Here is a 288,358-nt window from a genome sequence, read left to right on the forward strand (position 1 = left end):
AATCATCGACCATAAGAGATTGTCCCCGGTCCCCCCGCTCCCAGCATAAGCACACATCACGAACAGTCCCCAGCCACTCGACCATACAACCCTGCTGTGGTACAAACTCTATCCAGCACAAGCAACAATAACCAAGACCGAGCTGGAGATGATTACATAGATCGAATCGATTAACGCTCCCACAAAGCCATGCTGCAAATCCACATGAAGAACATATGCGTACAGTTCTATGAGCTAGAGGACAGTGACATGTACACACTGTCTGCTCGTTTGTTATTTTGCCACGTAGATTCGCTACAGCACTGCAGAAACGCAAGAAGCCAGAAGAGCTTGCGTATATGCTTGCAGATGCTACATGCCACTAACCCTATGGCTGGACAGGAGCACTTAATAGACCTGACCAAACATGACAAGCCATAACCTATGGACAAATATGTCAAATGAATAACCGAAGCTGAAGTAGGCCTCAGACAAATCCAGCACACGAGAATCATCTCGCAGAGATCCCGAAAATGCAAGCTGCTGAGCAAGCAAAATAGCCCTGGCGGGAACCGCCACCACCAAGACCATGATGTTGCAAGTGACATTCCTCGCTCACTGTGCCACGATGAGCCCAGCCTACAGAAGAGAGTACTACAAGGTAACATACAAATCAAATTGAAGTAATTCGGCCTCACCAGCGGTCTCCTCACACGTGATCTGGCCGACCTGTCATGATGCCAAGGCCTAGATGCTGGGAAGCTGTAGCCGTCTCACACCAGGGACTGTGTTTGCAACAAAATTGCAACAATCCACCTACAATATGCGCTGGGACTGGACTGTTCTCATGGCATTAGTAAAACCCCAATTGTTACACACTGTCACATAGGGCCTCATTACACGGAAGGCGGTGAGCCATGGCGCTATTAGCGCCACGGCTCATGCCGGTAAAATACCGGCACCGCCTTGGCGGAAAGGGGATTTACCGCCCCATTCCAAGGTTGGAGGGGCGGTAAATCCCCCTTCCGCCATTGCCCTTCCCCATTTCTGCCCCATAGGGCTCTATGGGAATGGGGAAGGCGCTAATTACGGCACTGCAATTTTGCGGTGCCGTAATTAGCTCCGAGGTCCCTTAGCGGGTTGGTTTTTAACGCCTGCAAAAAGCAGGCGTTAAAGCACCAACCCGCTAAGGGACCTCGTAGTAAGGCGGTAATGGTTAACGGTCACCTTTACCATTAACGGTGGCCGTTAACCATTACCGCCTTCCGTGTAATGAGGCCCATAGTCACAGCTTGTTGATACACATTGTATGGAAGCAGGTGTCTCGCAGGCTGGGAACAACGGTAGTCCCATGCTTGGGGGCCCGCAGCCTGACCAATGAGGACACTGGGGGATAGGGCCTGGTGGCCGGAAACTCCAGCTAATCGTTAGGGTTTCTAATGTAACATTTCTCAGGTAGCAATTTTTAAGGACGATCCAAGTACACCACCTGACACAGTGGCCACCAATAATCGTACGCTCTATATGTCCCCATACTGGACCTACCACTCTGGGAGCCAACCCGGAGTGGCGTTAGGTTTGTGGACGGAATTTTGGTAAGTGACGCAGAATGTGACGTCACAAGTGCACAAAAGGGGCCTACAAGCCCAAAATCGATGAGATGTGCCTGGACTGGATTTTGCTCCATGCATGTTATCCCTGCTTGCGTGTTATAATAAATCAGCAGTAACCCTTTGCTCCTTGTGTGGATCTCGACTTCTTTGGGACATTGGAAGAAGTTAGGGCCTTCGAAGAGCTGGAGGTCTGCGGACCCTAGGTACGGCTCGGTCGACCCCAGAAATGACCCTAACAGACTGTGCTAAGTACTGTCCAAAAATTAGCACTGTCCACCACCAGCTGTCTGAGTCAAGAGACCATGTAAATGACAGACATTGCACTTCATAAATGGCACATTACAAATCTACCCTTGCAAAAAGGGGATGATAAGGAATATAAACATTAATTCCACGTCTGAATCCTGTTGCAAGCCAAAAGAAGGACATGGTACCAAGAAACTTTATTTAACTAAAAAGAAAAAACCCTCACTACTGCTAAAGGGGAGTCCCTTTCCTATCAAAACTAAACTACAGTACTTGTCAATAGTCAAAAGAAATATAGCCCTCAGTCAGGGGTGGACTAGGAACCAAAAGAGGCCCTGGAAATTATGTTCAGAGTGGCCCCAAAAGAGGCCCAGAGTGCCAAGGCCTACTGGGAAATATCCAGAGTTCCCAATAGGCCAGTACAGCCCTGTGCTCAGTCCAAACCTATCCACTGAACTTGCTGTACCACTTAGAAAAAAATGTAAAAGAAATTAGGTAGAGTGCCCTGCACTCATTGTTGTTCACTACAATCTCTCTTGGGCGTCCCAGGGATTCCTCCTGGTTCTGGATCCACTAGTTATCTATAATTAACAATTCTCCTTTTTTAACAGCTCTTGGCAGTCTATCAAAGTTACCAAAGTTTCCCAAGTTCAACAATAAAGGCCTTAAGCTCCTGCAAAAACAAAATGTGCAAATGTCCTTAGGTGGAGGGATATTTCCTTGATACCTCTTGGCCACTTGGGTTGCTCTCGCCTCACTTAGTTCAAGTATTGGGTGCCTCTGTGCTCCCCTCATATCTGCTCTTCACTTTACTTATTGGACCCCTCTGACTCCGTTGAGTATCTACAGTCCCAATGTCTCACTTAGCTCTCTGGGGTATTGGTAAGCCCTCTTTTCTTGTGGCTCCCTCAGCCCTTGTGCATTCCTGTGACCCTTCTGGAGGTGTATACCACTCTGGTTTCTCATGCTCCCACAATCCTTCTCTTTCTCTCGTTCTGTCTCTCTCTGTGGGCATCTATGACCCTGGTATGGGATTATGGCAATCCTTTCTTCCTCCCCACTCACTCTTTCCTCTATCGACCTCAATGTGATTTGGGCAATCTGCATACCTTCAGTGTTGCATTGTTTGCTCCAGTAAGGGTGCATCTCTTTGGCAGCGGTGGCGTTCTCCAGGGCTGAGTGTTTTTCTGTGCTGGATAGGAGCATTTTTTCGGGTCCTGCTCGTCTCACCGTTCTCTCGCTATTTGGCTCTTGCTTTGAGAACGTTGAGAGCAGAGGATTGACTACTTCCTCAGTTCCTGGTTTTTTGCGTCTGCTTGCGGGCACTGGATCCACCAGGTCCTCTGCATGGTCGTGTCCCCAGGTAAGCTTTGATGTGGGCGGCCTTTGCTTCTCAGGCCCTGCCCCTCTCTCTGTTGGGATGGCAGTGTCTCCCTTTGGCGTTTGCTTTGCCTCACGCCACAGCAGGCTCTACTGTTCAGTGCGGTTCCACCCCTCGTTGATGTTCTCACATCTGATACTCGCCTCTCCATTTGGTTTCTCACTATCCAATCAAGGCTTTATGGCCCTTTATTCTCAGTCTGTGGCTTCAAAGGGGCATATGGTTCACAGTCAGCTTTCGAGTCTATGGAGAGTTCAGCATTACCTTGAACCAAACACATAGAGGTAACATCAGTGTTGTTTTGAGTCCAACATGTAGATATAATATCAGCCTCTCTTATTCCCACAGAGGCAGATGCTACTTCAGGTATAGGGAGTTCCCCATGGGAATGGGAGCCGTTGTCCCCTGAAGTAGAGTGATTTCCAGTGAGGTCCTGCTTTCCAAACCCCTAGGGATGGTTTTGCTGAGCGGCTCACCTCCCTAGCCTGAAAGGGGGTGATTCTCCCTAGAGAAGAAGGGGCAAGGGCGCCAGATTCATCACAATGGCAGTCGCTGGATATCACTGCAAAACGTGCCAGTGGTGGCATTGCCGTTTCCCACAAAAGGGGAAGAAGGGACTAAAGGGCCAAAGGGATAGTTGTTGGGGGGACAGAGGGGTACAGAGGGTCAGGGGCAGAAAGAAACGTCGGAATGCCACCACTGGCATTTTAAGCTGCATCCTTTACTGAATTCCTTAACTGCTATGTGTGTGTGTATTCGTTATGAATTACATGCTATGTTATAACACATGTATACTGTGCCATAGACCACCATAGTTGTTTTACAGAACCAGTACCTTCTCTGAGAAAATTGTGTATTGTGTCCCTGCCCGGGGGAACCAGACAGTAGTCTTTGGAGGAAGAGCAAAGTAAAACAGGGCACAACGTTGGGGTAGAGAGAAGCAGCAAAGGAAAAGGAACACACAGAAGTAACACATTGGGAGGACACAATGAGACTGTGAAAGAGGGAATATGATGTTTGTATTTATTTATTTATTGTGCATTTGTAAAGTTCTTATACATCAAGAATGTGTGTTTCAAAGCACCAGGCATATCTATTGTATGAATAGGTGTGTGTGATGTGTGTAATAGCAGTAGATGAGGGTTAATTCAGATTTAGAAAGAGGGGAAATAAGTAAAACCATGGTAACAAGCATTTTCCAGTGATGGTGGTTTCTGGTATTGTGGAAAAAGTACTATAATTAGTGGAAGCATGGTTGTGCAGCTGAAGAATTGGCATCATTTCATTGCAATGCCTCTGCCAAACAACTGCCTTAACCCAAATGCCTGAGGTAAGCGAGTATGCCTCATACACATGGTGCTATACTCACAGACTCTCCAGTGCAAGGAAGTGCAATACAGCTCACAGAAATAAAACAAGAAACACATGAAAACTACGAGAGGTTTTGCACTGAAAAGATGACACATGTGGCCATTATTAAATCAACAGTTCTCAACATTAGGGCTGATAAGACTGTGGGCCTCATTACGACCTAGGCGTTAAGGGGTTAACGGCGCCGTAAAAGGTTGCGGCGCCGTTAACCCCTTAATGCCTTACTACGAGGTCCCTGTGGGGCTCCCGACCTTAATGGCTGGTCTGTACCAGCCGTTAAGGTAGGGACCTGCAAAGGCACCTTGAAGGTAATTACGGTACCGCAATTTACGGTACCATATTTACCGCCTTCCCCATTCCCATTGAGCCCTATGGGGCAAAAATGCGAATGGGGAAGGACCAATGGTAAATGGGGAATTACCGCCCGCCAACCTTGGCATGGGGTGGTAATTCCCCATTTCACCATGGCGGATTCGGTAAGTTACCGGTGTTAACCATGGCGCTAATAGCGCCATTGGTTAACGCCAGGGTCGTAATGAGGCCCTGTGCAATCAAAAATGCTAAAGGTCCATTTAAGAGGGTGCATTTAAGAACTTTGTGTCAGGTAAATATATGTGATTGCATGTCTTTGTGTGATTTAAAGCTCCCCCTGACATTTAATGTGAATATGGTTTCCATTTTCAGACTCTTCATCACATTTCCTGAAAGACTATTTTGTTTGACCGATTTAGAGGAAGTTGAAAAATCATTTAAATAACTTTGTTCCTTCTTTAATTATGCACATTTTACACTTCACCAAATCCCACATTTTGGGTTTCCTTCCTTATCTGTGCACACCACTCATAGAAAGGGTGTGTGTCATGTAATAGAGTTATAGGCACTGTTTATGTTATGTTGTGTTATGTTACTCAGCTTTTAATGCACATTTTGAACTGCACCGAATCTCACTTAGATGGCCTCCCTCTTCACTGGTGCACTCCACTAATAGCAAGGGCTACATATGGACCTTTAAAATGTAATTTTATAGAGTATTGGGTGGTATTAATGTTCTGTTATGTTACGTTACTCAGCTTTTAATGCGAATTTTGAATTTCCCTGAATCCCATTTTTAAGCTGTCATTCCACAAAGGTATGCTTTGCTGATGATGAGGGCCTACTTTTCTGGATCACTCAAATATCATCTTAAAGCATTGTATGTACTATTCGTGTTTTATGCCCCGTTCCTGATGCTGGAAAACATTGCAAGCCCTGCACACACATATATGGTGGCAAAGAAGAGCATAGGTACTGTCTGAAACCGCATTTACCGAAGGCATTAAGGGATAATGCGTGAATTCTCTCACGGTGGTTGTGCTGCCCCACAAGAACCAAGCGTCTAAAGATGAGGAGAACCAAAAGGAAAGTTGTGGCCCATATCCGCCCACCCCTCCCACTGCTCGAATGTACAGTGCACAGGATGAGAGAAAATAAAGTCCATTCCGGAGTTTTAGAAGTTGCTGAAACCACAGTGCCCACCAAGTACTAGGAGGGCCTCCGTCACGAGCGTGTATACTGCTTTAGAGCCCGGCGGGATGACACACAGCCGCAGAGGACGCCAGGCTGGTTACAGAGGGCATGTCCAAGTCAGCAATTCCCAAAATAAACAGAAGCACAAAAATACTCAGTTTTCAAAGATTCTATTTTAAAATCTGAGCTACAACCTCGAAAACATAGAGGAGTGTGGGCTGGGGGAGTGGTGTAAAGTGGGAGGGGGGAGAGGGGAGAGAGGTTTTATCTGCACACAGGACTTGCATTTGACTTAAACTCTTGATCAATGAGAAAACTGATATGGGTCGAATGTGTATGTGATGAGTATTTTTAGAGGCTGTGTTTTTAAATTCAATGCACATTAGCCAGGGGGATAGGATGGGGGGAGAGAGGGTGGGGAATTACCCCCTCATTGAGCGTGCGGTTTGCAGGAGGATTTATGCCCCTCCCCTTCCATGCACATGCACAATCTCCTTAACTGGTCTGGATATAAGGTGGGGGGACCCTTGGGGTTTTCACATCTTCTGAGAGCCTCCAAAGTCACTGGTAAACTGTCAAGAGTTGAAATCGGCTCCAGTCCTGTGTTTGAAATGTAATACCCATGCTTCCCGCCAATTATAATCCACTTATTTGTGAGGGTCAGTAGCAACGTCCACGTGCTTTCCTCCTTCCTAAATGTTAGTGTCTCTAGCACTCCCGAAGCAATACGACATCTTTGGCTTACAAGAAACAGAGGCTTCGAGAAAAGTAAAGAAAAACAGAGAATGAGAAGGTGTGTGTCTGTGTGTGTGTGTGTATACGTATGTAAAAGCACACACACATACATATTCATACACGCATACACAAATATCTAAACATAGGTTGAGTGTACAAACACGCACAAAATGCGGTAGCACAAGAACAATGCACATCTATTTACATTGGAGCTAATTGGATTGCACATGTTCCACACTTGCAAACATATCGTAAGTCTACTGTTCCATCCCCTCCTGGGATGGATTTCCATCTGCGAGGATGTGAAAGCCCTAGCTTGTTTGTTTTTTTTAATTAAAATGAAGTGAGTAAGTCTCTAAAAAGCCAGCAGAGAGGCCTTAGAAATGGCATAACTTGCGCAAACACCATGCACTGCTAAAACAAACACCCAGGACATGAAAGATGATGTCACAAATGCCATTGATGACATCACATATGACATCACATATCTGTGCCACTTGTTTTTGCTTACTGACATGATTAGGCTAGTTTTTTTTGTTTTTACTGACAATGAGAATTTCTAAAATGTAAAAGGTGCTATATAACTACACATTAACCTTTTTATATGTACTTTCCTTAGAGTTTAATCTGAGCTCACCGTGCACATGCATGGGGCAATAAGCACGCCTCAAACACACAATTAATTTGTGTACATGATGATTAACTCTAATGTTATTATCATTTTTGGGTGCTGTTGTGTCTTGAAATGTCCCTGTATGTGCCTCTAATTTGTATGCATTGTGCTTATTTAATGTATTTTTTCTACTAACACAAGTGTGTGGTCATTTTTCAATTGTTACCTATTTATTGCAAATGTAACACTACTCAAAACTCTCATAAAGTAGCATTTATTATTTTATCATCAGAAATTACTGGATTAAATATATTGTCAACAATATGGAAAATGAATAAAAAAGAAATAAAAAAATATATATGTATATTGTACTTCTATGTTGCATGCTGCAACCATTGCCTATGTGTATGTATGATTATGTTCCTCTAGCAACAACACTAGAATATAATGTTTTGTTTACATTAGTACGTGTACATTCTTTAATATATTAAGTAGTTCATAATAGTTCTCCCAATCCACCCTAACTTCTTGTTACCAACATTATAAACTCAACCCCTTTTAGAAACTGTTTATTAACATTAATTTCATATGTGATGTGTTCAGTGATGTTATCAATGACATTTGTGATGTCATCTTTCATGTCCTGGGTGTTAGTTTTAACAGTGCACGGTGTTGGCGCGAGTTATGGTTGCTTAGATTACCATAACTAGTGAATTTCTGGGGGTTTTCAGTTTTATTTGTAGCCATGACGTCCCTTTAACAAAGTTTTTTCATTGAATTTCATAGGTTTTTATTAGTGTAATTTAACCATAACGCCCCTTTAACAAAGTTTTTTCAGAGAATTTCATGGGTTTTTACCAGTGCATGCTAATTTCCTACAACTTACTAAAATCATACTTAGCCCAATATAGCAACATTTTTGTCCAATTTACAAAGTTTCCCCTTAAAGCTCTGCCATTCCCCACCTTCTAGCATCATTTTTAACACTTCTATACACTTTTTGTGAGTTTTTCCACTGTTTTTGTTTTCGTCGATGTCCACGAATGCCTGACATCATCGCATACTTTTCAGACAGTGTCATGTGAGCAAGCACTCGTGCAGCGTGATGAGGTGTCTGCGAATGCGTCCACCCTTCACAAATGGGTCCGTGCTTCGCGAACAGTTTGGATCGGCATTTTCTGCTCATCTTGGAACTTTCAAGCACAAAGTTGACCCTTGTGCAGCTCCTAAACCTATTCTTACTCATTATTCATTAACAATCTAGCACAGACTTGGAAAAATATTACTAAAACTGCTATTTATCTTAGGAATGGCATCAGCTATTGCCATTCGTCCTCCCCAAGAGCCACCACCACCAGCTGGGGGACATAACCAACAAAAAAAGTGCAGTACTTCAAAAGACAATTAAGAGGCCAAGAAGATGACGTAGAGGAAGTGCCTACCTCTAGCACCCAGAGAGAATCATGGTTGTGGCAGTTTTTTACCACCGTTGGGAATGTACCAAAGGCTAGAGCTACCAAAGTGAAATGCACTCATTCGCGGACAACCTGGACAGTACTCCTACGGTCCCACCTCCATGCGCCGCCACACCAAATCAACCACTGCAATGCTCTCAATCAAAAAGGTTGTTCCCTTCTTAGCAAGTAGTAGGCTGTCTTTCTCCACCTCATTATCCTCAACCGATACTGTAACCATGAAGCCTACTTCTGTGGGACACGAAATCCCACAAGCTACCTTGCAAGCAATAAAAGAGGCTGTTGATCCATTTCTTCTTTCGAAGGCAACAGTACTCTGTTGATACTGCAATACACCACACTGTAGTGGGGAGAAATTTCGAAGTGCTTTTCAAGCTTTAATCAAGGAGCATGAGAAACACTGCCCCCTAACATAGATATTATTGAGTCTAACTACTTTACTGAGAAATGTAAAGTAGATGGAGTCTATGAGATTCTTTTTCTTAGTTCTATTTTTTTACTGTGAAAGATGGTTCTTAAAGGAACCTTTTTTGTGGTGTTTTTATTTTTTTGCAGGAGAGGTCAGAAGGTAAGGTGAGGAAGGAAAGAGGAAAGAGGCACCAACCACAAATATGGAGTGGCGGGTGGACACAGCAACTCTTCCCCTGTCAACATCTTGCAGCTATTACATTTCTCAGTAAAGTAGTTACACTCAATAAGATTCGCCAACATTTCCATTAGCATTTTGTGTTATGCTAATGGGAGTTATGGACAATTGCATACTAGAGAAAAATATAAAAGGACAGAAACAATTTTCATCCATAATCGATGAACCTTTATAACTATCCGTAGTCTCCACAGTCCCCTTTCCAGGCCATAGATCATTAAAATAGTTGGATGGCACGTGCACACTATCGCACAGGGCAGCCCTTCTACCCTTTTTCTTTTTAATTTGATATTTGTAACACTCCCTCAAGGCCTGCTTTCAAACAGTCACACGTCCATCCACCAATCACTTTCAAAAACTGTACACATAACCCTATGACCATATTAAGCTTCCACACACCAACTGCCACTTAATCTTTGACAAATATTTTGCATCTGCGTTTCCCTTACATATACAATTTTCTTTTACACATGATCCTATAAATGTTCATATGCATTGTGCAGTGAGAGAAGTGCAAAAATAGAAGGGGCAGTACGAATGGGCAAGTGCTCATGAGAACCCAGGGTGGAAATGCCAAGAGTTGCAAAGGTGGGACGCCACTAGCTAACTACTGGAACAGAGGAGTCCCAAGGGCAGGAAGCCTCTTAACCGTAACATCCCTTTAACAAAGATTGTTCTGTCAATTTAATAGGTTTTTATAAGTGAAAATGTTTTGTGGTGTTATATCACTGTATATAAGTTATTAATAATTCCTCTTTTCATATACATGAAAGAACTATAAACCTCCTCTAGGAAATATATTTTTTGCAACATATATTTAGGTCTGTAGTTAGCAGCAGTGCATGCTGGGGATGCAAATCATTGTTCAATTGTCTACTGCATAAGGCTCAACCATGACTCCAGCCCAAACAAACCACCCCTATTATTCACTGCACCTATCCTGCATCCTAGCTCAGGGTCCACTGTACCCTAATAATGTAATCAATGGCCAGTGCTTATGGCTCGCAGCCATGGCCAGTCTCCAAATCCATGGCGCCTGGGCTTCGGCCATGCCACATTCCCCAATAAGCAAATCAGAATACACATTTGTGTTTGCCAATGGCCAGGCCAACTATCCAGACACCAAATGTATAGCACTAGTTTTTCTACTTACATGCTTACACTTTGGAAAAATAAAAAACAAGACATAGGTACTTGCTAATCCTCGTCGTGCAAGTTTGCTGCAATCAAATCCGCCAATTCAGGCTGTATTCGCGCGCAGAATATATTTTCCCATTCAAACCTACCGCTTTGGCCATGTTGCACGCCCCAATCGGTAAATGACAGTACACATTTCTCCTTGCTGACGGCCAGGCCAATTGCCCAGACACCAATGTTACATCACTGTGTTGTGTACTGACATGTTCACACTTTCAAAAAAATAAAACACAGGACATATTTGCTAAACCATGCTTTGAAGTTCTTGCTGACCCTCCGTGTGCATATTTGCTGAAATCCCATCCAGCACTTTAACCTATACCCACGAACAGCTTTTTTCCCCATTCAAACATATCCCAATTTCAAAAAACTTTACTACATAGCTGGTCCCTGGTGGCCATGCCCACCTTAACCCCATTCCTGGTTCCTCATGGTCATGACCTGGCCACTGCCCATGGCCACAAGCTATACCTCAGTCACCAAAGGTATATCACTATTTTTTGAACCTACATAATGACATTTTTTAAAAAATAAAACACAGATATATTTGCAAAACCATGCTTTCATGTACTTGCCAATGCTCTTTGCATGAGTTTGCTGCATATCCACCCATGATTTAAAGTGTCAAAATATAGGTACATAAAATAGTCATATAACATAGCCCCCAACCAACAAAATACATTCAGACTTTGCACAAACATTCAAGGTTGGGTCTATAATCTTTCTGAAAACTTTTATCCACATTCGTCAAAGGGCGCCACATTTATAAACCTCTGAAATATTATCTAATTTAGCTCCCTCCTAACAAAATCCCACCAAACTTTGCAAACACATTCATATCTAGGTCTAAAATCTGTTTACATGCTTTTGTGCAGATTCGTCAAACTGGCACCACATTTATAAGCCTTTAAAATATAATGCAGAAATCGGCTTGGATGTCCCCTAACATCTCAGTTGTTCACGAACATCACAGCACTGCCCCCGAAACGGGACTTTTCGCGGACATTAGAGTTGAGAAAAAACCTGTTTTGGGGGCTTTTTAAGGCCATATCCCATCCCATCCTCATCACCCCTCACCCTCCAGAGATTGTTTCATTAGTTTGACAAGTGCAATGTTGTATTTTTTAACATGTTTTTACTGCAGTGCTCGCGGACCACAGACGCTGTCCGTGAATCCAACATGGCAGGTGTTTCCAAAAATCTGACACACCTCACGCTTTTCATCATTATATCAGCTGGTGCATCTGATGCCCGCGGACATCACGCCGCCCTCTGGGCCAATCAGAGGCCCGTCTGCCAACCGATCAGGAAAGTGAGTCCGCAGACTGAACTCAGATATCACACATTTTTTGGGATCTACCTTTTGGGTGTTTAAAAAAAAAAATACTGGACGGAGTTACACCAAATATACAAAAGCACGCTTTTGGGGCTGGGCTGCCGCTTATGCCGCAAATTTGGTGAAAATACGTCCAGCGGTTTTTGCTAAAAAGAGCAAGCACATTATTTTTCCATTCTGTCTATGGAAAAAAAAAACGTTTTTTAACCCTCTCGAATTTTGGCCCTCCTCCTTACACAAAACCTCACCAAACTTTGTAAAAATCAATCTGACTGGGCCATATACATTTTCTGCAAAGTTTTCTGAGGATTCATCCAGGGAGGTCGAAGTTATAAGCCGCCCAAAAAGTGCTCTTCCTATGGGATGAGCAACTTAACCAGAACATCACGGTCGCTACTGCAGGCCGTGTAGTATATCTCCCTCTCTCTCACGCCCTATAGTTAAGGTGAGTCGGACTCCCATAGGAACCCCTTAAAATTCTATTGTTAATAACATTTGATTGCAGTAACCAATTTGGCTGAAATTTCAAAAGTGATTAGGGACTTGCGGACCCCCCTGGACTGCAAAGTTTCATAAAGATTTGTTAAAAAATAAAAATGTTTTTAAGAAGACAAAAACATGTTTTTCCAAGTTGTGGCCTATTTCCCATTTATTTTCCCATAGGCAAACATGGTTGATTTTTGCCAAAGTGCACAGCCCAAACCGCTGGACGGATTTGGACCAGGTCCAAAACAACTTGGGCACGAAGCGTTCAAACACGTGGTGTTTGTGGTTTGGGGTTATTCCATGCAGTAGTTATTTGAATATTGGACGGAGAAGGGGGTGCTCCCTTCTCAAAAATAGATAGCTATATATCAGGGATTTACCCCAAACTGTGTGTTTTCAGAAATTAAACAGCCGCCATCTTGTTTTTCTCTCGATGTGATAGATATTCGATGCTATAGCTGAGGTTATAGGAAAATGAAAAGCAGGAAAAAAACCATTTGCAGGTCAAAAATGTTCTGAGGTTGGGGGGGGGTGGCTAGTGAGCACCAAGTGAAATTTGGGAGTTTAAGGGGGTCTACGGACTGAGTTTGCAACACAAAGCTTTCTGTGGCCTCAAATAGCCGACATCTCAAAGCACACTGCTGTGGAGAGAAAGGAAGGGGGCAGTGGAGGTGTGGAGGCCATCTGTGGAGTGGGGGGAACTGGCACAGATGAGGGGGGCACTTAATGAGGGCAGGAAAGCATTTGTTTTTGCAGCTATTTGCTATGTATAGTTCTGGTTACAGTTACAGTTTTTGAAAAATCACTGGCCTGGCTGATGGCCATCCAGGTCTCTCATCAATGCAGTAATCAGGACAGGCCTTACCTTCAAAGTGAGGAAGTGGCCAGCCCCCTCAGGCCATGTTGCCTGTTAAATGAGCCAATGTTACAAGATCACTTAGAGAAATGGGCCGGCCCTTTCCTTGCTTTGAAACTAAGCAAGGTCAGTCCCGGTATCTGCATGGATGATATGATATGATATGATATGATAGTTTATTTATATAGCGCCTATACACAATGGGCCTGATCACGACTTTGGCAGTAACGGCAGCGGTATTACTGCCGGCGGTATTAGCCCTACAGCCGAACTCCCCGGCGCTAATAGCGCCAGATCACGAGTTCGGCGGTAAGGTAATTCCCCATTCCCCATTGAGCCCATTTGGGAATGCCCCATTCAAAGGGGAAATCCACCGGCGGTAATACTGCAAATTTTCGGCGGATTTCCCCCCGGCCAAGAGCTGGGGCGAAATCCGCCGAAGTCCTGATTTGGCAGACCCTTAAATCCGGCGGTAATAGCGCGACTGCCGGATTTAAGGGTTACTGCCAAAGTCGTGATGAGGCCCAATGTGTTTCAAAGCGCTTCAAGGCAAGGGAGGGAACAAGGAAAAATACGACGACATTCTTACAGACCATGAACAGTAAGGATGTTAAATTAACTATCGTACTCGGCCTGACAACATTTCAGATAGTGCAAGTGCTAAGAAATAGAAAAGGAAGGGAGGGGGAGCGTAGGAAGGAAATGGAAACAGACAGGCGACTACCGTACTAGGCCTGACGACATTTATGGTAGAGCCGGAGGAAAACAAAAGGTGAGGGAGAGGGGTACAGAAAGGGAGGGGAGGAACAAAACAAGCGACTATCGTACTAGGCCTGACAACGTTTCAGATAGTGCTGGAGGGGGGGGGCAGTAGGAGGATGGGGGGAGCGACAGATGAGGTTCCTATCATACTAGGTCCTGGGACAATTCTGATAGAGTAAGTGCATAGAAGAAAGTAAGGGGAGGAGATAGGAAAAGGGAGAAGAGGGGAGGAGAGAACAGACAGTAAGCAGTCAAAAAGAGTGGAGAAGCAAGAAGGGAGAGCAAATACAATTAAAGAAGTCAGTAGTAACACATAATGTTGCAAGCCAGGATACAAGATGAAGATGGGAACAGCATGATTCAGGGCCACCATGAGTACAAGATGCAAGGAAGTCCAGCATGAGAGTTGAGAAAGGGTGACACACTGTGAATTAATGAAGTCCATAAAAGTAAAAGCCAGCATTGGCGACAAGACGGTGATGGTGAAACCAGAATGTATCAGGACAAACTCCTGTGTGCAGGAAGGGGGGGCACAAGGGAACAACATGGGGGGACCAGAGAGGGTGGGGATGGCCTGTGGGGACCAAATGGGCATCCACATTATTATTTTTTAAATGGTGCTACTGTCAGTCCGTGAATTGTTGCACTCAGAGACAGTTTTTTGCCTTTTGCTGAATTGCATTCTGGTATTTGTAGTCTCCCAGTCAATAATAAAAACAAACAGAGATGTGTACAGTTACAGTGGATTTCCCATCCAGGCAGTAACCCAGACAAACTCTGCTTAGCTTCAAGACAAAGAAGCGGCCAGCCAGTAAGGCCATGTTGCCTAATAAATGAACCCACGCTACAAGACCACTTACAGCAACATGCTCACTTTGAAAATAAGCAGGGTCAGTCCCGGTTACTGCGTGGATGGGAGAAATTCCACAGTCCCAAATGCCATGTGTTTTCTTAGTTTTAAATATCTCATTAAAAAAGGCATCCGCATTATTTCTTTTTAAACCGTGCAACTGTCAGTCCTTGAAAGTGTTCCACTCAAAGACCATTTTGTTTGCCTTTTGCAGAATTGCATTCTGGTATTTGTAGTCTTCCAGTGAAGATGGCAGGAATAATGCCACAATTGTACACTTTTTGCATAACAAAGTTCTATAAGGATTTATATATTTGAGTGACACTATGGTATGTGTACTTTTCAAGTAATGTTTATAAAGCAGAGTATTGTTGAAAGCCAGGCATGGGGGTGAGGAGAGGAAATGATGAGAGGGCAAGAGAGTTTGCAATCCTGGACACTGGTGCAGTTATTTTCTCTTGATTGTGGCTGATTTCAGAGCACAAGTAAATGACACATGTTGTTGAACAGTGTAACTTTTTTTTCCAACCCCTTATGCTTTTTTGAGGTTGGTAAGCTTGCTCAAGTATTTGGCTACCAGGATGTTCCGAGTGCAGATGCTTACTCACAAGACCACAAACACTTGTTTCATATTGGGATTTTGTGTTGTAGGGAATTTTTCACGACACATTGTTGGGTTTAAAAGGTGAGCAGCTTTTATACTTTGCCAGCATATTTATTGGAAGGTTTTCTCTCTCAGTTATTTTTCCGGTGTTCATTACTTTGGTTTAAAAGTCCAATGCTATTTTGTCTTGCGCACTTTCTTCTAAGGAGACGATCTGTTGAACTACATTTGTATATTTCACTTTAAGATAGGGCCCCATTTACTTCATGGATGGGAGACGGTCCACAGTCCTGAATGCTGAGTGTTTTCTTAGTTTTAAATATTGCATAAAACCTGGCATCCGCATCTTTTTTTAAAAACTGTGCTACTGTCAGTCCTTGAACGTTTTGCACTCAGAGACTATTGTTGTGCCTTTTGCAGAATTGCATTCTGGTATTTGTAGTCTCCCAGTCAAAATGGGGGGAATAATGCCACAATTGTACACTTTTTGCCTAACATTGTTCTATAAGGATTTACATATTTGAGTGACATTACGGTATGTGCACATTTCAAATTATCTTAATAAAGCAGAATATTGTTAAAAGCGAGGCATGGGGGTGAGAAGGGGAAATGATGAGAAGGCTAGCAAGTCATTCATTTATGCGCATGATGTATCAAGAGAGTTTGCATTCCTGGACACTTGTGCAGTTATTTTCCCCTAATTGTAACTGCTTTTCAGGGCACAAGTAAAGGACATGTTCCCAGCGCAGACACTTATTAACAAGACCACAAGCGCTTGTTTTTAAAATGGACAGTGGGCATGGCAGAATGCCATGGCTAGTCGTCTGGTAGTGTTTGCTCATGACCAAAGACCATGGCAAGTGGTTTGGTAGTGTTCTAAAATATACATTGGGCACGGCCATAGACTGTGGCCACTGACCATATGTGTAAAAAATCTAAGGAATAACAAAACCCTTGAAATTCATGGAAAAAACTTTAATGGAAGGGATATTAAGGTGAGAACTTAACACAACAAATCTACTGAAATTCAGCTAAACCTACGTTAACTTTGCGCCCCCTGTTGAGCAGCCTATGCCCACAATAATGACATTGGCTACATATCCTTCATGTTGAGGTAATCCACGGATAGATATGCCACTGGTGGAGAGTCTTTTAAAGCCACAGCCTCTCTTGTGTGGTCCTCGAGATGAAAGAAAATCCCACTGGCATCCTACAAAATGCATTAATTATTGATTCACCAGCCCTGATGAAGGCTGAGACAGATATTACAGGCATCAACAGCTGGCTACTGCCTATTAAACCATTCAAAATCATATACTTCTTTGCATAATGTGACAATGGGCCTCATTACGACCCAGGCGGTAAGTTACCGCCTGGGTCGTACCCTTACCACCATGGTGTAAACTATGTTTACACCATTGTGGATGGCGGATTTACCGCCCCATTCCAAGGTGAGTGGGGCGGTAAATCCCCATTTCCCATTTTACCCTTCCCCATTCCCATTTTTGCCCCATAGGGCATAATGGGAGTGGGGAAGGCGCTAATTACGCCACCGTAAATTACGGTGGCGTAATTAGCACCATGGTCCCTTAGCGCCATGGATTTTAACGCCTGCAAAAAGCAGGCGTTAAAATCACCATGGCGCTAAGGGACCTTGTAATCAGGCGTTAAGGGTCGGCGCCGTTTACGGCGCCGTTAACCCTTTAACGCCTGACTCGTAATGAGGCCCAATGTGTAGAAAGGTCACCCTTGTCTTCTTATACTGTTACTGTATAAAATGACAACAGTTGAGTTATGTTGTCTACACAATTAGACCAGTGTGGACTACAGATGGATTTAACGTTTATTGGGATTATGAATTGATGTTGTTCATGTATGGATTTTGGTGACGGGTTCACAAGAGGTGTTTTGAGTTCCAGTTTGTCTTTCAGTTTGGGGAAAAACAGTATTTGTGATTTTAATATTTTTAAGTGACTAAATTATGTGAGAGAGTTTAATGAATTGATCTTAAATATATACATAATAAAACGTGTCTATTTTTTCAAAACAGTGTTTATTTTGAAATGTTGATGTACTATTATGGAATCTTTTAATTAATTTAGTGTTTGTTAGACAAGGGCGGGTTCCCCTCTTTTTTAAATTCATTATTTGCCGACCTGTTGGACCCCAAAACAGATTGAACAATTGGGTTGCCCTCTATATATGTGTGGCACCCTAGCTTTGTTGACAGAAAGTTTTGATGAATATGTAATTTATTTGATGAATATTAAAGCAGGAATTAGGTAAACGAGTGGGTGGAAACATTAGTTAGGAATGGGCTAGTATGGATTACGGTCCCTACTCGAAACTTTAGAATAGGTACGTTGATGTGACACCACTCAGGTTGATATTCTTGGATTTGGAACTGCTGGACAACTGCCTTATCAGATAGATTCTCAGGTCTGGCTGGCATGTGTTTTCAGGTGCCAAGAGAGATTGCCTTTGCCCGTGTAAAGTGCTCAGCACGGCATAAGGGACACCACCTGTCTCCAATTGCATAGAATTTAAATGCTTTTAGATTCGTTGCAAACGCAAACACTACCTTTGCATTATTATGGAGCCAGTTAAAATCACTCACTCCATAATGCAAATACCTTGTTTTTGCTGTGTTACCTTTGTGCCTTAGAGGGTGCTGAAAATTAAGAGGGTGCGCCACCCAGACACCCCATATGGGCGATGTGTACCATATGGTCATGTCTCTCTGTTTCTGTTCTTCTAGAGAAGCTAAATTCCTCTGTTTCTGTAAACCCAAATAGACCACTGTGGCTGCTGGTCTCATAGTCAGTGTGGGCATTGTAGCAGATGAAGTCTCCCTAGACATGGGAGTGGCTGAATGTTCCCTAGGAATTCTGAGAGGGGATGGTACAGAGTCTTCCGTGGAGGTCCCAGGTGCTGCTAATACTTAGATTATTTGGAGCATGGCTTCATAAATGGGGAAAGGTTTCTCGCATTGCTTGGTACAGCTGCTAGTGACACAGCTGTCAGGCAACATTGGGTGTAGGCAGAGAAGTAGTTTGCTGGTCCAGACCAGCCAGGCAGGGAGTTTGATGGTCTTAGCTGCTCTCGCTTGGCAATGTTAACAGTTACTTATTTGGAAGGTGAAACCTCAAAACACTGTGTTGCAATCAAAGACTCCATTCCAGTGGGCTGTCTGTTAGATAATGGACTCCCTGGTCTGTAGCCACATCATTCACTAGAGCAAGAGCTCTAGAGGCAGCAAGGAAGTAGAGTTTGAGGCGCTAGAAACTGAGGTTCTTCCATCTAGAGACTTAGAGAGTCCAGTCTCACTGGTAACTCCCAGTCCAGTCCTCAAGTCCCTGAAGTCCCCAAGGTGCCTAGTGGTGTAGAAAAGGAACTTGGGAAGGAAGAAAGGGTAGTTTTAGACTCTATAGCTTGCCAGAACTGAGCAAGTTGTCCACTTCTGGATGGCCAGGTAAGGAGGGACTGCCTCCAGAATGAGATGGGTAATGTTGGCATGTATGGCAAATACCCTGCTCCACCCCAAACCTAAGAACACTTATCTTGTTGGCTTTGCCCTTAACACCAACAGTATAGAATGCCATGCCACAATAGAAGAACATGCCTTTGCTTGCTGCATAAATGCTTCCCCATATAAGAACACTCATCAGGTTGGCTTTCCCAGTAAGGCCTTTCTAAAACAAAAATGCCATGCCGTAGGAATAAAATGAAAACAAGACCTTGCTGCTTGCTGGCTACCTGCACTAATCTGCGCCCTCTACATACACACACATTCATACACATTTACACAATCAGTCGCACACCCATTCAGTTTTTCTCAATCAATTATTCACATGCGCAGAATATTCACTCTGAATTCTCATTCACACTAGCACCTGGAATGTTCACACTGCGTTCTCATGCACATGACTCACACACACGTTTACACACACAATTCTCTCATGCAGATACACTCTTTCAATCACACGCCAGCATCCTTTTCAAATAAGCTACTCTATCTTACACATACACTCACACAAACACATGCACACACAACAGTTCCATTTTTGTTTTAAGCAGAAGTGATCTTTTCAGGATCGGTTCCTCCAGGTATCATCACATTTGGGGAAGAGTGTCAGGAGACACCTTCCACCCCTCCTCCTTACTGTTCTTGCATCAGCCATAGGGCAGGGCCAGCATTCCGACCCCACCCATGGCCTGAGGAGGTCAGGCAGAGGGCTGAGTGAAGAGGCATTAAGTATCGTTCATGCGCCAGATTTCCTAGCACCCATGAAGGATTCTGAAGGATGTGACATCACTGATGGTCCCCCTAATGCTTTCAAAGTATTCTGCAAGAGATAAGCCATGGGTTTTATATTCGCATCCCTGTGCTGGGCATGAGGGGCACCACCAGCTGTATAGAATTTAAATGCTTTTAGATTCTTTGCAAATGCAGACACTAGGTTTGAATTATTATGGAGCGAGTTAAAATCACTTGCTCCATAATGGAAATACTTTTACTCTCGCTGTGTTAAACTTTGTGACCTAGAGGGTCATGAAAATTAAGGGGGTGCACCGCCTTGGTGCCCCCTATGGGCCAGTGACCCCTGATGATCCTGTCTCTCTGTTCCTGTTCTATTAGAGAAGCTAAAGCCCCCTTTCAGTGTTTCATCCCTCTGCTTCTGTTCAGCTAGGGCCACCCTCCTCTCCTCTAGAAGAAGCTTCCAAACCTTAAGTGGCCCCAGTGAGACTTTACTCGGACCCTACTGAGACTTTGAACAGAGCTGGAACACTGGACGTAACCAAGACTCGGGATTCTGGAACACCACAACAACCTCCCACTGGGAAAGAAACAGTGGGATTAACGGTTGCTTACATAACTACACCCACCAGTGTAATGGGTACCTCAGTTGAGGCCTGTAGATCACTACTGGCCCCCCAACTCTTCTCCATCACCTTAGCTTCCTCAAAAGCTAGGAGGCTCTTAAGTATTTCAGGCTTACTAACCTTACTTCAAAAAGGGGTGTCCCCATGCTTGAATAAACTCACAAAGGGTCCCCTCTCTGAGCTCATGTTCAGCTCCATTGCACAAGATCAAAAACATGTCAGGCAACGTTTCTAACAGGAGCTCCATGCACAGTCTTTTATTTTGGATTCCTAAACTGTAGGTGCAGGTTGTATGAAATCCCCCTGCAGTCTTCCAGTGTGATGAAATAACTACTGCCCTGCAGGGAGGAGTAATGGCTAACCCTTACTTAGCCCCAAACTACTACTAAAACAGCAGAGATCCCAATGATAAAGGCACAGCCAGACAGGTATACTGCCTTCGCTATTTGTGGTTACGTGGAACAAGAGAAGGCTCTACTCTTCAGAAGGGTGTAGTGCAATGGTTCCAAAATAGAAGTATGCCCAATCAAGATTCCATAAGAATATAGGAACTTTAATAAATCAATCACTGCAACAAAATAACTAAAAGCACGAAAGGTCCACCCCTGTAAAAGAAACACAGAGAATGCAGAACTTGGTGTGAAAGGGCAGTCTGGGTTGATCAGCAGAGGTATTCAGACAAGAGACCTGGCATCAATGTCACTATTTCAAGAATATGTCTCTGTTGAAAAAGGTAGCGAAGGAGGCTTAAAAGTTATTATGGTCCTGAAATGTGGACCAGGGGGACTGGACCTCTCCAAAGTACCTTTGGTGTATTAGCTTTGGGGGATCAACAGCATTGAGACAGACTTCTAGGAGCTTCTTGAGGTGGTGGGTCAGCATCGGTTTGGCAAGTTGGTCCACTCGGTCAACACGCGATACATTCCAAGCAGCAAAGGAACATGGCAGGAAGAAGCTTGGGACAGACTGGGAATTTGCATGTTGGTGTAGCTCACAAGCGGGTCAGTGCAGACACCATGGCCCAGAGTTGTTCTGTGACGTCTGGGTTGCTGGGGGCACCAATCCTGGGATTCCTGAGCCAAGGTGAGTCCTTAGTTCTGCACTTCCTCTCCAGGAAGTTGTCCTGCACCTACACATGGGTACTTCACCCCCAAGGAGCAGGATCCTGGCTCCAATACACAGCCAACAGAGAGGCCAACACCAGTGTCACCCCCCACTGCTCTCATTGGATGGTTAAGGGGCAAAGCTCACCTCTGCCTTGAAGGTTTCTGTCTTAACCTCTGTGGCAGAGGACTTTGAAAACGACTGTATTCCCAGAACATTTCCAGATGATTCCTTCTTCGTTCAGAGTCCAAACCTGAATAAATAAATCGGGGGTTCCTCTTCTTTATAAAGGCAAGTTGTCAAAGGGGATTGGTTCAAAGCAAACCTGCCGTAAAGAGGCCCATTCAGGTTGTTGCCTTCTTACATCACACCCAGAGTGCCTTTTCAATAGGACATCTTGAAAGGAGAACAGGAAGTGATAGAGAGACCTAACAGAAAACAAGACACCCATCTCTCCCTTCTGGCTACTCTAACTCCTCCCCTTTAGCATGTTTGCTGAATTCAAAGGGACTGCAGCACCCTGTTGTGAGTTATGACTTTGTTATATCAGCGCTTCCTTTAATGCACGGTTTGCCAGGATACCTCCTGGGGTAAGGTTCCTGTGCCCTGAAGGAAGATGTTACCCTTCCTGCATGTTGATCAAAGAGACAGCATCCCAGCCATTGTTTCACATAGCAGCTGGTTGGAGACAGTCAAACAGCATACTAATACACATCTGTCCAGTCATAGCTGGGCTGTGCCTACAGAGCTGACACTAGTGAGATATCAAATTGCTGTAGCTGTATAATTGTGAACTCTTAGTAGTCACCCTGCGAAAACCATAAGATTTACATGTTACCAGACTGACTAAGGAATTAATTTATCAAGTATGGAAACAGGGGTGCAGAAGATTGAAAGGCCACCTCTGCATCCTCTGCCTGCTGTTCCTTTGTTTCCAGCAGCTGTCATTAATGCATATGTGACCTTTGTCCCTGCCCTGTTCTTCTGAAGGGCTGGTGCTGAGCATGCAAGGAAGTTGTCTAAGCAAAGGCACATGTCTGCACTATAATTTTGACATGTAGCAGACTTTCCTTTCAGAAACAGAATTACCTGCATAATTTTATAACTTAGAAAAATCCAACTTTCACACCCTCGCAGATGGCAATCTGTTACAATTTACTCAATGAGATCTCCTGCACTGAGACCAATGTTTGTATTGGGGTTTGATGCAGTAAGACAAGACTTAGACATGTTGGCCTTTGTCCTATACTCCCATGGATGCAAATTGCTACATTTGTTTGGTTTGTATTGGCGCTCATTTTTCAGTAATCATTATTCAGCTGAATTAGTTACAAATAAATCAGTATGTGAAACACTTGTGTATGAGCGCGATAGACATAAAATATCAATTCAATTCAATGGGGTGAAGCCCAAGAAAGAAAACCGCCTTATCAGGGAATGGGCTGCATGCTAAGGCCAAACTCCATTTTCAACAGGCAAATAGGACTGCATGTATGTCTTCATGGAAGTTTCTCCTCTCATTGCTGATATTTTCCAGGTTTTAGGCTACAATCTGCTGCCGTTATCTAGAATGGATGCATATGGGCCACCACACTATATATCATGTGTTGCTTTTCTCCCTTTGAATGTTTATGACTGTCAATGTGCTTCAAATTCTTATTAATTTGCAATTGTGATTGGGGTTGTAATCAGCTTTGCATCCACCTCGCCCCTAAATATACCAGGACTCCGAGCTAGGACTTTGGACTTTACTGGGGATCCACTTGGGCTTTGGAAGATTGATCTTTCAGATTGCAGCTTTGCCACAGTGTCCACTCTCTTCTCATTGGGAAACACCTGGGATCAGCCCATTTGACCAAGGAAGCCTGTTCCAGCACCTTGCCCTTGGAAGGAGAACTCACATACTGAAAAATGAGAATCTGCTGTGAAGTGTCATAACTGATGACCTGCAACTCAGGCAATCAGCTCACTGGAGATGAGAAGTCAAAGGATACAGCCCACTGGATACATGCCAGGGACCTATGCTGAGTGGTCAGCTACAATGGCCTACGGCAAGTATTTTCTGATCCTTAGCTTTGAATGACCACCAACATACCCACTGCACCCAAGAAAGCTTTAATACCATGAAGTGGTGAAGGGCTTGTTATTGAACCCCTTGTTGTACCTCAAGGCCGAGCTGAAACCCTAAAGCCAATGCCAGCTGCACAAGCTTCCAACACCACTACTCCCACTCCACAGGAGACCAAAGCACTGCTTACCCATCAGCACAACCATGAAGTCCACGGAGGAACTTTCTCCTAGTGTGCGCCACCCTTCACCTGAAGGGACCTCCATACCATTGGTCAAATGAGTGTGCCTCAACGCGGCCCTGTCTCCATCTTTCTTCTTTGAGACTAGCCTCGCACCTGTGCATAGACATTCAAACCATTTAGCTGTGGTCCAACGCTGCTGCTGCTGGATGAGGTTTTGCCAGCCTCAAAGATGGAATCAACAGGTTGTGAGCCCATTTCGACCTCCACTTTCTACAGAACAGAAGAGGAAAACCAGAAACTGCATTAAACATTCTTCATGCCTAAGGAACCAATGAGACACAATCTAAACCCTCAATTGTGAGTACCCAGATTCTTCATGGACTTAAGGTGGATGCCATCCTTTAAACATGTGGTCTAGGAGCAGTTCTAAACTGAGTTACAACCATGCCCAGATCCTTATTGACATGTTAGTCAAACTGTGAGAATCACATTACAGGAATGAAGCAGATGACCAAGAAATAATTACCTGCGGGGGCCATTTTCTCAAGACATAAAGGCAACTGAAAGGCACAAGCCGCAAATGCAGTGAAGTCCCCCTCCACGGGAAATCCTCCTGACCTCGACTATCATTGATGCTATTCTCTCCTAAGGCTGTGTTAACTCCACCTATGTTTAGGGTCAGCAATCTTCAACTTGGATTTAGGTTTCATGATAATCTTTCACTAAACACCCAAATCAATCGTGTATCCTCTTCCTTCTATTGCTACCTATGTCTTTTGCATTTGATTCCCGCGTTTCTCAGTCTTCCTCATCGTATCTTGACTACATCAGCCCTTATGCAATCTCACCTTGATTATGCATATTCTGTCAATAGCAGTCTTCCTGTTACTAATGGAAAAAGCCAGCATATTATCCAGAATATGGTCTCTCGTTTGGTGTTTGACCTACACCACACTGCCCATATGACTCCTTTTTTTGGCCAAGCTCCACTGAGTCCTTGTTAAACAAAGGGCCTCATTAGGACCCTGGTGGTCCCGTAATGAATGGTGCCGGTACGGGACCGGCACCGTTCATCACAGGCTGCCCTATTCCGAGGTCTGCAGCGGGACCCGCTCACAGTAGAGGGTGCTAACAACGGGCCCGTTATCAACGGGACAGTTGTTAGCGCCCTCCCCATTCGCATTGAGCCCTATGGGGGCTGAAATGGGAATGGGGAAGTATCTGGTCCGGGTCCTGCGAAAGGGATTTACTGGGCTCTCCAATGTTGGAATGGCCCGGTAAGTCCCCTTTCGCGAGACCTGGACCTGGAACCCGGTATGGAGGCAGCCATGCCCTTATTAAGGGGATGGCTACCTCCATACTCGTAATAAGGCCCAAAGTGTCTAGTTTAAGAGGCTTTTTTCACACTGTGCACTGTCTTTTTCATAGCGGTCCTCCCTATCTCGGGAGGATAGCTCAGGGGCAACGTGCTCATCTTGGAAACAAGACGACACGGAGCAACACAGGTTTCATCCCCGGGTCCGCGCTTAGAAACCTCTGGGTATTAAGCGCGTTATAAATAACCCATCATATGTGGCTTCCAGATGTAGTTTTTATCACCCAGCTGCAAGTGTTTGAGCTTCTAGCTTCACTCGCTCTTCTTTACCTGGCTTTTCTTGCGTTCCCAAAGGAGGATGTGCCTTTTCAATGCTGGCTCCCACTCTGTGGCATCCCCTTCTCTGAATCCTTTGCTCTAGCCCTACCCTTTAGTATTCCATCAGAATCTTGAACGTGTCCTGCCCTCAGCTGAAATCCATCCTTATTGGCCATTCAGTCTCTGACCCATCAGCATCAGCTCCAAGAAACCACATCTTGGTGTATGAGTGCTTTACAAAATAAAACAGAAACAGGCATTCAACAGTAAGGGTTGGAGACTTTCGGTTTTGTTTCTCGTTAATTACCTTTCTATTGTATCATTAAACAACTAATATATTAACCAGCTCTGAATAGACTTTTAACTTTGTAGATCAGGTAAGATTATCATTTACATTATCAGGCGCCAGCCCACATAGCCCTCCAGCAGAGCTTGGATGTTTATTGCTGTAGAACAACTGCAATTGGTAAGCGAAGAAATTGCTGCGTTCTCAGTAACCTCTGCAGAAAACATGCACAGCCCCTTCACCAGAGAACACTCTGGCAGTACTAGTTTAAGGAAATGCTGATCACACTTTCCTAGTACCAGGATCGGGATAAAATGCAGGCAGTTGCAAAGTCCTTATCGTTTGCAAGGGCTCCAGAAAGTATGTTTCTCTCCTATCTAAGTTTATTAGACAGTGCAGTAAGATTTTGTTCTCTGACTGCAGGAACACATTGACCGCAGAGTAAAATCCTCAATGAGATTCCACTTCTGGCCCTCCCAACCAGTTTCAATCTCCAGTATATGGTCACTAGGTGTATGCATCTGGTCATTGTTATAGGTGTTTGACAGGAGTGGAATTGTCTGTGGTGCCTGTGTATCCATCTGTAATATGTAAGGTTTTGTGGCGTGCTCTTGTTTCTTATGCCTGGCCTCTGGTAAGAAAGATTTTTTTAGACCTAAAGTTTAGAATTAAGGGAGACCAATACAGACCTTTGTTGCAGAGCTTCTCTGCACATTGCCTGACTAGGTCGAAGGCTATCCTCTCAGGAGGGGAGCGGGTGGAAAAGAAGGTTAAGTGTATCAAATAATTATAATTTTTTTTTATAATGCGCTTAATACCGACGTCTTGCTTCCAAGACGATGGCGTTGCCACTGAGCTATACTACCCGTGCACACATAGCACACAATAAGGGATTTTCCACAGATAAAGTTGTGAAAATATACCCTTCTAGATAGGCTTCAGCAAAAATGGTACTCTTTACATAACAGGTAAATTACATTATAGGTTCGCGTCTTCAGAAGAAGTGACTTCTCCAAAGGTCACCAGGTGTTCACAAGACTTTATAGTTCGGTTTGCAGTGCTTCAGGTTTTGTTTTTAGAACTCAGTGAATATGATTGTGCAGGTAGAGGACCAGCGTTTCAAGAGCAAGTATCATACTGTTGGGGCAGTGTTAGGTCTTCTATTGCTGGTGTGTTTCAGGAGAGCTGGAGTCCCAGACAGTGGGTCATCCTGTTAAGTGGCTACTAGGGCTCTTCCAACGAACGTCTAGTGGTCAGTAACATGCCTCTGCCCACAGAGGCAAGGGAAGTGACCATTGGTGTGGTCTCTTCTGGTCATGACGTGAACTCTGGAGTGTGCATGTCCCAGCAGAACTTAATTTCCAGAGTGTACAGTACAAAAGCAAATCCTTCGTCTTCCTTCGGAGAGTCCTGCTTCCAGATGCTTTGTGATGAGTCCCAGAATTCGACAAAGGTATAGTGCTGACACCCCTATTCTTATTTTTTTAACTTATTTTTATTAATTTTCATAAACATAAGGTACGTTTATTCAATTCAATTTCCCCAAAGCCCCGTTGTGCGGAATCGTGTCCCTCCTTAAGTCCTTACCAGTCTACAATGTCCAACTTTCGAATATTGTGGGGGCACCACTGTTGAATATAGTAATTCTGTAAATACCGGATCACCTGACCTCATTCATTGTTACATTTTTTACTGGGGCCCCTGTAGGTGGTAGGTTACCCATTCAAGGGAGACAAAGTTCCAAACTTTTTGTAGCCAGTCATAAATTGTGGGTGCCGAGTTGTTCTTCCATTGCTGGGAAATCAACAACCATGCTGCAATTACCAGGATCATGAAGCCCCTTTTTTGAACCTTTGTGAGATTTCCCGGGCCCGGATCCCATATGCCCATTTTAACTATGTTTTATAGCATTTTTTCTAAACAAGAAAATACTGCACAAACAACCAATGGGATAAGAATAACTTCCCCCTTGCCAAAAAGAGAAACTTGTGATAAGAGTTTTCCCAGTCACACCTTTTAAAAATGGTCAGGCTGAGTCTCTCATGGGTGCCACATCATGCTTAGTAGACTTGAATTAACTTTTCTTCACAAACTCAAATCACCTAACTTTTGGTGGTTTGTCCAGGACCGACTTTGAACAGGCATTTTTAAAAGGTTTTTCTGAAGATCGACCACATGGCTTAAAGGGGGACACATGTCTGGCACTTCTTTTCATTCTCAGGAAGCTTTCAGTGGAGTGGTGATTGGAAAGTTGTAGGATGAACAGCAGGGGGAGATAGAGCATGACCGGAACCAGTCAGAGAGTGAGATTTAGGGTTGGTTTTGTTTATGCAGCACCGTGCAGCACATTAATTGATTTGAAGTGGGTGAACAGCACAAGTGCCAGCACCAGAGATTTGGGAGATGGGTAATAAAACAGTCAGTGTCTGCAAATGATTGATACACATGTCATTACGTGACACCTTGGAGGAGGAGGAGGAGGAGCAGGGAATCCCTAAGGGCTGGTTGCGGGAGAGGCACGCTTGCTTGATTCTGAGGGAGGAAGTGGCAGAGATTTGGTGACACATTAATGAATGTCTGTCTCTTGAGGGGAATGGAGTAGACATGTGCCATCTGGTGACACCTGACAGGAGGAGTGGAAAGAACCAGGGAACCTTGAGTGCAGCTTGTCGGATAGGCCCACTCATTTGATTTTGTTGAGAGGGAGCAGCAGAGATTTTGGGAGTCGAGTGACACACCACTCAGTGTCTGTCTCTTGATTGGGTGACAAGACCTGTGACATAGGGGGGAAAACATGCCAGCACCTAAATGAGCCAGAGGCATGGGGATACGTGCTGCTTCTGGTCCTTTCACTACTGCAGCAGAACCTGCCATTTACACTGAAAAGGCCAGAATTTCAAGGGGTCATTTGAAGGTATCATGTAACACCATTCCACACCCCCATAATAAGTGACTCTGGAATGCAGGCACCAGTAAAAGAAAATCCATTCGCATTGTACCATGAAAATAAACATCCACTAAGTCTGACAGAGGAGGTTGCACTTTCAGTTCCATCCACTATCTCAGGGGCAGTAGAGGGAGGAGTGCAGATCATATCTACTGAAAATCAGGGAAAAACAGCACTTAGAATACTTGAACAGTGGTAGTTATTAAAAATCACACGTCTCTAGCTCTGCCACCCCATCCACTAAAAGATCACCCGGTAGTGATGACGAGATGGGTGATGAACAAAACAAACATGATGCTCCCCAGAGTCCAGATTGCAACAAGCAATCATGTGGCGAAGCAGTGATGGTGAGGAGGAAAAACATAATGCCACCAGAGATGCAGAGCCATTTGCATACAGTCTCTTTGAGACACAGCCTTCGCGTCGTAGATTAGAAAGCAAATGACATAATGACGTGGCATCAGCACCACCTCCAGCACCATCCTGCCTACATGAACCCAGCCTCTGTTCTATTCCAAAATAAAATTCAAAAGTGTGGCAGTACTTCACAGAGGATAAATAGCAACTGAATTAGGCTTCCTGCACACTCTGCTGGAAAAACATGTGCCTAGGGATGCCAAAGTCCCATAGGACGCCACGGGAATGGGAACACTGAAGCACCGCTTCAGTGATTTAACTGCCGGTAGGGACTTGAACTAGTTCACGGCCCCTATCGGCATGCTCAGAGACTGTCGGTCCGGAAAAGGTGCTGGAAACCATTGCTACTGGCACTATTTTCCAGACTGGCATGCTCATAATGAGGGCCAGTGTCTTCTGAATGCTAAACTGGCTATAGTTTTGGCAATATAGCTCTTACCCTGCTCTTTAGTGAAAACCCCTGGATTCTGGCACCCTCTGAGATATGTTGATCAGCACTGTCGAATTCATTGTAAACATGTCTTCTCTCACAAAGTGATAACAACATTTTACAACAAAGTTATGGTTAAAAAAGGGGCAGGTATTACCGCTCTACATGGGGCAAAATATCCACTAAATTATGGACAGGTTGACAAGTTGTAAGAGCATTGACTGCATGGCCACAACAGAAGACTGGGTGGCCTTTCCTTCCTGTAACATCCAAGAGGGTTCCCAGAGTAATTTAAGGGGCAGCATGTATATGCATACCAGCAGCAGGCAATATGGTGCATGCACGGGTTTAAAGCCACACAGGATTTGACATATAGGAGTAGGTGCAGCAACATTGACTCAAAAGGAACAGGCAGCGAAACATCAACTGCACAGATGCTTGGTGGCTATCTTCTAGACACTTCACCTATGGGGAGGGATAGTGACCCACTACAGTATTGGCAGAGCAAGTGGTTCATCTGGCCAGTGGCAAGTGTGTGAGACTCTGGTGAATCGCTAATCTGCCCCCACCCAAGCCATTGTGAAGTTTGAGTTTTTAGTACAGCAGAGGCTGTTCCTAACAGCAGGAGCAGGCTTGCAGTGCTGCATGTTGAATATTTGGCATTTATAAAAATGAACAGCTAATAAGCAATTAAAATTCATTCTGACACACTATGGAACAACATCTCCCCATAGCCAACACACTAGGTCAGATGATGAAAATGTTTTGTTACCCAGTCTATGTCACACACTGAAAAGTGCAAATGGTTCTTTTATGGTGCGTGTGGCGACTGAGAGGCCCTTCCAGCTGCAGTCTTAAACATGTCTTAAACATGTCATTTATGATGGGGGAAATCATGTTTTTGAATTGTTTCATTGTTTCATCATCACACCATTTGTCAAAGGTTCACATGTTCTCCCATAGGGTGATGCCACCCATTAAGGTTCTCTGGTTCTTCCACAGAGTGCAACTACTCAAAATGTTCTCAAGCTATTTCACATCACACAGCCATCCCATTAAGGTTTTTGGTCTTTTTTTAAAGAGCAGAGCTACCAGTAAGGGTTCCAGGCTTGTTAACAGTGTGCATTCACTGCCCACTAAAGTTATCAGCCTCCCCCCACCCACCACATCTCTGTCTCTCTCCCTGTGAAACTAGTCCCTTCCTCCATGAAGGAAGGCGATGGAGCACCACATCAGGAACCTGCAATGAGAAAAGAACATAACATGGTCAGAGGATAGGTACGAATACATCACACTTCTTTTTTCTGAAACTTAGCTGGCAGAAAATGTCGCACTCTAGTTCAAGACCAAGGACAACCTACATCTTACTATCAACCTATTATTAGTGGCATAACATGTCACTCTGAGAATTTTGGATGCTGAAAACCCCAAAGGGAAAATAGTTTGCTAAAGGAACTTTGGGTCATAGGAACCCTTTATGAATGCCAAGACCTGTAGTGCTGTAACCACGGAGCTGGGACCGAGTTAATGTGTTCTCCTGAAGGAAAGAAATGCTGGAATACAGCTTCATCAGCACCAAAGCATTAAAGCAATGACTACAATATCCAGTGAGATGAAGTGTCCCACTATTCCTCCCCGAAAATTCAATTAACTCCAGCCAAACAGGTATGAAAGATTACCAGAATACAGGAGAGACCTGGGAATGAAATCAGATTTACAAGCCATTCACCCACTCATTACATATCCTCATACTACCCTGAGGAACACCAGGTTGATTTTGGAACAAAACCCGGCTGAATTAATTTGTCATTCCCTTTCCCAATGGAGGAACTCTAGCAGAACTGTCTCACTCACACTTAGTTTGGAAGCTTAGAAGAGAACTGAGGAATTCAAGATATCGCTGAAACAAGAGCATCTAAGGTGTGACAGGAGCCTAATGAGGGCTTTAGCCACTGCTCTGACAGTGACTGTCCTCATTACCACTGCCTCTGGGTCTCTGGTGCATAGTCAACTACCACCAAAATTAACTGCTTCCAGAGGAGGATTGAGGGTCAAGAAGTCCAACAATGTTGATTCCAACCCCCTCAAAAGGAGTCCCACCAATGGAAGTGGACCCAAGCGTCCTTTCAACCTGCCACTAACCGGGCCAGACACATGAAAGTGGTGCAAGATCTACATTAGGCCACCACATAGTTCCCTATCTTGGGTCAGTAATAGTGAAGAAGAGAAGCCTTTCCAGTGCCTTATTATCTCCCATGTGTTCCTGTCAAGGACACGTGCATCATGAAGGGCCTTTGAGCCTGGAGTATCAGTAGCGGCTTCCGAGCCACAATTTCAGGCTTCATGTGATCACTGTAAGGAATCCGAGATGTTTCCCAGAAGTTTGCCCTGTAGACTGGGAGACGACTCGCTGACATAAGGCACTCAAGGTTGGGGCATTCTCTCAGTCGCTTTTGGAACCCTTGACTGTCAGAAATGCCTTGTGCAAGTAACCCTGGCAGCTCAATAGTGTCTCTTAGGTTAGCAGGCACTTCCCCCATCAGGCTCTTCAGTGTCCTGTTCTTCCGAATCATGCAAGACGAGGCGGCACTGGGGGCAGAGAGGCAGGCAAGCTTCTTGTTTTTGGTCACTGTTCAAATACAGTTTTTTATTTATTTTATTTGTATAGCGCCCGGACCCGGAGGTATCACGGCGCAAGAGACGGTACAGCATGGGTTACACAAAGTTATAGGGACCATAATAATGACATTCTTTAGGCAGGTTAATATAGGATATACAGGCAACTACAGATCTGGTAAGGGTTACACTACACATATTTGTTAAACAGGGACGTCTTTACTTTTTTTGCGGAAGAGAGAGTAAGCAGGTTCATCTTGGATATGCTGTGGGAGGCATATGAGAAAGCTGCCCTTCTGGAACTGTGACCAGGTGATCACGGCAGCAGCTGAGTTGTCTGGATCACCTTTCACTAGTCCTAGTTTCCTAGCACTTGGACAGAAGGATTTATCAGGGAGGCAGCACTGCAGAGGCCAGGAAAGCGTTCCACAAAGGAACAGCCAACCTGGCCATCTAGGAGGATGGCAGGGAGCTAAGGAATGGACCATGATGGGATTCCATTAGGAAGTGAAGGATAAGGGCTGCAAGGATTCAACCAGTATACCCATGCAAGCGCCCTCAGCTACCGCAACCCATCTTCTGCAGCACTATTACAGGAAATCAGATATGGAACTGAAAAATGTACTGGTTCTCTCACTGATAATAGATTCACTTAGGGGCTGGCCGAAGCAGGCCCACCAATGATATTGCAGGAAAGCACATAAAGGTTTTGGTGGCCACTTTATCAGGCACAACCCAAAAACTGTGACACATACTACCCCACCCACACAGGATATAGATTGGGAAGAATATGGACTTAAACCAGTCAAGATGGGTTTAAAAAGCAAATTGAAGGTGCAGGGTTGGGCTCAGGATTAGCCCACTGTTACACCGCTCCCCGCACGAGCTGCGACTCTTCCTACAAAGACACGCCCCCCCACGTCTCTAGCCTCTTCCCATCCAGCACCCAAACACACACGTCCCGACAGGGGTACCTCATTACCTTATCTGGTGTCACGCTATGGGGCACGACGTGGCATGCTTGGCAGGACTGGGGTTTATCGCCCTTCATGTGCGTGGCAAACGAACTGGAGACTCCATCACAGATACGCACGAAGAACTGCGCGACCCAGCGCAGCCCGGAACACGTGACTCGTTGCCTAGCAACTCTCAACGCTTGGGTATACGTGTCACGTGATAATGGTCACGTGTTTCCTTTCCATGGTTAAAAGGAGCCCGGTTACGGAAAACGTTGCTTCACAGCTGTTCTCTCTGGATCACGTGTTGCTTGCGCTTCGTTTTCAAGTCTCCTTACTTCGCCAGGCCCCTGCTCTGTCTAACGGACTGCTCAGTGCCTAACCCTTGTCTGCTTTGTCTACCTTGGAACTGTGGATTATTGGTTGATGAACTATTTTGCCCAACGGATTGCTCGTGTCTCACCCCTTTCTGCCTTGGAATTTGGATCCATCAACGCCGACCTACGCTTTGCCTACGGACTGCCTTGTGTCTATCCCCTTGGACACTTCTGCTACTCGCTACCTTTCTTGTTACGAAGACCCCGTCCTGGGTGGTCACCTGCCTGTCTCTGCCGCCACGTCTGTCCCTCCCTGGTAACGCTTGACTCTCTGGGACTACGTTCCTACATACACAACGCTCCAGCATACACAACGCTCCAGCATACACAGGTATATCGTGTCTTGGTTGTATTCACGAGATTTTGCATATTGAACAGTTACATAACCTTATACCTTCCTTCACAGCGCTCCAGGGGTTTTTTCCGGTTGTTCCTGAGTCCTGGCTCCACGGACTACCTTCTTTGGTCCTAAGCATCACTCTGGCGGTATTCTTGTGGTTGTCAGTCTGATACTTGGGAACAGAGGGATAGCCCATACTCTGCACGACCAACAGCTGTGTAACAGACTGTGAAGCCATTTGGTCATCCAGAGTATGAATCCCTCCACCGGGGACCCAGTGACCGCTTTGATGCAAGCAGTAGCGGCCCTCAGAACCGACATGGCAGCCGCTACAACAGCCATACATGACCGTCTTGATGCCTTACAGAGCACGCGTTACCCATTACCCCCAGACACCGAATTCGGGGACTCCGGCCCCTCGGAACAGCCAGCACCTATCCCGGCCTCTGCACCCACTCCTTTGTTGTTTCCGACACCCGTTCCTCTTGCTGCCCCAGAACGCTACCAGGGAGACCCTCGGAAATACCGAACCTTCATTAATCAATGTAAACTCCACTTCTTGTGCAGACCCTTGGCTTTCCCTGATTCAGTCACAAAGGCCGCATTCCTTCTTTCACATCTATCTGGGGTGGCGGCCACCTGGGCAAATCCAATGCTGGAAAACGACCATCCCGCTCTGTATGATTTCGACCTCCTCACAACGGAAATGGCCAAGGTCTTTAATACACAAATCATAAAGCCCAATCACGGGACCTTGAACTCCTAGACCTAACACAGGGTAAGCTATCGTTAATAGAATACATAGCTCGGTATAACCAGCTCGCCGCCGAGACTTCCTGGCCGGAGGAGAAAAAGGCGATTGTGTTCTACCGTGGCTTATGTAACACCATGAAAGATGCGCTTTCAGTGGTTCCTGCCCTTCCCTCGGTATTTCCAGATCTGGTGGATCTCGCTTTACAGATAGATGCAAGGAGGTCCGAGAGAAGGACAGAAACAACATTCGCTAGCCAGTCCGGTCTCTTCTACCACCCCTTCCGAACCCATGCAAATAGGAGGCATCCGAAGCCCGATAACACCGTTAGAACGCGAACGCCGGAGGGCGGATAACGCCTGCTTTTATTGCGGGTTAAACGGGCACTATGTAAGGGAATGCCCCCGACGCCCTAAGAACAAAAACCCGGGTTTTCAGAAGGCTCGCCCATGATACAGGGGGCACCGGCGAGCCTGTCTTCAAGCACTTCTGAACCCGCCTTCGGCCCTGTCAGACCAGTGATAGTCCAGGCCCTCATGAAGCCCACTAGGGATGTCACACATATAGTCCATATAGTGATTGACTCTGGGGCCACTGGTTGTTTTATCGATATCGCCTTGGCCCATCGTCTCAACCTACCCCTGGTCAGAAAAGAACACCCAGAACCCATACATGCTGTTGACGGCAAGTCCTTGTCGTCCGGCCCCATTCAGTTTCAGACCGCACCCTTGGAAGTATTGATCCAGAGCACCCACAGGGAAACCTTGTCGTTTGATCTTATTACCACGCCACAATTCGGTGTCATTTTGGGAATCCCCTGGTTGCGACAACACAACCCGTTGATTAACTGGGGGACAGGACAGGTCACGTTCGAGTCAGAGGTGTGTCAGCAGTTTTGTCTTGTGGATGGCGATACGCCCTCCTCTCCTGCCAATATCCTGGGCGTCATGACCGCTACTCGCATTACTGACGCAACCTCCGAGACTGGGCCTTCACATACTGTGGGGGCCGTCCTGGCTGACATCCCCATCGAATACCACGAATACCACATGGTGTTTGATAAAGCCACGGCGGAGGGTCTCCCTCCACATAGACCATACGACTGCCCGATTGATTTGGTTCCGGATGCGCCTATACCCAGGGGGAGGATCTACTCATTGTCCCAATCAGAGGAGCAGGCCCTCAATGAATACATCCAGCAGGCATTGCAATTGGGTCACATTCGTCCATCAAGTTCCCCTGCTGCCAGCCCGATATTTTTTGTGCCAAAAAAGGAAGGCGATTTGCGTCCATGTGTGGACTACAGGAAGCTGAATGCCGTTACCATAAAAAACAGGTACCCTCTCCCCCTCATCTCCACACTGCTGGACAGGTTAACCAGGGTTACCATTTTTACCAAATTGGACCTAAGAGGGGCCTACAACCTGATCCGTATGCGACGTGGGGATGAGTGGAAGACGGCCTTCTGCTCGCGGCAAGGGTTATTTGAGTACACCGTAATGCCCTTTGGGCTTTGCAACGCTCCCGCAACTTTCCAGCGGTTTATCAATGACGTGTTCTCCGACGTCTTGGATACCTACGTAGTGGTATACCTGGACGATATATTGTTTTTTTCTCCCTCCTTAGAGGAACACATCGTTCATGTCAGAGAGGTCCTCTCTCGCCTTAAAGCGAACGCTCTGTTCGCCAAACCGGAGAAATGCATTTTTCATTCAAAGGAAGTGGAGTTCCTAGGCTTCCACATCTCCCCCGGAGGCTTGTCCATGAACCAGTCCAAGGTTCGTGCTGTCATGGAATGGCCGACTCCGACTAATGTTAAACAACTTCAATCCTTTCTTGGTTTCGCTAATTTCTACCGGCGGTTCATCGCCGGCTTCTCTTCCATCGTTTCTCCGCTGACCGCTCTGACCAGTCCTCTTGCCCCGTACTCTTGGACCCCCACGCAGCAAAGGGCGTTCGAGGCACTCAAATCCAGGTTTACTTCTGCCCCGGTCCTACAACACCCCGATCCCGACCTCCCCTACGTTCTGGAAGCGGATGCCTCTTCGTTTGCACTAGGTGCGGTGTTGTCCCAGCCATGTCCAGCCACGGGCCGGTTACATCCGGTGGCCTACCATTCTCGGAAGTTCTCAACAGCCGAAACTCACTACACGGTAACCGAGAAAGAGCTGGTGGCCATCAAGGACGCCCTCCAGACATGGAGACACCACCTCATGGGGGCAAAACACCAAACGGTGGTTTATACAGACCACAAAAACCTGCAAGACCTGGCCTCCCTGAAGTGCGTAAATAGTCGGCAGGTACGCTGGCACTTGTTTTTTGCTGCCTTCGATTTTGTTGTGAAACATAGACCAGGCCTCACCAATGGCAAGGCAGACGCTTTGTCCCAATCTCCCGGTGGTGAGTCCTTAGTTTCGTTCCCAGACACTTTATTAGGGAAAGGCCATGTTGTCTGCTTATGTACGCCCTCGCCACTCATGCTCACTGCCATTAGAGAATGGGTTTCTCAACATCCCCATACGCTCACGGAATGGGACATCACTCTCCAGGATGGGCTCCCTTTCATTCAGGGCAAGCTATTCCTTCCTACATGCGATGCACGCAACCAGGCGCTGGCATGGTCGCATGATGCGGCCATTAACGGCCATCCCGGGCAACAACGCGCCCTTGAATTGTTACAACGCTGGTGCTGGTGGCCATCCATGAGGAAGGACATCGAAAGTTATGTAAACACGTGTTCCATATGCGCACAATGTAAAACACGTAGAGGACGACCATTGGGGTTGCTCCTGCCATTACCCATACCTCCCAGGACGTGGCACACCATTTCGATGGACCTCATTACTGATCTACCTCGCAGACAGGGTTACGATACCATATGGGTTGTCGTTGACTCATACACCAAAATGGCCCGTTTTGTTCCCTGCACAGGCATTCCATCGGCCCCAACACTAGCTCGCCTGTTTTTCAAAACGGTTTTCTGTCTTTTCAGTTTACCACATGTCATCATATCAGACCGGGGATCCCAGTTCACGTCCTGCTTCTGGCGCGCTCTTACCAGGCTTCTGAAGATCGATGCACACTTCTCTTCGGCGTACCACCCTGAAAGCGATGGGCAGACGGAGAGGGTTAACCAAGCCCTAGAACAGTACCTGCGCTGTCTGTCCCTCCAGTACCAGGACTCTTGGTTCAAGCTGCTCTATCTGGCTGAGTTCGCATACAATAATTCCCGTCATTCGGCCACTGGGTTCTCCCCTTTCTACTCTCTGTACGGGCAGCATCCTCGCACCCTACCGCTCCCTGACTTCTCCTCGGCCACTCCTGCTGCTAACGCCTGCGTGCGTGATTTAGCGGGGGTCCATGCACATACTCTGGTCCACCTCCGCGAGGCTCAGGCGGTGATGAAGGCCAAAGCGGACCGTAGGCGGGCTGAGGCGCCGGTGTATCATGTGGGCAATCGGGTATGGTTGTCGACCAGACACCTGCGAATCCCTGGTTGTCGCAAGTTGTTGCCCCGCTTTGTGGGCCCCTATCGGATCGCCGGTATACTTAATCCCGTGGCCCTACGCCTGACTGTTCCGCGTGCTTGGCGGATCCACCCGGTTTTCCATATCTCCCTCCTCAAACCGTTCCTTGCTTCCACTCGCATTCTTGTTCCTCCCGCCCCAGTTTCTGTGTCTTCCCAGGACGTTTTTGAGGTCAGTGCCATCCTCGGATCCCGCTTCCATAGAGGCCGTCTACAGTACCTGGTGGACTGGCTGGGTTATGGTCCCGAAGACTGGTCCTGGGTTCCCTCCCATGACGTCCAGGCCCCTCTTCTGGTGGCACAGTTCCATAAGGATAACCCGGCTTGCCCACGGGGTCGTGGGTCGTTGCGGGGGGAGTCAGTTACACCGCTCCCCGCACGAGCTGCGACTCTTCCTACAAAGACACGCCCCACTCACGTCTCTAGCCTCTTCCCATCCAGCACCCAAACACACACGTCCCGACAGGGGTACCTCATTACCTTATCTGGTGTCACGCTATGGGGCACGACGTGGCATGCTTGGCAGGACTGGGGTTTATCGCCCTTCATGTGTGTGGCAAACGAACTGGAGACTCCATCACAGATACGCACGAAGAACTGCGCGACCCAGCGCAGCCCGGAACACGTGACTCGTTGCCTAGCAACTCTCAACGCTTGGGTATACGTGTCACGTGATAATGGTCACGTGTTTCCTTTCCATGGTTAAAAGGAGCCCGGTTACGGAAAACGTTGCTTCACAGCTGTTCTCTCTGGATCACGTGTTGCTTGCGCTTCGTTTTCAAGTCTCCTTACTTCGCCAGGCCCCTGCTCTGTCTAACGGACTGCTCAGTGCCTAACCCTTGTCTGCTTTGTCTACCTTGGAACTGTGGATTATTGGTTGATGAACTATTTTGCCCAACGGATTGCTCGTGTCTCACCCCTTTCTGCCTTGGAATTTGGATCCATCAACGCCGACCTACGCTTTGCCTACGGACTGCCTTGTGTCTATCCCCTTGGACACTTCTGCTACTCGCTACCTTTCTTGTTACGAAGACCCCGCCCTGGGTGGTCACCTGCCTGTCTCTGCCGCCACGTCTGTCCCTCCCTGGTAACGCTTGACTCTCTGGGACTACGTTCCTACATACACAACGCTCCAGCATACACAACGCTCCAGCATACACAGGTATATCGTGTCTTGGTTGTATTCACGAGATTTTGCATATTGAACAGTTACATAACCTTATACCTTCCTTCACAGCGCTCCAGGGGTTTTTTCCGGTTGTTCCTGAGTCCTGGCTCCACGGACTACCTTCTTTGGTCCTAAGCATCACTCTGGCGGTATTCTTGTGGTTGTCAGTCTGATACTTGGGAACAGAGGGATAGCCCATACTCTGCACGACCAACAGCTGCGTAACACCCACATCAGCACTAAGGTGATGTAAAGCCTACCTCATGGTCCACACAGATGTGGTAATGGCCAAAAGTAAAATGGCCAGGAACAGGACTTAGGAAATGCATTAGTACCCACGGGAATACCATATTAGTGCATGAGAATACTAACGCAGTAAAGTAAAATAGCTACATGCATGGTGTGGCCAACACTTAAACACAGATGCCACCAGCCAACTCCACAGCACAATTTCAGAGAAAATGGAATACCGTAGGGCCAAGATTGGGTACTTAAAAACACCCCTGACCTGTTAAGCATAAAAAAGGAGTGGCACAGTAACTTCAGTAGATGTCCCTCTGGCCACAAAAGAAAAAGTCTTTTCATAAATGGGCCATTACAAAAGTACAGTGAACACATGTGCCTTTGCTGAGACAGCCTCCCAGCCCACTCAGCAACAGCCTTGCAGTGGCACAGGGCAGGTGCAAAGGCCAGGTGTGCATTTCTGACACTTCTGGAACACAAGGTTCCTGCAGGCAGTGGTGGCGTTTTGAGTACCTGCACCCCTGATCTAAATTATAATGATTGTTTAACGGTACTAAGTGAAAACATAGTTTTCACTAGAACAAAAACAAAAAAGATTGATTTAGAAAGACTTCTCTGTGACCATGTGGTTCTGGAAATGCATTGGAGGGACAGGGCATCCCTGTTCTTGTCCTGTACTCATTTTCCATGTGGGTTCTGTGTTATTTTCTGCACAGGAGTCCATGTGGGATAGTGCAGCTCTTCCTCTTTTTGGTTGTGGTGGCCAGACCCATGGGATACCCTTATGGAACCCATGAGTGGGGGCACAACCCTGTACCCCTAGTGTATGTTTTTTGGCACCTGTGTGTGGCCCATATAGCAGGGTATGGGCTGGTGGAAGCTACATGCTGAATTTGACAGGTGCTCTGAGCATCCTCCATTTTGGGATAACCAGGCCCTGCCATAGGAATCAGTGGATTCCTGGTAGGAAACATGATGGCCCCTGTGGCCTCTTGCTTTCTATTACCTGTTACCTTGTTTTCCCAAAGTTCTGGAAAGCCCTGACTCTGTCCCTTCCCCTCACTGGCTGTTGGGTGGAAGTTCCATATATGGTATTGTGGGGAAGTCCAGGGCAGACTGGCTGGAGCCTTCCCAGTGACTGTATGTAGTGGGTACACCCTTGGTGTGGGACCTGGGTGAATGGAGTGTGTGACCAATATGCACTTCACGTTATGGGTCTCTGGTTTCTGGTGTGTGACACAATGACTGAGGCAGCCCTGCCTGAACCTGGTGTGAATGCAATTTGGTGTGCTGAAAGGCTGGGTGTTTGCCCCAATACACATTCTCTTGTTGTGAGTGTCTGGATGGAAGAGAATGGCCTGAACGCACTGTGAGCCTAATTGGCTGCCTGCCTTCCGAATGCCCTTCTCAATGATTGGCTGCCTGAGCCTGGCTCAGCAGTGTGAATGAGAGACAGAACAGTATATCTGGGGACCTCTCACTGACTAGAATCGTTCAGAAGCTGAAGTCGAAACTTGATGCTTAACCTTAAAGCCCAGCTGGAAGAAGAAGGCTTTGCTGCTGCTTTCCTTCAACGCAATCCAAAAGCTGTTGTATGTCCAAGAACTGATCCAAGAGAGAACCTGGTTAGGAGACCTCTTCCCGAGCTATTAGGGACCAATGTGCACCAGCTTAGCTTCACCCAAGCTCCCTGGAAGTCAGCCCCGAAAGACTATTGACCGGCGACTGGAACCGCCGAGAAACCATTGAAGTAAGCACAAGGACGTTGAGGACGTCGATGACCATCACCGTCGACTGAGGTTCAGAGGACCGCTGTAACCGCATCGACCAGAGCCACAATGCTCCATTGCCTAAGACACTTTGATATCAAGCACTCCCTTACCAACCTCGTCGACCACTTTGTCCTGCCAGAAAAAGTCAAGGTCACTGACGAACTGAGGAGAATCCACTGGTGGGTTTCCTGCCACCCAAAGTCCACAAAGACGCTGACAAATATCTGAAAGCCAGCCGTGGTCGAGTCCCGATCGTCGATGCCAACGCCGACGGCCCGACGCCCTTGCTAGGCCTACGTTCTTCATCTCATCTCCTTTGCAGCAACAAACTCTCGTCATCGAGGTGCACCGCATGCCTCATCTATGCAGGGGGTCCGCGACCGATCATCGACCAGCACTGCAAAGACTGAAGCTGCTGTCCCAATGATGGTGTTCACCTTTTCTTCACAGCATCTCGCCGACAGTGGTTCCTGCTTTAGATGGAGTTCATTCACAAGGAATCCGCCGGCGAGCTGCCGATGAAACTCTGCTAAACAGGGTATGGGGTAGTGGAACATTTTTAGAAGGAAACAAGACTATTTTAAACATATATGGACTGGGCTTGTTGATACACTTTATTTACAGGTTGCCATGGTGGGGGGATCCTTCCTATGTCTACTGTTGTGTTGTTTCACTTTACTATTTGATTTGTATGCCATTGAGACTGTCAGCAGTTGGTGCATTTTAAAGGAGTCAAGAGTTAACTGTGGTACCACATAGACATTGTACATATTTATCATATTAGTATTGCCAAATCACAAAGGCCCTCATTACGACCCTGGCGGAAAGTGACTGACCTGACCGCCATAGCGTAAATAGCGTTTCCGCCATTGCACGACGTAGCAAAGTGCGGCTAATTCCGACCCATCGGGCACGAGCACTACGCCATGGCGGAAGTGCAAAGTCCGCGATGGCGGAAATGTCCCCAAAACGCCCCTCACCGCCGTCGTACGGCGCCCTAGGTGCAATTCCGCCACCCATCTGAGCGGTCACCGTAATGAGCGGCAATCGGAAAGTACGGTGACCGTAAATATACGGAAACGGAAGTCAAAAAATGGCCCCGGAACGGGAAACAGCACGGCGTACACCTATAAAATCAGAATTCCCACACAACCATAAAAAATACTACCCTGAGACACATCCCAACCCGTCATCCACCCCAGTGAAAGCAATAAAAATGGGAAAAGTTGCGAAAAAAGCGTGCGACCGCAAGCGGCAGGTCCACTTCTCCCGTGAGGAACTCACGGTGCTCACGGAGACCCTCCAGGAGAATGCTGCCGTCGTCTTCTCCACGCAAATGACCAGGACGGCACTTGCGAACAAGAAGGCCATATGGGCCCTGGTGGCACAGCGGGTAAGTGCGGTGGGGACCGCACCCCGCAACCCACAGCAATGCAGAAAGCGATGGGACGACCTGCGGATACGCGTCCGGAGCATACTTTCTGCCAACCGAAACATTGCCACAGCTACCGGGGGAGGATCGGAATCACCCATCAAGTTGACCCCCTGGGAAGAAATCTGTGCCTCCACCATTGGAATGGAGAGTATAGAGGGAGTCGGAGGGATGGAGAAAGGAGTGCAGACATCCGAAGAATCAGGTAGGTGGCCCAAATAAAACTATGCTAAATCCACAATGTCCAATCATGTGAAGTACCATGTGTCCACATAGTGCAACAGTAACACATGTCCAGGAGAACTTCCACATACATTGGCCTGATAGCGCACTTTAAAACTCACATTAAATACATAAATAATTAAAAATCCTAAAAACACCCTCTACACGTGCAGCAGGCACACCCTAACTGCAGGCTGCAAAACAACTGCATCCTCAATCCACACTAAAATGAAACAACCTCCAAGTCCCCGACCCAAATCACCCTCAGGTACCACCCCAATGCATGTGATACATTGCCATTCCAATTTCAACAGACCCATTAATAACGCTCGCCCTCCTTTACTCCACCACAGGGTCCGATTCAAACTACGAGCTCCAGGACACCCCTACCAGCACACCTGCAAAGACGGCCAAGACCAACGGCCAAAGACCCTCCACCTCAGCTGCACGCATCAAGACACGGCAGCAGCACAAATCAAGTGGCAGCACACAGGAGGGAACTTCAACAGGCACCCCAGCAGCCAGCATGCCCACAACACCACCACCACAGGTCCCCCCAAGGGATGCCACAGAAGGCACTGCTTCTGGTGGCAGCAGCACTATAGGTGACACTGCATTAATGGCAGCATGCTCCGACACAGAAAACGGGAATGTCGAAGTAAGATCCATCCATGACCTGTCTCAATCCCCCTGTTTGTTCCATCCCGTACACCATGAGGATACCACGCAGGGGCACCCACAAGACGACGACTGGCCATCCCCCGCAAGCCCTGTGGCAAGGCAACATGAGGTGACCAGCCCCTCTGTGACACCACCGCAAATGGCCATGGCACAGCAGAGGCAACAGTCCCTCGACCAGGTGATCGAGCAACAGCAGCAACTGGCCACGCTCCTCAAGGACCATGCTGATGAATGTGGGGGTACTAAGGCAGCCATAGAAACATCAACTGAGACACTTAGGGCAGAAATGGAGAGAAGCACCGAGAGCCTGAGAGTACAAATGGAGAGAAGCACCGAGAGCCTGAGAGTACAAATGGAGAGAAGCACCGAGAGCCTGAGGGGGCAACTGCATGCGACGTCCAAAGACGTATGTGCTGAACTTGCCGCTGTCCGCCGTGTGCTCACTGAGCTCTCACAAACCCTTAGGGACATGCATGGACGTGAGCAGGCAGAGACATCATCCGTTGCAAGTTCCGTCCAGGGCAGCCCCCAACGTAGATCTGGGAGGAACCTGCGCTCCACAGGCAGGGGTGCCCCTGATACCCGGAGAGGGGGCTTGCAATAGCGTCTGCCCACTGACAATGAGCATCTTCGGACACTGGTGTTCGGGGGGAGGTAGGAGGGTGGAGGGGGTGTGTTGGGCTCACTTGGGTGGCGGGTCGATAGGGTGTTTAACATGATATCACATATGCCATAAACAATGCACGATCATGCAATGAGATGTGTGGACATTGATCTTTGTGTACGAGGCCATTATAGGCGTACAGTCCATATTGTGCATGTTCCAGACACACACAGTGCCACGAGTCCCGTGTCCATGTATCAGCCACCAGGCGTGAGTGCTAGAAGCATGCATCTATGAGATGCTGACGAATCTCACGGCCCTCCTGTGCCTCACGGACTCCTTGAGGTGCTGCCACATCCCCACCCTCATCATGACCATCATCAGGTGCTTGCAGTTCTGCGTCAGGGGGCATGGGCACATTTCTACGTACACACATGTTGTGTAGCATGACACATGCCATGACCATCTTTGCAACCTTCTCATGGCGGTACAGGAGTGCCCCGCCAGACCTGCTGAGGCAGCAGAAACGAGCCTTCAGTAGGCCGAATGCCTGTTCAATGACTACACGGGTACGTGAGTGGGCATGGTTGTAGTCCTCCTCAGGCTGGTTCTGTGGGTTCCGGAGTGGTGTAAGGAGCCATCTCTTCAGTGGATACCCGGCATCACCTGTATGTGGACAATAAAGGATGTTTGTGGAATGACATTGCTACGTACGCCCCCCCCCCCTGCCAGGTCATTGCCGCATCACATACCCCACATTATCATGCATGAAATGAGACTCACCGAGTAGCCAGGATCTGTTCCCTGCGTGTCGCTCCATGTAGCGTGGTATTCTAGAGTTCCTCAAGACCATAGAATCATGGGTTGATCCAGGAAAGCGTGCACAACAATGTGTAATGATCCTGTTGGAGTCACACACCATTTGTACATTAAGTGAATGAAATTGTTTTCGGTTGCGGTACTGAGCCTCCATGGCATGTGGGACGACCAATTCAACATGGGTGCAGTCGATGGCACCAATGCAACCCGGTATGCCGCCAAGTGCATGGAATCCCACTTTTGTGTTCGTAATTTCCTGCTCCGAGCGTGGTAGAGAGATGTAGTCGTCTGCGTGCTTCAGGAGGGCATCGAGCACTTGCAATAGTGTCCGTGAGAACAGTGGCTGTGAAATGCCATGCAACTGTCCGACTGTGTGCTGGTAGGTGCCTGTGGCCAGGAAGTGGAGTACAGACACCACCTTCAGTAGGGGTGGGATGGCGGTTGGGCTATCTATCATGCTGACAAGGTCAGCCTGTGTCATGTCCACAATGGCGGTTATGGTGTCCCGGTCCAAACGGTAGAGGGTGTGGATCTGCTCATCCGTGAGGTTGAACGGATGTGCTCGGAGGCGTGGGATTGCGGGCTGCCTGCGTGGTGGTAGTGGCTGTGCTGGCGGGCCTTGCTGGGCCTGCCTTGCCCTCCTCCTCCTCCTGCGTCTCCTCTGTGCGGCCGGTTGTTGTAGTAGTTGCTGTTCGTCTTCTTCTTGAAGTTGGAGTACTTGCAGTGCTATCAGGTCCCCCAGGGCCAACATCGCTAGTCCTGCCGGTAGCATTTTGGAGTGGGTGTGGTTGTGTGAGGGGGTTGGGTGTGCAATTTATGTGTTTTCAAGATGTATTGCCTCCACCTGTGGTGATTCATTCCACCTGTGCAAGCTGCAATCCCCTTTGGGCGAGCACGTCCCGCACACAACGCTGCAATTCGACGCATGGCATCTTGCTATTTCAATCATGTATTTGATCCCGATGGCAGTGAAATATTGGCTCATATGTTCATTCTGCTATGGTCCCATTGTTTCCCATACTATCTTTGCAGTCGCGAACAAACTTGTGAAGGGTCAGTGGAATGTAGTACTCGATTAACGGTGGACCCTCATGCAGCACTGTACCGCGGCTCAACGACGGGCGGGGCGTCCCATTTGTGAGTGAAGCCACTTTGCATTTCCACACATTGCCGCACTACATGGATGGATTTGTGATTTCAAGCGGTCACAGATGCCTTTTCGACGTGATGTTGCAAATGAGGAATTCGAAGGACGGCGCTTTCGGTCTTCAGCTAGCGGCGAGGAGCCGCCCACAGGTCTGACTGCAAATATAACGTTCTATTGTTTAATGTCCTTGGGACAGGGGCCATGGCGAGAATGCAATGATTGATATGAATAGTATGGGATGCGCAATAGCGTGGTGGACGATAAGGCAGGACGTTCCCAAATACATGTTGCTTCACAACACTGGAATTCCGGCCTGGAGCACAGTGGATTTTGCAGACTGCATTACGCACAGACTCAATGGAAATTGCACATGTTATGTGAGTACATAATCAGGCGTTTTCATACCGGGATGAGGGAATGATGTATGGATGCATGGACAGATGATTTGATGGAGAGTTTGCCATGTACAGGGCTTTTTGGAATCTATCCACCTCCCCTGCGCTATGTGATGCAGAGCTGCCATAGTGGGACCATCGTCTATCTGGCCTTGTTGAACCCTCCCTGTCTCGACGCGCCTTCAAACACTTGTGTCTATGCACGTTACTAATCCCATCGAATGGATTCTGTTTTGACAGACGCATGCACACAAACACTCGTTTGTAATAGTGTTTTCACCTCGATATTTATAGTTATGATTCGCAAGTGATATTTGGGTGGGAATTATCCTTTGGAGTGGGCTAGCATGCATATGGCTGTAGATTTAGTGTGATCATTGAAGTGAGTAATACGAATCAAGTTCAGATGGCCATTATATTCTTTTTCATTTCATTTGGGTGACAGGTATCTCCTCCCCTTTTGCCGCTGCCATCTGTATGCCACTCCTGCAGATGGCTTCTACTCCCGACACCTGCTGCTTCGAGTTAATCAGTGGAGCACCATTACGATCTTATGGGACGATCGCCAATGGGCCACATGCCCTTACGCGGTACTAGTGGCTAGGAGCGACATTTCGACCTTTCAGCTGGACTAGTGCCTACCTAATGGAACGGCCCTGCGGTTCTAGGCGCTTCCATGTTGCCTTTTTGAACGTGAATGTAGCCCCTGTGTACCATGAAGGAACAGGGCGTCACACAAGAAGAAGCTGGTCATTTATTGTGGATGCAGCCCACAATGATGAAATATGTTTTGGGGTTCATGACCTAATGGCTGTATGGGCTTGGTGATTTTGTGGTGCATTAAATGTCTATTCTGATATTAACCGTGTAGCGTTATTCTTTGCAAGTAATGTAGCATATTCCTATTTGTGGAGCGATGTATTGTGAGTATATCTGCATTGGGTTCCGGCTTCTGAGTATAGTTGCGTGTTACTGTACTGGGCGCGTTTGCCTACGAAGCCCAGTGTGGTCAGGGATAGGGGCTACCATTATGACTGTTTTGATGATGTCATGCTCAGGGGCGGGGGATTAGCTTTTGTGTAACAGATGCCGGTCAGCCAGGTGGATTGGTGGATGGATGTGATTATCAGTATATGGCTGGTCACAGGTGCCTGTGTTTGCGTGCGTTTCTTGGAGGGAGACTGAGGTCATGTCCATTGGAATAGCTTCTGTATTCGTGCCATCTGTGCCCTGCAGCTCCCATTGGCCCCTCTTGAGATGTGCCTGGCTGCTCAGTCACTCTGCCAACTTGTGTGGTACATGCTTCTGCTGATGGTTGGTTTGTTTACTGGCAGGAGTACAGGGCTGGTGCAGTCTGACTCAGGATACTGCTTTGAATGTTGCCTTACACTGGTGTCAGTCGATGGGGGGGGGCCTGTTTTTGTTTGTCTCATTTTTCTGCTCATGTTGCTGTACTTGAACCTTCGCATGCCTGTGCTGCATCAGTGCGGCAATGGTGCCATGGCAAATATGGATGGCCACTCACAAAGCACTTGGAGCCCCTAGATTGATTTGTTCGTTGGCATGCATGGGTGACTTGTACATTTGACTGGTTGCATTGTGTGGCTTCATTGCACCTACGAGGAGTTGTGCAATGTGGCCAGGGAGTGGTGTACAGGCACTCAGTAGGGCCGTTTATGGTTGATTCGCGATGCCGTACTTCTCGCCATGGCGGAATGGTACTTTCCGCCATGCTTGATGGCGTTAGGTACATGTCCGCTAGGGTCAGAATTCGCGTACCATTGCGCCATGGTGGTAATTGCGGTTTGGCATGGTGCGCGTGCGCGTACTTGGTGCAGTTAGCGTTGGCGTTCACTACGGTGTCGCTAATGGCATCGTACTTTACGGTGACGGGTCATAATCGCACCGAGCGCTATTCGATGGCGGTATTCCATTTCCGCCATCGTTTTTCGATTTCCGCCAGGGTCGTAATGAGGGCCAAAGTGTGTTATTGATTGTGTATATATATTGAACCTTATTTATATAAAGAACTGTGTTCTCACTAACATAGTGTGTTGAGATTCCTTTGCTGAGGGCTTGGGGACTAGACTGTACTTAAGAACCAGCCTGCATCACCTCCTGAGAGCTTAAGCCTTGATTGCTCGTCCAACGTTACCATGTAGAGAATCTTAGCTGGGGTGCGCTGTGCTTCTACTCTACCATATAGAGGGCAGGAGAACAGAAACCCCCCTTCTGTCTTTACAAACCGCACAGAGTGGTCTTTCTAAATCGAACTGTCAGCCCCTGCCGCACACGAGTGTGCGCAGGGGCTAACAGGCACAGCGAGACAGAGAGGAGTCATTGCGGGCGTGTCAGGTGAGTGTCTGTGTGTGTGTCTGTGTTTGCGTGTTCATGTACGTATGTCTTTGACTTGGTCTGTATTGTGCTGCTAAGGCGGTGTTGGGTGGGGAAAGGGGTGTTCATGGTGGTGAAACCCTCATTTTACATAACAACCGGCGGGGGAGGGTGGGGTGGGAGTGGGGAAGGGATCACCTTGGGGTGAGTGGGGGGGGTGGGGACATGTCATATTTTGGCATTTTAAAGCTGACACAAAAAACGGCTGAAAGAAATCAGTCTTTTTTTTGTTCAGTCTTTAAAATTCAGAAATATGACATAGAACCCATGTACCATAATCATCCTGGTGGCACATACATCTGTAAATATAAGCCATGACATTGCGGCATAGTGGCTGCCAGCATCACACACTTATACAGCCAGAGCAATTTGATATCAATCTAGTGTCAGCTCTGTGAGCAAGGACTAGACATGACAGGACTGATGTGTATTAGTGTCTGGTCTGACTGTCTCCAGAGCTGTAATGCGGGACACTAGCCAGGCTGCTGCCTTTTGATACTTCTGCTGAAGGGACAGCATCTTCCTCTCATTACCAGGAGATCGAATTGGGAATCTGTACTTCAAGGACAGCACTGACATAATAAAAACACACTCACGCCAGGGTGCTGAGCGCTGGGGTCCCATTGAAGCCAGCAGACATTGAAGGGGCCAGAGTTAGATTAGCATGAATGGAGGGATTGGATGAAAGAAGGGTTCCACCATCTTGGTTTCTGTTAGGGCTCTTGATTCCAATTCCTGCCCCTCCGCCCACTTCCTTAAAGATAAGGCACTTGTTCTTTCATTTGGCCTCTCAAGACTAGATGAAGGATTCAATGGACCTCTGTATGAATACAGCCTATCCGAAATGTCCTCTGCCAGGAAGGTGAAGATAGGAGACAGGAGGCGCCCAAGGCATATACAAGCTCAGTCTCCTAACCATGCTGAGGGAACAGTGGAGGTGAACTGCTGTGGAGCAAGTCCTTTCTGCTGCTTTTGGCACTGGAACGAGGATCCTGCACTTGATGTGAAGGAACCGCTGTCGGTTCCAGACAACTTTCTGGTGTGGTAGTGCTCAATTGAAGGACTTGTCTTGTCCTAGAGACCCTAGATTGCATCTCCCAGCAACCCAGAAGCATAGAAGCAGTTGGAATCCTGTTATTTTCCTCAACCCATCACTGAACCCACTGTGCTGCTTTTAGCACTCTAGGCAAGTTGGAACTCCTTGCTGCACATCAAGCCATACAGGCACTTGTTCGGCACATCTCCACTCAATCGCAGACTTGACATCGCTGGAGCAACTGATGTTAGCAGTACAGACTCGAGTGCGGAAGCCCTTAAACAATCCATCTTGCATGCCAACTCGACCAAGCCGAACCATTGGGCCTCATTACAAGTCTGCCGGTCTAGAAATAATGGTGGCGGTAGCCACGTATCGGCACCCTTTCCGTACTGACATACGATGGGCCTCATTAAAAGTCAGTCAGTCCTGAAATAAGGGTGCGGGTAGCAACGTACCGGCACGTTTTCCAGACCGGCAGACTACAATTCTGCTTTCCTGGGCCTGTGTGCCTGGCAGGTCTGACCTGCCTGGCGCTGCAGCCCCAGAAAGCTTACGTTGCTAACGGTGCCAATGCTTCCAAGTCTCCATTCCCGTGGAGTCCTATGACTTGTAATGTCGCGCTGGCACCAGGATATCGGGCCCATGAAACAGTGTTATGGGGTTATGCGGCAACCTGCTGGTGGCACTGGTGGGTTATCGCCAACATCGTAATGAGGTCCATTGTCTCGCTGATGACTCGACCATTGCCCCAAACTCTTATAGGGCATCATCTTGCATTCTTGAATGCTAGCTCAACAAATTGGGATCCTACACCTTTGAACCAAATGGATGCTGACTGCCTGAGAGATTGCATTGACTCAAACCTCACAACACTGACTTGACCAGAGCTAAAGCGGCTAGAAACCAGGCTGAATGCTGTTGAGCACCCTACACAAGTCTTAGATATTCTGTGAAGAGGCCCTGCCCGTGTTCAGGTTTTTGACCCCATAGTGACATTTAAACCCCCTTCACTATATTTTGCTACACAAGCAAATCCTTAAAAATTGGCAAATTCAGAAATCCTTGCCTGAATGGCCTTGATTATTAACCCAGAGTGCCATATCACACACATTTCTGCATTCTCTGAATTTCCTTTTCAGGAGTGGCTTTTTAGTGTTTTAGCTAGTTTATTTTCATAGATTTGTTGATTGAAGTGCCCACATTTTTATAAAACTTTGAGTTGACATTATTTTATTTTGGAACACTTGTACTAACACTGTTTGAGCTGCTGCTGTTATCAACACACATCCCTCCTGTAGAGTATAGGCGTGGACGGTTTAGCCACTACTCATTCCTGTACTCCTGCAAAGCAGTAGTCATTTTGCCACAGTCAGTTTAGGATGTTCATCCTAATAACTCCTCATGAGCTCAGGTACTGACTTCATAAACACAGCTGATTGTCTTCTTACAGCCTAAAGGCATTGCTATATAGGACTCCAGATTGTTTCTGCAAAGTTTCTGTTTGTATTCATTGAGTGTTTTGTTGGTCACTGAATCTGTTTGTTTCTCTTCCCCACCCCCTTTCGCACTCATACTCACCTAATTTCTTAGATACATATTGCCTCTCTCTAAAAATGTTGTTAGACATATTGGGCCTCATAACAAGTCTGCTGGTCTGGAAATAAGGATGCCGGTAGCAACATACCAGCACCCTTTCCGGACCGGCATACTACAACTCTGCTTTCCGGGCCTCTGGGCCCAGCAGGTTGAACCTCCGGGCGCAACAGCCCCAGAAAGCAGAGATGTCATGGAAGCACGGTGCTGGGGCTTCTAAGTCCCCATTCCCGTGGAGTCCTTTAGGACTCCACGGGAATGGGGACTAAAATTTTCCAGCACTTGACTTCCCGATCAGACCGGGACATGTAATGTCTCGGTGGCACCAGTAAATCAGGCGCCGGAAACAGTGTTACGGGGTTCGCGGCAACCCGCCGGTGGCACCGGTGGGTTACCGCACACCTCATAATGAGGCCCATTCTCTCCTTTACAAGAGCTAATAGGAACATATGCTCTTTTATTTTGTACCTTTCTTTTTCCCTCTCTTTTGGTTTCTCTCTCAAAGAATAATTGTCTCTCTTTCTAGTCTGATCCGACAGTTCAGGCTAACCATGTGACTTCATATGCATAACTGAATGGAAAATGAATGTCCTGCTCTCCTGCCCCCTACAATGAACCTACTCTTACCCTGGTCTCTGCCTTGAAATCTGCTAAATCCTCCTATCACACCAACCTAACTTCAACCCTTCACTTCCCGTATTCAGCAGACCATGCTGGTCACCCTCTCCACATGACACTTTTCCTCCTCCCTCTATGGGGATAACTTTGCTTTGTAGGGCTCCTGAAAAAAAAACCTATTGCATAAATAGAGATACCTTAACCATTGTTAAAATCAGTGGTCTGCAACATTTGGCTCATCTGATGTTTTGGATTACAGCACTCATGATCTTGCACCATTGGCCTTTCCGTCCAGGGATGATGGGAGTTGTAGTCCAAAACATCTGGAGAGTGTTGGGGTAGTTGATAGAGGTCCCACTTTTAGAGAGAAGTTTGAATTTTGAGAGCCATATTGGGGACTGGGGTGACAGGCATGTTGAAGCAATGTTGCAAATTGGCAAAAATACAGTGTAGTTAATGTGAACGGGATAAATGTTACTTTTAGTGTTACTTATGTAAGATGATACATTTTTAGATTTACACGCGTGTAGCAGTATAATTACAATTTTGTTATAGATAAAATGTAAATGCATGGAGTGCCTCTCAGCCCTAATGAGAAGCAAGGAATTAAACATGCGCATGATAGGTAGAAGTTTGTGAATGGAGATTGTGATGAGGGGACACAGTAGTCTATAACACACACTTGCCTGATCAGGACACAGTAAGCTTTTTGGGATAGTTGGGAAATATGGGGTATATTGTGAATAGATGATTCTGTGTGCAGTGTGTCCCCTCATTGTGGGGAGTTTGTGTGAGTCACTGAAGCTTGGATCTTCGAAGTAAAACTTTGAATGGCCAGGAAACTGGTTTTGCAAGATTTAAGTCTGAGAGAGCAGCATCTGTGATAAGTTTCGGGCAGGCCTGCTTTATGGCCTGGTGCAATTGTGGAGGAGAGATGTAATGTCTGTAAGTACATGGGAGCCCGCTATTCAATGAGTGGGGGATTCTGGCCACCTGGCAGGGCTGGGTTTAAGGGCTGCACAATTAACCTGATGAAAGGGTTGCTTGTGGGGAAGGTGTACCAACAGATCTTGGGTTTTCAATGAAGTTGTCAGGGTGTGGGTTGAGACCATCTGTGCTGGAATAGTAAGTCACATAGTTTAGAATGAAATGTGAACACCAACAAATTTGAGCGGGTTAAAACCAGCAACAATATATCAAAAGGAAGTCTATTTGTTTCCCTCCTCTACATGTCAATGGAATTTCCGTAGAATGGCCGTCTGCATCACAAGTAGGGCGAAAGGTTTCCAACCAGGTGGAACCTGTAATAATTGGAAACTGTTTGTAGTTGTGTGACTGTGTACCTAAGCAATGGGGCTGTGACCAAATATGGAAGGGCCCCTATAGGGACGTATTGTGAATGTGAAATATATAATTATATGTTTAAAGAGGATGATGCTTAAATGAATGTATACAATAAGAAGTGTGGGAACTGAAGGGGCTATGATTACATTGTATACGTTTGACCAATCAGGTGTGGGGGAATGACTTTGTAACAAAACGTGTGGGAGTGTTTTAACTGTTGCAAAGTGTATAAAATGTGCTCTTTGTGGGGTTTGAGAACACTCTGGTTAGTTTGACTCTTTGATGTCATCTAGCCCCTCCCGGCCATTTGTCCAATAAACTTGCTTTACGGACAAACGCACACTTTTTCTTTGAGTGGTGGGCCTATGTTGGGTTAAGGTGATCAGAGGCCCATTCCTACTTTTGGCATCCACAGGTGGGTCTCAGTCTCTCCAGGTGTTGGGGGTCTCCGGTACGCCAAGTTCAGCTGCGGTACTTCTCTGCGGGGACCAGTCTTTTGTGCACAACAAAGAAGAGGCCTACAGGTGCAATATTGGTTAAAGGCCTATCTGGCCGCCAGAGGTGTGGTGCTATGGTCAAGCTGCACAGGACAGATTAAAGGAGCACCACTTTGGAGAACCTCAGCGTTCACTTTCATGTGAGTGTATCTTTGCCAGGCAAAGCAAGAGGGCAACAGTAGAAACAGTTTTTTTGTTGTTCTTGGATAGGGTAACATAGGTGTGTGTGGAGTTAGATGAGGTTAAGTGGGTTGGAAGAGTGAGTCGATGGATTGTTATATGTTTCTTACCTAGTTTGTTATTTCAGACGTGTGGTCTCCCGCACCTGCACGCCCATTGTTAGGATAGCCTTGATACCCTTCAGTTTGCTGGTCTGGTTGGCTGGAGCCCTCAATTTAGGGTGTGGCATTTTATGGTAAGTCAACCCGTAGATACCTTTCTGGAGTATAACCGTGGTAACTCTCTACTTTGTGTTGGTTGTACGGACAGAGCCTGCAACTCACTTTTTCTTGGTTAGTCGAGGTATCTTCCTGTAGTCATGAAAAGAGAGTCTGGTAGTCAAGAGTGGTGTAATAGTAAAGAAGAGAGAGCGATACCGCAGTGTTGTAGTGGAAAACATTGCACTCCTTTTATGCTCCAGTGGCAGAGAAATCTGAAGGAAGCAAAGAGGATGTTTTGGCTGTTGTGTGTTTTGATAATATGCTGTCTTTTATGTATGCCTGAGGAGTGTATAATTACAGAGATGGTTGTGGTGAAAGTGAGTAAGGCGAGTGAGTGTGGGAAGAAATTATTTTTTGTAGAAAAGGGAAAGGAAAAGGGATTTCTTGGGTAGTGGTTTTTTGTGCTGCGGGTTTGGTTCTTGGGGTTTATCATGATTTTTGAAAATGTGTTTGAGTTGTATTGGTTTTGAGTATGGAGACTCCATTGACTCGTTTATGTCAGGCCTCCCCCGCAGCCGGATATAAGGTAAAGATTTTTAAATATCGTCAAGAATGGTTGAGAGAAACGAAAGGCAAAATGCTTAATTGTTGGCCTAACAAAGGGTCTTACGATAGGGGTATGTTGGAAGACGTACATATTTTCCTAGTAACTAGGCATTAAGGTTCAAAACTTGAGAATAGATTGAACATCTTGGAGTTATTGAGGTTGTACGAGAAGGGCGGGAAGGCACATAAAATTATGACCATTGAGGAGGGGATGAGAAAGGAGGGTGAAGAAATTTCTTCTGCAATTCCCCCATATGTGTGCTATCCTTTGTCACCCACAGACGGATATACCAAACATGAGTATCAGCCTCCATATTCTCCAGTAACCACTCCGGTTGATACAAGATGGACAGGAGTGACACCTCAGTAGGCTCCAATAATTTTTTAAAGATGCGATGATAAAGAGAGTAGAGGAATAATACCTTCATTAGTAAAAGTTATTGGCAGGTCTCGATGGGAAGGTGGAATGAGAAAAGTTTATTTGACGGTTAAACCAGCACCGAAATTGGACCTGGAGGAACAAGAGCAGGGAGAACTGTAAGTGGAAGGAGTGATGAAGAGCTCAGAAGGGAGGAGGGGCCCCCATCACCAGAATAGAAAATAGACTGCAGATGGCAGCAGAGAGGCAAGAGCAACGGAAATGGGAAGAAGCAATAAGGTTAAAGTTAGCAGAGTGAAGTAGCAAAGTTACAACAGAGTAGGAGTGAAGAACAGGAAGAAGCGAACAGGCAAATGAAGGAGATTGAGCGAGGGAGATGGAGGCATGGTCAGACCCTCATTAGGTTAGGCAAATCTGTTATAAAGGGAGTAAATGTGGATCTGGAGGAAGGACTTGCCATCACAGGTATGGAATCAGAAAGAGGAGAAAGAGAGGCGGCATGCTCCAGTAGTGCCGAATATTCTTCTATCCCCATAGAAAGATTAGGGGATGTGGTAACAGGGACAGAGGAGGAAGAGGGTAAAGATGACAAACAAGGAGGACAAGAGGTAATGGTGTCGCTTCCCGCTCCAGTAGTAACAAGTGAAAGCACACCATGGGGCCTTCGGACATGCTATGGAGCTCACATGACTATAGGGATAGGGCAAGGACAGATGGGAAAAGCCCCAGTAAAGGTAGGGGCAACTCAATTCCCACTACCCCAGAAGGGTCAGGGGAAGGCGTATTATGTCCCGTGGTCACAATGGACCGAAATAATCAAATTAAGATGCTTCCTTCACTCACTGCAAGGGTGGGGAAGTGGATTTATGCTTTGGAAAAACAAACTGCCAGTATCATGTTAGCGATTGGGGACATCAAAAGCCTTTTCATTGGCTTGATGGGGGAATGGGCAGATGAGCTCTGGAGAAAAGGGGGATATCCAGGGGTTCAATTGAACATGAGTACCAATGATGGAGCAGCCTTTAATAATTATAGGGCACAGTTTTGGGGGGAGTTGAGGATGATGTATCCCGGTACGCCCAACATAAACTCCAATTAATTCAAGAAATGTGTAGGGCAGAGAAGGGAGAAGCTTGGGACAAGCATGTGTCTATCTTCTACCACACGGGAAGGAAAGGACTCCCCAAAGAGGTCCAGCACAATCTGGATAAAATGGTAGGAAGAGTGGCCAAGATTTGGTCAGACCTTCAAACAAAAAAAAAAGGTGCATTTCCCCTGTCAGGTAAAACAATAGAGGCACAAGGATTTTCTGGGGCTGTCCTGTCAGTTCCTTACACAGAGGATCTGTGTATGAAGGTAGGCAAGCAAATTGTTCCTGCTCCCTTGTTATACTGTGAGAATACTCCATCAAATCTTTTGGGAAGGGACCTCCTGAGCAAGCTTAATATGTTGATTACTTTTTTGAAAGACGGCATAGTATGCTTGACTCCAGGATTGTACTCGGTGAGAGAAGCAGTGCTTTCCCCCATGTATTACAGTGACAGCATGACCAGGGGGTGCCAGTGCATTCAGCATTGTTTTTATATGGGGTGATGATAGTGTTGAGTTGGGTCATGGGAATTAAAGATCGAACATTGCATATAACTCTTGAATTTTGTTTTCGGTCGGATCAGTCACAGGAAATAGCACCAGGGACTATAGCTACCATTCAGTTAGAAGCAGTGTTTGTCAAGAAGGACAGGGTGGGTCTTTCAGGAACCGATGAGAAAGTTGGCGAATGGTGCACAGTGTTTTGTATCGATCCAACCTCATTGTTAGGAGACGTGTTCGATGGTCAATTGTTCGATGATTCAGAAGCTGCAGGAGAAATGGTCTTTGAAATTGGGGTGCCTTGCCAGGTAATGATAGAGCAAAGGGAGGTACCACAGACCATGCTTGTCGCTAGGAAAACATCGCCATATTGGAAGGAGGATTCAGAGAATGTGCCATACCAGCAATCCTCATGATGTGGGGTTATTGAAATTGTAGCAGCAGTACAGATTCAATTAAAACTGGTAGCAATATTGCCATGAGTTAGGCAATACGCCATGTCTAGGGAGGTAGACAAAGGGCTTTTTGAGACCATTGTGGCATTATTAAAGCAAGGCATTATGCAATCATCTGTATTCCCATGCAATACGGCCCTCTACCCTGTGACGAAAGCAAAGGGGTCCAGTTGGAGGATGGTCCAGGATTTTCAGCCTCTGAGCAACATTGTTGAAGCAGAGTTTCCAGTGGTACTGAATCCTGCCACCATTCTATGTAACATCCCTACTGGGTCGGCCCATTTTACAGTAATTGATCTGAAAAATTCCTTTTTCTCATTTCCCTTAAACCCTGATTCCCAGTACCACACCAGCATTCACGTATCCTGGGCAGAGGTTTGAGGACATTAGGTTACCGCAGGGTTACTGGGAACCTCCAAGTATTTTTAACAGGATCATTGACATGGATTTGGGAAATTTACAATTGCCCAGTACTGTAATCCAGTACATGGATGACTTATTAGTCTGTAGTGCTTCATAGGAGCAATGTCGATGAGACTCAATCAAACGTTTCACCCTACTTGCGGAAAAAGGGGACAAAGTGGGTAAAGATAAATTACAGTACTGCCAGACAGAGGTAGTATATTTGGGACAGGTAATATCGTCTGCAGGTAGAAAGGTGATCTCTGAGAGAGCCACTGCAGTGCAGAATACTCCTCAGCCAGTTACCGTAAAACAGATGCAGCAGTTTCTGGGGCTCTGTAACTATTATAGGTCATGGATTTTCAACTACTCTAGTTACACGAGGCCCCTACTTCAAGCACTTGAGGAAGCATAGAAGGAGAAAGGTTTGATAAAATGGTCAGAAGAAATGAAAACATGTTTCCGGGAAGTCAAGACTGTAAACAGTAATGCCCCAGTTTTGGCGAACCCGAATTACCAGAAACCATTTTTTCTATTTTCACATACAGATTGAAAGGTAATGACAGTGGTCCTGGTTCAAAAAACATTGCTAAGTCAAAACAGTTGGCTTACTACATTGGGCTTTTAGATTCAGTTATGCAAGGCTAGTTCTTGTGTGAACAGCTCTCGCGACAGCAGTCTTTGCGATAAAATAAGTCTTCAACCATTGCTATGTGCATCCCAGTGACATTGTATGTGGAGCATGCCATTTTGGCAATTTTGGAAAAGTCTAAGTCAACTTTGACAACCCAAAGAATATGTCAAATGCTTCCATACATCCAGTAAGGTGTCATCTAGTCAATCATCAACATTTTTAGCCGAACCAGTAAAACCCGATGACATGGTCCATGACTGTGCTACTTGTGAGCGAGAAGAGGAAGAGGGGACAAATGTTAAGGTGGAGGCCTTGGAAGGTGACGATGTACTCTTTGTTGATGGGTCATCAACAATTAATCAGGGAACTAGTGAGAGGCACACAAGAGCGGCTGTTGTAGGTCTTGTAGATGGGGGTACTGGGTCGGAGGGGAGAAACGGTTACCTTCACATTACTCTTCATAAGCGCTGGAACTAGTGGCACTAATTGAGGTTCTACAGATGAGTAAGGGAGTCACTATCTACTATGACTCTGCGTATGTCACCTCAATGGTACATTCTGTGTTATCTAGTTGGCAGAGAAAAGGGTTTAAAAGATCTGACAGGACCTCTGTCCAGCATGCAGTGCTGCTATCCCGAGTAATTGGAGCACTAACATTGCCCGCAGAGGAAGGAATAGTGAAGTGCGCAGTGCACACTAACAGAACTGATTTAATATCACTTGGTAATGATGCCGCGGACAGAGCAGCAAAAGAAGCAGCATATTTGCACTTTTCAGAACCTTCAAAAATGGAAGTGGTTTCCCAACAGGTACAGTTGCCAGTCCCATATACTGCAGTCCCCTTTTTTTCAAGTAGTATAAATGCAAGGAAAAGCACCTCCAGAGGAGAAGGAGCTCTGGGCAAGGAGAGGATATATGCTCTCACTCACAGATTTGTTTTGCAGATAGGAGCTGACGGGGGAAGGTAGTAATGCCCGTAGATCTGCTTCTTGTGGCTCTAGAGCAACCACATTACTGTCAACAATAAATAGCAACAGATCTCCAGCAGGAGTGGTTTATACCAAACATTCATGAACCGGTAAGCAGGTTCCTAGGGAATTGTATAGTTTGTAAGGCATTCAATCCTGGTAACACAATTAAGGCAGTGAGAGGGGAAATTCCCTGGCCTTCAGGTGCTTTCAGGGAGCTTCATATCAACTGTGTCGATAGGGTATAGAAGTGCAATATTTAAGTTACTCTGTTGTAATTGCATGTCCATTTTCCCAATGTCTTGAGGTTGGTCCCTGCATGCACCCTGATGCAAAATCAGCTGATAGATTTTTGGTGAGGGAGGTATTTCCACGGTGGGGAATATGTGAGGTCCTGAGATCAGATAATGGGACCCATATTTTCTCTATGCATTATTTGCTGAGATTACATCACTTCTGGGGATTAATCACAGGCTGTGCTTGTTGTATCACCTCCAATCCAACTGAATAGTGGAAAGATGTAATGGTTTTCTTAAAATACAGTTGTCTAAATGGTGATTTGTGAAAAAGTAGATTGCATTGTCTTCCATTGACCCTGTTTTAGCTACCAAATGTGCCAAGGAAAGATCACCACCTCAGCCCTCATGAGGTGTGACGGGCTGTAGATTGTATTTACCACTCTCACCCACACACACACGTTCAGATGCACATAAGTCAGCAGAAATTCTTAGAGAAGAGTTTGTGGAATATCTGCCCAAGCTGCCCCTATCAAATCAATCTGTCTTAACTAAGAGTGTCAGAATTGTGTTTTCACAGGTTACTGTATCACATCAGTAAGCAACAGGAAAATACGGCAAGGAACAAGAAGATCGGCAGCAACCATTGCTACTCCCCGGGGAATCCATCTATGTACATTCCATTCTATGCCGATGGATTGAACAGCATTTCCATGGGTCTCACAAGGTGATTTCTTTCTACACCGACTGCAATCAAAGTGGAGGACAACAAGAATTGGATCCAAGTCCATGAGGTGCAAAGAATAACCAGAGTCCCTCCACTGCCACCTGGGGAAAAGCAGTCCTCAAACAGATAAGTGTGCACAAGGGAATCGCAGTTCATGTCAGTGGAAAGGGGGGAGCGCACAAAGATTGAGAATTGTTATTCAGACTGTAAAACACAAGAATTGATTTTAAAATGTGTATGAGAATGTGTAGATTTATTTCTCTGTTGATTTCTTTGTTATATGATTTTAATAGTAGGAATGTAAATGGATGTGAGTTATTAAGCACTATCGATACGGCAGAAGCATTGTTAAGAGCACAGAAAGACCTTGAAATAGATTGTTTAAATAATGATGATGATCAACATTTAGAAATAGTAAATGATGCACACGGCTTGGCAGCAGACAACCTCTGGTACCATCATATGAAGAGGGTGGGGAGAGAGAGTGTGACAGAATCGTGTTACAATTGCTCTCTTATCTCCCATTCTTCTGGTGTCCCTAAATTATGTATTCCCGACAAGGTAGAGGTTGCAGAGGAACAGTGTCTAGTGCACCTAGCCATGTGCCTGGTCCAAGGGCATTTTCAGCGGCAATCTGTAGCTGCTTTTATCTGTCCAATCAAGGAAGAATGTTCAATTTCAGATTGGGAAGAACAGAAGGGTGTCTGTTGCATGCAAAGAGTACAGCTCAATATTGAAGGACTTGTCAGCATGAACAATAAACGGGAGCAAGGGGCAAAGAGTTGCCGAGCAGGAGGGTTGGTGGGACTATCCGAAGATGGGGTGGCACAAATCGACCTAGTATGTGGAAGTGTATGGAAAACATTCTTAAACTTTTTGGCATGGCTCAAAGAGCGAGAGAAACCTGTTAAGATCCAGTTCTTACATGTTTTTCTCTGTGTTTTAAGGCTGATGGCCCGGTGCCTGTAGGCACAAACCCAAACTGCAGCTGCATGCTTCGCATCGCTGATATGGCTGGAGGCACTGCAACACTTCTCAAATTGTTCTGGTCCTGCTGACCTTTTTCCTATAAGCAGTTACCTCTGTACTGGCGAGGCGTTTGCAGTCTCACCACCCTGCACATGTCCATCCTCGTGGTTCCCCAGAGCCACTTGACACTTGCCAATTCAAAATCTGAGTCTACATTTGTGCCCTCTTTGTGCCCCATGCACCCTGCATCCCTTGTGTCATCAGATAGGACAATCCATTGACTTTACAGACATTGGGAGAAACTGACTCCTTGAAACCGTTGAGAATGTCAAATTATAGCTCATCTGCATCCACTGAGGCTCTTATGAACATTCCAGAACAATTTTGACTATTTAGCTGGACTGAGAAGTTTTTCACTTCCCTTTTGGCCCCTGGCGTACACACTTTGGTGAACTCTAATCTGTTGCAAATTGTCCCATATGAGTTATCATTATTTGTGAATTCTTCTGAGTCAGCATTTAGTCCAATTAAAGAGGAACTAAGGGCCTTGAGGATTGTAGCATTGCAGAATCAATGTCTCCTCGACCTCCTAACGGCTAAGGAGGGATGGTTTGTCAGAAGATCGAGAGTATGTGTTGTACACACAAACCGCCCAATGATGTGGACAATGAAAATCTGGTCCCGACAATTGCCAAACTGCACAACCTGAGGGGGTCCATGGAGAGGGAGGCGGCAACTACTAATGACTCTTGTTTGGACTCTCTTTTTTCTTGGGTGCCTTCAGGGATGAGCATAACTATGAAGATTCCTGTGCCTATTTTTGTTTTTTCCATAATTATCTTTTGTTCCTGTCAACAATGTCTATGGTGCTACTCTGTCCAAATGCCTAGAACCACTGCCTGGATGATTGCGACCCTGTCTAAGGCTAGGGACACTGCCACTTCACTTCATCTCACATGTGTACATAAACTGATTCTGAAATAAGTGCAGGGGTGGTCTTGTGTCATCCACCAGGTTGGGGTGAATGTGTAGAACAACAGGTAGATTGCAGAACTGGTGTGCGGGTGGATTGGGATTGCACAGCGGTGGAGCATGGTTGCGGTGGGAGCAGTATGAGAGATGGTTGTGAGGTTTTATTCCCCTGAGAAGGTGAGATAGGTGAAGTGGAAATTGGTTTGTTAGTTAATATATTAACTAAAGGGAGAGATAAGTTTGAATTGCACGCGCCATATTGGGGACGGGGGTGACAGCGATGTTGACGCAATGTTGCAAATTGTCACAAATATTAGTGTGAATGGGATAAATGTTACTTTTAGTATTTGTGTAAGACGATACATTTTTTGATTTGGATGCGCATGGCCATACAATAACACCTTTGTTATAGATACAATGTAAATGCGTGGAGTGCCACTCAGCCTTAATGAGATGCGAGGAGTTAAACATGCGCATGCGAGATAGAAGGTTGTGAATGGAGATTGTATGAGGGGACACAGTAGTCTATAACATACACATGCATGAATATACATACAAAGGAAGCTTTTTGGGATAGTTTGGAAATATTGGGTATAATGTGAATAGATGATTCTGTGTGCTGCATGCCCCCTCATTGCGAAGAGTTTGTGTGAATCACTTGGGTCTGCGAGGTAAAACTCTGAATGGCAGGAAACTGGTTTTGCAAGATTGAAGGCTGAGAGAGCAGCAGCTGTGGTCAGTTTTGGTCAGGGTTGCTTCATGGCCTGCTGCTATTGTGGAGGGGAGCTGTAATTGCTGTAAGTACATGGGAACCTGTTATTCAATGACTGGGAGATTCTGGCGACATGGCAGGGCTGGGTTTAAGGGCTGAACAATTAACCTGATGCAAGGGTTGCTTGCAGGGAAGGTGTACCAATAGATCATGGGTTTTCAATTAAGTTGTCAGGATGTGGGCTGAGACCATGTGTGCTGGAATGGTAAATCACATAGTTTTGAATGAAACGTGGACACCACCAAGTTTGGGCAGATAAAACCAGCAACAATAGATCAAAAGAAAGTTTGTTCGTTTCCCTCCTCTTCACATCGATGGAATTTCCATAAAATGGCTGTGTGCGTCACCAGTAGGGGTAAAGGTTTCCAACCAGATAGCACCTGTAATAATTGAAAACTGTAGTTTTTTAACTATGTCACTAAGCGATGGGGCTGTGGCCAAATATGGAAGGATCCCAAAGTGGGGTGCACTGTGAATGTGAAACATGCAATTATAAGTTTAAAGAGAATGGTGCTTAAATAATGTATCCAATGAGAAGTGTGGTACTTCAAGGGGATATGATTATATTGTATAAGTTTGAACAATAATGTGTAGGGGTTGACTGTGTAACAAAACATGTGGGAGTGTTTTAACTGTTGCAAAATGTATGAAAAGTGTGCTTTTGTGTGGTTTGAGGAGACTCTGGTTAGTTTGACTCTTTGATGTCATCTAGCCCCTCCTTTCCATTTGTACAATAAACTTGCTTTACGGACAAATGCGCACTTGCTCTTTAAGTGGTGGGTGTACTTTGTGTTAAGGTGATCAGAGGCTCACTCCTACAAGAGCCAAAGGTTGTAGACCCCAGGTCTAAATAATCCTACCTCAAGCTTCCTTCTCCCCGCCACTGCTCGCGCCTTCTGTGTGCTCTTTTCAATCTATCTTTTTCGTGCATCACTTGAGCTAAACAAGCACCCAAGCCCCAGGCTGAAACACCATCATGTGTCCCTTCTTATCTCTTCGCAACAAACAAGTTCAAAGAACTGACACAAACTACCCACACATTCCTTTTCTCCTCTATTCATCTTTTCACTTGATGCTCGTACCTTCCAAGCTTTCTACAAGGTAGTCATCATCCTTACTGTCTTGAAAAAAAACATTCATCTTATCCCAGCCATCTATCCAAATATTGGCCTGTTTGCCATCTGCTTCACTACTCCAATATTAATGAGTATGTGGTGTTTAACCATGCCAATGCCTATACGGAGATCAAGGGTCTCTGCAATCCGCCTCAGTCCCAGTCTGTAGTAGGCACACCATGAAAACACTGCTTCCCCATGTCTCATTCACCTTTCATCATGACTCAACACTCCAAGGCATTCTCCATCTTCATACCCTTTCCCTCTCAGTTGCTTTGACAAAGGGACCACCCTTCTCTGCTCTCTTACTAAATGTGGCTTCCAGTACCCGATCTTTGGCTGGAGAAACCTCTCCTTCTCTGACTCACGAAGCACTGCCACCTCCTCTCGCACCTGTGATCCCATAGTCCCTCAAGGGTCTGCTCTTGATCGCCCTCTTTTACACTCTATACACCTCCTTACCAGGCAGAGTGAGCCTCAAGCGTTTGGGGGGACTGGATTGCAGTTCTGAAAACTGGTAGTTAGTGGTATCATTAAACTCATCCTGCTATCAATCACCACCGCCCTCTCTTCCTTTGAGTCCAGGAGACATATTATGCATTCCTTTGTCTCATTAGAATCATCTTTCATCCCAATTCAGAGGCTATTTAGTTTTTACAAAGATGTTAATCATTGGAGGTGTGGCGGCATATACAAGCTGATCCCAGTTGTTAAGCCTTTAGCTTCATCATATGGGGGTCTATTGATATTGCCTGGGCAGGCGTTTGTTTGTTTGCTGCTGCCGCCGTCAAGCTACTGATTGCTTAAACAGTAAATGCACTGCTCCCTGAGATTAGTAATTAGACAGGTTTGCACCCTTTCCTATCAGAACCACGGGTTGGTCGTCACAGCAGATTTATGCCTTCTGTTTTAAAGTGGGAGGGTTGAAGCCCTCCCAAGTTAGGGGCTTAGGCCACCCACTCTGCTCACTATGCCAGCCTACCCCATCATTCAGCTTCTTCTAACACCTATTGATACCAACATGTTCTCTTTCTGCCCATTCATCCTGACCTTTCCTTTCACTTCTCTGTCTTGATGCCACCCATCACTGGATGGCACATTACTGCTTTATTCTTCACTGTTCCAAAACGAAAGTCTTCCAAACCCCTTTCCTGCATCATTCTCTCAATCTCCTCACACCTTCCAACATGGCTTAGAACCTTAAGATCCACTTTGAAAACAAACTTACATTCCAAATGTTCATCGCTAGCACTGCCATGGCGGCCAAGACTAAGCTCCATAACTTCTGACTTTTGTCAATAGCTTATTCGAATAATGCTCGGCTCTCCTGCTTGTTCTTCCCCTGTAGTGTTTTGCCCCACTCCAAAAAGATCTTCAATGTACTGCCCGTACTCTCTTTAACCTCCCTCGATACCCCATTAACCCCCAATTCTAATCACCTCCTTTTCACGACTTTTATCTGTAGGGGGAGGTTGTTGCAGGTACCCCCACATCTGTTCAGCTCTTTCAGTCAGCATGAATTCCCACTTACTTAAATGGCAGAAGTTATACTACTGTTTCTATATGTCACCTAATGTAATAGGAATACAAAGCTGCCGGATCTGTGCGTTACTGCAGTAGTTACACACGCACGCGCGCGCGCGCACGCACGCACACACCTAAATATAGTTGGGTAGACAGTCTGGCATTGCATGTCGTGTTTGACTTAGTGACAGCCTGAAACATATCTGGCAGCTGTTTCTGTCATGTCTCTGTGCTCTCTGCTCAGGGTGAGGCACAGTGTTTATTTTTGGGGGTTGCAAGGTGCTAGACGCCTCTTGACAGTCAAGTCGTTTTTTTTTTCTTCTAAAGTCTTTCTTTCTTTTTTAGGCATCATCTTAAATCAGACTTCTCTTATGTGTCACCTGGTTCCTGATCCGCCCCTCTCTTGTGGCTTATTTGCTTCTGTTGTGCAAAGCTGCCCCGGCTAATGTCCTTAAGTGCTAAGGGTGAACATGGTCGTCCTGAATTCCCATAGGAAATAATTGTAGGCTCCACTGACTTCCGAAGTCGTGTTTGACTAGCGGTATAATTATATATTGTCCATATTTCTGTGAGTGGGTGAGGAATGTGCTGTATGTTGTAATTGACTGCAGGAGAGGCGACCCAGGGTTCCAGGCACCCTCCACAATGTGTGTGCTTAACTGTTTTGATCTCCAGTGGGTGGTCACTGGTCTCTAAGCCTGCGGCTGCTGTGAGCGCCACTCGTGTGTGCTTTGCCGTCAGAGAGGTGAGCCAGTCTGCTGGACTGCACTTCCTGCGGGTGGATTTATAACTGCCCCACTTGGCCTTGATCTCTAGCGGTCCTGCCAGGGCGCTGGTGCCGCGCTGTCCTCTCTGTTCCCGAGGGGCAGTGTTTTCTCACTCTTACAGTGGGATGTTCCACCTTTTCTCTCCTTGTTTCTGACGGTGTTCCATATCGTTTCCTGTGTCTGAGGTTGCTACACTCCTCCTCTACCAACCTCAACTTGTCAGATAATGTATTGCTTTTCTTTGAAACACTTTCTCTCTCCGAAGAAGTCTCATACTCTGCTGTAGACTTTTTCTAAGCCTCCGATGACGTTGCACAGAATTGCTTTTTTGGTGTGGACTCTCTAAGTAGTTGCGAATGTTCTGTCATGCTGTGGCTGTCTTTTTAAACTCCCCCTTTCCCCGCACCCCAACTCTGCCCATACCCCGCCCACCTACCCGTGGAGTTGTTGTTACACATGTTTCCTGTCTCGCTGGAGTTGCTCCACACTTCCTCTCTCTCTCTCCGTTCCCACACGGTGATGATCCCCTCTGCTGTCTGCTAGGCTGCGCGGATCCCACTTCGGGCGGCAGAGGCTCAGCAGGAGCAACCCTCTGTTGGAAAAGCGCCTGTTGCGGTGCTTCGCGGCGGTGTTCCCTGTTACTCCTCCAGCATTTCTTGCTCTTTCTCGATGACGCTCGCAGCTGCGGTCGCCGCGCACTTTGACACTGTCCCGCGGCACTGACCCCCCTTTCCTTTCCGCCTCTGACAGAACTACCCGCTCTCCCCCCGTCGCTCCGCCACCAGCCCCTCCGCCCCTCACCCCGAAGCGCCGCCGCCGTACATGGATCCGGACAATGCCCAGATTCCTGGTGACTTTGGCTCTCCTGACTGAGGCTCTGGCTGTGGCAGGTAAGGCGGGCGGCCGGGGTTGCCTAGTGTCCATGTATATGTGGCGTTGGGGGTAGGGGGAGGGGGTTGTGGTGGGTGATGGACCAAGAAGGGAGTGACAGGGTGGGGGCCTGTAATAGAGTTATGGGGGTTCGAGTACGGAGAATGGGTTGGGGGGAGGTGTTGGAATAGTGGACTGTGCGAGGGTGAATGATGTTTGTTCAATTAGGGTTGGTGTGAACGAATGTGGTGAGGTCTCGGTTAGTAGGCCGGGGCCCCTGTTGGGATGTTAGCAGTGGTGTGCTTTGCGGGCCAGGTGGGCACGTGATCTTGGGGGCCGCAATCTCAGGGCTTGTGGGAAGGCACAGTGGAGTTTGGGAGGGTTCAGCATACGTGTGGTTGCTGCCTGTGGAGGGCCAACAGTGTGGCCGGGCTGTGGGGGCTACTATCGCGGTATAGGGGAATATTAGATAGTGGAGGGATGACGTGGGGTGTCTCTGATGGTGATGGCTACATGAATGCACTTGGTGGGTGACGTGAGTCGGAAGGCTGGAGAACAAGGGGGGGGGGTCCTCAAATGGCGTGGATGGCTCCAGTGGCATGCGCGGGAGCGTGCAGTGTACCTTGGCTTCATTTGGCGGAGTAAGAAGGAGGGGGTGCTTGGGGCTGGTTTAGCTGCCTACATTTGAACCCGGTGACATTACACGGTGCAGGGGTGCTGCACACAGTCCATGATGGGGGCGTGATGTCTGGGCTTTATTTGTTAGAGGGGCGAATCGTGTGGTCTAACCGGAGAGAGCAGGGCGTTCTTTTTGGAGAGCTGGTGGTGCAAGTGGCTGGTGGACCCTAGGCAGGGTCAGCGGGTGACGGGGTGGGATTAGTTCGTGGAAGTCTCTAACCTCGAGTCGCCTCCTCTCCAGTCTGTGAGCAATGGGCTCAAGGGAAGAGGGTAGGAGCGTCGAGAGCAGGCGGATTCTTGACGGTTTTTAGAACAATGCAACAAGTGTCCTCTAGCCCCTTTGCTCTTCTCTTTAGCCCGCTCCCCCCGCCCCCTCTTTGCTCTCTCCACTCAGCTCGGTTCGCAGACTCTCCCCCGCTTTCATCACTGGTACTGGTACACACACCAGTCCTCAGTGACCACACTTTCCAGCCTTTTTTCTTGACTTGTTTAATGCTCATTTATATAATTCCCCTGAAGAATACGAATCCCGCGCGCCTGCTGCCGCCGTTAACCCCGCGTCCTCTAATCCAGGTTCTCACCATTTCCTAACAAAGCGTTCCCGGGCCCAGCAAAGACTCCCATCTCCTAGCAACAACACCCCCCCCCCCTAGCCCCCTCTGCGGACCCTACACGAAGGTCTACCCTCTTAGCAAAAGTCCTGTGCTCTCCCACAAACACGCCCGTTTCTCTTTTAACGCCCCCTATCAACTCCACCGAACAAGACACCAAGCCAACCACACAAACTGTTCTCACATCCACACACCAAGCACATTACAACCACCAACCAACACAAACCAGCACACAGTGACCGTTTCTTCCAAACTGAAGCTACCAACAGGACATCAAAGCTCTCTAGCGTCCCCCCTTCATCCTACTAACAAAGCTCCGTCAGCCCTCCTCCTTCCTATTCAGACCCGCCAGAGCGCGTGCAAGTGGCAGCAGCGCAGTACAAGACCAAATAACATAACATAACATTAACAAAGTAGTTTCCAGAAGAATACTCCACAGGAATGTCTCTGGTGTTTTGCTGCACCAATCCAAAGTCCTCCCCCCTCGTGCACCCGTATTAAAGGGTCTCCATTACCCCCACACTGCAATGCCCAGGGAAGCCCCCTCGCCTCTCTGTTTTCAATCACACGAGAAATTATTTTTTTTCTCCCTCTTTTTTTTCTGATCACTCCACTCTTTTGTCTGGGACTTCTTGCAGCTCTCCCAGTGAACTTTCTCGAACATTCAATCGATGGCCTGCGTGATTTACAAGATTTAATGCTTACGCTCTATTATTGTGGTTGACTGTCTTCTTCCCCATAGCTCGATGTGAAAAATTAATTAGGTTTAGTGCAGGCACGTAAAAAAGTAACCGAAAACGTTACCATGGCACGTTTCCAAGCCAGCGAAAAGGCAACAGATAGACAGCAATGCAGACTGCAATGGCAAATGGGGCTGTGTTGGCCCTGCGCAAGTGTCTGTCACGGATGAAGTGTGGGGGCCTGATTCATGGAACTTTTAGCGTGGTGCAAAGTGACTTTGTAGCGGTGGAAAGTGGCTTTGCACTTTCAACCAACACCCTGATCTACAGAGCGGTGCAAAGTGTATTTTTTCAGTGCAAAGTGACTTTGCACAGACTTTGCATCACTTTGAAGTGCAAAAATACACTTTGCACTCTGTGAATCAGGGTTTTTGTTGGCAGTACAAAGTCACTTTGCACCACTGCAAAGAACAGGTTGAATCGCCCGATAAGGAAGACGTCCATGCCAGTGAGATTCAACCAGTTTTATGGTATTAGCGTTGACAAAGGAGATGATGTACCATCGGGGCCCTTAAATTAGGGTGTTCCCCCCTTTGCAACACTTTACGGTGCACGTGCGAGGCCTCAGGTGGTTCTGGACACATGATGCGGAGTGCGGGGATTTAGCGAGAATGAGGAGTGGATGGAGGCACGAAACATGCAGAGAGCTCCATTTTAAAACAAATAAGTAAGGGCAAAATCAAAGCTTAAAGATCACTGGTTGCCGTTGATACCAATGTACAAGAAACAAAGGTACAGTGAGTACAAGTGCATGTGCGTGTCATTATCTGCCACTAGAACCTAGACCTCCACAAGATACATACACTCACACAGCCAGAGCCTGGAACACGTATAGTCTACAACAGATCCCCTCACATAGCCCAGACCAGCTATGCACATACCCTCAGCAGAAGCTTGGCATCTGCCCCGCGCTGAACCCTGAAGACACATTGTTGACCCGTTTATAGGTTCCAATCCCAACATAACATAATTAAACAATAAGAACACTGCCAATATAGACTGTAAATGCTTTAAAGTGGACTTTTGGGGTCATAGATAATATGCAGCTTCTCTGTAAGACTCATTCTGTAAGGAGACTTGATGTAAAGTCAGCTGTCACAAATTTGAAATGTCATGCGCGGGATCCAGTCATGTTACCGAAAGAAAATCAGAGTGGTAAGTTTTACCGAAGTAAAAAATACTGAACATTTTAAATAAATAACTAAATCTATATATATATATATATCATGGCCACGGTAGTGGCCATGTTGTAATGGTTAAGTTGGTGTTTCCATAGAAAGAGCACTTTTTGGGCGGCTTATAACTTCGCACTCCCTGGACAAATCCTCACCAAACTTTGAAAAAAAGTATTTGGGTCACTCTGAATTTTTTTGCAAAGTTTGGTGAGGATTCGTCCAGGGGGGGCAAAGTTATAGGGGGGGTCCCAAAACTTTTTTTTTTCCCCATAGACATAATGGGAACCTCCAGGCCAAACCACTGGACGGATTTACACCAAATTTGCGGCAGGGGCGGCGGCTTAGTCCCGAAAGCGTGCTTTGCTTTATTTGGTGTAAATCCGTCCAGTAGTTTTTAAAAAAATGACAAAAATGTAAGTGGAAAAAATTAGTGATATCTGTGTTCGCTTCGCGGACACACTTCCCTGTTCGCTCCGCGGACAGGACGGTGATTGGGCAAGCAGCTTGCGTGATGTCCGCGGACATCTGACATGCTCTCTCATTGGATGCGGTGAAAGCGTGTAGTGCGTCTGGCTTAAGAGACGCCCGCCATCTTTGTTCCTCGCCGCCTGCACAGTAAGTCTTGTGTCTGTCTCCTGTTCTTCCCACCCCCGCTCATGCCCCGTGTGTCCTTCTTGTCCCCCCCACCCCCACTCATGCTCCGTTTCTCCACTGTTCCTCCAGCCCCCCGCTCACGCCATCGGCACACGGTGGCCAGCGGAGGGCCGAGGAGTGGGATCTGCCGCCTGCACACGAACGCCGTGTGTCTCTCTCCCACCCCCCACCCCCCGCTCATGCCCCGTGTGTCTCTCTCCCTCCCCCAGCCCCCGCTCTTGCCCCGTGTGTCTCTCTCCCCTTCCCCCACCCCCCGATCATGCCCCATGTGTCTCTCTCCCTCCCCCCACCCCGCTCATGCCCGTGTGTCTCTCTCCCTCCCCCCGCCCCCCGCTCATGCCCCGTGTGTCTCTCTCCCCTTCCCCCCAACCCCCGCTCATGCCCCGTGTGTCTCTCTCCCTCCCCCCATCCCCGCTCATGCCCCGTGTGTCTCTCTCCCCCACCCCCTCCCATGCCCTGTGTGTCTCTCCCCCACTCGCCCTGCCCCAACTCATGCCCCATGTCTCTCTCCCTCCCCTCCAGCCCCGCTCATGCCCCGTCTGTCTCTCTCCCTCCCCTCCACCCCCACTCATGCCCCGTGTGTCTCTCTCCTCCCCGACCCCCACTCACGCCCCGTGTGTCTCTTTCCCTCCCCCCCACCCCTGCTCATGCCCCGTGTGTCTCTTCCCCTCCCGCCCACCCCCGCTCATGCCCCGTGTGTCTCTCTCCCCTTCCCCCACCCCTGCTCATGCCCCGTGTGTCTCTCTCCCTCCCCCGACCCCTGCTCATGCCCCGTGTGTCTCTCCCTCTCCCCCTCCCGCTCACCCCCGCTCATGCCCCGTATGTCTCTCTCCCTCCCTGCCACCCCCGCTCATGCCCCGTGTCTCTCTCCCCTTCCCTCCACCCCCGCTCATGCCTCGTGTGTCTCTCTCTCTCCCCCCACACCCGCTCATGCCTCGTGTGTTTCCCCCCTCCCGCCCACCCCCGCTCATGCCCCGTGTGTCTCTCCCTCTCCCCCTCCCGCTCACCCCCGCTCATGCCCCGTGTGTCTCTCTCCCTCCCTGCCACCCCGCTTATGCCCCATGTCTCTCTCCCCTTCCCTCCACCCCCGCTCATGCCCCGTGTCTCTCTCCCCTTCCCCCCACCCCCGCTCATGCCTCGTGTGTCTCTCTCTCTCCCCCCACCCCCGCTCATGCCTCGTGTGTCTCCCCCCCTCCCGCCCACCCCCGCTCATGCCCCGTGTGTCTCTCTCCCCTTCCCCCACCCCTGCTCATGCCCCGTGTGTCTCTCTCCCTCCCCCCACCCCTGCTCATGCCCCGTGTGTCTCTCCCTCTCCCCCTCCCGCTCACCCCCGCTCATGCCCCGTATGTCTCTCTCCCTCCCTGCCACCCCCGCTCATGCCCCGTGTCTCTCTCCCCTTCCCTCCACCCCCGCTCATGCCTCGTGTGTCTCTCTCTCTCCCCCCACACCCGCTCATGCCTCGTGTGTTTCCCCCCTCCCGCCCACCCCCGCTCATGCCCCGTGTGTCTCTCCCTCTCCCCCTCCCGCTCACCCCCGCTCATGCCCCGTGTGTCTCTCTCCCTCCCTGCCACCCCGCTCATGCCCCGTGTCTCTCTCCCCTTCCCTCCACCCCCGCTCATGCCCCGTGTCTCTCTCCCCTTCCCCCCACCCCCGCTCATGCCTCGTGTGTCTCTCTCTCTCCCCCCACCCCCCGCTCATGCCCCGTGTGTCTCTCTCCCTCCCTGCCACCCCCGCTCATGCCCCGTGTCTCTCTCCCCTTCCCTCCACCCCCGCTCATGCCCCGTGTCTCTCTCCCCTTCCCCCCACCCCCGCTCATGCCTCGTGTGTCTCTCTCTCTCCCCCCACCCCCGCTCATGCCTCGTGTGTCTCCCCCCCTCCCGCCCACCCCGCTCATGCCCCGTGTGTCTCTCCCCCTCCTGCCCACCCCCCGGTCATGCCCCGTGTGTCTCTCCCCCTCCCGCCCACCCCCCGCTCATGCCCCGTGTGTCTCTCCCCTTCCCCCCAACCCCGCTCATGCCCCGTGTGTCTCTCTCCTTCCCCGCACCCCCGCTCATGCCCCGTGTATCTCTCTCCCTCCCCCCACCCCAGCTCATGCCCCGTGTCTCTCCCCTTCGCCCCACCCCCCCGCTCATGCCTCGTGTGTCTCTCCCCCTCCTGCCCACCCCCCACTCATGCCCTGGGTGTCTCTCCCGTTCCCCCCACCCCCGCTCATGCCCCGTGTGTCTCTCTCCTTCCCCCCACCCCCGCTCATGCCCCGTGTGTCTCTCTCCCTCCCCCCCACCCCCGCTCATGCCCCGTGTCTCTCCCCTTCCCCCAGCCCCCCCTCATGCCTCGTGTGTCTCTCTCCCGCCCCCCCAGCCCCGCTCCTGCCACGTGTGTCTCTCTCCCCTCCCCCCCACCCCCGCTCCTGCCCCGTGTGTCTCTCCCCCTCCCGCCCACCCCCCGCTCATGCCACGTGTGTCTCTCTCCCTCCCCCCACCCCCGCTCATGCCCCGTGTGTCTCTTCCCCTCCCGCCCACCCCCCGTGTGTCTCTCTCCCTCCTCCCCACCTCCCGCTCATGCCCTGTGTGTCTCTCTTCCCTTCCCCCCACCCCCGCTCATGCCCCCTGTCTGTCTTCTTTTCCCCCGCTCATGCCCCGTGTCTGTCTCCTGTTCTCCCCACCCCCCGCTCATGCACCGTATCTGTCTCCTGTTCCCCTCATGTGCCGTGTCTGTCTCCTGTTGCCCCCCACACCCCCGCTCATGCCCCGTGTCTCTCTCCTGTTCTCCCCACCCCCGCTCATGCCCTGTGTTTGTGTCCTGTTCCCCCCACCCCCCGCTCATGCCCCGTGTCGCTCTCCTGTTGCCCCCCACACCCCCGCTCATGCCCCGTGTCTGTCTCCTGTTCCCCCACCCGCTCATGCCCCGTGTCTCTCTCTTGTTGCCCCCCAACCCCCGCTCATGCCCCGTGTCTGTCTCCTGTTCTCCCCACCATCCCGCTCATGCCCGTGGCTGTCTCCTGTTCCTCCCACCCACCGCTTATGCCCCGGGCTGTCTCCTGGTGCCCCCCACCCCCCCCGCTCATGCCCCGTGTCTGTTCTCCCCACCCCCCGCTCATGCCCCGTGTCTGTCTCCTGTTCCCCCCACCCCTCGCTCATGCCCTGTGTCTGTCTCCCGTTCCCCCCACCCCCCGCTCATGCCCCGTGTCTGTCTTCTTTTCCCCCGCTCATGCCCCGTGTCTGTCTCCTGTTCTCCCCACCCCCCGCTCATGCACCGTATCTGTCTCCTGTTCCCCTCATGTGCCGTGTCTGTCTCCTGTTGCCCCCCACACCTCCCGCTCATGCCCCGTGTCTGTCTCCTGTTGTTCTCCCCACCCCCCGCTCATGCCCTGTGTCTGTGTCCTGTTCCCCCCACCCCCCGCTCATGCCCCGTGTCGGTCTCCTGTTGCCCCCCACCCCCCCGCTCATGCCCCGTGTCTGTCTCCTGTTGTTCTCCCCACCACCCGCTCATGCCCTGTGTCTGTGTCCTGTTCCCCCCACCCCCCGCTCATGCCCCGTGTCGGTCTCCTGTTGCCCCCCACCCCCCCGCTCATGCCCTGTGTCTGTCTCCTGTTCCCCCACCCGCTCATGCCCCGTGTCTCTCTCTTGTTGCCCCCCAACCCCCGCTCATGCCCCGTGTCTGTCTCCTGTTCTCCCCACCATCCCGCTCATGCCCGTGGCTGTCTCCTGTTCCTCCCACCCACCGCTCATGCCCCGGGCTGTCTCCTGGTGCCCCCCACCCCACCACTCATGCCCCGTGTCTGTTCTCCCCACCCCCCGCTCATGCCCCATGTCTGTTGTTCCCCCCACCCCCCGCTCATGCCCCGTGTCTGTCTACTGTTCCCCCCACCCCTCGCTCATGCCCCGTGTCTGTCTCCTGTTCCCCCCACCCCCCGCTCATGCCCCGTGTCTGTCTCCTGTTGCCCCCCAACCCCCGCTCATGCCCCGTGTCTGTCTCCTCTTGCCCCCAACCCCCCGCTCATGCCCGTGTCTGTCTCTGTTGTTGCCCCCACCCCCCGCTCATGCCCCGTGTCTGTCTCCTGTACCCCCCACCCCACCGCTTATGCCCCGTGTCTCTCTCCTGTTGTCCCCCACCCCCTGCTCATGCCCTGTTTCTGTCTCCTGTACCTCCCCACCCCCGCTCATGCCCCGTGTCTCTCTCCTGTTGCCCCCCCACCCCCTCTCATGCCCCGTGTCTGTCTTCTGTTCCCTCCACCCCCCGCTCATGCCCCGTGTCTGTCTCCTGTTCCCCCCACCCCCCGCTCATGCCCCGTGTCTGTCTCCTGTTGCCCCCCAACCCCCTGCTCATGCCCCGTGTCTGTCTCCTCTTGCCCCCCACCCCCCGCTCATGCCCGTGTCTGTCTCTGTTGTTCCCCCCACCCCCCGCTCATGCCCCGTGTCTGTCTTCTGTTGCCCCCATCCCCCGCTCATGCCCCGTGTCTGTCTCCTGTACCCCCCACCCCCCGCTCATGCCCCGTGTCTGTCTCATGTTCCCCCCAACCGCTCATGCCCCGTGTCTCTCTCCTGTTGCCCCCTGCTCATGCCCCGTGTCTGTCTCCTGTTCCCCCACCCGCTCATGCCCCGTGTCTCTCTCCTGTTGCCCCCACCCCCCGCTCATGCCCCGTGTCTGTCTCCTGTACCCCCCACCCCCCCGCTCATGCCCCGTGTCTCTCTCCTGTTGCCCCCCACCCCCTCTCATGCCCGGTGTCTGTCTTCTGTTCCCCCCACCCCCCGCTCATGCCCCGTGTTTGTCTCCTGTTCCCCCCACCTCCCGCTCATGCCCCGTGTCTGTCTCCTGTTGCCTCCACCCATGCCCCGTGTCTGTCTCCTGTACCCCCCACTCCGCGCTCATGCCCCGTGTCTCTCTCCTGTTGCCCCCAACCCCCCGCTCATGCCCCGTGTCTGTCTCCTGTTGCCCCCCAAACCCCCGCTCATGCCCCGTGTCTGTCTCCTGTTCCCCCCATCCCCCGCTCATGCCCTGTGTCTGTCTCCTGTTCTCCCCACCCCCCCGCTCATGCCCCGTGTCTGTCTCCTGTTCTCCCCACCCCGTTCATGCCCCGTGTCTCTCTCCTGTTGGCCCCCCACCCCCCGCTCATGCCCCGTGTCTGTCTCCTGTTGCCCCCCACCCCCGCTCATGCCCCGTGTCTCCCTCGTGTTCCCCCACCCCCCGCTCATGCCCCGTGTTACCCCCCACCCCACCCGCTCATGCCCCGCGTCTCCCTCGTGTTCCCCCACCCCCCGCTCACGCCCCTTGTCTCTCTCCTTTCCCCCCCACCCCCGCTCAGGTCCAGTGTGTGCCCTGTACCCCCCCGCTCATGCCCCGTGTCTCCCTCGTGTTCCTCCCCACCCCCCGCTCATACCCCGTGTCTCCCTCGTGTTCCTCCCCACCCGCTGCTCATGCCCCATGTCTCTCTCGTGTTCCCCCCACCACCGCTCATGCCCCGTGTTTCCTTCCTTTTCCCCCCCACCCCCTGCTCATGCCCGTTTGTACCCTGTTCCCTCTCACCCCCCGCTCATGCTCATGTGTCTCCCCTGTTCCCCCCCACCCCCCGCTCATGCCCTGTTGTGTTCTTTATACACCCCGCCTTCCCTTTCCATGGTGGCCATCTTGGTAAAAGATTTTCCTTCCTACACCGGGACGCTGCAGGTGTCCCGGTGTAGGAAGGAAAATCTTTTTGGTTTTTTTTACCACCCGGCGTTCCCACTTTGAGGACATAAGATGTTAGTGGTCTTCATCTATTGAAAAGGATGTTATGGTGATGTTGCACTAATAAAAACCTTTAAAATTTAGTTTAAAAAAAATGTTACAGGGACGTTATGGTTAAGTTGCACTAATAAAAACCTATGAAATTCAATGAAAAAACTTTGTTAAAGGGACGTTATGGTTAAGTTGTGCTACTAAAAACCTATGAAATTCAGTGAAAAAACTTTGTTAAAGGGACGTTATGGTTAAGTTGCGCTACTAAAAACCTATGAAATTCAGTGAAAAAACGTTGTCAAAGGGACGTTATGGTTCCAAGTAAAACCGAAAAACCCTTGAAATTTGCCAGTTATGGTAAGCTAAGCAACCATAACTCGCGCCACCACCGTGCACTGCTAAAACTAACACCCAGGACATCAAAGATGACATCACAAATGTCATTGATGACATCACTGATGACATCATATGTCTGGCTCACTCTTTTTTCTTTTGCTGACATATCTAGGCCACATGGTTTTCTTCAGTAACAGTCAGAAACTAAAAATTGTATTTTATTTGTAGACATATCCTTCAAGTAGGTTCTTACAGTAATTCCCTTAGAGTCCAGTCACATCACATGAAACATATACATACGGGAAGACACAAGCTTGAAAGACAGCAATCCTTTTTGTGCATAAAGATAATCAATAGACTTATGAGCACTTTCTGATAGCTCTGTTTTTTTTTTTTTTTATGGCTGTACTTTCCCTGTATATGGTCATATTTGTATACATTGTACTCACACTACTTTCCTTAGGGTCCAATCACATAAAGTGATACATATACCTAGGGTAAATAGCAGCTTTGAAACAGAGCAATCATTTATTTGCATGAAAATAATCAGTTACATTATGAATTGTTTCTGCTACTACTTGTGCTTTTTTGCTAACTTCACTTTCCCTGTATATACCCATATCGGTATGTGTTCTTGTGTCTTTGTGTTTTGTCTTTAGTAATGCAATTATGTAATACATGTGTTTTATTAGCTACTGATTACATATTTCACAGTACACAAAAATCTATTAAGAAAAAAATTATCATTTCATTATTCAACATATTAACATTACAAATATTATACCATCATCTTGTACACTGCACACAATGTTATGTTTCTGTATGAGTAGCTTAGTATACGAGATAGAACCCCATAATAGAATGCTATTTATATCAATGCATCGTTCAATGCACTAATTAGGGTATGATATTTATTGCAATGATCCTTGACACTTGTTTTGCAACATTATAATAAGAATCCCTTGTACACATATTTAATGAAAAGTACATACACATGTGATGTCATCAGTGACATTTGTGATGTCATCTTTGATGTCCTGGGTGTTAGTCTTAGCAGTGCACGGTGGTGGCGCCAGTTATGGTTGCTTAGCTTACCATAACTGGCGAATTTCAAGGGTTTTTCGGTTTTACTTGGAACCATAACGTCCCTTTGACAAAGTTTTTTCACTGAATTTAATAGGTTTTTAGTAGCGCAACTTAACCATAACGTCCCTTTAACAAAGTTTTTTCACTGAATATATATATATATATATATATAGTGGGGCAGGGGTTAAATGGGTGGGGATGGGGTTAAAAGGATAGGAAAACAGGGCGATTGGGGGATCCCCCAAATTTAAAAAAAAGGGTATTTCTTCAGTATTTTTTACCTCAGTAAAACTTACAGCTCTGATTTTTACTTTGGTAAAATCAAATATAACCATCATACACATCTCAGACCCCACAGGCACCCAGTGAATATCTCTCACTAAATAAGTCATAGGCTTATGTTTCCTAAAATAGAATATTAAGAATCTGGGAGCATTCTGGAGTACCTGCAAGTGCTTGAAATGATCAGTGGCACTAATGTCTAAACCTGAATTAATCAAACTCCTCATGGCATAGCTGGGTTTCCACTGGAGATGACGGGTAAAACAAGTCAGGGACCTATTACCTGATACAATATTCACAGCCAAACTGCTCCTGCAGAAGTATTCATTGTGACATCTAGATGTCAGCAGACAGTGCACCCTTGGCTCTAGGTGAGACTAAGGGAAACACGTGTTTGTGGTAAAGGAGCACATTTGTGTGGTTTGCACGTAGGCGATTGACTCTTAGGCCCAGAACCTTGGTGTTGTGATCCTTTAGTGTCAGACTGGTTTTCATCCTCGCCTCCAGAAGCTGCCTGGATTTTTGTCACAGCCCTAAAGTTGTTTCCTGGTCCAAGAAACAAAGACCATCTGCATAACGCAGGCTTTACAAAATGGCAGAAAAAATAAACTTCTGCCTGTCATTTAAATTTGTTTTATTATTATGTGAATTTGTTATACGAAAACATTACACATTTAATACAGAAGACATGAATTCACTAGTAAAATACATAAAATAATGAGGTAATACATTCCTGATAAACAAGTTAATTAATAAAATGAATACATTCTGAAAAGATCATATCGTAATTATATGATTTCAATCAATTTCAAATACCATGTAATCCTTAAAATAGCCATTGTCAAAATAGTTTAATTTCCGTTTGAGAGCCCAAAACAGAAGTCCTGGATTGAAAGCCAAGACTCATTGTGTGTAAATCTTGCCCAGACTGGCACTCGTAGATTATGTAATGCCATACATTCAATTAAAATATATCTTACTGTTTGAATACAACTTTCTTCATTACAAAATGTACATAATTTTCTTCTTGGCCAACAGAACCATGAGGGTCTTTTCTTCCGTGGCAGCAGCAGACCCTATCCCCATCCCCTGCGGTGTCCCACAAGGTTCCTGCGTTTCCCCCACCCTATATAACATCTTTACAAAGCCTCTCTTTGACAAACTGGACCATCTGGGTGTCACCTACACCAACAACGCGGATGACACCCAGATACTCCTTACCATCTCGGGCAACTACAGCGCTGATGTCACTAGGATAAACAAAATCTTTTCTATCATTCAGGCATGGATGGCCACACATGGCCTTTGCCTGAATGATGAGAAAACTGAACTTCTCATTGTCGGATCACCTAATAACTTACAAAAACTGAGCCCTGACTACTCCAACATCATCATCGACGGCAACACCATCCCAGTCGCTAAAAATGTGAAAACCCTTGGCTTTTATCTCAAAGCCAATACCAACCTCACCAACCAAGTTAACACGACTGCCTCAGCTACCGCCTTCACAGGGAAACTAATTAGAGCCCGTAGACCTTTTTTATCCACCAATAGCTGCCTCACGTAGGCTAGGGCTCTCATACAATCTAAGCTAGAGTATTGCAATAGCCTCTACCTAGGTGCCAACCAATCTATAATCAACAAACTACAGGTTCTCCAAAATAATGCGTTACGAGCAGCATTAAACATTCCTAGGCGTGAGCATATATCCGCCATCAGAATATCATGCTTTCAGGCTTTCCATTCAACAAAAAATTGACTTAAAAACGCTTTGCCTTACCTACAAAGTCCTTAACCAACTAGCCCCTCCCTACCTCACCAACAAACTCACCATGAAACCTGCCACCAGAATCACTAGATCCTCCAACACTCTATGCCTCTCTGTGCCCAGATTCACTGCTAAAAGAGCCGGCGGCTCAAGCTTCACGGTCCTTGCCTTTCAACTCTGGAACACCCTACCTTTAAACATTAAATCGACTAAATCCTTCCTATTATTCAGGAAACTTGTCATTGGCTGGTTATTGACCAAAATCCAATCTTAAGTTTGACCCAGCCTATCACAAAATTGTATATATTGTACATGCCTCATCACAAAATTGTATATATTGTACATGCCTCACCTATGCTTCAACTGCAAGTCTTAACCTCCTCTGTCTGTATATACTGTACATTATTTTACTACTGTATTACTGCAAATTCTATATATATTGTGCCTTGTAACTTGTCCTAAGCGCCCTTTCACTCCAGGGTCTGGAGCGCTATATAAATAAAATAAACAAACAAACAAACAAACAATAAACTATTAGCCAGTACACAAACATATTGGATTTGGCCAGTTAGAATGAATGTAATCTAAAACCGAGAACTTGCCCCCTACAATATGAATTGGGGAATTTCTGAAGGTATCGTGGTCTGTCGCCCAGCGGTTTATCTTAAATTACATACTATTGGGGATTTTTAACTTGTGCCTTGAGGCAATTGTATATACCCAAACTTTTTGGAATAATGCCTTTTTGTTCCCATGTGATTCTCACACAATGTATCCTTTGACTGCTCAATATTCTCCAGAATTTTCTCTGCCCGAGTCATAAAGTTTATGAAAGGACCAGCGATCACGTTTTTCAGAGACTTTTTTTTTTATATCTGCATACAGAGTATTGGCACTTGAGGATATGATATTCCTACAAAAGGTTACCACCTTCCAGTCAAGCCACCCTTTAATAGAAGTCAAGCCTAACTCATATCTCAGAGCAGAAATGGGGAGTGAATTTGGCAAATTTAACACTTTCTTCCATAATATCGATTTGATTATATCCCAATGAATATTGTTGGAAGTATAAAAGACATCCTGCCCATATGACAAAGAGGGTATCACTTTGATCTTGTAGTAATCAATAAAAGGGGTTAGTGAACATCTACAGTACTTGGAATTTATTCTCTTCATTTGGGAAGCTAGCTGATAGGCCTCTTCATTTAGTCTACTAATACAGCAGGAGATAGACACCAATGTGTCCAGACTAAACCCCAAGTAGAATATCTGCTTAGATGGTACAATCTGGACACACTCCACTCTGCAGCTAAACTCAATTGTTTTTCTCAAGATTTCAGCAGACATTCCACCATTAGCTCTAAGTGAGACTAAAGAAATACATGTTTCTGGTAAAGGATTGTGTGGTTTGCATGTCAGCGATTGACTTTTAGGCCCAGAATCTTGGTGTTGTGATGCTTTTGTTTCAGACTGGTTTTCATCCTCGCCTCCAGAGCTGCATTGATTTTCCCCACAGCCCTAAAGTGGTTTCCGGGTACAAGAAACAAACACCGTCAGCATTACACCGGCTTTAAAAAATGGCAGAAAAAATAAACTTCTGCCTGTAATGTGAGAGTAGACTAGCCCATTTCAGTTAACAAGCCACACATGCCACAGCAGAACATAGCAGCCACAGAGTCACCATCGGAAGTTCATCTCCAGTTCTGAGCCACCCGGAGATGGATAACGGGCATGCAAATTAACTGCAGCGTTTGCATTTTAGGCCCATATGACCAAGGATGACATTTCTCTAAAATGCTGGGCTAGTAGGAGTGTCTTCATGTATGCAATGACATCACAGAAAGTGAATACCCTTGGCATCACAGACCTGGCTCTGGACTGGTTGACCTCCTCTCTGACTGATCTTCCCAGGTGCAACTGGGCCGTTTTCTCTCCTCCAATTCAATCTACACCTGTGGTGTCCCTCAGGGATCTATCCTCTCATCTTGCCTTTTCAACATCTACCTGGCCCCTCTAGCCCATTCAATATCCACTTTCTCTCCTAACTTCCAGTGTTATGTAGATGACATACAGCTTTCCTTCAAGCTTCCCTCCTCTGCCTCCTCCTCTTTGTCTTTCATTCCTGACTACCTGACTGCTATTCAGGCATGGTGCACTGCTAACGATCTCTGCCTGAATGCTAGTAAGACAGAGATCCTTCTCATTGGAACCCATGCTCCCCGCTGTCTCTCCTTCCCTCCCACACTATGGCTGCTCTCCATGGGCACCCTCCCCCACCCTCCTGTGAGGCAAAAAACCTTGATGTCATCTTCGATTCCTCTCTCTCCTTCTCTTCTCACATCGAAGACCTTGCCAAGAAGGCCCCCTTTCAGCTGCACCTCCTCAGAGGCATTCTCCCTTTCCTCACCTTCCCCCAGAAACTCAATGTCTACAGAGATCTGGCCCTTTCCAGGCTAGACTACTGCAACAGCCTCTTCCTCAATCTGCCTAACTCCTCCCTTCACCCCCTTCAACTAATCCAGACTAGGACTGCAATACTTATCCTTGGCCTCAAGTCCAGAGACCGCAACTATCCAACACTAAAATCTCTCCACTCGCTCTCGGTTGCTGCAAGGATCAAATTCAAGACCCTGTGCATCATCCACAAGGCTTTCTGGGGCCTGTGACCCTGCTACATCCATCTCTCTCCCTAAATACCTTCCTGCCAGAACCCTTTGGTCTTCTAGCTCCAACTCTCTGCAGATCAGATGCTTTTCAAAGCAGAGAGTGGGGGCAGATCTCTCTCCTCCACAGGTGCCTCCCTCTGGAATGGCCTCCCTCACCCTCTCATACTTTAGGCAGATCTTCTTAAGTTCCAGAAGCTTCTCAAGATCTTAATTTTCTTTTCCTCCTTCCCTCTCGCCCTCCCCTTCTAATGTCCCTACTGCCGCTTCACTGACTGCCTGGTCCCTTCAGATTCTTACAGAGCACCAGGCCCTCCTTGTCCAGTCTACCCCTGCACTTGGTCTCCCTGGGCACCCCCCTCAACTTGCACTTGCCCTTTGGGCCCCCGCACTAGCCTAGCTGGGCCTGCACCCCTTGAGCCCTTCCAGCCCCTTACCTTGCACTTATCATGTAGACCTTCCTTCCCCAATGCTCTCTGCATCCCCAAGGCTCTGTCCACTTGGCCTTCCCTGGCACTCGCTATTCCCATGGGCACTGACACCCTGACCTTGCACCTCCCACCCCTCTCCCCCACACTTCTTGTAACAGCACTTGCACAATCTGAATGCCTAATAGGACTGTTTTTTATTTCTGTCATCCCTGTACCCCTCCCTCCCTTGTCTTGTGTCTTGAAACACATTGTGAATAGGTGCATTATAAATACCCAATAAATAAAAATAGGCTATTTGTGGCGGCCTGCAGTTGAAAAATCTGTTCCCATGATGTGGGTGATCTAGAGGCTGCCTCCTTTTGCTGTGAGTTCAAGAACCAGTGTCGTACCTGTGCATATCTATATGTGTCCCCTTCAGTAAGTTTGTAGTCATGTTTAATTCTTTACAATAATTTAATTTCCCTCTTGTGGAAGAGGTCTTCCACTTTGTTACATACCTGATTGGTCCATTTTGCAAAATTTGGGTCCTGTATTCCCGGGGTAAACCCCTATTTGCATGTGCTTGAGGTATAAGGGGATGGGTAGGATGTGCAGCTTCGTATTTTGCTAACACAGTCCCAAGCCTCTTAAATCGCTCTTGTAATTGGGCTTAGATATAGGCTTTGGGCTCGTAGGTTCCTGTGCAGCCAGGGTTTTGTCCAAATGTTCCTTCTGACTATCGTTTGTTCCATGGAAACCCATTTTATTTGGTATATGTCTGTACCCACTCTATCATGGGTTGAATCTGAGCTAACCCGACTACGTCTTGCTGAATATCATGTGTTCCTCTTCACTCTGGGGTCTCCTCCATCCTATTTGAAATTAAGTAGTTTTCTCTCCAAGACTTTCGTAGATGAGTTCCCAAATACAGCCCGCACTCCAACCGTCCATTTTGAAGTACCAGGAACGGTTACACCGAAATATGTGACGTATGATGAGCAAATAAGCCAGCAGAGAGCCGCAGTGGGGCTCTGTCCAGTACCTATCAGAAGAACAGCACCTATTGAAGTACCAGTACCAAGGAAACCATGGATAGTGAGGTACCCATTGAGAAAGCCATATCAACAAATGAAACAAAATAAAGATCGTCTAAGTACAGTCCCTGAAGAAACCAAAAAAGATCTTAATGGAAGACGAATGGTGAAGACACGAGAATCCGTTTATATCAGAACTTTTCCAGACAGAAGATGCAGTCTTGAGGCCGACCACATTGAAATAATTGACACATGGCCACTAAAGTGATGATTGATTGTAACAATAATTGGAGGAAGGCCAGGGAGCTAAGGGGCACTCTGCACCTGGCCGACCATTCTGCGTGCTGCTAGGCAAAGTGGAAAAGTATGTGTGGGGTTTGGTGTCAACCCAATCACAGTGGACCAAGTAATCTAGGGTCCTATAGTTAGTAGAACCAATGGGACGTCATACTTTTAGTGATGTCTATAGTAGCCATTTTAAAGGTAGGTTTTAGATGTCCCACCTGACAGTGTTTATCCAATCCCTTTACTCCGTTACCATATACAGATATAGTACCTATATTAAAGTTACCTTTCCTAAACCAATAGAATTGCATGCCAACTTGTAAGCGTTAAACGTCAGTGATGATGAGATTTTAGTATAAATTATATTGTTTTTATGAAGCTCGTTGGAGTTGTGAAGCGAGAAGGAAGATCACGCATCCGCTGATATTCATGAGACTCTGCGTTTTTTGTACTTGTCATTAAACGGACTCCCTTTGCCAAACCGTCGAGGTGTCATTATTGATTTGGTGTTGGAGTATTAATCTGCACCCCCATCCATCTCACGGGTGCTGCTATCTTGTCTTACAGTGCTTCTATGCAAACCCTGACTCTATGGGCCGGTCTCAGAGCACACTTTGATTCTCTTCTTGGGTTGTGGGATCGGTACTGACTGAAAGAAATACAGTAGACTTAGCAATATGTTCATGTGTTCATGTGAACTACGCAAATTCTTCTGAGACGTGAGAGATGCAGTTTCCTCCACCATTTCAGTTCTTCTTCAATCTTAGCCCACAGACCTGGGTAGTTAACATCATTGAGCTAACCCAGATTTGCAGGAACCCTTGTGCCCATATGTTGTTCCCCTTTTAGCCCAACTAAATGGGAAGGTGGATTTCAGTTGCTCTCTGTGTACAGATGGGATATTAATGTTCAATATTTCTGACTTAGATTCACTAAACTAAAAATCAGATGCTTTGATAAATAGTCGTAATTCTCCTGTTAAGTTTTCCAAAGATGTGTGCGGGTTAGTGAGGCTTGCTATGATGTCATCTGCGAAGAGATTTATTTTGTGTTCTGTCCTCCCAAAATTTATACCTATTATGCTAGGGTTGGCTTGCACTTGAGCCTCTAGTAGTTCCACAACATGGGCAAATAGGATGGCTTTACTAGGATAGTCAAACTCGGAGCATACACTTGTACAATGGTAATTGTTGTATGCTGGAATTGAGCAAATTGCATATATACCTGTTTTGTTAACAATGAGAGTACACAGCAATTGTGTATACTGTAAACATGTACAGCAAAAACAGACAATAAAGAAATTGCCAAACTGGAAATACACTATTTAAGTATCAGGATTATGAATTTAGGAATATAGGGGCATAGCATTCCATCATCGAGTGGTAGGCCTGGAGTATTATACATTGTTTACTTCCAAAATAATAAAATACTCAAGCATTATCTAATTTGTTGTGCCAAAGATTCATTAATCCTATTGAGACCATGCGAAAGATATAGTAACATATTTGCTATTTTTATTGGGTTCAGAACTAGTGTTTACTTGCTTTAAGTTCACTTAGCAGCTTTAGCAGCATACACAGCATCTCAACATCAAATATGTTTGAAGGTTCCACTGGTGAAAGTCTTAGTGGAAGGCACATTCACCCATCAGTAGCTTGCACTGCCACTGGCTGGGACCTAAACAGCGTCCTGCATAGATTAATGCTTCCTTGATTTGAACCCATTCACAAATGTTCTCTTAAACACATATCCTACAAGGTAGTCTTTTTGGAACGCAATTAAATCAATGGGTAGCGTGAGTTAACTGCAAAGCTTATCAATAGATGACCCTTTTATCACTATTCACTAAGACAAAGTGATGTTCTGGACACAACCACAATTCTCCCTGAAATCCATATGCAAGTTTCATATGAGCCAATTAAATGAACTCCCAGCATTCTTCAAAACACCAGCCGCAAGAGCGGAAAGCTCACTGCTGTTAGGAAAGATTTCTTAATTGTGGGTAATTTTCCTTCCATGTGGCAGCCCCTAAACCTTTTGCTGTTGTTTTCACCATGATCTAGACTTTGCCAGAGAAGTGCAGCCTTCTGCCGCACTCCTCTGGGCTTTCGCTCCATTCTTACGGGGAAACTGACATGCCCTTAAGACAGTCAGTACCGGGAAACGTTGTTTTCCGTAGTTTCTTTATCATGTTGCAGCTTTCGCGCAACATGACACAAGAGGGCACTGTAAGCTAAGTTACTGCTCTCTTGGGTCTCTAGTCTTCTACAGGCCATAGATACTCTCTTTGGATTGATAACGAACGGTGCAAGTGAATCACGGACGGGACTGGTGGCAGCAATCGTTTCTTTGTGTTTTTGAGCTCCTTTTGGCGTTTAAGCGCGTTTCTCGCGCTTAGCCCAAAATGGTGGCCTGGCTCCCAAAACGGCCAGACCACGAGGCTTGTTGTCCTGTCCGCTGACCGTCTTGCCCCCTTCACCTTCCCCAGGTCGAGCCGACCCGGGGCCTTCCTTATTTGGGCATGTACTTTCTCGCGAAACACAGATGCTTTCGCGGGCTTCTACAGGCCTTGTGTGTGCCTCCAGGATGTGGGCTGGGATGTCTGGTCCCAATACACAACCTGGGTGCCAGAGAGTCTAGGGTGATGTGAATGCCTGGGACCTCCGTGGCCCGTGATAGGTCCACGTATGGTGTGAGTGTTTTGTGAGCAGATCCCCCATTGGGTCCCCTCCGTTTTGGTGCGAAGGGAACCGTGGATAAGAGGGGGCTGGAAACACCACTACCATGGCAATCTCCTGAGTTCTCACGAACAAAGGAATACAGGAGCCAAGTATCCTGCAACCAAGAGGCTGAACCGAGGAATCGCTGGTGACCCGCTGAAGGACTGCTCCTCTGCACTGCTGTCGCTTTGTGAAACCCCTTCTACCTCTGATCGAACGAGAAGGCCTGTACTGGTACTTCGACCCTTGGAATAGTGGGAACAACTATTCTCGGCATCTTCACCATCTCCTGCACGTAAGCCTTCGGAAGTGTCTCTGGACCATCCAGCAGACTGACCAGCCTACCCAGGAGTCTTGCTCTGTAACCGCCGTCAGGTTGTGTTGTATTACGAGTCCTTGTCACTCTCACATGATTCGTACACTTGGCATTCCCAGGTCTGAAGTGAGTAGTGTACATTTGGCTGAAATACACACGGCCGCTCCGTTGCCCTGCTGTGGTAACAAACTGTGCGGGTTCACTGCGTTTGGGACGCCCTCAACTCAACTTCTGCTGCTGCGGAATCTACACGACGACGAGACGTCCCCTACTCCTATCTGAACCTACCAGCACTGAAACTGACGCGGAGAAGCCTGGGTTTGCTTGCATCGGGGACCGGTGAGTTGCATCGCTAGGAACTGGTCGCCCTCCTGCAGGAGCCCATAGCTTTTCCCCGCTGTGTCTAACAGCACGCCTTTCCATACTCGCGCTCTGCTTCTGCCCACAGTGGAGGCTGCGCTTGAGTCGCGGAGCTCTGTTCATCTTCATTTGTTCACCGAACTAAACTGCCTGATTCCCTCGAAGAGACTCCCCTTTTTGCCCGTTGGCACCAGCGTGTGCAGGTACTTTTGAGCACAAGGCTCCACTCTTCGTAGGGCTTGGACTTCCTTTTAGTTAGGTGCCTCTGAAGGCGGACTTGGTCTAATTTTTTTTCGCACTGCCTGTTTTCCTCCCCATCTAGGTGGTCTACACATTTCGTGCGTCTAACTCGTTAGACTCGTTTGTATTTTTATATATATTGTATTGGTTTGGTATGTGTTGGTTTACTGGAGTTTTATTGTGATTAATTGCTACGGTCAATGTTACAAAGGCCTTGTAATAAATGTGTATATATTTTTAATATAACACCTGTTTGGAGTAATTTGTAAGTGTCCTTGCTTTGTGTGCTCATTGCGGGCTTTCAGTCACCCTCACCCCTCTTGAGACCTAGTCTTGACCGCCGCGATCGCTACCTTGATTGGTCTGGCTTGTCCAGAGCTTACCCTGTTCCAAGAAACTAGGCTGGCCTTCTGAACCTATGCGCCTCCAGGACAGAGTTCAGAAATCCGTCTTAACAACTGCATGCGCTAAACATGTAAGAGCAGGCATGTTCTATATTCACAGAACCAAAAGAATATAAAAAACAGACACTTTTTCATTTCTTTTGCAACAGGTCTGGAAGGCTTTCTCTCACCAAGGCCAAGACTGCCAGATCAAATGTGTGGTGCATTCAAGACTGCTAGTAACTCACACAAAAGAAAAACTGTACACCATGTGCAAGGTTGAAACCTGGGCATCAGTACAAATGTTCTCATAACAATACTGTAGAGTTACACAAACAAGAGCAAACTATTAAGAGGGTCAGGCATTTCTACAGAACCTGTTTCTTGTGGTACCACCTACACACACACTACCAGAAACAAGTACTGAATAGCATTCTTATCTAAACAGATTGACAAGTCACAGGAGACAATTGTTACTAACCATGCAATACTCTTGCCGGTGCTCCATTTATAATCACATGGACCCACCTAACTGCCCCAATTTTAAATACACCCCAGACACAAAACAAAAATCTGAGCGTCTATGGTCACATTATTATGCTTTCACTTCCTACAGGAACAAACCCAATTTAAGGGTGTAGAAAAGGATACTTGGGCATGTAGAGTAGGGATAGTATAACAGAAAGGCCCCTGTCAATGCCTACTTTTACTTTTGAAATAAACATTTGTAATACTCTACAACTACCACTATATGGCAGAATGTTCACAGCATGTGACTCTAAACATATACAGGCACCAGAAAGACTACTATTAGTTAAATAACGTTTGCCATTCTGAGATTGTGAAACTGGGAATATTCTGAAGCTCTATAACCTGCAATTATAATGAGATTGTCAACCTTGGAAAATACTGAAATGGTCAAATGAGAAAAATAATTGTTCAAACTAGAAATGCATTGGTGTTGGCAGGACAATGGGTCAGTGGCTCAATGGATGAATGCATTGGTGTTAGACCCAGTGTTCAAAGAGTACGGAAAATCATTATAACTATGTTCCCCGCTGACTGAGATGCTCCACACTAGCCCCAAATCCCCCTGCCTGCACGCTTCCTCCCCAGTGTGAAACAATTCAAACCCCCTAAAACTGTTCCAACCCCATACCTAGCATCCTGCCGATCCTTTCCTCCACCCTTGATTTCCCCACAATAAACCCCCTATCTGGCATTCTGCCTCTCCTCTACTCCAACTCCCAACACAAACCACTGTTTGTACTCTCTGTTTTACAACTGTACTACCAAGACTTGAACAAACACAGTGAAAGAAAATGCATCATACAACCACATGTCATTGTTCCCCAGACCATGCAACTTAATGCACCCACCCTTTCTAACACCCACCATTCATAACTCTTAAAGGGACATATCAAAATCAAAGGATTCCATTATAGTCTTTTCATTTGCCTCATCTCCAAAAAGCGGTGACGTATTGCAGTTTTCCAAGTAAATAACATAACATTATGTATACTGTACCATTATGCTGCACCCACTGATGCTCAATTTCTAAAATATCGAATGTGTATTATATGAATAAAACAAAAATTCTGCAAAGAAAATGAACATAAAAAGGGAAAATACAAATATAGATTTGGCTACAATGAAATTGTGCTTATTATCATTAAATTATGCTGTATACGCTAAATTACATAACATCTTACTTAAACCAGGAGGAGCTGGCCAGGCCCGGAATAAGTTATCCCTTAGGTGAGCTCCAAGCGGAGCTTTAGTGTATGGATTGTGACTTTGGCCAAGCAGCAGAGAGGTCCCAAGGGTGGTCCTAACTGAAGGTGGAACTACTGAAGTTATGAAGCATTGTTGAATATCTATATGATGGGTCGGCTTTGAGGGGTAGATCTTAGTAGAACTCCCGCCCCACCAACTCTAATCTCAGCAGGAAGCACCATGATACAGGGTCTGTTAAGAGATACAGAGGCCCGCCCTGAGCTGTAATGGTTAGTGGGCCTTTGAACACCTTGGCAACACCATACGGGCATATTGAAGAAGAATCTGGGCAGTAAAACGCTAACGAGGGAAAGCAGCGGTTAAGCTGAGACAAAATGTTGGTAATGCTGGTGATGGCAAGGCTGGTGACAAATGGATAGAAGGCAGGAAAGGAATATACGGAATAACCACAATCTTCTCTGGCAGGACATAGATCTCCTCGATGATTGTGTGTGTGGCGCTCAAGGAAGGATGGTTGATAACAGCAAGCAATTCAATACTGAAGAAGCCAAAGGGAACAGGAACCCCTACTACAGATTTTGGAGGTCACCTTCAAGTCAATTAATCATTTGTGACAAGAAAACAGATGAAGGCCGACAATGAAGAGAAGACTGTGCCTAGCATTTTTAAGAATGAGAGTACCTTGGGTCCAGATCGGAGTATGGGAGCCCTCTTCTGGAAGCAGGTTATGGTAAACTCAGGTGTACTGAGCACAAACAATATCCATGGGTGGGGTGTATTTTTCCTGAATAAGCTGAAATCACCAGGAAGATTTGAAAACAAAGAAATCAGTACCTCAACAGAAACGTTGGCTGTTGGTCTGCAGCCACCATGATGGAACATAGATCCGATGGAGGAACAAGGTTGCCTGCATTTCCTGGACACAGAATGTGGCAAAATGTCTACTGCTCTGCAGGAGCAGTGATGTCTCACATTGGTAGTACACCAGCAGTGATCTCAATAATAAAGTTTCAAATGGCACAACCCAAAGGTACACCTCCTTCACTTCACCATGTAGGTTAGCGCAGGCCGAGGGCAGGCTATACTCTTCAGGACTGGGATAAGCCTGTGCAGAAGCAATCCAAATAACAAAAAAAACGGGTACCAAAATAAAAAGAATGGCCAACCAAAGTTCTATGAAAAATAGAAACTTTCATTAAACTAACAAAGCTACACACAACTAATAAAAAACATTACTGACACGCCCCTGTAAGGGAAAATACAGAGAAAACAGACTTTAAATTAAAGGGGTACTCTGGGTTTGTAGACAGGGGTGCACAGTCAAAGATTTCAGCAGAAGACTGTAAGATTCAAATAGTTTAGTTCTTGTCTTTCATGGCACAACAGTATCAAGCCAGGCTTTTCAGCTTAGAATTGGAAATTTGGGCTCCTTCAGCAATGAGCCGGGGTCGAGTCAGGGAGTGGTGCAACGGGGTTGAACAGTGTTGTGCTGTTTGGCAGGGTCAATAACTGGTGGGTCGAAGATGCTGGGAATGGCAGGCAGTGTTGGGTCAGCAGCGCTGGAAAACTTGGCAGCCTGAAGTGCATATAAGTTGAGACTTGCCTTTAGTGATGATGGGGCTTGTCTGGCTCAACACATTGTCATGGTACTGCAGCAGCAGCGCTAACTTTCAGCTAAAAGAAGCTGCTAACCAGGCAGGCAGTGTCAGCCTGGACATACTGGAAGACCCTGTGGGTCTCTGAGGTGGAGATGGCAGCACTTCAGCATCATTGTTGGGCGAGACTCAGAGATGCAGTGGAAGCAGAGGTTGAAGATGACTCTGGCAGTTCTCTTGCAGCAAAATGTATGGCTTTTTAGGGTGTCATAACTGGTGTAGCGGCAGATTGCAGATGCAGGGACACACAGACATGTCTTCCTCTGTTCTTTGACTGCTGTGAGACACAGCCCAGTGTCTCAGTGGCAAAGTGAGTCCCTTCTTCTGTCATTCCAACCAAGGAAGGTTTGTGGAGAGCACTTGCAGGGTTCTGTCACCTTTAGTGAACAAAGTCCTCAGTATCAGTGTCTCATATGAAGTAGGCCTTGTCCAGTCAGCACGTCCCCCCGAGTAGGCCATTGCGAAGGTTATTTATTTAACTTTATTTAATTGTTGTTTTATAACGGGCCTAATACTATACCTGATTTCAGTTTGTAAGTGTGGATCTTGGATTCGACGCTCTGTTGCTCTGCGTGGTCTTGCTTCCAAGACCAGCACGTTGCCCCTGTGCTATCCTCCGTCGGTAAAGTGTTTTCCCTTTTCCTCATAGCTCCTGGCCTTCGCCTCTCTGGCAGAGGACTTTTAGTAGACTGTACTCCCAATCAGGTTCCACTGAATCCTTCAATCGCTGTCCAAAGATGAATCTCTTAAGAGAACGCCCATTACCGCATACATACGTAAAGTGTTGCATTGGATTGGTCCAAAGCAAGCCTGTTGTTAAGGGTCCAACCCGGGCTGCTCTGACAAATGTCCATTGCCTTTTGATCTCATTCCCAAGTGCTTTATCTGCAGGAAGTGTGGAGTGGGATATGAAGTTTCAGAACCATTGCACAATCCAAGATGGTGAAACCCCTCTGGGGACTGGATCACGCTACTGGGCTACTCTAAATCCACCCACTTCCTATGTCTGCCTACATCAAAAGTATTCCAAGAATTGGCATCCTGGTGTGAGTGACCATTATAAAGACAGGACTGTCTTTGAAACACCAGTTCCCAGAGAACCTCTCTGGAGGGTTCCTGTTCCGTGCAAGAGGTGATAATCCTCCCAGAGAGATCAAGAGTGGGCTCCCTGGATGATACTCAACATGGTTGTTGTGGGTTACACCCATCGCATACAGCATAATACACATCAGGCCCTGTTGTGAATGAGTCACTGTCCACCAAGCTGACAAAATTAAATTGTATTAAATGCTTCTGGCTGTACATTGTTATCTCCGTAGTGACCACATTAAAGCCAGAATTGGTGTGTTTTTAGTTTTTACAACTGCCGCCAGACTTTTGAGATGCATAATGATAAGCTTTTGAAGAAGAGGTGCATACTGTTAAAAATCTGTATGTTTCTGTTGGCATTTTGGGTTCCAGCAGCTTTGTTCAGGAATGCACATGTGACCTTTGAACTGGCCCTGTTGCCACTGCAGGGCAGCTGTTGGGGATGTCAATAGACTGTCACAGTAAGGTACGCATTGCACTTTTTGTCATGGAACATTATGAAGGTTGGATTTGATTTGCAGATCTCACTTTCAGAAACATAATTAACTATCATTTCATTCATAAAAATAAAAAAATAAAAAAGGTCCGGTGATTTCCCCCTCACAGATGGCATTCCACAACAGGAGGAATAATGGAAAGATTAGAGGCATGTTAAAGCGAGCAGGACACTTTGGTGGCTACAAGGAGTTGGTTAATGTTGGTGTGGCCTGTTGGGGTGGAGGCTCTAGGATGCTGAGAATACAAGAGCATGATGCATAGCCATGTGCAGGCCGTTCCCTTTCCCCCTTGCCATGTCCCTGTTTTGGGAAAGGGTGGTGATTTTGGGAGCTGGGAAATTATAGAGCACGATAAATCTAAGCTTTTATATATTCCAAAAGGCCATGATAACTATAAGGGATTAGACACACAAGCAGGAATACAACGGGGTGTATGGTTATGTATTGGATGTGTGTGTTCACAAGTTCACGTAGAAAGCCGGAGCACCCAAATACTGCTGCTGCTACGATTGCATATACAGACAAGGGGTATTCATGGGTATTACAGAGGGCAGGGAGAGAATGTGGAGGGCAGACAGCCGAGGAAGACAGGACGAAAGGCGTCACAATGAGGAGAGTAAATGGGGAAACGTAGGAAAGCAGAAAGGATGAAGCGTGGAACTGCAAGGAGGAAACGGGGTAGTATGGACAAAAATACGAGGATGAAGAAAAGGAGAGGGCAGGAAATTGTTGCCCTGACCAAACATGATGAAGGGGAAGTGCTGGGACTCAATTCTGCACATGTCATGCATCCTTTCATTGAACGTTCGTGTTTCATAGGGGAGAAGTGAGCATGCAGCGTGTTTCCAAGCTCTGTGGTTGGCACGTCCCTTCTGGCTGCCTCTTGAGCCTAACATGGCAGAACTCGCAATGTGTGGAAAGCAAACAGCACCTCTCTTGCATCATTCAGTCGGCGATCTTGTGTAGAGCATTAAAGACAGACCGGGCTTTGCCGGTTCTTTTCTGAACTTTGTGACTCAGTGGATTACCTCAAGTATCCCTGCCATGGCCATATCATGTCGTGGATGATCACTCTGAGCGGCCCCTCTTCCTTGGTTCTTCGGTGTTTGCTTTTGAGGCCCTCAATCCTGCTCTGGAACCTTCCACAGCTCCTACAATACTGTGACTGAGGAGTAACACAACGACGGGCTCCCGCGCCCTACGAAGGAGGGCCCCTCGGCGGGGGCCCCCCTTAGTGCCAACTGCCTCATCGAGGCACGGTGGGAAGAGGAGTCGGGAGGGGAGGGGGAGGCGTGAGCCAAGCATTACTCCACCCAGGAGGGGGGCTGGAGGGGGTGGGTGACATCATCACCCGCGCGCCCATTCGCGCTACAAATATACCTGGACAAGAGTCGCGGGGTCTCTCTTTGTCGGCTCCTCGCCAACGTTGCTTGCAGCTGTGTTCGTGCCTAGACGAGGAAGGAAGCGGTCCTGGTCGTGTCATTCCGGTGGTTCCACTGAAGGAGTGTCCAGTTCCAGGAGGAAGTGAGGAGGTAAATAATTTGGCGGGTGGGGTTTTTTGCAGTTGGGGGATGGCTGGATGCGGAGGGCTTCATGAGGGCGGGAGTTCAGGGGGATTAGGACAAGAGGCGCCATTGCAGCGGGTGGGGTCAATTCATGGTGAACACTTTACTTGGTTGCTTTGAGTGACGAAGAGGTTGCATGTTTTTACGGGCCCAGGGCGGGAACTTGGTGCGATGGGCGCCGCGCTGGGAGAGGCAGCTAGACGGGGGCGTCACCACTCCGACACTGCAGCATGGGCGATTGTTGTGCCCGAGTCGTGGTGGCCGTTTGGTGGGGGAGTTTCGGGCTAGGAAGGCCATGTGGGTGCAAGGTGGGGAGGCGGGCTGCTGGATCGTGTATACAGGAGGGCCATTAGGGTTGTGAAGGTCGACAGAGGCGGGTTGGGTGCGTGTCCGACGCGTAACATTTTGGTTTCAGGAGAGAGAGTAGTTAAGCAAGCAGGCGGGGGGGGTGTTAACAATGGGATCGCTCAGGGGGGAGGGGGGGTGTTGGCATTATTGGATGTGTGCCGGTTTAGTGTGGCAGGAAGGTAGCTGCTTTCCTGCTCGTCGTTAATTGAATGGTTAAGTGTGGGAAATGCTTTGTTTGTTGGTGGCATTGTTGGTCTTGTTACGTTGGGGATCAACCAATATGTGCATTTGTGTGGGTTACACGAAGTTAATTGCTTAGTGGGTCGGGGGAGGCGCGTTGCAATTGATGGGAAGTTAAACTGTAAGAGGTGGAAACGGAGGCTAGTGAGGGCACAAGGGTTGACGTCATGAAAGTGTTATGTCAAATGCGGGAGCGTGTAAACATTTGGCGCGCTCCAGGGCGAAGGGGTGGGTTTCTTGCTGGGTGACTAACATGTGCATATGGGCCACTCGAGTTAAAATGCGTTACCCCTTCGTGGGTTGGGGAAGGTGTTTTTTGCATTTCTTTTATATGTAAACAGCAGCATGTAAGGGGCACCATGGGGTGACAAGGCTAATGGCGGGACGGTATGGGCACCGGGGTACATTGGTTTGTGTATGACCGGGGCAAGGGCTATGCAATGGGAGGTTTGGAACGCCAGGTCGGCAAGTGGAGCTCAACACGCTCGGGGGGCTTTTCAAGAGCGTCATTTTGGCGCGCTTTCGCGGACACAAAGGGGGTTTGCAGCGGGGGCGAATGGTAATGGTCACTGGCGCGAACCTTCGCTCACATTGGTGCCGTGGACCGGGGGTAAAGGGGGGCAAGGGGGACATCAATGTACTTGTTAATGGTTATGGAAAGGGACTGCCTTACTAGCTCGGGGGTGGGGAAGGCGTTTTGGCATTCTTCGAAAATGAAATTTTATGTAAAGTACGCGAGGGTCTCGTTTTTGGATCCGGGAATGTCATTGGTTTTGGGCTTTTGGAAGTTTGTGACCACGCTGGGGCATGAGGGTTGCTACCTTGGGATGTTGCATGTCCAGTGCTCAGAATGCGTTGCTTGGGAAGGCTTGGTTTGGGGGTCATCGTTTGGAGTATGCTATTTGTTTACGGGCGCACATGTGGCCGCTGGGGTCAGTTCGTGGGTCGCTTCATGCCGAAAGTCGGCACACCGTGTTGTTGTTGCATGGAGTCAAGAATGGTGCGCTCCGCAGCAGGGCTAAAGGAGGGGGGGTCAAGAAGTTGGGGCAAGGCGAAGGGGTAGTTGGGCAATGAGTAGCAATGTATGCATAGTTATATGGTTAAAGAAAGGGAATTGCTTGACTGCTTCGGGGTATTGCGAAGGCGTTTTAGCCACCCGTTAAGAAGGAATGTGTAGCGCTGGGTCGAGGTGGTGGCCCCCTCTCGTGACGTTGCAGGGCCTGTGGGCGGAGCGAGCTACTTTGGGAAATGTTTATGGCGGGGGCATTGTTTGTTTTGATACGTGGGGGGGTTAACAGTTGGAGCGCTCTAGGGGGGTGGGGTGTTTTGCAGATAGTGTTAACATATGCCGGGTGGGGACTACCCGAAGTCATTGCGTTATTGCTCTGTGGGATGGGGAAGGCGGGTTGCCATCAAAAGGTTAACCGTAAAAATGTGGAACTGGAGGAGTGGCATGGCACAGGGTGCGTCATCATTTATGTTGTATTTCTAGTGCTCATGGCACTGGGTGTGTTTTCAGAAGTTAATTCAGTGCGGGCGGGGGTTAAGTTTTGGTGCATGCTAAGGGGAAGGGGCGAATTTTGCTGTTGATGAACTTGTGCATATGGGGGGTGCACGCAGTGAAATACGGCACCCTTCATGGGGTGGGGGAAGGCGTTTTTGCATCACGTGCGATGGTAGTACAGCAGCGACAAGGCCCGCCTTGGGGCTACAAGGCAAAGGGCAGGATGTTTGAACGCTTGGGTCCGTTGGTGCGCTTCTGGACGTTGTGGGGGGGAGTTTGGGATACTCAAGGGGCATGGAGGCAGTGGCCTCAGCGCCGACCAGTAGGGTTCATTTGCTTTCAATCTATGGTGGGATGGTTGCGTTGCAAATGTTTTGTTGCATAAGGGGGGGGGGGATTTCAGACATCGGGTTGTGCGGTTTATATGGGGTGCAGGGCTAAGTTTACCAAATGTCATAAGGTTTAGTGGGTAAAGGAGGGTATTTGCGTCCCGCGGTGTGGGCAGCGAAAGCGTTGTGTTCATCCGGTAATACCTTTCGCTGGCATCTCTGATACAATGTACTTAACAGGCACTTAAAGTCTTAAACACAGCATGACAGTTGCACTTAGCATGGAAAGGTGGAGCGGGTCAGTTTAAAATGAGCAGTTTAAAGGAAAGGTATTAGGCAAACAGCTAGTAGCCGAAAAATAGTAGCGGCGTTTGGGTTGGGAAACAGGCATGGGATTAAATACAGGTGAGGCTGCTATGGGGTTCGCAGGTGCCAGCTGCGGCAGGAGGAAGCAATGGTTGCTAGTGAACACCGCACGTTTTGATGCAGTGGGGAATTTAGAACCCGCATATACACAAGTGTTTCAAGGCGCACAAGGGGTCTGGAAGGATTGGATTGCCACACAGGGGTTTAATCATTCATTGCATCTGGCCATCACAGGAAGAGGTTAGCATTCTGAACCACGATGGGTGTGCAATAGGGATGGGTTTCAATATAATAATTTATACATTTGGCTTGTGCTTGGGGCGGGCGGGTTCACCACGGACCTCCTTGTGGGTATACACTGTTCTGCCCTTTTGTCCGGCCAAAATGTGTTTGGAATGGAATGTTGGATCTGTTGCACAGATGCATCCCAGTCCTAGATGGGGTCGGTAACAAAATAGGATGGCTGGGGGTCCCGAATTCCGGGGCATGGCATGGGTGGAGCGTGACATTTGGGGAATGCTTTGGGGTTATGGGCACCATTCTTAGGGGAGAAGGGGGGTGATCCGTGCGCTAACAGCGGGGGGCGGGTTAGGGCATGCCGTCACTCACGTTGGATCAGAGTGCGGGGACCGGACACGAAGGCTCACTGTGTGCAGGTGCCTCAGTGCACCATACATAGAGTGCGCAATTCCCAGAAGGAACGCGGTTGCGAGGTATAGGGCGCTCTACTGAGAGCCTCAAGGACAGAAACACGGATATTGTGCCATGTGGCCCCAGCACTGCCTGCCCAGGTGCGTGCCACAGGAACGGAACAGCTTAGGAAGCATTTGATTGCAAGCATTGGACCATAAAGGCAGCGACCCAACCAAGGGCTTCCTATTTAGGGCAGCATTGAGAGGCTGGGACAGGGAGGAACCCCCTAGCAGGGACGATAGACGACCTATCCATTTCCAACTTTTGAAACAAATGCTCACTCGTGTCAACCTAATATGCTACTCCCAGTATGAGTGCACTCTCTTCAGAGCTTGCTTAACGTTAGCCTTCTTTGGAGCCCTACGCCCCAGTGAATTGATCGCCCGCTCCAAGCACGATCGGGAATTCAAGGCATTGCGGAGGAGTGATATAAGCATCTCGGAGGGAGAACTGAGGGTGAAGATAAGGAGCTCCAAAACTGATCAGCGGGGCGCTGGAAGAAACCTGGTGCTGGGGTGTTTGGGGGTAGAGGAGCACTGCCCTGTCATGACCATGGGTGCATTCTTGGGGGCCAGAAAAGGGGGCCCGGGGTACTTGTTCATACACGAGGAGGGCTCTCCCCTCACACAATTCCAATTCAGGAAGGTAATGGCTTCGGCTCTCGCGGGCATTAGTGGCATCAACGGGCACTACACGCCTCACTCTTTCCGGATAGGGGCGGCTACAACAGCATTCCAGGAAGGACTGGGGGAGGTGAGCATAAAGAGGATTGGGAGGTGGCAATCGGACATGTGCAAACTCTACATAAGGCCAGAAGGTTTGTAGGATTGGCAGCACCAACGGGGGAAGGGGGGGGGCTAGGGAAGCCAGGGGCGGCGCAAGGACGCGACAATTCACCAACCCGCAACATTATCTCTCCACAGATCGCAAGTCGGTGTGGGTCATCGGCCACTCATTCGTGGCGCGGGCAGCAAGGGGCGTGGAGAAGGAATACAATGATATGCTTATGGGTTTCGTGCGGACCCAAATGTACTGGGTATCCAAAGGAGGGATGAGATGGGACGATTTGTGGGGGGTGCTGGAGCATTGCAGATGGCGCTACGGCCGCCCGGACATAACAGTGATCCACTTGGGGGGAAACGACCTGGTGGCCAGGGGGAGAAAGGGGTTATTGGTAGGGATGAGGGCCGGACTCACACAAATTGGGAACAGTTTCCGGGGCACGACATTGGCGTGGTCAGAGATCATACCCAGGCAGACTTGGAGGGGGGCACATTCCCAGGGAGGCATCGAGGAATCCAGGCGAAAACTGAATGTAAAACTGGGGAAATTCCTGATCAGTAGGGGCTTTGGATGGGTCAAGCATGCCTTGATCAGTTTGAAAACTCCGGGTTGCTTTGGGGAGGACAAGGTTCACTTATCAGAAGTGGGGGTAAGGGTGATGGTGTACAACTTAAAGGATGCCCTGCAAGGGATGGGCTGCAGATGAACTGCCAGGGGAGGCCAGCGGGGGGGGCAAGGGAGGGTGTCTATTTGGGCTTTGTCAAACGAAGGAAAGCCTTTAGAGGGCCTGAAACGCTCCCCCCTAATCTTGGTGGGGGGGGCCTCCGGTAAGGATACGGAACGGAACGGTCAAGGGAAGACCTCATTCGGCACGCCGCTGCCAGGTCAGTTGGCCCTCCTGCAATGGAGCCCGGAGCAAGTAGCAAACAGTCAGGAGGAGCACCAGCAGGGAAGGCCGCAGCACCATTCATCACGCCACCGGTTCTAGCCGGAGGGCCTGCGTGTCTGTTGCGGACGGAATGAATGGGGTATAAGGAATGAGTTGGGAGTATAACTGGGGATTTCTGTGCTAAGGCGACCAGGTGCATGAGGGGGAACTCACTGCGGCCGGTGGCCCGCTGTGAGTCGTGGCGGTGACACCGGTCGCAGTGACTGGTCTCTTGCAGACAAGCCCAGCGGATGTTATCTGGTGTTCCCGTTAGAAAGTACTGGCGGATACCAGAAGGGGAACTGCACAGCCATCAGTTTATTAAGAACGGCGCCCAGGAGTATTAGACTCAGGGGAGGCCCACGTTAATGGGGAGGGTTAGGGGGCTTGGAAGACCTTTCCAACTCCAAAAGTGGGTGGGGGAAATGGGAAGTGCATCGTTGGAAACTGAAAATTGGAAAGCAACAATGAAGTCAGCAAGGGGGGGGGGATTGAAAGTTTGCACTGTAAACGGGGCTCCGGCAAGTACGTTGGTAACTGAGGGGAAGGGGGGCCCCTGGGAGATTGGGGGATGATAAGGGGGGGGGTTCAAGAGAAGGGGGCCCTTCGTGATTGGCAGTTTAAGGAGATCAAAAAGAAACTTGGGGGAGGGGGGGCCTTGGCGTGCAGGGGGTAGGGGCCAGGAGGAGCAGGGGGGATAGTTGGGGAGCACCGTTCTTTAGCAAAAGGCAGGGGAAGAGGATGGGGATAAGAAGGATGCTGGGCTCTGGGGGATAGGTAGCGCTCGATAGATGGGGCTCTAGAGAACAGGAGGGCGCGACGGGGGCTGGAGGGGATGGGACAACTAAGGCAGGGAGAGCTAGGGCAGATAGGGGTCTTGGCGGAAGGGGGGAGAGGGGCTCCCTGCCAGGATGGGCTGGTGGAAGACCTGTTTGTGGAGAGAAAGTTAACAATGATTAATAAGCCAACCCAGGGAAACGGGAAGAGGGAATCCAGGGGAAAGGGAGCAAAAGGGGAAAAGGAGACCGGAACGCATCCTTTAGAAGGAGCCTAAGCGGAAATGGAGAATGGAAAGAAAGTAAAGCACGGAATCAAATTGCACTTAAATAGCGTTGGGGAAAGAAAATTTAAAGAAAAATTGCAAAATAAAGAAATGGCCAAAGGGTAGAGAGGGACTGCTGAGGAAGGGACTGGGCGCCCGTGTCGGGTCCCCCAAGGACCCGAAGGGGTGGGGGGGAATAGTTGCATGCTCTCAGTGCAGAATCCTGAGTGTAAACGGAACACCTGGAAGCTAAATCCACACTTTATGTGTAACAAACTTTGCTGTGGCAATTTTTCTCCCACTCATCCGATAGGTCTCTGCCTATCATTGGGGCGATGGGGGTTGGGCTGCTTTGGGAGGAGGGTGGCTGGGCAGGAGTGAGAGTCGGAATGAGGAATGAGAGCTGGCGGGGGGGCATTGGGAGCAACAAGGGCTGCCACCGTGCCACCCCACTGAGGGTGTCGGCGCTAAGCATGCATGCTCCAGCGGTAATTCTCAACTCATTCTCGAGGCCTGCCTTTTGAATGTGGTAGGTAGGCGTGGGATAGAATCAGTCATGCGCCAGGCAGTTTGTATTTGAAAACCTCAAGGCCTGGAACCTGATAGACACACATAACAAACTTGCTCTGCCTCTGAAATGCCAGTATGTCTGCAGACGGAGAAGCAATAGCTTGAGGACATTGGTCTCCAAATGGTCGGTAGGGTGTGAAAAAGAGTCACTGGCGTGTCAAACATGCTGGCCTATGAGAGGCAATTAGCACATTTGTGGTAGGGCAGTTCTAAGAAAATGTCGTCTACATGCCAGCTGTGCCTCCCTCTGAAAGGCAGTAATGCGGGCTCAGGACCAGTCAGTTGTTAGGTGTGCCAGGCATACATTTTGACAATTTTAAGATTCTTGGAGATTGCACTATGTGAAAGTTGGAATTAATCAATTAATTTGATGAACTGGTTGTTTTTACATGTTCTTAATTTGTATGCTTTTAAATCTGTTTTAAATAAATCTCTTAAATGTGTTAAATGTGAATAGTGATTTGTACTTAATTGTGAAATATGTGTAACATCCTTTTTCTTTTGTCTATTTTTGCAAAGGTGTATCTGTTAACCAAATGCAAATAAATAAATAAATATTAATAAATTGGCCCTACGCCAAACCCACAGTCCTTTCATTCTGTCAGCAAATCGATTAATGGGCAAGTCGACATCATTTTTGGTAGCCTATGAACTATAGGTGCGATTCTGAAGAGTATCAGGCACCTTAAGAGGCACCGAGGAAGACCCTGTTTTATTTGCCCGTTACATAGAAATGCCCAGGTCACTAAATCACTGAATTCACAGAAGTGACTTGTGCGGTGCTCACCATCCATACAACCGCATACATGACGTGTCGGCTTTCCGATGTACAATCATTGGCGCACGCATATTTCACGATGAAGGGCCCATCAAGGTAACATGGCAAAAAGACAGCCATCTTTACAAGTTTAAAGCATACAAATGCCCTTTGCAACAGAAGTGTATCCTTCTGCCCCGAATTTCAAACAATGCACACAAGAGTTCAATATGACCCTTCCTCTTTGTGAATTAGGATGTGCCTTTCTAAGTTATTAAACCGCGCCTAGAACACTTGTGTTATAAATGACTTATCATGTATCATATCACCCCCCTCCCCCTCCTCCACATCTTGTAGCTGTTCATATTAACTCACTGGGGGCATCCAAATGTTGGTATCAACAGTGCAACACACAATAAAACCATAGGCACATCACTGCAATTCAGCATTATTTCTTTGTGTGCTTTGTTGAAGCCGACAGGGCTTTATTTCTGCATGAGCTGCGGACATACATGAACCATTGATAGTGCAAAACTATAGCCATAGCGTTTATAGCAGATGATGCCGCAGCTGCAGCCATGCTGGGAGAGGTAGCATGGAGAGTCATCTGATTAGTTAGCACGCACATGGAGGCCCAGACGGCTGTGCGTATAATGTATACAGCTCTGTCCATGCTTCATGTACACCCAGTCTCTGAATGCCGGCTGCACCTGCTGTGAACAGGAATGAGAGTCACGTGAACACTAGGTGCCAGCAGGGGTGTTGCTAGGTTTGTAAAAGATCCGGGGTTACGCTAATGTCAAGACTATCGGGACTGTGGGCTAGCTAGCCTTTTGTAGCCCCAGAGCTTCCATCCGGGGCTACAACCAAAAGACCTGGGGCTATATACCCATTCCCCACCCCCGCCCCACCCTCATTTCCCCTAGCGATGCCACTGTGTGCCGGAACAAGCTGCATTACATAGAGTGGAAAGATTTGGTAAAGGTGCTGGTCTCATTTGCTAAATGTGGGTAGGCCAAGCAAAATTGTACAGGACTCAAGTTATGCTGTAAAGCCTTGGCCTCCAAAGCAGGAGGATGGGCTGAGAAGAAGTCCATTGCATCTAAATGTATCATACAGACGTTTCTGTATACTACTCCTTGTTTTCAACCTTTTGAAACCCGCAAAGTTTCTGTGCTCAAGGCCACATATCTGGACAGGGATGTAATGCCAGTTTCCCAGTTCATTGTTTCATATCTGTATGGGCATAAACCTTGTCTTTGCTGCCTGGTTTCCCTATTGGTGTCATAAACCACCATACGCATCCCTTCTGGACTTTGTGGTCCCTGACCCATAGGGGACTGAACTCAGCAGTACTCCCAACATGGCCGCTGAATGCAGAACGCTGTTTGCCAGTCTCCGCGTTGTATGCTCTACGTTCTACAAAGCAGACACGCCCCGCGGCCCTGCACGTCTCAACGCTACCGCTTGCAGTAGTCAGACGTGTGTTGCCGTAGCTCGTTCAGCGATTACTTCTGATTCCTGGTTCCCGGTCCCCTGAATTCCACTTCTTTCATCCTTCCCCTTTTCCTCACCTTGCATATCCTGGATTTCCATTGCATTCGGATCTCTGAGTGCGAACCTCAACATTTTCTGGACTTCTTCCCGGACATCTGAACGCTTCCTGGATCCGGGTCACGAACCGCACGCTGGAACCGTAGGACCCACGCACAGGGTTATATAAATCCCGAACGGTGCGAAAGAAGACATCTTTGAAGATCACAAGCAAACAATACAGACAGGGGAGAAGGGGGGAAACCTGTGACAGATTGAGACGCCAACAAATTGATACAGTTACGGAAATGGAGGCTGCAGTTCAAGACCTCATGTGTGGCATGCAGGACTTAACAACAGAAGTCCAAAATCTTAAAGCAGAAAATGCGGCATTGAAACAACTGGTCCTGTCACGTGACTCTGCAACCAAGGAAAGCTTGTTGTTGGGCGGAGTAGTGGATAACTATGATGGCTCTTCAAAGACCCTTCGTGCCTTCCTCGATTCATGTTTAGTGCACTTCACCTTTAAGCCCTACTACTTCTCCACCCTAGGGCAAAGGTGGACTTTATGATTTCACATCTCTCTGGGAATGCCTTGACTTGGGCAACTCCCTTAGTTAATTTGGGCGATGCCCTCCTGGATGACTATGATGGTTTCGTGCAGGCGCTAAAGACCATGTTTGATCACCCAGAGCAGGTTTACAGTGCCCAAGAACATTTATTGGACTTTCAACAAGGATCCCAGGATATGCTTACCTATGTGACCCGCTTTAAACAATTTGCCAAGGAAGCAGACTGGTCCCCTGTGGCCTGTTTCACTCTCTTTCGAAGAGGATTGAATGAAGAGATAAAAGACGAGCTAGCCAGGGTAGCTCGCCCAAGTTCCTTCCAGGCTCTCATGGATCTTTCCTTACAGATCGACTTTCGTATCCAGGAAAGAAAGGCGGAAAAGAAGAAGATTAAAATACCCTACCAAAAGGCCTCTACAGAACATTCCTCTAGACCTGAGCCTGCATCTTCCCCGACCACGAACCCAGAACCCATGCAACTTGGGGCCTTCCACGGACCCATAACCCCGCAAGAAAGGATGCGACGGATTCACACTGGTCTGTGCATGTATTGTGCCTCTGATAAACACCTTGTGAGAGAGTGTCCTATTGCCCCTCCACGGCGTTCGGGAAACGCCGGCTCCCGATCCTAGATGGAGCACAGCTTCGGGAGAGAGATGTTTGCTCCACTTCTATTCCATCCTTGAACTCTCCCGGACAGAACAACCTTGTGATTCTGCAGGCCTTTCTATCGCCTTCCAAGAAACAACCTTATCCCATTCTGGCATTAGTGGATTGTGGGGCCATGGGGATATTCATAGATCATGATTGGATCACTACCCATAACATTCCATATGAAACTTGAGACATCATGCAACCTGTAGAGGCTATCGATGGAAGACCTCTCTCTTCAGGACCCATAACCCTCCAAACCAAAGAGATCCTGCTTTCTATAAACCACCATCAAGAGAGGATCAAATTCGATATCATAAGATCTGCCCATTACCCGATGGTTCTGGGTATTCCCTGGTTACAGAAGCATAACCCCTACATCAGATGGGCAGCAGGATCCTTGTTTCTTAGTTCAGAACATTGTATGTCCCACTGTTTATCCCTAGATTCCCCGTCAGGATCCTCTGAAGATTTGCAAGCGAACCAGCAAGGTCCATTCACTGTCTCGAATATCATCCAGGTTCCCAGGGCCTATCAGGCTTACACAGATGTGTTTTCGACTGGCATAGTTCAAGCCCTTCCCCCTCACAGACCTGAGGACTGCGCTATTGATACTGAACCCTCAGCAGTGATTCCTTTTGGAAGGATGTTCATTCTATCAGAACCTGAGAAAAGAGCCCTCCGAGAATACCTGGATACCAACTTGGAAAATGGTACTATACGACCATCCAAATCCCCGGCGGGAGCTTTATTGTTTTTTGTTCCCAAGAAAGATACCAAGGAGTTTAGGCCTTGTCTTGATTATCGTGGCCTTAATCAATGCACCCTCAAGGACCGCTACCTGTTGCCCCTAATCTCGGATATCTTGGAAGCGGTAAGAGGAGCTGTAGTGTTCACAAAATTAGATCTCAGAGGTGCCTACCATCTGATCCGTATAAAGGAAGGTGACGAATGGAAAACAGCCTTTGGAACACCCTTTGGTCATTTTTAATACTTGGTTATGCCCTTTGGACTTGCCAATGCCCCAGCGGTCTTCCAACGTTTTATGGTCCTGGTGTTCTCCGATATGCTGTTCCTCTTCATCATTGTATATCTGGACGACATACTGATATACTCTAAGGACCATCTGAAGCATGAAGAACATGTTAAGGCAGTTTTACAACGCCTACGTGAAAAGAAGCTCCTGGCTAAACCCGAGAAATGCCTTTTCCTTGTGTCTACTGTTCACTATCTTGGATTCGTCCTTAGCCCAAAAGGAATTGGAATGGACCGCTCGAAAGTAGACTCCATTCTATCCTCGCCTGTTCCAACTACTGTGAAACAAATTCAATACTTCCTGGGGCTTGCTAACTTCTACCGGAAATTCATACCCTCTTTTTCGGAGATTGTACATCCAATCATTACATTGTTAAAGAAGGATACCCCCTTTCACTGGACAGCAGCCCAAGATGAGGGGTTTCAATGGTTAAAGTCAGAGTTTACACAAGCCCCCATCTTGGCCCAACCTGACATTGATCGACCCTCTCTAGTAGAAACTGATGCCTCTAACTACGCCATCGGAGCAGTCCTGAAACAGGAATTGGATGACAAGCTAGAACACCCCATCGCCTATGTTTCTCGCACCTTAACTCCCAGCGAAACCCACTATTCTGTTTTGGAAAAAGAACTACTAGCCATCCGTCAAGATTTCACAGACTGGCGTCATCTACTCCTAGGAGCGAAACATCCTGTTCAGGTCTGCACGGACCATCGGAATCTTCAAGTCCTGCAATCCCTGGAATGTAGGAACAGTCGTCAAGCCTGTTGGGCCTTCTTTTTTGCCCAATACCAGTTTCAAATCCATCATGTTCCTAGAACACACAATTTAATAGCCGACGCCTTATCCCGACGTCCTGACTATGAAATCGTTGAAGATCGATCCTTCCCAAAGATGTTTCCCCACACAATATTTGTTGCCTAAGCAATCAACCTCCTGGAGGATATTCGGATTCAAGCTCAGTCCTCTGAAACCTGGAAGGAGTTTAATGGAAAAAATCGATGGAACCTAAAGACGAAGGACGGATATGTATTCAAGAATAATTGCCTGGTCATTCCAACTCAGAGACTATGACAAAAGATCACAAGCTTATGTCATGATACCCTTCATTCAGGACACCGTGGCATCATCAATACCCTCCATCTAATGCAAAGACAGTTTTGGTGGCCGAAGATGAAGGATGATGTCCAGCATTATATCCAAACATGTGCAGTCTGCACTCAAAACAAGCATGACAACAAGAAACTGGCAGGTCTCCTGCTCCAACCCGCGCTGCCAACAAGACCTTGGGAATTCATCGCCACAGACTTTATTGTGGAACTACCACTTTCCAGGGGATACACAATTATCATGGTTACCATTGACTTATTCACTCACATGCCTCATTTTACACCTTTATATAAACTACCATCTTCCTCTGAATTTGCCGGAATCTTCCTGGAACACATATTCCGACTTCACGGACTACCCTCCAAGATCATATCTGACAGAGGACCCCAGTACATATCTCAGTTCTGGAAACAATTATATCGTATACTGGGAATCCAATGTGCCTTATCCTCAGGTTATCACCCACAGACCAATGGAGCTACTGAACGCGTGAACCAAACTCTTGAACAATATCTTCGTTGTTTCGCCACCAAGGTCCAGGACGATTGTTCACTCTTAATACCTGTGGCTGAATTCGTCTACAACAATTCGTATCACTCTGCTGTCAAAACCAGCCCCTTCTTCTGTAGCCAAGCATTCCACCCTTTGGTTCTACCATCCATTCTCTCACATCCTACCCCAGTTCCTACAGTTGACTCCTGGATTGAAACCCTCATCAACGTACACAAAGAAGCAAAAGAACACCTAGAAAAGACCCGAAGAAACATCAAACACCATGCTGACTCCAAAAGAAGACCAGGGCCTTCATACTCAATAGGTGATAAGGTCTGGCTGTCTTCGAAACTTCTGCCCCGACACCTACGACCAAATAAATTGGCTCCCCGGTACTACAGCCCTTTCTCCATAAAGGAAGTCATTAACCCGGTGGCCTTTCGACTCAGACTACCAGAATCTTGGAAGAGGATCCACCCGGTCTTTCACACTTCTCTGTTGAAACCATAGGTCCAGTCCTCTCGAACTGCTCCAAGATCTACCCCTGTGATTGTCAATGATCAGCTAGAATATGAGGTTTCCAGAATATGTGACTTCAGGTACAGACGTGGTCAGCTACAGTATCTGGTCGAGTGGAAAGGGTACCCTCCCAGTGAACGCACCTGGGAACCAGTCTCAAACATAAATGCCCCCAGACTGTTCTGAAGGTACCACCTTATACACCCGGGCAAACCCAGAGGAACTGGGTTTCGGAGGAGGCATGCTGTCATGAACCACCGTACGCGTCCCTTCTGGACTTCGTGGTCCCTGACCAATAGGGGACAGAACTCAGCAGTACTCCCAACATGGCCGCTGAACACGGAACGCTGTTTGCAAGTCTCCGCGGTGTACGCTCTACGTTCTACAAAGCAGACACGCCCCTGCGGTCCTGCGCGTCTCAACGCTACCGCTTGCAGTAGTCAGACGTGTGTTGCCGGAGCTCGTTCAGCGATTACTTCTGATTCCTGGTTCCTGGTCCCCTGAATTCCTCTTCTTTCATCCTTCCCCTTTTCCTCACCTTGCATATCCTGGATTTCCATCGCATTCGTATCTCTGAGTGCGAACCTCACCATTTTCTGGACTTCTTCCCGGACATCTGAACGCTTCCTGGAGCCGGGTCACGAACCGCACGCTGGAACCCAAGGACCCACGCACGGGGTTATATAAATCCTGAACAGTGCGAAAGAAGACATCTTCGAAGATCACGAGCAAACAATACAGACAGGTGAGAAGGGGGGAAACCTGTGACAATTGGATTATTGGACACAGGGTACAGAATTCTTCAGAATGAATATATACACATTTCGTGTAATTTCCTCTTGTTAGCTTTATTTTTTCCAAGAAAGTGCATGTTGCTCAAGTATATCTCAGGTCACCTATATATTACCCACAGGGCATATATGACCCCCAGGAAAATTGCCAAGTTCGCTAATGTAGTCGCACAATACTGGCCAAAACGTGGGGAGGAGGATGCGGGGATGGTACACATGTTCTGGGCTTGCCCTGAAATAGCGAGATACTGGGAAGAAGTGGCGGGCCAACTAGCTTCCAAGGTGATTAGATTAAAAGTGGACTCCCTATGGGCATGCATGGTGGGGGGCTTTCCAAGACAACGTAAACTTAAGCATGTGAGTAAGCTCAAGGATCTGGCGTACATCTTAGCTAAACGCAGGATAGTTATGGGCCGGAAGGCCAAAAAGAGACAGAGTGTGGAAACCTGATGGAGGGATCTCCTGAAATGGGCAGATGCAGAAACGGTGGTCTGGAGGGAGGCGGCATGTAGAGGAGGTGAAGAGGAAGCTGATACGCTGATGGCCTGGCTACACTTGGTCGCATCCCTTACGAGTTCAGGACCTGAAGAACTGGAAACAAACAGCTCCTTAGATAGTGAAGGAGAAGTGACAGTCATAGACCAAGTAGACTGAGGTTGCAGATTGCGAGACTCTGGAGGAGAGGGCAGGGAGGGAGGGAAAGGGTAAGTTTGTAATTGTTTGGTTCATGCACCATGTTGGGGTGCACTGTATGTTGTTTGTTGTGGATATTAATAAAATATTTACAAAAAAAAAGAAAAGTGTATCTCAGGTCACATCGTGCACAAACATTAGTAAAGGCAATGTGTGATGGTATGGGCAACCTGCAAACAAGTTAGCTGTGCAAATAGGCACATTCAAAGACTAGAGGGTTCATTACGAGTTTCCCGGTATCCTGCCGATAATCCCAGTGGGATACCGTGAAACTGCCCCAACCGTCTCCGCCACCTATCCCGGTAATACTGGGATATTACAGGTGGCGGAGGCGTTGGTAAGTTCCCGCCGTCTCCACCACCTGTAATATCCCGGTAATTGATACCGGTGCCAGTGAACAGCCAGCAGGTCGGGCCTGCCAGTAGATTACTGCCCCCACCGGCAAACTCTAATTTGTCCGGTCTGTAAAAAATGCCAGCATATTACTGACATTTATTCCGGCATCTTCGGACCAGGGAAGTCGTAATGACCCTTGTAAAGGCCATTATAAAAACTTGGAAAAATGTTCATCAAACCATGTGTGCTATGTTACACCTCTTCATCAGGTAAGCAGCGAAACAGTCCCTAAACATTCACAGGTCAATCTTGAGACAATACACACGTTCTTTCTGCAGACACTTTTTGGGGAACACATGACCGAACTGACTGCATGCCTGTGACCTCTCTTTCCTAGTGTTCGCTCACTGTGTCCCCAACTAACCTCGAACGTGCTGTCAGAATCTTTTTTTTTCACTGTCACACCCTTCCTAATTCACTGCCACAGTCGCCCCTGTTTTAAGTCCCCCTTCTCGCTTCCCTTTCTCCCCTCCAGCACTTTGTAGCTTAAAGATAATGTGAAGCACTATACAAGAAACCTATATGTATACAGGCATTCTGGTACAGTGTTTTAAACACCCACAATTTGTTTGACCAAAAAAGATTGGCTAGTCTAGTGCATCCCTTCTTTTAAAGGGAAAACAATGTTGGTAAATTGAGGCCTATAGTTTTTGAATTATGTTTATTTTCAAACTTCACTATATCATATGCATGCTGCTTCTTTCCCTTACACCCGTCCCACACTCTTACTACAAACAAGTCACCCCAGGGCATACTGGAAACGACTCAACACTTAGAGGGTGCAGAGGGATATGAAGGAGAAAGACGAGGAAAAGGGGGAAGGGGAAGGAGGAAGCATGGCAGGACTGCCCCAGCATCAAGAGATGCCCGAAAGTGAGGCACTGCAAGTATCACGCACTTCAGAATCCATTGTGACTGGGAGAGATCCAGTTGATTGTGTATCTGCTTAACCTTATATGCCTGGTTGGATCTTGTAACACTACTTCTTGTTTGCTGCCGAGAACAGCGCCTAGATGCCCTCTGGCTTGGTGCGCTATAGAAATTGCAAAATAAATAAATAATAAATGCTGCTAAAACAGTTAAGAGCACATACGCTAAGCAGAGGCTTGATGTTGTCCTATGGGAAGAAAATAAACTATACTATATGTTAGTGGAACCATTAATAGGCCACATGCTTTATAAATAAAATATATAGTTAGGCATGTTCCAATGGTTGGTTTCTTTGGGCACGTGCGGTCAGGAAGAGTTAGTCCACCTCCCGCCAGCCGTTTACAGTCCCCAGAGATATAATCCAGTCCTTGCCGGTATGTTTAACAATCGGTTGACGCTCTGGTGTTCTCGCCCAGGTCCCCTGTAGTGTCTAGCAAGCGAGGCCTGTTCTTAAATGAGTCTTCTCATCTCCTTCATTACTTGTCTGGCCGTCTCTTTTATGCATGTGGGCTTCCTCTGCCCTGACTCGTACCATCATCCTCCTGCGACTTCTTCCTCGTTGTTAATGCTCTTTTTAGAGTATATGAAACTTTTGAATTTATACTTTCACCCTCCTCTGTCTTCTCTGTTTTCTTATGAGCAGCACGTTTTCATATGTGTGAATGTTTAGGCAAATGGAACTGTGATAAGGCACTTACTACTAGAAGCCCACACAGAGCTCCAGTTACCTACCAAATGTGGGACTTATTCCAAGGCAACTAAAGTAAGTCACAAAGTAAATGTATTTTTTGAAGCTACGTGGTTATCCACAATGTCTGCTAGTTTGGCATGCAAAAAAGTGTTTGCTTTTAGGTGGGTAAAACTATTTTCTCATCATGCATAACAACAACCTGGCAATTTGCGCCAAACAATTACTATTGGCACATTACATTGTCACACACTGTTTTTATTGTTTCCCTTTAAGTGCTGAATGGATAATGTTGTTAGACAGGTTAAACAGGAGATTTATCAGGCTCATTCTTCATTGCATTCTGGGACTTGTGGTCTTCCATTCAGGATGTGGAAAACAAAGATACAACAATACTGCTTTTGCTTAACATACTTCTGTAAGGATTTATATAAAGGCAGGTTGCTTTAGTATGTGGTTTTGTAGTTTGCAACCAAACTGTATGAGACAGTGTTAGTGTGATTCTTGAAAGCCAACATGTAAATATAGGGGCCACATATAGGGGGAGATACTTCAAGCCTTGTTGGGCCTTGTTCGGTTTTAGTCCAATCTGCAAGACTTGAACTTGTTCTCCAGTCACTGTTCTCATTTTGGAAACTTGTTGTCTGCAGGCTGTGGGCGAAGATTACCCTGGAAATCACAGATGTCCCAAACCTCTTGAATCATACAGTAGAATACTAACGGAGGGTAACTAGGAGTGCGTGGGTCTGTGCAATGGGGAAAACTTTATTGTCTCACTTCTCGGCCATTAGACTGAGTGAAATCCCCAAGACAATGATTGAATTTCATCTCGCTAAAATTGAAGACAAGACGCGAGATTATGATCGTGCATTGTCTAGTGATCAGTTGGCCCAACGATCCAGCTATGTGCAATACACTCATCAAGCCCTGCCAGGGGATACCCCCTATATCGTGCCCCTGGTTTGTACATTTTGTCCTTTATTTAAGGTTTGACATTCTACCAGTTTTGGCCTATACTGAGGCTTGGGGAGGAATGCCTTGTGAAACAAGAATCTACAGGTTATGTAAGGGAACTATTGAGACTGCTCGGCATATCCTAACTCAATGCCGCAGACTCCAAGCTATTTACGATAAGGGATATGTTAATTATCGTAATATAAGATTTGACCAATTTTGGAGTTTATTGTATGGGGTGGAATCCCTGGTACTTACTGCTGGGGAGTACCATATTTGGGTCAAGGTGAAAACCAGTTTATGGGCCTCATCATTGAGGTGGGCGGTATCAGATACCGCCAGGGCTAATTGCATTACTACCAACCCCCCCGGTACTATTAGCGCCAGATCACAGGGTTGATGGAACGGTAATTCCCCATTCCCCATTGGGCCCATTGGGGAATTCCCCATTCCACATTAGGCGCAATGGGGTATTTTCGGCACAAATACTGTTGGCGTTATTACCACACAGTAATTGCACCGAAAATCAGCAAATTCCCAGCGCATTTACCCCCATCTTAAAGCTGGGGGTAAATGCTGCCAAACCCGTGATTTGGCGGACCCTTAAATGCAGTGGTAAGAGCGTTACCGCCGCAGTCAAGAGTTACCACCAAACTCGTGATGAGGCCGTATGTGTCCAAGCACCTAGGCCTGACTGATTTCCCTCCTTCGATGTGCAATGTTTGTAATTAAGTTCTGGTATTTTTAATGTGTATAATGAACTGTATGGAATTGATATTTTATTTGTGTAATATAAATTTTGAGTGTTTCCATATTTTATCATTTTATATGTAGTGTGAAAGGTTAATTTAACTGTATGCACTTAATAAATAAAAAATAAATATATGTGCCAACTAGAGCTTGGAAGGTATGTGGTCAGAGGCCTAAATTGCAAAGTGGTCAGAGGAAGTGCTGCACATATGCAGATTTCACTTGCAAAACCTGTTGGCATTTGTACTGAGCCGTGTCTGCAAGAGTCTCAGGCAGAGTGCAACTGCATAGAGAAGGTTACAACACTTGTTCTGTCACTGAGTGGGAAGGCCTCTAGTTGGACATTTTCTGGGGAGAAAGTGGGGTGAGAGTGCATATATCCAAAGCTTTGGGACATCTACCAATTTTGGATTGGTAGAACAGCTGTAATTACATTAGGTATATTTGTGATATATGATTTTATCACATATACATGAAGAAGTAATTTCTTTTTGGTATTGTTCAATTTTGAAAGTACTGGTTTCTTCCCATGAATTGCACATTATTAACACTTCATTGCTTTACCAATGTATGTAGCTTTAGTCATATAATGTAACGACACTGCACCTTACCTGTAAAAGTTGGGAGTCCCTAGAATGATTCAGTTCACAATTTTCCAAAAAAAAAGGTCTTGCTTACATTGGGCAGATTCCAAGATTGTAGTGTCTCCCCCTGACACTCATGCTGCTCTGCTGATAGCTCCCAAGGCTGTTGTCTATAATTGCATTATTGCTGCAGCAGCCCGGTTTCTAACCATATCATTTGACTCATCAAGAGAACATATCGTCAATAGCCAGTCTGGGTGCAGAGATTGTTATATAGCAAACAGGCTGCAGCAGAACCAACATTAATTTCCTCCCCTGCTGCTGCCAGCCGGTAGAGTTTATTGGGCCAACTAGATTTCTGACCCACGAAAGGGGAATGGGTGTCTCTTATCATTCTTCCCAGGTCTCCCGGAGCATGTCCAGGATATCTCTAGGTTCTCTACCATAGAGTAGCTCAAAATGAGAGAATCCAGTAGATGCCTGAGGGGTTTTTCTCACTGCAAACAGTGCCCAGGGGATCATACAGTCCCAGTCCTTCCCGCCCTTATCTACCAACTTTCTTAGGATCATTTCAAGCATTTTATTGAATCTCCCTACCAAACCATCTGTTTGTAGATGGTACACTGAAGTTCCTAAGGTGGTAATATGGAATAGTTCCTTGACTTCGCCCATGAGTTGCTCATCAAATCTGAGCCTTGATTGATTAGGATTTCCTTAAAAAAGCCAACCCTGGAAAAATATGGTAGGAGGTGCTTTAGAGTTTGCTGAGTGTTGTTGTTCCGCATAGGGACTGCCTCGGGGTATCTGGTCACGCAGTCGACAATTACAAGGACATATTTGTTGCCCAGTCTAGATGTTTCTAAAGGTTCAATAATGTCCATCACAATTCTTGAAAAAGGGACTTCGATGATTGGCAAAGGATTCAAAGGGGAAAGCAATGGGAAGTGAGTGCTGGTTTTCTGACATATTTCCCATGTCTGAAAAAAGGTTTTTATATCAGCATGGATTCCTTGCCAATAAAGCTTCCCGCTGATGCGTGCCTGGGTTTTGGATGGTCCTAAGTGGCTCCCTGTCAGATGGGAATGCACAATCTTGACCACGATCTTTCGGTGGGTTTTGGGGATTACCAACTGGGTTTTACTCAAGCCTTCTGTGGATTTTTATTTTCTATACAGCAATCCTTGCTTTAAAAAGAAGAAAGGGCTTCCCTCCTCTACATCCTCTCCTTCGGGAATTGCTTCGGAAAAGGCCTCAGCGAGGCTGGATCATTTCACTGGGCGAAGGCTAGGTCGGGATAAATGGTAGATTATCCACCATTTTTCTCTTCAGTGCTCGATGGTTCATCAGCCTCCCCAAAGCCTAAGGTACCTCTCTCTTTTTCATCTGGTTCAGTTTCTCTAAAATGGGGAAATAAAGCTTTTTCAAGAATCCCTTGGGCAATTTTGTCTCCATGATTTACTTCACATGGGATCTCGCCATGGTTCTGTAAGAGAAACTTTATGTCTCCACGTAATGGTGGAACGTCTATACCGAACTTCCAGGCCAGGCCAGATTTTGGGGCCAATCTTATATAACACCCAGGAGGGGGTATAAAAACTAAGTCTGTGGGTATCATTCCTCCTTTCCAAGGAGGGATAGTAGCCCCTCTAATGCTACAGATATCAAAGCCTATTGATTCTTTTGTGGCAACAGAGGGGTGGGGGGATCTATGACTAGCTTCTGGAATTTTAGGGTTCCCCAATTTGTTTCAATTGCGTCATATCCCATCACTGACACCATATGTAAGGAAGACATGGTATCAAATTAAGACAGACACAAATGAAAGTAAGACAGACACAGGTGACCACAGTTCAAGGGTGTTTATTGAACTTTATCAAGAGTGTGATGAATTCATATCTAAACCTAAAGCTAAATATGGGAGGAAGCTATGACCATCAAATAATAATAATGCAGTCCTAGTGGAGTCTCGTCAAAAAAAGGGCCCATACTAAAAAACCTATTGCCAATCCTTACCACTAATTTACAAAAAGTGTGGGGAAATGTTCATGAAAAAGAAAGAAGTGTTCACAAAATGATAAGTCAGGATGTTCAGCCTGTTGGCCTCCCTTCCCCACGTTTTAAGCATGGGACAAGGCCGATCATTCGCATATAGCACACTCATGGGCTTCTTTGGCACGAGGACGCAGTTGCATTAACAACATCAGTGCCCAAGTCTCTTAAGGTATCAAAGTCTCTTGATTCATAGGGCGTGATCTACCAAAACAACGAAAAAGTTCCTTTACAAATATTCAAGTCGGGCGATTCACTCTTAACCCTGGATCCCCCTCAGCCGGGGTCAGAACCCTTTTCTACCACAATCTTTAGTTTGTATCCCCCTCAGATCCCTTTTTCACAATTAGTCTCCCTCAACCGGGCTCGGACCAATTACAGTTCGTATTATCTATCAAAGAATTTCAAATGTGCATGAGGTTTGGCTTGACCCGTTGCAGGACCACTTGGATTTCACAGTTCACAAATGTTACACCCTCATTTGGATACCTAACAGAGACCTTTGAATGAGCACCCACGTGGTGCCTGACCACTCTGTATGTGGCATCTACCTTGATTACAAAAGTTCAGTCACTCTGTGGATATTCAATTATATTTGTGTCACTCATCACATACGCCTTACTCTCTTTGAACGTTTCATACAATGTTGCCGCTTACAACCTTGGTTCTAACATAGCATGGTCTGCTAACAGTCTCCCTGACTCACCAGATGTGCTGACTTTACTGGAGCGGCTTTGTTGTAGGAACCAAGGATAGTACCACGGTAACAATCGCTTCTCCCGACCTCGGCTATCGATGCAGGAGCGCCATGGGTATCTTTGACACACAATGCACCTTTCTTCAGCCTTATTCCCAGTCTTATGTTTCTTTTTCACGAGGGCTCATGAAAGTACGGGTTTTCTTTCTATGAAAAGGCCAAGGGCAATTACCATGTTTCTCCTCGTATTAAACTGCCATCTCGGAACTGCTGCTTCCTCGTGTGTTTTGCCTTGCTCAGAGTGTGCTTTTGTGCTCATCCTTTTATCCGTGTGGGTAAGTGTGATGGAAGTCAGGTATGCGTAATTATCAATAATTGCCTGACTCTGCCAGGCCCTTGTGTTGGGACATGTCAGGTATACGGCTCGGGTGTTAGTCAGTTTTCTCTCACAGTGAGTTGTCCGTGAAAAAGTGTTTGTGTCGGGAAAGGTGGGCAGGGGGATTGAATTTCTAGGTATCCTTCCTGGTAGGATGGGGAAAAGGTGATACAAGGAAGGGGATACCGCGTCTCACCCGCTGATCTCCCACTCCCTGAGGACCCCTCATCCAGGTAATCCTCCCGCACTGATCCACCCCCAGGGACTGGATCCAAACAAGAGGGCGTGTCCTGGCCACCTGCATGACAGATCACTCGGGGACTAGCGGGTGAGATGGTATCTGGTCATTGCATCGAATGCAATAGCATTGAATGCCCTACCAGAGGAAAAAAAGCATCTTAAAAAAAGCATTGAATGCTTTTTTTTTTAAAGGTAAAGGGTTTCATTTAATTAAAATGGTTTTAAAGTTTAAAAAAGGGGCTTGGGGGGACTCCCATTAAAAAAAAAGAAAAATAACGCATTCAATGCTTTTTTTCCAATGCTTTTTTTTCTCTGGTATGGCATTCGTTGTTATTGCATTCGATGCAATGACTGTAAACCGGGTAAAACACCTTCAGGTTTCTCACAGAGGTGATAGATGTGTTAAAGGCTAAATACCCTTAAGGGCTTGCATAATGTGGGCATCAACTGCAGACCATGTTCAATCTTGCCTTCCCCATCACCCTAAAATGTAGCCACACTGTGATAGGAGCCCTTAAGGCAGGGGATCATTTCTCGCCAGTCATACAAGACCTCTCCCCACCACTCACCAATATAGCCAAAGAGGCACAAAAGCATCCACAAGGCTGTCCCCTTTGTGCATCACCCGTCAACTCAACAGTGGCAAAAAGGGGTAGAAGGCACATGAATCGGGCTCCTGCTTTGCCACCTACCCATTGTCCAAGACTTTGCCAGGAGCAGAGCTGCCCTCCAAAACAGATTCCTTCCCCTACCACCACAATACATTGAAATGGCCTTGGGACACCCGCAAAACAGGCCTCTGACCCCACTAACCATCACAAAATGAAACAAGGTGTCAGTTTTTCCTGTACCTGTTCTGTGTGAGTGAAGCTTGTACTACTGGTGCTGCCTGTGCTGTACTGGAAGCTGGCACTTCTGATGGCCATGCTTCACTTGTTATTTGTGTGTGAGGGATGCTTCTGCTACATCCGCCTGTTCCACACATTTTGGGTGGGTGGGAAGGCAACATGACAACATGCTCAATGTCATTTGAGAGATTATCCAGTCCTGTCTTTCTTCGCAGTGTGGGACTTGTGATGTTGCTTTTCAAAGTATAAATCCAGAAGTACCAAGTCCCACAATGCAAAGAAAAAAACAGGACTGAATGACCATCTAGTTTGTATTTCTACTTCAAAACACGATATCATTTTGAACAGAAATGACTTACAAAGTAGGCAATAACAAAGAACAGAGGCAGCCCTAAGGTAAGGTCTTTCTTCTTAGATTATATAGTGCTACATCACGGAGGCACTTTCTTTAGTGGGTATGCACCCCCAGCTTTATAAAAAGTGACATTGAACTGAACTGAAACTGGATTGATGTACTGAGGTAGTGCCACGCTCACCCTCAATTAAAAGCACTAAGGTAAGGTGCCTTTACACAAGAGCATTGTTGGATTGAATTAAGTATACACGGGCGGTGAACTGACAAGGATACGAAAAGACCAGATACAAGGACTGGAGGATATAACAATATTGTTAACATTGAGATCTTGGGGCCAGTATTTCCATATTTAAAAATTACATAGCGTAGTCATGAGGATAGAATGTAGGAGCGGAGGTTTGGGTGGTTAGTTTAGATAGTAGGGTGTGTAGGACTTGGGGGGGGCTCCATTCTGTGCTAGCAGGTGGAGTTTCGAAGAGTTTCACTGAAAAGATGGCTTTGAGGGGAGCTCTCCAGTAGAGTGGGGCAAATAGTTAAAATGAGTGGAAGTGGGAAGGAGTCAAAGGGCACTGAGGGATTGATAGTTTATGAATAGATGAGGTGGGGAAAGTTCAAGAGTGAGAGTAAAGTGAGAGGAACTGAGCGAGGTAGTGGGGCAGGGGGCTAGACCATGGACAGATTAATAGACGAGTAGCAGGAATTTAAAGGGAGAGCGATTTTGCATGGAGAGCCATCCAGCATGGTACATCCAGGTAGGTTAAACAGTGTGTGCTTCACAAATGTGAGGGCTTTGTTGTGAGGAACATGAGTACAGTGGTTGACCAAGAAGTAGGCTAGCTCATACGTCCAGTTTGCTGAGCACTAGACTAGAGCTAAGGGTTTTTGTAGAGTGGTGCGTGAGGTGTGGGCAGATTTTTTGAATGTTTAGGCTCTTGATTCTGAGTCCAGTGGCAGTGGCAATAGTGAACTTGTAGAGTTGCAGGCTACTGTCAAAGAAAACTCCAAGCTTGCCAGCCATGTGTAAGGGGTTGAGGAGGTCCGGGTAGAGAGTTTGGTTGGTGTTGGAGCCAGGGAGAAAGATTACTTTTGTTGTTGAAGATTTTATCATGAGGCAACATGGAGCCATCCAGTGGTGCGTGGCAGTTAGGCAGCTGTTCATGCTTTCAGAGATTATAGTGGTGAGAGAGGGAGAGGAGAAGAATATCTGAGTATCATCGGCAAAGAGGTGATTGCTGTTGGCCTGAAATAAATCATTTTTGTTTGGGCACTTTACGTGCATTTAGTCCCATTCACTTTTTGAAAGTTCTGGCTCCTGGGATTGTGGGAGCCACCACAACAGGGGATGACATTGCCCATTGCCATGACTAAATTGACAAAATTAAACATTTACCATAATGGCACTTGCCATGGCATCTTCACAAATATTATTGTGTAGGGAGCTATATACCTCTGCGTATAGTGTGTGTGTGTGTCTGTGTGTGTGTGCAACATCTCTGTGTTTACAGTTTGCTTAAGTGAGACACTTTCTGTGTTTGCAGTTTGCTTAAGTGTGACACTTTATGTCTTTTGTGTGACAACTCATTGTAAATGTGCAAAGCACTTATCTCTAAATACCTTTTGTACATTTAGCGAATTACCTTTGTGTGTTCTTTGTAGAAAGGGATGGAGATAGCTCAGTGAGTTAAGTGCTTGTCAGTAGTAAGTGGGTTCTTCCTGCATCGCAGCACAATAAATCATATTTGTTTTACCCAACAGGTTTTGATAAACATTTATGTTATGTTTCCAGATTGATGAAAAATGTGGCTTGATGATTCCATATCTGCTTTATTAAACACAAACTGATTCTGTTCACGAAAGAAAATAGTGCAGAAATCATAGTTTGTTGGTGTAAATTTAACAGTGCAGTGGTAGGAGATATGGTCTACCAGGTAAATTTGAGACAGTAATATAGAATATGTGATCCTGGGCAAATCACTGTATATCAAAGGGGCTCATGTTCCTTAACTTCTTAAATTAAGATCACCTAAACATGATCTAGGCCAGTCACTATAAAAAACAAACCTGCTGAATCATCTATCTGCCACAGTATGTTGTACCTGTCATATGATGACCCTGTGAGGCATTCGCTTGTATACGTTATGTTGTAATGTTTTAGAGAGGATAAATATATAATAAAGACTGGACAAGGAGGGCAAAGAGAGACAAACCAGTAAGAAGGAGAGATGGCAGCACAGGAGGGGGAGAGGAGATTTCACAAATGTTTTTAAAGACTTACATCTATATTCATAAAAGTGAAAATGTGTGGGTTTGTTTGTGGCTTGGCGAAGCATTGTTCCTTATTCAATTCCACACCGTTTCACCAATCTGTACCACATTTTGCATAGTTACCTGTTATGACCTTCCGGACAGTACTGGCTTCATGGCATGTGGACACTCCACCTCTTTCCCCGGATTTCAGAAAAAGTCAAAATGTATGTGTGGGTTTGTGGCTTGGAGAAGCATTGTTCCACATACAATTCCACACCGTTTTACCAATATGCACCAAATGTTGCATAGTTACCTGTTAGGACCCTGCAGGCATTATTGGCTACATAACATTTGGGCAAACTATCCCTTTCCCTGGATTTCAGCACCTTCACACATCAGACGGTTGCCTGAAATCGGCAAACATCAATGTGGTCATATGAGGACCGGTCCTCAAACCTACAATGCACGTTTTCTAAGACATTTGCACCGCAAGGAACTGCACCACACCAGGGTGAGGCAACAGGTGGGGATAGAGCATAGTAGGTCCCAGTATGCAGCAGCACACCAACTCCCACCACCCCCCAACTTCTGCTTCGGGGTATTGTCAGCCAGTCACACATGCCCATTCTCAGTGATGTTTACTTCTGAGTGCAAAGCACATCAAGCGATAAGCGAATCGGAACAGTGACCTACAGGATCATTGATTTTCAACAATTGATGAGAGTGTTGTCATGTCTGTCCACAGAACCCGTTCAGGGAACGGGTACTTTTTACTAGTATATATATATTTAAGGAAAAAAAGTTATTGGCAGGGACATTAAGTTGAGAATTTAACGCAACAAAAGCCCTGAAATTCAGCTAAAGCCACCTTGTTAGAGGAAATATTTTTGAGGCCTGATGAAGCGGGGAGGAGAGAATGAGGAATTTGATGCAAGCACGGATAAGGATATCTTGTATGGTCCTGAACAGCTCACTTAGTTTTCTGAGTTAGGTATTCTCATAGGAGTGAGGTGTTTGTGCTTCTTCCAGAATGTCTCAATGGTATGTGATTTTGGCAGTAATTGCTGCAGTATAGTTGCGGTGGCCTGGTCTTATTCCACATGACCCCAAGGCAGATAAAGACCTGCTTGTGCTTGTTGATCTCTTGGATGAACCATTGATGGTGGAATTTGTGAGTTTAGTGTTGCAGGGTGGGTTCACCTTAGCTGAGGCTACAGCAATAGGCGTGATGCGGGTCTTGTGGGTGATACTACTATGGGCCAGGACAGTGTTGGCTGAATGATGTGAAGGATTCTTAAACATGCCTTTTGATTTGAAGTATAGGGCTGGCTGTTTGCTCTTGAGTTAGGTATGTGGGGAGGCATGGTTTACTGAGAAAAGCCTATAGGGAAGGAATCTAATAGTGTGATCAGGGTGAGTCTAGGGAGGACCTGGTCTTGGCAAAGGATCTTGGAGTGAGTTGGGGTGGGGAGAGTTGAGTAAGGAAGGAAAAATTAAAGGAGTGAGGCTATTGGAATTGAGAGGCTGTTTGGGTGTTCGGGTGCTCTACAGAAAAGTTGCAACTGTCCTGTGGTTGAGTCAGTGCAACCACGTTACCTTAAAATGTCCTAAAAAGATGTGCACCTCAGAGGAAGAGTCTGTTTTAATAGAGGAGCTGGGGAAGATGTTTGTTGATTGTTAGTATGTGGGTTTAATCATTAAAGACAGGGGTAGTGGCCCACATACACCACATCCATTGTTGCTCTCCCAACCCTGAGGCCTCCCTTACGGACATCCTACCCAGATTTTTTTCTCATTGTGAACCCAGAGAATCCCTACCGCCACACAGGTAATGGATGCTTCCAATCTTCAATTGTCAACTTGACAGTTCTCTGCATATACCTGTATCCCATTCACAGCTGCCCCACCCATCTTATTTACAGAGCCATATACAGCGAGGTCAACATTATAGGCAGAAGAGAACATCAATGCTGCATGATGCAATGAGTCACAGTCTAACGGCCCTGCCCTAAAGCTGTCACATAACATAACATTGACCCTTTATGAGTCACTCCTATATTGTCTCCGCAAACACTCAAGCGGTTCCTAAAACTCCCATGCATCTCCATGTACGTTGCCAAGTTACAGCATCCTGGTATTGATAACCAAGCTCCCTGAAGTGGCAGTCTACATTTTCCCAGTCTCTTCTATCTCAGTGAGGTATGTTCTGAAGTATGGGATATTTGTCCTCTTTTACACTTTCTGAAATCTTGGGCTTTGGAGTCACTCATTTGTCCTCTTCACAAACAAAATACTCTGGATGTGTATTTTAGAGGTGGGAAGTACACAACGGAAATGCATCTGCTTGGTATGAGACAAGATATTGTGAAGGTTGAATTGGCACACATGTATGATGTGTGGGCTGCAACAACAACAGCAAAACTCCAACCAGAATTCAGAGGACATGGTGGATGGCAGTATGAAGTCAAATTAAACAGAACGTATTCAAGGGAGTCCAAATAATTGCAAACAAATCAAATGAAGACACCTCTGTATTCTTCCAAGGCACTTACCATCCTTCTAGCTCTGGGTGACTTAGGGCCTGGAAATAGTGAATCTCTTTTGAACGTACTTTTCTGTGTAAATTGTCAACAACACCAACCCTTCCAACCATTTTATCTGCAACTCCGGTTGAAGGCTTGAAGGATTACTTTTCACCTGAATGTTTTGAAAAAAAAACCTTTTCACTGTTTAGTATCTTATTGAATTGTGTCACTACTTTGCTTTAGTATGCTCTAGTTTCCAAGTTCTTGGGACATGTGTTCTTGTTTTGTTCTATTTGTCTTATATGTGCATAAAGTATTCACCAAAAAAGTAAACAAAAGACTTTTATTTGATACCTGTTTGGGTTTCTATGTGTTTTCTTTTTGGCATTCCATATTAATGATTTGATGATTAGTCCTTAGTGAGTCAGTGGGCGTACCAATTAGGCTTCTAATAATATAGCCAATTTGGCTGTCGTCCATCGGTGCCAGAACCTTTATACTGTGTGATTATTTTCATATTTGCCCTATTCTGCTACCGGTCCCCCGGGACAACCGAACCCTATTTGGCTTATGAAGGCTTGTTGTTGACATTGCACTGCTAACAAATCATGCATTTATGCCAGTTCAACTTTTATAAGAGGTTGGGAAGGAAAGGAGGATGGTGAGGAAAATATCACAGTAAAGGCAAGACTTCATGACTTGTTGAGGGCATCTGGAGTCGGTTATATTCAGAGAACTAATGGGGCGCCAGGACATGGAGGCCCTCTGCCTGGGGTGTGCTGCTAGAACCATATATATTCTGTGGAAGTGTCGATTATCATTACAAGGGTGAAACATGCAGGCACATAGTGGACATTTGCACCACAAGCAGTGCCATCCTTGTTAGGGCTTCACATCACCAGGGATTAGCCACATAGTGCTTCACAAACAAAAGTAGAAAAGTGTTTTTCCCTACACTTGTCTCTTCAGATGGGACTCAAAGCATGGCTTCAGTACGACAGACATATGTGTTGGACTTGGGAAGCAGTTGTCTGTAGAAAAGGAATGGGCGAGGGGAATTGTGTACTGAGCACACCTTGAGAGGGACCCGTTTTTTTTAATGAGAGGGGGCAATCAGGGATGACATATATCCTTGACACAAAAAGAAACATGTTACTCACTTGTGGCACATGAAGATAAGCTGACTCACAATTGTAAAAAATGATTTGAGTTATCTCTTGTATACAATAGCAAGGAAAACATTTCCTCAACGAAAGAAATCTACAACACAGGTGAACTCTAACCCACGCCCCTTTTCCTCTTCTGTAACTAAGTACCTCATGTCTTCTATGTATTCAAAATCTTGCCTGCGTACACTTTCATGTAATATCGCCTCAATGCCTTTGGGCTGCAGTGCGCGCTACAAATGTAAAAAATAAAATAAACTCTAAGTAACCAGGAATTTGATGTGTCAAGTATGAGGGGAACTGTAGTGATAACCGATCTGGCTGTCAGGATTTCAGCTTTTCTCCTCTTTTTTTCAGGTGTGGGGTACGGCTTGAATGTGACTGTTGCCCCGGGGCCGTCAGTGCACTTCTGGGAAGGAGGAAACGCCTCGCTCGTCTGCCATGTCTCCCAAAAGAAGAGGCCAGACAACCTGCTGGCTGTGCGCTGGGTCTTCTCCCGGTCGCCTGGGCGCGAGCAAATCATGATCAAAATGAACAAGTTTGGGACTGTCCAGCACTACGGGAATTACAGCCACCCCGACAACAGGCAGAGACTTCTCCTGCGTGAGGAGCAGGCAGGCAGGATCTACAGGCTGCTCCTGTCCAACCTGAGGCTCACAGACCAGGGACACTACACCTGCAGAGTGCAGGAGATTGGCAAGCACAGGTCCAGGTGGACAGCCTGGTCCAATGGCTCCAGTGGCACAGAGCTCATAGGTAAGACCAGTCATCCCATCAATCAATGGGGGATGTTGTGTCATTTAATGGAGGGGACCATCATGCATTGGGTTCCTGTCATTTTACACGCTGCCCTGCCATGTAATGGGGTGTGCTACATTGTCAAGAGTTCATTTTCATTTAATAGGGTCACATCACAGGATTGGGGTCTAAGTATGATATGATATGGCATTTATAACGCGCCTATATACAAGTGTTTCAAGGCGCGGCGACGCAAGGGAGGGGAAACGGGGGGAAGACAGAGATAACGATCCTACTAGGCCAAGTGTCCTTCAGATCGCGCAAGTGCAGGGGAGGGCGGAAGGGGAAAAGTGAAGGGGGAAAGGGAAGGGGGCAGTACATAGGATAACAGTAAAATAAATAAAGACAATCAATGAAAGAGCAGCCAACTGGTGGCAAGTGCAAGGGTAAGTGCAGACATCTGGTGGCAAGTGCTAGTGGGGACTGTAGGGATACAGAAACAGTCCCCGAGTGCAAGGGTTGCCACGGGGGTAGTACAGGTGTGCAACTGGAGGGGGTGGGGGGTACCTGGGCCCGAGATCAGAGGGTAGCCAGGTAAACCAGCGCAGTTTCAGACTATCATCTTTTAAAGGGATGGCCTAACATCTAATGGGGTATTTTTCATTATAACCAAGACCTATCATTTGCTTGTCATTTTGTTATTAGAGTGTCTTACCATCACCTGTGATTTAACCTTGAAACTCATGTCTATACAGACATGGAGCTCCTATAAAATAATTCAGTGTTTTCAATTAATGGGGTCCTATTATTTGAAAGGAGGTCTTATTTATTATACATTGCATTTTTATTATTTAATGGGGTGTCCTATCAAGCATTTGGTGGCATTATCCTCCACTGCATTTCTGTCATCCATGCAGGTGTCTTATCATTCAGTGGTGTCTTGTTAATGGAGCATCCTATTGTTAATTATGTGTCTCAACAATGAACAGGGTATCTTTTCATTGAACGGGGTGTCCTATAACTTAATGAGTTTCCTTGTTTTATGTGTTACCTTATGATTTAATTGGCTAGTTGATTTTATATGGTGGCTTTTCATTCTTTGTGGCCATCATTTCATTGGAAATAATAATTTATTAGGGCAAAATGTATTCTGGCTGTCAAAACATCTGTATTGGAGGCACAGCCATAGAATCAATGCAACCTATAGAAAAATGCCATTATTACATTCGAACATGAGACATTTTGAGAGTTTTAAAATCGAAATATTATCACATACACACTCACTGTAGATGCACATTTGACATAGTAAAGACAGCACAGCCACACCCGCCAGCAAGCAAGCTCTCCGCAATAGCCCGTCTCTATTGGCTCCATTACGTTCTTCACCCAAACCTGTCTCTGGGAAGGCTTCAGCCAAGTGGGTCTCATTTGCCAACATATAAAGTAGAAGAATAAGTTGGGTTGGGGTTTCTAGGAACAAGGCTTCCCAGATGTAGTGTATAGACTTGACCACACCCGGTGCCTGAGCTCAATGAGCAGTCCCTGTGTTAAGCTGAAGGCATCCCAGCCTGAACCACACATAAAGGCTTCAAACTAGGAGGCCGCATTTCCTCTAAGCATGTTCCAGCAGGCCATTCTGCAGTGACCTGAGATACAGAGCTCCCAGGCTGGTGACTCTTACCTATTGTTCCCAAAAAGTAGTTTGAGGGAAGCATGTCTCTTTTCAACATACATTTCAGTGTAGCCCAGAAATAAACCAAATGTAGTGCCATGAAATATGTACCTTAGCCAAGTCAATGCAGGACCACTATCCAGGGTCCCAACCTCCTTGATTAGGAGACAGACTCACTCGCTGATTGCATTGGCCAGATACAGACCCGCCAAAACAGCAAGCGCCTCAATGCAGCCATCCCATTAATCTGGTCTATCCCGAGTTCAAAAGTCTTTAAAACATTAGGAGCCCCGTTCCCCCATTGAAGGAGGCACTTCAAGAACTGATGTTCAGCTCTAGAAAAAGGTTTACTATGAGCATCCTGTGGGTGAGCTGTGTAAATGGACAAGATTCAGATTTCAATATGTAGTCCTCAAGGGAGCAGCCACAGAAGTTCCTCAAAAACAATGGTAACATTCTAGAACCCCACCAAAAATTCGCCAAGCACCCCTCGACTTTTCACTAACTTGTGTTTTCCAACTGGCCGGTAGACAGTCGAAGGTGTCTATGGTTTATATGGGGGTATTGCAGATGAGTCATTTTCGTGTAACCTACCTTCCTGCTGGGCTCAAAACCATAATCTTGGATTCCTCCATATTAATGGGAAGTTTTTGATGATGAAATAACTGGCGGAGGCTTTGCAGAGTTTTTGTAGTGCATTCTCCCGCCACGTTATCTGTGAAAGGGATAACTGGAGAAGGAGGGGGCCTTATCACCCCCTTTGTCATTCACTGGTGACCTATTACTTAATTGGGTATGTTTCCATCAGATGGCATTCCCTATAGCTTTCCTGTATAACTATGTTTGCTTTGTTGCATCATTCCTTAGGGGACTGCCTCCTATTGTGTGTAGGTGATGTATTTCTGCTAAACTCTAATGGATTGCGCAACACGTTTTAAAAACTGTTTTCTTTTCGAGCTGGATCCTTTTGATCAAGTAGCATAATCAATGTGCCTGAGGAAGCCCCTCGAACAGGGAATGAACCACCGGCTGGAACATCCATGATTGTATTTGTATTTTGTATTTGTATTACTTTCTAAAGCGCTAACTCCTAAGTGTTGTACATAATTAGTGAGATATGGTGGCAGCACAATTACCGAAAAGGCATAGAAAGAACAAGACGAAAGCAACCATAGAAACAAGAAAAGCCAAGATGATTCAGTCAGTCTGTCAGTATCAAAGGCTAGCACATTGAGAATACTTGCAAGACAAAAGAACATTTTTTTTTAACAGTGAATAAAAAAAAGGAGATCACAGATTTATTTATTGGCTTATTATAAGGCACTTAATACCGATACGAGATTGGTTTCTAAGCACGGATCTGGGATTCTAACCTCTGTTGCTCTGCGTGATCTTGCTTCTAAGACCAGCACGTTGCCCCTGTGCTATCCTCCGTTCACAGTCCTGAAACAGGCACCACAACAGTTCACCAGCAGGCAGCCAGGCACAGATGGAAAAAGTAACGGGAGACCGGGGCAATGGGAGAAAGGCCACACCATCCAACAGCCCCCCCTAGAGCCAACACACAGACACCAAAGCTGCCAATTGAACAACATACTCGCACGTCCTTCAAGTGCCATGTCTGAAACACACACCCTGCACTCACATGCAAGGAAAGACGGGGACATTTCTTAGACCCCATTACTTATTAAGTCAAAAACCTTTTTTGGGTTGAGCTTAAATCAGACCGCTGTAGTGAACAAGCTAGCAACATGAAAACTGGCTTTCATATATCCATGCCATCACAGAAATGCCACCTTCTCTACCCTTCTCTTCTTTCAGATTGTAGGTGTCACTCATTCAATCATAATACCAGATTCTTCCAGTTTCTAAGCACTGTAAGAAGCAATGACACCATTGTCAAAAATACATGGCACTCAGTTTATCAACCTCAGGAGGATGAAGTGATGATTCAGCATGACGGGATATCACCCATGTCACACAACATTGTCCTTTTCACAAGACAAGTTGGTTGCACTTAGCCTATCATTTGCCTGTGTGTGATGGTTAATCTTGATCGAAGAGTCCATTGTTTCCTAATCCAGTCTCACTGCATGGCTTTCTTTATCCAGTGTATTTGGGTTGTAGGGGTGAACAGGTGTAAACCATGCACTAGTGTTGCATTGAGGCTGCACCACACACATCACGCTGCACCCTGTCAATATCAGTTGCCCCGTACCCACGCACAACTCCTTAAAGGCATGGTCCAGTAAAAATGTTTATTGTCCCTACGGGTCGGCAATGTTTTTTTAAGCCTAAGTGGCTCGATTTTAGAAAACTTTCCTATGGACCTTACGCAAGTTTTCGTCCATTAAACGCACACGAAAACAGGCACCAGGGAGCCGCCATTTTGTGATAATCCTATCACTTGCCGCATCGCCCTGGCTGACCTGCTTCTGCGGCACTAAATCAAATCCCCCGCCCCTGAGCCTGACATTATCAAAACATTCATATTCCCCGCCTCTCTCCGTGACGTTACTGTGCTGCGTAGGCAAACGCGCTCAGTCGTCTTCTACGTGACTCCACACAGAACCCGGAAACCAACACAGACCATCTCACAACACAGCACGCCACAATTCGGAATATGAAACTGTACCTTAAAATCAAACAGCAACACGGTACATTTGGTAAAGTACATTTATTTGACATTAAATGTTTAGAGAATATTCAGCAATTGCCATATGAACTCCGAAAGCCATTTATTTTCTTTTATCTGTATCCGCAAATCCGTCTAAGTTTATATTGAGTCATGCGCTGTTCCTTTATGGTAAGCAGGGTGTTACATTTCGTTAAAAGAAGCACTTTGGAAGCACGGTGAACCGCAAGGCTGTTCCATCAACTAGGCACTAGTCCACCGTAAAGGTTGATATGTTGCTTCTAGCCACTAGTACAGCGTAAGGGCATGTGGGCCCTTGGCGATCGTCCCATAATATGGTTAACGTGCTCCAGTTGTTCACACGAAGCTGCAGGTGTATATTGAAGAATCCGTCTGCCGGTGTCTCAAACCGATGACAGTAGCAGAACGGGATCAAATACCTGTTATGAAAACAAAAAAATTATTTTATTTATTACGGCCGATCAGAAACTATTTGCTTGCAATGATAGTTCAATTGAGTATGTTCGGCTCTAAAATCAATCCGAAAAGTAACAAAATAAATTGAGGCCAACACACAATGAGAAACGACAGTTAGTCTACATGCGTGTGGAATGATATGATATATGATATGGCATTTGTAACGCGCCTATACACAAGTGTTTCAAGGCGCAACGAGGCAGGGGGGTACAAGGGCAGACAGACAACCATCCTACTAGGCCAGGTGTCTTTCAGATCGCGCAAGAGGAAGGGGAGAGGGGGTAAAAGTGCTGTACATGGTTAGTAGAATACAAGATAAATAATAGGGCCAGCTGGTGGCAAGTGCAAGGTAAATGCCGGGAGAAGGGGCTGAAGGATACAGAGACAGTCCCGTAGTGCAGGTAGGCAGTGCAAGGAAAAGTGGCTGGGCCAAGGACCGAGATCGGTGAGACCTGTGGACCTGCATGCCCTGTGCCCACTACAAACACGTTTTCCTTGCTTTTCCTAGCTCTTCCTTCATTCATTTATTCATGCATCCATTCATTCATTCTTCATTCCGGTATAAAAGCGTCTAAAGATTTACTCACATTATATTTGAAATTTCCATTGTGTCTCTGGGAATGCAGTCTGTAAATCCGACCGATTTTTCGTATACTGAACTAAAATGAAACTCGGTCTAGTTTCTGAATTTTCTGCCTTATCGTCTCTTACGTTATTGCGCACCCCCTTCAAATGAAGTTCTTTCGGCATGGTCCCTGTCTCAAGGTCAAAAATCAATAGACCCTTATACTTCCAGTGCGACTTGTGGGCCTCTTCTGGGCGCGAGCTGAAACTCAAAGCCGCTGTCCTTCGCATTCTTTATTTGCAACATCCCGTAGTAAAGGCATCTGTGAGAACTTGAAGTTTAGAATCCCTCTATGTAGTGCGCCACAATGTGCAAATGCGAACTGGCTTCTCTCCCAAATGCCACGGCCCGCTTGGTGTGTTCTAAGGCCCCCAATTTTGTCCCCGTTGTCTGCGAGCTTTGCAGCCCCAAAGAATCATACCTATGGAGACATTTAATTTTTGGCGGAAGGTCAGGGAAAGTATAAAGTACCACATGAGTTGAGTTAAAAGTGAGATTTATTGTTTGTTTGTTTTTTTTATTATTTGCAATACGCAAGCCTCCCCTCCGTTAACAGTGCGCAACAGTGCGCAGCATTTGCATTTACATGAGATGAGACATGAGAAAAATAAATACATACACATATATGAGGTGAATAGAGAGAATTCAAAGATGACACCCAGCTTGTTCGCCACCCATGATGGTGAAGGTACGGGTTAGGGTTACAGGTACACTGTACAATAACATTTATTTACAAAAAGACAATCGTATTGCAATTATTTAAACCGGGATTTGTACTTCACAACCAGCTGTGCTTCTGGTGGACATGGCACAGTTGCAATGTTCGGTGGCAATGGATCACTGCTCTGCACAGAAACGTCCAAAATTCCATATCTGTGCTTCTCTAACACAGCAACAATAAGGCCTTTCACAAAGTCGAACTGCATTTCATCATAGACTGGTTTGATCACCCATTTCTTACTTCGTTTTAAAAACACCTTAGTGTAGCGAGGCATCCTTACTTTACCCCTAGTCCTAGATTGTTCACGTCCGACATTGCTGTTATGGGCCAAGACCGCTAGTGGAGTGCGATGTTTCATGCCCCGAAAGCTAAAATGCAAGCGCTTTGGCCTGTACTTTAGGCACATATTGTGGAACACCTCCAAATCTCCTCTGTGACAGAATTCTGTCAGTCCTCTCAAATCTCTTGATAGAGTTTTGTCGAAAACAATCTTCTCAATGGCTTTGTGTGTCGGTGAAGATGGAATCAACCACTTCTTCTTCCTTGCCTCCTCTGGGGACAAAGGGTCATGTTCACATTGGTGGAAATGTAGGTTTTCTGACCAGCGGTGAACGTTGGTACAGTGGTGCATCAGTGACTGCCATTTTTCAAGTAGTATTTCCACTGACCCTTCACAAGTTTTTGAGCTCCACCAAAGATGGTTGGTGATAGACTGGGACCACTGCAAAATACTTTCAAAACCTTTTTTTTTTCCTGCAGCTGAGATTTTCTTACTGATTGATTTAGCAAGATGCCATACGTCAAATTGATGTTTAATAAGCAGGAACTGCTCTCTCATTGGGCCTCATTACACGGATGGCGTTAGAGATTTACCGGTACCGGTAAAATACCGGTACCAGTAAATCCCTACCGCCTTACTGCGAGGTCCCTTAGCGGGTTGGGGGATTTAACGCCTGCTTTTTGCAGGCGTTAAAATCCAACCCGCTAAGAGACCTCGGAGCTAATTACGGCACCGCAAAATTGCGGTGCCGTAATTAGCGCCTTCCCCATTCCCATAGAGCCTTTTGGGGCAGAAATGGGAATGGGGAAAGGCAATGGCGGAAGGGGGATTTACCGCCCCTCCAACCTTGGAAGGGGGCGGTAAATCCCCTTTCCGCCAAGGCGGTGCCGGTATTTTACCGGCATGAGCCATGGCGCTAATAGCGCCATGGCTCACCGCCTTCCGTGTAATGAGGCCCATTGTCTTGGCAATTGAAACGTGTCTGTCCGTGGCTATGAGGTCGATGTGCATTCCCCTTGATTGTAGATATTCCACTGATTTTATAAATCCTAGTTTCTCCATGGCCACTGAGGATGTACATTGTGTTACCTGCACGACCACCGAACTCACAATTTTCTTACTATCCATGTCCTGAAAGTGGTAGGTGCAGTACTTGGCAGAAAATCCAGGGCTGTCGCACTGTCAATCGCCGGCTAGCCTGAAACGTTTCCCTTCGAATGTACTTGCTAGAGTCAATTGTTCAATTTTCCAAGCATCACTAATGGCCGGAAACAGATAATCACGTTCATATATGTAGTACAGCGATTTAGAAATGAAATGGAGTCCCACAAACTGAAAGAAAGCCTCTAACTTTCTAAAACTGGAGCCACTAAAAAGTGATGCAGCTGCACATAGTAGATTGCCTGCTGGCATTTTCCCCAGCATCGTTTGTGCAGACCATGAGAACCTATGATTTAATCGACAGGCGGCATTTATTTTGACGTTACTGCCTTTTATTTGACGAGTTACATTAATCAATGGCTTCTCACATACTTTCCCTCTAACTGAATGCCCACATTTCAGCATACTTATAATTTCCATCAAACAACTGTCGAATACAATGTATTTGCTCTCTTTCATTAGACTGTCATCCTGCGTCAACGTTGTTTCGGCCTGTGACGTTGCAGAGATTTCAACACATTGGAAAGTAATATCGCTGATATCAAGTTCTGATGCGTCTGTGGATGTTGCGGCTGGTTCATTCTCTGTCATTTCGACATCTGCTACTTCAACATTGATGGGAGAACACAACAATGTCGACATGTTTTTGGGTGGCAATTTTTTGGCGGGTGTAGATTGTGGGAATTGATCTGCAACTACTTCAGAGCTATCTTCAATACATTCAATATCATCTTCTTGTGGTGGTGCGGTCGCACTGTAGCAATGGTCCAATGCAACTTTGCTGTATTCTCCAAACACAGTTAATTCATGTTCTGGCCATTGGACATGAGCATCTCGAGCCTGAACACGCCTTGGCTCGATTAATAGTTGCTCCACATGGTCTGGCAAGCAACATCTCTCATTCGCTTCACTGTCTGTATATGTATAGTTCTGTCACCCACGGGTAACTAGAGGAGAGATTGGAAAAGGGATGTTCAGTTTAAACACAAGATAAAGTGTAATCCAATTGACTAAAAAAAAACATAAAATAGTTCCCAGCACAAACATTTTTTTAAAGTTATGAACTGTTCGTAACTAACCTTTTTTGGTTTTTTTTCTTTGCAACTTTTTTGACTCGACCTTCAACATCTGCATGCTGTAGCTCTGATTCGTTTCCGCATGTCCTCCCTTCCTCTTGCGCTGCAACAACTATATTTTCTGTATCCGCATAGACAGCACGGAATGAGGCTCCATCGTCTCCCTGAAACATAGTACTTTCATTACTATGTATCAAAATATTGTTAGCATAAAACACACGTGAGGACGAACACACAGATACATCTCAATAGCCAAACACGATTTAAACATTGTGTGCAACAATCAAACGACAAGTATTCGACCAGTGATGATCTATTTCGATGGAGCTGTCAGTATCCATACCTCTGGCTCTGCATGGACTGCCATGAATGGTTGTATTGGAGAGGAGGCATCAGCATCTCCCTGAAACACAGTACTTTCATTACTATGTATCAAAATATTGTTAGCATAAAACACACGTGAGGACGAACACACAGGTACATCTCAACAGCCAAACATGATTTAAACATTGTGTGCAACAATCAAACGACAAGTATTCGACCAGTGATGATCTATTTCCATGGAACTGTCAGTATCCATACCTCTGGCTCTGCATTGACTGCCATGAATGGTTGTATTGGAGAGGAGGCATCAGCATCTCCCTGAAACATAGTACTTTCATTACTATATATCAAAATATTGTTAGCATAAAACACACGTCAGGACGAACACACAGGTACATCTCAATAGCCAAACACGATTTAAACATTGTGTGCAACAATCAAACGAAAAGTATTCGACCAGTGATGATCTATTTCGATGGAACTGTCAGTATCCATACCTCTGGCTCTGCATGGACTGCCATGAATGGTTGTATTGGAGAGGAGGCATCAGCATCTCCCTGAAACACAGTACTTGCATTAGTATGGTTTTCAATATTGGAAACATAACACACACTTGGGGTCGAAGGCACAGGTACTTATAAAGAGATAACCACAAATGATGCATTGTCTAAAACAATCAAGGAAAATATAAATATGCAGATTTCATGGACTTATTTCTCCGATTCCTTTACATCTGCATCATCAAAATGGGATGTTGTGATTGTAGTGGAAGCTCTGTCGTCTCCCTGAAACACAGTACTTGCATTAGTATGGTTTTCAATATTGGAAACATAACACACACTTGGGGTCGAACGCACAGGTACATATAAAGAGATAACCACAAATGATGCATTGTCTAAAAGAATCAAGGAAAATCTAAATATGATCACATTTCATCGAGTTATTTCTCCGATTTATTTACATCTGCATCATCTAAATGGGATGTTGTGATTGTAGTGGAAGCTCTGTCGTCTCCCTGAAACACAGCACTTGCGTTAATAGGGAAGAAAGTATAGAAAATGGAATCACGTTATATGATCACGCATGATGGAGCTGTCAGTATTCATACCTCGTGCTGCTGAAGAATATCTATGGATGTTGCAAATGTAGTGCGCACTTCCGAAAGCTGTTGCGCCGATTCGTATACACATGGTCCCGCTTCCACTTCCCCTGGAATTACTTGAATGTCAGTCTCTGCATCAAGTGCAGGAGTTGACGCTCCATCATCTGCCTGAAACATAGTACTTGCATTAGTGAGGATTACAATAGTGAAAACATAACACACACCTGGGGTCGAAAGCACAGGTACATATCAACGGCTAACCACGAATGAAACATTGTGTAGAACAATCAAACGACAAGAATTCCAGCTCTGATGATGACGCTCGATGGAGCTGTCAGTATCCATACCTCCTGCTGGTGAAGAACATCTAGAAATGTTGTAGATGTGGCGGACGCTTCAGCATCTCCCTGAAAGACAGTAGTTGCATTAGTATGGATAACACTAATTATAACTGAAAACAAACACCAGTGGACGATAACTAAGGTGTATATCAATTGGAAAGCACTAACCAAACATTCGGTAAAATAATAAAACAATAGAATAAAACTATTACTTGACATGCATAAAACAAGTCTGTAGCGGATTAGCCTAGTAAGATTACCTGATACGCGCTAGAAGTGATTGATAACTGCGACCATGTCAAGGATGTAGAATGTTCTTGCTTCAGATGCAAGGGGTAGTCAAGAAGTTGTAAAGGTAAATTAATGATTGATAATGAAATGCCAATATTAAAAATAGCCATGTAAGGCGACAGAATACTTGAAAAATGCTCAATACAGCACAGTTCCCTGTTCCCATATATATACATTTCATTTGTGGGTTATGAAATCGAAAAAGAATATATTGATAAATGTCATTATTCAAAAAGCTATACACTGATATCAATATCGAAATTATTATAAGGGATAGAACAACTACAATATCAATTAATCCATTCGGCTACCTACACACTACCGCAAGGCCTAAAGCTAAATCCGGACACTTGACTCACCGGTGGCGGAATGTGGACGAATAGAGTGGGAATAGCGTTTTCGAGCAATTTCCGTGTCGTTCGACGTTTATTCTTCTTTGTTACCCAAGGTGTTGTGTACATGTCCAAGGAAAAGTGCCGGCTGCAAATGCGGTATCGATCACCCCTCTTGTCCTGTAAGACTTGTTGGACTCTACTTTGCAGCTCATCCGGTGGATATCTGCAATGTCTGACCCATTCTCTTATTCGATCAACAGTTTTCGGGAATACATGCATTGTAGTGCCTTCAGATTTCGCATGGGTCTTCGAAGGGCAACCGCTAATCGAACAGGCAGGCAGGCATTGTTGATAAATCTGAAAAGTAAATATCAACATTATTATACAATCTTCATGAATAAAGATTTGATACAAAAGTAAATGAATCATACAATGATCAATGCAAGGTTTGTTTTGGTTGCCGGAACTATACCAGTTCATTATGTGCGGCTTAGTATTTGCATAAGTTGCAGAAATGTATAAATGATGTGACTAAAATCTGAACATGTGACTCGTCCCTTGGATGTTCTGTCTTGCACGAGAAGGAAACATTATAGACTGGACCCCCGAAGGATGCAATTCGATGACCATAGACAAAGATGAAAATAAATAGATCTATTGATAGCATAGCAATGGAAACTCAAGTCAATAGCAATGAGACCAATGAACATAGCACTATTGTGTACTCTACTCGCAAATAGATAGAAATTTTAAAATCTGCGAAATATGACTAGGATACATGGCCTTACCTTGACCAACAAACAGTTGGATTCAGCAAGCAGAGCAGTATGTTGCAGGAGAATAGGTGGGTGGCCACAGGTAGCACACTGATGGGTTTGCTCTAAGCGGTCACAGAAGTTCACGGATAGCACGACAAGTAGATTAGAGTAGATCTCAGTGGTTGCCAGGTAAGACGTTCAGGAGTTGACTTGCAAAGCACAAAGATGTTCTCATGAGACATATCAAGTGGTTTATAAAGTATTAGAAACAGGGGTGAGTTTGTGAATGAATGACGCATGTATGTCGTGGTCTTAGGGGGGCGGCCTGCTTGAAGGGGAGGCCTGGCTGGAGACACGGGGTCTGAGGAGGCCATGTGAGCGATGCCCCCTGGGCGTGGGATACCTTTTGAAGTGTACATGCTGTTTGGCACCTTGGCCGTTTGCGCCCGTGACAGCCCCCCATGCCAGTGCTCATCCCCGGGTGCGAACCTCCTTTGATAGAGGGGGTGGGATGGATGGGCCTGGGGCGTGCAGATAAGGCACAGGAAGACTGCCGAATGGAGACACACTTATGTGGATTGCAGGGGGGCGGCCTGCTTCAAGGGGAGGCCTGGCTGGAGACACGGGGTCTGAGGAGGCCATGTGACAGATGGCCTCTTGGCGTGGGATACCTTTTGAAGTGTACATGTAGTTTGGCACCTTGGCCTTTCGCGCCCCTGACAGCGCGCATCCACTGGCGCGAACCGCCTTTGATATAGGGTGGGTGGGATGGAGGGGCCTGGGGCGTGCAGATAAGGCAGAGGAAGACTGCTGAATGGAGACACACTTATGTGGATTGCAGGGGGCGGTCTGCTTCAAGGGGAGGCCTGGCTGGAGACAAAGGGTCTGAGGAGGCCATGTGACCGATGGCCCCTTGGCGTGGGATACCTTTTGAAGTGTACATGTAGTTTGGCACCTTGGCCTTTCGCGCCCCTGACAGCGCGCATCCACTGGCGCGAACTGCCTTTTATAGAGGGTGGTGGGATGGAGGGGCCTGGGGCGTGCAGATAAGGCACAGGAAGACTGCTGAATGGAGACACACTTATGTGGATTGCAGGGGGGCGGCCTGCTTCAAGGGGAGGCCTGGCTGGAGACACAGGGTCTGAGGAGGCCATGTGACCGATGGCCCCTTGGCGTGGGATACCTTTTGAAGTGTACATGTTGTTTGGCACCTTGGCTGTTCGCGCCCCAGACAGCCCCACATGTCAGCGCTCATCCACGGGTGCGAACTGCCTTTGATAGTATATCATTGCTTATCAATAACAAATGCCACATACCGGAGATTCTTGTGAGCACAGACCCACACTTCAACCGGTTTATTATAGTGGTCAAGACCCTAAGGCCTGTATAATCCAATGGTAATTGTTAGTATAGATATATGTGTGACTTTTATAGAGACATAACCTACTGAAAGACTTTGAACAAGTGTTATTTAGTGCATGCATTATCGAGAATATGTTATGTTAGCTTAGATAGATAGTGACCACCCTGCTTCACAGCGACCAGACCTTCACCCATTCGGAGCACAGATGTCTGACGTCCATCCTTGAATGGAGACACACTTGATTCATTTAAAAAATCGAAACAACCGTTGTTAAAATATATGTGGTGTTTTATTTTGTATCTTATTTTCATGACACAAAAATACAAGACTTTAAAGATTATACAGGTCAGGTTGCAGCACAGCGAGAGAAAATCCCCTGTACTGACCGATGTCACTCGGGAACGTTTCTCTTATGGCACGAACGGCACAGGCGGGTATCACTCTTCGAACGCGGTGTCCAAGCTTCCCGTGGAGCCACCATGTAAAGGAACGTTAGGCCACCAGCCGGTACCACCTGTGAAAAGGAATGAAACAAACTGTTTTTAAATGACCAAGATAAGTTTAATAAACATTTGTTGTCAATGACAATTCTTGTAACTAATGGCATTCTGCACGGACAAATGCTATCTAGACAATGCACACTATTGAACGACTTTCATGCGTTACTATGATATGAATATATAATTTTGGACATAGTAGAAGAACATGAAATAGGAGTGGCATGACAAGCAGAGTATACTTACTCATTACTCGGATTACGAGGACGAACAGTTGCGCGAAGTTCGTGCATAAGCACCATCATTATTCTCAACACGGCCCGTGTGAGGCAGGCTGCCCTGAAGTCTGGCAGCTCGGTGATGCATTGCAGTCGTGGCTCGCCTTCCGAAATGTAGGCCAGGCATCCCAAGTTTTCTCGGCATCAGCAGTTCTCGTCCTCGGTTGGCATTAGCTCGCACCGATTGCATGTGCACCAGGTGGAGACGCCGTCCATGCGACTAGGCCCAGGCTCTTCATCTGTTGAATCGTCCTCCCAACTGCCGTCCGAATCCCCATCGTTTTCGCGTGCTTCCCTTTCCAGTAGTTCCTCCTCGGTATACTCGGGCTTGTACATGTAGGGCATTATTGTATCCATTGTGTGGTAAACAAAGTAAAATAATTTACAGAGATGGTACAGGTGTTCACACTGGCTACAAGCAGCGAAGATAGCTGACCAGAGCACAGAAATGAGTCACAGAATACTCAAAGTAACAGAGAGAGGAATGGAATTGAAAATCTGCTGCTGTGTGTTGGGAAACGGTCTGTTTATACTTATTGAGGAAAGAGGCGTCCTGCCATTTCCATGGCGACACGTCATTAGCTGAGGCGCAGCGATTGTTGACACGAGACGTGCTTTGGCGTTGGGAAATGGGCGGTACGAGTCTGCTGATGACAGGCTCAGGGGCGGGGGATTTGATTTAGTGCCGCAGAAGCAGGTCAGCCAGGGCGATGCGGCAAGTGATAGGATTATCACAAAATGGCGGCTCCCTGGTGCCTGTTTTCGCGTGTGTTTAATGGACGAAAACTCAGGTAAGGTCCATAGGAAAGTTTTCTAAAGTCGAGCCACTTAGGCTTAAAAAAACATGGCCGACCCGTAGGGACAATACAATTTTTTACTGGACCATGCCTTTAACGGGTGAGACCTCCGCTCTGTGTACTTCACTCTGCTCGTCCTCCATTCATGTTTCTCCATCTTTATGCTTCATGTGTTCCACTGACCTAGAGGTCCTTTCTGGCTTCTCCAGACAGCCCATCTCTCTAGCCTCTTTGTAAATATGATGGTTTAATTGAATATTCCAACATGTCGCCCCAAGCCTCCTCTGATCTGCGTTCTCTGGTGCCTTTTTGACGTAGAGCAGCCGAGGGATGGTCACCCCGCCTGGGTTATGACCCAGACATTCCCTTTTTCACAAGAAACTTTAAACATTATTCCAGCAATTGGATGTCAATTCCACTCTGTATTGCAGAATGTCATATCTGTCCGTTGGTGCAAATGCTCTAAATCCTGCTATGCTGCAGATGTCTGCCCAACACATTCTATTATTCCCTGCCCTCTACCTATATCCATGAGTAGGTGACTTCTGTACATTTTTTTTCCTACCTATCACAGAGAAATTTTAGGCCATTGCCACATAATGCTTGTACAATTCAGACTTTTAAAATTCTAGTCACACATGTCACGTGCATATCTGAGGTTTTGATCTTGAAAAGAGTGCAAGCACCGTTCACACAAGACAGTCACACCGCAGGCTGTGGCAGTGCAGGACATCTACACACAGAATGTCCAGCAGGGCCATTATCAGTGCACGCTTCCCACCCACAGAATAGTGGCAGTACACATACCAGCAGTGCAAGCTTCCCTCACACCACACGTTCAGCAGAGGTAACATTGGTGTACAAAACCCTCTCACAAAACAATCATCAACAACACAGGCAGCAGCAGCACAATCATTCTTTACAAACACAATCCAACGAGGAATACAGCAGTGCAAACTTCCCCTCCACAACAGGTCCCGCCAACCCACTCCCATTCTCAGCTCTATCCACCAACATGCCAGCTTTTAACCTGGGCAAAGAGGCTTCTGGGGACTTATTTTCCATTGCCCTACACCGCCCACCACCCATCCCACAGTGTGTCCACTGCTCTGCAGGCACTGGTTCTGTAAAAGGTGCTTCCAACATGGATTACCTCAACCCTCTGAGTCTTTATATATTTGGCCGCAGCACTGCAAGCACACAGATTTCTTCCCAACCCCTCATGCCACCGCCTACACCTTGATATAATTGGACATGTTACAGGAATCAGGTTCACATGATGTATTTTAGAGAGGAGCAAAGCGAGAGAGAGAGTTTTTTGCATGAGAACACAATGGAGGCAAACAGCATAATCCCTGGAACCTTCTAGCAGCAATTTAACCTTTATGGAAAATCAGGCAGTGATAAATGAAAAACAAAAACGTGATAAAGAAAACAACGAGGGCCGTGTCTGCCGCGAACCAGTCCTTCCATGTCCAACATTATCAGTGGGTTTACTTGTCACACCCGTCACCTGACTCAGTGTCTTCTAGAAAGTCCAGTCTAATGGCGGTACTGTTGGTCACCAGTGGTCGCCCTCCCCTCCCTCACATGCTTGTATCTTTCCGTTCGGTCAGACACACCCAGGATCCCCCCTTTGTCTGAGTGTCCTGATCACGTGACACATCAGCCTAGAATTTGGAAAAGCAACGTCATCTGTTCTGATGCCATCCAACTAATGCCACGCTGGCCCATTGAATAGCATGCAGACAGTTCTACAAACGAGCGTCTGAGAGGGCCTACTATAACCCTGAATGAAAGGGCTTTCCCGACAATGATAAATACATTTGTATAAATGGGTTTATCATTGTTAATAGATTATTCTCTATTATTTAAAAGTCCCAGCTGCAATAGAAAATAACATAAAGAGCAGGCGATAGCAAAGGACACGATATAAGCATGACATAAGCATGATATAAGCATGATATAAGCATGATATAAGCATGACAAAATATAGGTTTGAAATATTTCACCACAGTCACGTGCCGACTTTCATGAACATTGACGCGGGTGGAGTTTTACTCCTGTCTCTCTGCAAACCTGTGTGTCCTGCCCAAGAAAATAAGCAGCGTCGCAGAGAAGTGGGAATTCCTAGAAAAACCCAGGGTTGGGCCGGCTGTAGAGCTTTTCAGGCTCCCTCGGCCAGGAAATGTGACGAGGCTTATGCAACATCCTCCATTTTACACCAGATTTCTTCCAGGCTCTGCAGTCGCCTCGTTTGCCCCTTTCCCATCCAAGTGTGCCCATCTTTCGAAGTTCTTTTGCATCCTTCCCTTTCCGCAACTCTCTTAAATAACAATAATATGCCTACACAATCCTAATACATTTTTTATGGTGCAGAATGTTCAAATGCAGAGTCAGCACAGTAGTAATTCAGGGCTCTATGTTCACTCATCGACTGTTTTTAAAAAAGGTTTTTTACTAAATGTATTTTTCTGAAAAAACATATCGAAAATGTTCTTTTTTATTTTTGGTGGTGGTTCCCCAACAGCCCCCCTTCCTCAATTAATTTTACACTATTACCGACCCCCCACTCCTAATATACCCTTACCCACAGCCTGCTATATTTGTTGATGAGTTTCTTTGAAAAATACAAATTCGGCAAAAAAACAATCGAAAAAAACACCATCGATGAATGAACATCGTACCGTAATGCAGCCATATCCTTGCAGGTTGTACACACATCTTTGCATATCTACACAGATCTCTGGAGATGTACACGTTCTCCCTATGGGACAGATAACCTCATTGACAGTAGTGAAAGTTATGTTTTTTTTTAACACAAAGCAGTCATCTGCATCTGAAGTAATGTAACAAAACTGAATCTCATAATACAGTGACCAGATTTAAAAAGTAAAAAACTGGGACAGGGCAACTAACATAAAAGTAGGACTAACTCTTGAAAGTGGCTGTCAAGGCACTGCACTTCAGTAGAGTTTGGAGGGGAAGGGGGTTTAAATGTTACTGTTCAAAGAAACACATATCATTAATTTATCACAAGCTAAAACTATCTTAAGCTGTAAAGCGCAGCACTTCTTCTGTGTGAGATTGTGCTTTCCTGCCTGCCAGCTATGAAGACCTACAAAAAAACGTGACCACTGCAGTTTCCAATGAGAACATAATCTCGAGAAAGGGGGACAGAGCACCAAATACCAGGATAGTCCCGGCAAAACCGGGACGTCTGGTCACCGTCCCTCATGAAAAGTTTAAAGTGCCCAGAAGCAAGCCATGTTGACAAACCACGCTCCAGTTTTTTCACCTAACATGACTAATGAGGGGAGTAGTACAGAAGCAGTGCACAGAAAAGCTGACAAGGCGTAGTCTGCTGTCGGAGCATTGTAGCACCTTATTTTGCATTCTTGTTCAGGACTTGTGCTTTCTTCGCTTTACAAATGCAAGCCGCCTACTATCAAAGTGCAATATGCAGTCAGCCTAAAAGCCAGGTCTGGCAGATTATTTTGCACCTCATAAGGCACAACTTGAGGTCACTGTGTACTGCCTTTTGTTTATTCTTATACTATGCAAAGTTCACTCACTATGTGTGCTGGTATATGGACAAAATGTACTGGGGGAACTCCCTCGCCTCCACCCCTTTGCACGGGGAGGGATAGGAGATTGGGGTGGTAGATTGTCAGTGGTATGGGCAGAGCTAGGTATCGAATAATTTGGGTGCCCTGAGTATCAGCTGCTGGCTGCCTTGCATTAAAAAAAGTGCATTTTGGGAACATAAGCATGACCACCAATTTATCAAACATGTTTGGGTACTAGCATAATTGACTTGAAAACATTTGACCTAAAACATTTGATCGAATTTTTAAGACCTTTTTTTCAGTCAAATTTAATTAAAAAAAAAATATATATATATGGGAGTGGGTAAGCGTATAGGTTGAGGCCAAATGGGAGGGAGGCTTCCGGGGGTCTCCCCCCCGCATTTTAGACAGAAAAAAGGTCAAATAAATGCGATAAAATGTGATTAGGTCAAATGTTTTAGGTGAAATAAATCCAAACCAAAATATGTGTAAAGCACACAACATATATACAGCTTTGGACAATTTCCTTGCTTGTATTTGGGCTGTCCAGGTGAGCAAAGGGTGACTTTCTAGTGCTGGTTTTCCTTGCAGATCACCACTCGCTGCATGCATTGACACCTCAAAAGCACAGAACAGCACTCCAGCAAGACAATTTTTGCTGAGGGCAACTCGTCTTGTTCCTGCCCAATTCCTTCCCTGGAAAAAACTCTCTGAGTTTATTTAGGCACAAACTCAGCAGCAGCAGTGTTTCAACATACCCCCAAGAGGGCCAACGGCTTAGCAACATGTGTCTCTCCAAATTCCTCAATTCCCGACCTGTGACCACCCTCTTACCCGCCATCTTGAACACTGGGGTGCGGCAGGTAAACGGTCAGACCAAGATAGGAGAGATTATCAGAGAAGCAACATATAGCTAACAATATACCAGCTCTACTTTTATCCAAAAACACAGTAAACACGTGTTTGTAACGTTCATATAAGAAACGGAAAGCATATAATAATACAAAAGTGAATGATTTACAGTAGTGCAGTGCTGTCTCCAAATGGTCTTATCCTCATTTTTAAAGGCCTCATTCATTAACCTCAACCATCTTGTGGGGCTCCAAAACCTGGAATATCCTTTTGTCTGCACTCCCTGACCCTGAAATCCCTACACTGGCTTTCTATCAATAGCCACTTCTCCATCAAGAACCCCTTTCTCATCCACAATGGCACAGAGAAGGAGGCCTTAACATATCTTGCCTCCAAAATAGAGGATTATATCTCTGGTTGCAGCTTGTGCTCATTTTACAGTGTCAAAGGCGGCTGGTGGCTGGCATTCCACTCAGACACCCTAGCAGGCACCCATGTGCTTGAGTGATCATATACCTGCTCTGGCAAGTTGACATACATGCTGGCTGCGTTCTTCTGCCTTCACAGGAGACTTAAGAAAGCGGGCAATCCTGAAACAGTTAATCAGAAACACCTGCATATGTCTAGGGACCTCAGCCCAAATAAACAAACCTTGTGTGTTCGTAAAACCTTCTCGTCTCCTGTCTTGTGATCTTCTGCCCCGCTCTGCCTTCAGTCTCACCTGTTTCTCCTGCATGATCCATGGATATGTCGCCATCTCGCGTTTTTTTTTTATTTCTCTTACAAGACGTACAGCTCAGCCAGAAAGGGGGCGTGTCTAGTTAATCCACTTTCAGCAAGTAATCTATTATGCATTTGTCCTTCTCAGTTAAATCCTACAAGAGGGCAGAAGATTCATCTCCGGAGAAGACTTATGAGGCCTGGGAGCTCTTTGATGGTAGGTCTTAGTGATGCTGGTGATGAAGAACATTTAACGCTAATTGCAATCACATGTTTCATGATGCGAGAGATAGTTGAACAGAGGCTACTCCAAAGAGAATTATGTGCAAGAGTGAAATGTATAAGTGGCTTAGGATGAGCAACATCCTGTTCTTATGCTAAAAGCAAAGGCCTTTCAATGAAAAGTATATGACAAGAAAGGTCAAGGTTGTGCTCTGTGGGATTCTCTATACATGGTGCTGCAATGCCTAATTGACTATAATACCACCCAGCAACCAGATATCTCAATCTGAAACTCGGACCTTACCTTATGCCATATACTCCCTCTGTGTGCATTGGTCAAACAACCAGGGAATGCTATTTCCGCTCCCCCTACTCAGCTCAACTGGAGCCACAAGATGAATTTTGCTACAGAGTACAGTAGCGCCACAGAGTGTGCCACCTTATTTCACAGAAAGACCTCCCACCAAGTGGCACACCAAATGCTACACCAAGTTATGGCTGGCCCCAGGTCACCTAAGCAATATGGGCAATTAAACTATAGCCACACTCAAATGTCTTGCTGCATGTTTTGCTAATACTATCTACTACTCAAGTGCTGCACTCACACCAGTGGCATAGCACAACATGAGTGAGCCCCCTGCGAGCCATGCTGAATGCCCCAATGCCTCCCACCCCCCCTCAGGCTTGGCAAGACATCACGGGCCACGCCACACTACGGAAAGGCCTTGAGCACCACACCTGTTCAAAACACGTAATGATAATGCTGCTCCATGGGCACGCTCTGCACTAGCTGAAAGATATACATGTGTGTTTTAATCAAACCTTAAATCTTTCACCTAGAGTAAAAACAATCGGGGTGTGCCTGACTTTCAGAACCCAAATGTTTCAGCCAACTCTGTGCGTGGCCAGTAATATTACGCACAGTAATGATACCAGAAGAAAACATGTTCATGCTGGCCTTGTCAGTATTTGCCAGTATCCCCATATAATTCCCTTAATGCCAGTACACATCTCCTGCCACAGGAAGAAACCATGTTCATGCTGGCCTTGTCAGTATTTGCCAGTATCCCCATATAATTCCCTTAATGCCAGTACACATCTCCTGCCACAGGAAGAAAATATGTTACTGCTGACTGCAAAAAATGCTTGCCCAACTCCCACCAAGCAAGAATACTTTTCAACTTGACCCTCAAAACCAGTAAAACATGCAATACTACTGTAAGGAAATATTTCCTCGTGCCGCTTCACGAATGCCTCCACCCACCATGTAAGAACACACATCATAGTTGTCTTGCCCCTTAAGTGAGTAAACAAATACCACGCCACAGTAAATGTCCAGTCTGCTTGCTCCCTTGCGCTATAAACCACCCACCCCAAACATCCCTCCAAGTAATAACATTCACTGGTTGACCTTTCCCAAAAATGCCAGTAAAACATGTAGGAAAATGTCCATGTTCTCATAACCCCTCCCCGGGCCCCAACCTTGCACGCATACATTCATACCCATTCACCCACCAGTCACTCACCTAGTGGCCTCTGGTGATTACTCTTATTTGAAAGGGCATAAACGTTTCCCACAAATATGCCAGAGTGACCAAGTTTAGCGAGGGAGCCCAAACCAACTAAAGGGGGTTTGGAGTATGTGGGGGGTGTCCACTAAAATAAATGTTTCAATAATGGGTTAAAATGGTGCATTATACAGCACGCTTTCTAAACCAGAGCGTTTGAAATTGTTTTCGCAGGGTAAATCCAATCAAAAAAATCCAATAGATGCAAGTCACAAACAGTGCACAGGAGCATTAATGCTTTAATTAATGTAATGCTTTGCTATTACAAATGCAATGCCACAATAAGAAAATGTGTCTAAACTGGCTGCACAATGTAGACCAGTGTAGACACATAATAACACTTATCATGTTTACTTTAGCCTTGATGATGACCAGTAAAAAATGCCATGCCACAGTAAGACATACCTAAACTGGCTGCACTAAAATGCCAGTCTCACCACGTAATAACACTTATCATGCTTACTTTTCATAGCTGTACAGAACAATATACAGTGCCACAGTAAGAAAAGGCTAGCCTGGCTGCTCCCACATGCCAGTCTTGCCACTAATAACACATATCATGCAAGCTTTATTATGGATGCCCATTATGTTTTGGCCCACCCCTACCTCACCCTCCCCAAATGTCCCCTCTCCCTCCCACCACCCTCACCCAAGTCAGCTCCTCGTCCCAGCATTGCCTCTGCCCCCCCCTCCTCCTCGTCCCAGTACTTACATATGTGTAACTTTCCTTGTACATAAGTACTGGGATGAGGAAGATTAGGACAAGAAGTGATGAAGATTGCCAGTAAGTAAGGCAGGCATTTCCTCCTCTTCCTCATCCCAGTATCTATGCATGAGGCAAGGTGCACCCATTCACCATGCCATCACACACATGCACACCCAGCCACCCATAAATACAACATCCATGAAGACCTGCTCTCTAACCTTGATTCTAATCTCCCCTCTGTCCTCATCTTACTCGATCCCTCTTCTGCCTTTGACACGGTCAACCATGTCATTCTGCTGAATCGTGTCTGTGATAACCTGGGTATCACCGATCAGGCCCTGGCCTGGCTGACCTCGTTTCTTTCTGATCGACCCTCCCAGGTCCAACGTGGGTCCTTCCTTTCCTCCATCTCAGTCTCTATCTGTGGTGTTCCCCGGGAGTCTAACCTATCACCCTTTTCCACTTCTTCCTTGCTTGAGATGCCTAAAGTGTAGTAATAGGCCAGGCATGAAGGTACGGCATCCATTGAATTGTAGCCAATTGGGGTCATGTTTGTGAAGTTTTGCAATATACCAGATAAGCAAGTAAAGAGGTTGCAGAGAGAGAGCGAGAGCGAGAGAGAGAAGGTGTGTGTGTGTATATATATATATATATGTATATATGATTGAAGTAACTCAAGTCTAGCTGTACAGCAGGTGCTTGTAATCAGGCTCAGAACGGAGCAAAAAGAAGGCAAACCAGGTTAAAGTACAGTAGAGTAGAGCATGTGCAGAGTAATAAAGATGGCCATCTACACCATTGCATCAACAGAGACTGATGTAGGTGCCCTTAGGATAAGCTTGAAACAGTTCTAGCGTTACTCTGGAGCTATTGTATGGTGTTCAGTAGTGCATGTGAGCTTTGCATGTACTTGGCTAATCATTGGTTAATGAGCTTGACCAAACATCCATCCGCATGGTCAGGCTGAATAGGATGAATTCCTGGCTGCATAGCAGGCCCTAAAGGACCATAGTAGTTTTGTTACAATTGCCCTTAAAAAACGGAAGAGGGGAGTGGGTGGGGGCAAGAGTGGATTTCCTTAAGCACCGTATGCAGGGTCCAGGAGCATACATCTCATTTGGGTAACAGGGTATCCTTTGAGCACACCAGGCCCTCCCAAAGATAGTGCGGAAGAGCAGCCCAGGCCTAACTCTAAGGAGGGAAGCAGGGTTGTTAAAGGTACAGCAAATAATTTCGTAGACATTCAATAAAAGATTGCCTACAAAATATATAAACAAATATAATCTTATGTACTTAAGGCAAAGGAAAAAATCACCACAGTTACACATAAGTGAAAACTGAGTAAAACAAAAATGTAAAATAGCCGGCGATAGTTAAAGTCTCTCAAAGTTGCTGGCAATCTTGTAAATGTTGTAAAGAAAATCAGAGGAACTTTTAAAAGGTGAGTAAAGTACTTCCTATCTTTTCAGTAAGGAGTGTAAATTCAGATCATGAGAAACAATTGGGACAAAAACAGCGGTACGGCATTATATGGTGACAAGTCCTAGCTGTAGCATTCTAAATGTTCCTGTGGGAGGTGAACTATAGCAGACACTTGGATGTGAAGCGGGGCCCCCCAAATGAGGAATGAGATTAGTAAGACCCCAAACAGAGCCAGAGGAAAGTAAGATGGATTCCAGAGTGCAGGAGCGAGTCCCAATGCAAATAAAGTGGGCGTACAGGGGCATCCCAGAGACATGGTTCTCCAGAGACCCCCACAATGTTGCACCAGCGCAGAGGGGACCAACAGAAGCAAGTGATGGTGGCTTATTTGAGATTCTTCACTAACTCTGTCAAGGATCCACGCCTGCAGCGTGGGGTTTAGGTGTTGGGGTTTCAGAGTAGGGTTGCATGTCCGCCGGTGATGCTTAGTTTCTACAAAGTCTATGGGCTCAGGAGTGGACATCCAGAGATGTGCACGTTGACAGGAGGTCCGGGTTCTCTGCATCAAAGATACTTCCACTTCTGGGACTGGCAATGCTGGCATGGCCCGGGGTTTCAGGGATAGACAGGTTTCGGGCAGATGAGTTGATCTTTGAAGGAGGGAGGAAATGAGCACTGTAGTCAGTTCTTCTTGGTCACTGGAGAGGCAGAGCTTCACTTCTGAATTTCATGGAGTGCTTGAGATGCTGGTGCAGAGCTTCAGACCCCCTCCTCAAGCAGCAGGTCCTCCAGGTATGCAGGTATGTGATTCAGCAGCAAGATAAGATTCGACCTGGTTGATCACCAGGTCCTGTGCAGCCACTTGGACTCAGCAGCACACTTCTCCCCTGAAGCCATTGCTTGGATACAATCCTTCCTCAGTGATCGTACCATGAGAGTTTTCTCTCCTATTGCTTCTGCTGACCTTATCCCCATCACGTGCGGTGTTCCCCAGGGTTCATGTGTCTCGCCTACCTTATATAACATCTTCACTAAGTCCCTTTTCGATTATCTGGATCATCTGGGTATCACATACACTAACTACACAGATGATTCTCAGATCCTCCTACCAATTACCAGTGATTCTGAAAAGGATTTGGCCTTGGTAAATAAGGTTTACCTCATCATCCAGGCATGGATGGCCTCCCATGGACTATGCCTGAATGATGACAAGACAGAGATCATCATCCTGGGTACACAACTATCATTAAAGAAACTAAGCCCAAATTATTCTGCCTTTAGCGTCGACAACAACATTATTACAACTGCCAAGGAAGTAAAAACATTAGGATTTTACATGGATCCTGCCTTAACACTTAACAAACAGGTAAACTCACTGTCCTCGGCCACAGCCTATACCTGTAAATTAATCAGAGCTGGCAGAACCTTCTTCTCCAATGCCAGCTGCACCCTTGCTAGAGCTCTCATATTATCAAGACTCGATTACTGCAATGCCATGTACATTGGGGCAAGCAAACAAACTACTAAGAAAATCCAACTCCTGCAAAACAACGCCCTCAGAGCTGCGCTCGGAATTGCTAGGAGAGACCATACTTCTGACACCAGAAGAGCTCACAACTGGCTGTCTACGATTGACAAAATAAAACTCAAAGTTGCCTCACTCATAAATGTGTAAGCAAAGTAGCCCCTCTCTATCTCATGGACAGAATCATTACTAAACGCGAAACAAGACTAACCAGACATTCAAAGACTAATTGTCTCCTGACCCCCAGATTCAAACTGGCCACAGTGGGAGGTAACAGCTTCCAGGTCAAGGCTACCCAACTATGGAATTCACTCCCTACCCCACTCAGACTAGAACCATTTTACACAAAATTTCACCACACCCGTATAAAAATGTTCAAAGATTCTGATGGCTAAGCGCGACTCTGGCGTTTGCCCTCTTCACCCAGATCTCACCCTCCTCTACTTCAGACCTCAACCGGTATGCCATTTATAAAGACTTTGCATTAATTCATCTTGTATATAATGTATATATATTCTCTACGCTATTATTATGAAAATTGTAAAAAATTGTAAAAATATCAACTATTATTATGCTATTTGACTGCAAACAACAACTTTGTTACTGCAATATCTTTTTATGTACAACTAAGCTGTGAGAAATCTTATGTGATGCGCCCGACTACCTGTGGGTTTGGTGCGCAATACAAGTAATAAACTAAACTAAACTAAACTATAAAATGAGTGGCTAAGGGGTAATATTCGTTTATCCCCACATGGATGGCTGTTGGTGACCGCAGTACTATATCACACACCAAATTACATTCAAATATATGGTGGACAGCCACTGATCATTCACCAACAAGCAATCCCAGGCTTTCATACAAGGAAATGTAAATCTACTCCCTTCAGACAGGCATCCTGTGACCATATGCAGACACACAACATGGCTCGCAAAATGTACTAGCCCTCTTGCATTGGCGATGAGATTTTGTGAAGGACTAGCACCATTGGCATGGCACTGGACCTTGCTGGCAAGTATGGGGAGGTTTGAAACTTTTATTTGACATTTACTGCAAATCTCTTTTGCAGTAAATGGCAAATCAAAGTTTCAGTGTGCATGGCTGGCCTTTCAGTGGCAGCATTGGGCAAAATATGAAATGTGCTTATGGTGACAGGCACCATTTTGCAGAAAACACTGGTAAATATTTTATCTGCAATCACCACTGCGCGAGTGCATTTCTCTTAGGCTGCGTATGCAAACAAAGGAATTCGCTCTGCATGTCCAGTGGGATTTTTAAGAATTTAAAAGGTCTACACACACACACAAACACACACACCCTGGGAAACTAGGGGCACCTTTGGGTGCCACTGCCTTAGGAGTCTCAGGGAATATTATCACAGAGCAAAAATGTACAGATCCACTATACCACAGAGGCTTTAGATTAAGCCTGGCTGGAAGGATTAAAAAGAGTAACAAACAAGAATTCAGTAAAAATTACAGGGGCCTCCTCATCAGGTCAAAGAAGAGGATTTTCTACCTGACAGGGGTTGGAGAATATGTGATTTAGTCAAATTGGTGCAGTCACTCTAATACAGGCTGCATTGCTACCAGTGAACTTATGAATAGCTTCACACAAGATCAGTGTGTGTCCCCTTCCCAGATCGCTCTGTGTACCCCGTTCTGCGTGATATTTCAGTAACTCATGCCTCATCCCCACATTTGCAAATGAAAGCTGACATGCTCTGACTTTAACTGTTTGCTCCTGATGTTCTCATTCTTTCTTGCTTGCTTGACAGATCTCTATGTGTATGCTGTCCTGCTGTGCTGCACTGGGATCCTCAGCATCCTGCTCTTTGCACTTGTGGTTTTGTGCCAATCTCTGTCCAGCAGGAGAAAAACAAAAGGTACATTATGTTCATATTACTCTAATCAGTATGGATTAAGCTATCACAGACCCTGGGCACAGAGGTGGGGAGAGGTTAAGGGGATCACTATGTCACAATGGCTGAACTTCCTCATCGTGGGCACTGGTGTTCGCAGATCTCCCCCTTCCTCAATGATCATACCTCCCATAAGATTATATAGGAAAAGAAGCATCGTGTCCATGGTGACTCCGACCAGCAGGATTCCTTGAAGTACTAGCGAGAGAGAGACTGTCCATCTGTATCGGGTGTCTTGTAGACTAATCTCAAACTTCGGTGAGCTCACGGAACCCTTACGCTTATGGGTCTAAGGATTAAGTGCTACCTCACGTCAAACCATTTAAATTCGCAGCATAGGATTTTATCTGAGTGTCTTTTAATTGAAAGATTTCACTAATTTATTGTCAGATTGCAGTCAGAAATCACCCCGAGGCAGCGGTCTGCAAACTCTGCCTACCATCAGCCTCACCCAGCATAGTCAATAGCATATTCAATTTCGAGGAATCATGGGATACATAGTCCAAAATATCTGGAGAGCTGCAGTTTGCATGGCCCTGCCCTAATGAAGCAAGTATCAAATCGGTATTAGGTAAAATGACCTTCTTTAAAAAAAAAAAAAAGAAAAAGAAAATGATATAAAAAGACTGCTCTGTGACCGCACAGAGCTGTCTTTCTAAATCGAACTGTCAGCCCCTGCGATGCACTTGGTGCGCGCAGGTTCTGACAGGCACGCCAGGACCCGGAAGCAGGCAAGAGGGAAAACGGGTAAGTACATGTGTGCGTGTGTTGTGTGTACGTGTTTGTGTGTATTTTGGTGTGTGCAATGGTGGGGGGGAGTCGTGGGAGGAGAGGGCTGCGGCGTGGGCAGAGGGAGGGGTGTTTGGGTGGCAGCCTATTTTTGTAGGCCGCTAAAAATCGTCTGGAAAAAAAACTGTCTTTTGGTTAGGCGACCTACAAAAATCGAAAAAGTTACATAGAACCAAATCATATCATATTGCCTGCAAACCTGTTATGCCGAATTCCTGTAAAGGAGATGGAGGAATGCAGGTGGTATAAAGTTACTTGGTTATCTGTTTGAAGATTTACACAGCATCTTAGAGCCTTTAATGACAAGTCTAAAACATTGCATGTGTACTGCAAAACCTGGGTGGATATGAAAAGGAGGCATGTGAATGGAAGATTGGGAACAAGGTAGAGGCTGAAAGAGCACATTTTGGATGATTGTGTCCCGGAATTATGCCAGCTGATTTTCAGCTGCCAGATGTTGAGTGGCTCAACCGTGCAGCAGATATATGTATGGAAAGTGAACAGAGCCAACAAGAGGACCCTGTGCTGGGAGAATGATGGAGAAAGGCATCGGAAATCGCCAACACTCACACGAGGACCCCAACAATCTCCAATAAACTAATTAAGCATGACAGTATCTTCGATTGCACTCAGCCATAATCAAGCAGCCTTGTGGAAGTTTGAAATGGCTGTTCTATTACCAAGGTGCTATGGCCTTCTCTAGCCTTAGCACTAATACACTGGAACCAACGCCAGTGGCGTGTGGCAGAATAATGTGACACTTGTAATGTAACCTGTACTGCTCTACCACATGGTAACTCTACAAGACACAGTGAGGACATAGAAACACCATTGTTCCTTAAAGCTGGTCTTCTGTTGTACCTTCCTGCAGAATGAACATGTGTAGGCCCCTCATACTTGATATAGAAAGGTAATAGTGGCAGTCGTTTGAAGTAGTGTTAGCCCGTAGATGCTCCAGTTTTTACCTTTCCTATTTGTCTGACGAAATGGACCACCATTTCCAGAAGTCACCCTTGTGGGTTTTAAACACTCACAGAGGAAGACAGAGGGCCACCCACCAGCAAAAAGGGCAACAGTACAAAATGAACCCAGGCTGTACTGTAGTATGACTATGAATCCAGTGGTGATAAACATCATCACAGAGGTGAGCAGAAGTGCTGTGACAAACCTCCATCCTGTCACGAGCTGATGAAATGGCCAATGACTTAAAGAGGCCATTCGCAACAGTCAGCCATGACGGCACAGGAGCGGCGACTAACACAGCCCCTCTTTGTCCTTAATGCAATGGAAAAAACATTTACTCAGCTGACAATATGGCACACAACATCAAGTCACAGGATCAAGTGATCTTTCTGCTACCTAATTGTCTGTCCATAGTAATTAGATGCTGAAACACCAAACATGATGGATGGACAACTTTGCATTAATCATAACTACTCTGTATTCCTCTAGGCAACTTCCATTCATTCATTTTTTGTTTCTTCTGTGCCATTACAGAAAGTGGTGTACCATAGGCAAAGCAGCCTTGGCCCTCTCAGCCTATGTGCCCTTAGCATGCAAACACAAGCAGCTATACATCTTTAGTAGGCTCTACTATGTCTCATTAGTGAGGCGATGCTTGCTTCCAAGGAATCCCATTTGATGCAGTAGAGCAACTCTTGAGAGTATGGTATTTCCTCCTTCCGTACCACGGAATTGAGAAAGCTTCTGTTTGTCTTTGAATACCATGTCGGTGGCTTCCCCACACTCAAGATTATGTGTTTATTAATGTATTTATTTATTTGATTTTAAATAGCGCACATCTACCCTGAGGCATCGTGGCGCTTGTTACAGAAGGCTTAAGATTACCTTGTACACATTAAAGCTTGGTCAAAACATTCACAAAGAGTAAAGCGCGAGTTCCTTGGTTACAGTGGAACAAAGATTTGCGGCACATGCAGTCAAGATGGTTGAAGCAGGATTAAAGAAACAGAGTGCTTTTTAGGTTTTTGCAGTGTGAACCTCTCATAACTATGGTATACTCATGAATCGGCCAAAGTCAAACGTCCAGGTGAGCAGAAATCTGATTAAAGGGTGGTATCACAAAATCCAACTTCAGCTGGTTATGAGGTGTTTCACAATATTTTTTATAATTGATCAGATAAAGTTTAGATCTTTGAAGGATAAATGGGCTCAATGTCAATTTACCCTGAGGGTGATAAGTATTGTCAATTATTTAGTTGACATGGATACCCAGAGGGAACATCACTGGTGTGCGACATCAACAGACGGAAGCCCGCCGCCGGCAGATACAGTGACATTTCAAAGCTTCTTGTGACATTAGAAGTGGTTGGCAAGGAGTGATAGGTTCTATCCAGCCTGTTTCATAGAAAGAGACAAGCAAATCTCCACTCTCTCGTGTCCAGGTTGATGGAAGCCTCACTAGTTTCCCCACTCACGTCACTGCCCCCAGGCAGCAGCTCACTCATTTTATCTGAGGGTCTTGATTGTCAAAAGGTCTTTGCAGATGCTGAAGCAACTCGGCGTTTAGGGTCTTTTGCAAGTAACACTTGACTTGGAACAGGAGTTTATAGTCTAGGTAGTGTAGGGAAAGCTGTGACCCAGCTGGATCAGTATGCTGAGTGGACCTCATAAGTCAGTAGATACCAGTGACTAGACCCGGAAAACATTATAAAAATAAACCTTTGACATAGGCTCTAACCCAACTTTTTTGGGATCACTATTAGCGTCTGCACTGGTCACAATTCATCAAAATAACAATGAAGGGTGAAAACGTAAGGCACTTGCACTGGTGCCTGTCTCACTTATCCTCAAGGCCTTATTTCTTCAGTGAGGCATCGCTCAGGGACATCCCACGAAACAGTTAGTGCACTTTCTAGAAAGTTCAGTCCATTGTGTCTGAACTTCTCCCTTCAGGTAGGACATACTTTCCTTATGTCTTCAATTTCAGATGGGGTCTATCAGACCAAGGTTCTTGAGCTGGGCCGTTCCCAAGTTTTATGATTCATTCTTGTTCTTTCTGCGTTCCATATTATCATCTAAATTCAACAGCGAAAGCAGAGCTGTTGTTTTAGGAAAAAAAATAAAATGCAACCAGCCATAGAAACCTGGTGGGTATGACATGTGAAATTGTCTCGAGAGTAACCTCTATCGCTGGTACAAGACAACTTTGGCAGGTAGCTTTTTGTGTTAATCTTGCCATTTGATTGCGACTCTGTGAGCAGTCTGTCCTGAAGAGCTGCTCCGAAAATACCAGTACCATGCCAGTAACATATTCCCTATACCATACAATGGAGATTAATCGATCTTGTTATTGTGGTAACATCATTCCATTTATTTTTTTGTTGTATTTCTTCCTATTAATCAAAGTATTCCACTGCTTAATGTTTCTTCCATTCCATTTCTTTTGTCTGCAATATTCTATTTTTCAGGGTGTACAGTAACAGTAATACCATGCCATGTAATACATAGTATTATGAAACCACTGCAATTAGGGGTGCTGGTACAGTTATATAAAGTCTCAGTTAGTAGAATTAATGGTACTCTGCTATGAGGCCAGGCCATGTGCCTTAGGTGGTTGTACTACAAACTGCTGGCAATGCATTAGAGGTCTTGTTGACGGGAAGCCATGCAGGACTTGGATCTACAAACAATGGCGATCAGTACTAAGGATGTGCGATATTGCAAATCTCCTGACTGGTTAGCATGGAAAGAAGGAGGAAGGTAGCCCCGGGTCCAGTCTGGACACTTCGAGAATGGTTTTGTCAGATGTTCAGGCATTGAACATACATCTGAGAGTTAGATAACAGAGTAATGGAGAAACAGAAGAAGGACTTAGCGAGGATTCCCTACTGAAGCAGAGAAAGGAACTTTTCCCAGGACTGACCAAGGCCAAGTGAGGTAATCTTCTTCCATAGCTTCATTCTCGGGAGCTGCGACTTATTTTATATAAAAGGTGCTGAGGAGGCAGGAGGTTAGGTGGCTGCTGTACGTTTAGAAGAGGAAATGTAATTTTGTTTAATGTTTTTGTATTGATTTGACAAACAGGGATATCAGTTTCAAACCGAAATGACTTATAATAACACATTTACAGATGTTGGAGGCATTCCCACAAGGGTGCTTTTGCAGTAGCACAAAGATGAGAACAAGCGGTGAGCCCGTTTATGAGGGTGTGAAAAAGTAAGATTTATACCAGGGACAAAACAAAACAAAACAAAATTGGTATTGCATTGCAGTGTGATATATTGCTTCTGTTCATTGCATATCATCAAAATTATATCATGTGGGCTCAGTGTCTTCCAATGTATAGATCAGAAAATGTGGAGATCTCTTTTGAGTGCTATGGGAGACTAGTGCAAGCACACAAATCTTCCTGCTCACAAAGGAAGTATTATAGGTTTCCATCAAGGTTTAACAATAGGGTGTGGTCGCGGATACGTCAGAAAGTATAGTGGGTGGTGGTTCACCAGCAACACATCAAAAGTATTTTCATTTGTACATATAACGAATGCCCTCAGGACGTCAGCCGCTGGATGTGGTGAAGTTCCATAGCTTAACAGCCAGGTCTGTAAAGACCTTTCTTCCTTTCCAGGACACTGAAAATTAAGGCACTAACAAACGTGTGCACTCTCTATGAGTGCAATGGAGACCCGTGGCAGAATGCAGGTGTATAAAAATGAAATAAAATGGAAATGTAGATATAACGCGTGTCAAAGAAGGCAATGTAGGATGTTCTAATGCATTCAAATCTGTTTACCCTGATAAGCAGTCAACCATCCACAGTCTGAAATACTTGAAGATGCCTAATTAAGACTGCTGGCAGACCAAGTACATGTAACCGCCATAATCTGGCGGAGAGAATGTAATCTTTGTGACTACAGATATTTCCTAAGAAAAGAAGGGGGGTTTACATTTCAAGTTCTTTCTTAAGCTTTTGGTCTCAGCCAGAAGGAGGGTTGGTCTGAGCTCAGGAAAGCACTGGGAAGAATAGGGACCCAATCCTTACAAAGAGGGAAAAATGGGCCAGAAATGTGGCCGTGTCTGTGTTTGGTAGACAAATGAAGACAAACTGCATCTATGGCACAGTTACAGACACAGTTAAATACATTATGCAAAACTGAAGAGTGATGGCGGAAAGGTTTTGAATGAATCCGTACCACTGCCCTTGCTCTGGTGACTCTTCCAAACCATTGTTTGCCATCCAGCAGTGCCATTAGAAAAGGGGGAAAATGTATGCAAATCAGGCTTGCTGCCATCCCATAGGGGGCAATGCACCTAGCACTGGTAACATGCCAGCCATCACTCCTTTTGTTTTGCTTTAGTCACCCAGAGTCGTCCGGGCATGCCCAGACGTGAGTCCCAAGCCAAGAGACCCAAGCCACACCTCACTGCTAATGTTCAATGATGCCAACACATGTCTGGGGTTGCTTGTGGCTTCATGCAGAAGTGATGCGACCAAGCATTTTGAGCTGGACTGCCAATTTATGTGGTGGGACCAAGTCTGAGTTGCATGAGGTCTAACCACTTTCTGTAATGACTTGTCAGGCTGTGAAACGACGGAGGGGTGCCCAGAGCAATGTAAATTCAAAACCTTCCAGCCATCAATCCTTTTGATTTGCTTTTTTACATCCAGCAATGTCATTAGAGAAGAGGAAAAATATATACAAATTAGCCTTGCTTCCATCCCATAATGGGCATTCCAGCCTGAACTGGTAGATCACATCACTTCTGCATGAAAGCTTTAGTAATTCAAGACATCCTTCTGTCTCATTGGCTGTTATTAGTGAGGTGTCCCTTGGATGCAAGACACAGTTAGTAATGATTGGTACAATATCTTCTATCCACCAATCTTCCATGTTGCAATCCACTGAGGGAATCTTCTTAGCGCTAATAATTGTCTTGCCTAATGAAGTTTGCTTTGATGCACAGGAGCTTTATCAAGTACTGCTGTCTTGATGGGTCCCACCAGAATCTCCAGATGGTGGTGGTGATGAAGGGGAAACATCTTTCTTTGAAGAGCTATTTATAGTACCCAGCTCTGGCACATACAACACATAAAGGCAGCCGGCGGGGTCCAGTTGACAGGAACCTCGGATTCCAGGCAGGCAAACTGTCTTCTTCTTCCTGCAGACTGACCGTTTCTCTGCCACCAGGGTCATTGATGCCAACATGACACTAATTTGGCTCCAGGATGGCTGGGAAGCCTGACAGGAATTAATACAGTCCAGAACTCTGTTTCTAGGACAAGGCAACCCCCTGTAAACCATGATGGTTAATTATGGCAAGGCTAGTATATTAGCAGATGTGATGGTTATTCCCAGATCAGTGGGCTGTCAAACTCTACTTTATACAGTAAAAGGGATGGGGAGACATCCTGGAAGCTTTCAAATGCCCCACTCGGAGTCATACTTTCCTTTGTGGACTAAGACACTTTGTTGAAATTGAGAGGGCGCTAACAAGGAGAGCATAATGTATAGTTATCCACCCATTGCTAATCCAATGATGGTTAATCCAAAAGTGTCTGCTCTATGCTCTGGGGAATCACATCAGTGCGAACACGCGGTCAATTCCGTGTGCTAACAAGCAAAGCCTAATGTATAGTTATCCACCCATTGACAAGTCAAGGTCATGCTGATCCGTATGGCCATTCCCACGCACTACGCGCCCCTCATTTCCAAGCAAGAAAACAAACACCCAAACTTTGACTTAAAGACTTTTAGAATCCTCACAAATGATTCCTCCTCAGAAAGGCTTCCTGTCATGTTTGTGAAGTAAAGAATTGCAGATGGGGAAGTACCTTTGGAGTCTGCTCCACTGCTCCACCTATGATCTTTCTATTGTTCCACTTCCCCCATTGGTCAAGCTTAAATCAACACCTTCATCTGCCGAGGTGAACAGCAGAATCCTCCTTGTGTCTATGCAAGAATCCAAGGCGAGTGGAACATTGGAATTAGTGCTCTTTGTGTGGGGGAGTTTAATGTTGCCTGGTTTTAGGCTGTAATACCTCATTTTAAGTTAGGACTGCAGTTTACTCCAGCGGAAGCTGTCTAAAGTTAGACACCTTTCCGGTCTTTGATGCTAGCTTGGAACACTGGAGGGCAAACAATAAGACTATGGGCAAGGAGTGGGTGTCCAGAGAGATCCTCCATGCTCAATGTGAAACTTAAGTCCAAAACGTGTGGCATCACTCTGGCTGGGTGGAAGCCCATCAAATGTTTTTCAAAAGGTGGGTGGTGTATATATCGAGTTGAGGAACTGGCTTGCAATTCTTGCTGAAATAATTGCATGTATAATTGTAGCGGGTAGTATTAAAAACAAGACCAGTCAACGTCATGCAATGCTCTGTGACTACCACTAGATGTAGGCCTATACATAACATGTGAATCTAATCAGATACAAGCATCAGAAATACAATTATGGTAAATAATGTATGCCATATAATGGTAGCAGGGACCTAGCCTTATAATTCACAGTATCCTTAAGAGGCAGGGGGATTTCTTTAAAAGAGGAGGGAACAAAACCTACTTCAGATAACGTGGCGTTATACATGACAAACCAAATGGCAGAAGCGCGTGTTGCAGCACTACTAAAGTGAGCGCTGAATAGTCTGATGGATGTGTGGTATTGATCTATGCATGCCAGCACAGTGAGACAACTGTGCAATGGTGAAGATGTATGGAGGTGGTCCAGCAGGTTTATAGTGAAAAAACCGAATTACAAAATATCGAAAACAAAAATCTCGAATCCAAAATATCGAAAACAAAAATCTCGAATTTTTTTTTAATACGTTTTTATTTCGAAATGGGGGGGTTCCCCTTCAACCCCCCTTTTTTCTTTTTTTTTTCTTTTACCCTTTTTTATACTTACCTGAACCCACAAATACATATAAATAAATAAATAATTCGAGATTTTTTTTTTTCGAGATTTTGGATTCGGGATTTTGGTGATTCGATATTTTGTTTTCGGTTTTTTGACCGACCACCGGTCCAGCAATGAAGATGCGAAACCGCAGTTCTCTTTCACAAAGTTATTCTTAGATAGTGGTGCCTTGATCTATTTTTAGAGCTTGTAAGGGTCTGTGTTGTATCGAACCTAAGCAACAACTACTTTACAACATGTGGCACTTAAGTAATGCATGGATGGAAAAGTGTGATAAAACGGAGACAAAGTTACACCAAATGACGGCAAGTCCAGCAGAAGTGCCATCCTTTTTTTAAAAAAAAATATTTTTTTTTATTGTATTAATCGTATTACGTGAATTTTAGCTTGAATGGAGGAGTCTGTAGAAACGTGTTTCGAAAAATAAAATAATTGCTTTGGGGGACGGCACAATCGGATGATTTTAAATATTTTGAACAAGAAATCACCTGGCATTGATTGCACTGCTTACTAAGCTTGTCATGCTAAACACACGAGACCTTTTGAAACAGGTCTTCTAGCTTCTGCATAATGCTGTATTTACTTTGCAAAACCTGTGCGGACGTTCAATGTGCTGACAAGGCATCAAGGTTAGGCTTTGCTTTTTATCCCCAAGGACCCCATAACATAGGAAGAATCACAGACAAGAGGGGGTGGGGGGTTCTATACACAGTGAAGGAAGCACCATGATGTCAGGCATCCTATTTGAAAAGGTGGGTGAAATCTACCCCTTGTAGTGACGCAGGGGGCAGAGGTTTATCTGGCAGCATGCGCACTGCAGCTGTGGCAGATGTGCTCACGAGCACAGCGAATGCATTTACATTAGAACAGCTTTGGAAGTCTCAGCTCCAAATGCCAAATAAGTTAACAAGCCAGTGATTTATTTTAGCCCCACGGACACTGGCTTTAAAACACTTTCTGCCAGCATACATTTGGACGGGCGCCATCTTGTCATCTGGTTTCAATTGGTCAGCGTGGGTGTCCGCAGCCAGTCTTTGTTTCCTCACTTTATGTGTACAAGCCCCACGTGGAGCCGTAGTGTCGTCACTTTCTGAAGCCTTTCGGAGCTAATGCTCAAGTGACAAGAGAGCTACATACATGTGCACACTCTTTACATGGGTACTCTGACGCAGTGGCATATACCCGCCTGCTATCATGGAGACCCTTTGCGGAGAGACCTGTGCACTCTCATGGGGCCACAGTTGCCTTTCAGCTGCATGCGTGTACACAGCCACAGTGGGGCTAGGGATGTATGCTCTCATGTAGTCCGAGAGTAGCGATAGAGAGATCCAATCCCACGAAGCCGCAGTCTTATCGAAGATGTAGACTACCATTGATCCACACAATGAATAGATCTGCACATTCTCGTGAAGCCAGGGTGACGAATGTGCTGTAGAGCCTTGTGGAGTCACCATCGGAGATAGAGCAGTGCAGTCTTGTGGCGCTAGACTGCGGTGGAGCAGGCTATTCTAGTAGAGGCACAATGTCGGTTTAGCTGCATAACCTCATGGAGCTGCAGTGATCATCTGGACTGCTTCAAGTTTCCTTCAGTTCAAGAATTAATTGAAGAACTGGCTCTTGCACAACACCTTGGTGTAACGTAGATTCGGTCTATCTTGTGCCCATCCTCATCCATATATTGTACTGTGATCATTGTTATTAGTTTTTACTTGTTGACTTAAATTCTCGCTACCAATGCTTTGCTCTATGACCCATACAGTGCTCCACTGCTCCCAAGCTAAGTTCACGCTTTAAAAATATATCATAATAATTAGCACCCTGGTTGAGTGCGGGAGCCTATCAGGTTGCTCCAAAACCGGGCTGAATCTACTGGTGCAAGCCTGGGTTCAGAGCAATCCGAGTGCTCTGTGCACCTGCCCTCCACCGGTGCTCCTGTTCCCCCCCGATTCCTTCCGCCTCACACCCCCAAATCCAGCTCCTCAACACCCACCCACTCCCACCAACTTACTTTAAATATGCTCCTCCGGTCCCTCATCCCGCTCTGCTCCAGCAGCTTGGCTTCCCGGTAAGCCATGGAAATGAAAGAGGGGCTCTGAGTGGAGTCCCGCCTCCCATATCCATGGCAACCCTGACTCTCCCCGGCTGCTGCAAGCGAAGCAGCACAGTTGCTGTTTATTCTACTGCTGTTAGCACCTCAAGGGTTTGCCTCAGGGTGCTAACAGTAATAATCTGCGGGCTTCATCGGCTTGGTAATGGCCGGGACCCCATCTTTAAATTGGGCCTGGGCTGTTACCGGCCTGTGAAGCACGCAGAATGTTGGATTATTGCTTAATAAGAGTAGTGAGCTGCTCAGTCTCTTGGAGCCACAATACCAATAGAGCAGTAGAGTCTTCTGGAACCCTCGCTGTAGAATCTCAAGGAATTGCAACACAGCTGTAGACTCTCATGAAACCATAGATATGATAAAGCCACGCTGACAAGAGTACTCAAGACACTTGTGGAGTTCCCATCGATCTGTAGGCCCTTGTTCACCATGGTTATGATTGCCCTGTAGAGTCTTCTGGATCGGCTGTGACGATATACATCTAAACCTTAGTTTAATTATGATTAAGGCCTGCGGTTTTATGGTATTTATTTTTTGAGCATTTTCATCTGCATTTATCAATTTTTGTGGTCATTTTATCAGCATTCATTCATTTAAATTGTTTGCTTTGTAAAAAAGTAAGCTGCAACTAGTATTTGTTCTTTTGTATTGAAATTAAAAATATAGTACTTCAAATACTTGTATTGGATCCTTGCAGGGCTGCGTTCCGGCACATCTAGCCATAATCCATTCTTCCATTCAGAACAAATGGAAGCTCCTGCTATTGCTGCACTGATCGACGCCGCTGTAGTCATTTAATCCTCTCCAAAGGGAAATGTATTCTTTTGTTATCCTCTCTGTTCTTCGCCATTGCACAGACATTGGCCTGCAAGACGGGATTGGCATCTTGGAGAGCTGAGCAAGAGACCTACAATTCTGCTTTTTTCCCTTTTTTCCATTTTTACGAATACATATTGAAAGGAAGCAGAATGATTTCCATCAGTATTTATGTATTTTATTTATTTTGCAATTTGTATAGTGCACCGAACACGGAGGCATCTATGCGCTGTTCTTACAGAAATTGACATTCAAAGGTCCCGTGGTTGCATAGTTACATAGTTGCACAGGTGCTAGTCTCTTTGAATAGTCAAGCAATGAGATAATACAAACATAAAAAGGTACAGTGGTTACATAGTTGCACATGTGCGAGTCAAGCAATGAGATAATACAAACAATAAAAAGGTACAGTGGTTACATAGTTGCACATGTGCGAGTCAAGCAATGAGATAATACGAACAATAAAAAGGTACAGTGGTTACATAGTTGCACATGTGCGAGTCAAGCAATGAGATAATACGAACAATAAAAAGGTACAGTGGTTACATAGTTGCACATGTGCGAGTCAAGCAATGAGATAATACGAACAATAAAAAGGTACAGTGGTTACATAGTTGCACATGTGCGAGTCAGGCATGAGATAATACGAACAATAAAAAGGTACAGTGGTTACATAGTTGCACATGTGCGAGTCAGGCATGAGATAATATTAGAAACTAGGCTGCACAGTAAGGTCATCTTGTGCTGGGGTATTACTTAAGTAGCTCGCTTGCAGGCAGATACGGATGACTTAGTTACGTGTTTCATGTGTAAAGAGACATATTTTGAACTGTCTTCAGAAGGTCCAGAAGGAGTCTTTTGACGTAAGTTTGGCAAGTAAGGTATTCTAATGTCTAGCAGCTATGGACCGGAAGATGTTGCCTCTGGCTTTCTGTAATTTGAATCTTGGTGTGCAGAGCAGATGCATGTGTGCAGAAAGCATAGGTTTGTTAGATTGGGATGTAGAGACTTTGTCCACCAGGTAGGAGGGGGCAGACTTATGTAGGTATTTGTGTGTCAGGGTAAGGATTTTGAAGAGGATGCGCTCTTGAACAGGAAGCCAATGGTCGTTCCTTCTTGTCGTGGAGATATGAGAATATTTGGGAATATTTAGAGCTGCCCTGAGGGCGTTGTTTTGTATCACCTGTAGCTTTTTGATATTTTGGGTCTTGGTGCCGGCATAGCGGGCATTGCAATAGTGCATCTAGACAAGATTAGTGCTCTTGCTAGTGTGATGCAACTGTCAAGAGAAAGAAAGGGTCTGCAGGCGTTGATCAGCTTAGATGTGTATCCTGCTGCTGATGCTGTGGCATTGACTTGTTTGGTTATTTAAAGGAGTCATCAAGTTTGTTAAAGCGGAGTTGCAAGCCTAGGAGGAGAAGTTCGGTCTTTTCATCATTCAAACATAAGCCATTGTGGGCCATCCAAGTTTGGATCTTATAATAAATAGCGTTGAGAGATAATGAATCAATATCATGTGAACCAGTAATGGGGATGAGGATTTGGGTGTCATCAGCATGGTTGGTATAGATGACACCCAGATTATACAGGCGGTCAAATAGTAGTTTTGTAAAGATGTTATAGAGTGTCAGTGAGACACAAGAGCCTTGAACACCACAGGTGACTGGGCTTGGCTCTGCTGCTGCACTGTCAGTGGTCGAAGTGAGCAGGAGCGGTTGGGAGCGTTGGTCCTTTACTTTTTTAAATTAAGTTTTACTGCTCCTATACTTTTATTTTAAAAAGAAACTGTTCCGTGTAAGAAGAAGTTGAAAATTGCACTTTCACGACACCAAACGTTCCCTTAAACAGAAGATGCATGTGTTTGGGAGGGGTGTATTGTATGTGGGAGACGGTGTGGTGATGGGGTTTGTGGTGAGTGGGTTCAGGCTAGGAGGGAACATAGTTCCACTACTTCTTTCCATACACTTCGGCCACTGTGCACTGTGCGAGAATACTCTCATCGACCTGTCTGTAAGGAAGGATTGTATCCATTGGATAGCTTTCTGTGAGAAATTGGCCACTGAAGAAAGATGTTTACATAGTATTTTATGATTGACCAAATCAAACGCTGCCGAGAGGTCAAGTAGGTGGAGCAGGGCCAATTTGCTTTTGTCTTTTAACTCGTCCATTTGAATGTGCAAATCCTGAAGTGCGATTTCTGTGCCATATCTGGGGCGGAAGCCTGATCGTTGCAGGCCAAGGTTGTTGACTTCCAAATAGTTTTGGATCTGGAGATATGCAACACTATATAGTACTTTGAGTAAGAAGGGTACTGTTGTAATGGGTCTATGGTTGGTCATTATGTTGGGGTCCAGCTAAGGTTTTTTTAGTAAGGGGAGTACCCACGTGTTTTTGAGATTAGAAGGGACAATACTACTTTCAAAGGAAGTGTTGATTAGACTTGTGTTGAAGGGGGTTAGGTCAGGCATGCAGTCCTTGATAACTGCTGCTGGGCAGGAGTCGCCTTGATGGTTTGAGACTGGAGATCATTTTTAGGACTTCTGAGTTGGAGATGGGTTGAATTCGAAATTGTGGAGCCAAGTAATTGCCCGAGTAGGTAGAAGTTTGCAGAGGTGATTGGGCAAGTTTAATAATAGCTTTTTTCATTTCATTTTTAGATTGAAAGAGGGATATTTTGTCGGAAAGGGCATTTTGAATGTCAATGTACCAACTTGCATCTTTGTTGTAGACTTCTTGTTGTGGTACTGGGGACTCTAGTTCTCTCAGGATGGCGAAAAGTTCCTTTGTGCCTGATTTGGCATGAGTTATTCTGTCATTGTAAGTAGAACTTTTCGTTTGGAGAACTGCCTGCCTATTAGTAATTTTTGGCTGCCATCGTGAATTTTACTTCGTTTAGGTCATTAGGTGATTTCTTTCCAGTTGGCCTCGGCCGTTCTCTTAACGCTTCTCAGAGCTTTTAGTGTAAAAATTAATTAAAACAGAAAACGTGCACTCTTAATTATGATAGAGCCACATACTCAACTGATCCAAGTTCCAAGTTCTGATTGAGCTATGTAGTTTCTTGGAGTCACAATGACAAATGAGCTGTAGAGTTTATTTAGCCAGTGTGACAAGGGAACTCCAGACTCTTGTGGAGAAGCACTAGAGCTTTATACTATCATGGAATTAAAGCTTACAATAGACTTCTAGAGTCGCAGTGACAACAGAACTCTAAAATATCTTGTAGAGTTGCAATAGACCTGCTGCGTCTCTTAGAGCCGAAGTGATGATTGAGATGTAGAGTTTTGCGCAGTTGCAGTGATTATCGAGCTGTAGACTCTTGTGGAGTTGCAGTGATGACAGACCTATAAAATAAACTGGTATCCTGTGGTGTTTTCTACAGTAATTACTTCAAATTTCTTCGAAATAATTACTTCGAAAACACTTCGAATTATAGGGGGCCATGTTGCCTGAGCCCAGCTCAGCTGCACTGCTGTCATGCAAATGACACACAGCACACACAACGATTACAGGTCACTATGCTAATATAGCGCCGTTCTCATTATTGTACGGCATCAAATGTGCAACTGCCATAATCTTTGAGTGGGTTAACGCAGAGTCACCAACTGCTTCCATATCGTCTGGCTAATCGATCTTTGAATTCTGGAACTTTTTCATTTGACTTTTTTCCTTAGAAGTGTTTGTCCTCCAACATGCAAAGTACTCTTGGTTATAAAAACAGGACTGGATAAAGGTGCACATGAGGCCAGTTGGCATCTCTGCTAATGTGAATGCTGTCGAGGGATCTGAAACCTGAAGGGCGGAGTCTTGAATGATGTCAGCCCCAGCCACACTGCAGCGAGACTGGCTTTTTTGGCCTGCTACCATTGTGCGTGCCAGGCACCATAGGGATACCTACACAAATCAAAAAGAAAATAACCACTGCTGGAAGGCTGGACTCTGGACTGACTATGAAAACATTTCAGAAATTAAACAAAATGGAAAATGATTTAATTTTTTAATAATACGTCTTAACGCATACAAAAAATATGTGCACCTGGATACATAACATCAAAGGACACAAAAACATGATTTTTTTTAAAAGAGCTTTAAAAATATTCTCCCTAGACATATGTACATCAATCGATAACAACAAATAAATACAGTAACACAACCAAACATAAGGACAGATAACAAACAGATCGTTGTGCCAATGTATATGCACATATCCATAATAGAAATGTTCCTAAAGAAAAGTCAGGCTTTGTCCACCAATGATGTATATTGTTGCTCAAAAGTACATCCATACCCTTCTGCCTGTACTCCATGTCACAGAAACCAGAGGTACTTCATTTTTAAAATTGTTCTGCACATTAAGTACATTGGCAAACCACTTGTTCCCTATGAAGTTTCGGGGACTTCAAGTTACTTTACCCGAGGGCAGCAGCATATGTTCTTTATTTCAAACAATGCTGTACCTATGCCAATTGCTTAAAAAACGAAAGCATTGTTCAGACTTTCAAAATGGAGGGGGTACACCAAAGGATCAAAATTAGGATGAACAGTTACCAAACAGATGGTTCATAGTTTCAGCTAGTTCCTTATTCCACTTATGTTGTATTCATCCTATTTGTACAGCTAATGCGCAGGGACGTCATTTGGGGGTTGCCGAGGGTAGCAGTAGCTACCCCTGGCTCCCCGCCTGCTACCCCTAGACCCAGAGGCATTGCTAGGAGGGGCTGAGGGGGCTATCGCCCCAGTTCTTTTGGTTGTAGCCCCGGATACAAGCTCAGGGACTACAACCAAAAGGCTAGCTAGCCCCAAGTCCCGACAGTCCCAACATTAGCTTAGCCCCTGATCTTTTCCAGACCTAGCAACACACTAGACCTGTCCTTGTGACCCCTGGGCCACTAGACAAAGAGGCAGTGCCAATAGCAGATATCTGTGTTGCACCTCAAAAATAGCGGTTGTAATGCAGCTAAATGTGCCACCGGTTTTTCACCTGGAATCTAGATCTCGTTAGCTGGAGAAATAAAAAGGATGCAGGAAAAACCATGAAGCCACCATCACTAAATGGTTGTCAGTCCATTATCCAACAATGCCTGAATGGTTCGGTACAAAGGCGGGGCTATCTGGCAGCTCATACCCAGTACTGTAGCAAAAGGAAGAGTATGGGGGCTTGGACTAGCTAGCTGAGAATGGGTAAGAGCTGCCTGCAGAACTCGGTGACAGCACAGCACTAACACAAATCTCATCAGTGTTTCTCGTGGTCTGCTTTGCACATCCAGCAGCCAATTTGATGAGAGGGGTGTACACCAGTAGAATCTAGCACCAATCCTGCCTTGGCACTGTGTGACCTGACCCAGATCTGCCAGACCTGCATCACAGGCACAATGTAGATAGATGCAAGATGAGATCATTAATTTACATCAAGTTGCCCTCCACTTTTGTAATTTGTAATTGTTTATTTGAACAGCGATTATACACATGTAAAGTGCTTCAAAGTGCTTCAAGGCGGGAAGGGATAAAGGGAATACAGTAGTCATTCTTAGGCCTTGAGGTTTACGAATGATCTCACAAAAAAGCAACTAGCCTACTAGGCCTGACAGCCTTTCTCTTAGTGCAGGTGCATGAAGTGTTTCAAGCGCAACCAGATTAGGGAGGGAGACAAAGGGGGACAAAGAAAGAACTTACTAGTCCTAGTAAATACAGGTCATGCAAGTGAACAGACGGAAGTGCAAGGGAGGCGGGTGGGGGAACAAGTGTGCCCAGTCCAGCAGGGCCCTGGGTTAAATGCAGAGAGGTTACGCCTCTCATGGAACATATGCTGAAAGTTCAGTAGTGCTGAGCATAGTGCATAGGCCCAGAGGCAAGTGCAAAGACTGGCGGGGGAGCCTGGGACCTGTGAGGCTCTGGAGGTGAGCCAGGCGACCAGTCAGCAAAAGCTAGACAGAGTTAGCAGAGAGACGAAGGAGTGCGGCAGGAGAGGAAGAGAGGAGGTTAGATGGGGAGAGGGAGAGAGGAAGAGGAAGGTCTTGAGGAGTTTCCGGAACTTAAGAAGCTCCGGCTTTGAAGTAAACCATCTGTTGCTTCCTCAAGCAAAACAAATATATATTTGGAAGGATAGCTCAGACCAAAGCACTTCCTTTGGGGACAAGAGGATGCAGTGCAACTTGGGCTCAGTTCCTATTCCAGTGCTTGCTTAATAGCTGGAGGAGACTGGTATTAAGCAAGATATAAAGGAACAAAGAAAATAATAAAATGGGCCTTTTCTAGGGATGATGTCATCGAACTGCTGCTGCTGTTAACATTTTAAAATTAAAATAAAAACTGCAAATCCTGTGATCTGTCACACATCCTTCCCCTCTATCTCCCATTTAACAAAAAGGGAGGGCCCTTGGCGACTTCCAGTGGATGGTGGGGTGCTCGTGGTGAAAATGGTTGGGGGATATTCAGGCTCTAGGTGAATGGTGGAAGTGGGTTGCTGTGCAATGGTTCAAAGTGCACTAATTACAAGACAATCCCTGTGCGTATTGTCAAAGTGTAAAAGCGTGAAGTGGTAGAGCCTCTGATTGTCAGCTGGTTGGACTTTATCAGTTTCTGTTTCCAGTCTGTGACCAGGCACTTGGCAGGCACTGGATGTCTGCGCTTTGGGGTTTAGGCCTCTTCTAGATGCTCTATCTGTTTACGGATTAGCTTCAGTGATGTAAAATAGTCCAGGTTGTTGTGTTGTACGTCTGCTTATATTCGCAGTAATTTGGTATTATGGACCAACACACACTGATATTAACGCTACATACGGTGATCCATTCTTGTATGAAATGTATATCATATTACAGTGATATTGTAACCATATTTTTGTTAGTGTACTGAGGAACAATCCTATGTGATGCAACTTCCTGTTTGTCAAGGGGTGAAAGGTTGTGTGACATCACATCCGTTGATGTCACTTGAGGGTGAGGTCACATGACATCACTTCATGTGATGTCATCAGAGGTCAAGGGTCATGTGAGGTAACATCTGCTACGCCTGGCATTTTGGAGAAATGACATCCCTGCTAAGGTGTCTGCATCCTTTGGCTCTCAGGATGTTTTGGACTACAACTACTATCAGCTCAGCCCTAGCAAGAATAGTCAATGGTCATGGGAGTCATATTCCAAAACACCTGGAGAGCCGCAGGTTTCTGACCACTGATGGTAAAACACACCTTTAGATGTAACATTCCAATAATATAATTCTACCAAATGTTAAACACTCACAACCAACTATCACATAACCCAGCTCAAGCTGCACCGGATTACCTGATTTCAGGAGGCAGAACCCATTGAAAAGAACTTGTTGGTGAGAGCCAGATACCACAATCCAGCCTAGCTTCCGAACCAAACCTATTGCCACTGACTAAAGGCGTACACACATGTTACTCCCACTCTCTAAAGATTTGAAAAAGTAGACCCTGTCCCTATTGTTTATTTGTGTATGTATACAGTGCCATATTACAGCTACGGAAAACTCACCTTAATGGAACAGCACATATTAAAGAATCAATGGAACACTTCATATGTCAGTAACAGTTTCTAACCCTTAAACAGCCTCACTGACATATACTTTAATGCCACTCCACAGTACTGTTAAGACCAAAATATTAGATTTTTTCAAAAAGTTAGATTTGTATCCCATCTTTATCAATTTTCTGTATCGGTATGATGTTAACTTGGAGAATATAGTTTTTGAATAATGGACAATTGAATATCCTTCTCAGTCGCCGAGTTGGGACTACTCAAGGCAACACGGCTAGATATCCAAACTAGCGAAACTAACCTAGAGCGACTGGAGCAGCAGTACGTGCCCACTCCGGGCGAAGTCACCCCCAGAGACATTAAGACTGAGCTTGATGAATTCTGGCCACTAGTGGATAGAGAACTGAAATTCCTTGATAATCCGTCCCTGGCAAGACAATATGGGGAAGGTGAACGCCCCGGCAAGCTACTAGCTAGGATGACATAACAAGAAGCGGGAAGCCACCATATTCCATTCATGCAGGACGCGACTGGGGCATTGGCTTATGCTTCCCCTGAGGTGACCAAGTTGTTCTACTCCTTTTATGCCACACTATATGCTAATTAAGACATGGCAACCCCCCACCCCCGAGACAGACAAATACTTAGCGAAACTACCACTGTCAATGCTGTCCGATGAGACTCTTGAGGTTCTCGACCAGCCCATCTCCCCAGATGAGATTTCCACTGCCATCAAATTCCTTCCACCTGGAAAGGCCCCCGGGCCAGACGGCCTCTCCATGGACTTCTTCCGGCAATTTAAACCCCACCTTGGCCCCTCGACTGACCACCATGTGGGAAGAATCCTGCACATTAAAAACACTCCGCCCACACTCGTGAGGCTGTGATCACAGTTCTGCTGAAACCTGAAAAGGCAACCGAGCAATGTGAGTCCTACCGTCCCCTTTCCCTCATAAACTCAGATGCTAAAATATTCACCAAAGTCCTTGCCATTAGACTAGCCCCTTATATGAGACACAATATCCACTCATACCAATCTGGCTTTCTTATCAGCCGCTCCACGGCGCTCAATCTAAGACGCCTTTTCAATGTCCTGGCCAAGATAAAGCCAGAGGCACAAGCTGTTGCTGCGGCCCCTGATATACGAAAGGTTTTTGATTCGGTATCCTGGCAATTCATGTGGGCAGCTTTATAAATGCAAAAGATAAATGCAACTTTGGACCCCGCTTCATATCTTGCGTACAACTCTTATATATGTCACCTACGGCTAGAGTAAATATAAATGGATCACTCTCGGCTCCCATTGCTATTTTGAGTGGGACCGGACAGGGATGTCCATTATCTCCTTTAACATTCGCTATAGTGATGCAACCCTTGCAGATGCAATCCGAAATAGACACGCTCAAATGGGGATCAGACTCCTATCTTTTATTCTCTCGTTATATGTGGATGATGCACTTTTGTACGAGACCCCACGTTAAATCTGGCCCCCAATCTTGCAAGAAGGTTGAACCTGCAGAATCCTATCCGGTTCAGCTCAGCTGTGCTAAATCCGAATTATTCCCTCTCACTGATGCTACTGTAGCCCCGCCAGAGCTAATGGGATTCTTCTGGACACCGCTCGAAATGAAATACCTTGGGATTGTCGTGACACGACATCCAGCATCACTCTATGCTCGAAACTACGATGTATACATACCCCAACTCACAGCCAGACTCTGCGCCTGGGCTAAGCACCCACTCACAATGACCGGCCGCGTGGCGCTTTTAAAAATGATCACCCTCCCGAAGCTTTTGTACTACTTTCTGAATATATCAATGTGGCCCAGTGCCACATTCTTTGAGACACTGAAGGCAGCGATTAATAACTTTTTGCTGCACGCAGGAACTGTCAGGCTAAAATGGGATACACTAACAAGACCCTACATACAGGGTGGGTCACCGCCCCAGACTTTAAAAATTACTGGATAGCAGCACAGGCATACTATGCAGCATACCGATTTGACACTGACAGATATCATCCACATGTTAAGATCGAACGGGTTGCTGCAGGCACATGCAACGTGCCCTCACTAATATTACTGCCGGTATGGAAAGACCCAGCAACTAGCAGTGCCATCACTGTGACAGCACTGGCTTGGGGCAAAATATGGCAAATTCTGGAAAACTTTCATGGAGACTTACCATTATGGAGCTTCTATGCGTCATTCCCTAAAATAAATAAAGCAGCAGCATGGCAGTGGAAAATGGATGGCTATGCAGCCATGAGGGACGTTTACAGTACGGGGTCCTTTATTACACTCCAAGACTTAGAGGAGCCCACACAGAGACTCTTCACACGCTGGCTGCAAAACGCGGTGCTCCGCCAGGCTGCTAAAGCAGCTTGGGTGGAATTCCCCACACTGTCCCCTGATGAACCAGTGCTGGATGTTGTTATAGGGGAAATCTCTGCTCGGGGCGGTGTGGCCAGACTATATGATTTACTACAGCGCTGCGGTAATAGACCCCTCACAAAACTCTGTGAAGCCTGTGCTAAAGACTTAGCAGTAAATATTACTAACAAGACGTGGGAGGCTATGTGCCTACAGACACAAGCAATTTCCTTTAATTTCAGGTTTCGCCCAATACAATTCAAGGTAATACATAGGTTGCACTACACCCCTGCCAGACTACACCTCTTCGCCAGTATCTACCCTGCACATTGCCCCAGATGCCATTCGGATAAGGTGGGATATCCCCACATGTTATCAGACTGTCCTGAACTGACAGTGTTTTGGGGGGAGATATGTGATACTATGTCTGTGACATTTGGTTGCACCATCGAGTCTACACCATTGAACTGTTTAATCCGCAGGTTCGAGCAATTGTAATGTGGCTCCCACAAACTGGCGGACCTCTTCATGTTGCTGTCAATTAGATGTATACTATTACTATGGCTACGCCCCACCTCCCCGTCCGTGGCACAATGGCTGCGGGCCATCACATGGGCTTCTGACCAAGAAGAACTTTGGTCCCTGCTGCAACCAATGAAATGTAATCCAATAGACATTTGGACACCATATCGTAATTATTTGCTGTCTAGACAGGCGAATGCTCAAACAATGAGGACTCATCGAATAGTGGTTAACCCACCTACTCCCATTCACCCCCTATCAGACGTTAAGTATCTATCTATAATACTGTTTAATTTACACCATGCATCAAACTGTATCAAACCATTGTGAGAAATAACATATGTAAGAATTTTGCAGCTGCTATTTCTGTCTTCTGTTGCGATGTAAAGCACCTTATGAATTAAGTTTTGTAAAATGTTTTATGTGAGCGCATGCCTGGTTCTCACAGGTTGTTGAGCAACCAAGTTGCAAGGAACACATCAGGTGTGCCCTGCATGTTCAAATCCTTCTGGTGTGCTCCAGCACTGCCTGGATTTGTACCCCCTCACTCCCTTTTCGCCCAAAGTGAAAAATGCAGCAGCAGCCAGAACAGAAGATGTAAGTTAATAAAAAAAAATTTAAATAAAAAAAATATATCCTTCCCAGTCTGACCTTTTCTCATGAAGTGGCCAACAGTAGGCTTTAAATATCAAGAAAATAGAACAAAAAATGGCAGGTCTAGTGAGGTACTATGACAAAACAAAATACATTGAATATCAAAAAACACAAAAGTTTAATAAATTAGAACATGGATAAAACAATATTAAATCAACGAACGCATACGTCAACAGTATAGATGCAGGTAAAGTTGCTACAACTGCATTACATAGGAATTCAACAACATAAAGCCTACAAGGGGCTTGTGTTCAAATAATGAGTGAAGGTAATGCACAGCAAATTGTCATTGCCAGATAGTCTCGACATGTTTCAGTTCGTAGGTGTCTCAAAAACAGAACTTTCTTCAGGAGAAAAAGATCCACATTGAATTCCTACGCAACAAACAGATTGAGTGTGAAAAAAGACCTGTCAAAATTAAAAGAAAAGGAGACTGGGTCAGCTAACAGTGCTTATTATGTCTCAAATGTTCAATACATGAACATCGAACCATATTCCAAAGGAAAATTTTACCTGGAGAAGGTTCTTGTGGGGGCGTACAACTCTTGGGGTAGACTGTAGAAGGATAAATAAATAGTCCTTGTGCGTGGCTGCAAGAAAAGCAAAAGGGTAGCTTTTCAGTCGCACATAGTGCTAGTCGCTCACAGATAAAGCATGTAGGGTTGACAGAAGATCTAAAGCCAGTGGAATAACCGTAGGACCCACCTGTAGTTGTGGCAGGATCCAAAGTTAGAAAAATGGAAGGTCCCTCCTGGAATGATAGGGTCAGCCCAGGAGTTCAGATCTGGCAGAGTGCATGGTAGAAACCAGTTAAGATTCCACTAATGGAGCGGACCTAAGTTATCAGGCTCCTGTAAGTAGAACTCGCCATCATAAAAATAGTCAGTACAAATCAATCAACGGATGATAATAGAAAATGTACCCGGCGTTGGAAAAGAAGCCGTATGTACAGGCAGTAGATACTTGGCAGGATGTCCCCTCAAGGCTCCCTAGCCTTGCTGCATAAGGCATTGCATAGTCCTCCCTACCAAAACAGTAGATACAATAGTGAGGTAAGCAAGAGCAAAAAAATCCCCGGTAATAGCAAATCACGAGCTAAATTCAGAACACAAGGAATAGGGTCAAAAAGGTCCCTCAATGGAGTTGAGGCCGGCGTGAATCAATAATCAGAGTTGCGTGCTTCTAACGGTGCCGATACTGATGGTCAGCAGAATCGCTGTGAGAGATGAAATTGCAGCGTGAGGAAATGGCGCACGCTCCGCATGTCGCTAGATAATCAAATAAACCCTCGATCTTTCAAAGAGATACCTCGTTCAGTAGAATCAGTTGTCGGATTGGGTGATGGATCACTTAGTTTCTCCGTGCGCAGTGAGCACAACTATACTGTGCTTGAGGCAGACGCTGCAGGTCAAGTCATTAGATAGAAGCAGATATGCGAGCGTTCAAGTAGCTATGGAAACCAGACTCGAATGAGTCTCTTGTCAACGTCAGTGGCCTGGTGGCGAAGCGACCAGAGGAAGTGAAACAGTAGAGGGGCTGTGCTCACTCTGCTTTAGATCTATCTCCTACAGTCTTCCCAATATTGTGTAAACCACAAGGGAACATTACTACCTATATTACTCTCTCAGAGTTACAATTTGTAATAACAGTCTGTTTTCATGGTGTTTCGGGGACAATGGCAATCTCATTGCAGTGAGCTACCACTTCACACACACTGCATCCACCACAAGGGTGCTGATCGTGGGTAACCCCTATAATGAATTGATTGTCCAGTGAGTGGCCATTATTTTAGTTTTCAAGTGTCTGTGGACCCGTCCAATTCTTATACTGTGGCACCATCTAAATGCAGTAGGGCAGTTTTATTTTACTGCTCCTTAAGTTTTGCAACTGTTTTCTTGCAATAGATTTCACTTTATTGGGCACTGTGCAGAAAGTAGTCACAAAAACAAATTCTCTACTTCTTAAGATGTCGAACAATCTTCTAGAATAGCCTATCTGTTGTTATTAAGCACTCCTTTGATTGCAGTTTTTATCAGCGGCTTAGGATAACCTCTATCACATAACAGTTCCAATTTAAATTGTTCCATACTTGGAACAGTTCCACTTCAGTATGAGGAAATACCAAAACCGCAGATTGCGTCTGAGACGTAAAAGAGAGTTCCCATCTGTATCATTTCAATACTCCTTTGTTTTCAATCCTCAGAGAAGAATATAGACAAATCTAAAAAAATGATGGATATTCCATCTTTTGTCCAAGATAAGCTCAGATGTGGGTCTACAATGTCACTGAGCCCTGATTTTTCACTTTTATGTGTCATGACAGCATATCTGTATGGCAGCAATGCACCTTCGCCCCAAGAGATTTGTGTCCTCATAGATGTAAGACCGTCCAAAGTGGGTGACATGAAGGTTGGAAACGTTCAGAGCTACTGTGGTTCTGAGTGCTCTACCGCCAACTTGTATATACAGCTTCCCTTAATATCGAAATAAAGTTTGATCAGGGCCATAAGTACATACCAAATAATAAATACAGCAAATAATAAATGTAACTGGAATGAGTGCAATTAATTCCTCACTGTACAAAATACCATCCACAACTCCCATGGAATTTGGTATACTATGACTCAATCGGCCTCATTACACGGTAGGCGGTAGCCATGGCGCTATTAGCGCCATGGCTACCCCCTTACTGCATTCCGGGTCCGTGTTCCCGGAATAGGGACTTACCGGGTCATTCCGACCCTGGAGGACCCAGTAAGGCTCCATTCTGGGAACCATTCCCCATTCCATTTTTGAGCCCCCATAGGGCTCAATGGGAATGGGGAAGGAGCTAATAACGGTACCGCAATTTGCAGTACCGTTATTAGCTCTGAAGTCCCTTAGCGGGTCCCTTCCATAACGCCTGGTAAAACCATGCGTTAGGGGAGGGACCCGCTAAGGGACCTCGTAGTAGGGCAGTAAGGGATTACCGGCACCAGTGCCCTTACCGGTGCCGGTAATCCCTTACCGCCTACCGTGTAATGAGGCCCAATGTGTTCTATCACCAAATAAGATGTATTAAGACAGTGCTCTTTGGGTACAACCTCATCTTAGAGTCTCCCCTTGGAGAAGAATCAGCATACTGGGGAAAAGGTTCCAGAATTGAATCTACATATCATACAATGGGTTGACCTTGACAATTTAGCAGAATTTTCTCAATCTTCAGTAAGTAGTAAAATATTGCTCCCTGTGTGATTTATTGGGTAGAAAATGTGCCTCCTGTTTGGCCAGCCATCCTTTGCTAATTTACATATCCACTTCAGTCTGCATTTCATTGTGTTATCTTATAGTGAGGTCCAGTGTCCATGGGTTGTAACTTGAGCAAGCAGATAACAACCAGTTACATCTTGCAATATGATCATATCTGTCCATAAGGATGATTTTTGACACGCTTCTTATTAATATCTAATGGCCTGAGGGCTAACTATTTGACATTTATGAGGTTTTTAAAGCCAGGAGGGAGATCTGCTTCCAAATAGTCAATATCTTCCTCTGTACAAAAACTGTGAAGTCATGGCTGGGGATAATGACATGCAAGAACATTCAGACCTTTTGTAGTGACACAGACGTGTACGTCAGTGATAGAACCCGCCCCCTCAAATACAATATTTTGGATGAAGGACAAGAAGACACTGTGCATGACACCAGCTATTATTCCAATACTGCATCGGGTGTATAGAGACGTTATGCACTCTGACAACCGTACTGAATGTACCTTCGTAGTGAAGGAGTGGCAGGGGATTTGCAACCACCAATGAATATCAAAGAGCTGTAAAGGAAATCTGACAGGTGCAAAATGATGTGATAAGGAGAAGACATGATGACTCACTGAAACAATATGAGAATACCTAAAGAATGAAGATGTAATTGAAGAAACAAGAGTAAACATATATATGAGTGAGAAGAAACCATATATACACATATACACAGAATATAAGTAACCACATGAGTAGTAAATGTATATACACAGAAATGCAAGGTAGATGAGTGACATAGAAGCTTGCTGCAGTAGAAAATATAACATGGGTAAAGCGGCCATGTTGAAAAGATGGACGTCAGCTCTGAATATTAGTAAGGGAAAAGCTCAAAGGAGAGAGACCAGGGCTGCAGAGCGGACAGACGCTGGAAGTGGATTCGTACACCAACAAAGGATAGCTGTTGGCCAGAGATTAATGATGCCACGCAAGAAGCAATTGTAGGATACAAAGGGAGTCAGCGAGGATAAGCAATATACGCAGGACTTATTTCTCTAAGATTAAGTAAATGAGCAAACATTTGCGAATGCCAAGTATTGAACAACTAAAGATGCAGAAAGCATATGTGAGACGGAGCAACCAAGTCTCCAGAGGCCAAAGAGAGTCATGACACCCAGGATAATTGAATCAAATAGCACTAAATAGAAAGGTGAAATGGACATAATCATGCTCTCTTCACACGTGGTGCAAGACCAGAAAATTATTCATAAGCTCCATTCAAAGATAATGATGTCCTTTAACTCCCCTTAAAGTTCCAGAGAAGAGAACATCCAGCAAGGTCAACTACAAAGAAGAATCCTTGGCTGAAGGTTTGGCTGATAGAGATGTTAGACTAATTGGGCAAGTGGGCAGTAGTCTGACTTTGTTCTCTGCATCTGGGTTTCATTTTGCTTATGTGCTGCTAACAAGCCGCATGGCAAAGGTTGGGAGAGAAGGCCAACCAATCAGAGGGCCTCTGCAATGTTCTGCATACATTATTGCAGGGGCCAATACGCTGTTGCTATGCGGTTATAATCTGTACTATATGTAAATAGAGGGAAGTTCAAGGCATGCCTGCCAGATGAGGGGCAGCCAATGATGTTACTAACACCTATAGAAACTATAAGTAGATATGTTCCCCTAACCAATCCCTCTGACCGATAGGCTTTATTATTTCCCTTGTAGGATGACATCATAGCTGATGCACAATAGAGGTATAAAGCCTTTGTATAATCCAAATATTGCAGAGTGTGTGGACTGCAATTTTTTTTTGTTCACCAGGTTTCCCTACTTTATGGAGCTGATAATAAATTAGTATTTTGCCATATTCTTTGAGTCTGTCCGGGTTATTTGAGCCTGAGACCATTTATTATGGTAATCCCATCCTGCGCATAAGAATGCGCAAAGGTGCCACTGCACATTTTCATGTGATCTGAATGCCATCTCCCGCCCTGTGTAAGGAATTCTTTTCAAACCTAAGGCTCTGAACAATATATTGGACTCAATTCTGAATTCAAAAGTCTAAGAACATTTGTGTTCACAAAACACAGACCTTTTTCTAGCACTAAGGATTTAGCTTTTGACAGAACATTTTCCGATAGATTGATCACTACTTGCGGCCACTCAGAGTGCTTTGCTCCCCTTGTTCCATGTTCTCTAGTCTACTGTTCCTTTGGCATCTATAATTGCCTCTTCGGCCTCCCTCAATTAATTAATTGTTTATTACATGCTTAGCACCAGAGATAAGTCTCTAAGCGCTGGACCAGGATTCAACCCTGTGTTGCTCTGCGTTGTCTTGCTTCAAAGAAAAATGTGTTGCCCTGAGCTATCCTTCCAGCCCTTCCCTCACTTCTGGGTACTTAGACCACTTGATTCTTCTGCCCTAAGGTAATCCATTTAAATAGGCCTTGTTACTGGAACCACCTTTAAATCTTACTCTTCTCTTCACTGAGGAGTATCTGAAAATCGTTTTTAGCGTGATTTTCCATACTAACATCATCAGCAAGGAAAGGGTACATCTTCCATTTCCATTGTTGAATCTGAAAACATCCTTCTTAAAGTTCTGTATCTTTCCGCTAGAATATAATCCCTAAATCCCTGGATTTTGTTGTCAATTTCTACCAGTCTTCTTCATATACTTCTACAGTGACTGTCATTTGTTTATCCTTCTCAGGTCTTTTCATCTGCCTTTCAACCTCTTTTGTTACTTCCTCAGATGTTTGTGTAATAAGAGTGAGCCAATCACGGCCACCTTTGTAGACGATATAGCTCAGTTTTGTCTTAAATTCTTTATTGTCCAAAAATGGTCTTGGCTGATTCCTCACAATCAGACCAGAAAGTAGACATCTACCCCTCAGTACTCTTCCATGTAGATTGGTCCAAACAAGATGCTTAAACTTGAGTAATTTCATCCCAGTTACTAGATGAAGATGAAGTGGGAAGGAAACCCTCAGACTAAATTGAGGCCGAATGTAACAACTCGGCCATATATTCATCCAAATAGGTCATTCACCTCTCCTCAGCCATCAGAACTAGGTGTCCAACTGCACTATGCCCATGACTAACCACTCAACTCAGCCTCAAGGGGAAACCACCTGCACTACCTCTGGCCTAGCAGAGGTTTGCTTCATTTGGAATTCAGTGGGCATTGTTAAATTATGGCAGGATAAGGACCAGTAAGGACAGTGTCATTTTTCAGCAATGCTTCCCATTTTTTGCAATGCTGTAAATCAACATTAAATCATGTTTACATTTGCTTGAACAATTCTGCAAACCAATTTCACTGTAGCAATTTGGCAATTGTAGCTCTAGGCAAAGACATATTCTTTGAGACCCTTCCTGCTTAAGCCTACAGATTGCCACATCTATTTCCACGTATCTCAATCCGGCACTTTAATGGGAACCTAAAGCAAGTGACATGATAATGGTAAGAGAAAAGCTTGCATGTGAACTCGTCTACTTGTGCTTTAATAAGCACATGTCATGGGTAGTTCCGTTATGCAAAAGCAGGAATAGGGAAGAGGCTTGGACTTTTAGACCAGTCAGTCTGATTTCCAAGGAGGGGAAGTCAGTAAAGGGACTGATAATGGAAAGGGCTGTTGGATATGTTGGCACAAGTCAAGTACAAGATTGACATTAGCATGATATCTCTGTGGGTGTCATGAGACACGCCGGACGTATGTAATTTAACCATTTGACTGGATGACCATGAAGTTATATCTGGGGATGGAAATTGGTGTGGTCTGTTTCGTTTTTGGCTAACCCTTTGATATTGCTTCAAACAGAAGACAACTGAACAAGTGTTGCAACCTTGTAAATGTAGTTATGGAATACAGGATTTGATTATGTGCATGCAACAAACAGTACTCTGAGGTAACAAATGGAATAAACTGGACAAGTGCAAGCATTTTCAGTGTAGAACAGTATTTATCATTTCAAAGTGGGGGCTGAAGCCACATGAATAAAAGTATCTTTGCAGGATAGATAAATTATAGATATCAAAAGCAGCCCCTTTCCCCTCCCCAGTGGGGACCTGTTTAATTCGTGCAGTAGTGGTTATTCTTCAGTAATCAGTGGTGGTGTCCTGTGCTGTGTGAGGCACACACTGTCATTCCTGCATTGAGGGTCACCGTCTAGTACTATTGTGTGTGCTTCTCTGGTCCTGCAGTTATGGTCACATTTCAATGTTGCATTGTTAGTGCCTTACCCTCTGCAAGGTACCTTTGTATCATTCCTGTACAATGGGCCATGTTTCACTTCTGCAGCACTGGTGTCCTGTCCGGTGTGGGGTGCCTGTGTAACAGTGTTTACGTGAACATTGCATTTCAGTATAACAGTGGTGATGTCCCGTGTGATATACGCTTTTTCAGCCCTGCAATAAGGGCCATCTTTCAGTACTGCAGTCGTTGAACATATGGCATGTGTGAATTGACTTATATCAGTCCTGTACCCATAGTGCAATTTGCCGAGGTAATGCCCCGTGTAAGTGCCTCCATTTCCGCTCAGCAGTTCATGTCACTTGTCAGTATTGGCCGGTTTGTGAGGTTCCATGTCATTTCGCTGACAGCGGTTACTTCATGGTAATTTGCAACGAAGTAATTACTTCAAAAATGTTCTTTGCAATTTTTTTAATTGGGGTGTCTCCCCCTCGTCCCCCTTCCCACCACCTTTTTATGCTTTACCCCACAAATACCTATATTTTTCAAAGAAATGTCCAAGTAATTACTTCGTAGTAAATTACCAGAAAGCAATTACTGTCGATAAAACAACGCGATACTGTGTGTGACCTGTGTGGTAGGAGATGTGTAAGTCCTGCAGCGATGTTAACATTTCAGTTTTGCTGCCAGAAGTGCTGGACATGGAAATTATTGACTGTGGGATCCCACGAGTGAATGGTGGGAGATAGGGAGGCAAAGGATTGTTTTCATTCCATGCCCCATAAACATTTGCTTCTCAGAAGATTAGTCATGAGCACCTGGAAAATGACCCATGCAAGGAGTCTCCCCTATAATGTTGCAAGCAAAGTATAAAGGTTGCACATTTTTTAAGCGTAAAAGTTATTCTTAAATATTTCCCGCAGAGTACAATTTTAACAAGAGGTTTTGCAAGCACAATGTTCAGATTCGCAAGATGTTTTGTGGGTAAGTGTCTCATCCCTGGCCCTCACGCCATCAGTTTGAATCCCTGCACCTACTCTGCAGTCCAAACGCACGGAAATAAATAAAGGATGCAAATGGATTCTGGGGCGACATCTTTGGCCGGATGTAGGAACATCCAGCCCAGTGCCAGCACTCACTGTCGGTGTGTCTTGTCTATTGTGCGGTGCTGTGGGTTTAAGTGTTGCAATGGTGGATATGTTTGACTTTTGGAGGTGTGTGTGTGTCTCTGCAGCTCAGGCCACCTTTAGGGATTGCACTATTGGTATTCTTTTGTGTGGGGGCTGCGTTCTTTTAAAGTCCTACAGTATTAGTCATCTTTCAGCATTTCACTGGTTGGACTCTGTGCTCTTTGAAGACGAAGCAGTTATTTACACCCACAAGGAGTTAAAATACTAAATCGTTGTGAAGGTTTTGAGTTTTCACTCCTAGGGAATGTGTATTGACCATTTATATGTTGCATCATTAAGACCGATTTTGACACTGTTCTGTACTGATCTTTTGCTTTTGAAAACTTAATAAAAATGAAATTAAAAAAATATATTCTGCTCACTAAGCACACAGCATAAGGTTGAAAGAGATGGGCATAAGGAGTGGGGATGCCAACTGTACAGGATGGCGGCCCCTGCATCGCCCTTCATCTGTGGTCCTCTGAGCTCTTTTTCCTCTCTCTCGGGCCCCACGACCTGAGGAGCGAATGTGCGAAGCTGCACGTGCACTGCCCTTGTTGATAAAATGGGTAACGTGAAGATAAGCCAACGGCAACTCAGTGCAGCCTTGCTTCACCCCCTTTTGCATGTTAATTATACGCAGACTCGTGTCTCAAAGATATGTTAATTGCACAGTCCATCACCTCCATTAACATGTGAGGCTAGGGCCTATTTTAACAAGTTTATTAAAGAATGGGTACACTCAATATTTTGTATGTGCTTCAACTGTGTATACAACAAAAAATAAATTAAGTAAAAGATGTGACAGTTAATTTCCCGATGAAAACAAAGCTATTGTATGTGCTCCAAACCTGTGGTTATTCTTTTTTTTAATGTGCAGGTTTTCATTTTATATTACTTCATTGTGTTTGTATACCTTAATGCCCTGGCAGCAGTAATCAAACACCAGCCCCCTCCAGCGTGCTTGCAGGCACTTGTTAGCTAGAGGGAGCTCACGAGTTTTTTTTTACTGTTATCAACGCATTGACACACTGTAGTGTCATAACTTTCATAAAACGGTTTTGTCTTTAGAATTCAATTCGAATGACATGCCAATCTCATGCAAGTCATAACACTGCTGTGTTTCTTTAGACACAGTAAACATGTCCTGTACAGCTGCATTTCTACTCACCTTCAGCTATACAGGTCATGTTTGCCATGTCTTTGTAATTGAATTATAAAGAAACATTGTTGTGTTAGAACTGTTACAAGACTGGAGTGGGTCTTTCAGGCAAATATTTTGAAAGTTATATCACACCCTCTTGGTAAAGGACCCACGTGGTATTGTTGGTTTTGTTTCACCTCACAGCCATGTGACATGTGTTTGAGTTCAGGCCACTGGGTTGTCTATTTAAATTATGTTTTTATAAAATGAGGTGTTCAACAAATTTAAAAGACATAATTTCCTGCACCATAGAAGTAGAATTCCCCGTGGCCGGGACTCGAACACGGGTTGTGCAAAAACCTGTGAAATCCTGCCTCCAATGGTTACAAGCCTTAGGTTGAAGGACTTGATGTACAAGGATTCACAGGGGACTGTGGAATCCTGCTTCAGGTTGACACCTATAGACCAGGTTTGTTTTCTCTCCCAACATGTAGAAGCAGCAGCGCATTTTTTGTGATCTTCCTTGCCCGGGTGCCATGTTTGTTTTTCACCCACATCAATTCTGTAGTATTCGTATCACAATAGAAAAATCGGACCTTGACGTTCTTCATTGTGTTTTCTTGCAGTGCGGCACTACCTGGTGAGACATCCTCAGAACAGGTAGGAAGCCCTTATAGCAAACCCACTATTTGCAAATACATATAAAACTGTTTTTATGATATGGTCCCTCACCATGCCTGTCAGTAGGAAACCACAGGCCGTCACAGAGTGTACAACTAGTGCCCGCAAACAGGCTAAGATCTACAAAACATGCCCTCACACTATATAGCTAAGATACGATGTACCTGATCGTCACACAATCGATAACTAACCACCCGCAAACCCAGTCTGATATTGAACACATGCACGCATTGCTAAAGACTGGAATCCAGAGACACTCTACACTACAGCAAAGCCCCTCATTTGGCCTGTCACTACAACCCACAGACCAGCTGTCTATATCTAATTACCAAGCTAGACCCGGCTGTAATCTAGCACACCTATACTCACACTGTCTATAACGAGGGCCATACAGATCAACTGTGACACAGAGCAAATACGATTTTTTAGATCTGGCCTCCGAAAGCTTTGCATTTCCAGATTAGTTGGCCTACAATTCCCATCAGCCCTAGGCAGTATGTTCAATGGTGAGGGATCATGGCAGTCGTAGTCCAAAACCTCTGGTGAGCCTCAGAATGCCGACCTCGGCTATAGATCGAATGACCTAGAGACCGCTTGTGAGTTTCAGGTGGATTTGCTGATAGTCATGTGACCAGCTGTCATAATGAACACAGGCATCTACCCTTTTCCATGTGTGCCCAAGTGACGTTACCCAAGAGATGCTCATAGGTTGTATCCCTGTGCATCCCTGATACCATCCCAGAGATGCTAGCCTCTTCGGTATTTTTATATCAGAGATATTACACCAAGGATCCAGATGCTTTCTGTACATTTCCACTAATGATTTCACCCAGGGGGGTGGAGGGGCCTGAACATTCTGCACCTACATGTCTCTGATGCCACTTTCTTATCTACACCTCACTGACATAACTCAAGGAGCTTCATCCCTGCGCACCATTGAACCTATGAACCCTCAAACCTTCACTACCTGGGAACCACTGATGTCACTAGAAGGAAATCGTGCACCGTCTATTCCTGTGGCTCAACAGCCTCGTTCCCAGGAGAGTCACAGTCTCTGGACTTGTGTTTCAATAGAGAACCTGAACCGTTGTTTGCCCAGACACCACTGGTGTATTATCCTGTGAGCCCATATCACCTTCTTTACTTGTGCATCTAAGGGTCTCCCCACCAAACACACCAACCTTTATTTTACCTGTGTCACCTCTCTTCTCTCCAACACACGGTTATTGCGCCTTTGCTAATCTGTACTATTTTTGTCATGCAGTTCAGGCGAGACTGTCACAAGTGTGTCCAGCTTATCACCCCTTCAACCAAAGAAGAAGCGGAAGCAGAAGCCTGAGCACCCACCGGCCGTGCCCCTGAAAGGTAAAGGGACAGCATTGGAATCAGCCATGGACAAAAGACTTAAAACCATAAACATATCAAAAGTGACAATGGAAGGGTGACTCCAACGCACTTCTCCCAGATTGCCTGGAAGTGATAACCGGACACAGATCACCCAATTAGACTTGAAGCTTGATTCTCAAAACCTTTTTGGGCGCAAGTAATGAGATGCACTAGAGCATCTCATCATTTGCACCAAAAAAGGAGCCGCCCAATCCAAAGAGGGAATATGAATGGGCTCATTTTAGATGGCCTTCCTCACCACTTTGCGCATTTTCGCAAATGAAGGATCATTTTTCTGCATTTAAAAGCAGATCATGAATTCACAAACGGAGTGTGCTTTAGAATGTACAGAAAATGTCAACATTACCCATGGGAAAACGCATTGCATGGCAGGGTCCCACTTGCATTTCTATCCCTCAAACAGGGATAGAAAGGCTTTTTCCTCCTTGTGTTTCACAGTGACAGGAACTTTAAAACCCTGTCTCTGTGAAATGTGCTCCTACAACCATGTGATTGCTGGGAGCCAGTCATAGACATTAATGTATGCAATGGGGCTGGACAGCGCATCTTTACCCCCTGAAATGGTTAGGTCACCTTTGCGAATAAGGCGGCCTGCATATTTCTACAATAAGCGCAAGTGAAAAAAGCGCACACTCTGCACTTTTTTCATTTGCGGCCTTTTTTGAGAATCTGGCCATGGATATTGTTATAGCTCACTAGTGTGCTATTGAAGTAAAAGAACATAAACACATCATCACCACACACTGAAGTGGAGCTCATAGATCATGCACACCTTGCCTTGAGGAAATCTAGAAACAGAAACACCAAGGGCCCGATTCATGGAACAATTTGCATGGTTCAAAGTGGCTTTGCACTGCTGAAAAGTGACTTTGCACTGCCGACATAAGCCCTGATTCATGGAACTGTGCAAAATGTATTTTTGCAGTGCATAGTCATTTTTGCAGTACAGAATGACTTTGCACGGACTCTGCACTGCAAAAATACATTTTGCACAGTTCCATGAATCAGGCTTTGTGTCAGCAGTGCAAAGTCACTTTTCAACCGTGCAAAGTTACTTTGAACCGTGCAAGAAATTCCATGAATCGTGTCCTTAATCCCATGTGGTCTGGAAAGGATAGTGCTGACACGTTTCACTCCTGCTGGCGCGTGATTTTTCTAACACACATAACTCCAGATGACCCAGAAGTGAAAAGCAAAGAGACACAGCCATGTTGACCTTAAAGTGATAGCACAGATTTGCATCCCAGTGTATGACCTCGAAGTGAAATGACATGCCTGTTTGTTTCCGGCGTGATAGAGTAGCGGACACAAACCACTCTAGCTGGAGTGGTTTCTGTCTGCTCTAGCTGGAGTGACAGGTGATAGCACAGAAATAGATTTGCCGCAAAGTTATCTGGCATGTGTACCTTTGACATGCATCGCCACAGGCAACCTAACAATGAAAGACGGTACATGCAGCATTCCGGGTGATTTAGACCAAAACCAGATTGGGGTGATCTGCAAGTGAATAATCCGACACACATTACCTTAGGTGATATGGAAGGGAAAGAACAACCAGACACTACCACATGCAACCTGGAAGTGAAGAAGCAGGCAGAAATCAGCTCAAGGGCATCTGGAAGTACTAGAGCAGAAGAGCATTACTCCAGGCTTCCTGGAAGCAAACGAGCAGATTCGTTTTACCCCAAAAGGATCTGGATTCGACGGAGCAGCAATGCATCACCCCAAAAGTACCTGGAGCTGACCTATTACAGCTGGCATCACCAAAAAGGATAGAACTGTTAATAGTATGAGACCAAGATTTGATAGAACGGTCATGCACCCCCCTAGGTGTTCTGGGAGTCAATAAGCAGGCTTTTGCAGCATGAATATGCTATGGGTTCACATACTGCACATAATCACGCCATCTAGTGGTTGGTCTCAGAAATTACAGGTTGTTACTCTTAAACGGGCAATTGTGGGTATCAGTGGTGGGGATGTCGTGAATGCTCCCAAAAAACTGATGGCATTTACAGGCCTTTTTTCTGCACTTGGTTTTGGTTGCAGACATGTGAATGACTCTAAGAGGTTTTAATTGTGAGGTCTCAACTTCCTTGTAAGCAATCAGGCATGGTTAGGGGTTCATTAAAGTTGTTCCTACGGCTAGACAGCCAGAGAGTGTGTTTCTCTTTTCTTTTGAGGGATCTCGGTGACACAGAACACAGAGCGTGTGACTTGTTCAATCTGAAGAGTTTGAGGATACAAAGGGAACAAACGCTGGCTGTGCATGCCAGGCCTAAGGCCAGTGAGCCTCGTATGCCTCTCCAGAGACAACTCGGGCACATTACATTTCTACACCAACCAATCAGCCATCCTAGGCTCATGGGGTTATCCAATACTGACTCTACTGCAAAGGTAGATGGTAGTACTGTTTTGGTCATTTAGGGGCTTCATAAAAAAATACCCTCTACATTTGCAAAGCCAGGCCTATTGACGTTGGTAATGCCTGTTATAATGGCATGGCAGCTAGGATGTATTGGAGCATCATAAAGGTTTATATACCAGGTGGATCATCGATCACGGATGAATTCTTTGACCATGATAACAATGGCAGTGGTGAGAAGAACAGTAACAATTATGAGCACAACAAAAATACCGTGAAATGCAGCACAAGTGTGGAAAACACATGTTATACCATGGTGTGTGAATATGATCACCACCGTCGTATTTTCAGAGTGCGTCGGCATGTCCGTGGAGTGGCGCACTGGTATCTAGAACTTTGTCTGCTGGAGAAAGGAAAATGAGCAAGTAATGTATCAAGCAACACAGAAAACAAACAAGCTCTTAAAAGCAACATTCAACAACTCTCTCCTCTCCTTAAATAGTGCTAATTGCTTCTGCAACACTGGCATCACTTTAACAAAGCTTGCATCCTGGTGCAGTGGTTCTGCATGGGCACAAAACCACAAGCTTCTAAGGAAGGTTTAGCTGAATGGGTGTCTGCTGTCGTGCCTAGACAATCCGAGGCAGTAGACCACAAGAAGAGACGGCATCTCCTACCAAAACATGCCTATATTTACAAAGCACCAAAAATGGATGCAGCCACCACATGAGACAGCATCCTTCGTAAAAACAAGACAGGACCCACTATATCAGGTGTCTATAAATGGCATTTCTGTGATCAGGCTATGTTACAGAGGTTGTCCTTCCTGGGGTACAAGAACCACATCGGGTCTTTCAATCTTTTTGTTGTAAATGGGCCCGAGCCACGGGGTGGCCCCAGCAGTTGCTTCCGTGTTGGCAGTCTTATGGCACAGCAATATCTTCTTGATATCAGGACATTAAGGGGCTGATTCATGGAATCATTTGCGCCGAAAAACGGGGATTTGTGCGCCATTCTGCCCGCAAATCCCCATTTGTTAAACAGGGATTTGCGGGTTGAATGGCGCACAAATCCCCGTGTTTGGGCGCAAATAATTAATTCCCTGAATCAGCCCCTAAATGTGTGCTCCACGGCACGCATGTTATAGGCTGCCTTTGCTGCCACCCGGTGGCCGTCACCTCAGCCTCTCCCAGTATCCAGCAACGTGCTTATCGCTTTGTTGCCTTTTCAACCCTGTTTCATCTGCATAATCACTCTTGACAGCAAGGTGCTAAATAGATTTTCAGTGCACATTATGGGCCTGATTCATGGACGTGTTTTATAATGGCGCAATCCCATAGGAAAACATTTAGGTTTTAATCTCCACTGGCTAACTGTCCCGTGATAATCAGAAACTATTAACCCCAGCCCCTTTCCCTGATTGTCATCGTAATTTAAGCACACCATGGGATGCCTCAGACTGTTTGTCCCAGCCATAGGCAGGTGTCCGCTACACATCATGTTGAAATGGGCCCTGGTGAGCGTAGCACATCTTCAGTCGGCTCTGCCGCGGTACCTGACTTGCGCGCAGTCTTCTCACAAGCCGGGTCTTCTCCTTATCTGCTGTCCATGCTGCATGCTGATAGGAGTGCTCTGTGCACCCCTCTTCTTCATCCTACACCCACCCCCAGCGACGTCTTTATGATAGGACAAAGGATGTATGTGCCCCCACACGAGGGGAGACCCAGATTACTGCCTGATTGAAAGCAGTCAGTGGCCATTTCTTTACAAAACTAAAATAACACATGTCATGCTTATGTTGCATTGCTGAGGCACCAAAACAGCTGCCAGTCTGTTGTTGACAAATGCATTCTACTCTGATCAATTAATACTATAAAGTATGTTGTGTTCACTGTAGTACAAACAGTTTGTCCATGCACAATAGCACAACTCCTATAGTATTTTCCTCTTTCTGTGGGCAAATATAGATCACATGCCATACCGAAAGTTGCAATGCATACTGATACATTTGAGTGCCATAATTGCTGAGAAGATAACTCAGTTTGTAAAGCACATGTTACAGAGATTTGTGTTTATATACCAGATCACAGCCTTTCCTATGTGTTAGGTGGATAAAAGTGCATGTCTATATGCTTTTGTGATAGTAACACATACTGTGTGCTACACAGCAATGTAACTGCAAAAGTTAGCGCTAGCTATAAAAAGTGACAAAGCATCAGTCTGGTGGAAGTCCAGAGCTTTGCTCCTCCCAATGAGGATTGTTCAAACTGGCAGCCACCCCATAATGAGGAGCGTCGGGAGAGGTGATTAGGTAGTCAGATTCGAGACACTGGAACTAAAGTGTTAGGGCTCATATCCCAGCTTTGCGAGCGGATGATACAGTAGTGCTGGCAAATCATCTTATGTCAGTGTATAGCACTTCTGTACAAAGGTCTGCCTTCTCACTTACCAGTGGTTTTGTTTAGCCTATTGCCTGGTCTTTCTTTTCATGTAGGCCGTTTGAGTGGAATCGGTTGTAGAGAGAAGAAAGACAACCATATATATGTCACAGGCCTCTAGTGAGCTTATTTCCATGTCTGCTCATTTGGCAAAAGAAACAGTCTGCTTTTGTACACAATTTCAAAGGTACATCTGCACATCCTAAATAACAGTACCCATTTCCGTGTGTTGGTTGTATTTTAAAACTTTACAATACAATTGAAAATCCCAGATGAAACCTTGTAAACTCACATCACTTAATATTGTATGTATACTTGCCTTTTTGATCGTGAAAATTAAGCTAGTGAAAATTAAACTAGAATTATTGCCTTTTTGCATAAAATGTTTTTATAAAGTTTTGTTTTTAAATGGTGTCATATTGGGTTGTTAGTTCATGAAAGTGAAACATTCACACAAATAGTTGCACCAGGCTGTATGATTAGAACTGGGAAACAATGTAGTCAAATGAAGAATTTGTAGATTGGACTCAGATCTCAGCTTCACCTCTTAATGAACATGTGTGATCTTGAGCAACTTGTTTAATCACATTTTGCCTAACCCGGCAAAATAGCCATTTGATAACATTTTGAAAATTGTTAGCCCCTAAAATTAGTTCTGAGGTTATGCTCTTCAAAAAAGTCTCACTCATGGTTTGACTGGCTACATTGTTGCATTGCATATAATAATAAAGACCATTGATGTATTGCACACCACACAGCCGTTAGTTTCTTTGCTGGTTATTCGCAATATCACTTGAAAAACATAGCATCTAATTTATATCCACAATCAATGCAATCTGTCTACATTCTTGAGCAATTTCACATTTAGTGAGACTGCTAATCCGAGTCTTCTCTCTATGCTGGGGTGTGTGTGCCTTTTTCATACAGTTACTTATCTGTGCCCTTCCACTGAATTACACCTTATTCGTGGCTGCTATTGTTAAAATGTATCCTGTACCTATAATTGCGCACAAGAACACTCTTTCTGGACTACAAATGATGCCCTTCAAATGCTGCTAGTTTATTATTCCAATTCCCCCAAGTCTCTATAGGGGAAGGGGACTGATAGAGAGCATCATGCATTTTTTCATTGCTGCAGAACAGAATATCAAGCTGTGGGTTGTAATTGCGAGGAGGGTGGGGGGAGTCATGATCAGACATTCTACATCCCTTAATTTCTCTGGTTGAGAGGGGAGCCCCAAAGGAGTCTGTGCCTCGACCCCAAAAGTCCTTAAAATGGCCCTGCCCATCCCTAGACCCCCTTCACCCAAAGGTTTCTTCCGCTCAGTGCCCCCATTGTTCTTTGGCTTTTCCAGCTATTGGGCCACACCTTTTTCTCATTGGCATGGGGGGGGTGTACTTTTTCACTCTGGAATTGTTTACCCTCACCTCCATGACATACAGAAGACAACTCTGAGACCTTTGTACATTCCCTCCACCTAGGACACCTCTATGATTCCTGGTTCCCCACAAAATAGCAGGTTCTGCCGTCCTGTCTTGTTTCTGCTCCCTCCCTTCACTGCCTTCCACAAGGATAGGCCCCACTCCATTTAAAACCAATACAGCTTTGATAATGTGGGCTGAGTTGTAGCCGCCCAAAATGATAATCTATTCACTATTCATGAGAAGTAGACACACCCAGTAGAAGATTTTGAGAGAGAGTGAGATTAATACAGGATAGACTTATTTTTGGAGAGTTATCATAACCATAATCAGTTTGATCCTTCCCCAAGATAACATTATCACATAAACATTTGAATACAGAGGGTAGCTGACCACAATACTATTGAAAAGGGCACTTGGCCATAGGAAGCAGGTTTACAATTGTCTGTGGAGGATAGCTCAGGGGCAACACGCTCGCCTTGGAAGCAAGACGATGCGGAGCAACACAGGTTCTATCCCCGGTCCCCGCTTTGAAACCTCTGGGTTTAAGCACGTTTTAAATAACCAATTACAATACTGATCCTAGTGCAGAATGTTTACATGTTATAATATCTAACACCTGCTAAAGAGAGTTGCCTACACTCAGTCACTATGCTTCACCATCATCACCCCCACACTCTGGAATTTGCTCCCCCATAGCACCAAAGAGGTACCCGCATATCTAACTTTCCGCAAAAAAGTTAAAATGGCATTGTTTGATAAATATGCCTAACAACCTCTACCGCACCTAACATGCTTGACTGAAATGGAAACCATTCAATGCCAAATTTGCACGCATTAATTTTCATTTCTGTACTCCTGAACTGCATCCCATTGTCGCTCACCTCCCTCTTGGGATAACCCTCTCTTCTAAAAACCTGTTCCAGAAACTTCATAACCTCACCTTTGTCAACATTCCTGACCCACTCAGCTTCAACCCATCCGGAACAGTGGTCTACCATCACTATCAGAAACCTTTTCACTGTACCCAATCTATTGTACAGTCCTACAATGTCAATGCCCAACTGTTCCCATGCTTCATCAGGTTTAGGCACCACACTACACTCCATTTTTGGGATCTTGCAACTCTTGTCCGCGTTCTAGCAAGGCCAACAGTTTCTTATGAATCTCTCTACCATAAGATCCATGTCTGGCCACCAATACTTGGCCCTTAAATTATGCTTTGTTATTGTGGATCCAGGATGACCTTGGTGAGCCTTCTCCATCAAAACCATTCTCAACTTCTCTGGCGGCACCACCTTGTCACCTCTCACCAGTACATCACACTCCATGGAACACTCCTCTCTAACTTCCCAATATGACTTAACCTTCTCATCAAGCTCACATTTAGCTGGCCACCTTTTATTAGTAAATTCCTTCACTTTGATTGATTGTTTATTTATTATGTGCTTATTACACAAGTGTTTCAAAGCACAACCATGCATGGAAGGGGAAGACATAGGGAACATAAGACAAATGATCTTACTAGGCATGGTACATTCAGATTATGCAGGTGAACAGAAACAGGAAGTGTGTGTGGGGGACAATAGGGACCACATGCACCCAGTCCCGTCCAAACATGGGTTACGTACAGAGAGAGACCGAAGTGCAGTAGTGCTGCGGCAAGTTCAAGGCTCAGGGTGAAGTGCAGGAGACTGGCGAGGAAGCTTGGGACCTGTGAGACTCTGAAGGTACATCAGGCAGCCAGTCGGCAAAACTGAGGAGAAGTAGAGGAGAGAGAGCGAGAGAGCAGAAAGAGGTGGTTAGCAGGGGAGAGAGAAGGGGGTGGCAAAGAGGAAAGTCTTGAAGAAGTTCCAGAACTTAAGGAGATCTGGCTCAAGATGGAGAGAGGCAGGGAGGCTCCAGAGGGGGGCACCTGCAGTGGATAAAGGTCTCCCCCAAGTCTCTGCTTGGAGAGGCGGCTACCCTCAGAGAGTTGAAGGAAGACGAGCGGAGGGCTCGGGAAGGTGAGTATTTAGGAAGAGAGTGTTGCAGATAGGGTGGGCCCATATCAAGTAGAGCTTATGTCCAGTGAAGAAACGTGGATAACAGTACTGATATGTGGGGGAGTGGGAGTCTGAAGCCAAACTCATAGGAAGCTGCCAATGCATGCCCAGGGTCGACGTCCACAATTACAACATTTTCCGAGCACATCTACTAGGTGGCAGAATTCTGCACAGCATGTAATTCCACAGAAGTTCGATGCCAAACTGTTCTTACAGGTAAGTACCATTTACCACACAGTCCCCGAAAATGGCTTGGGATTAAAAGAAGAGACTCAAGTGGCAACGTTGAGTGAAATGAAATTGAAAGATAGGGTCCACATCACATCCTAAAGTAATCTGGCATTGGTAGTACATCACCACCACCACGTGATATAATGTATGGATGAGGTAGATGCACGCCACTGACCGCAAACCTGCAAGTTCTTTTTCAGACACACACCATCCTAAAAGATAGGGAACTTATACAGCACACACACCACTCCCAGGTCTACTGGGATTGGCAAAGAACATACATTTCGACATCAAGTCACCCGGAAGTGATTGGGCAGGCACATCATTGATATGTTAAATGCCACTGTCACGTGTGCACAGACTTGTCAATCGCAAGCACAATTGATCAGCTGTTTCACGTGTCGTTGCCGAACTGTTTCTGAAATAGTTTCCCTTTCTATTTGCTCTTTCCAGCTCCAGTGGTGGACGTGCCTCCAGGACCCAGGTTGCTGAAGCATCACACAGGGAAAATTGCTCTGGTCAGTGATCGCTCTTTTTCTCCTTCAGATAATTTGCATCAAGTGTTTGTTCCATGTCATGTGATACAACTCCACTGTACTTAGCTTATGGCCCAGGCTGCAAGGGCTATGATTGGATGGTTCCCACAGTCTGCCATGTTTCTCTACAAGTGGGATATAGAATCAGAGAGAGAGATGTTTTTTTTGCATGATAGGCCATAACTGGTATATGCGACTGTGTGACTGTATCTAGGTTTATGAGGCAGTACCTCAAATAAGAGTTTACACCGAAAGCACTGTGGTTGTAACTGTGCTAATGATTGTGGTACATTGGGTTGTGAAGCTCTAGCAAACAGTGGCGGCTGGTGAACCTTTTCAATGAAGGTGCATTCATATTTTCCAGACCTAGCATAACGATGGAGCACAAACCATCCGATGATGGTTCAACAGGTTCTTCCCCCAAGACCTTTTTTTTAAATAATAGGTGAAGATTGTACATTTCCAGTACTTGCTTTGTGAAAAATTAGGTAGAAAGCATAACATTTACAATTCGTTCTATTGGGTGACATATGAAACAATCCCAATGCATGCCTGGTCACCAACAGTACACAGGAGCATTATCACATGAATTTTCAAGATGCCAATGCCCACAGTACATGATAGCATTGACACTGTACACACACTCTCAAGTTGGCATTGAAAGAGAATGCCAGTATTGCCACTGTAGGAAGACATGGCATCAAGCTAATATTTTCACATGATGTCCCATCACATCAAATACCAATCACATCAAAATACCCCTCATCACATCATAGCACACCACATGAAAACAAAAAGAATCACATCTCGTCTTATAACTTCTCGCCATACACACTACATTGCGGTATGCCCCTTCACATCACGTTCCTTCACATCATGCTCATCACAACATTCCCCATCTCATCATAACAAGTCCATTCAAATGAAGCCACACCTCATCACAACACATCACACACCAAGACATTCTCGATCATAGCATCACACCCTATCACATTGCAACACAGCTCTTCTCATTATATCTCTCCCACACTGCTCCCTGTCACATTGCCTCAACTCAATCACAGTAAATCACACCTCATCCTAACTGTATTGCATTCCATCTCATCAGAATACAGGTATAACAACAGCCCCATCACATCTCATTACATCACTTTGCAAAAACTCTCATCACAGCAACCAACACCCATTTTATTGGATAATGCCTCATCGCAGGCGTGTCATGCTGCATCACAACAATCATGATGCATTACAACACACCCATCTCATCACAACACACCTTAGCACATAACATATCCCATCACCACAAAAAATCTACCATCACAACATACCCATTACAACACAATACACCCATCAGATATCCTTGATCACATCATGCACCCACATACATCATTATATGCATGAATGCCACATCACATCAGATTGAATCCAATAACACCCAGCAAATCACTTCATGGGCAAACACATGGCATTATGCCCCATGAGTCCACACCAAGTCCTGTCACATGGCATCACATCAAATCTCATCATATCACGCCCATCACATTACCTCATGCCCATCACACCAGAACCCACCCATAACTTCAATCAATCATATCACATTACCGCAACTCCAACACATCACCCACCTCATCACAGCATGCATAATTATCGTTTGTGGTCTGTGTGCCACTCCCCCTACAGGCCGATGTTCAGAAGGCACCTTACAGAAGGCCATATCCCTTATGTAGGCCTGTACGGGGCTCGGCATTGAGAGAAGATGGAGAAAACCTTGGACACTGATGCAGGTAAGAATGGCGTAGTGTGGAAGCGGGGCTGCACACTGGGATGGGGGTGCAGGAGAGATCCCCCTGAAATTGACAGAGAGATGGAGGGGGGAGACAAAAACCGACCTTGCAGGGTGACCTTCTCAGGTGCATTCTGCAAAGTCAGTCTTTTGTATATGGAGTAATTACATCCCTCCAACACTCACTAAATTCTCTGCCCTGCTACCTTTACCCTCTGACCTACACACAAAAAGACACACAGGGGTGTATGAGCAAGCCCCAGGGTGCAACCATCTGTGGGGTTAAGACCCACCACTGCTCTGCGCATGGAAACCCACAACGCTCAGAGTAATTTCTGTAGCAAAACGTGGTGTTGAGAAAGTTTTCAAGATCTGACACTTCTGCGCTGCTCCCTCTAAGCTTCTGCCACTTCTAGAGATAGGCATTTTAAGGACAGGCATTGGTGAATGCAAATGTAATGTTATGTTGTCTTATACCGCGTGCCATTACCATCGGGGTGTTCTCCAGGCGCTCAGGTGGCTATGCAAGAAAGAAGGCGTGGTGCGTTAGTGAGGGTAGAATGATAGGATAGATCCAGAACCAGGAGAAACTGGCATCCATGTGTTGGCTTGCTGATGAGTTGATTGCGGGCACTGCTTTGTTGTATCGCTAAGGGAAAGGCCCAATGCCTGGGTTAGTTTTTGTATGCAAATGTTTGTTATGTTGGGTGGGTGTGTTTCATGTGTAGTTTGGCTGGTAGTTGGATTGTGCGCTCACTGGCTTGTTGTATCTGTAAGGGTAAGGTCCAGTGTCTGGATTGTTTGTTGTATGCAAATGTTTGTTATGTTGGGTGGGCATGTTTCATGTGTAGTTTGGCTGGTAGTTGGATTGTGCGCTCACTGGCTTGTTGTATCTGTGAGGGTAAGGTCCAGTGTCTGGATTGTTTGTTGTATGCAAATGTTAGTTATGTTGGGTGTGTGTTTGTGTGTGTGGTTTGGCTAGCCCAAGGGCGTCTATAGTACTTGGGAGGTATGTTTGAGGTGAGCAGGAGCCGGGTGGTTAGTACACTGGCTACTCTCAAAGTTTTTCCCAAGCATGTCCTCAGAGGTCATCCAGCTGCAACTCAATGGTGCCCTCCAATTCCTCCAAGTGCAATACACCAGCTGCCCCACCACCCATCCAAGCTCAACACACTAACCACTCCTACAAATAACTTCAAGTGCAATACATTGGTCACTCCCACTAGCACCTTTCTATGCCGCAAGAATTGCCAGACACAAAGTGTGCTTCTGAGTGCTGCAAGATTAAGCAGCACATTTTTAAAATGTATTTATTACTTGTTTTAATTGAAATTTAAACAATTTTTACAAGAAGGTTTTCCTAAATCCAAAAATGATTAAATCCTTCATCCATTCATAGTTCCTTTATAAAATCCAGCTTCCGGAGCAGCTAATGTGTTGTGACGCCAGACTAATCCTCACAAATCTATCCAAATGCGATGCATGGCCAACCTCCACAATTCTTTCCAATGTGACGCATGTCATTGCATGGCCAGCCCTCACAAATCCATCCACATGCGAAACATGGATAACCTTCACAAATCTATCCAGATGCGAGGCATGGCTAATCTTCACAAATCTGTTATGTTGACAAACCAGCAACTCCACCTGCTAATGAACATTTCACACCTCCTAGAACAGTAAAGAGCTGGTGGAGGCCCTAGTGCTACAGCATCTGGACTACCACAGTGGCATGCTGACAGGTGTCCACACAACTAGCCAGCTATCCTGACCTCTAGGACAAAGTGACAAGACCACATCGCCCATAACCCGGATCCCTGAATCAGCTACAGGCTGACCACAAGATCACCCACAAGCTTCTATTGATAACCCAAAAGGCCAAACATAACTCAAGCCCACAATACGTGAATGAGCTATTTAACTTCTAGACCCCAGGGAGAGCCTTGAGATCCTGCAACAAATGGATGATTGGCAGCAAACATTTAATAAAAATGTGTTGGCGCAAAAAGACTGACCACTGTAGCCACTGAACTGTGGAATCATTTTCAACTAAGCATCCATCAGCAACAGAATTACTCTAATTTCAAAAGAGACGTTAAGTTCTTGCTGCAGATCAACCCCCAACTATTGACCATGCACCCCAAGAACCCACTCTGCAGTTAAGAAGAGGTTCTCTCTCTGCCACCTGAGCTGTTGTATTTGCTTGTTTGTGAAGGCCACCTTAGAGTGTGCCATGATGGGTATTATGCACCAGTCTTATCCCGCTGTCCCACTCCCTTCCTCCCCCATCTTGGCGCTTGCACTTTGCAGCAGTGTAGCGTGTTATAAAACACCGACAAAATAAATGTCTGTGGTAAAAGTGTTGCATGCTTGAATCAATCACAAAGTACATAAAGCATAATGGACGTGGGGGGTCATTTAATTTTTCACAACACTAAACCTAACATTAAAGTGTTTGTAACCAATGAACCATATATATTCATTTGAGCAGCCTTAGGATGTGGGTGTGAGGATAAAATGGGTGCAACATCTGTGATGCTTATATGGTTTGTGGGCCATCAATGCTTCTTGTTTCCTGGCAAAATTGTAGACGAGGAGAGAGGAGAGCATGGGTCTTAGGGTAGGAATGCATATGCATGGGGGGGTGTGTGTTGAATTATCCTGCCCCACATTCAACACTTGCTCACTGGTATTAGGGTCCAAATGAATACCCAACTTCTTCTGTTCACTCCACCCTAACAGGGACGCCCGTTTCTTTGGCACATATATTTTCCCCATTGCACTCCTTCCCTAGAATTCCATCTCCACCAGAAAATATACCAACCGTTCTATCCTGTCCATATTGTAATCACCTGGACGAATGTCCAGTTTCTTCAGCTCAACTACATTCCCTTCCATTCCGGATTTTCTCAATCTACAACAGAGATACTTTTGCAGCTGAGTCAGCCATCATTATAATCCTAGTTCCATTCACACATACCTGAGCCTCCGGTGAGTCGCACTCCTCAACATCCTCATGTCTGATCATGTTTATGGTGATCATATCATCAATCTCCTCCTCATCCTCCTCAAAGTAGAAGTCTCTTTCTCCCCCTACAAACTGTGCACTTTTCTTGTTCCCTCCAAATCCATCTGGAAAATTATTTTAAGTTTGCAAAATGTCACAATTTCTTGCATTTTGCACAGTGTACTTTTCTGCATGGAAGCACTAATGAACTTGCGATGTGGTTTTTACTCCCACATCTAAAACACAGACGTTGTCCTCCTAAATCTCTGACATAATTCTGAGTGCCCTTTCCACCCATTTGCATATCTTCTCCTACACCACTGCATGGTTGGGGTTTATTCTTGTGATATTTCTTCTCAACGCTTTTCCAAAATTGCATGATATCTCCAAATGTCTGAGCGAGGTTATGTACACTTAGAGCAACTCATTTGGTTCCTGATACCTCACATCAAAGTTATATCATTCCAAAAATGGTTCAAGTGAGCATTAAGTTTCATGAGGGCAATCTCTAATTCATTCATGCCCTCTGTGTCCACATCACCTGGGAAGTCTGGCTGAGTTTCAAAAATATGTTACCCTTTATAACCCAGGAAATGCACCAGTGAGGACACTGTCTGTTCCACTGCAAATCCATTGCCACAAAAGGCCTTAACATAATGGATAAACCCTTTTTCCATGGGGACCATTTTACATTAAGAGGGCCAGGTGAAGGCATATAAACGGGTGGCCGTGGGACATTTTGCATAGACATGACTTCAATGGTTGAGGCCTCAGATTACAGCTGCTTCCCCTTACGTTGTGTTATGTTATTAAGATTTATAGAGCACACTACCGCCACAAGGCATCCTGGCGCTAGGAAACCACAATACAGTCCACCTCATTATGCTCCAGAATAGAAAGGTTTTCAGGGACCTTCTAAATTCCAGACGATCGGATATCTGTTTTAATATGGTTGGCAGGGCATTCCACAATCTGGCCGTTGCCACCGAGAATGCAGGGCCCCCATCCTAGCACGCCTATAGGCGGTAATCACCAGAAGGCCAGCTGTCCGTGAGTGCAGATTGCACGTCGGGCAGTATCAAACACATTTTTCCTGCAAATAGCCAGCCCCAAGACCCAGCAGGGCCCAATAAACCAGACACAGTGATTTGAAGTCAATGCGCTTGGACACCGGAAGCCAATATAGACATCGAAGGGTGGCAGTGATATGGTCACCAAAGAGGGTGCCAGTGGCCACCCGTGCTGCCAGGCTTTGCAGCCGCTGTAGTTGCAGGATCACACCCTTTGGCTGAGCTAGATAGTCTATTCGACTAAGGATAAGGGCAGCTACCACTGGTGGACAAAGATGGGGAGGAACAAAAGGGAGTACCTTACACAAAATCCTGAGTTGGAAATGCCCCACTTTAAAAACTGCTGCCCCTTGCTGAGTCATGGACAGGGTTGCAGAAAAAGTCCCCCCCAGATATTTCACTACAGAGGCAGGAGTAGGGAGGTTGCCCAGTGACAATGGCCAAAAAGCAGGCACCCAGAGTGACAGCCCAGCGGAGCACTCACTACCAACACTACCATCTTGTCCCTGTTGAGCTACAACCAGTTCTGGTTCATCCAAACCCCCACAGCCCCCAAGCACTGACACAGGCACAACGATATCTCTGCATGATGAGATCTAAATGTACCAGGATCTGTGTGTCGTCGGCATATGAATAGCAACTGAGGACGTAAGAGCGGATGAGACCCAGAAGAGGGTGAATATAGACGTTAAATAGTATCGCGGACAAGGCGGAACGCTGCAGAACACCACAGGAGAATGAAGAGGGGGAAGAGAGGAATGGAGCAAAGAGGCAAAGAGATTGTTTGGCCCCTGTCAGCCATGAAGGACATATAAACCTTACTTGTTATAACTTGACAGGAAAAACAATGGTACCTCTCCCATTTTGTTTTTTCCTTTTTAACAGGGAACACACTCAAGAAAACACGTATGTCCATGTGCTGGGATCGGCACTGGAGCATGCTGTGATGCTGCTTATTTTCCTCAGCAGGATCCGGCGCTGTAGCACACCGCTATGTACCGGACTTGCGACACCAGACTGTTGCCTAGCGATTAATCACCAGCACAGGATTTACAGGGATGTGAGGTCCCCATCACTGAGCACCTCCCTAGATAAAGACCTGTGGGGGTGCGCTCGCCCTAGCACAAAGCACCTCCTGCAGATAAGGACCTGCATGGTTATGAGGTCCCCAGGTCTAAGCAACTCCTCCAGATAAGGACCTGTGTGGGGTGTGGTCGCTAGCACTGAGCACCTCCTGCAGATAAGAACTTGCAAGGGTATGAGGTCCCCAGCACACAGCGCTGCACCCAGGCCTACAGATACAGACCTTGAGGAGGTGACGGGTGCCCAATACCAAACAGACCTGCGCCTCAGCACCTCCATGGGTTGCCAGCCGTGCACTCCTGGGGGGGAGGGTGGGGAGGTGCCAGATTTCCAGCTCCGTGTCAGAACCACTATGGGGTGTCATATCAGATGTGCCAGACTCAGCACCTCCAGATAATGCTCTGCAGGGGGTGTCCGGTGTCCAGCAGGGGCTGCCTGTCATCAGGTGGACAAGCCGTTAGGGACTCCTGATGAAGAGCACAGCTTCCATTACCATTTAATGGCGATGTTCAGGCAATTGCATTAGTGAATGTGGCATCTCCATTTCATAGGCTTCGGAGGGAAAGCCATTGTGTGAACGAAGGGATTCCAGTAAGAGAGCACTGCCGGGACTGCAAAGACCCCATTTCCTCGACCCCCTGGGGAGAGAGCCTGGTCATCGAATCCCTTCATTATGCGCTGAGTGATGGAGCCGCACGGGAGTCTCTGCTAGCCACGTGCAAGCACTACACTCTGCGAGGCTTGCCCACACACCGCGCGTGCGCCATTCCTAAATCAGACCTGTGCACGTCACGTAGGCCCCTTCTGACCCGATCACATGACACATAAGCTCTCTTGTAGGTAACTCGGCGGGTCCCTATGTAAATATGTGGTACAAAACCGCCAATATGGCGAAGGTGCACTATACTAGACCCCGTAACATTAGACACATAACATTGTACACCAGTCATGGAACTGCGCATCTCCGCCGGTCACACAAAGACTCATCTAAACTAAGTCTGCACATCACCCTCGCCAAGGGGTGGACCGGCCTATAGGGAACTCTGGAGATTTCCGGGTAGGCCTCTGCAACCTGGGCCCATTTCGAGTGGTGATTTTTTTTTGTTTACACATTTTATCATAGGGAATGGCTTGGGCTTGCTGAAAATCTTTAATGTAGGGCCACTTTATCATTATTTCCGTGCCTATTTTCTTTCCCAGTCCACCCCTGCCCTCACCAGTACAGATCTGTGCACCCAAAACACAGTCTAGCTGCTGGAAACCTTGCTCACCAATCGCAGCACGCCCTCGCGCCCCCACAGGGTATTCATGTCACACAGCAGATTGCAATGAACACTGACCTGGTCATACCTCGGGCTGAACCGAATAGAACTTTGCTTGTCACATACAGGAATGGCCTGCCCTCAGAGCGGTGCGCGCCACACGCATACATCTTCAGGCCATTAAACGCGTGCCTCTGTTGGAGCGTGTGCATATCACACACGGGAACAACCACGCACACTATCTGCATCACTCATACGTTCCCTCTGAAATCCGACCTGTGCACATCACACGCCGGTGCTCCCACGCAACTAAGGCCTGTGCCATCACTCATGGGTATCTCCGGAATTAACATGTGGCGCTTACCCAGGCACCTACGTGCACCACAAGTGGCATAACAATGTTTACATGACGTTCACCCCTGCATACAGTAACATTCTTTCATACCCTCACCCCCATTCGAAGATCCCCCTCCTCACTTTAACCCCTGCACTCCACCAGACATTCCCCTTGTCCTATTGTTATTGGCAAAGTTATTGTTTGATATAGAAGTATGAATGTATCAAATTGATTGTTTCTTGTCCCTGGATGGCTACCTGCATGCATGCAGAAACATATCTAGATATTCAGATGTACCAGATAAACTACAAACACACAAACATTTGGTTATATGTTATTTTTTCTTATCCACCCCAGAGGATGAAAGCTGGCATAGCCCCAGCTGGAGTCGAGCATTTGACCTTTACGCGCTGCCCTTGGATTTCATGCATCCACTGCAAGCATCTGTTGGTAATTAAAGGTCACAGGTGCTAATCCTTATGAACACCACAGGTGGCCAATGCACGTGTGCAATACATCTGTTTACAACTTGCAACTCATACTGTTGAGTTCTGCTAATACAGAAGAGGGGGTGTATACCTACTGCGGAGCACCGTGTCTAACCTGAAGACCACAGGTGGCAACCATGAGGGTGTAGTCCACTTTACCAATGTGACTACTGCACCAATCTGGGTGCACACTGCAGGTGAGTTCGTTGGACTCTGGCAGGGCCGTCTCAGCATTTCATCCTTCGGAATACGGGGAATTCGGTGTCATTGATGCGGGTAATGGTTTAACCTATTATTGCGGTTGGATTGTGTGCAGGGTGAATGATTCTAATTATACGCAGCTGGAAGCATGCGCACTGCGCTTGCATTTTGGGTTGACACAGCTGGTCACGTTTTTTATTGTCTCACTGGAATACTGAACGCAATACAACGTCCCGCCTTGTTCGGATGCCATACTGATGTGTCTACTTCACTTTTGCTTTGGAACTAGTTCTCTTTTCTGGGAGTTGGAGAAAGTAGGCTGACTGTACACACCTCCATCTCCCAATCCCAGATTTTGCAGCGAGCCTGGGGATGTTGTGGAAGGGGTGGGAAAGCATCCAGCTGTTTTCCAAATTGAATTGTCACGCCTCGTACTCAATCCCGGAATTCCGAGCAATTCTTTAACGGTTCCAAGACTCAAAATCAGCACGGTCAAAGGGTATTTTTTTGTGACTATTTTTCATAGTTACTACGAGGGATTCAAGGGCAGGTGAAGCTTATAGCGTGAGAGGAGTGGGGGCAGGCAAGCACACATGCCAATGTTCGACTGGACATGCCACAGATGTCAGAGATGAGTGATTAACTTGCTGAGCGTTCTTGTGGGCAGATCAAAGTGATCTCAACAAAATAGATTTTAAAAACCATTTCACCAATTAACCATACAAATATATATCATAGTTGTTAATCGTGCCAACAGTTTGAGGCAGGTGTTAACAAATTGGGGACCGTAGGGTCACTTAATCTCAATAATGAGCGTGAATAGCCCCTCATTTCTAGACTTGTCACACATCCATTGATGCTGTGTATGTAGGTATTGGCTCTATAAAGTCCGAAGCCAGCTGAGAAGCAGTGACCATAAGCCATGACGGTAAATAATGCTCGAAAACGCCTAATGTGGAATTTTCAGACATTGACATCTTTCCACCAAAACATTGAGAGCAGTTACCATGATGGCCTAACCGCCACTGGAGATTATCCATCTTTCCTTCACATGTATCAAGAGCTTGCACAAACACATAGTAATGTCCAGTATAAACCTCGACATTAATATGATGCAATGGTGCAAGCCAAAAAGGCCCTGTTGCGCAAAAACAAAAAGCTCATTGCTGCATCAGGTTGTGTCGATAAGCACAAATTGACACGTTCACTCAACTGTCAATATAGAAATTGGCTCCTGATGCACTTGTTACAAACAGTTGGTGAATCTATGTTAGGTAGCATTTTACGTAAAAACACAGCGCAAATCTGGTCAATGATTAACATTGCAAACAATACAGCACAAAAGCCGGACCAGCTCAATGGTGTCAATGGGAGTGATTGGGTTCTGCATTTTACCAACATGTATGAGAGACCCATGTGTGATAACATCTACACCACCCTAGAGTTTTCTAACTACAAGGGATTGTCCATTGAAGAGGAGGACATTCTGTTTCAAATAAAAAAAAACGTAGTAATTCCTGAGCGCCAGGTCCCGATGGGCTTAGTAATTTTGTGTTCAAACAGAATCCTGTCCTATGGTCCAAAATCGCGTTTAACATCTTTAATCACATTATATCTATGCACAGGATACCGCCCTCTTGGCAATCTTCGGTGGTCGGTCCCATCTTTAAAAGGGGAGGTTGGTCAGTGGCAAGTAATTACAGACCCATCTCCCTGTTGGATGCTCCTGAGAAGCTATTTTCCAGATTTATATTGAGAGATTTCAACACGTGGACTCTCGACTCTGGTAGAAGAGATCCACTCCAAACTGGATTCATAACTGGTATGGGGAACCTGTGTGAACCTACTCACATTAACATCAATAATTGAACATCATCTTTCTAAAAAGCATCCGCTATACATGACGTTCATAAATTTACGAGCAGCATTTGATTCCATTGCGAGAGAGCTATTAATTCACAAGCTGATCCAACAGGGATGCCCCTTGTATATTGTCTCTCTTATCAAAGCTCTGCACACCAACTACAGCATCCAAGTAAGGCTTTCAGTCAATGGTAAACTATCTGTTCCAATACTGACACATAGAGGGGTTAGAGAAGGATATACACTGGCCTCGGCTATTTTCAATTTCTTTATTTCAGATGTGAGCAATGCTTTCACAAACATCTTAAATGATCCCCCGAAATTGACAAATAGGTCTATTCCATTCTTAATGTATGCGGACGATCTGGTCATCATATCAAAGACACCCAAAGGGCTTCAGAGAGCTTTGGATGCTGTTGCATCGTACACCCAGGAGAATCATTTGCCTATAAATCTTGAGAAAACGAAGGTCATGTTATGCAACTCAACAAGGAAGCTTCGCCAGAAAGCTAGTTTTTGGACCCTCAGAGGAACTAGCCTACAAGTAGTTCAAACTTATACCCATTTGGGAGTCCAAATAGCGAGCCATGGTGGTGCTCAATTGTATAGGCAAATACTAGTAGACAAAGTAAGAACAGCCATACAACAAACTAAAATTATCCAAGGTAAATATAGCAAATTGACTGCTGCCCCCGCCTTGACCTATTATTATCAAAAAACAACACCTATTATGTTGTGTGCCCTCAGAAACTAGACCCGTGCTGACAGAAAAGTTTTGGTGTACCTTGGAGGGTAAATATTGGCGTGGAGTCTTAAAGCTTCCCATCTACACTCCACTTCCTTTGATACGCAATGAAATTGGCCTCATCTCATTACATATGAGATACACATGGCAAGTGGTGGCTCTGTTTAGAAAGTGTTTATTAGCCATCAAAAGCTGTAATGTATTGGGAATCTTGGCAGATTATGTTTTTTTCATCTACTGACATATTTATCATTAAGTGGTGTACTTAGGTCATTCAAGCACGGGCCTTTGTAGATGTAACTTTAATGACCCTTCTTCACAATCCGATGCAGGTGAAAACCAGGCTCTGCCATGGACTGGATTAAAACTAGAGAAAAATGCACAAGCTATCGTGACTTTGATGCAGACTTGTTTGTAATAAAAAAACATAGTAATCCAGAGCCATATCTAATCAAGGCGCCATCTCCAGCACATAGAAATGACTTTCTTCGACTGAGGTTAAACTTGTGGCCCACTAGACAAGTCTTGGCTCCGCGGAAAGTTATAAATGAATCCCTGAAATGTTGTCGCTTCTGTCGGGAAGAAAATAAAGATGAAAACCTGAGGCATCTTTTGACTGAATGTGGGGCACTAATAAATCAATGTATGAAACATTTTAAACAAATAGAGGAGCTCTACGGAGTTTCAACCTCCGAAACGTTGTGGAAAATGATTCATTCTGATTTCTCCACAACGGCGAGAATAAGAGCCATAGCACTATTACATGACCTAAAACTCCATGAGACCAACTCCAGCATGGCTAAGGATGCTTAGTCATTGCGTAAGATACATTTTGCCATTTTTAATTGTTCATTTTTTCGTTCAGGTTTTTTTTTCTCCTCTTTTTTTTCTTCTTTTTAAGGATTGCATTGGTGTGTATGATAGGTTGCGTCAATTGGTTTGAAAGTTATGAAATGTACTATCAAATTCTATTGTTTTGTTTTAAATTTTGTTTGAATTTTTGCTTTATATTTGAAATTGAAGAAATGTATTGTAAAGTTGATTTATATCAGCTCTATCAATAAAAAAAGTTTTTAAAAATCTGCGAAGCAATGGAGTATTGTACATATGGGAAACATCCCAGAGGATACAAGTAAGGGGGTGACAAAGAGCTGAGATGGATAGCAGGAGCAGGAGAGGGAGGGATCTAGGCGGGGAGAATTGGGGTTGAGGGCAGCCATTTGAAGTGACAGATCTTCAGGTCCGTCCTGAAAGATATGATGAAACGGATGAGTCTTATCTGTGTTGGTAACTTTTTCCTGAGTCAGGGCGCAAACTAGAAAAGAGCCTGTTTCTTTTTTGCCTGCTCTTAAGTTCTTCGTTTCAATCGTGGTGATATTGTGGCTTCTGGTGGTGTGCGGTCCTCTACAGATGATGGGTTACTCAGCCAGGATCAGTGGTGTTTAGGCTGTCATAAATATGATGCTTCCTTGAAGGGGTAGTCAGTGCAACTCCTTGGGCATGGGGTGATGCAGTCCATTTTTTAGTCATTTGATAAGGTATGCTGCAGCAAGCTGGCCGAATTTAGAGGCGTCAAGATGTTATTTGCAATACTTGCGAGTTGGGCATTGCCACTATCTGGGTGGATGAAGACCAGGGCTCGGACCGATGTTCAGAAACTCAGTATAGAGATGAAAGACTTGACTTGGTGCAGGAGCACACACTGATGCCACACTGTTGGGTCTTCTTGTTGATGCGTGTTTTGAATGAGAGGTCATAATGAATGGTAAAGCCAAGAGGGCTTGCACTGGGTGAGAGGGGGGTTGTGAACACTTTGAGGTTCATCTTTCAGCCAATCCTCAGGCATCTTTGTTGAGGTTTCCTAGGAGAAATAATTTGGTGTTTATTGGGTTGATCTTAAAGTAGGCACTTGACATTCAGGTTTGGATGAGGCTTCAGTCAACGGATGTAATTCATGCGATTGATCTTTAGCTAAAGCTGTGTGTTATCTGGGTTTTGGAGTATCCTGAAGATGATGATGGCAAATTTTCTCTGAGGTTCCATGTGAAGATGTTGAAGATGACAGGGGATACAATGGAGTCTTGTGTAACTCCACGGGTTACTGAGTGGTGCTGGGATCTACTCAGGCCCATCTGGATGAGATGGCCTCTGTTGGAGTGGTAGGAGACCAACAACTGCAGGATAAATCTGTCAAAGCCCAAGTGTGTGTCTGTGAAGATAATGAGATCATCGAAGGAGATTGAGAGTTTGTTCTGGACAGGTGAGCAGGGGTCTAATTTTTCCAGATGTGTAGAGCATCATTGAAAACTTGGATGGAGGCAGTCTCTGTGCTGCATCGTGGTCAAAAACCAGATTGGTAGTCTTGTTGGAGACAGAGCTGAGTGATCCTTCTGTGCAACAGTTTTCTCAATTACTTTGCTGAGGAAGGGTAGATGCGTGATGGGGTGCCATTTGGGCAGGTAATATGGGTTGAGTGAGGGGCGTATCTGAACAATTTTCAGTGCATATGGGAAGGTGTCTTGTATGAAGGATGCATGGATGACTCTGACAATTGGGTGCCTCTTCATACATTGTGGAATGGTATAAGGGGTCTTCTGTGGTGTGTTTGGAGCTTTCAACATGTTGCCATACCTTGTCTGTGTTTTCTATGAAGAGGTTGTTGATGGCCTTTCATTTGTTAGTGGATTGTGGTATTGCACAGGGTTGATGCATTGCTCCTGACTTAGAAGATTGCCCTGTTCTTGTTGGATGCTTTCATGCTGAACGGATGGTTCTCTGGTTTTAATAATTGGTCGGATTTTCTCATGACCTTTTCTTGTATGCATATGGAGCACTTGCTGTCAGTGAGTTCCTGTGTGTACCAAGGTGGGGAGGGCTTATGTTTGTTGAGCAAATGTTTCAGTGGAGTATGCATGTTAGTGGCTTCGGTTAGGGTGCTGGTGAGGGTATTGGAATTCCCTGAAGCGTTGGACATGGAGGTCAAGGTGATGTGTTTTCCTTCTGGTGCATCCTTGTGGAAGTTCTTGAAAGAGCAGTAGGATACCTTGGTTGGTTTGGATTGCCTACGGTGGGGGATTGGTGTTTTTTGGAGCAGGATCGGTATGGGGGTTGGTCTGTCTATTTCAAAGGTAGGAGGGAGTATGGCTGAAAGGGTGTTGAATACCATGCCGAGTGTGTTACCCTTTTTGGGGGTGGTTCTGTGATCAGTTACTTGATGTCCATGGTGTTAAGCATTTTGAGTATTATCTCTGCGGTTTCCTTGTTGGTGGGGCTCTTGGTGGTTTAGTTCCGGGGCAGGTTAAGGTATCAGAGGACGATATTAGTTGAGTTGTTGATGAATGTGTCTGTGATTTAATCGAGAAAAGCTTTGCTGGTTTGGGTTGGTCAGTAGATTAGGTTGAAGAGAGCAGTTGAGGGTGGGTAAGCAGGCAGTGGCAAGTGAGGAGTTCCATGGATTAAGGTGTCTCTTTGAGGTCTTGTAGATAACAATTCCTCTTCCAATTGTCCCCTTGTGGTCCTTGTGTTGGACGGTGCAGCCTATGTGAATAAGGTCATCCAGGGTGTGTGTAGACATAGGGGTGAGCTACAGCTAGTTTGTGAGCGGGGCTGAGGTCAGAAATGCCTGCTACATGTTGTACTTCAGAGTGAGCATTGATGATTTTGAGGTTGCATGTGGGTATTGGAGGTGTATTGTGTGTGTGGTGATGAGTGGGATGTGGATTGGGTTCTGAGGGTTCAAGGTGCATGGTAGAGGGATGCAGCTTGGGTGTTTGCATGTGTGGGTGAAAGTGGGGATTGAAGGGGGTAAGTGATATGTGATGCGCATGCTTCTGGTTTACATGGGATGCTTGGAGTAGAGAATCCAGCCCTGACAGGTCCAGACAGGAAATGTCCTTTTCTTTATCTGCCCTTCAGACCCATAGACTAGAGACGCCCTGGGATGTAAGAGTTAAGAAGGTGAAGCAATGGAGTGGGGCTGGCAAAACGATCAGCAAAATGTGTGCCAAAATGTTTGCAGTGATTAGCAGGTGGGTGGGTCAGAGGCCCCACTTATACCAGATGACCAACTGCCATGCATTACTATAGCTTTATAGACTGAGAGAGCAGTCCTTACTGTGGGATAATGTCCTGATCCCATGTTCACCTCAGGCTATACATTGGGCAGGGGTCATAAACTCAAACAACAATGACCCCTCCCTAGTTCTATAAGGCTTTTGGCACATAGTGGTAGTAGCAGTATAGATGTTGCAGTTGTGGCATTGAAGTAAAAACCTTTCTAGTGAACAAAGTAAATGGGCGAAATGTATTAGTACATTAAATTTAGTTTTATTTTACATTATTTTATGTATAAGGTAATCATTTCCATTGCAAGCATGGTTGAACCGGATTGGGTTTAAGATGAGCATGCAGTCACAGATGGCTCAAAGAATACACCAAGTCTCAACACGGTCAAAGGGCATCAAAATATTTTTCACCCTAGGGTTCTCTGTCTCTCTTGTCTCCCTTGGTGTTCTCCTCCCTCAACTAGGGTCCGTAGTACAGTAACCCCTAATTATTAAGATCTTCCTTCGACTAATGATGGCTTCCTAAATGCAGGCTGCCAAACTCCAACAGGGATTTCCTAACTTTCTCTACTGTTACCAAAGGTTAGTGTTTTCATGTAAGTTGGGATAGTGCCTTGCACTTGCTCTTTGGGATTCAGCTGTTTGCTCACACCCACCAGTACCACTTCCCTCCTAATGTTCTACCCACCCTCCCCCAGCTCCTCCCTTCAATCCTTCCATGTCCCACTGATGTTTCACTCCTTCTACCTCCGGCCTCCACCCTTTGAAGTTATTTTTCCTCTAACACCCCCACAGTACTCTCTTCCACACTACTTCTCTCCTCCTCACACTACTGCTCTTCTCCTCCCACTACTACTTTCCTCCTCGCCTCTTCCCAATGCTGTAACGCCCCTTTCAATGCTACTACAACACCAAATTACTACTCAAACACTCTCCATTCACGCATTATCATTCACTTCACAAACACTCCCTACGCTAACCCTCCTAACTCACCACACAAACATGTACTCTCACACTGCAGCACCCTTGCACTCACTAAGCCAGTGCCTCACCTTTCTCCCGTAAACACCTCCACACTCCACCACACCTTCCTTCCTCCTGCTAGTCTCTTGGAGCACCTGTAGCCCCACTACTGGCATTACCCAAAAAAAACACACTGCTTGTTTCTTGCCCCCTGATTAAATCTCCCTCCCTCGGTACTGATTGGATAGCTTTCTCCGGCCAATCCTGTCCTGTTTTCCCCTTCCAAGATGTGGATGTACTTGGGGAAGTCTTCAAAGGGGTGCTGAGCCCCACCCACCTTCTCTGTGCAGGCTTGTAAGTTCAGTGTGCCAGTTCATGGTTCGGGGTCTCTTTTAAACTTCTCTATCCCTGGTGGTCTAGGGGTCCTTTGTCTGATGGTGCAAGCTGGCTGTTGGGCTCTGCCGCACTCGCGGGGATGGCTTCCGTGCTGCTCTGGTGTGCAGTGGCTTGAGTAGGTGTGTGGCTGTGCGCAGTTCTCTGCAGGGCTAAAATGGCTCCGCTTCTCTTTCGCTACTCGGAGCGGTTTGCTCTGGTATTGGTTAGCTCGCTTAGCCTTTCGACATTGATCTGGGGTTTTCTGTAAATAAAGAGAAACACTGGCAAGTATATGCACCAAGAGGTAAGGCTCTAGATAAGGGTCTGTACACACATGCTGGCACAAGAGGGTGGGTCAGGAGTTGGGGTCCTTGTAGCTAAACCGGTCCTGAGTATTAATGCTGGTTCTGGATTTCTCCCCCCTCCCATTGTCAGGAGAGGGTACCCAAATGTGTCACAATGCATTGGGTATAAAGTAAACGGTTCTGCTACATGAAAGGATAAGTAGTTTTATTTATGTTTTAGCTTTTACGTTGGTGTGTTAAATTCGATGTTGCTTGTCATGCTGAATGTGCAGTAAAATCAGATATTACATAGAGGGATATCTTGTTGAAATAAATAGTGCTTGGAAATTGCATTGCTGCTTATTTAATGCAGAGAAAGACTTTCTTCTGTTTCTCCAACTGCTTCTAAAGTCAGGAGTGAAGCAAATAGCACTAGTTAATGACCACATTGCATGCATTGTGCTTGGCTTAGAAGACATCAATATTTTCTTGCATATGCTAATAGTGTGTAAACTCTTGACATTATTACAAAATACACTCTTTACAATTGCAGTAAATAAGAATCCTTTATCGTATGTACAAAACGTGCCACACTCACTGTGGTAAATCAAGTCCCTAATATAGTTGAAAGTCATTTCCTCACATTAAAAAAAATTCATTCAGAACAGCAAGCTGTGTGCAAAGGCAAATCATAGAATTATTTCAAATATTCATACGTTTCAAATAAAATAGAAACACAAACTTTAATGAGACATAGTCACTTTAAAAGCACAACCAATATTACCAATATTGAAAAATGCTGTTTTTGTAATAACTAAGGTAGAATTCTAAAAGTAAAAAAACTGCTAAACACAGATATTCCTATACAGGGTACAACTCATAACAGTTCCTTACAAAGACACTATGTATGCTGTTCACACATTTAGCTAATAATTCAACATACCTGCTTCACACAGAAAATAACCCTCACTGCTAGTCAAGTGCTTGCATAACGAAACTGGCTTGTTGCCATCATTTCCTAATATAAGGTCTTTTGTGAAGAAGGCCTAATAACCCCTTCCCCATTCTAGTACTTTGGAGCAATCATCTAATGATTCCTTTTACTATTAGCACATCCATGCATCAACTCTGACTAACAAAGAACAAACAACCGCCAACAGTGGAAGCTGAGGAACTCTAAACCTAGAGGTACTTGAAAATCGTATGGAAGAGACCAGACCAAATTTCCACGAACCAGACCCCTTACTACCTGAAGGAATTTTAGCAACAGTAGAAAGATGGATGCTCAAAGCACTAGACACCCTAGCCCGACTAAAGCACATCACCCTCACAGAAAAAAAGACATCAGCAAGATGGTTCACACCCCACCTATGAACAATGGAAAAAAAGAAATTGAATATTGAAAAACATGGAAGAAACAGTACAATTCACAAGACAGGATTGTATGCCATCGACAGTCCTACCACTACACAGCAGCAATCTGCAAGGTAAAGAAACACTACTATTACAATAAATCAATCAACAACGTTTATTTCGGATTGCTACACATCCATTAAACCATTGCAATCATCATAGATATCATAAATCATAAAACCTATAAATTGCTTAAGAATAGACAAAACACAATAATATAAAAATGTCGACTCATATAAATTACAGCATCCTCCTCATTGGAACATCCGTACATGTCTCCTGCCATGAAGCTAAAATGCCCCATTCCCACCCGCTCGCAATTTGCTCCACCTATAACAGGCTTTCTTGAGAACGCTGGCAAAAGCGAACATGGCCACCACCCTTGAAGATCTTATTCTGCTTTTTCTTAATATATCCAATAAAAACTTTGCTCTAAAATCACAAAGCCATGGGCTAAACAGAACAAAAAGACTAATTGTCTCGAAGGCCCTACACATACAGTTCCAGATCCTCCTGCTTCCCCCTGGACCATTTCTGCAACATTGCCCATGACTGGCAGAATATACAATCTAGTCTTGGCAATGAATGGTCGATGTAGAGGCACAGACACCTGCATCAAATATTTGGCTTGCCCATCCACAGACGCTAGGGCAGTGGTCTTCAAGCTTTTTAGGCCTGGGACACCCCCCGGAGCAAAATGAGGGCAGGCGCCCCCCCCCCAAAAATGCCAAATGGACAGTAGGTTCAAATGGCTATGAATTATCGCATGCCATCACCACACCCTTCTCCCAGTATAGTCCCTGGGCTCCCCAACCTGCTCCCAATCACAGTCTCTAGCCTCCCTCATCCCACTCCTAGCCCAGTCCCTGTGCTCTCCCCACCCCACCACAGACCCTGGGCTCGCCAAACCCTGCTCTCACCACTATCCCATGGTTCCCGCCCATCCTGCTCCCACCACAGTCCCTGGGCTCCCCCACCCTGATCCCAGCACAGTCCCATGGTCAGTGGTGGCTGGTGAATTTTTTTAAGTGTAGGGGCTTAAATATTTCCACCAGAAATGCCTTGGCGACGTTGCGCAGTGAGGGAGCCCAAACCAATCAAGCCGGGTTCAGTGGTTTTTTCCCCCATGAATATTTTTTTTTAATAATGGGTTAAAATTATGCATCTTAGAGCATACTTTAAAAAAAAATGGCTAAAAAGCCCAACAGTTTGCAATTGGTGCTGAGGGTGCAGGGGGAAGTCATGATCGTTTTTGCTGGACATCTCTGATAGATGTCCAGTAAAAAGATAGCATCCCTGTCCACTGGGTCCCACAGTGCCTAACACAATCAATATGATTATGTGTGTATTGGGGGGCCAAGTGGGAAAGCATGGTATTTTTGACTGGACATCTATGATTGATATCCATTAATAAAATACCATCCCTGTCCCCCGGGCTCGACAGTGTCTCAGTAGGAGAGCTGATTTTGGCAGGTGGGTAGGGGGATTGTGCAACAAAGGCATTTTTTAAATCCCTTTGTTGTACAATCCTCCTTACGACCCTCTACCCATGACTCGCCAAAATCGCCTCAACTGCTATGCAGCACGTACATAGAAACAAAACCCAGGTGCTTTGCGATACGTCAACTCTCCCCTTGTTTTCCCAATTAGTCTATCCTCTCTCATCGGTAGGGCATTGTCCTCTATTTGAAGATTGACATTGCCAGTCTGCACTGTCTTGGAACATTCAAGGGATTGTAGGAACACCCATTATCTTAGTTTCAAGCCTAATGACTAGCCCATGTTTGCAAGCTCTTCGTCACGTGTTAAGAGACCGCACATTTTTCCATTTTGACAATGTATTTAACACTATTTGATTCAATTATACTTGGTGCAATTGCTCCTCTTGTCCTTTAGAGACTTGCTCACTCTATCCCATATAAACTGCATACACTTTTAATTGTCCAATACTTGGCATCGTAAATGTTCTTCTTCTTCCTAATTTTGAGAAATATGCCCTTCACACATGATCTGCTTGTTGGACTCCCTTCGTATTTTGCCTTCATCTCTCAAAATAGCATCCTTGGTCCCAGTCCAATGTGCTCCTCTATTTTGCAAGGGGAAAAACAGCCTCTTCGTTGTCTTTTACTTCATGATCGTGGGCTTGTTTTTTGATGTAGCTCGGTTGATTGACATTAGCCGCCATCCATCTTCTTCTAACAGTCGTCATAAACGTTGAAAATATACCTCTATGAGCAAGCTTCTATATGTTATTTCTACCCTGCGTTACTGTGTATTTACAGTAATTGACAAGTGAGTCACTTTATTCTTCTTTGTGTTCATGATTACTGTATCATTGGGTACATGATTCTCTTAGTGCTCCAGTTACATCATCATCTTTAAGTATTTTCATATATTTTTTGCATAGGTTCTTACATCTTCTTTATGATATTCTTTTGCTGCCATCAAACATTGTTTTAATGTACATCCATTCTGTTCATGGCTGTATTTTGACAGCTCTGCAACGGGCCTACTTCTTGGTAACATTCCTCCATTATATCAGCTTGTAGGTATACTCTAAATCAGTGGTCTTCAAACTTTTTGTGCCTGGACCCCCCTTGAGAAAAGTTTGGGCAGGCCGGGCCCCCCCAAAAGGGCAAGATGGACAGTATGTAGAAATCGCTATGAACATTTGTGTGCCGTCACCGCACCCTACTCCCAGTACAGACCCTGGGCTCTCCCCACCCTACTCCCACCACTATCCCAGTGCTGCCGCCCATCCTGCTCCAACCACAGTCCCATAACACAAGCATACACACATCCATCCACATTTAAATAAAAAATAAATTGCCATAAACGTACCTTCTGCAGGGGCCTGCGCATGGTTGCTAAAATGCCCCGCTCCAGGTTGCTCTGCCCATATGTGCGACGAGGGGCAGGAGCACCCCCTCTCACATACGTACATGCAGTGCCCCAGCCAGCATTTCCAATGAGTTATGCAAGGCTGGTGAAGCAAAACACCCCCAGTGTTGCATGGCTCAGTGATCATGTGCGGCTGGGGAAATGAACTGTCAAAGGCAAACAGTGTTTCCCTTTGACAGTTCAGCCAGCCCAGGAGCTCTCCCTCAGCTGGAAAAAGCAGTTGAGGGAGTGCTCAGTGTTTCACTTGGCTGGCTCCTTGGCTCCTCCATAATGGGTGAGGTGGACAGTGGGTGGACACCCCCTGACCCATTATGGATGAGCCAGCAGGCTTGGACTGGCCTATAGGGTAATAGGGCGATGGCCGTACCAAAAATGCAAAATGCTAGTGTAGGCCAGTCAAATGGGCCACTTTATTGGCCAATGTAGGCCAGTTTGAGGAGTTACTTCACTATGCAGCTAGTAGTTTTGACCATTGTTGCTGAATAAATATTCTTTAAATATCACAATTTCTTTACATTTGAACATAAAACAACCCCTTGGGTACTATTCAAACAGTCTGTGACTAAAGGACTGAATATCCATTTGCAACTGCTGGCCATTTTTTCATTGGTGCCTAAGACTGTTTTATGGTCCAGTCGTACCATGTGAGCTGCCCCTTCCCATTTCCTCCAATCTAAAAAAAAGAATATATATATATATATATATATATATTTTATTTTTTTTTTACATTTCATGATGGGCTCTGGCGCCCCCCCTGGGATGCGGCTGCGCACCCCTGGGGGGGCGCGCCCCACTGTTTGAAGACCTCTGCTCTAAATGGTTGCCTGAGTGCATATCGTCTCTCATATACTCTACGTGGTGCAGGAATATTGCAAGAATTCATACAAGGGTTCCCACTTGTGGCTCTTTGTCTGTCATTCCAATGGGATGGTGCTAAAGGGGGGTAGACCAGGGAGAAGGTGTCCACCTGCTCATCTACAAATCCCCTACTCCCCCCTTTATGTTTAAACCCACAATCCAATACCTGTGGAATTCCCCAGGCATCAAGCCTCTCACAGCTCCTTTTCACCATTTGTATGACCGCTTATACGAAGATCATAAAATCATATGACCCCACTGGTTATAACAATGCGGATGATACACAAATCGCATGCAAAATGAGTGACAACACAAACTTCAGCTACTCCCTCAATAACTGCCTCACACAAATAGGTGAATGGGTGACGCGCAACTAACTAAAACTCAATCCAGACAAAATGGAAATAGTGATAGTTTCACTGCACCTGTAAGACCTCTAGATTAGCCTTTGGAAACAGGTACCTGCCAAAAGCCATCTAAAATGATCAAGAACGTGGGCATATTAATGGTCGACAGACTCACACTGGAACCCAAGCCAACGTTATAGACAAAAAATGCTGCTATCACCTGTAAACTATCTGACAGATAATGCCCAACCTCGTCTTCACACACAGAGCACTGGCCGTCTTCTCCCTGGAACTTTCAAGAATTGACTACTCAAACAGCATTTACCTAAGAAGGCCAAACTACATTACAGAAGAATTTCAATGGATCCAAAACACTGCAACTAGAATACTACTCAGACTCAACAGGAGGGAACATATAATACTGGCCACTCCACTTGCTACCAATCAAAAAAAGGATCTAGTTTAAGACCCTCTGTATCACCCGCAGAGCACTTGAAGGACAAGGAGCAGAATTCCTAAAAAACAAAATCTCACTCTATCAACCAACCAGAGACCTAAGGTCAAGAAGTTACAAACTATTGGAAACCAGAAGATTTTTAGAATGCGCTACCAAGGGAAATCTGCACACTAGAGGACCACATGAAAGTACGGAGAAGTCGAAAAACCTGGCTCTTCAATGATTAACATACCTAAGGGAATGCCAACGTAAGCTAATGCCATACTGGTTCCTGATTGTCCCCCTAGAACACAACGCACGACACTCAAAAACATAACCACTAGAAGACATCACATCACAGAGGCCCAAAACCAAAGGAGAACCCCTTTCCTATCTCCCAGAATATTTAAAACTCAACACAGGACTTTTTCATGCATCAATTTGTAAAGCCAAACGCCTATCACTACAATGCAACCTCTGGCAAGACCAATAATTGGAAAGCCTACGGATACCCCCAGGAAGCTCCCCACCTTTGTCTAACCCTCAATTTCCCTCTCCCTTGCTCACCACACACAAACACAAACCAGCCATTCACACACAGCTTAAAGTAAAAAATACTCTCCCAAAATTCAAAGATCGCAAACTTACTCAGCCCCTGGACAACTAAGCACCAAAATATAAGTATGAGGGCCACCCTCTGGACACAAAGCTTCCTACACTTCTCGCCAAGAAAGCTGACACGCATGCAGAGCTTTGGGTACTTCCGATCAGACATATCAAAACAAAGCACTGCAATCTTGCCTGTCGCTTTCCTTCCAACTAACCAAAACCATCCACTCTATTCCAGATCCACCATAGCACCTGGAGACCATGCAAATGGCAGCTGTGTGCAGTACAAATTCTAAAAACATAATTTAGCATATGGTATTTTTCCAGAACTCTATGGCTTCCTGGAATTCATGTGGCACACACAGGTTATGCAACACTCAATTTCCGTTTAAAAAGTCTACGTTGTTAAATAAAAGCAATATATACAAATTAAAAAGCTCTTATTCTGGTAAATATTGCATATTGAATCTGCAGCAACATTATGTTGCCCTATCATTGAACCGGACTGGTCAATGATTTTTCTTGGTGAAAATTCAACACCTATTCTTTCAAATTATATTTATGCGTGTTATTATCATTTCAGTGTTTTAGCCAACTTGACATATTTTAAGTATGGACACCATAATAAGCGGTGGGCCATTGTAGTCTTACAAATAGCATCAGTCTGTTCTCACAAGGGCTGCACATCTGTATGTATGTATTTATTTATAAAATGTAATGTAAACCTAGATGGAGAGCAACAAAGTGCAGTGAATATAGAATTGACCCTTTAAAAATGAGTCACCGGTGCAGTGGGCTCCATTTTTGGTGCAGGCTGTCTAATGACTAATACTCTTGTATGTTTAGCCCTGTTTGAGAATCTGTTTAAACAATAGGATCTTCAATGTTTTCCTGAACTGCAAGATCATTGGAGCCATCCTTCTGCAATTTCTGCTGGGATGTTGTTCCACAGTGATAGTGGGTGACTGGAGGGGACCAGTTTCTTGGTTTGTACTTTCCTGCACATTTTGGTTCCCAGTCCCCTGACAGGGGATTTATTCTCACCCCTGAGATGACTAGCTTTTCATTTAGGAAAAGTGGTGCCTGGGCTTTAGCCATAGAAGGGTATCAGTAGACATTGCTGTAGAGGGTCTTGAATTGGATTCTGCACTTGACTGGGAGTCAGTGGAGGGTCCGGAGTGTTGGGGTGATGCATTGCCATCTTTCCAGCATCTGCAGGATTCTGGCTGTTGACGTTTTTACTCTCTGAAGACATTTCATCAAGTAACTTGGGCGGCCTTAGCGAAGGATCTTGGATAGTCCAGGCATGAGATTACTGTTACAATGTCTGCGAAGATTCGGAGTGGGAAGAACAAGGGTGGCATGCTGGGTCGAATGAATCTTCAATGGAAAAAGTAGATTCTGACTATTGATTTATCTGGTTGAGGGAATTGTCCATGAGAAATCCAAGGTATTTGACTGTTGTAGTTGCTTGAGTGGGGGCTCCCATCTTTTCTGGACAAGAAATAATTGTGATTGGCTCCATATTCTGGTATTACAGACCATGATTTCCTTTTTTTGTTGATTTACATTTTAGTGTTCTTATGATCATTTGGGAGTCTGTTTGTGAGAGGCTTTTGGAGAGGTCTGCTGGTCTCTATTAACGCTTGGGGAAGTGTGTGTACAATTTTGTGGTCATCGGCATAGTTGTGGCAGGTGAAATCTGAGTTTCTGATGATATATGTGAGTGGGGTCATGCCGATGTTGAAGAGAAGGTGGCAGAGTGTCCAGAGAAGAGGCACAGGGGTGCTACTGTGAGATTCTTATTGCAAATAATTCTATCCAGTGTGTGTCTATTTGTGGATGCATCCTTTCACACATTTTTCAGGTGTCAATCATTTAGATTTGCTGAGAGTTTTCCGGTTACAGTGTTTGCATTATTCTCTAGCTGCATGTTAAAGTCTCCCAGGATTTTGAGGTAGTCACAATCAACCAAAACGTTTGTATAACACGTCTGTGAGTTTACATTTGAACAAATAATTGCAGGGTGGCATTTGGTATATTATGATAAATGTGTGATCCTGTGGGTCAACTTGCTGTGTACATGGAGGGATTCACAGTCTTCATTGCCGGCCGGTGAGATATTTGTTTGTATCGAGTCTCAGTTATGAAGACAAGTTCAGTGGTAATCGACAAGAAGGCACCAGCTCCAGTAAATGCTTTGAGTATGGTCTATAAGTTTGTCAGGTGATCTCCTTAGTCTTTTGCATAGGAGTGTATTACATGGACTAGTGCTGGCTTCTGTGCCACCTTGGTGACATTTTATATTGGTGTAGACATGTGTGGACTTTTGTGTTTAATACAATCAGTTCTCCTAGGATTTATGTTTGCATACTTTTGTGACCCCTACTCAGCTATATGACATGGCTAAGAGAAAGGAGTGTGTCCATTGCATTACAATATTCCTTTATCCAAGGGGATGCATCAAGAGCACAGGAAGACAAATCATTGCTTGTTAAAAGGACCGGTTCAGAGGTAGATTGACAGATACTAGGATTTATATATATTTTGGGTCTAGAATCATGTAGGCCATCTAGATGTCAATTCTATAAATTCTGTGATGTTGAATGGTGGAGGAGACTTTTTGGAACCTTTTTTGGATTAGTTGGGTACCATTCAAGTAGATATAGCAAGAATGATTGAGTGATTTTAAGAAGGAGGGTAGAGGAGAAATATTCATGTTGAAATAAAGAGGGGAGAGCAACTAACCTTGGGTAACTCCTAAAGAGGCATTTATTAAAGTCTGATTGGAAATGTTCCAAGACCTTGGGAGTGTTTATTTGGGAAAGACATTATCCAGCCCAAATTCTTTTCCCTAATTCTTGATTCCATTAGATAGCCTTGTAGCATGTGGGTGCTGCCTAAGTCTAACACAGCAGATGGCTTTGGAAGGATCAGAGCAGAGGCATTGTTCTAGTCCATATCGGTTTTCAGGCCGTCCCAGATAGAAAGAAGGACTGATTCAGTAGTATGATCTGATATGAAACCAGCTTGCACCAGATCCAGGATAGGGTGTTTGTCTGACAATCTCATAAATTGGGAGTAAGCAGACTCATCAACTAATTTGTCCAAGAATCTGCAGTTAGGAATGTCTGGGAAATTATTCGAGTTAGATTGATCAAGATTGGTCAATTCCAGAAACTGCTTACAAAATGCTTCCTTTAATTTTGGGATTACTGTCCCTAACGTAAAGGGGACATTGATCAGCAATCTAGCTGCTTCCACTACTAGTGGAAACTTACGTATAAACGTAAAGAAAGCAGGGGGGCAAGGGTCTGTTGTGAAACAAGCCAAGGGTGTCCTTGAAGCAAGCAAGCAAAAGTGTTCCCATGAGGGAGGGGAGAAGAACAAAGAATTTCCTTCAGGGTAAGGGATAGTTATGATCATGACAGCAAAGATGCAGTCATCTTTGCCTCAGTACAGGCTTCCAGTGAAATTTGTTTCGGATAGAAGTGGAACACAGCTATACCCCTGATTAATTCAGCCTAGCTGTTCACATACAAATACGACCCCATGAACACCTCATCACCCTAATAAAACGCAACTAGCCGAGCACATTCTGGCCTAGTTGCTCACATATGCGTCCTTCAGGCCTAACGCAGCCAGAGCCCAAGGCTGGGTGTCCACCCACCAGGCTGCACACATCCAACTGATATCTCCAGCACCACACCTAACGCTACGATGCAGCTACCACCCGGAAATTACATCAGCTGCACACATATCTGGCGCACCCACGCACCCTACAACACTATCTCTCTTGACTGACAAGAACTACGCTTCCCAAGGGCGTTCAACCTACCAGCAATTTGAGGTCATACCAATGATATATAGAGCACTAAATAAATGGCAAGTAACATAACATAACATAACATAACATAACACCTAAAAATTGAAAAGGTTTGCAAAGAGATGTTAATTCAGAGAGTGGGAGTTTGAATCTCTGAGATGATTTTAAAGACCTCTCTTTGCACACAGAAGCACAAGTTGGCTTTGCAGATTTTTGGGCGATAACCTTTTAGAATGCTAGCTTGTTGCTTGTCGTTAAAGCTATAGTTACTTCTCCAGGTGTCTATAGCTGCTGTCGACTATAACTTTTTATATTTTTGGAAAAACAAACAATGTTTGTGCTTTAATTTCTGAGGTTAGCACCTTTTAAGTAGGGGGGGACAGATATCCAATCCAACAAAGATTTGTGTTCCTAACAGAGTGTTAAAAAGAATTGATGGAACAGGGTGGGATTCTCTATAAGAAAAGGGATTTGGTCTTCTTCAATGATGTTTCTGGGAAAAGATTTCTTTATAACAGGTGTGTGTGTTCTGGGAAGGCCGGAAGGTTCACATTGAAGAAAAAGACTGAATTATCCGGCCACGGAAGACTGAAAGCTGGCAATGCACACAGAAAACTGGAGAGGGCGGGAAGGTGACTACTATCCAGGGTGTGGCCTGCTGTGTGTGTCACCTTGGTATTCATCAGGTGTAACTGTAGGCCTTCCAAATTAGGGCTTTATTAAATTGTGAACCAGCTTAAGAGTAACCGTAGCCAAACCCTGAAAGACCCCCAGGATCCATGAGCTATTATGCCCTGCCAGGGAGCCTCCAATAAAGGCTGATAACTCCTCTGCACATATAGATGTGTATCAAAGGGACAGATAGGTAAGAAGAAAGAGACAGGAAGAATGAGAAATATGGAATCTACGGAGCATTGATTCGCAGAACGGAAAAGTAAATTCTGACTAGAAAATAATAAAGAATGAGTCCTTGAAAACAAGAGTGATGCCTCACGCTTGTTCAGTTCCATTGTTCAATATTATTGTTTACTCCTGTAGGAGTAGATCTGATCCTAACAGGGGTGAGGTTATTTTTAAGCCACGTCTCTGTGAGGAAGAACACAATTTTGTGTTTAGGAAGAGGAGCGCATCGACGAGTGAGCAGGTCATGGGGATGGGAGAACCAGCAGCAGAAGTGTTTACCCGAGGTGAACGTGGAAAGTGGGAAGCCATTGCACAGAGAGCTAGGCATCGCCAGGTTTCAGATGCTAGGCGAATTAAGTGCAGCAGGCTTGAAAGTATTGAGAGTATTTCTACTACCTGAAGGGGTGGCAGCTGTTTCCACCAGTCTTGGGGCTCCATTAATTGTAGTTTGGTCACCTGAATCTCTAAGGTTGGTAAGGCCAGATCCCCAGGGCGGAACAACGATTTACTCCTTACGGAACTTGATCAGAGACAAGGGGTATAGGGGAACCACCCAGAAAAGAATTATTATTAGCTGAGTATTCTACTGTGTTGAGGACCCTTGGAAAATCCTGGTGCATCACAGGGATCGGTTTTGGTTTCTGGAGTGTTAATGAGGAATCATAGGAGTGATTTGACCAGAGAAGAGAGAGGGATGGACATGTTTAAGTTTTGGGAGGGCAGAAAGGTCCTTACCAAGGCTCAGTACCTACACAAGGAGGGACATACCCCCATAGAGATATATGGGCAAGTGAGAGTATGATGATTTATGGAGTGTCTTTGATGGGCTGAGCCTGGGTTCTTGATGCCTGAGTATGACCGAGTCTGGAATGAGGTGTGAGTAAGCAAGGGATCTGGAATGCGAGGAATGGATTTCAACCTCTGCACAGTGCGAAAAGGAGTATAGAAAGGGCTCTGGAGGAGGGCCCTCTGTCTGAGGGCAGGCAAGGTAACCCAATGTTCTGCCTAGGTGAGGTGTGTTTGGGCTGGAAGAAATATTAGTGTGAGCCAAGGGGCTGATGTGTTTGCCCATAAGCCGAGGAACCTAAAAGCGCAGAGAGGGGGGCCATGCAGTGAGAGCACCAGAGGTTGAATTGGAGGGAAAGCATTTTTGGCAGAGTATGGGATAGGTGAGTTGGGGCACAGCTGCTAAGAGGAAGGTTCGGGCGAATGGTAGAGATCTAGGCGAGCTGGCGGAGACAGTGCCACTGTATTCGGCATTAGCTGAGCTACTCAAACTTTTTAGAGATTCAGATAAAGAAAAAGCATGAAGCTCGATTCACCTGACTATATACAGCACTTGCCTCTGGGGCTCGCCAGCAGTCACTTCAATCTTTTAGCGCTGGACCAGGATGTTGTCTGTGTCACTCTAAGAACTGGAGCATTTTACTTGAGCCAGCGATTGTAGGCAATGATTTTATGGATGGTGTTAGGCAGTAGTGAAAAGAATATCATATTATATTTTAATTTTGGAAATATCTGTATTTATTAGAAAGGAAGGCTAGATAAGCCTTTCTCAGGCTCTGGGATTTTATTTGAGACAGATTTGACTTTTTCCGCCAGGCTCATCGCAAACTTGCTTTGTGCTGGGGCACTTGATGGAATTCATGCTCGCACACAACTTTATTAAGCGCAATAGCTGACATGAATGGGGGGGATTTCCTTTAAATGTATTAAAACACTTTAAGGGAAAGAGAAAATGTCTAGGGGCATGTTGGGGAAAAGAAATGTTGCAGGGTCTTGCTGATCACTCAGGGAGTAGCATTAGTGGCAAGGAGATTGGGTGAGTGTTGCAACATGCCACCTGTCTGGACGGATGAGGCTAGAATTATCTCACACTGGTCTTGGTTCAGCACAAAATCTGACACGAGCACGAGTATTTCTCTAAAATGTAGGGAAGAGGAACGTGCTTTTGGCATACTGCCTGGCTTGCCTTACTGTGGACCACCGGGCTAAACAAAAAGGAACGCCGAAATGTTCAGTATCCTTAGATAGGCATCCCAGCTCGCTTTCCAAGAACTGGTGTCAAATCCATCACAATGCCAACTGAAACCTCACACAAACTCCGTATCCAGGATCTGGCTTTCCGATTTCACTTGAAAATGTGGGCATCTTGATGTACCTTCACCCTCAGTGCCGGGCTGTGCCTCGCTGCAGGGATGGGTCTTGGACTAGGGATAGGCCTCAAAGAAGGAATGGGCCTTAAACCAAAGATTGCACTCTGTAGAAGGAGTGGCCACAGGCCAGGAAGGAGCTTTCAGCAAGTATGAGCTTCAGAGTGTAGGGGTGGTTCTCAGTGAAGGGATTGGTCTCAAAGAAGGGATGGGCCTCAGAGATGACATGGGGCTTGGGATATGGTTGAGCTTCAGGACAAGGATAGGTGTCAGGCAGGGGTAGGTCTCTGACCAGGGCGTGTTCTTGGGATAGGCATGGCCCTCAGAGCATGGAGGCCTGGCCGCAGCAAGGATTTTAGGCACCCTAGGCAAAAAGTAATGTAACCCCCCCCCAATGCTGACCGCATGTGTCCTTACTATGGAAGACCCTCCTGCCAAATGTGCCTGGACCTCTTCACATGCATGTCCTGCTATCCACCTTCAAAATCTGCTTTTCACTGTCATGTATTACACTTTGTTTACTTAACAAGGTAACACTTAACCACTCTTCCTTACACACACCATCTATACCCCGCAGGCAGGATTAGAAACAATAAGCAGATCATCTCGGATTAGAAAGAACATTTTCGGGCATGATTGGGAATAATCCATGATATCAGGGCAAATTACAAATAAGGACCCTGAAGCATTCTTATCCCACAACTGCACCCCTAACCCCAACCCCCGCCCCCGCCACAACCCAACACCCAAACCTTCCTGTGTGAGAGAGTCTTCTCAGTCAATGTCGGCCATTTTACATTTTATTGACATACAGTAGGTGTGTATTTGAAGGGTGTCAGAAGGAATACTTCCTTCCACCAACACCACTTGCTGTGCCCCAGCACCTCCCGCCCCCGCCCCACGTTTGGAGGTGGAGATCCTGTGAACTTGGCACACAGTATCTCCGCCTTGTGTCTGGTGTCAATGACAACAGCCCTACCTCCACTGCCAAGTCAGGTGCTCTTAGACACGTGACCGCTGTGTTTTGCAGCAGTCCCCTAATTTCGCCCCTTTGTCGTAAATTGCTTTACATCTCTTGAAATTCATGATAAGAAATGAATATCCTGTTTGGCGCCCCCTTCTGGCCAGCACACTAGGCAGCCACCTAGTTTGCCTAGTGCTTATACTATCCCTGCATTAATCGGTTTTGGATCAGGGTAGACCATCAAAGACTCAGGGCAGGCATGGGCCCTAAGAATAAGGATTGGGCTATGAACAGGGATTGGCCGAATGCAGGAAAGCGTCACACTTGCAATCCATTGGGCTGCTTAAATACCTAACATCCCATTAGTATAAATATGCGCTTTTTCTTGATTAATGACTACAGTGGTTTCATAGGGGAAATACAGACTGCAACTTCAGTACATAACCGACCTCTATGAACCTCTCAGGGGGCCACTGTTTGTGCATATACACCTTAGCATGTGAGACCTCCCTTCGGGTGCCTGGAAATACACAGCATACCTCAAACACAGTCAATATTTCCCTTATGCGCACTTGAAGCGTGTTCCAGTTCCCTTAAGGAGGACGCAGAGCCGAGCGTGTGGAAGAGTCCGTCTTCTCTCTCGTGAATTTTCCTCAGACAAGTCTGGCCCCGGGTCTCGTGCAGCGAGGAAGGTCCGAGCACGAGGCGGCCGCAGAGAGATACTTTTTCTGTCGGATCCTGGGCCCGGGATCGCACTGTATGCGCGGGAAGCGCCACAGACACGGCACAGCCCACATCCTCCAGCGGATTCCTTCATATCCACAATCGAATTATTACATGCGAGAAATATGCATGGGGGAGCGTCTGCTCCGCGTTTTGCAGCGAGCCGCGGCTTGGAGCGGTAATTGAGGGGCCGTCTCCGTTTATGAGCGTACTAATTTTATTTGGTTTTATTGCTTTTCGAGATGCAATTATTTATTTAGTGTGCTTTGGCTTTATTTAATTATGTTTACAAAAGGAACATCATAAAAATGCATGAAAAAGGCAGAGCAGCCGTCTCTGCCCGCTGACCTGGGGGGGAGCAGAGAGCGTTATTTTTCATCTCCGAAGATAATGGGCGCGAGAGAAAGACGAGAAGGCAGTCAAAGAAATAGGACTATTGCCGCCCAAGTCCATGGTTCCCACAAAAATAATGATGCCTGGGTTTAGGGCAGGGTCGTACTGAAACATAAAATGGTCCCAGGCCCTAATAGAAAAAAGTGGCCCACAGTCACAGGTATCAAGTTGTATGACACATTGTTGGAATACTGACAAATGGGGTATTTTGTCAAAATATGCTATTGCAAATAGTGCATTTTGTCAGTATCATTGGTAAAAACTATGATCTGCACCGTTCAGCATCTCAACAAACAGGCCCACGTTGGCCCAAAAAACGGTCCCACACTAGGAATTTGGGTCAGGCCTTTGGGCTTTGCCTTACTGTCCTAATGGCCAGTGCAAGCCTGGGTCAGAGCCTGGAAAGGACTCGTGGCGTAAGTCAGCATGTTAGAGGGACTTGTGGTGTCTGTCCAGCCAGCAGAGTACCTTGACAGGCTGTGAAAGAGGGTGAAACACTGCAAGGGTTGGAGAGGAACACTGCCAGGGTTGGAGAAGATTTTCTGTGCCATCGAGTAGAGCTCTGCCAGGGTTGCACAGCACCATTTACCGTCTGTGCTGTAGAATGCTACTAAGTCCGACCGGGAAAGACAGCACCTTCCACAGAGAACACCTTACACCACTCCGCATGTGGGCAGTACTGTAACAGGAAGAGAGAACACCTTCCACAGTCTATGAATAAGGGTGGTATTCTGCCGGGGAGCAAGAACACCTTCCACAGGTTATAAACAAGGGTAGTACTCTGCCCTCCAGTACTCTGCCCTCCAGGGAGAACACCTTCCACAGTCTATGATTTAGAATGGTACTCTGGCAGGAAGGGAGAACACATTGCACAGGTTATGATCAAGGGTGGTACTCTGGTGGTACTCTGGTAGGAAGGAAGGGCACTTTCCACAGGCTGTGACCAATGGTTGTACTCTGGCAAGAAGGAAGGACACTTTCCACAGTCTGTGACCAAGGGTTTTACTGTGGCAGGAAGGGGGAACACATTCAACAGGTTATGATCAAGGGTGGTACACTGGGAGGAAGTAAGAACACTTTCCAGAGTCTGTGACCAAGGGTGGTACTCTGCACGGGCGGGAGAACGCCTTCCACAGTCTTGACTTTGGGTGGTATTCTGCCAGAAAGGGAGCACACCATCTACACTTTATTACTGAGCGTGGTACACTGGCTGGAAAGGAGTACACCTTCCACAGCCTGTAAAGTAGGGTAATAATATACCAGACGGAGGTAAAACACCACTCACTGTGTGTGCCATAGAGCGGAATTCTGCCAGGGATGGACCACCTGTGCTGCTGTCTGCACTGTATAGTGCTCCTCTTCCAGGGAGTGAGACCACCTCTTCATTCTATGTTCCAGGGTGGTATTCAGGGAGGTAGGAGAATACCGTCTGCATTCTGTGAGCAAGTTCAGTGCTCTGCATATGAGTGAGAACACCCTCTGCATTCTGTTTTCCACCTCAGAGTGGAAGCACATCTCCATTCAATGTTTTAGAGTGTTACTCTTCCAGAGAAGGAGAACACTTTCTGAAATCTGCGTTCCAGGTTGGTACTCTGCTATAAAGAAGAACACCCTATGCCATCTGTGCTCGAGCGTGTGGCAAGGATGTGTACTGCTGGAGAAAAGTATTTGTATTTTATTGAATTTATATAGCACTTTAATCCAATGTGCTTTACAGAAGAACTAGAATAAATACAACAAGCATAAGATGGTAATTGAATCACAACTCGAAAACAGTATAAGGAACAATTTACATTATTGCTGAGGTGAAGAGGGAGTGGAGAGGGACAAAGGAATAAGGGGAGGGGAGATACAATAAACAAAAGAAGATAATTGAAACACAAATTGAAAACGGTATAAGGAACAATTAACATTATTGGTGAGGAAGGAGTGGAGAGGGACAAAGGAATAAGAGGGAGTGGGAGATACAACAAATATAAGATGGTTATTGAATCAAAACTCAACGGAACAAGGAACTATTTACATTATTGCTGAGGTGAGGAGGGAGTGTAGAGGGACAAAGGAATAAGAGGGAATGGGAGGGATGAGAGGAGATGTTAGCGCAAGTAAGAAGGGTGGCAAGAGGGTGTGAGGAAGAAGAGAGGAAAGAATAAGACTAAGTAAGAGCAGGAGGTAGGATAAAAGGGGAGTAGAGGGGAGGAGAGGTGTAGAGGTGGAGAAGTAGGAGGTGAGGCATGGGCGGAGAGACGTAGAAGCGGAAGTGAGAGGTGTTGGGGGAATGGAAAAGATACGATTTTAGAGAAGAGCGAAAGGTAGGGTAGGAGGGAGAAGAGCAGATGGGTAGGGGGAGGCGGTTCCAGTGGAACGGAGCAAGGATTTGGAAAGAGCGGAAGCAGGAGGAGGCGCAGGGAGGCAGAGGAGGAGAGAGAAGGAAAATATCAGCAGAGCGAAGAGAGCGAGAGGGGGAGTAGAGAGTAAGAAGGGAGGAAAGGTGCGGGGGCAAGACCATGGAGGGATTTGAAGACAAGACAGAGGAACTTGAATTTAAGCTGGGAGTGAAAAGAAAGCCAGCCTAGGGAGGTGAGAGAAGAAGAGATGGAGTCAAAAGGTGAGAGAAGGAAGAGGGAGCGGATGGCGGAATGGTAGATAGATTTTAGTGGGGAGAGGTGAGAGGAGGGGAGTCCGAAGAAAAGGGAGAAACAGTAGAAAAGTCTGGAGAAGATGAGGGAGGTGATCAAGAGTTTAGTAGCATGAAAGGTTAGGAGGGGTTGTATTTTACGAATGTTGTAGAGGTGAAAGCGACAGGATTTGGCAGTGACAGAAATGTGGTGCGATAGGGAGAGGTAGGGGTCGATATGAAGACCAAGGTTATGAGCGTGGGAAGAGAAGGAGAGTTGGGAGGGGGAAAGAGAATGAAAGAGGGAGGGGAGGGAGGAGGAAGAGTGTTGGCAGGGAAGAAAAGGAGTTCAGTTTTTTCAGCGTTAAGAATAAGGAAGTGAGAAGACATCCAGGGTTTAATAGCAGAAAGGCAAGAAGAGAGTTTATCATGAATGTCAGAGGAGAAGGAGAGGAAAAGCTGGGTATCATCAGCATAGAAATGATGTGAGGTACCAAATGAGGAGATGATGGGAGCTAGAAAAGAAGTGTAGAGTGATAAAAGAAACGGACCAAGGAAAGAACCTTGGGGGACTCTGTGGTTGAGAGGATATGTGGGAGAGGTGGAGCCACCCCAGGAGACAGAAAAGGTGCGGTTAGAAAGATAAGAGGAGAGCCAATTGAGGACAGAGTCTTTTAGGCCAAATGAAGAGAGGGAGTTGAGGAGAAGAGGATGGTCGACAGTATCAAATGCAGCGGAGAGATCAAGGAGAATAAGAATGGAGGAGTGCTTAGAGTAGCGTGCAGAAGGAGAGTTGAGAACAGAAATGAGGGCCATTTCAGTGGAGTGTAGAGGGGGGAAGCCGGATTGGGCAGGGGAAGGAGGGAGTGGTTAGAGATAAAGGAAGAGAGTTGAGAATAGACAATGCATTCAAGAAGTTTGGAGAGAAAGGGAAGGAGAAAGATGGGGCGATAGTTGGATGCGAGATGGGGATTAGCAGAAGGTTTTTTGAGAATGAGGATAATAGTTGCATGTTTAAAAGGAGCAGGAAAAGAGGAAGTTGAGAGGCAGATGTTAAAAAAGGAGGTGAGATAAGGTATAAGGAGAGGGTAGATTTTAGGGATGAGGGGGGTAGGTATGGGGTCAGCGGAAGAAGCTGTAGGATGAGTTTTGGTTCGAAGGAGGGAAACTTCAGACTGAGTGACAGGAGTGAAGGAGGCCATGGAAGAGGATGGGAGAGGAGGAGGAAGAGGAGGGGGAGAGTAAGAGGAGGAGGAAAGGATAGTTTGACGGAGATTGAGTACTTTATTAGAGAAAAAGGAGGCAAGATCAGTGGCAGAGAGAGGAGAGGCAATGGAAGGGTCAGGGGTAGCTGAGGAGAGAAGTTGGGATGAAGTTTGAAAGATGCGGCGAGGGTGGGAGGATTGAGACTGGAGGAGGTCAGAGAAGTAGGTGCGTTTGGCAGAGTTGAGGCAAGAATCGTAGAGGGTGTGATAGGAGAAGTATGCAGATTGGTTAGAGGGGGTGGGGTTTTTAAGCCAGAGACATTCAAGGCGCCTAAGGAGGTGGCGCCTGGAGGAGAGATGAGACGAGTGCCAAGGTTGAGCAGGTCGGCGGGAAGGCCGAAATGAGGAGAGAGGGTAAAGGACATTGAGAGTGGAGGAGAGAGAGGAAGTTAAGACAGAGGAGGCATCTGATGCAGAGAGAGAGGAGAAGTGAGATGTGTGGAATAGAGAAGGGTTAAAGCTGCATAATCACATCGGGAGAAGAGGGCGGATGATGGGGTGGGAGGAGGAGAAGGGGATGGGGGTGAGGGAAAAAGAGAGTAAAGTGTGATCGGATAGGTAGTTGGGTAAGGAGGAAATAGGAGAGGCGGTGAAAGAGGAGGAGAAGATGAAATCAATAGTAGAGCCAGACTGATGGGTAGCAGGGGATGGTAGGGGAGAGAGAAGGTAGGAGTCAAGGATGGAGAGGAGAGGAGAAGAGGAAAGATGGAGATTAAAGTTGCCAAGTACAATTAGTGGAGTGGGGTTGGGGGAAATGAGGCTAAGGAGATGGTCAATGTCCTCATAGAAGGAGCCGACAGGGCCAGGGGGGCGGTAGATGATTAGGAATGAGATAGCATGAGGAGAATTAAAGATTTTGAACATGAATTCAAAGGAAGGGAAGGTAGGTAGAGAAGTAGGAGAGGGAGAGAATGTGAAGTGTGGTCGAAAGAGAAGGCCTAGACCACCTCCGCGGGCAGAGGATCGAGGGACATGGTCAAAAGAAGAAGAGGAGAAGGTGAGGAAAGCAGGAACAGAGGTGTTGTGGGGCGGGATCCAGGTTTCTGTAATACAGAGAAATTGGAGGTTGAGGTGTAGGAAGAGGTCGAGGACAAATTTACCTGGTGTTCCAGAGGACAACGTCAAAGGCATTGGTTGTGTTAGTGAGATGAGGTGAGGGTAGATGAGATTGCGGCGTTGGAATGAGGCTTTGGGGAGTGGGGTTGAGTGGGTTTGGGAGGTGAGGGGAAGATTGAGAGAGGAGATGGCCATGAGGAGAAGGCAGAGTATTTTGAGGGTGTGGGGTAGGGGAAAGAGAGGAGGGAAGGGAAGCGGGTTGTGAGTGATAAGATGTAAAATGTACTCCATCCCACTCAAGCCCATAAAAAGTCAATTGTTCCACAATAGCCAATAAAGAGCCAGCTATACCATAATAGCCCGCTAGTATACAGACAGCTGGTCTTGTTTTACTAGGATTATGATTGGTTATTTATAACGCGCTTAATACCCAGAGGTTTCTAAGCGCGGACCCGGGGATTGAACCTGAGTTGCTCCACGTCGTCTTGCTTCCAAGGCGAAGGTGTTGCCCCTGAGCTATCCTCCCGAGACAAACTACCTCAAGAAGACCCATTGCGGCCACACCAGACCAATAGCCCATGAAGATCAAAGGTGTGCCTTTTTCACATTGCTTCTTCCTCTTTGTGTCTTGCAGCCACGAATCACAGAGGAGAGCCTGACATACGCCGAGCTGGAGCTGATGAAACCCCCGCCGCCGGCCAAGGGCCAACCCACATCTACGGTCTACGCCCAGATCCTGTTCGAGGAGAACACCATCTAGGTGGACTATGCCAATGATGGCTCTCTGCCCGCTCTGGACTGATATTTATAAAGTCAACACAACTCGTTATTTTTTTACCTTGCTGTCTTTCCGTGCTCTTTTCTGGCATTAGGATGTATGCTAGTTGTAGCGATCCACATGATAAACCTACCCATGCATATAGTGCTACCAAGCCGTGTCTTGTGTCTTTGTTTCCGCTTGTGCCAGATTTCAGATCAGAGAATATGAGAATCCCTGTTTTCAGAAGATATTTTCTGTCCATCAAAAGGTAAGACTTTTTCAGTGCAAAAGTGTGCAGTGCTTGGCGGTTGTGTAAAGTCAGGAGGTTGCAGCAATAAATGTAACAGAGTGTAATGCGGGCCCACTGTAGAGAAGTAGATTACTCAGTTGGAATTCATGTGCAGATGGCCTGCATAAGGAGAGGTGATACTGTTTTCCCTAAATATTTTAGACCACGTCTATTTGCCATTCCAACAGGTCATAGGCTGCGCATTATACGTTCACTTTTTTTTCTTTGGATTTCACCGCAATTATATGTGGCAGGGGTTAGTTAGGGCACTTAGTTGGGTAAAGGAGAGAATGGGGGGGAGGGCTGCGTGGGGTCTCCCCTGCATATATTTATACAAAAAGAAAAAAGAAAATTCCACATTTTTGCATTCAGTATTTAATTTTCTCAGTGATCACAAAGACCCCATAGGCTGTACAACGGAATGTAAAAGTGCCACTCTGTTAAGCACGGGCGAACCAGTTTGGAGAAAATGTGTTTCTCCTGAATCTCAACGAGTTTGACTGGATCAGTCTTTATGAACTTCGGTGAGGTTTGTGAAAATGAGGTTCAAGAGAGTTCTAACTCGCATCGATATAAGCCAGATGCTTTGAATTGCTGTATATTTTGTGGCAGGCATTTTGTGAGGAAGCAGGGTACATAAGTGTACCTTAGGTAACTGTAGTGAAGGGAATTGGTATGATGTGGCTTGAGGCATGTTTGTATGCAAGTGAATCTTGGCACTGAATGTTAGAGGCCAGGTGGAATGCTGGCTCATAAAGATTCTGCCAGGACAAGCTTGTAAGTGTTTACTTTTATAAAGATTCTATGGAAGGCAGTGGGTGGGATCCTGAAGGTGTTCAGGCTACGTGTGGGCATCTGAGGGTTCTTAAAGTGTTTGACTTGCAATAAATGCATATATCAATATATCCTATGACCCTGCGTGCGCTCTTTAACAATGGCGACCAGGATCTGACCCCATCAGACACAAAGAAGATCAGATGGACCCCTAGCTCAGCAGGAGTCTGGTCAGTGACCCACCAGACCCCAAGGCCGCTCCGCTCCCCTGGCATTGCAGCGGCCACAAGCCCACCACGTACCCGACAAGCAGTAGAGCAGCGTCCGCCGTGCAACCTCAGGAAGGGTGAACTGTCCGCATTGCACCATCCCGAGACTAGTGCTCCTGCTCCTCCCAGCCAGCACATACTGCCCTAGTACTTCTCCCATGCCTCTCCGCAGTACTGCGTCGTAGTAGCCAACACGGAACCTCATCGCCGCACCCAAGTAACTTCAGTCCTTTGACCGACGCCTCGTTTCCCACAAGGGGCATTGGGAGTGCTGAGTGACATTGAGATGTGACAAGGAGGATACACATACCAAGACTGGCAAATTATACAGTGAACGCAGTGAATGCCACTGTATTCCGTTTTAAAATAAAAAGAAAACTTAACGGGCATTGTCAGAAATAAAGATATAGGATAACACTGTAGCCAATAAGATAGAAGAGATTCAGAAAACAGAATGGCTATGTCTGGAATAAATGGACCGCCTACATTTATGGCCACTCCAGGAGCACCCAAAATTGCATGCTCTCAATGGAAGAAAGGCTTCCTACATTACTTGAAAGCGGCTTGTGGGAATTTGTATCCCAATGACAGGAAGATGGCGTTACTCATGCATTTCCTTGGATATGAGGGGCAGAGAATTTTCGAGACATTACCCCAAGTGCGGAACGACGGAACCGGAGATGCCCCCAATGAACTAGATTGTGCCCTTTTAAGACCTGACCGACACTTCCACCCCAAAACCAGTACAATCTTAGAGCGGTTCAACTTCCGGATGGAATTCAGGAGCAAGGTGAATCAGTGGAGGACTATATCACTGCTCTACGCCATCTGGCTCTGTCATGCAAGTTCAATGATGCATTTGATGAACACATTACAGACCAATTTATGACACATTGTTGCTCCAAAAAGATTAGGGAGGAACTATGGTTAAGGGACGACCCATCTTTGGATGAAGTATTGTCAATCGCACGCAGCGTTGAGCATTCTTTGGCATGTGTAGCTAAGTTGTCAGAGAATGAGAGCACATTGCATAAGGATACAAAAACCGAGATTATGGCAGTGAATAAGAGTAAAAGCAAGAAGAAACACAAACCCAAGCAAGCAAGTGGTTGAGGAGGAGGAGAGGCCAAGTCATTTCAATGCCCATCCCAAAAAGGAGAGATAAAAGAGGGAGAGAAGAGAGAAGACTGTCTGTGTTTTCGCTGTGCTAGCGGAAGCCACTTTGCAGCGTTTTTAGGATGTCCGGGAAGGAGAGCAACGTGTTCTAAGTGCAAATTTCACTAACTGTTGCAAGAATTATCAATCTGTGTTATATGTGAATGAAGAGTCAGATCGAAAAAATTGTTGGAAGACGAGGAATCTTCATATGTTGAAAATATAACTGTTGGCACAATAAACATGATTGGGGGTGATGATGATGATTGCGAGCACCCTTATGCATGCATCAATGTGAATGGTCAGGATGTGATGATGATGGCTGATTCAGGGTCAAAAATTACATTAATATCCAGAGAGGTGTTTGAAAGGGATGTGAAGGGAGAAGTGAGATTGCTGGCAAAACCCAACATCAATCCCAGTGGTTACAACCAAGATAAAATTGAGTTGTTGGGTTATTGTGTTGGTCAGTTTAAATTCAAGGGTCACCGGAGTGAAGGAAAAATATATGTATCTAAGAAAGGTCTCACACTATTAAGATGGAGAGAACAGAGAAAGTTGAAAATAAGATTAGACCCAAATGAAGAGGATCAGGTACTCCATGTGGGTTGTCCCATTGCTGAAAAGTATCCGAGTGTATTTAAGAAGGGGGTTGGAAAGATAAAAGGGGTCCAGCATCAAATAAGTTTAAAAAAGAGCAGCAAACCAGTAGTGGAAAAATTGAGGTCTGTTCCCATGACACTAAGAGAAGGTGTCAAAATTGAAATACACAAGTTGATGCAGATGGGTATCATTGAAAGAGCTGGGGGTGTAGAATGGACTTCCCGGGTGGTGTTGAAGAAGGGTTCTGGAGAACTCAGGTTATGTGTGGATTTACGTGAACTTAATAGATGTGTATTGGTAGATCGCCATCCACTTCCTAATATGGGGGAGATGTTGGCGAGAGTCGGCCGTGGGAAGGTTTTCTCAAAACTGGACATGGCATCGGCCTACCATCAAATGGAACTCGAGGAAGGTTGTTGGAAGTTGACTGCTTTTGTTACCCACACAGGGGTTTTTCAATTTAAGAGGATGCCGTTCGGGCTGGTTTCGGCATCTTCAGTGTTTCAAAAACTCATGGACAGGATGTTGAGTGGTGTAAAGGGTGTTTTCTGTTTTCAAGACGATGTTCTTATATGTGGTAAATCCCTTAAAGAGCATGATGCCATACTCAATGATGTTTTGAGGATTTTTGAGAGGAAAGGTATTACCCTGAGGGAGAAGTGTTTTTTTGGTGTGGGACAGGTGGAGTATTTGGCTCATGAAGTGTCAGGAAGTGGCGTCAAGCCAAAGAAGAGTTTGGTTGATGCAATAAAGGTCGTGGAGAGGCCCACCAACAAGGTAGAATTGAGATCTTTTCTTAGTTTGGTGGAATTTTACCAGAAATGTGTAGAAAACTATGCATCTAAGGTTGTGAAGTTAAGAAAATTGTTTTAAAAAAAGGTGCCAAATTTGTGTGGACCCAGGTATGTGAGGAAGAATTCATGAGAGTAAAAATGGATACTGATTTGGCCCAGCCCTTAGGATGTTATGACACTAGGCGTAAGAGTGTGATTACGGTTGATGCATGTGAGTAGGGAATCAGTGCAGTTTTGTCTCAGGTTAAGGCAGATGGATGACATGAAATAATAGCACATGCATCAAGAGCATTGAGGGGTGCAAAAGAAAGATACTCTCTGTTGGAAAAAGAGGCACTAGCTTGCTACTGGGCAGTGGAAAGATTCAAGAATTTTGTTTGGGCTACGGATTTTATGATACGCACTGATCATAAACCATTAAAAGTTATTTTTGAGAACAAAGGATTAGACAGGGTGCAATGCCACCGATTTCAGATGGAAGTAATATCCGGCAGAGAGAATGTTTTAGCAGACAGTTTGTCTAGGCTCAGGGTACCACACCACCTAGTGCGAGGGAGGCTGAAGAGACACAAATGGAAATGGTTTTTGTCAACACAGAAGGTATAGTGTCTAGAGAGCTGTGGTTAGAAGAAGGAAGAAAAGACGAGACATTGGCACGCATCATGACGTACGTATTAGCTTCAGTATGGCCTAGGAGAATAGATCTATTGGATGGAGAGAAGCCCTTTTGGGAAGTTAGGGATGAATTATCCGTAAGGGATGAGATATTGTTCCGGTGGGAGCGTATGGTAGTTCCGAGTGCGTTCCAAAGTTATTGACCTGGCCCATGTCAGGCATATTGGTATTACTAAAACAAAAGGAGTATCAAGGTCAGAGTATTGGTGGCCAGGTTTTGAAAGGAACATTGAGAAGAGATTGGGTGACTGTCAGGTGTGTGTGAGGTCAGGAAAGGGGTTGATTGTGACAAGTATTACACAGTGCCATTGTCCCCCTGATTCTTTCCTGGGTGATTTTAAACACATGTAATGTTTCTGTCTCCAACACTTCACTGTTCAGGCTTATTAGAGCAAAAATGTTTCTAGCTGATCCATTTGGGACAGTATTTTGCTTGGCTAAAAACTTTGCTGTCCATTAAAGCATCAACAACCTATGTGACAAAAAAGAAGAATAGTTCCAGATAGAGCCAACATTAAATTCCGGGCCACCGAAACACTCATTGGAAATGCGAAGGCCCCTAGAGAGAAATATTGAAATGAACAAGAAAAAAAAATGATTGCTGTAAAAATCATCAAATAAAGTAAGAACTTCTTTCAATAATCATAGAAATAATACAATTTTAGACCAAAACTTTAAACTGTTTTTAAAATGAATTTTATTTAGAATTTGAAAAGTAACAACAAAAAAAAGAAAATATAATAAACCAGAAGATCTCACTGTGGAGGTTTCTGGAAAAAATAGGAGTAAGCTTTGTTTTGCTTTTCAGAGTGATCATTAAGAGCATCTCTATGTGCTTCGTAAATTATTTGCTTAAGAGATAACGTAGTAAATTAATAATAAGATTAATAATAAGTGAACTGTAGGAGTATTTTTCAGATGGTGCCATATGTGTAACCTTAAACACTTACTTCATGTGTATGAACGTGTGTATATGAGTCTGGTATGGAGCGCTTCATCGATGACTCAATCCTGATATCAAAATGTCCCATAAAGACTGAAGATAATTAAGAGTCTGTAAGTATGTATACTCCAAAATATAACTATAGTGAGCTGACTTAACAATATATGTTAGTTGGCCGCCAACTTTTATCACAAAAAAAGACATGTTTGAATCTAAATATATTATTTAATAGGAGAGGGGAGCATACTTCAATATTGATTACATGATATATCAGTTGGTGAAATGATTTTGTATAATCCTAGCAACAATATGTGGAAACTTCAAAAGTGTGACTCTTAAACAGTGACATCTACCAGATTAACAGATAAACAGAACATTAACAGCTTGCCAAAACAAGTTATTGCATATCAAGAGCTTATTTTGCAGAGGGCTACGCAAGAAGAGTAGCTTAGCTTGATATTCAGAGTACCTGTCAAGAGCAATCCGACAAATAAACAGCTGAACCAAGCGATTCTCTGCATTTCCCTTCCATTGAAGTAATAATACACATGATGGGTCTAGTGTGGTTTCGTGTTCTTAAACTTAATGTGATAATGTGAAGAAATCAGTAACTATTCATTGTTTAGCCAATATCATGCATCAACTATGTAATCATTGTGAAAGTAATTGGAAGGGATGCTCAAATTAATTATTCTTAAAAAAAGACATTGCAAGTGATGTAATGAACAACATGCCTGTCATCTTGTATTGAATTTGAAAAATATCAAATACAAATGGAGGTACCCTAAGTTCCAGAACAATGTACGATTTAATCCAAAATTAAGTGTCTCATGTGGATAATGGAAGCAATGTTAGGTGAACCTATATGATATACATACATTAGTGTAAAGAGAACACAACTGCTGACATGAACGATAACAGCCCTGCCAATACACATTGATTCTTTCCTAAATTCAGTAAAGTATCTTGGTGTGGATTCGAATAGAAGCAGTGCACGCTTTTTTTTACAATAATGTAAGTCCAAAATACCATTGTGTGATTCGTATTCAGTCTAAAGGCTAAAAACTAAAATGGATGTGACAGTGTCAATATCACAAATTATGCTTACAAAAAATGTAATGATTAGTTAAATGTTCCTACTATTGCTCCATGGTGGAGTTGTTACACTTCTAAATTGATAACGTGATGAAAATGTTTTAAGTATAAGTTCCCACCTCATAATATTATATGTTGTAAAGTACTATATGAATCTGAAACTACTTTGAACAAATATTAACAATTAATTATAATTATGAGCTAAACATGATTGGTGGAGATGCTAAACATTTACAAATATGTAAGCCTTCACAGTATGTCAACAATATATTGTTACAGAAAATAATGTGCTTGCACAGGCCTTTAGATTTGTCTCATTTTATATATATTCATCCCTTCCTTCACTTTGGTGACACTCGCCACTGTCTCCTCACTACCGTTTTCATCTGGTTTTATGGACACCACCTCCTTGCTACCACTTAGTGCTGTTCTCGTTGTAGGGCAACACTCCCAACAACCAGACCAAAGAAAAACAACACACTAGGAAAAAATGCTAGGTGCACCCTTTTTCCACTGCCACATAGCTCTCTCCTCCTCAGAATGGTGTGTGTGCATTTTATGAACATACAACTCGTCATTCATGACATACTCGGTATTCAGTGTTCATCCCTCACCCTCATTGGCTGCCGCCTATTTACATGCTAATTGTCACATATAGTCCTTTTTCCAATTGATCACATTGTCTTCTCCATCTTCACCACACGTGGGTAACAACCTCTTACATGTTGAAACGCTGCAAAGCAATTAGTTAGATTCAACTGGCACCACCCTATCTTTACTTCCGATCACGTGTTGTGCACCTGGTCATCAACATGAACTCAGCAGATAACTTCGAGGTCAGTCTGGCCCTTGCGAACAAAGCAACTCTTTTCTCATCCCCGGCACGCAGGTGCGCCCCTCATGCCTAGCACTGCATGGGCATCACCCATGGCTCTCCTTAGTACAAATCAGATCATGCTGGTCTCTGCTCCCCCCTGTACCAGTTCCCCCTCCCAAGAGGTGGGCCTGGTATCCCACGAATCAATACAATTCATGAAGGGTTTAAGACTCATATTCCTGCACATCTGGTAGTTGAAATACCATGACCATCAATCTGGGGGGCGCAAGCGTCCTAAATCTTATTTCGTATTTAGGCAACACGGGACCTCTGCCCCGGCTCCCATGGTTATGGCCTTTGTAGAGGGCCACAGCCCTTCGCCTGTTTGGCAGCATGCATTCCTGCCTAATTGTTCAACAGCCTACCTAGATACATTTATAAGTGGGTGTACTTGAATGTTGCACACCGCGCCTGGGAATGGGAATGTGATAATGAAACAAGAGATGGGTCCTCATTGTTCTGTGTCTCCAACATGGCCTGCGAGGACTCAGGCCTGCAACATAAGTTCATGTTAGAACTATCGCGCACATGCAATGTATTCTATATAACACTATCGCAAAGCAAATGATTAGTTCCCCCTTATATAACCTCCCTCTAATGCCAATGGCTTCCACTCGTGAAGCTCCCACCTGCACCACCCTTCAGGCATTCTCTGTTCGCAATCTAAATCATTTGTGAGGGGCGGTAATCTGAACGTGCATCCCAACATCGTTCACCATGTCCTTTCTGCAACACTGGACTGCCTTGCTTGCTGCCACCGGCTCTCTCCCACCTTAGGCTATTCTTGCAGTCACATCCTCTTGCTACCAGCTCAGGATGTTCTCATTGACCTCACCTCCCCTCTATGACATTACTCTTGCCACCACCACCTACTCTCTACCACCGTGGGATGCTTTTATTGTCACAACATTCTCAACACCACCGTGGACTCTTCTCAATGCCACCACCCCCTCACAAAGTGGGCTCTCCAAAAACTCCTTTACTACTTCCATTTTAACCACCTCCTCCTTAGCTGTAAGCACCTCAGGCACTCTTGTTGCTACCACCTCCTCTTTCCTTTCTGATCTCAGCACTTCCTTCCCTTCTGATATTTTCCTTGTCTCTTCAAAGATATATAGTAGGGGTCAGGAGAGAGTGGAAGAACTGGACCCTACTTGCCTTTCTTCTCACTAGGGCACCTCCTCCTCTATTAGTTGATGCTAGGCTGCCTTACCCACACTGGAACCTCCTCCCAGCTCCAAGACCTGACTCCTCCTCTAGCTGTCAGATCTTTCATCATAATCCGCCTCGAGGATTAGTTCCTTTTGACTCAATCGTTTTAGTCTATTGCCCTCTCTTTCCTTAGCCACCACTCACCAGCGTGTCAGTCCCATCCTCAATGTCCTCCTCTTCCTTATCTCCAGTTGTCTCTTCACTCTCCTCCCTTCTACAACCAATCTCCTCTTCCTTAGTTGTTACCTCTTACCTTGCTTTTGTGAACCCCTCCTCTTCTGCATGTGCCACAATCTTTTTACTACCACTTTGGTCTGGTCTTATGGCCACCCCCTCCTTGATCCCACCTCGGGATGTTCAGTTCTACCACTTGTGGCTGCTTTGGTTACCACTGCCTCCTCTCTATAGGCTTTGCTATACCTGTAAACAGATTCCTGTCACAGCCGCTGGCGACTGGCGTTTGTGGCGAAGGTGGAAACAGGGACACCATTAAAGTGTTCCGTTACGTTTTTCTCCTTCTACTAGCCACGGTCTAGTTGTTTCCAAGATGGCCACCGCCGTTTGTATATCTCACTCGGCTGCCGGCGGCTCTGCGCGTTGCAACTGAGTTCATTCTCGCCCCTGTTGCTTGCGCTAGTGCCCTTTGACAGTTTGTCCTACGTTTTTTCGCCATTTTTGGCATCTGTTATTCCTTCTCCCGTTCCCGTTGCTCTCCCTCTCACCTTGTTCCTCTTCCCACCCCCATTTGCTTCCCGTGCTGCTTCCCCCCGCTGCTCTTTCTCGCTCTCTTGGGTTCCCTCGGACATCTCTGATTTCTCCCGTTCTCGCTTGTCCTCCACGCAGTGTGGTACTCACCTGTATCCAGCAACCTTCGACAGTCGGTCAGCACAGGCACGCTGGCCTCACGATCCCTGGGTTATCGGCGGAGGACCAATCCAACTTGCTATGGATCCGGCGACTTCCATTGCCCTTACGACCACTTCAGATCCAGGGTTTTTTTGCCATCCAACGGCCTTTTCCCCTCTAGCTGTCGCGGAGGGGAGTCACCGAGGGTTTTCTCTGTCTTGGAGTCACGGTGGCTTCCTTCCGAGGTAGACCCTATCTTCAAAAAAAGAAGAAACCATACATTGGACTTACCTGCAGAAAGAAACTGGACTATTCAGGTGAGGAGGAGGTGATCGGGGAACGCAGTAATTCTAGTGAAGACGAAGACATTGCTGACCTTCTAGCTGATACCATAGCCCATAGCGCCAGTTTTGATAGCTTGCAACGCCAGGAAGAAGTTATGGCTATGCCACAACAACTGCAAGAGCTAGTGACAGCTGTCCAAACCCTCAACGCAGAAGTCCAAACACTCAAGGCTGACAATGCGGCCCTCCAGCAAAGAGTGGCTGCTAGAGAACAACAGACATCTGATTTGCCCCAACTACCCCTGGTGTCGGGTAAATTTGACGGCTCTGAAAGAAAGGTGAAGGAATTTCTGGAAGCCTGTAATATTCACTTCACCTTCCACAGGAATGCATTTTCCACCGATCATTCCAAGGTGGGTTTCATGATCACACATATGACGGGAAACGCCTTGGCATGGGCTACTCCATTGGTATCCCTATCTGACCCAGTTCTGCAGGACTATGCTGCCATTAAAGATCTACAGATACACACCTTTTTGCGAACCGAATGCTCGCACGTGGCTAGCGAAGACCTGCTGGATGTGCGTCAAGGGAGTACCGACTTACTGTCCTATATTTCCACCTTCAAGAAGCTCGCTGCAGAGGCCGGTTGGCAAGAGCAGGCCCAGTACGCCATCTTCCGCAGAGGCTTGCGAGCAGAGCTTAAAGATGAACTTGCCCGGATCCCTCGCCCAGAAACCTTTTTCGGATCTTCAGACTACTGTTCTAAGAATCGATTTTCGCCTGACGGAACGAAAGAACGAAAAGAAGAAGGCTCGAGGTCCCCATCCTTTCTTGGATACATTCCCGTCAGCCTCCTCACCTGCATCGCGTCCTGCCAGAGATGAACCCATGCAGGTCGGAACCACAAGATCTCCGTTGACTGCCGAAGAAAAGAAGAGGAGGCGCGAAGGGAATCTTTGTTTGTATTGTGGAGCTGCCAACCATCTGTTGAGAGATTGCCCTGATATGCCCCCAAGGAGATCGGGAAACGACCGCTCTCGATAGTCAGTGGAACAGACTATCGAGGGGCTGCGCCTTGTTCCTACACTACTCTTTCTGTGGCTTCATCTCAGATGACCGAAGATTTGCGTCTTATGGTTATAGCCATCAAACTCCGCTTCCGGAAGAGGGAAGTAGAGACGCAGGCTCTACTGGATTGTGGGGCAGCGGGAAACTTCCTTGACACCTTTTGGGCGGATAAGGTGGGTCTGCTTAGGATTGAGAAAAAAGAGGACCAAAAGGTCGAAGGAGTGGATGGTACACCTCTATGTTCGGGGCTCATTACTCACACCACCAAGGAGATTCAAGTATCCTTTCACCAGCATTCTGAAACCATTAAATTTGACATCATACGGGCAGCCCATTTTCCGGTCATATTAGGGATCGGCTGGCTCCGGAAACACAATCCAACAGTGGATTGGACTAAGAATCTACTAAGTTTTCATTCCGCTTTCTGCCTACGAGAATGCCTTCCGGAACCGACGTTTGAAACTGTAAAGACCATGTCCGCTGTCGAAAGTTCCATCCATTGCATACCGGAGCTCCTTTCTGAATACGCGGAAGTCTTTCAGGAACAAACCCCCATCAAACTTCCTCCACATCGTCCAGAGGATTGTGGTATCGACCTTGTACCTCAGGCATTGGTCCCCTTTGGGAGGATGTATCCTCTCTCGGTATCCGAGAAGGCTGTGCTCCGATGCGACCTTGATGATAATTTAGCAAATTGACTCATAAGGCCTTCCAGATCCCCTGCAGGGGCCTCCCTGTTTTTCATACCCAAACGGGATACTAAGGAGTTGCGGCCCTGTATCGACTATCGGGGGTTAAACAGAGTGACTATAAAAGATTATTAACCTATGCCCATCATCTCGGAGATTCTAGAGGCTGTTCAAGGCTCCGTTGTGTTTACTAAACTAGATCTACGGAATGCTTATCATCTACTCCGCATAAGAACTGGGGATGAGTGGAAGACGGCGTTTCGCACTCCCTATGGTTTGTTTGAATACCAAGTCATGCCGTTTGGCCTAGTCAATGCACCTTCAATTTTCTAGAGATTCATGGACCGAGTATTTTCTGACCTTTTGAATCTTAACACAGTGGTTTACCTGGATGACATTCTAGTCTTCTCACTGAGCCAGGAGGAGCATACTCTGCATGTCAAGGAGGTTTTGCGCAGATTACAGCATCACAATCTTCTTGTTAAACCAGAGAAGTGTGCATTCGCTCAATCCTCGTTGTCATACTTGGGATTCATCATATCCGACAAAGGGGTTACCATGGACCCAAGGAAGGTGGATGCCATATTGTCATGGCCGTTGCCTTCTTCAGTTAAGGATATCCAACGTTTTTTGGGGCTGGCAAATTTCTATCGGAAACTCATTCCGAGGTTTTCCTTACTCACTCTTCCCATCACTTCCCTTCTCAAGAAGTCCACGGGTCCTTTCATCTGGTCCAATGAGGCTGAAGAAAGCTTCCTCGGTTTGAAACACAAGTTCTGTACAGCTCCTATCTTGAAACAACCAGATCAACTACTACCCTTTATTCTGGAGACCGACGCTTCTGCAGCTGCCGTGGGTGCCGTTCTTCTTCAGAAGGTCAAGGACCTCGAGCATCCGGTGGCTTACTTCTCCAAGACGTTGAATCCTAGCCAACGCAACTACTCTGTCATAGAAAGGGAACTACTTGCTATGAAGTTGGCTAGTTTGGAGTGGAGGCATTTGCTCCAAGGGAGCCTACACCCGTTCCAGATACGAACAGATCATAAAAATCTGCAAATTCTCAAGCAGCAAGAGTGTTATAACACCTGTCAGGCCAGATGGGCTCATTTTTTCACCGAGTTCGATTTTGTCATCACATTCATTCCTGGCTCCCAAAATCTTGTCGCCGATGCTCTCTCTCGCAGAGATGATGTTAACTTTCCCTACAGCAAGGAGCTTATGTTTCCTCGTACTCGGATTATATCTGCAGTGACTAGCTTTTTGGAAGAAGTAAGAGGAGCCTACCTCCACGAACCAACACTCAATGTGGGTAATCAACCAGTCACCACTAAGGACGGTTTGCACTTCATCCACGGAAGACTGTTTATTCCATTCAAAAGTCTCTGACGACGGGTCACTCAGTGGTGCCATGATTCCAAGACAGCAGGTCATCGAGGAGTGCGAGGCACTCTGGAGCTTCTACAAAGAGCTTTCATTTGGCCCAACATGAAGGCCGATACTCAAGCCTATGTTCAATCCTGTATGGTGTGCTTACAAAGCAAATATTCCACCTCGAAACCATTGGGGTTGTTACAACAGGAACCGGTCCCACATGGTCCCTGGAAATGCATTTCTACGGATTTTATTGTGGAGTTACCGGTTTCCCGAGGCTGTACCTGCATAATGGTAACCGTGGACACTTTCTCGAAACTTGCACATGTTTCTCCTTTGGCCAAGATCCCAGCAGCCTCGGTTATGGCCGACGTCTTCCTCAAGGACATTTTCAGGCTACATGGGCTTCCCCAAAAGATCATTTCCGATAGGGGCAGCCAATATACCTCCAGATTCTGGGCAGCATTGTGTAATTCATTGGGCATTGAGAGAGCTATTTCGTCGGGGTTTCACCCCCAGACAAATGGACAGACTGAAAGGTTAAATGGAACTCTAGAACAGTACTTGAGGTGTTTCATAAATAAGCAGCAAGACAATTGGGTAGACCTGCTCCACACAGCAGAGTTTGCATACAATAACGCTGTTCACACTGCTACAGGGGTTAGTCCCTTCTTCTGTACCTACGGTTTCAACCCACAGTCCATCATTCCTGGATTCTGGGAGGAGACTAACATCCCTTCATTGGAGACCACCCTCGTGCAGATCAAGGAGGCCTACAACACAGCCAGTCAGAGTCTCCTTAAGGCTAGCAGACACTACAAGGAGCAATCCGACAAACACCGGAAACAAGTTCCTGCTTGGGATAAGGGCTCTAAGGTCATGCTGTCCACCAAGTTCCTTCCTCGATGGGTTTGGCCTTCTAAGCTGTCACCCCGCTACATCGCACCCTTTGAAATAACTTCAAGGATCAATCCTGTGGCTTACCGTCTCAAGTTGCCAAGAGGACTCGGGAGGATTCACCCTGTGTTTCACTCATCTCTCTTACGTCCCTTTGTGTCAGATACCCAGAAACAAGCACCCCCCAAGTTATGGACTTTGCCTGTTCCAGCCTTTGAGGAGTACGAAGTTTCTCAGATACGTGACTCCCGATATCATCGGGGATGTCTTGAATATCTCGTACATTGGAAGGGGTATCCTTCCGCGGAAGATACTTGGGAACCCCATTTTCACATTCATTCTCCTCGATTGTTACACAAGTTCCGCCGGCTCCATCCTGGAAGGCCGGGAGGGAGAAGCCTTCGGAGGGGGCATACTGTCACAGCCGCTGGCGACTGGCGTTTGTGGCGAAGGTGGAAACAGGGACGCCATTAAAGTGTTCCGTTACATTTTTCTCCTTCTACTAGCCACGGTCTAGTTGTTTCCAAGATGGCCGCCGCCGTTTGTATATCTCACTCGGCTGCCGGCAGCTCTGCACGTTGCAACTGAGTTCATTCTCGCCCCTGTTGCTTGCGCTAGTGCCCTTTGACAGTTTGTCCTATGTTTTTTCGCCATTTGTGGCGTCTGTTATTCCTTCTCCTCCCGTTCCCGTTGCTCTCCCTCTCACCTTGTTCCTCTTCTCTCCCCCATTTGCTTCCTGTGCTGTTTCCCGCTGCTCTTTCTCGCTCTCTTGGGTTCCCTCGGACATCGCTGATTTCTCCCGTTCTCGCTTGTCCTCCACGCAGTGTGGTACTCACCTGTATCCAGCAACCTTCGACAGTCGGTCAGCACAGGCACGCTGGCCTCACAGTCCCTGGGTTATCGGCGGAGGACCAATCCAACTTGCTACGGATCCGGCGACTTCCATTGCCCTTACGACCACTTCGGATCCGGGGTTTTTTGCCATCCAACGCCCTTTTCCCCCTCTGGCTGTCGCGAAGGGGAGTCACCGAGGGTTTTCTCTGTCTTGGAGTCACGGTGGCTTCCTTCCGAGGTAGACCCTATCTTCAAAAAAAGAAGAAAACATACATTGGACTTACCCGCAGAAAGAAACTGGACTATTCAGGTGAGGAGGAGGTGATCGGGGAACGCAGTAATTCTAGTGAAGACGAAGACATTGCTGACCTTCTAGCTGATAACGTAGCCCATTGCGCCAGTTTTGATAATTCCCCTCTATACCAGCTTGGGTTGTTCTTGTTGCCAGCACCTCCCCTCTATCAGCTTATGCTTCTGTCATTGCCACCAACTCCTCTCTGCTACTTTAGATTGCTTTGATTACCTCCACCTTTACAAAATCCTGGAATTTTCTTGATACCACTATCTCTGTTGCTACATCCTTGGAATGCTCTTGTCGTCACCTCCTTTATACTCCCTTGGGCTTTTCTCATCACCACCTCATCCTCTCTATAACCTTAGGCTGTTTACACCCTCACTCCCACCTCACCAAGTAAGGTCTCCTACAACTCCTCAACTATCACCTCCTTCTTATCTGCTATCACAGCTACCATTCTTGTTACTAACACCATCTCCTTCCCTTTTGGTCTTATCGTTTCCTTCCTTTTTGATCTCACCACTTCCTTTCCCTTTGTAGGCGCCACTACCTCATCTCTCCTGCAGCCACCTCTCTAGTTCTCTCTGTCGCTTCAGCCACTGGCATCTCCAATCTCCGGCAGCCACCAAAGGTTCACCAGCCAGCTCCTTCTCTGTTGCTCTTCATTCTCCAGCCTTCACCAAATTCGAGCCTCTTTTGCAAGTGGGGAAGCTCTTCCCATACTCTGCAGGAGCATCTGCACCTATGATTCCCAATTACTGGATGACTGGGAATGACTATTGTTTCTGTCCTCACCTGCATCCACCGGGCGAAACCTGTAACAAGCCTGGAGGCCATCTTTGATATCATTGATGTATATAGAGGGCCTTGAAAGGCTGCTTGTGGAAGGACCATCCCTTCCTCCTGCTGTTGTTCTGGTAGGTTTACTAGAGGATCTGGGTATTTTTAACTTTATTTTATTTTCCCATAGTGTTCACGTTTGACGGGTTTCTGGGTTGTTGGACTTGATCTTATCCTGAGGCCATGGGATATCCACCAAGCACCTCATTGAGGTATTAAGGGAATGGGACTCTGGGCCCCTAAGAGCGGTCTGATGGCTTCAGCTGGGGTGGAATGGGAACCACAAGAGGCCCCCGAAATAATGTTCTAAGTGGCCCCACATTACACACTTTCAGCATGCTCAACCATTTTCCTATAAGAACATTTTGAAAAAAAAAATAGGTTACCACACAGACGAGGCTCAGGGTGCAGAGGCCTACTGGGAAATCTCCAGAGTTCCCCATAGGCCAGGCCACCCCTAGGCTTCCGGGGGACTGGCCCCGTGAGCAAGAGCTTCAGGCTTGATTTATAAAAGGCCTTTTGGGCCTCATTCCGACCCAGGCGGTAAGGGGTTTACGGCAGCGTAAACAGCGCTGACCCTTACCGCCTGATTCCGAGGTCCCTTAGCGCCATGGAGGATTTAACAAATGCTTTTAGCAGGTGTTAAAATACATGGCGCTAAGGGACCTTGTTGTTAATTACGCCACCGTAATTTACGGTGGCGTAATTAACGCCTTCCCCACTCCCATTATGCCCTATGGGGCAAAAATGGGAATGGGGAAGGGTAAATGGGGATTGGGGACTTACCGCCCCGCCAACCTCGGAATGGGGCGGTAAGTCCGCCAACCACCATGGCGTAAACGTAGTTTACGCCATGGTGGTAAAGGTACGACCCAGGCGGTAACTTACCGCCTGGGTCGGAATGAGGCCCCTTGACTTTTAGCAGCCTCAGCAGCTGACGCTTGCAGGGGACTATAAGGAGCCTGGGCAGTGCCCCCTCTCTGCTCTGGCTAGCCCTGACCCACTTTAAGCCCTGGTTTGCATGGGCATTTGTGTGTAGCTTGCATTGCTACCACCTGTCCTATAACGGATACATATGTAGGTGAGGGAAGCTTACCCTACTGTTAATCATAATTGCGTATGAGGGAAGTGTGCTCTACTTTGCCAGATCTTCATTTTTTCGTCATGTAAGGAAAATATGAACTGCCGCTGTCCGTGTGGGAGAGAAGGCTTGGGCGCTGTGTTTGTGTATGGAAGTGTCTGATATGTTTGTCGTATGTGAGGGAACTTTGCACTCGGGGCATGTGATTACGAATCACTGCTTATGCCCAAACTGTACCGTACTTGTACCTGTAACGAAAACTCGCACTTTTCTCGCAGCCGTCAGCCCTGCGACTGTCCAGGTACTGCCACCTTAGTTCCTGCTGCCTGACTTGTGCTTCCGGTCAGAGGATTGTCTGTGCCTCCGAGTGCTGCTGGCCCCGCCCCTGCGCCCGGCGGCTTGGTAGCAAGGCCTCGCTCATGGATCACTATAAACGATAGCCTGCGCTCCCGTTCATTCTGTACCAAGTGCAAGTGGGCGAGGAAAGAAATAAGCGGTGTTCATGACACCATCGGCGCCCAGCTTCGTGGGGAGGGGAGTGACATTCACCGGCCCGCTCTAATTGAGGTCTTGAAATGAAGTTGCTGCTGTCATTTCAAAGGTTGCGGCGGGTGTCAGTGAGGGATGCACCGTGATTTTCCACTTGGCCGAGCTGGGCAATTTGAAGCAATTAGCGACACTGCAAGTGATCTTGTGAGCGAGGGAGGAGACAAACGACTCCCTGGGCCTTGCTCAGTGTCTTGCCAACTCTTCTCCCGCCAGAGCCCAGAAATGCCACGGCCCGGACTGCTCATCACATCCGTTTGGTCTGAGGCCGCCGCCTTCTGTGCTCCGAGCTAGCCACCAGCTGTCAATCGCATCAGCTCCGAGCTTTGCACCTAGAAGGTATCCGGCAGCTGTGCACCTTGCCAGCCTCCAGCTGTGATGTGGGTCAGCATCAAGCTTTTTGCATGATCATTATTTGCTTGTGCTGTTATCGTCCTCTGCTTGTGCTCCAGGTTAGCCGGCAACTGTGCACTTGAGCAATCACACAGTTTCAATCCAGCTGTGTGCAAGGCCGGTGTATACCACATCTCTTTGATAGCCTCCAGCTGGGCACTGCGTCAGAATCAAGGTTGATGCTGGGCCAGTCTCCAGCTGTGCTGTGGGCCGGCTGTGCTCTGGTTCACCCTCCAGCTGTTTGCCAGTTTCCTGTCAAGCCCAGTGGCAGACTGGCGAATATGTTAAGTGGAGGGGTGTAAATAATGTCCCTGTACTGGCACTATAAAGAATGTGCAGCTAGCAAGCATGCTGGAAGGAAAATACCTGGAAATAGTGTGATAAGAGAGAAGAAAAAGCAGGCCATTTAATACGAATGATCTAGAGCTCGAAAAATGGGGTTCATTGAAGAGTTGACATTAATATATTGTGAATGCATATGTATAGTCTGGGTGCATGCAGGGCTTGAGCTGTGCTTGAATGATAGTACTGCCCGTTAAAACGCGTGTTGATGCTGCATTTGCCCAATATATGCCAGCATTGCCACTGTGAAAATATATTTGTAACCTGTCCAAGATTATGTGACATGTCAACATGATATTTTAACAGGAGCTTGGCTATGCTGGTCAGGTCTAACATGGCGACATATTTCTTCTGATGAATAGGTGATAATGAGTTTTTCTCCCTAATGAATTTCACCTTTGGTCGCGTCCCCTTGGGTAGTGGTTAAGCCAAGTGAAAACCACATGTAAAGTGTTTAAGGCAAAAAGGAAAAATCCCAGTTTTTAAACTGCGCCCAACGGGCCCGTTCTGGAGACTTGGCGGTTAAGCGATCAGACACGAGAATAGTTCCTAGGGATGGAACCCGAGATTGGATGAGTGACTACCATTTGCTTTAACCTATTAAGGGAAAATAAGCTCTGATTTGAAAAAGGTCCTTAAAGGACTGAAACACATGTCATCCTAAAGGGCATTCAATTAATAAATAATGTTTTAAAAATTGGGCGCAGTCTCAAAACTGGGATTTTTCCTTTTTGCCATGTCAACATGATATGTTGCAGCCCTCCCTCTCAGCGCCCTTTTAGGCCTGGCCTGCATTACTGAACCTTAAACCTTTCCAAATGAATTTTCAAAAAAGTTTGAAAGTGCACATGACCGCACCAAAATTCTGGTGGTTGAAGTTAACTTTGAGCAAGTTCATCCAGGTATATTGTCTATATAATGATCGTCAACCATAGGGATGCCAAATTTATTGTGGCAATAAGCCCAGAGACTGTGGGCCATTACCGCCTAAGGCGCGCAGTCGAGGGGCTTTTTGCCATTAGTACCCCAGCCCATTAGACCGGGGCACTAAAAGCATTTTTTTCTGTTCTGAAACGCTCTGGCATTTCAGAACAGGAAAAAATAAAGGGGCTGATTCATGGAATTTGTGCGCCGAAAAAACAGGGATTTGTGCGCCATTCTGCCCGCAAATCCCTGTTTAGCAAATGGGGATTTGCAGGCAGAATGGTGCACAAATTCCCGTTTTTCGGTGCACAAATTCCATGAATCAGCCCCTATATGTAAAAAAAATAGCTGCTGGGGAAGGCACCCTTTCCATGGCGGCCTTTAAAAAGATAGGAAAAAAAGAAAACAAATCAAATGGGCGCCATGGGAAGGGAAAAGAGACTGCGCATAGTCCCTTCTTCCTTCCCATGATGGCCTGTCGCAGATCGGGAGTTGACGCTGAGGACTGAAGTATTCCCAGCGCGTACGCTCTCGAAATGGAAAAAAAAAGAAGGTCAGTTGGGGTGGGAGGGCGATTAGGGAATTCGGGGCAGTGGGGTTGGGGGAGAAGACTTACCTGATTCCCTGGTGAGGGGAGAGGGCGCCCCCGGCCGTGAGGAGGCTCAGGGCAGCAGGATTACAACGTGGTAATGCTGCATTCTGAGCCTCCCCATTGGCTGGGAGGCCACCACAGCCCCCTCGCCGGGTACTAATATTGAAGAAGTGCAAGAGAATTTCACATTATTCTTGAGTTGGAATTGGAGAAGAGGAAGAATTTGAGGTGATGATCATTTTCCTGTAGATTCCAAATTAGCCTATGGACGAATTATCTGCTCCTAAAGTCAAAATACCTGGTATACTGAAAAGTTATTCCATATCCATGGTAATGTACAAGGCAAGCCATGATATCTGATGGGACTTAGGCCTTTTGCCAGTGTTTCTCCAGCTACTTGGCTTTCAGATTTCATTTGTGCATTTGTGCAGTGGTGGGTATTGGTAGTGGCATTAGCAGAGTTGTTATTTCTTGGTTGAATGGTAGCGATTTAGTCAGAAGCAAGTTTGATCCCACTTTCAATTATCTCAGGATAGCAATTGCAGTATTGGGATTTCAATGGGTTGAAGCAGTTCCTGGAGGAAAGAGGTGATATGATCTGAGGTTTCTCAGGGTTAGCGGGCAAGTGGCCTCCAGGGATATGTTAGGCGCAGTGCAAAATTGAAATTTTCATGTGTAAAGTTTATTTATAAACTATATCACATTAAAGTAAAATAAAAAACCTGGAATAAAGTTAGGCTGGTCAGTAAGTTTAGGCTGATAGAAATAGAACAGCTTTTCTGTAACTGTGTTTAAGACTTCCATCAAAGTTAGTAAATGTTTGTTTCTGTGGAAATTATCATCACTGCAAGACTCTCTGCCTTGCCCGCAAAGCACTACTTGGAAGAAGGCCAGGCTACCTATCTAAGCTCTTACATGCTATCAGCATGCTATTACATGCTATCAGCCAACCAAATGTTTTGAGATGGCCTCTTTAAACCTGCTAGCCTTTAACGATGATGGGTACAAATGCTTCAGGGATGATCCCTCTGCTTTAAAGGCGTGCCATACAGGGACGTCATTTCACCAAAATGCCAGGGGTAGCAGAAGTGACATCAGAGGACCCTTGACCTCTGATGACATCACAGGAAGTGATGTAATTTGGCCTCACTCCAAAGTGACATCACAAGAAGGGATGGAACACAACCGTTTACCCCTTGACAAAACAGGAAGTGGCATCAAATAGCATTGTTCCTAAGTACACTATGAAAAATAATATGGTTACGATAACACTACAATAACAAAGTTACTCACCATAGTGACTACCTTACTCCTAGTCCATAGTCCCCTTTCCTCCATACTTTTGGGACATCTCGTCCTGTGGGACGGGACTGGAGCACTCTTGTAAAAAAGCATCAAATTGAAAAATGTGTCCTTCTCTTTTTACGCGGGGTACCGCACGCGGCCGTAACCCTGCCCTCCTTAGCTCTGCCCTGCGCATCGCCCTTTAGTCCTTCTCTATCGCCAGGTCTGAGACCATTTAAGCAATAATAGAGGATACTTGTTAGAGGGGACTGTGGGCGGGTGTATGGAGGAAAGGGGACTATCGACTAGGAGTAAGGTAGTCACTACGGTGAGTAACTTTGTTATACTCCTGCGTCCCGTCCCCTTTCCTCCATACTTTTGGGAGATTACCAAGCACTCCTTACAGAATAATGAGTGGATGGAACTCCTTTAGTGAAAGAGGTTTTGAGAACAGCTTCACCGAACTGAGCATCAGCCCTGGAGCTCAGGTCTAAGCAGTAATGTTTCACAAAGCTGGTGGGAAAGCACGGAAAGGCTTAGGGAAATATCTTACAGCCAGGACCCTCGATGAGTAACTCTCAATTCTGTTGGTAACCGATTTAGCCCCAAGCAGGGGAACCTCAGGTTTAGCCCTGGTTTAGCCGTGGTCTTATAGCCACCTCGAGAGGGGCCTCGAGCCAAGACTCGGTACAGTTAGCTCCAGATGGAGAAGCCTCAGGGCGAACCCTGGTATCCAAAGCCACAGCAGAACTGTGGTCAGCCTTAGCCCCAAATGGGGAACCTTGGAAGGAGATCTGCAGAGCCCCTTAGATTACTTTCCGGTGCGTCTTGCAGGGCCGAGACCAAAAGAGTACCCAAATCTGAAGTGTTCTGCTCCCACGGAGAACCGCAGATATTTCATAAGCGGGCTCCAGAGAACCGCGGATATTTCATATGTGGGCTCCGAATCAGAATGTGCATTTACGCATCCTGAAAGACCACCACAATGAGTCAATCGCCCTTCCAAAGAGAGGACTTTATTTGGCAAGGGCGTGATCAACTGGAATTTCTCTCGGAAAGATCGAAGATAGTGCGCAGGGCAGCCTGGTTGAGCACTGTGACAGGACAGCAGTACTAGCCCCTCCCTGCTCCATGAGGGGAACAGTCTGTCGGAAGAGAGGTTTGAAGAGTGGGGTAGGAGGAAAGGGCAAGCAAAAACCCACCTAAATGATGGACAAAACCCCACCAGTCTTCGGTGATGGTTCGCCACGCCCCCAGATGAGACGAGATTTGTCCTCCCACCAAAGTGTATTGTGACAGACAAAAAATATAATTTGGTGATTTGTCGGCAGGGAGATTACCTGTCCCTGTAGAGGAGGCCGATAACCGAGAGAAAAACCAACCACTTTGACGCTACCACTTAAGGTGGGGCTACCAACATGAGTTTCAGATCGACACGCATGACGACCCTGAAACCCCCTGATCCCAGAGAAGGACCGAGTCTGGGACCTTGACCTCTGTGTGCAAGGGGCCTTAGCTGAAGCTGTCGTCCGGGGTGACAAAACAGGTCTTTGTTGTCCACGTAGCGTGGAAAAACTGTTCAGTCCCAAAAGGAACGCTCCCAGCCCTAATCGTCATGAAAGTTGGTGTAAGGGAGGTATCCAAAATGGCTGCCGAAGGAGGTTGGGCCGCCATTTAGTGAACATCTGAAGAGAACTGCGTCATAGGAGAAAATGAGGCAACTGTCCCCTCAGGAGAGTCAGGGGACTTAAGAAACACGTAGCCTTGAAACAAGGATCCTCGGCCGAGGCAGTGCTGACAGATCTAGGATGTTTAGTGGACGTCCTAGGAACTGACCCAAAATTTGCCTCCAATGGAGGAACCTCAGCAGAGCCGGTACTGGAAGGCCTGTTGCTGATCACCTTCTTTGCCCCTCGACAGAATCGGTACCACCACACCCCGAGAGTGGGACGGTTGAGGAATGTACCCTACCGACAGGACCCTTAGAGGATCCCTCGACTCTGTCAGTACTGTATGTAAAAGAACTTTGGGTTTTAACCCAGGACATATAGCTCCCTCAAGATGGGCCTCGAACCGTGGCTTGGTGTGACAAGCACCAGAAACGGAGACCTCAGGGCGTACCCCCGTATCAGTGTGGAAAGCTACAGAAAAGGAGACCTCAGGGCGAACCCCTGTATCCAGAGCCAAAGACAAACTTAGCACCCAAATGGTGAACCTCGGAATCACGTCCGGTTTTGGCAGGTCCTCTGAGGGACCCTCAGAGAATGCTCTGATGTGCCTATTAGGTCCCTGAGGCACCTCAGGGGAATCCCTGGTAATAGAGCTATACAAGCCCCTCCCGGTCATGGAATACTCTCACAGAGCGGGGCTGCTCATTGCCGTCCTCATCCGCTTAAGGCTCATCCCAACGAGGTGGAAACAGAGGACTGGTCCTCCACGCCTACCGGCTCAGGTTTTAAAAGAAAACCCGAATCGGAGCCGCCGGGATGGGGTGGAACAGGAGTGAAAAGACACTTTAAAAACATCTTCATAGGGTCAGAGTGCATGAGCATCTGAAACTTCCCAAACAACTGGTCCTCAGCCGAGGGCTTAGGAGGATGGTTGCCAGGAGGGTCCACCCCGGCCCGGTCCACATAGATCAGAGGAGCAAAAGCAGGAGGGAGCGAGACAGTATTAGGCAGCAGATCCCACGCACGTCAGTCAAAGAAGGGTAGAACGGGTTACTATTGCCGAAAGGAATGCTCCCAGCAGCAGATGTTGCGAACGTAGGTGTAAGGGAGGTATCCAAAATGGACACCGTGGACCACACAGGTTGGGCTGCCATTTTGTTGCCACCTGAAGAGAACTGCGTCACATGCGTAGCTCAGGCAATTGCCTCCTCAGGAGAGTCAGGGGCTAAAGTAACACTTTAGCCTTACAAGGAACCTGTCACAAGTGCTGGGATATAACGGTGATTCCTCCAAACCAGATAAGTCTATGTCCTCCTCCCCTTTCTCCTCACCTGTTTCTTCCAGAAGATTTCCTCGTCTGTAGGACTTGTCTCTTGGTCTTTTCTTCTTTGTGAAGAGATAAGGTCGTCCGCGGGAAGAAGCCACCCTGATTCCCTGATAAACAGGAAAACAGCCGGCCCCGTCCCGAAGACGCCAGGAAGAGAGGAAAAAAGCAGCCGCTTAAAAAAAAACCTCTCGCCGGATGTTGTTGATAACAAATGCGTGCTGGAGGAGTTGACTGGAGAGTCCGGAGTGCAGGTGAAAGGCAGGAAAGTCTTTCCGAAGCTGTCAAGCTGTAGTATTCGAAGTTGTAGCACGAGAAGCCCGGGGAACCCGGGATGGAGGAAAACACACCACTGCCAAAAACCGGAACGAGATCCGGAAAACAGGAAGGAATAGCGGAGCCCCGAAAGGCACGGGAAATCGATAGAATGAAGTAAACAGGCAAAAAAGGAAGGATAGAAGCAGTAGAGAGAATAACTGCTATAGTTACTGAGTAATCTAGGTAATAGGGGAAGTACTGGAAACACAGTAGCACGGCAACAAGGCGAAAGAAACAAGTTGCAACGCACAGAGCCCAGAGAGGGGCGTGGTTAAATACGGAAACAAGAGAAAAGGCTAGACCGGTAAACCAGGAAGCGGAAGGAAAAGTAACACAGAAGAAAAAGACTAGACCGCCAAACCACCGCCAAACCAGGAAGTGAAAAGAAAAAAAAACACACTGAACAACTAACGGCGCCGCCAACGCCAAGCCTTCCATAACCGCCAGCGGCCACCAAAGGACGGCGGCATGACAGAACCTTGCAGAGCCAGTACTGGGTAGTCTCAGATGACTAGTCGACATCTTCGCACCAGTCTCAAAATTAGCCTCCAACGGAGGAACCTCGGACAAGCCGTTACCAGAGGGAATGTGGTCCGTGACCCCCTTCTTTGCCCCCTCGACTGAACCGGTACCACCACGAGCCTGAGCGTGGGACGGTTGAGGACAAGACCCTCAGAGAAGGCCTCTCAGATCTGTCGATATAGACTTTAGCCTCCACAAGAGGAACCTCAGGTTTCAACCTGGTACGTAAAGCTCCCTTAAAAGGGGCCTCGAGTCAGACTCGGTACAGACTTTAGCCTCCACAAGAGGAACCTCAGGTTTCAACCTTGTACGTAAAGCTCCTTTAAAAGGGGCCTCGAGTCAGGACTCGGTACAGACTTTAGCCTCCACAAGAGGAACCTCAGGTTCCAACCTGGTTACAGCGGGGAAAGCTCCAGAAATGGAGACCTCAGGGTGAACCCTGGTATCTCAGCACCCAGCTGAACTGGGGTTAACTTTAGCACCGAGATGGGGAGGAGTAAGGGACAAAGAAATGATGAAATAGATCATATAGTTAATAGATGTATAATACCCATTGAAGCATGAGAGCGATGGGAAAAAGAGAGAGGATCACAGGAGCCCTGCAGGGAGCTGCAGGGATACTGAGAAAACAGACATAGGCTGATGAGCATGAGGCATAAGGCATAGGGAAGAGGATTGGGGATCTGTATAGACAGATGAAAGAGAAAGATGGTTGCGAAACCAGAGGGAGTATCGAAGGATCTCCAACGAAGGAAACAGAAGGTAGATTGGATAACGTAATGCTGGACAAGCATAGAACACTGTCTTTAAGCAGATTAGAACTTGATGATGAGGAAAGGGATAACAGTCACACTAGTTGGGGTATAATGATGTCAGACAAAGACAGGGAAGAAAATGAGAGAGCGCAAAGAGAAGGCGCATGCGGTTTATTGATAGATTGGAACAAAGAGAGAGTGGTAAAGTGGTCAGAGTTAGAATATCCAAAAGAAAAAGCACCAGAACTACACCATTTTCCAAATGACCACAAGCCTTATGTAAGCAGATTGAGGTCATTGCCCGGATACAGATGTATGGGCGAATCTAGCCCAAACTGGAAGACAAGGAGTGTAAGTGAATACAATGGTAGACCACCATTTACACAGTTCCTTGTAAGGCTAAAGTGTTACTTTACAGTTCCCGTTATTAATGAAAGGGGAAGGACGACCACAATATATTCTGTGGCCACAAATGGATAAAGAAAATTTGAAATGTAAATTTCCTAGTATGACTGCAGGTGCAGGAAAATTGATTTATGAGTTAGAAAGAATGACAGCAGGAATTATGTTAGCAGTGGGTGACGTAAAAGGCCTCCTAGCAGCTATTCTAGCGGAGAGAGCTGACGACAACAGGAGGCGAGCAGGATATGCGAGTGTGGCAGCGCAAAACACGACACATGACATTGTGCCATTTAATAATTGCAGGGCGCCTCTAGGGTACAATATTCTGACACATCAGACATGGGTGCGATCATGACTAGGAAAATGGGTGATGACGAAGATCCAGTTGCTTTATTTAGGAGATTCATGAACGTTGGCATCTCGAAACGAGAAAACCGTGGGATAAAACAGTAGTATCATTTTATCATATTCTATATGAGGTACTGCCCGAGCCAGTGCAATGGGAGATGAAGAAACAGGTAGGAATGGTAGCAAAGCGATGGCCAGAAATACAGTTGACTATCGTACATCATTGTTGACTGTTACAAGAGAAAAATAAGAAGAAAGCTGAGAATAGAAAACAGGAAGAATTGAAATTAGTTCAGAAAAAACTATCGATGTTTGCTATAGAAGGAGCAGTATTGACGTGTGGTGATGGCATGGCCACACAAGAAGTACATCCAGCGTAGCAAGGTACCGCAGGGTACCCTATAGATCAAGGTGGGTAAGACATTTGGCCAAGAGGTAGAGGGAATGGGCCTAAAGGTCGAGGCAGATTTCAAAACCCTCAAGGGGGAGGAGGATTTAATGGAGGACAGCCACAACAATGTTAGAACTGTCGGAGTACAGGACATATAGCCCAAACATGTAAAAGTAGAGGAGGCATGCAGCAGAATTGGCAAGCTCCGAGAGGGGGGATGGGCTATTCTTCACAGTACAATACTGAACCACAAGAATATTATGCCCAAGATCACACACAGTATCAGACACGCACGCCACAAACACAGCAAACATAGCAGACTCTGGAGCAAACACAATTGCCACAAAACGCAACCAGAGCAAGCACCCATGCAGACATAAGTACATATGCAACAACCACAGTACGCTCTGATACAACAAGCAATGGTGCCACCATGGAAGGCGAATACAGGAGCCTCACAAGCACCCACACCCAGAATAGGGAGTGTAACAGTAGTGGGAGTGAATCCTTTTATGGGTACAGGGATGAATTTATACCCACAATAAGAAAGCCAACAGAGCTACTTGATGTGTTCAGTACTCACAGTGACACCAGACCCACAAGAGGAACCAAGGGTCAGAGTAAAGATATAAGGCAAGACATTGTCATTCCTTGTAGACAAGGGAGCAACTCCTTCCTGTGTTCAAGAGGGAAAGTACCCAATGTCTGGGATTGCCATGAATGCGCAGGGATTATCTAGTGCCACGAGTTTGATTTTGTTTACTGATATAACCACTTTCAATAGGTGCTCATGACGTGTCTATGCCACTATTATATTCTCGGCAGACACCAGTTTACATATTAGGATGTTTCTTGATGACAAAACTAAACATGACAATATATTTCACTAGCAAATGTATAGTGTGTTGAACTCCAGGGATAAACTACATACATGTAAGAGAATTTATATTAGCATTTACAGGCCAAAAGGCATTATGAGGGGTCCCTTTGTACGCAGAAGTATTTTTGTTTGGAGTAAATATTGCATTGACATGGCTTCCTAGACTGGTAGGTAAATTGTTGAGAATAGCTGATGAATTTTTGTTTAGGCCAGAAATACCTGTGGATGACAAAGAATGGCAGTTTATCCCTCTAGAGTTAGAGGCAGCAGTGGTAAGAGAGGAAAGGGTGGTTGTTCATTTGACAGACGATGAGGGAACAGCATGGAGTGCAGTAATAGCTCTTAATGAAGTATACAGACTAACTGACTTGGCAGGCGAGGAGTTGTTCAGAGATGATTATTCAGACAATGAATTGGTTATTTCATAAATCTCACTTATTGGAGGATTAAAGTTGAAAATAGAGGAAACCAGCAGGGGCACAGAGATGAGCTAACTCATCTGCGTATGTCAGCCTCCTCGGTGCAAAACATGGGAGCTGAGCCCCCCTGATAACCCCGAGAGCTTAACCGACCCCCCCACCCTGACAAAGCTGAGTGACAGCCATGCAGCCCCTAGCTATTACTATTAAATGGGACCAGGAAATCAAGGGCATTGAATGTGGGGAACAAGTATTTAAATTATTGCTCTTTGCCAACGGCATTCTCTGCTACCTGACACATCTACCGAAATCCCTCCTGCGTCTACTGTCACAGATTCAAACATTGGGCAAATTCTCAGGCCTGAAAATAAACCTCTCCAAATCAAGTGTAATGCCCATGGGAGGAGAGTGTCAGGACACGGTTGGTAAGAAAACAATTAGTGGTATGGGAGTCGAAGGTGAATCCACCTCGTACCTAGGTGTCATACTTCACAGGAACCTGAAATCCCTCTCCGCCTTCAACTATGCCCCAATCCTGGGTAGGTAAAATCTGATCTCCTGCACTGGAGCCCACTCACCTTGTCCTGGTTTGGCCGAATGGTGTCGATTTAAAAATAACATTCTCCCCCGCCTCTTATATCGCTTCTCAGCTCTCCCCGTGCCTCTGGCGGACTCCTTTTCTACACTCCAGGGCATGGTCCAGCGGTTTATCTGGAAGGGGAAAATGCCAAGAGTTAAGTACGCCAGTCTGACCCTCCCGAGAGACCTAGGGGGGTTTGGCCTCCCTGACTTTAGGTTGTACAATAAAGCAGCGCAGCTCCGGGTGCTGATGGAGCACCTGAGGGATGACATGGGCACCTACTGGACGTATATTGAGGACTCCCACACACATCCCAGGAAGTGAGAGACCTCCTGTGGTCCCTGTCTAAGGATATCCCTCCATCATAGGTCCCACCCCGCGTTAGTGGTCCTCCGGGACCTGTGGAAACATAACAGGGCTAATTTACTCTGTTCTAGCTTGCCTTCCCCCCTAACTTCACTATGGCACACCACTAGACCTGAGTAAAGTAGGGATTCGCAACACACAGCAATGGTCGGACATGGCCTTAGAGAGAGCGGTGCAGCTCTTCAGAAACAATATCTTTATAGACTACAAGGCACTAGCAAAAGCCATGGGCCCGGCCCCACTCTCAATATTTGAATACCTGAATGTCAAGGGCATCATGACTGACCCCAAGTGGGGTAGTGGGCTCTCCCGACCCCTTACCCCCTTTGAGAGGGTTCTGGCAGAGTCCACCAGCAGGAGGGGAGCACTCTCCAGAATCTATAGATCCTGGATTACAGCAGACCTTGAAGGGAGATGTTTCAAACGCTTTTGGGTGGAAAAAGTGGGTGAGGAGATTGGAGAGGATACCTGGGGTACAATATGTAAAATGATGTTAGCTGGGTCCCTCTATACGTCTGAGATGGAACATCATTTCAAAATGTTACATGCATGGAACCTTCTGCCTACTAGGCTGTCTAGATGTTTGCGGGTGCCTCACCACTCTGCCCTATGGAATGTGGCCAGCAGGGAACATGGTTCCATATGTGGTGGACTTGTCCGCCTGTCCAAATTTACTGGGCTGAATTGTTGAGCTGGATTAAAGACATGGTCGGCCTCACCCTGAAAATGCACCCTCTTGAACTTTTGCTTGGTGTGCCCGCCCTGGCGACGAATCTCCCAACTTTACCAGGTTAACAAAAGCCATGCTAAGGGCCGAGAGGGTAGCCCTAGCTCAGAAGTGGAAAAGTAAAGCCACACCGTCTAGAAGCGAGTGGCTCACCAACCTGTGGGGTATCTTCAAGTATGAACAGATTTCGGCAATAGTCTTTGATAGGATGGACAACTCCTTGTTTGAGTGGGGTGCTGTGCTGCTAAGGGAAGACGGTGACACCCTGAAACTATGAAACTCTGAAATTCTGAACTGTTAACCTTGATCTTGACATGTTTTCCATTTTCTGTTTTCTGGTCTGCTATCGCTCCCAGGCCTTAAGGAAATTTAGGCTCCCTGAAATAATGTGTGTATTATGTACGTTGATCCCATTTTGCCAGTTATCCTACGAATGCAGCGTCTCAACCCCTGTTCTTGTATTTGTCCCCGACGGATGGCCGGGCCTGGTAGCTCTAGTCCGGGGGAGAATGGGTGAGGGGAAGGAGGGGTAAACCTTTTGAAGTTTTTGGTGGTTTGTGTATTGAATTACAAAGTATTGTTCAATGAAAAATGCCTAATAAAAATTAAAGTTAAAAAAGTTGATAATAGAGAAATACAGCAGAGAATGGCAATAATAAAAAAGAAACCATCATTTTTTCAGGAAGATTTAGAAAAGCTGCCAAGCATCTTATAGACCAGCGGCAGTCCACATGATGTGGGCCTATTGCGTGGAGCAGGAGTAGTTAAAGTTAAGTTTAAACCAGGAGCAAATTTGTCATGAGCAAAACAGTACCCCATGTCCAGAGAAGCAGATGAAGGCATATTTGAAACCATTTCTGCTTTAATACAGCAGGGAATATTGGTGCCATCAGAGTCCCCATATAACATGGCTGTGTGTCTGGTGAAGAAAGTGACACGGGGTTGTGGATAGTTATACAGGATCTCTGCCCCCTAAACAATATTGTTGAAGTAGAGTTTCCTCTGGTTCCGAACCCAGCTACAAAATTATGCAACATCCCAGCCAAAGCCAAATATTTTAGAGTGGTAGATTTAAAAATGCCTTCTTATCAATTCCCCTTCATTAGGACTCACAACATTTGAACTCGTTTTCATATAGATATTCCAGCGCTGAAAACATACATAATTGCCTCAGGGTTACCGTGAGTCCTCATCAATCTTTAATAGAATCCTTCAGATGGACCTAGTCAATGCACAACTCGAGAGCACAACCATTCAATCGGCTGAAGACAAATTAGTGTGCAGTGAGACAGAAAGAAATGCAAAGAAGACTCAGTTCAAATAATGACAACACTATCAAGGAAAGGATACAAAGTAGACAAAGAAAAACTACAATACTGTCAGAGGGAGGTCATATGCATAGGGCAGCTCATCCCTCAAGACGGGAGAAAACTGACACCTGAGAGAGCAGAAGCAATTGTATAAGCTCTAAAACTTGAGACAGTGAGGGAAATGCGACCATTTGTAGGCCTATGTTAATTATTGTAGGGCATGGGTTTTTGATTACAGTACATATATTCAAGCACTTTTAAGAGGACTCAAGGAAGCACAAATAGGTAAAAGTAAAATAACATGGACAGATGACATGACTGAAGGATTCGAAGAATTAAAAACAGCAATTTTTACAGCCCCTGTGTTAGGGATACCAGACTATAATGAAGAGTTTTACTCATTCTCATATTCAAATGGAGAAGTAATGACTGCAGTATTTACACAGAACACAACATTATGACATGGACACAAACCTGTGCTCTTGCACCTTGAAGCATCTTGTGTGCTAGATGGAATTGCCAATAGTGATCTCGGACCCAAATAACCAGACAGACTCAAAGAATATGGCAAAGTGTTACTTTATTATCACCGTAGAATAAAGTAGGGCAAGCTGGCGAACAAAAAAACAGTCATTCACGCACTGACACCCAAGTTTGATTACACAAAGGTTTTATACCTTGATATACATCATTTACGACATCATCCTACATGGCAAACTGTAAAACCTATTGAAGGGAGGGATTGGTTAAGGGAATTTATATACCTATATATGATGTAAGTATTAGTAATATTACTGGATGCCCCTTATCTGGTGTGCACACCTTGAACCACCTCTAAATAGGTATAATACAGATTATAGTAAAATAATCACAGCGGATTGGCCTATGCAACATTGTACAGCATGTTGCCACACAGACCCTTTGATTGGTTGGCATGCTTTCTCAACCTTGGACAGTCAGCTTGTTAGCAGCACGTAAGCAAAATGAAACCCAGGTGCCGAGAGTAATGTCTGACTACTCCCCACTTTCCAAACAAGCCCATCATCTCTCATCGGGCCGGCCCAAAGTCAAGGCTTCTCCTCTGTAGTTGACCTTGCAACATGTTCTCTATTCAGGGACATTTAAGGAAGTGTGAGTACACCATTATCTTCGTCTAGAGTTTAATGAATAGCCTTTGTTTTCGACTTCTGAATCACGTGTGAGGAGACAACAAATGTGTTCATTTCAATCTTCTGTTAGAGGCTTGCTCACACTACCTTGTATAGGCTTTTCGCATCTTTAATTGTCCAAATATATTTTTCATATCTTGCACTGTTTTATATTTTGTACTGTTTTATGGAATATTAAGTGCATATCCGAATAAATGATGAATTGTCTAATACTTGGCTCATGACAGATGTTTTCTTCTTTACTTAATCTAAAAGAAATATGTCTTACGTACATGGCTTACCCTTTTGACTCCTCCTGTGCCTTGCAATTATTCCTTGATGTGGCATCCTAGATCCCAGGCCAAGAGACTCCCTGTTATTCCCCACACAAAACAGTTTTTCCAGCATCTCCTGACTCTGCAGCCCTGTTTCAACACGAGTTCGACGTTCATCTTTTCATAATGGCCGGCCTAGCCACGTTATGTTTTCTTCTGCAGCAAGCCCTTACATGTCTTGTCTCCATTGCATTTCTGCGTATATCTATATCCATTCACTTAGTGTCTACTTACTAATTTCTTTAGCGCATGTGATTTTTTCATATTTGATTACATGTTTCTCTTGTTACTCTAGGTACATATTCATTCTTTAAGTATTTGCACATCGTATAAGTATATCTCCTTATTCTTTCCTTCATGACACCACTCTGCTCTTGTCTGATTTTACTTATAGCTCTATGATGTCTAATGATGTGCAGACATCCTTCCACCCTTTCAGTATCACATTGGATACGGTTGTCTGAGTGCATATCATCTCTCATACACTGAATGTGGTATTGGGATGATATCTGGTGTCCCAGATAGGCCTCTTCTTATAGCTCTATGATGTCTAATAGTGTGCAGACATCCTTCCAACCGTTCAGTGTCAGGGCACATTGGATATGGTTGTCTGAGTGCATATCATCTCTCATACACTCAATGTGGTATTGGGATGATATCTGGTGTCCCACATAGGCCTCATCTCCTGCTGTTCCAATATGACAGAGATGAGAGGGTGGGAGCTAGGGATGACATGTCCACCCGCTCCTCTGCAAACAATTAGCCTAGTACAGTGGGATTTTAAACCCAGTAATGAAAGGACATTACCCTTGCAAAAAAGCTTGGGCTGCTGCTTTCGCGATTGAGAAAGCTGTAAGTATTACAATGGGGTATTCAATGATGTTATTCATCGAGCACTCCTTATTTGCCATTTTGGAAAAACCCAAAAGTACATTGACTACAAAAAGAGCATCAATGTACGAAGTGATAATTTTGAACCCAGCGATTAAAATTGTCAGATGTCGAATAGTGAATCAAGCGACATTCATAACAGAACTGGTAAAAGAGCGAGATTATAGACATGACTGCACAACATATACTGAATTTTATGACGATATTCCCCACGTTAGAGAAAATGTTCTTGGAGGAGGGGTATTCTCTTTATTGACGGTTAATCGAAAATTGACCAAACAAAGTGAGAAAGGCATACGGATCGGCAGTAGTGAGGTTTAAAAAGAATGGTGAATTTAAAGTAGTGACCAGTGCGAGATTACCTTCACAGTGTTCAGCACAGGCTGCAGAATTGTTGGTGCTTATTGCCGCACTCCAGTGATATAAGGATGAGGAAGTAACAGTATACTCCGACTCCGCCTATGTGATGTCAACCTTAAACGCAAGATGGTCACATTGGAAAAGGAAGGGTTTCCTCCACAGACGACACTCCAGTACAACATGCTTCTCTATTGGATACGTTTATTAAGGCACTAAAGCATCCATTGACCATCACTGTGGTGAAGTGCGAAGCCCATACTAAAAGGGCAGACATGATTTCTCACGATAATGAAGCCGCAGATTTGGAGGCCAAAAGAGCAGCATATTTTCCAAATATTTCTGATTTTGAAGTAGGTGTTAAGCACATGTCAGAGCGATGTATGTTAATGAAGAAAGGATTTAATATGTTATCCATTGTACAGTTAATTGAGCTGCAAGGTTGCGCTCCACAGGAAGAGCAGGATTTATGAATGAGACGGGGTGTTCTTTATCCCCCACTTAGGCTGTATGGAGACAGGAAAGTACTCGAAAGCCAGTTATGTCTCTAGCATTATTGAAAGTGGCGTTGGAGCAGCTTCACTACCCCGCGCACACTACTAGAGAGAGTCTTGCTGTCATGATTGCAGAGGATTGGCTGTCACCAACTTTGTTAGAAAATGTTGCACACTTTATATCAAACTGCATTGTGTGCCAGGAATTTGCAGCAGGGTACACCTTGTGACCCAATGGTCCTTTTCAGCATCTACATATAGATTATGTGGATATGTTGCAAGGATACAATGGTTATAGATACCTATTAATGGTAGTATGCTTTTTTTCTAGATGGATCGAGACAGGCCCATTCGTGCACCCCAATGCCACATGTGCTACCAATTTCTTCTTGTGTGTGAGGTGTTTCCTTGATGGGGTGTGTGCGAAGTCCTGCGGTCTTATAAGGGGCCGCATTTTGTAAATGAATTGTTTGAACAGATAGTTCCTCTATTAGGAATAAAGCATACGTTTTCATCCCCCTGAGCATATGGCCCTTGGTCCTTGCATCTGTTACTGGATGGGATTACAGCTGAATAATTCTGAGTCCAAATAACCAGACAAACTCAAGAAGAAGGCAAGTTGCTGTTTTTTTTGGCAATTATCTAAAACAGGGAGTTTACAACAAACATCAAAGGATGTACGCTTATTCTTAGCGATTTCCACATGAAATACAATGATGTACTTCTTTATGCATCCGAATGATGTCATGCTATGTGGCAATAGTGAAAAACCTATCAAGGTTTGGGATTGGTTAAGGGACACATCTAGATATACAATCATATAAGAGCTAGGTTTGTTATTGGCTGTCCGATATCAGGTTGACAGCATATGCCTGCCTCTTCATACGTGTCATTCAAGAAAAATCAGTTACACAGTGTTTCATTGGTTTCTCAAGCTATAAGGTCCTTTGTTATATGGACTAATGCAATTGATTTGGCATGCTTGTGCCATGTCTGGAACATTCAGTTCAATTAGTAGCATTTAACCCAAGACCCAGATACAAGTAGATAGGACATGAAGCTGCCCTACCACCCAATTAGCCCATCACTTCTCATCACCCATGCCTTCTGCCATGAAATTCACTTTGTACTTGGCCTTACAGAGTAATCTTGTCCTAGGAATGCAACAGGAGTGAGGGCACTTGCACTATCCTGTCTGGAACTCCAAGTTCAAACCCTATTTTCGGCATTGACTCACATGACAAGAGACCACGATTCTGTTCACTCTGCAAGCTTTTAAATGGTTTAACGAATTAAGACTTGCCACAGTCTGTGTTCTTTCTTGCACCTTAACTTGAGAGGATACATCCTCCGCACACATGTTCCTCTTCAGCCTCTACTTTTCAGTTCTTGACTTCAGGCCAGTCAGTCTCCCAACGCAGCTCCAACAACCTGCTATTTTACTGTGACACAGCCTTTCATTTTCTCTTCATGATTCTTGGGCTTACTTATTTCATGATACCAATGTCCGATTCCTTTATAATGGTGGCTCCACACACATTCTATTCACTTACTTGTAGATAGCCTATATGATGACTTGAACTATCTTGCGTTTCAGCATATGTGCATTCATTATACTTCTTATTTCTGCAGCACCTTTTTTACTGTGTAATCTTCTTCTTTTACACTTTTAGGGTTCACTTGATTCTTTACTTCGTCATTTCTCCTCTAGAATTCATACATTGTCTTTATTCAGTATTTCAGGAATTTGTGCACACTTTCTTATGATGTCATCAGTCCATTTTCTTAGCTCTTTCTCATAGTCCTTCAGGAATCTCGTCCTTCATGCTGTCATCAACTCGAGGATACATTCGATATGGTTGTCTTCCAAATACTTGCTGTGGTATTGGTGCAATAGCTGGTGTTAGATAGGGCACGGTCACATTTCTCCAATAGAGGGGTTGTGGGGGTAGGATCGCCTGCGGATGTGTACATCTGCTCATATTCATTCCCCCCTCTGGTCGAGTTCTCGACCACCTCCTGAAGTTTTCCTGCTTCTTTGAATCTTCTCTTGAACAAGGGTTTCTTTGGTATCCATATCTTTGACAACCCCATCAGGGTGCCCGCATTTTTTATGTGTTCGACCACACTCCATGTCATGCAATTACATTCTCTTCTAAGGGGACAGAAGACCCAACATCCCACATAATTCTTATGATCATTTGGGTACATGAACTTTGTTCCTTCAGGTGCCACAATACTTGCTTGTATGTGGTCTCTAATGGTACTTTCAGTCTGTGCGTTCTCTTCTGTTTCATCCTTCACATTGATCATGATCTTCATTCCCACTGCTTTCTTTGCTGTTTTCTGGAATTGTCCAATTATTATCCTTATAACACAGAATACAAGCATTATCATCACCAATATTGTTCCAAGGAACTTGAAAACATTTGCAATCCAGTCAGGAATCAATGGAAATGAGAACCAATCGTCATCTTCAATAGCCTCTGTCTCCTCCAACCATTTTCGTGTGCAGTTCTGTCCCATTCACACCATCTTTAAATAGTATGAAAGTAAAGCAAGAAAGCCCGACCTTGGCACTAGCAACTCCTTCCATTGCTGTAATCATGCCAAGGACATACCTGTTCTGGAGGGTCATTAATCTTATGGCCCTCAACTCTTCCTTTATGGCATTAAATCCTGTTATAGTGGTGCTAATTGTCTGTAACAGCTCCCATCTAATGATCTGCAGCCACTGCTGCTTGTAGTCCAGGCATAAATATAGATGTCATTATCATAGCAATCTTGCTGAACAAAGTGTATTCATCGGAATCTCATTGTAAGCTTGTACTCATTTCGCTAAGAAATAATTCTCTCTTCATCCACCAGAGTGCAAGTGACCTTCTTTTTCTCAAGTGCTGATCCACCTTTGTTTATCCCTTGATATTCAGGTCACTCTGGGGAATCACCAAGTCTGGAACATGGTTGAGCACAATGGAACACACTCCTCCTCAGTTCCTGGGCAACTTCATATATGCTCTGGATCCACAGGCCTAATATCAATCTATTAGGACAGCAGTCCCTCTCCTCACTCTTGGGATATCAATTATGTTCTTGCACCCTTTATTCTCTCCAACTCTAACTTTAACATTGCTCCGAAAGCACAGTGTTGCATTAATCAATGGGACTACAGCCCCTGGTCCGGATTCATCATCTACCCATGTCAGCAGTTTAGAATTCTTGGTCCATGACTTTAGGCACTCATTGTTCACTTTCTACACGTTGTGCACTTGTTCCTTCCCCAGTAGTTGAGCTGCACAGGACGTCATCCCATCTTCACATCCTTTGGTCAAAATCACTCGTCCATAGATTAACAATTGTGAGCACTCCCAGCATCCAGGCATTCCAGTCTTTTCAGTTTTGTCAGAGCAATGCATCCTCTTAATTTCTTCAATTATTACTTTGTCTTGTCCTATGGATGGATACACAAGCATCTTGTCTGTCCATCCAGGCTCTTTTTCCATTTGTGTTGTCTTAACATAATCATCCTGGTATGGGAATGACTGTCTTCATCACCATCGCAGGGATGCCCAACTTCCTTGGAACTGTCCTCTGGTAGTGCATTTTGCTAGATGACTGAGGCACTTTGCATCATATGCTGGCATGTCTTTTGAAATGAATGTTCTTACTGTCCTCATGGCATAGGGGATGAGAGAGCAGACATAGCTCTCATTCGATGCTCTCTTCCCCACCATTTCCATATGTTGGTACTGCATATTATTCCCCAGGTGAGCCAAATTGTCAAGATAGGTATTTATCCCCTGGTTATCTTCTTCTGCATCCCTCTTATGTCATTTGACATGCCCAAATAGGTCAAAGATCTTATCATAATTCATACTTATACTGGGAAAAATCACTGTCGTGTTTTAAATCGAACCATCAGAATGATAAAGACTTCGGAATGTAAGATACAAAAAGAAGAAAAGAAAGCACATGCATATGTTTATCAGGCATAAGAGTCTAGAAAAAAAATGTGTGCCACGCCATATCTTGTTGAATTGCTTGCCTTCTTGCAACTGCATTTTCTACTTCCTGAATAATTTTGAATTCATATACTCAAATCACATTCATAGTTGCACAATCTGCTTGATTACTGCAATCAAAAGCCTTCTTATAACTGGGCCATTCTGTGGATCCTGGAGAAAGGTGAGAATACTAACATCTCTCCTAATGAGGGTAGGGTTTGACTGACGTATAAACACAAAAACTGCAACCACAAACCTATGTGTGTCACTATTGATTGGTGTCATATGTTATTTTTGCAATAGATTTTCTGAAAACGAATATGGGTATTGATCTCTCTTCCAGTTTTGAATAAGGAATTGGTACCTGTGCATAGTGCCGATATGATTTTACTTTTTCAAAGAATCTCTAAAAAATATGTTTATGCTTTGGAATTCTCTGCAAGTCCATGCACTTCCTGCTTATATTTTAAGGACTGTCCAGTGAATTCCAGTCCAAAAGAAATGTTTTTTTTTAAATCACACACTTGCTTTATCGTCCTTCTTCATGGTTATCGATCGAGTCTGCACAGGCGGCAATTCTTCTTCTTGACTTGTTTCCCAGTCAGTGGGTACTAGAGAGAGGGTCTCGTCTTTGTAGATCTTTATGTTGCCCAAATGTAACCACGCTCTTCTTCAGATTCCCTAACTGCAGTAGGAGAAACTTCCTCTACTTGATGTTGTCAATTAAATCTTGGCTCATGCCAACTACGTGTGAAGTTTTTAATAAGCACGTGACCTTCAACATACAAATGTGGTGGCAATAATTTGCTTGGATCATTTACTGGGCCGTCCTCTTCCGTGTTCCTCAACCCCTCCCTCTGTTGCTTGACTTGATCTGAACTGAAAGAAACACTGGTAGTCATACATGGCAAATAATCGTGCATCTCGTCATATAGAGTCTGCATTCCACTCTGGGCATCACTTCTAACTCTAGATGGGGACGTGAGGGTCATCCTCATGTGGTGCCCTGTTATTTGTTCATGTGACGTAAGGTGATGATCTGAACCTGGTTGATTTCAAAGGGCATACAAGGCTAGGGGTAGGCAATACAGCCATCCCTTTTTCAAATGTAATCTAGTCTTTGTTATTCTTTCCTTTAGGAGGCTGTTGAGCATCTCACATATCCTGTTTGCTTGCAGGTGATAAGCAGAAGAAAATGTATACTTTATGTTCAATAAAAACCCTACATGTTCAAATAACTAATTGACAAAGTGTGGCCCATTATCGGACCTTAATACTTTGCAAACACACTCCATCTTCGAGATGCCTCTTGCACTAAGACCTTTGCTGTGCAGGTGGCATAAGGATGTGCACAAGGACTGGCTTCGATCCATCGAGAAAAGAGACACACCACCACCAATAGATACTTATATTTATAAATACCTATACCTACAGGTACGGGCAGCTTTGCTGCTCCGCTCCTTGCTTTTGGCATATTTTCTGTTTTAATTTCCTTTGAAAACACTTTGTGTGCAAGGAGGATGACTGGAAGCCACGTTGCAGACCCTGGTTCTGCTTATTGTTTTAAACGCACATGTAGTGCAAACCTTTGTTCCTTGTAATGCCGTCTATGGGGGGAAGGTGCCTGGCTTCCCTTACCAACATGCTTTGCGGTCTGTTGTCACTTTACTCTGAGTAGAGGGGGAGGGTCCTGGCTAGTGTGCAGTCATGTACATACAAAGTTCAGATTATGGCCGAAGCGCAGCGGATGGGTGCACTGGGCAAGTGGATCACAAGCCAAAATCTCACCAAAGTCTAGCCCACCTGTGCTTGTCCGTGCACAGACCGGGCCATGGGATGAACATACAGGTAATCAGTGCCCACCTATGCCTGTGCAATAGATTTCCCACAGAGAGTTGTTGTGCCTTGCACCTACCTCTTGGCCAGCAAGGATTTAAAAAATTGGCCCCTAATGCTAAGTGCCTCCTATTGAACGCTTGTTCATTGGCTGCACATGTCCAGGACTGTTACAATCTGCTAGCCACTTCCCAGCCTGACATGCTCTGTGTTATGGAAACTTGGCTTTGTGACAGTTCGGGCCCCTCCATAATTCAAGCCCTGCCCCCTAACTATGAGATTGTGCATTGTAACCGCCCTCCTATCCATCTGGGGGGAAGGTGAAAGTCACTTTTATTTTTAAATCCATTTTTAAAACTACTTGTATAGTGATTTACCACACTATAAAGATGGAAAATGTATTTATTTGCAACTCCATCTTACTCACTTTCGCTGTGGTTGTTTTAGTGATCTATTGCCCTCCCGGCTACGACCGTGCCTTTTTCACTGAATTCCCTGTTTTTGTGTCTGAGCTACAGCTGACGAATTCTTACCTTGTGATTGTTTGTGACATCAATCTCCCGGTTAATAAAGCTATTGAACAATCAGTCTCTTTATTTCTTACATCTATGGCAGGTCTCGGCTTTCCTCAACAGGTTACCGACTCTACTCACCAGCTGGGAAACATTCTCAATCTTGTTTTTGCCCCTGTGACTCTTGTGTCTACTGCCTCCCCCTTTCCTGTTATCTGGTCCGACCACTATGTGGTACCTTTCTCATTTTTACTCTCAGCACCTATTCCCCCTGCTCTGAGAAAGGATATTTTGAAATGTAGCTAGCATTGTGTTCCACGACTAGATCTTGTGGCTCGCATTGCCTCTCGTTGTGCTATCACCACTCCTTGTTCCTTGGCGACCTTGACATCAGTTTTTTGTAGTGTGGCTGACTCCATTGCCCATCTCAAACTTTGTAGAAGGAAAATCCCTCCCTTGGAGCCTTGGTTATCTGAAATCTGAACTGAAATCGTATAAACTATTGTGCAGGCAGGCTAAAAGGAAGTGGAGAGCTGGCTACTGTGTTACGGATAAGATTAATTTCTGCAAAGCCACTACTACTTACCAGAAGGCTATCTTTCTTGCCAAACAATCCTTCTTCTATACTAAGGTCAAGGTTGCAATCAATCAACTCAAAGCGCTATTTGATTTAGTACACTCTCTGTCTTCCCCTGCTAAGGCCAATTATGGGACTATGTCTTCTCAGGTGTTTTGTGAATCTCTGTCTGGCTTCTTTGTCGATAAAATCGCTACCATCCATCATACAATCGCTAATGCCTGCTCCCGCTCCTCACTGTCTACTCTTCCCCTCTCAAACTCTTCTTCCACGGCTAATTGGTCTGCTTTCCCCACCTTTACTGATCACGATGTTCTTGCTGCAATCAATAAACTCAAACCTGCTTACCCTCTTGAACCTATTCCTCTTTCCTTACTCAAAGCGATCTCAGCTGAGATTATACCACGGATTACGTTGGCAATCAATACTTATACATATTCCGAGTGACCTGAAATATGCCGTGATAATCCCCCCGCTGAAGAAACCCTCTCCTGACCCTTCAACCTTATCTAATTACCATTCCATTTCGTTCTACCATTCTTTAAGAAATTACATGAGTCTCTTGTTTTCCGCCTTTCTTGGTTCCTTTCTTGAATAGACTAACTTCTTTAATCCCTTCATGTCAGGCTTCCGATCCTGTTTGGGGACTGAGCTGGTTTTAGTGTCCGTGGTCGATGACCTTGCTTGCCTGGTTGATCAGGGTGGTGTAGGGGTGCTAATTGTATTAGACTTGTCAGCTGCATTTGACACCGTAGACTACCCAACCCTGATCGCCCGGCTGTCTTCCGCAGGTCTTTCGGGCCAGGTTCTTACATGGTTCACTGCCTTTCTGGCTGATTGTTCACAGTCTGTCTATCTCTCCCCTTTTTGCTCTTAGTCTGTCCCCCGTCTTGTGGAGTCCCTCAAGGCTCTGCTCTAGCCCCCACCTTGTTTAATATCTATATTCAGCCACTTCTTGGCCTTATCCACTCCCAGGGTTTTATGTGCTACTCCTATGCCGATGATACACAGCTTATTCTTCGTCTGGATCTTGCCAGACTGGATACTGCTGCACGGCATAGGGGGTGTCTTGAGGAGGTGGGTGGGTTGATGGCCTTGGAACTGGCTGAAGCTGAATGGTGAAAAGACTACGGTGCTGGGCGTTGGTTCCTGTTGTCCTTTTTCTTCTGGACCTCTGACTTCTGGCCTTCTATTCTTTGCCCTTTCCCTTCTCCCGTTCCCTCTGTTAGAGACTTGGGGATCAAACTATCTTCTTCCCTGTCGATGCAGGATCAGGTCTCTTCCATCTGCCAAGTTGGCCATTCAAGCTCAGAATTCTTCAGAAAGTCCTACCCTTAATTTCATCCAAATGCCGTGCACTTGTGGTGGCTGCTCCTGTGCTAAGTATTATTGAGTACTGCAACACCCTTTATCTTTCTCAACCTGCCTATCTCTTGCACCGCTTGCAGCTACTGCAAAATGCAGCGACCCGAGCAGTACTTCAACCTCCTTTCAGTGCCCATATGTCACCCCTTCTTCGTCAGCTTTGCCGGCTCCCTGTTCAGAAGCGAGTGCTATTCAAATCATTGTGCATCGTTTATAGAGGCTTCTACAAACTCTGTGTTGACTATCTCCAAGCCAAGTTCCCACTGTATGTGCCTTCTATAGTTCTTTGCTCCCAATCCTCTCTGTTGATTCAAATACCTTGGGTGTGACTCTCTTACATGGGTGGACGTCCCTTCTCTGTGGCGTCCGCAAAGTCTTGGAATTCTCTACCTTTGTCCTTGCAGAATACTGCTAACCATCGGCCCTTCCGCTGGGCTCTGAACACTTTTCTTTTCTATTCAGCAACTTCTGCTGCTCCTTCTGATTCCATATCTGTTAGATTAGCGCCATGATGCCTTCGGGTGAATGTGCGCTTCATACATTTAAATAACATAACATAACATATCCATTACATGTCTGCAGCATATCGACATAGTCGATATGCAAATGCTGAAACATGCCATTTGTACTACTCCTCCTATTGTTCTTAGTGAATGCCCAGCTGTAAACGTCTGACACACGATGCAATTCACAATTAACTGTGCAACGTGTTCCAAAGATTGGGAGCAAACCAGTCCTCTACAATAGTGGCAGCTAGACAGTCTCAGTTTATATGCGCGGGGTAATGCAGCTGCTCAAGTGCGATTTTTAGTAATGCTGCTGGCATCACTGGCTTCCCAGTGCTTTCCTATCTCCATAGTGCTTCCGTGGGGGATAAAGAACACTCCCTCCATCTCCATCTCCATAGCTCCTGCTCTTCTTGTGTGGCTCTACACTGTATCTCTATTAGATGCGTAATTGACAGCCTATTAAACCTCTCTCGTACTACCATGCTTCTAGTTGATAGTTCTTTGAAACTCGAAATTTCGGAGGAATACGAAACCCTTTTAGCTTCCACAGCTGCAACTTCATTTCCACAAGAAATAAAATCTGTTTGTTTAGTATGTGCTGCGCATTTATTTACGACCGCTATGGCTGGTGGGAGTTGTAGTGCCTTAATGAGCCTGTCCAATAAAGACGCATGTTGCACTGGAGTGCCGTCTGCGCAGAGATAACCCCTCCTCTTCCAACATGACAGTCCTGCGTGTACGGTTGGCGTCACATAGGCAGAGTCACTGTACACCGTCACTTCCACATCTTTGTGTTTCTCGAGCGCAACAGTAAGTGCTACCAATTCTGCTGCCTGTGCTGAAAAATGTGGCCGTAGTCTCGCCACTACCTCATATTCACCATTTAATCTGTATCTTACAACTGCAGATCCTGAATGCCTCTCCCCACAAGTTTGATCAATTTTTGATGAACCATCAATAAAAAGAATCCCCCCTCGCGCTAAAGCATTTTCTTTCACATGGGGTATATTATCATAATATTCAACATAGCGCAATCGTGTACATGATCACCTTCTTCTATCAGTTCAGCTACTAACGTGGCTGGATTCACTATCTTACATCTTACCATTTTAATCGCTGGATTAGAAATCATTACTTCATATGCAGAAGCTCTTTGTGTCGTCAATGTACCTATGGGTTACTCTAAAATGGCAAATAAGGCATGCTCCACATATAGCGTAATTGCACAGCCCATGGTAATACTTGTGGACTTCTCAATCGCAAATGTGGCAGCAGCCAAAGATTGTTCACATGGAAAAAAGGCCTCTCCTGGCTGGATCTAAAATCTCACTGTAATACGCCAAAGGTGTATACCCTACCATTGTTCTTTGTGTGAATACTGCTGTCATTACTGATCCATTGGTGTGTGAAAACAAATACAATTCTTCACTATAATTAAGAATTCCTAAAACTGGAGCTGTACAAATTCCCATTTTTAATTCCTCAAATCCTTCCTCCATTTCTTCAGTCCATTCTTTCTTTTCCTTACCAACTTGTGCTTTCTTAAGTGCTTGCAAAAGTGTTTTTTTATATGTACTGTAGATAAATACCCAGGCCTTGCAATAATTGTATAAGCCCAGAAATGTCTGCATTTGCCTCACTATATTTGGCATTGGTGTTTTCATGATAATCTCAGCTCTCTCAGGTGTCAGTTTCTTCCCTTCATGTGAAATTAACTGGCCTATGTACAACACCTCTTCCTTGCAATACTGTAATTTCTCCTTATCTACGTTGTTTTCCTTGTTTGCCAATACAGTAATTAACTAAACAGAGTCCTGCCTATATTCATCCTCTGGGTTGCTACAGATTAATATGTCATCTACTTACTGAATAACCGCAATTGTGAATTCAATATATTTCCTAAATCTATCTCTAGGACCTTATTAAAAATCAACGAGTACTCACAGTACCCCTAAGGAAAACAAGTATGTTTTAGTCTTTTTTGTCTGAACCTGGAGGTTTTTAAATCAATCACTGTGAAGTACTTCACTTCAACTGGGATGCCACGCAATATAGTCACAGGATTCGGAACTAAAGGAAATTTTGCTTCTACAATCTGATTAAGAGGGTGCAAGTCCTGGATAAATCTCCACGACCCCTTTTGATTTTTTAATTGGATACACTGCAGCATTACATGAGGAATCCGATGGCACTAGGATTCCATTTCATCAACGCTCAGATAGTCTCAAATATGCCTTCATCAGCTTCTCGAGACAAGGGGTACTGTTTTGCTCGGGTTAGAATTGCTCCTGGCTTGAGTTTTATTTTAACCTCCCCTATACCCTTCAATAGGTCAACGTCATATGGGCCCGTAGTCCAAAGGACACATGGCACCTTTTCTATGTCTTCCTGAAAGAACGCTGGTCTTTGCCGCATCAGTGTGATTCGGTGTGGGACTTCCCTTTTCTCAATCTTTATCCAATATGTAATGCATATAAAAAACACTTCCTCTTCACATTAACATATTTACCACAAGACCGACTAGGCCCAGGCCTAGGGTGGCATATTACCAGACGAGCAGCATTTTATTGCAGTTTATTTTTAATTTACTGGTTGTCATTTGTTCGATATAAAGCCAACTTTGTTTCTCCAAGTGTGGCTGATCCAAACAAATAAGAGCAATTATGAGCTGTTAGCAATCATTCCACTCTGCGAGCTGAAAATTTTGATGGCCAAACTTATATATATGCTTGGTATTTACAAAAAGCGTTATTGTTGGGGTGACTTTTGTTTTAACATTTTTTAAAAGGAAATACGCACCAAATGCAGCATGATTTACATATTTAGTGATTCAGTGATACAACTCTCCCAGACATATATAACATATATAAAGCTCTTTGGTCATTCTTACCTTCACAAAATGTTCTTTAATATGCAAAACAGTCAAAACATCATTGTTTTTATTGGTGCCACTTCACATTATCTTTGGAGTTCTTGCTAATCAATGCACGCATACACTGTGTTAAGCAGCTGCTTTTATATTAAATACATGACATGCATTTTTTAAACCATTTAAAAAAAGAGGGATTTCCCTTCAGAAAAGTAAAGGTTAAAAATTACACATCATTTTAAAATATTAAATGCATGCCTACGCTTAAGTCAAGGACAGTGTTCCCACAGGTGGCACTAACATGATGTTCAGAAGCAAGCACTCATTTCCCTCCCCAGTCCAACATTTCAGAGGTCTGTGGCCACCCAAAAGGTGCAAGCCTGAAATAAATCACAAAGAAGTTAAAATGGCAAAGAGTAAATCTGAATGCGCAAGTGCATCAAGAAACCTATGAACGGGTGAGAACAAAAACTGTGTGCCAAAGGTACACACTATTTCACAGCTGTAAAGGAGTCCCGTAAAGATATCCATTCAGCCATCTTTACGGAAGCTGCTCAGTGCTAAGCAGGCAAATGGCATCCATGCTGGGTTTATCATGTGTCTTTGGTGAAATTCTGCTACACGCTCAGTACTACCAGGAGAACCAACTGCAAAGTATGTCACACAATGCACTACTGTGATGTTTATAACTAATCTTTACATGAATTATATTTTAAATACAATGTAGGACTTTTACTTTGAAACAGTACTTCCAACAACAGCAACACATCTATATCTATACTCACAAACCTGAAAATGTTACTTTTGGGGTCATTACGACCCAGGCGGTAAGTACACCAACTTTACCACCATGGCGTAAACTACGTTTACGCCATGGTGGATGGCGGATTTACCGCCCCATTCCAAGGTGAGTGGGGCGGTAAATCCCCATTTCCCATTTACCATTCCCCATTCCCATTTTTGCCCCATAGGGCATAATGGGAGTGGGGAAGGCGCTAATTACGGCACTGTAAATTACGGTGCCGTAATTAGCACCAAGGCGGTTTAGCGCCATGGATTTTAACGGCTGCTAAAAGCAGCCGTTAAAATTGGAATCAGGCGTTAAGGGTTAACGACGGCGTTAACCCTTAACGCCTGGGTTGTAATGAGGCCCTTTGTATTGTAAAGTCCAACTCTATGGAGTTAACCAACATTTTAAATGATCTTAAAGGCAAACTGGCAAGACCCGATAGCCAAAACGACACCCACAAAGGCAATATTGTGCTGGAACGCCTGATCCATTGCTCAATTTTACTCTTGGAGTGTTGGGTGTTTTGAACAATTGCACAAACATGCAATGATGTAAACATTATGTACCACTATATTTGTTATAAAAGGTGCCTGCATTGTGCAGCTACAAGGAATTCTGTTGCTTCCCACACATGAATGTTCAAGGTCGCCCTTATCCATAACTCCACTGTGAGAATGCACATCTTAAGATTCCAATAAACATTTCCTACTGTCTTTCCTCCACTGAGGTGTTTATGCCCAGGCAAAGTTTACAAACTTCTCTTGTGATGTTGCCATATGTTAATGGTGTTCCAGCCCAAGGGATTGGAGGCACATTGGCTGCAGCAGGTAATTTGCCTTATTTCCATTTTGCCCCATCTAACACCAGAGCTGTAGCCATGAGAAGGGGGTTGAGTACTTTTTATTCAACATTTTTTATAAGGTGTGCCTATACCACTTGCATATATTTCATATGCAAACTTTACCATTCACAAGACCGGATGTAGACATTTATTTATGTTGCATTAATATTGCAGACCAGTTTGGGTGCTTCTTATAAAGGGACAGCAGGCAATACGTGAGAGAAACTAGATATTAGCATTGAAACAAAGATTCCTCCAGCCTTCTCTCACTTGTTTGTTTTTTTTGTTTTCTTTTTTACTCTACTGCTTTATTTGACATTTTTGTCATTTGCCAATTATACATTCAAAATACAGTGATAAAAACTTAAATTGAACTAACAGCAACATTTTAAAAATTGACTTATGTTTTTATTGCTTCTTCTAAAAGATTGTTTTTGGACCTAACCGAAAGTAGACTATTAGACATAACAATTACCTCTAGTGCACTCAATTGTAGAATACACTGCCTTCTCCAAATCCTGTGCAGCAGAAAACTGAAAACACACTTTCAACTAACACAACATAGAAGATGACATGCTTGAATTAATAGAGAGGATCCAATACGTGTTTTAATCCCTGCAACCTTAAAAACATCCTTATAATGTTATGGAACCAAAATGGTGGACAAAATGGGGGTGAAGGGGTGTTGTTTGGACAACGAGAACAGAGTTTGTTAAAGGGACGGAATGTGGTGAAGGTTCAGAGTCTGGCAGAGGAGGAGTAAAGTTTGTTAGCGGTGTGCATGCACTTATTTGGGCCTACTGCACCAGAAAGCCTAAATACGCCATTGCCAAATCATCAATACATTCATCTCCGAACATATCTTCATCTGCTATATCAATCTGTATGCCTTCTCAAGAGCTATCACTGTTCTACATGCTCTGCCTTGGTCATCTACCCCTTCAAGCATTTCTATTTCCTCTCGTACTATGGCTGCTTCCAATTCTATGGGAATGATCTGCCCTTCTTCCTCATTCATAGGTACTTGTGCTCTAAATAAAAATTCATCAGGTATCCTCACAATTTTCTCTACTAATCCAGTTAGCCATGTTAATAAAATGCTCACCCCATACATGAAGACTTCCAGATCTACCGGAACTCCTCGTAGAGCCACTTGTCCTGTAAATGCCAATATAAACTCTCCTACATTTAAATAGTGTATTCCTGGAGTGGAGCACACTATTTCTTGATTAGTGAATGAAATCGTCATGTTAAGTTCCATCATCAAATCTCTACCCAGAATTTTAACTGGCCTTTGTCGTGAATATAACAAGGGAACAGACATGTCACATTCCCATGTAGAAACAGGTAATTTATCAGTAAAAGGAACTAGATTTGTAGCTCCTGAGAACCCTTGAGCATTCATGGCAATACCTGACATTGGGTATTTTTCCTCCCTTTTTCAAGAGCGAGTTGACCCAGTGTCTAAAAGAAAAGAAAAGGATTTGCGTTTTATCGTCATATTGACCCTTGGTTTGGGTCTGGTGTTACTGATAGTACTGCACACATCTAGTCACTCTGTGAGCTGTCCTATTGAGGGTACAAATTCATACTTGTCCACGTAAAAGGGTTCCCTCCTACCACAATGACACCCCATATCCTAGATACTATCCTAGATACTAGTGTATGCCCTGTGTTCGCATTCTGCTATGTCTGCATAGGTGCTTGTTGAGATTGCCCTTGTGGTGGATGCATTTGTACTGACCCCTGCTGTTGTGCCTGTGTCTGATAGGATGTGTGATCCCGGGCACAACCCTCTTATGTTTGTGTGCTGCATGGCGATGGATGACCTGTCTCTCCTCTTGAATTTTGACCATTCTTTTTCAGGTTTCCTCGACTTCTACATACATGCGTAATATGCCCTATTATCCCACAATTCCAAGGCACTGGGGTTGGCCCTCTGGCAAACCCACCATTATATCCTCTCTGCATATACTGACTTCCACCCTGGGGATTTTGAAATCCACTTTGGGTGGTCTGAAATCTGCCTTGGGGATTCTTAAATCCACCTCCTCTAAATCAGTGGTCTTTAAACTTTTTTGGCCAGGGTCCCCCTCAGCAGAATTTGGGCAGGCCGGGATCCCCCCAGAAATGCCGAATGGACAGTATGTATTGCATGCCATCACTTACTCCCGTCACCTGCTCCCATCACAGTCGCTGGGCTCCCTCATCCCACTCCTACCCAGTCCCTGGTCTCTCCCCACCTCATCACACACCCTGGGCTCTCCCCACTCTGCTACCACCACTATCCCATGGTTACCGCCCATTGTGCTCCCACCATATTCCCTGGGTTCCCCCCATCCCGTTCCCAACACAGTCCGAGGGCCAGTGGCCGCTGGTGATTTTTTTAAGTGGAGGGGCCTAACTATTTCCCCAAAAATGCTACAGCGACCCATTTTAAATATTGGGTTAAAATGTTGCATTGTAGAGCATACTTTTAACAAGAAAATGGGTAAATAGCCAAACAGTTTGCAATTGGTGCTGGGGGGCCCAGTGGCCAGGCATGACATTTTTAACTGGACATCTATGATAGATGTCCAATAAAAAGATACCATTCTTGCCCACTGGGCTTAACACAATCAACATGATTATGTGTTGATTATGTGTGTATACAAGGCGCTGCACATTCATACAGCAATCACTCTATCATTCACACGAGCATCCATCACCATACACTCACTCATAACATAAGCATACACGCTTCCATACACATGTTTAAATAAAAACAATGAACATAAACGTACCTTCTGCATTGGCCTGCATGTGGGTGCTGAAACGCCCTGCTCCAGGCTGCTCTGTCCGTATGTGCGAGGAGGCACAGGAGCTTCCCCTCGGACATACAGACATGCAGCGCCCCAGCCAGCATTTCCAATGAGCTATGCAATGCGGGCGAAGCAAAACGCCCCAGCACTTGCATGGCTCAGTGAGCATGTGCGGCTGGGTAAATAAACTGAACTGTCAAAGGGAAACACTGTTTCCCTTTGACAGTTCAGCCAGCCCAGGAACACTCCATCAGCTGGAAAAAGCAGCTGAGGGAGTGCTCACTGTTTCACTGGGCTGGCTCCTTAGCTCCTCCATAATGGGTGAGGGGCCACTGGGTGGGCGCCCCCTCGCCATTATGGATGAGCCGCCAGGCTCGGACTAGCCTATAGGGCAATGCCTGTACCAAAAATGTAAAATGCTAGTGTGGGCCAGTCAAAATGGACCACCATTTTGGCCAATGTTGACCAGTTTGATGAGTTACTTTACTATGCAGTTAGTAATTTTGACCATTGTTGCTGAATATATCACAATTTACTTACATTTTAACACAAAGCACCCCCTTGGGTACTATTGAAACAGTGGGCCTCATTACAACCCTGGCGGTAGCTGTGCCGGTAAAACCGGCACGGCTGCTGCCGGAGTTGCATCCGGGTCCGGCACCCACGAATGGGCAATTACTGGGTCATGCCGAGTTAGGCGGACCTGATAATTGCCCTGTCGCGGGTTCCGGTACCGGTAGATCTCCATTCCCATTTGACCCCCTTAGGGCTCAATGGGAATGGGGAGCTCGGATGCTCCGGCACCGTTCTTAACGGTGCCGGCGCATCCGACGAGCTGTGCTCGCAGGTGCCGCATGGCCTGCCAGGTCAGACCTGGCGGGCTGTCTGGCACCCGCGAGCACAACTTGTACTATGGCGGTACGGTAGCAACAGTGCCGGTAGCTTACTGGCACCTTTGTTACCGTACTGCCATAGTTGTAATGAGGCCCAGTCTGTGACTAAAGGAATGAATATCCATTTACAACTGCGGGCCACTTTTTCATTGTTGCCTGAGACAGTTTCATGCTTCAGCCCGACCATGTGAACCACCCCTGCCCATTTCTTCCAATCTAAAAAAAAAATTATTATTATATTTTGTACATTTTATGCTGAGCTCTCAGGGCCCCCCAGGGATGCACCCGCGGACCCCTGGGGGGCTGCACGCCACAATTTGAATACCGCTGCTCTAAATCCTCCACCACTTCCTCGTGGCCAAAACCCATACCCACTTTTATCCACTTGGTGTACATTATTCACCTGCGATGCACACATCGTTTCTTGTATTTCTCCTCCTTCTCCACTTCTCAATAGTGCCGCTAGCATAGCAAATTTTGGCAATTTCTTTGAACTAACTTGGCTACCTCAACTTTCCTGTTCTCATTTTTCTTTCTACTCTTCGCTTGTAACAATCAGCAATGATGCACAATAGTCAACTGTATCTCAGCCCATGGTTTCGCTTCCATTCCTAATTGTTTTTTGATTTGTCTTTGTACTTTTTCTGGCAATCCCTGACACAAAATATGATAGAATAGTGCCACTATCTTTTCCCAAGGCTCACGCATCTCAAGCTGCCATCTCTCTTGAATATCCTGAATATAAACAATAGGGTCTTCATCTTCTTTCATTTTACTTGTCATAATTGCACCCAAATATGACGTATCAGGAGACTGTAACATGTGAGCCCTCCAAACGTCTGCCCTACAATTATTAAATGGCGCTCCATTATGTGCCATGTTTTGTGCTGTCACACTTTCATACCCCGCTAGTTTCCGGATGTCATCAGCTCTCTCTCCAAAAATAGCTGCCTATTGAACTTTTATATCCCCTATGGTCAACGTATTTCCTCCTGTCATTTTCTTTAATTTGTATATCAATTTTCCAGCCCCTGAAGTCAACCTAGGTAACTTACATTTTAAGTTATCCTTATCCATCTGATGCCATGGAATATATTGCGCTCGTCCCCCCCCCCTTCTCCAACAAGGGGAATTGTGTGAAACCCATCTCCCATATCTAGATCCCATTTTATTTTGGTAATCAATGCAGGGGTAATCGCCCCATATTTATCTTGTGCTGATAACGACCTTAACCTACTCACATAAGGTGGAGATTCTCCTCTCACACTACATGATCGTCTTTGGGGACATTCGGGATATAGTGTACGATCTGGAGTTCTTTCCTTAGGGTGTTCCAGATCTGACCATCTTACCTCCTTGTCCAGATTTTGACTTCCCAAGAGGACGCATGTACCCTTCCATCTCACAACCTGACTCCCTTTCTTCGTCTGACATTGCTACACTCCAAGTGGTGTGACTATCACCCTCCTCTTCCCTATCTACATCTAATCTAATCAAAGACAATGCTCTGCATTCATCACTGAACATGTTTTCCTCCTAATCCCATGGTTTTGGTATCAGGGATTGTCTGTCGCTCCCTTGAGTCCCATACTCGCTGTTCTGCCTTATTTGCTGTGCTGATATAACTTATCAATCCTCTCTCCAATACCTTCTGCATCATA

General features: G+C 45.7%; 1 protein-coding gene across 2 annotated transcripts; it reads left to right on the forward strand.

Annotated features, from left to right (window-relative positions):
* The first annotated feature begins 67,133 nt into the window (after positions 1-67,133).
* VSTM4 (V-set and transmembrane domain containing 4) lies at positions 67,134-235,660 on the forward strand. Of its 2 annotated transcripts, XM_069611157.1 has the most exons (8): positions 67,134-67,529; positions 125,625-126,023; positions 146,028-146,096; positions 153,101-153,208; positions 186,244-186,277; positions 187,563-187,663; positions 196,657-196,721; positions 235,363-235,660. In XM_069611157.1, the coding sequence occupies exons 1-8, from the start codon at positions 67,475-67,477 to the stop codon at positions 235,486-235,488; spliced, it is 957 nt and encodes a 318-aa protein (XP_069467258.1). In that variant the 5' UTR covers positions 67,134-67,474; the 3' UTR covers positions 235,489-235,660. The 2 variants fall into 2 exon arrangements, with proteins under 2 accessions (XP_069467258.1, XP_069467259.1); XM_069611158.1 differs by lacking the exon at positions 146,028-146,096 and having other exon boundaries at positions 67,324-67,529.
* Positions 235,661-288,358: the final 52,698 nt, after the last annotated feature.

Source organism: Ambystoma mexicanum, chromosome 8 (assembly GCF_040938575.1).
Source record: "Ambystoma mexicanum isolate Mex_15411 chromosome 8, UKY_AmexF1_1, whole genome shotgun sequence".
NCBI lineage: Eukaryota > Metazoa > Chordata > Amphibia > Caudata > Ambystomatidae > Ambystoma > Ambystoma mexicanum.

Coding starts and splice junctions, on each gene's coding strand:
- VSTM4 (XM_069611157.1), top strand. CDS start 67,475: ATGCCCAGATTCCTGGTGACTTTGGCTCTCCTGACTGAGGCTCTGGCT. Junction 67,530..125,624: donor TGAGGCTCTGGCTGTGGCAG/GTAAGGCGGGCG, acceptor TCTTTTTTTCAG/GTGTGGGGTACGGCTTGAAT. Junction 186,278..187,562: donor GTGAGACATCCTCAGAACAG/GTAGGAAGCCCT, acceptor TTTGTCATGCAG/TTCAGGCGAGACTGTCACAA.